The sequence below is a fragment of the Aulonocara stuartgranti genome (assembly GCF_965226115.1).
Source record: "Aulonocara stuartgranti genome assembly, chromosome: 1".
NCBI classification, from domain to species: Eukaryota; Metazoa; Chordata; class Actinopteri; order Cichliformes; family Cichlidae; genus Aulonocara; species Aulonocara stuartgranti.
Genome location: NC_138939.1, coordinates 20,125,313 through 20,356,491, shown reverse-complemented (window position 1 = coordinate 20,356,491; position 231,179 = coordinate 20,125,313). Strand labels below are relative to the sequence as shown.

The window sequence follows — 231,179 nt, the reverse complement described above, 5'->3', positions numbered from 1 at the left end:
CGTCACATTTCTGTGTAAGCGTTTCATTTTTCTCAACCCTCTTCTCAATGACCATAATCTTATCTCTTATGTCCTTTAAATCTGTACGAACTGTTCCTACCGTTTCTTCAATGGCGTCACTTCTGGTGTTGATCAGATTAATCAAAGTGTTGACCGCATCAGCTTTCAGGGAGTCGCCATCAGAGTGTTGGTTTTTTAGCCACTGGAGGCTTGGAAGGCGTAACTGGTAGAGGTGGAAATTCTTCTTCAACCATCTGCTGACACTCCATTTCTTTCATGTAGCTATGGTCGCTAGCTAGCATGCTAGTTGCATGTGGTTTGTCCGAGTTACTCAGCCTTTTCTGAGCAGATTTCGACATGTTGTTGTTATAGAATTTGGTTTCAGATTTAGCAGGTTTAGTGCGCTGATCTTCAAAAAAGTGTTGAAAGTTAGAAAGACGTCAAATAGGTGTTGTAAAAATGCTTTATATCTTTCTAGTGCTGAGTAGGGCTGGGTATCGTCACTGATTTCTAGAATCGATTCAATTCCGATTCACAAGGTCCCGAATCGATTCGATCCACGATTCGATTTAATTCGATTCGATTTAAATCTGGGAAATTTTGACAGTCAGAAATATTATAATTCAGATCAGTACATTTACATATTTTTGTATCAATAAAAAGGAAGCTGACACACGCAAGACTTTATCACAGGTGTAAGCATCACAGCAGATGCCTTTGTGTCAAAGTAGCTGAAGATAAAACACAGAAAAACATGAAGGTTTTCCTGGCCTGGGATTTATAAAAATATTCTGCAGTACATCAAAAACGAAAGAAAACCATTAATCAACATATGAACATCACCTCTGAAGTTACAGCAGTTTTATTAGAGACACGTTAAACGTTTTGCATTTTGAATAATTTTAAAAAGTTTAAATTTGTTCAGTATTGAACAGCAGAAATGAGGTTTTCTTTTCGGAAGAATGTAAAAGGGAAAAAAACAGCGGCCGACAGCGCTGTAAACAACAGTAGACTTGTGCGTAACAAGCAAGCGAATAATGACGAAAGGGAAACTGTTCTTGAAGTACAGAGAGAGAGAGAGAGGGGGAGAGAGAGAGAGAGAGAGAGAGAGAGAGAGAGAGAGAGGGAGCTGTGCATCGCGGTGGAAGCAAAACAGTAAAAGTCAGAGTGAATTCATGACGATGTTTATGTGAAGCGTTTGGATCTTCTTTTGCTGCTGGTTTGGTCAATATTGTTTGGAGAGAGATCAAACTAACAGCTTTAGAATCGGCGCATAAAGGGCGTGAACACAAAACGCGGACCCGCCGACAGATCAGAATCAGCGAGCTGTCGGCTTTCAGCCCCGACTGTGAGAAAGGCGACATCTAACTGATTCTGATCCGCGGGTTGCGCTGTGTGTTTAAGTCTATGTGCAGAATCCGTGTTCCTGCTCTCATTTACTGTCTTAACTGTTTGGTGGTTCTTGAAATTTTGTGAGATGTCACCAGAGATTCTGGCATTTTGGACAAAATAAATTTATATTAAAAATCGATTCAGGATTTTAATGAATCGATTTTACGTTATCCAAGCCAGAATCGATTTTAATCGATGAATCGATTATAAAAACCCGCCCCTAGTGCTGAGAGCTCGAAAAAACACTCCTCTTCACGTCGCCATCTTGCTCGGCCCCCACCAACGGTTGTAATGTTAGATAGCACAACCGGGAAGGGAATAAGCTGGAAAATGGGCTCTCTTTTTATTCGTTCCCCTCCTGGAAGCAACGTGAGCGAGCTCATGTATCGGATGTTACCAAAAGAAGGCGTCTAGATTGGATAGCAGCTGTGAGACGAGCTGATATCCAGTTTTCTACCATCCCCAGATATCTGTTGGTGTGCTCCGTACATTTTCATTCAGGTAAGTTCTAAATAAGTTCATATTACTCTTTATAGCCTATTAGTTTTATTTGCGACGCGCTCTGAGGTCATAGCAAATTAGAACAACAAACGCTCTCATGCCATTGGCAACCAGTAGCCGCATAGACACCAGTAGTTTTCCCTCATTCTCATGTCCTCGTGTGACGGATTGTTTTCATCTTCATGTAAACTAAGTACTGGTTGACTATTTTCATCCTCTCTCTCGGTTTGCTCTGGTTCAAACTGGAAAAGTTGAACAGAAGCCATTTCCAGTGCGCTGCTAACTGTGAACTCCATGCGGCGCAACCGTATGACGTCACTACCCAGAGTGCATTTAAAAGTAAATAACAATGGCGACCTAATGGTAAATCGGTTTTATATAAAATGTGCTTAAAAGGAAAACATTTGGCGTATTTTAATACCACACATATATATTATTGAAAGCACAGTACATATTTTAGCGCAAACATGTCTTAATAGCCGGGGTTCCTTTTAAGACAGACGCATGTCTCCTGATTAGGGCTGCCACAAACGATTATTTTGATAGTCGACTAGTCACCGATTATTTTTGCGATTAGTCGACTAATCAGATCATCATCCATTGGACATACAGCTTATTGCACCAGCAGCATCTGCTCTTATATAACTATCATTAGCTTACAGCTTTAATAAGGTATGTGCTAACTAAAAATAAAGACAAGATGATAGTTTATTAAATTTTAATGAAATCTGCAGATTGTTGTGGTTTAATAAACTCCTTGCTATCTAAAATATAACAGGACACCGGAGTAAATTCTTGAGCATCTCACACTTCTGATAATCAGCTGTCTGCTTGACGTTTATTCAGCTGTGTAAAAACTTTAATCTCAGCCAAACCGATTTACTCAGGAACAAATAAAATACTAAAAAAAGCCAAACAATAACATTTTGAAGTTATCTAAGTGACTCATATATATTTAACCTGAGTAGCGAAAGACGGCGGTCGGTTTAAAAACGATTTGCCGGGAGTCCGGTGTTCTCACGGCTCTAGTTAGCCTAGCCTAGCCTCCGGCTAGCTATCGAGCTAGTGGGTAACAGACGTCTCTGAAAACGTCGGAGCACTTTTGAAAATATGTGGTGTCTTGATAAACTGAGCAGATATTTGAGGTTTACACAGCTACATTCTCGCCTGAAAATATGTTAAACATTTATTTTGTGACCCAGAAAGAATAATAAGAGTAAAACCAACTAGCTGCCACCATTGTTGGAAACTGAGCTGGGCCGCGCTATGAATTCTGGGACACAGCTTCTTCTTCTTCGGGGTTTAACGGCAGTTGGCATCCTTGTACATGCAGTGCTGCCATCTTCTGTTTCAGTCTGTTATTACACTCTTAAATCCTGCTACTTATTCCTGCGTCTTTCAGGATCTTACAAAGCTTCAAACGACACGTCGACTATTAAATCAGTCGTCGACGATTTTGATAGTCGACGTAATCGTGACTAGTCGACTAATCGTGGCAGCCCTACTCCTGATATTGATGTGATTTGTTGAAATAAAGTCATGAGTAGCAGAAAAGAAAATATCACTTTCAAATGTTGTCAGTGTAGACCAAATTCTTAGATATCAGCTTCAGCAGATGAGCAGCTGTCAAAATCACCTGCTAACAGATGTTGGTTTTCTTCCATCTGATAAAGCCTCAGAGCGTCTCTGAATGATCACGTGGCTCATTAATAGACGCTCTTCTGCAAATCCTACCTAATGAGTGATTATTTGACTATTATTTACTGTTGCTTTCCTGTTAGCTTGAAGCAGGCTGGCCATTCTATGTCTGGTATCAATGACGTTTACCATCAGAGAACTGCTGCTCACTGGATTTTTTTTTCTCTTTTTTTGGGCAAGTATTTGTAAATCCTAGAAATGGTTGTGTCGGAAAATCCCAGAAGATGAGCCATTTCTGAAGTAGTCACTTAGATAACTCTTATTCTGATGCGGTGACCCTAATAAAGTGGCTCATATGTAGGGATGGGTATCGAAAACCGGTTCTTGTTGAGAACCGGTTCCCACTGTTTCAATTCCTTGGAATTGTTTGCCATTTTTGCAAACGATTCCCTTATCGATTCCAGTCGCCCCGAATGACGTCACCACGTTGCGGAGCGTCATTTACCTGGCAGGAAACACGGCGCGAAAGCGGCTCAAACGCTCAAAAGTTTGGTTATACTTTATGAGAACGGATGACAACAGGGCAACTTGCAGTACTTGCAAAGTAGATACTTCATTTAAGGGAGGAAACACTGCGAATATGCAAAAGCATTTGCTCACAAAACACGCGATGACCTTAAATGAATGTCGGGTTTTTAATTCCGCTCCAGACTCATGAATCTCAACCCAGCAGCAGCGCTAACGTTTGCACGTCCTCTTCCTTTAATGCGGCAGGTAAATAATCAACTAACAGTGCATATTATGTTAGCGCGATCTGTCTTATTACAAAACCTGCCATTACTGTGCATTTAGGTGACCATGATGAGAGAGACAGAGTCTGTCTGGCTCAGATGCTGGCAGTTCTCGCTGCAGTCTACCGTTAGCGTCTCCTTTCAGGCCAGATAGACGAATGTCACCGAGCAGAGACTAAGTTTGTGGTAAAAGGCTGCCACAGCAGATGCCCCCGATTTTCGGTAAGTGAATGTGTTTAATTGTAGGCAGGGACATTACTGGATATTCTTGTGTAATTGCTACAGAATAATTTATGTTATACTTTGTTATTGCTACAGAAGAATATTTATTTTATTATTTTACATTTACAATTTTTTTTCCTGGGGACCCTGTGACACCCCATTGAAGAGCCGTAGGCTGGATCTCTTAAGATCTCACTGCTGGGTTTGTAAGGCCATGTTACTTGTAAATTTCTATCTTGTTCAAAGAGAAGATATAAAACAAAGTTCTAAGCTAATCGAACTTGGTGTTCTCCTTTTTTAAAAAGAATCGATAAGAGAATCGATAAAGAATCGAATCGAAAATGGAATCGGAATCGTGAAAATCTTATCAATACCCATCCCTACTCATATGTATATAGAAATATATAATAAATAACATAAGTCTTTCTGTGTCTAATAAAATAACGCAGTATAAAGTATAACCACAGGAACTGCAAGCAGAGAGAGAATTTCCTATAACAGCCTGGTAATTATCAGCTGAAAAGAGCCGTTTTTACTCACCTGACTATTGAGAGTAGAGACAATGAAAGATACATTGTTCTCCACCTCTTTGCTCCAGTGATTCATAAAACACAACCAGTAGCTTCTCGGTGTGATGAATGGCCCATGTTTTATTTTTAACTTGTAGCACTTTGTATTGATCTTTTCTTTCATTTGGAGCACTTAGAGCAGAGGGGAACAAGGACAGATAACCAATGAACTATCAGCAATAAAGATGAACTACAGCACCGTTTTCAGCCACTGCTCCATTCTATTTTCAGAAATTCAACAAAGCAGATTTGTCTACAGAATGTATGCACAGGAAGAGCCGATCATGTAGTTGGGGCAGTCTATTATGTTGTAGATATGTGCAATAATAAGGATTTTGGTAAGATGCATACCTTGCCTGTGGCATTCTGTTCATAAAAGAGTTCATAAAATAAACCCCAGCAGTTTTTTAGGAAGATAAGTCAAAACAGAAGGAGGCTAAACAGATAAAAATGATGTATGTATCTACACAAAATTGTTTCTTGTAGGGTTCTGGAGAGTTTTATATGTAGGTGTGAGTTTGTAGTGTGACATTAGAGCTACCAGATATACTCAGTCATCTTTGCTCATTGAAGACAAACTTCCCATCGATAAGATGATGTGAAACAACATCTGTAGGCTTGATCTTGATAGGATTCTGTACTATCTGGGAAACACTGTGTGGATACAACTTGTCAATAGCTATTCTAACTCACAAAACAAAATACAAGGATCCGAATTAGCTAATGTGTATGTTTACTAAAAGACCAGCACGACTGTGCCTCAGTATACAAAGGAAAGTCCATAAAGGCATGGGTGGGTGAGTTTAGTGTGAAAGAAACCGACTGGTCTGTGCAGAGCCCTGACCTCAACCTCATCAAACACCGTTGGGATGAATTGGAGCAGAGATTACAAGGCACCTCAAAATGCTCTCCTGGATGAATAGACAAAATCACAGACACAGACCAAAATCTTGCTGAAAGCTTCCTCAGAAAAGTGGAAGCCGTAAAAAGTAGGCCCAGGACCATATTACTACCTATGGATTCAGAGTTGCACTCCTGTAGGTATAAAGTATTAGTGGCCCAGTACTTTTGTCCATTTAGTGTATTTCTTTAGCAGAGAGTCTATCGCCTCTTCTCACCACATGCTGGCAGTAGTGCACAGCAAAAAGATTAAAAAATCTTCACAGTTTAACAAGTGGGGAAACTGATTGACCTGTAATGTTAATTTCCCATACACCATTATAAGTTGTGATAAATTATTAAGTACTCAAAGTTATTAGCTTCCTGGTTAATCTTTACTGAATAGACTGTTAGATGTTTGATTTGTATTAGGATCTAGAGATACTCATGATTTCAAATGAAATAATATATGGTAAAATGGACTGGTTCTTATACATCACTTTATGCAACATGTCTCATTTACACTTCAGTTAACACATTGGGACCTTGCCCAAAAGACAGACTGGGGCAGGCAGGGATATAACGACCAACCTCCTGAGCTGCAGCCAACTTTCAATAGTTCTATTGATATAAGCGATTTTCTTTTGAATGTTGTACTTGAATTTCACAGATAAACAAGGATAAAGGTTGTTAATCTCTTCCTCACTATCATTTACTTTGTCTGTCGCAAGAACCTGTGGTTTTTGTTCTTTGTGGCCAAGCCAAACTTTATGAATATAACTTTCATCAAAAGCTCAACCCAAGTCTGAAATTAATACCAACAGCATGAGTGTTACAGTAGCTCCTAGATACAAGAATACCTCGCAGTTACTCAATCTAGGAAGGTTTGTGCATTCTCAAAGATGTTAACTAACGTCTTAACAACAATACCAGTGCCATTGTAATAGGATCACATGCTATAAATCCTCAAATGGTTATTGTCTCCAGCAACAGCGTCACTTCAGTCACTGAGTTCACACCCCGTCCCTTTTATTAGTGGCCCTTAGACGCCACCAGATTTGTATGGTCAAATTAAGCAAATGTGATATTCTCGAAGTGTTACATTTCACTAGATTGAATTGATTTGGCAGATGCTCTTGTTTAGCTGGGGGAAAAAACATTTTGCGTTATGGCAACCACTTCCAGGCAACATTTTAATGTTACTCAGTCTAAAAAAGGCAGCAGATTTTAGACAAGACAACCTGCTTGGATTTTATCAAACAACAAAAACAAGCAGTTATCCTAGGAACGTCTGACAAGATTTTTGAAACAAATTGGAGGTGGTCGTATAGCTCAAGCAGCACAGCTGTACAAAATGAAATGACAACTGCTACTTGAAAAATCTCAAGAAGAGCCAAATCAAAATAACTCTATTTTCAACACAAGCGACAGATTCACAAGTGTATCGCACATGTAACTGGATTATGGGTAGCTCTTATTTTTAACAGCTCGGTGAGGATAAGCTCTGGTGGCTTCTAATTTAATATAATTGAGACAGAGTGATGTGAACATGGAACATTATACTTTATTTAACTCCAACCATCTGCTCTTTTTCAGGGTAGAGTGTCAGGGCACCGTATATGGTGACATATGTGGAATAAAATGAGAAAAGAGCGGCTCATTTTAAAAGCAGCAATCCTAAATCAAATGAAGAGCCGAGTCCCTTAAGAACATTTGCACAGCTGTATTATTATTATTTTTTTTAAATTTATGTTTGACAAGGAGCATCTCATCTTTTTTTAGATTTTCTCACTGAAGAAGAGGAGGAAGAAGAAACAGTGTTGCCCTACAATGTGAAACAAGAGACGAGGCAACAACACAGTGTGTCAAAGTTGGCTGTTGACTGCAACACGGCACAACACCCTTCAAAATAAAGCCTTGTTTCTTTATAGGTTTATAAGTCAGGGTGAAAATCTAATTCAGTGGCTTGAGTTGCATAACATTCAAAACATGCAGAAGCAATAGTGCACATTGTTTCTCTGTAAGTCCTTAAAAAGACTCAACCATGGACCACTTCAGTGTTATTTGGTGGCTGGCATGGGGGTTGCGATGTTTGGATTTCACGGTGAGATTCAGCTCAGAAGGATTAGAGATGACTGCACTTTGTTATGGTTAAAATACTTTCAATGTTCAGTAACAGCCAGTGAATCACATAGTTATCTGTTCAAAAACCAGTCAAAACAGTCTCATGACTAAGTGATTTTACCCACATAAGTTCTTTGCAGTATTTCTTTTTACAGTAAACTGCATTTGGATATTTATTATTTCCACAAGCTTTTATCATCTTTACCAGGTAACAGTGTCAGGTGACAGGTATCAGTATCTGTGAGACTATCAGGAAGATAATTTCCAAATGCAAGCTTGCTTGATTAGACAAAGAATTTGCTTTGCTTATTTTGGTATGAAATTGGGTGACTGAGACAAGCCATGGACACCTCATTCATTCTGGCGGGTGTGTGTCCAAAACCTCAGAGCGTCGACTAACATGAAGAAAAAAAAGCTTGGGTTTTGATTTTTCAGTAGTATGGATGGAGCCACAGAATCACTTTGATGACTGCTACTTCTATCTAGTCAATCTTTCTGGATATCGTAACAAAACTAAACACATGAACATATGAAACCTTCCATTTGTACTGGCTTGTTTAATGACAGAGAAGAGTGTAATGGTGTGTTGTCTCCAGATGCACAACATTCTAGTGATAAGAACTTTGAAGATCAATCTTCTAGTAGCTAATTTGTTTCCCTGTTATTCACACACCCAGAGCTGAATAACTTAGTATGAGATTTGTATCTGCCAAGGGAATCAGCTGAGCTACTTGAGTCTAGGCACAGTGAGATTAACCTCCTGGATCCAGGAACCAAATTTCCTTTTTATAAGCATCGTGAGAAGGATCTTATTCCATTCTTTGAAATGGACGATCACTTTATCTGTTGTGTTGATGTTGAAGGTCTTTTGGCTGCAATGGGTTGTAAGTATGATGCAGATAAGTGTAGGCTGTTCATTAACAGCTCAAAAGCCAGGCTAAAATGTGTTCTGCATAATGGCAGTTAACCTCACCCTAACATAAATTACAAAAAAAGGCTATTAAGATTAGGTTTGCAATCGGATCCATTGATCACTATTTGTTGCAGAGGGTCACTGATGCGCTAACGCACAGGGCAGTACATTTCACTGTTAGAGACCCCCAACTGTGTGTCACTCATTGGTATAGAAAGTATCTAACAAAATGTCTGACTGTTGATGTGTTGGAGCAAGCTCAAAAGTACTTTTAGTTGGAGTCCAGCATGCCTATTCGTAACCCTTTAAAAATTCCCTGGTTAGATTTAGGCAATTGTGTGGCTCTCCTGGGAGCCACACAGGTCAGTCCATTGTTTTCAAAAAATATATGGAGTTAGGTAATAGAGAAAAGTGGTTAAGGTTAGAAAAGCTGGCAGGGCTGGGTGTCTGAAAGTCTTTGTTGCCAGGACTGGAAGTGGCTGTTCAGGTCACTTCACCAGATTAGACATACCCCGGCTTTCCCCCCTCCAAACTCCCCAGGGAAAAGAGGAATTCCAGAGGGAGACTGGCAATGCAGCTCCCAGGAGAGCCTCAGTCATCTTCTGTTCCTGTGTTGCCTAAACCTGAAAAGGTCATAAAAGGTTGCAGATGACCACACAGCTCCCAGGGGAAAGGCCCCAGTATGTCTGCCGCAATGGTCACTTCGCTTGCCTCCACAACCTCGCCTTACAGTCGCTTGCATTTATACCCGCTGTTAAGGCACAGGAAGCTACTGTAGTATTCTCCTGAACAACAAGTGTCACCACTTAGAAAATATTGTGACATAAGCTCTTACATAGGAGAATAAAAAGTCAAACCTGGGGGCCAAGACTTTTTTAGTATTCTTCTGCAAAGTTCTTTTGCAGTGTTGTTCTCCTCAAACTTTCAAGTTTTCAAACTGTTCCAACATCTCCCTTTATATGTCTGTATGTCTCTGAGCTTCTGTACTGGAATATAATTAAAATGGCGATAAAAACCGACACTATCATACACTCATATGTTCAACCGACTTACAGCGTCCACGGTTCAAGGTTACAAAAACGAAGATGTGCATGACCGGCTGAAGTGTACCAAAGACATGCGCAACACATGATGTGACATCAAAATTGCCAAGTGACACCTACGACACAGTGAGCATAATGGCCCATAAGACAACTGCACAAATCGGCACAAGCGCTACATGTTAACTTATACCTAGAAGTGTGGATTTCAGGACACAACAACAGTAATACGTTTAAGGGGTTAATGTTGTGTTGATGTTGACGGTCTCTGGGGTTCAATGGGTCGTGAGTATGATGAGTGAAAGATGTTCACTGACATCTCAAAAGCCAACCTAAAATGTGTCTTACTGCATACTGACAGTTACTTTGTATCTGTGCTAACTGATCATTCTGTCCACTTACCATTTCATCGTTTTTTCTGTCCCATAACAAATCAGGGCCACAATTTTTCATCAGTTAATCAAAAAATGAAGTCACATGGTTTATTTCTTGGTTTATCCAACCCAAAGTTTAACAATTTAAAAAAAACAAAAACAAAGACACAAGCAATTTAAAAAGGAAAAAAAAAAACCCAAAAAACCAACCCTGCTATGATTTCCTTTATGCGGTCTGTGAATGTTAGCATTTCGCTTTTTGCGTTGCTCTGCTGTGATATTACAGCCTTTATTGTCCCCACCAAAGTTGATGCACTTCCTTCCAGCACTAATATGAATACCACTAGATTTTTAGTAACAGTATAATGTCAGTAAATGTGTCAGTAATGTGAGTAAAATGTCAGTGAACCCACAGACATTAGTCACCCTCCATATGGTTTTACTTCCAAAATACTCTTGATGAAAGCTGAAATCCTTTGGAATCTCATACAAATGTAACATTCTGGTGTGAGACAAAAACCCCACTATCATAAAGAAACCATGAAGGCAAAGTGAATGTAAAAGTTTTTGTTACTGAAGTTTCGTTTTTGCCTTTCCTTTGGGAACACGAGGCGGGTCTGGGCCCGCGCTGGAGAGTCGGCGCAGTGGCAGGATGGCTGCTGTGTTGCCTGGGATTACTCCTTATCCCCTACCCAACCTTGTTGCTGGTCACGTGCTCTATAATGTTGTACTGTGGACATTTATGTGCTTTCTGTGCAGAGGAGTTTTTTTGTTTCCTGTTCTCATGCTGTCCTCCTGTAGCTCAGCATGAGTAGAGGTCTCTTTTTTTCCTCTTGTACTTTTCCCATTGTAGTGTACATTTCAGTGGTTTTTCTGTAATGCAACCGTTCTCTGACTTGTATCCCCATGTGATGTCTGTGTTGTGTGTGTAAGGTCGGGGGGCGGGTTTATTTCACTGCAGGGCAACCTGCATGTGGCAAATAAAATTTGAACTTATAGACTGGCTTTCCCATGACTGGTCCTGGATGACTGATTTCCATGGCAACACCCCTTTTTCACCTCAAAATAGGCCCCACCTTTTATCGTATTATGGAGGTTTGCACTTGAGTGTTAAGAGGGCTCTCCTGCCTTCACATATTGATCCAGCACAAATTCCTCATTTGAGTGGATGTTTTATTTTTTCTGAATGGCTAGTGGTCTATGCATTTCTTTGGCTTTCATGGATGAAACTTTATTTCTAAGTCATATTATTTTCTTCCTCTGATGAGTACATTTCTAATTCCTTTTATTTCTATAGTCAAACAAAAAATAAAATACAAAATCCATTGAAAAAAAAATTAAGAAAATTGCTCTTTCCACATCTGTGTTTAAACTGCTGAGTGAGAGCAGAGTGCTAGCAGAATCCTTACTTCAGAGTCTGGACATGAGATTGTTGATGATGCGTCTTTGATCAGCACCATCTCTGCAGTTTTTTTGCTGAGTGACCAAAAATGGGGAAAGCCAAAATGTAGCTCTGTTGCTCCTAGGCTGTAATTAGGTCTGCAAGTCTGACTTCTCTATATTTGGAAAGTGTCCAACATAAAACTCACCTGGGAAAGAGTTGTGTTAGGAACAGAGATGAAGAAGACACTTTGAAATTTTATTCACACTGAAGCTCCCTTTCTTCTTTTTTTTTATTTATACTTTAAGTCATCATGTGACTTTTTTTCTCTATAGAGGCTCAATCTTGAAATATGTACAATGTGTGTGGGGTTTTTTTCTGTTTTTTTTTTAATTCGACATTTCTCAAAATATCAGTTGTCTGATTGGATGGGATATCCAGATTCACTCATTTGTTCTGCCCTCTGATCTGACGAGACAGAGACAGGGCTGGACTAGTAATCTGGCATATTGTGCATTTTCCCAGTAGGTTGCCGCACTTTTCGGCCGATGGAGCTGTGCACCAGCTGTACAAGAACGGGCGGCAGCTTATTTGTTCATTCTCATTACTGACATTGGAGTGCCCAGTCAAATCTCTTTCTGTGATCAGCCCCTACATTCACTGTGCCCTCAGGCAACTTGCAGAAAAAGTTAACTGTGGATGAAGTCGTGAAAACTTGGAGCTTGAAAGTGCCATTGTGTCTGACCAGTCCAGCCCTGGTCTGAAACAACGGTGCTCAGGACTGAGAAGTTATAATGTCATGTGGCTTTGTGCATGCCAAGTAGGAATATAACCTGTGGGTAGTAAAAATGCTTTTTAAACAAAGTCACAAACAAACTTTATAAGCAGTTGTTGTCAGATTTAACAAGTGATTGTATACATGTACATACATTTTATACATTTTATGCTACAGTGACCATTGACATCAAAGTTATGGCTCTTGCACTATTCATTAAATAGAAGGTGCTGCATAGGTGCCTAAATTGCTCCCTGGAGGTGTTGCCCAATTTTGGGCATGCCTAAAAAAGATTTTTCTCTTAATTAAAATTTGCATGATTAAACCAACTTGGCTTCTTTGAGTGATAAGAACAAAGATATTTTAAATACAGGTGCTAAAACCATTTGCCATTATGGACCTAGGAGCTTGACGTTGAGGCCAGCTAAAGAGGAAAAGGGAGAAAATGTGAGACCAAAAACAAAGAAAATAAAGGTATGTTGGGAAGTTACATGAAAGAGTGATGGCATTACCTGTGTGTACATGAGAAGGAGAGTTAATGGAGGTTCCCTTCACATGGTATCATGATTAGTAGACACTATGAAAACGTCTTTCCAGACAGCCCAAATACAAGTTGTTTTTCTTTTAAGAAAATTTGTAAATTTTAAAGGCAAGTCAATCCTTTTCTCCATTGTGACTTGAACAGACAGTAATGATGACTAAGGAAAACAACATCAAACATATTTGGACTTGAACCTTCCGAGATTTAGAACAGTCAGTGTGCTTGAGTAAAAATGATCTGAGGCTGATATCACCAAGCGGTGTCTGGTCTGAGTTATTCCCCCAGTGAGTTCGGGGTAGGTATAGTGGTTGCCCCATGATCAGAAGGTTGGTTGTTCGAATCCACTGAACGGCTACCCTGAGGTACCCCTGAACAAGGGGGAAAAAACTAGTTGGAGAGAGGTTGGTCAGAGGTGTGTATAAATGTTTATATTAGGACATGCATGTATGTTTAAACTACTTACACCAAAACTAGAAGAGACCAAATTGGTTACACTGCCAGCACATTGAATTAGTTTTAATCTACACCTCGTTGTCCTATTAATGAACTACTTCTAGCTGCATAGTTTCCACTAGTTCATCTAAGCACAGCTGGGTTCCACGATTGTGAGGAAAGGCTTAGCATGTGTTGTTATACCCAGCAATAATAGACAAGAGGCTCCCACCCTCTAAGATATGCAACATGTCTGAGAGGTTGGGTTAACCCTCCCTTCTAATGAAAGAGTGGGCTCTGTTGAAAGTTGCTTCTAAATGCTAATCAAACCATGGGTAAAACCATCTGTGGCCATCTGAGCACAAATAATCACAGCATGAATGCTTTCTCTTCTGCCTGCTATTTTACATTTTACTAAGGTAGTGTGCATAAAATAAAAATTAAAAAAAACCTTCAAGAAACATTTTTGGCTGCAGCACTGAAGCAAAATTTTTACCTTAAAAGCAAAGTCACATTGTTTGGTACAGCTCACTCTTTGTAAACTATTTCAACCAGTGAGAGTCAGCACCTTCCACCTCTTATATGGTGACCCATAAGCACAAGTGTTCATATCATCATCTAGTCGACTGGTTACATATTTTCAATATAATTTTTTTTTCTTTTTGGGGGTTTAGTATCGCTTCTGTCAGTCTGCCCCAGGGCAGCTGTGGCTACAACTGTAGCTTTCCTTCACCAGTGTGTGAATGTGAGAGTGAATGAATAGTGGAATTGTAAAGCACTTTGAGGGCCCCGAAAAGCGCTATATAAATGCAATCCATTATTATTATTAATAAAATCCACATTCTAAAAGTTGCACCCGAAACTTTATAACGTTCAACTGTTTGGTCCCTCACAAGTCCTTCAATGAATTGGAACACTTGTCATTGTCTTATATTTCATGAAAGTGGACATTGTTCACTGCATTCCCTGCACTTAATCTTGTGTAATGTAATTATTAATGCACATATAATAATAATAATAATAATAATAATGGATTGCATTTATATAGCGCTTTTTGAGACCCTCAAAGCGCTTTACAATTCCACTATTCGTTCACTCTCACATTCACACACTGGTGGAGGCAAGCTACAGTTGTAGCCACAGCTGCCCTGGGGCAGACTGACAGAAGCGAGGCTGCCATATCGCGCCATCGGGCCAGTAGGCGGTAGGTGAAGTGTCTTGCCCAAGGACACAACTACCGAGACTGTCCGAGCCGGGGCTCGAACCGGCAACCTTCCGATTACAAGACGAACTGCCAACTCTGGAGCCACGATATATAAAGGTATAGGATTTTACCTTTATATATTTCAAAACCTTCAATTTCTTTTTTACAGACAACATTTTATTTCAGTGGGGTTTTTTGTGTTAAAGGGTTCAAAACAATGAGGAACTTGCCGTTTCTTCTTCTTGCTGTTTTGATCCTATTTCAGTCTCTCACTGTATAGTGCATGATATGTGTGTTATACTGCAACACAATCCCATCTTTTTGTTTGTGAAACCAAACTTTCCCATTAGGTGATAAGGTGGAGGGATACTTCACAATTGTTCTGCTGAGAAGATCTTATAATATTTGCCTAGAGCAGAATCCATTCTCTTATATGGAGAGGACAAGGACTCATCTAGATGTCTTCAAGTTTTCCTGTAACCGATACACCAATCACACCCATGAAAAGCTGTGTTAAGCTTGATAAAAGAGGAGGTAACTATGCCTTCAGAAGAGAAGTACATAAAACAAGCTCTTTTCTTCTCTATAGGTGTGGCACTGTTTGCTGCCAACAACTTGAAGCTCTTGAGCAGCTGTAAGATTTGCCATTGTGTTTACTTTGATTAAAACTGAACAGTCCCCACCAAGGTAAGTCAGACAGAGATGCCAGGAGTTAGCATGTGCAGCAGAGATTTAATAGGGGACAGATCTTGCTTGCTGTGTTTGAGCAGCCAGCTAAAAATTATGGGTGGGCAACTTAGGACAAAGACCGAAGCTTAGAGCCCTGCAGCATTTAGAAAAACAAAACAAAACAAGAAATCAGATTTAACAGAAGTAAAGACAGTTTTTACAGACAAAAGCACAACAGTAATGATCATTACATTGCATTACGTGATTACACTTAATCTGTTAGCTAAACTGATAGGGAGAAAGATCACAACAGATGACATCAAGACATGTCAAACCAGTAGAAAAGCAGCTCCAAAATCACAGTTCACAATTGCAGAGATATTTATTTGTCATTTTTTAAAACTGTTCATCCTGGATAACAATCATCCTTCCAATAGCCCGAATGGCATGTTGTAAAAATCTTGGCTGTAATAGCCAGTTAGCTTGGTAGGCCAGAATGTAGTAACAATGATAAGGTTGCAGTGCATAGTATTGAGTTTCTTATTATTTCCACTTACCTGAATGATTTCAGGTAAACAAGGCTATTGTTGCTATTGTGTTGCTATTTAGTACTTAATGATTACTAATGAGAATTATTGTTCGTAATGAGTTTCATAGTTAAAGATTATGGTAGCACTTTCTAATACAGCTCAGTAATAAAGGGGTAAAAGTAGGGTAACAAGGAGGAAACAAAAACGTAATAATGTGGTAATTTCTAAGTTATTACCACTCACTTACCTGTTGTAGTTTCTGCGTAATAAGCTGGAAACAGAGCTGCAAAATGCAAAAATGCCTATTTCTCTTTAACAACATATAAATAACCTGTTAAAGCTAAATTAAAGAAGTGTGGTTATTACCTTGAAATATCGCTTATCATGTCTGTGTAATAAGCAGGAAAGATGCAAATCCAAAACTGCTTGTTTCTATTTAATAGCATAATAATAACCAGGTAATAACCGTTTAAAACAAACTTAAAGAATAGTAATGACTGCCAGGAAACACCTGTGGTAATTTCTGTGTAATAAGCAGCAATTTTAATACCATGGTCATGATAGCTGAATAAAACAAGCATCAGGAAATCTATAATGAACTGGAAACACTTATGCAAAATGCTAATAATAAAGTTTAAACAAGTAACACAAATGAATGCATTAGAATGCATTGGAGTGTAGAGGACACTCCCTCACAGCATAGTTTATACATGGATGACAACACATAAGAAATAAATGTATTATATATATTATATTTCAGGTAGAAAAAAACGTGGAGCACATTTTTAAAATTCTCATGACCACTGATCAACAACCACTGATCAAAGACCACTGATCAATGGCCATGGGTACCATTCACAGAGAGTTGGGGAATGGCTGCAATCACAGCATTGTAAGATGGTGAAAGATGTACCCTTAGGCCCCCTCCTCGATTCAGAGATGGTCTTTCCCTTTTCACGTAAATGGCCTCCTTGACTCCGCGCTCAAACCAGCGTTCCCCCAGGATGTGTACATCCTCATCACTGAAAGAGTGTCCACTGGCCTGTAGGTGTAAATAGACTGCAGAGTCCCGGCCTGACGAGGTAGCTCTTCTGTGTTGTGCCATCCGCTTCGCCAGAGGTTGTTTGATTTCCCTGATGTATCCTCCTGGCACTTAACAGCGTACACTATGTTACTCTGTTTGTGTCGGGGACCCGATCCTTGGGGTGAACCAATTTTTGGCGCAGCGTGTTTAGGGGTTTAGAAAAAATGCATCTCAACTGTTCCGATACTCCTGACACGTACGGGATCACTACAGGTTTTTGCTTATGCAGCGGTTGTCCTTCTCTCCTGGATCGGCTGGAGCTTTCTTTTGGCGCCTTCCCAGCTTTGACAAAAGTCCAGCTGGGATAACCACATTTACTCAGGGCCTTCTCTAGTCAAGTCAAGTCAAGTTGGCTTTATTGTCACTTCAACCATATACAGTTTAACAGTACACAGTGAGGCGAAACAACGTTCCTCCAGGAACCAAGGTGCTACATGCAACATAAATTTACAACATAAATTAACAGAAAACACTAAACTAGCTAACTAAGAGGCCTAGTTAGCTGGCTAGCAGAGACAAGACAGACTGACCTAACATAAATTACAACATAAATTAACAAAAAAAAAAAACAAACTATCTAACTATCTAAGGAAGACTTTTTTTTTTGTTATCAGACAGCAGACAACAAAGTGCACGTGCAAATGTGCAAACAAGAGCAGCAAAGTGACAGAATGATAGAAAAACACAACGTAACATAATAATAAGGTTTTGTGATGATGAGGTGAGGTAGTGGAGGAACAGTAAACATTCCTTAGTGTAGCAGCAAAAATTAGGAAGTGCAGAAGTTAGTGCAAAAAGTCCAGTAATAATATTGTGCAAAAGAGCATTTACAGGTTGGTGTGTACGATGGTTTAGTGGTGTAGGTCAGTGTGTTTGCGCTTGTGTTGATTAGTCAGTCCAGTCTCAATGTTTTGAGGTAGTTGAGTTAAGCTGAGTGATAATGTGTGTGTGTGTGTGTGTGTGTGTGTGTGTGTGTGTGTGTGTGTGTGTGTGTGTGTGTGTGTGCGTGCGTGCGTGTGCGTGTGCGTGTTTATCAGTCAGTCCCTTTTTGCTGAGGAGACGGATGGCCTATGGAAAAAAGCTGTTGCACAGTCTGGATGTGTGTGCCCGAATGCTTCGGTACCTTTTTCCAGATGACAGGAGTGTGAAGAGTGTGTGAGAGGGGTGTGTCCGATCAGCCACAATGCTGGTGGCTTTGCGAATGCATCGTATGGTGTAGATGTGTGATGTTCTTCTGCTTCCCTGGCCGCTGTGTCTGTGGGGATGGTGCTGGCTCTGTGTTGTAGCGTCCTAATGACACCCAGTTTATGCTCCAGTGGATGATGAGAGTCAACCTTAAATGCTGATCCGTATGCGTAGGTTTCCGGTACACATCGGCTCTTGGAAAACTTGTGTACTTCAATGTGCATTTTAAACAAATATGTTCTTCTCACATACATGGTCTTGAATAATCAGGCCCCATCTTATCTTAAAGACCTCATAGTACCATATCACCCCACTAGAGCACTTCACTTTCAGGTAGCTGGCTTACTTGTGGTCCCTAGGGTATTTAAATGTAGTATGAGAGCCAGAGCCTTCAGCTTTCAGACCCCTCTTCTGTGGAACCAGCTTGGATTTGAGAGACAGACCCTCGCTACTTTTAAGATTAGGCTTAAAACTTTCATTTTTGACAAAACTAGGGTTGGATCAGGTGACCCTGAATCCACTATAGCTATGCTTTAATAGACTTAGGCTGCTGGTGGCTTCCCATGATGCACGGAGTGTTTCTCCTTCTCTCACCTCTTTTTACTCACCATATGTTTATACACCAACCTGCATTTAATTAGGAGTTAATTCATAATTTCTGGCTCTCTACCACAGCATGTTGTGTGATTTGGCGCTATATCAATTTAATTGAAGTGAATTGAATTGAACAGTATTAAAATTAATTATTATAAATGTAGACCAGCCTTTAAATTTGTACCACAAAAACGCTGATACTGTCGAGAATGATGATGCAAATAATACATCTTCTGCTGGAAAAGTTTTCCAGGACAGGGTCCCAGCTAGAACTAAACAAATATTTGAGTCAATCTTTATTTAAAGTGTTAAAATAAATCTTCTGTCCAGGCAAAGCAATAGTTTGCTAAGAGATGAGAGAATATCTGTGTGCCTCTGTGATGAATCGCTTATGGATTAATCACAAAATTAGAATTATACCAAAAAAGGCTGATTCTTTTTCAAAGAATGGGCATTCTTCAGATGGCCATGAGATCTTCATGATACCAGTTAATGTATTTTAGGTTGGTAAGCAAATAATATCAGGAGATTTCCCTACAATATTTGCCCCTGCATTGGCCCTGATTTAGGTAAGTGGAGGGTAATGAACCTGTTGGTGACAGATCTGGGCTACGTCTTCTTCTACAGGAGGTGACAGGCCTTGGAAAGGGACTGTACAGTATCCCACAGACAAGGTCCCGGGGTCACCGACCAGCTTTGCAGGACTAACACACCTGCCAGCAGCACAATGAGGTCTAATGAGCGCACACTGACAGCCCCAGTCTGTAAGCAGCAGGCCCAGTGCCCTGAATGGCTCACACCTCAATGCTCATATTGAAGTCCTGGCTGTCAAGTCAATACCTTCATTAGTGACTTCATAGCAGTTCACTCTGTGAGACTGTACAAAGGCTGCCAGGAACACAAAGGGGCACATTCCAGGGATTATGGGACATTGGCAGGTTTGTGTCATTAAAAGGAGTTCACTTTTTCCTTGAATGCAAGGAATTTAGTTTAGGAAGTAGGAATTACTATATTTCTATATAATTAATGTAACAAGGTGCTTTATCTTTCACAGTTTGATGTAGTTTAATATATTGTTGACCTGTCAAAAATACTATAGGCATAAAAAATTATGTTCTCAGACCCTAACCTCAATTAGGTTTCAAGGGAACTTTATTTTCTCCTGTGTTACATTTGCAACATTTGTGGAGTAACACAGAAAACTGATTATAAGCTTCTAATGTTTGTAAGGTTTAAGGGTCCATTGTAGCCCATACCAGTGATCTGATGTGGTCAGATTTCTATAGTTTAAGATCAATGAAAGTTGACCAGTAACCTCTGTCTTTTCTACAGTCTTCTAATATAACTTATCTCAGGTAGTAAAAAGACATTTCTAATAATCAGAGCTGCCCAGGCTAAGTCTTGACATATCAGCACTTAGGTCAATACACCACCTGCTGACATCTGAAGAGGAAATTCTTCAGGATGTCATGTTCTCTGATGCATGAAGAGTGTCCCGTACTTTTTTGTAGACTTAATTAAAGTGACATAATGATTTAGTGGCTTTGCAGAGACCTCTGTCCCCTGCTGCCTACCCCAGGAAACATTTCTCTTTAGGCATAAAAAGCCTCTGATTCCTGGTGTTTAAGCAGAAAGAGCCAGACTGCCACCATGCTTCAGGGACTTTAACCTCTGATCATGCGACCTGTGATCCCTGTGATGACCCAGAACAAAGACTACAACATTTTTCTTTTCATAAAGCTTGGCAGGTTTTGTTAGAAGTCACAGGTTTGTAAGTTGCACATGTTTATGTACATGTCAAGAAACACACTGAAAATGCCACATCTTGGACATACAAGACAAAAAGACAGGCACTGTCTACATACAAGAGAGAAAAATAGTGTCCACAGCATTTCTCACAAACCTTCTGGCTGTTTAATTAGACTACCTCTGCAAAAAGAGAAGACGAGAACTCTTAAGATTCCTGCATTTCTTTTCAAAAGACTCCAGGGATTAGGAGACACTCAGCATAATCAAAACTTGACATTTATGCAGCTCCATTGAGTCGTGTGGGAAACAGTGCACACAGACTTTGCCCCTGACACAAAAGCCTAGGAATGAGCTTCTGTTTTCCTCTGACAATGCCACATGCACTGTTACACCCTCGCCTGTGAAAATAAGGTGTTTTTGTTTTTTTCCTTTCCCTTGATAGGTCAGACCAATATATGTTTAGTTTAGTGTAACAAAGTGGAAGCAGAAAACAGAACCATGGGAGAGTGTTGAGGATGGGGGGGGGGGGGGGCTGCTGCGTGTTAAGAGGCAGGAAGGCTGCCACTCAGATAGCATGTAATACAGTACTTCCCCTTGTTTAACAATAATGTTGGCCTAAATTCAAAGAACAAAGGTGTGTGTGTGTGTGTGTGTGTGTGTGTGTGTGTGTGTGTGTGTGTGTGTGTGTGTGTGTGTGTGTGTGTGTGTGTGTGTGTGTGTGTGTGTGTGTGTGTTTCAGGATATTAACTGATATGATAATGTGTCGGGTTTGTTAAATATTTGTTTATTACCAGTGAAAAATAGGACCCAGTGATGATATTAGTATCACTTTATAATACAGCTCGAGACTAAAGGTCTAAGTTGAATTTCCAACGTATTTGACCTGAAGTAACACTGTAAATACATTTATTGACAAATACATGAATTTATTAAAATTACTTACTTAAAATTACTTAATTTTATATGTATAGCATCAAATCACAACAACATTTGCCTCAAGGGGCTTTATATTCTAAGGTAAAGGTAGTGCAATGTGCATATCACCTGAAACTGCCTTAAAGGCGGTTGTTTTTAGTAGGTAGTGCTCTGTCACGCCAGCCTGAGGGCAGCAGTTTGAACAGATTATGTCTGGGGTGTGAGGGGTCTGCAGAGATGTTGTCTGCCCGTTTCCTACAGGTCCTGCATGGAGGGAAGAATGGCACCGACGATCCTCTCTCAAGACCTGGTCGTCCATTACAATCTGTCCTGCTTCGTGACTGAGCTGAAGCAGGCTTACATTATAATTTGTTTCACAATAGGCTTTATTTTTCTTAGACCCACTGTGACAGAATAAATATATCAGACTGTAAAATTGATGCTGTTCTTTTAATAACTTTGAGTGCCTCGATCTTATCGTAACTAAGGCATATTAGTGAATTCTCAGTAAACTAAAACACATTTAAAATACATTTTTGCATGAGTATATTGTGTTTGGTTTAATAGCTCAGCACTGAAATGTCCAGTTTTGCTGATGATATCATCTTGTTGTCATTAATCCAGGTCTTCTTTTAAAATGATCATGCTTCAGCACTTGTAAGAGTCATGGCAGAGAATCGTTATATTTTCAGATTATTTATCTGTCCCGTCTTCATGACTATCACCCGAACTCTTAGAGGGACTTCCTTCAAATTTAGCAAAAAGTTTAACTTCAGCTCAAAGATCATCTCAATTGTAATTGTTGGACACCTGTTCAACTGCTTGTTAATGCAAATATATAATTTGTCAATCACATGGCGACAGTTCAGTGCATTAAGGCATGCAGACATGGTCAAGATGAGCCACTGAAGTTCAAACCAAGCATCACCCTGTGAGCAGCAGTTCTCTAGTTGAGAGTGACTTGTTCGCACCAAATGTTAGAGGAAAATTTCCAGATTGCTTTTATGCTGATAGGAAGACAACAGAAGCTCAAATAACCACTCATTGTGACCAAGGTATGCAGAAGATCACACACAATGATACACAAAGATATAGACCGTGGAGTCTCTCTTGGTAAAGGAATCTTAAAAATCTAATTTCCTAAATACATTTTAAAAAACTTATCCAGCTAACTTGAGGCTGTTAAATAAATAATTAATCATTGAGAAAGGAGATTAACAGCTTATTACATGCTGGGATGCAATGGACTGAGGAAGATTGTCAGACTATCAGATTAAAAGCAAATCTAGTTTGACGGCTCCCCGGATGTCAGGGAAAAAAGAAAAAGTAAGCAGTTATTGAAAATGTGACAAGAGCTGCTCTTGACCTCATGAAATTACAGTCTGTATATCGTATCATTTTGATTATTCTCACAGTAAAAAGGTTGTCAAGTGATCCGATAAAATTGCCACATAACCTCTAAATCTTTAAATCAGGGTTCCTCCTTAAGGGTTTCATTTTCACACACAAAAAAACAAACATGCTTGTCAGGGATTCATAAAAGATTAAAAAAGATGCTATTTTATTTTAGGGAAATAAAACCCAAAGCCTCTTTTTTTTTTTTTTTTTAGCAGCTGGGAGATATAAACTGTGGGAGGGGGTTGTGTGCTGCCGAAAAGCAGCCAGTGTCGATGTAAGACTTGTGTCGTTCATGTCTGTGTGCAAAATGCCATCGTCGATCTGAGAGGAAAAGGTCAGCTGTGCTCAGTGAGCTGTCAGGATGTAGATCAGACCTCCCGTTTGAGCTCTGCGCCTCAGTTTTGACTTCAGATATTTTTACGTCTGACTGATTTACCAAAAAGGCTTTTTTTTTCTTTCTCTTAGAGTCTGAGAAAGCTACTGCTGATACTGCTGTTTTTAAACATCTTCAGAATCATCCAAAAGCCTTTGACTTTGTTTTTTCGGTCTGGTGCCCTGCTGACTCTGAGGCGAACATTATGGCAGGGGTTGGAGAAATCTGCTGCTATCCTAACTGCTACTCAAGGCTCCAAAAAACCTTAAACTATTTTTTTTAAACATAAAGAAGAAAATCAAATAGAACCATGTTTGTATTGTTTATTAAAGTTTTTTTTTATTGATTTTTGCGGCTTTCTTGTAAACAGAAAAAAAAGATTAAGAAAATACATTTTAAAAAGCAATACGTATATGTTGAAAGTGGGGAAAAACATTCATTTGTTTATGTCAGAGTACTTATGACCCCTGAGAATTAGAAACATAGATAAGCCAGTTTTCCAAGGAAAATATTAAACTAATGATTCCCACACAGGGAGGCTGTCGGAGTCCTGACTGTGCAGAGAACTTAAGCCAGTGTCTGAATCGTCGTCGTTCACATTGTGAGTTTTTGACAACCCCCTTGCTTGCTCCACCCACCCGTTTTTTCTCTGCAAAGTGCTCATCATCCCCGTCTTAACGTCTGCCCCGTGGCTATATCTCTTCTTAGTGTCTGTCCCCTCCTCCATGCCCAAAGTGTTCACTTTCTCCAGCAAATCCCTTATCTCCCTCTCCCTCTCCCCGCAAATCTGCTCGGTCAGCTCTAAATCGCTCCTAATAGCTTCTAAATCCGCGTTGAGGCGCAGGCCGATGTATAAACTGGCATTTAACTGCGTTTTGATCCTCTCTTCTTCCAAAAGCTGCTCATTTTCTGGTGATGTTTCCACTTCGGTGGAGGGAAGGAATAGCGAGTCATCCCCAGACTCCAAGTTTTTACGTTGCAGCTCCTCCTTCCTCCGCTGCATCCAGCGGTGGTTCAGCTCATCCTGGATCTCCCCTGTGATCACGTCTATAAGGGTTTCATGCTCCCACAACTCCTCCTGTAGTCTAACTACCTCCTCACGGTGTCGGAAATACTTTTCAAGCTTGGCCAAAGTGTCAGACGAACGCAGGTTTTCCACTTCGTGGCTGGAAGCCGCAGCGACATCAACCAAATACGTATTTTGAACGTAATTGGCCCCGTGCCTTTTAATTCTGTCCATGTGCACCTTCGCCTCGCACCTTTCGATCTCTGCGTCCAGCTCTGTAATCCTCTGAATTTGCTGTCGGATTGTATGATCCTGAGAAACCACAGAATGAACCAAAGTTTCCATCTTCTCCGCGCAAGACGCGTCTCTGCGCGCCGCCTTCGATCTCTTTTTATTGATCTTCTCCAACTTTCTAAAAGCTTTCCTGACTATGCGACGCTGTTTCTCAGGTGAGATGGAACTCACGGTACACCGCGCAGTCCCTTTCATAATACAGGGGCTCTCTTTGCTGAGCACCACGCGAGCCTCTGCGCTTCGGGCTCCGTGGCTGTCCAAAGACACTTCGCTCTTCACCAGCACGAACTTGACGTTTCTCTGCTCGTCTCCCCAGGCGACCCAAAGCCGCAAAACCCTAGTTTTGTTTGGCAAAATCCTCTCGCATCCCCTCCATTTCTCCACGATGCAGTAGGACTGTGCTGCGCAAAGCCCTTGTTGGGAGTTTTGGTCTTCAAGAAGCACTTTGATAACATCAGCGCAAGTTGTGCGCTTTGACAAGCCGAGGACGAGCTTTTCCTCTCGGCAGACCCACACTGATATCTTATTCTCCTCAGACTCCATCTCGCATTTCTGCTAAACTCTATCTCTTCTAAACAATAGTAGATTTAAAAATTTAAATCCGCTCGTCGAAAGAAAAGCTCCTCAGTGTCCATACCCGAGTCCAGTGCATGCGCGCTGCGTCCTAGACGCATCTGCAAAGTTGCAGTCGGGACTGGAGGTGTCTCTGTCTGTGTCCACGGAGCGCATAAGTTAAGGAAAACACTTTGCGCGCCGGTATTCCCAGTCCTGACTGCCACTGCTGTGATCACATGACCACACACACACACACACACACACACACACACACACACACACACACACACACACACACACACACACACACACACACACACACACACACCTTTTTTTGGTGGGATGAGCTCCACCTGAGCCTCGATGCTTTTAAGAACAACGACCAGCCATGAATTCTTTGATGGAGCAGCTTGGAGGCTCGCTGTGTTCTTCTGGTTTCTGTATCCATAATGCATCAAATAGGACATGAGTACCTACATATATAGGAATGAGTACTTTATATGGATTATGTTTTTATCTTATTTTTTTAATGACTTTGTATTTCAGATCTGGTTCATTATTAAGGTTATGTTGTTAACTTTTTCTGTAGATCCAGTTAAAACAGCGTTAAAAGACAAAAAAATATGAATAAATAAATATTGGAGCTGAAAGAAAATTTCACTAACTGGCTTCAACAGGCTTTGAGGATTCTAAGGCATCTAATCATGGTAATGGACTGATTCTTATATAGCGCTTTTCTACAATGACCTTGTGCATAATTTATGTATTTTGTGTAACACCTGAAAGAATAAGTTTTACCTGCAGGTTTTCTGAGGGGTATTTTCTTCTTCAAGGATTAAATTCAGTTTATTTCCTGCTTCTTAAGTGTCAGTACTTTCAATATCTTACTTCTAATTATAGTCATCTTTCATCTGATAGAGCCACATATCACAATTCTGTGAACTGTACTCACATGTCAAACACATAAGTGAAACAAGAGGAAAAAGGTAGGAAGGCAGAAACACAAATGCTCCTTCCTGCAGTTCAGAGCAATGAGCAGACTGTTACCTGCTGCTGATGGATCACGCTTTGCATTCAGTGATCTGAATGTTCAGAGTCAGTTTGCCTGTGTTGATATGAGTGAGGGAGCATAGATATGGAACACTTCAGTTGCTTTACTTGAATTCATAATGTTGACCCTGTTAGCTTTTCCTTCGTTATGCTTATTCTTCTGATTCACTGCTTTCAAGTATTAGCCTTGCTCAGTCTTGAACTCAGGGACTTTACAAAGAAAGAGAATAAATGAGTATTCAGCTATTCTGTCAGGAGATCTCTGACAGATGTATTTACCTCTAGCTTTGCTGGTTTGCTAGTGCTCATGTGACAGCATGTGCCTGGTCTTGATGGATTAGGATGTTTGTGTGTTAGTGGGTGGAAATTTTACTTTCCACATTACAATGCAAAGTCATATACATACTTACCAGCATGCAGTCCCCCAAATTAGTTCCAGTCCACATATCAGGAAAGATTACCTTCACATAAAGATAAATTTCACTTGAGTCAAACCCATGAGAACTGATTCATCATGTTATTATTGTACCAATCAAATGGAAACAAAAACATGTGCATCACTCAGGTGACATTTAAGTAGTACAAAAGTGTAAAGCTCCCATGTAGAGGTGTATTACTTTACACACTTAAACTACTAGTTTTATTGAGCCTCTCTTAAGGAGCACTAATCTTTATTCAGCTGTTCAGCAGTAGTTGGTTGGTTTCCACATGTAGGATTTATAGCAGCACCTTATTTGAGCCCCTCCATCTCAGGTGCAACATTCAAAACGTTTTGGTTTGTGTTAGTAATAATATAAAGACTGGTTACTGAAATAGTGCTTTTCTGACTGAGGGGTTATCACTGCTGGGTACAGAACCACTAAAGGCCAGCCAGGAAACCAGGGGAAAATATGGATGGACGAATAAATATGATTTTTGGAGGGAAAATAAACAAAACGCACTTTACTAATGCAGAAATCTGAATCCTTTTTATTTACATTGTTGTGTGTTGACAGTTTGTGGGGAGTGGGGCTGAACTGTAATTGGTTTCTGAAGCTGGTGTGCTGGAAATAGCTTGAGAACCTCTGATTTAAAAAGGTTGAGCAAGAAAACAGAAATCTGTAGCACTTTGATTAAATGGTGTCTCCCTCTTGTGGCGAGTCCTGCCATTACAGCGATGCACATTCAATTATGTTCTCTCACATGCTCCATCTACTGTTGATGTGAGGCCTTTGCAGTCAAGGAGTTAACAGACTCATCCACACAGCAAAGATTCAAGTGAGAAAAATAAAAGGAAGCAATCTTTTTCAGATTTATTTAACTTCAATATTGCGTACATACAAAGTATCTAGAAAGCTACAAAATATCTACTATTGTCAAGAAGGCATCATAATGTTACGGAGCAAAGACAAGACCATATGCAGAACACAAACAGAGCAGAGCTTCTTTTCTCTCCTTTGCTCCAACACTTTACAGTGATGGATATGAAAAGAGATCACACATCTGTACCAAGAAAAGCCAAGATATAATTTTATAGAAAGCACCTTTTTACAAAGGGGGTGCTGAAAAAAATCTGCACACAAAACCCAAATATGTAAATGACAGTTTACATTTCATGAGCTATATGTCAAGAATCACTTTAAAGCCAGGTACCAGTACCTACTCTTAGCAAAAGCTGATATGCTTGTAGCTGCGATTCCTTGACTTGGCGCGTCCACTTTCCGGGGCAAAGAGTCCACCAGACATCCGTGCCATCAAAGGCGTCAGTCCTGCTGTTTTAGTGTTAAAATGTAAAAATGTACCAGCAGTGCAGCAGTAACATCATTACCATCTCACTGGGCTCGCAATATTACAGATAATGTCATCACAAAACCGGGTACAACTGTATACAAGTACAATAAGAAAACAGGAACATCTAACTGTAATCGATAAATGTGAACAGATACACAAGGTAAGCATAAAAGAAAAATAAAGTCCACAGTGTTCACAGAACTGCGGCAAAAATACTGAATCATTTAACTTTATCTGCACCCCCCACCCCACCCCCACCCCAAGACATTGTCTGCAATTATTTAGAGCTTTGTTGATTAAACTACTTTAAGATGATTATAATTTCTGTAAGAAATAGTAAATGTTTTGAGTAATTATGATCCTTACAATGAAAGTATACAGATTTAAACACGTAAAACAATCTTAAGTTTCATTTTTAGAGTCTGTACTGTAGAATTAATATTAAATAAACATTATTTTTTCTTTTTTGTTCTAATGGATAAAAGCTCGTGTCGGTCCCTGCCTTTTCGCCATCACAGCTGTGACATTGTGAAACCATAATGCTTCCAAAAAAAGCCTCGTTTCAAAAAAAAAAAACTAACAAAAAAAAAAAACAAAAACACTTGAGCCTGCAAGTGTGCACGAAGCAGACAGCTTCAGTGTTTTTCTGTTGACATCCTGCATGCAGTCAGTGGCCGTTCAATATTAGACAAAATCTTTAACCTTAAGCGAAGAAATAGTTGGGTTTGAGAAATCAATTTACAATGTAATAAAAATGAATATCATTTATTTCTTCTCCTTAGTAACCATGTTCCCCTGCTGTCATTACAGTCCTTTGAAAGGCAATGTGGTGATTTGTTTCACTTATGTCTTATTTTTTTTTTCTTCTTCTTCTTCTTCTTTTTTTGGTCTGGCAACATTAAATTTATAATTTCTGTTTGATCTTTTTTTTTAAGCTGGAAAATCTGAACCAAAGGCACTTCCTTGCTACCATGCAGGACACAACAATAATTGACTGCATCTCTGTATTTTTGGTCTTCTGCGACAGGAAAGGCAGTCAGTCTTTTTATAGTACACTCTTAGAGAAGGAAGGAAAAAAAGAAAGGCTGATATTTTAGGAACATATTACAGCGTTACAGGAAAAATAACCTGTTTCTGAGCTTAAATTTGCAAACATAATTGAATATAAGTGTACTGCCTCTTTAAAAAAAAAAAAAACCCAAAAAAACCCCAGCAACAACAAAAACTGTATTTCTAGGAGTGTACCAATTTCGAGAACCGTGATTTCTGAGATGTGAAGATGAACCAAATAATACATCTGTAAGTTATTTCTGCCCGTCTCACACAAAACTAATTTTAGACTTAGAAAACAGGGTAAATGCAGGATAATGAGTATACTCTAAGGCACTGTACACTTAGGCTTTGGCAGATTTGAATTGTGATTTTTTTTGTTGTTGTTGTTGTCATTCATTTATTTTACACAACACAAACACAATGTAGAGATCACAGTTTTAGTGGCATCTTTTGGAGTTCACATACAGTTTGTACGTGTTTAAGGCTCGGCAATCAGCGTAGGCCACAGAAACATGTGAACATAGTGTGACCATGAAGGCAGCAACACTCTGGCTTGGAGTTATCACACGGCGATCCCAGAGTGTTGGGTGGGGGGCAAAGCCACAGCATGCTGAACGACGCATTGCTGTCTATGATTTTGTAGTGTCTCGATAGGTTAAACAGTTTTTTCGTTTTTCTTTTTTTAAAGCGCAGAATTAACAGAATAGACGCAAGCATCACTAAGGCAAGCACAGGAAGGGAAACAAAGTGCTTTCTGACCAGATACGAGTCCGATTAGAGTCATTTTAGCAGGACTCACATATTTAAAAAAAATAAAAATAAAAAATTCTCATGGCCATTGTCAGAGAAAAGATTTGTTTGCAGCGCTGAAATGCTTAGCAGGCGGTGAGACTTCCTACATTTACGGAGTGGATGCAGGCAAACTGTAGTGTTTTCACAGTGCATTCATTCTGGTGTCTAAAACTTGGGAGTGCTTCAACAGGGATAAATATTACCGAAAGCTCAGTTGTTGGCGTTCTTATGTAGTAATTTCGCAACCACCTGCTTTCGGCCACTGCACGTATAGTGTTGTTCTGTTTCTTTGGAAAGTTTAACAGCTGTGTGTGTTTTCATGTCTGCGTATCTACAGTATGTATGCTCACAAATCATGAAGTACAGACATACAAAACAGCCTCAAACATATTACACAGAACGCAACCATGCCGCTGATAGAAAAACAAAAAAAGGCCCGTGTCCTTTTGTCTTTTTTTCCTTAGTCTACATTAACAAAGCAGAAAAAACCGACACACACATTTTCATTTACCAAACACATCCAGGAAACTCTTTAAGGATGGCCACATTTATACCCGACAGAGACCAACATATTTAAAATTCCCATATTCAAACATTAAAACAACTGTACCGCAATTCACAGCTGCAGTCAAATAACAAACACTTATATTAAAACAGATTTATAACAACGACTCCACCTGATACCTTGACCAAAGAGCGTTGTAGGTATGACTTTCGTGTAGAGGCACTGCCACTTTTGTTTTGAGGTTGGTAAGTCTATGAAAAGGAGGAGCTCCAAGTGGATTCATTCCTTCACCAGTCTGTAGATGTGATGCTGCGCGCCGTGCTCACTGTTCGAAACTTCAAACACGCACGCCATACATAGCAACGTCTCCTGGGTGTCCCTGTTTGTCACCACCTGCAAGAGAGAGCACTTACTTTAGAGGAGAAGCGCTGCACAGCGGGAAATAAACAGAGAAATGGATGCAGCAAAGGATGGTTACCGAGTTTGAAGACGTGGACGGGAAACTGAGCGAAAAGACAGACGCATGCATTGTTAGAGTTCTGAAGCTGTGTGTGCGCGCACGGTTAAATGTTCAGTACCAGTTTAAACTTGGCCAGGAGAGCCACATTTTTTACTCTTTTATTTACAGGAGGTTTTAAGTGCAACTTAGACTCTCTATCGAGGGAATATGTTTTATATATACAACTTGTTAACTCCTGTTTGTTAGGCTGTGGGAAAGTGAGTTGTGTTTTTGTTTTGTTTTTTCCAAAGTAACTTTTCGTCTTTAATTTGATCCAGTCTGAAGTTTCAGAGCTCTAATGTGAAGCTGTCACCTTACAAATAAACAGCATCACTGAGAGCGCACACTCAGCAACAAAAATAATCAACTCGAATTAAAACGTTTATTCTACCGCTCTCTATGCTAAATCCCAAGATGAATGATTTTAGCAGCGTTCATTTTTTTTTGTCTCATTGGCAGCTGTGCTGGATTTTACTGTTATTTATAGATTTTTATCGCCATTTTATCAGGATCATCATCTGTTAATGTCTCACTGTAACTCATAGGAATCATTTTGGGTTGAAAAGTCATATGATGCATGGAACCAACTTCATCTCCGATTATAGTTTTAGGTTTTGTCAAGCCAACGAATGCAAAAAAAAAAAAAAAGCCTTCAAAGTATCCATTGGATAATTACTGCAGTGATTAATATGTTTCAGCTGGGAGCAGATTATTTAAGTCTGATGCAGTGAACAGCTTCTCACTTCTTAAACAATCATACTGGAAAAGATATTAAGTGATCAGCAAAAAGATGTTACTGCCTTTCAGAAGGGTCGAATGACTGAGCTGAATCAAGCAAAACCACTGAGGAGATTGCTGTTACTTCTTAAATTTAGTATAAGCACGATTAAAACCTGGAAGGGCAACAGTGGGGAACAATCATCTCTGAGGAGGAAATGTGGCTGGAAAAAAAATATCTTGAATGATCAGAGATCATTTACATGTTTGGTGACATGAAATGATTAAAAAAATATATAAATCAACAGTAGACTTCACAGCTACTGTATGTTTAAAACCACTTCCCAGTTGGAAAGGTCACATTCCAAGATAACAATAACATCGGGCTCAAATTGTGAACAAAGTGGTTCAGGGAACATTAGACATGATTTTCACACATGGATCGGACCGCCACAGAGCCCAGACCTCGAACCCGTTGAGAATCTTTGTGCACATACTGGGAGGAGACTTTTCACAGAGAACCAATTCTCCCGTCATCAGTACAAGACCTGGAAGAATTAATGCAATTCTGCATGGAAATAAATGGCATGACACTACATAGGCTTTGCATAAGGAGGTAAATGTGTCGAATCACCAAACCTACAGGTGGGTCCAATCAAATATAGAGAGAGTGATTTCAGAGCATCCTCGTCTTTATCATCCAAAAAAACCCAAAAAAACCCCCCAAAACATTAAAGCAGAGTTGAAAAATTCTGACAGAAATTGACTAACAAGTAATGTTTCATGATGTCTCTCTCACGTTTTTCCATTTCCATCTTACTGTACAGAAAACTTTCTACAACTGGTGTTGAAATGGAGGGAACTTTGGATGCCTCAGCACATACGCTACATTCTTTAAATACCAGCTTATGAAAGGGAATTCATTTATGCACGTCTTTTGTGCACAGGCATACTTTATACACTAAACTCTTGGACCTTGATTCCTGATATCAACTAATCTTTGAATATAAACATGTTATTTAAGGGGGGAAATGTGCAGAGCAGAATTTAATAATATCTAGTAGCATAAATTGAAACATCATGTTTCAGTAAAACCTGAGCATAGTGTTGAGCCATCCCTTGTTCTGCACAGGCCAAAATGGAACAAGAAACCAACTAACCCTATGTTTTAGGGAGAAATACACAAAATTTGCTGCAGCTACCATTTTCCCTCTATTAGGGTTACTTTGTATTCATACTGGGCACAATGGAAAAATCTGAGAAATGAAAACACAACATTAGGATTCAGCAAGAAGCAGAAGAGACAAATGTGCTTAGAAAATTATATCAATCTGTGAAACATATTTTCGGATCCTTCTTCCAGTCTTGTGCTACTTATATGTCTTAAAAGAACTGCCACACTTTTAAAAATAATCATGTATTAAGTCTGACATGAATCATGAGTTTATTTAATGATTAACACACTAAGATGGGTTTTTTGGGGGAGGGGGGCTGCTTGCACACCCCTTGGCCTGGGTGCTTTCTCTGCAGTGGTGAATGACACTTTAAGACCCGATGTGATGCCAATAACAGGGTTTCCTGCCCTCTCTTATCCTCCCTTTCCCCTGCAGATAATGAGGGTCCTCACACTGTGTTTCATCCCCTGTGGAATGAGAGGAATGTGAATCCAGGCAGAGGAACACATCTCAAGGCCCAGTGAAGTCCCCCCACCGCCCCCACTCAGATTTTTTTTAAAGCCAGCTGGAGCCACCAGCACATCCTGACAGCAGCAAGAAAAACACTCCCAGAGAGGGACGTCGCCCACTCAGGTCAGTGAGGTGATTACCAATAAGATAGTGAAGTTCTCCAGCACACTGTTCATCATATACTTCTCCGGCAGATGTTTTAGCTTATGGATGAAGTTGATCATGTATTCACACATGGGGGATCGACTTATCCGGTAGACAAAACGTCCATTTTCAAAGCGTGCATATTCAGTCTGAGGGGAAAGAAGAACAAGCAGCGCACATAAGAAATGTAAAACACACAAACAAACCCCAGGAGGTACAGTAAAAAATCCTGCTTCTCATTTTAGTTCATACCTCGACTTTCTCCACAACCTGCTTGCCAAAGGAGCAAACTTTTGTCGAACATGTGATGGTCATGTTCTCTGGACTCTCATACTGACTGGTGACGCCATAGAAAGATCCGGTATCATCTTGAATGTTGCAGTTTAAGTCAGCCTGAGGCAAAGAAAAACAACAAACACTGAGCTTCAGAGAACATTTTCTTTTTGTTACAATGTCTTTTTGTACAAGTCATTTAAAAGAAAAGAGATGAACAGTTTTAAATGTGTTTTCTACTGAAATGAAAGGCTTGGAAGAATACTTGTACTGACAGAAAGTCCAAAGGGTTGCTGCTTTTGCATAAGATTAAAAAAATCCTCATAGAAAAATAAGGCTGAGAAGCAACATTTAGAAGAAGGCAACCGTGTTTGTGCCCCGATCAAAATCAATAGGGAAAAGGAACAAACATTAAAATATTTAATGCATCCAAACCCTTAAAGAATTGTGCCATTTAATGACATTTTAATACCAAAATGGAAAGTTTAGTAGTTTAAAAATACTGGATCTCTAAATACTATTAAAATTAAAATAAAACACACCTATAAGATTTTAAAAACTTTTTTTTTTACCAATACCTTTTTCATTTTAAAGGATTAAAAGCCAAGATGGTGCATATGAAATTGAAAAATGCCACTTTAAAGATGACCATGTTTCCAAGTAATCTTAAAGCCAGTTTTGGCATTTCTGTGAAATTATTAACTGTATTAGAGATGTGGTTCAAACACATACCAATTCTAAATAGGTTACCATTTAGAACTAAAGATAATAAAGTACGTGTTTGGAGCGCTTCAGTGACAAAATAAAGAGCGCTGTACTCCAGGACGACATGGACATAAGAAATGGAAGAACTATTCAGAGGTGAATGAAATAAAAACTACTTGCATCACTGGGAAAATTAAATTAAAATAATAACAACAATAAAAAAAATATAATAATACATTTTAAATATGTTAAGTTATCTGGATTTAAACTATAACTGCTCTTCTTAAGCAGTAAAAAAGTGGATTACAATTCAATAATTACTTTTTTTTTTTACATACACCACTTCCAGGAGTTAGAGAGAAGCAGAAAGCTCTTCGTGTTTTTCCTCCATTGTGCATTCTCAACATGCACATTCAATCGACTGCCCAGAAACCAGAATGTCTCATTTTGTTAAGTGCCTCGTCTTTTCTTCTTCCCTCTTACCCTGACTGCACACACGAGAAAATGAGAAGAGGGGTCCAACATTTGTGCTTTTAGCTCCATTTTTGGTCTCTACCAACTGCTGAAAGAAGTATTTAGCTTTTTTGTTACAAGACGATTGAATATGTTTACCAGCTGCTGATAAATATCTCATACGAGATACGGATGATTTTTATCCATAGGTTTATCTTTACATCCATCCATTTCCTTATGATTTTCCAATTCAGGGTCTTTTGGGGGGGGGGGCTGGGGCAACCATTCACACATGGAGCCAATTTAGATTAACTAATTAACGCAACACGCATGTCTTTGGACTGTGGGGAGAAGCCGGATTACCCAAAGAGAACATGCACACTCTACACAGCTGGCCAATGGATTCAAACTCAGGACCTTCGTGTTGTGAGGCAACAGTGCTTCCCCAACGGCACCACCACGCCACTCTGTATTTGTCACTTGAATAAAAACATCTCTTTAACCATTACTAGAAATATTATGATGGTGTTCAGATATTAATTCAAACATTTTGACATCATTTTATACTGTAAGATGTGCACAGTCGGTCATGTAGCTTTCTGAAACGGCAAACATCTGTCTGATCAGGGCTGCTGAGCCCAGCCGTGCATATCGCATAAAAAATGAGAAGATCCCGGCCACATCTGAATAAGCATGTTAATGTGCCCATATTGGAAGAAAGATTCTAAAGAGGATTAAATGAAGTTACGTTAAAAGACTGATTTACAACGTTGAGCGGGTCTGCTCCTGGAGGGCAGCCTCTCTGTGCCCTGAACATCCTGTTCATTACGGACACAAAAAGGGGAGACGTCCTCCTACAACATTCTCCTCCTTCATTAAGCAAAGCAGTTATACATTCATTATTGTGCAGATTCTGCCTTTCATTTGAAATTTAAATTTGTCGGTCACTTCAAAAGGAATTTGAGGGGACTTGGTCCAAGTGCATACGGCCCTACTTTGTTTGCTGCCGCTAGTTAGCATTTTGCATCAGGGAGGAAATGCATGCAATGTTTAAACAGCCATTAGGAGCACAACCAGGTCACTCCATTGTTTGGAGATATTACACTGAATTAGTGGGTGCTTTGATCAAAAGCTCTCCTGCTATGCAAGTCCAAATATAGCAGAGTGCATTCTGCAAACATTGAGAGCAATCTTCTCTGTGTAGACTGATTACACCCAATCACTAAGCACGAAGCAGAACACACTGTTACTAAACAGGATTGTTTGATCAAATTTTTCACAATGCGCAAAAGGTTACAGTGAAATTAATACTTATGTATGGAGAGCCTAATCAAGCTGCAACAAAGCATTTTTTTTTATCAGATACTCATCTTCTCATCAGCATTGCTTATAAATTACACTCACCCAGAATTTTATAAGGAAGAAGGAATTCTGGGGGCCTTTTGCATACAGCTCCTTCAGTCCGCCTTTCTTTTCTGGAAATTTATCGTAGATCTGACGAATGTCCACCGACTCCAGCAGGGCGTCACTGTAGGAATGATTCGTCTGCCCGATGTGCACAAACAGGTGTTTGTTGTACTGCAAGAGTAAAATGAAAAATGAATACAGATGGAAACTTGTATTAAAAAATAAAAAAGATGAAACTATTTAAAGTCGGATTCTTTTGTTTTGCAGCGTGAACTCAATAATAGCGTGCGAAAAAACCCATGCAAAAGGAGCGCGTATCAATATTCACAAAGTCATCAGCACAGAAGAGTTTACTGAAGCAAAATAAGCCAGATCTGATGTGCCAGTCCTGAAGTAATCATCGCAATAAGCAACTGGTAGCCAGGATTAGACTGATAATGCACTGGGATGAGAAACAACTCTCTGCAACATCGCTTTTTTATTAGTCACTCGAAATAGTTTTGAGCAACTTTCCTGTTTTATGACATACAAATGAGGTAATAACATTTATGTTTCACTAACCCTCAAAATAAACTGATCCCCTCATTTGTATTAAACAAAGCTGCTTCAGCCACAAATTATGATTGAGCAACTGTGCAAAACGATGTATTTTCTAAACAAAAACATTTTTCGTAGACAATCTTACCACCTTTCCTCACATGAAAATCTAAAAATGTTTCTACCTCAGCCAAGTTAAAATGATAATACAAAACAAAAGTGCTTTGGTCATTTTTTCCCTATTTGATTTGGTCAATTTTTTAAACTTTTAAATGAAAATATCTGAATTTGGTTTGACAATGTGAATAAAAATTAGGGCCAGTTAAACCTCAAACCTGTGATGGAGAGCCAAAAGTAGATGAAAGAGGAGCAGCGAATCACAGAAAAAACATTTTGTTTTCAAAGGTTTGTTGCCCTCTTTGTGACCGTCTGAAACTCTGCTGCACTTCAGTGTAAAAGCTCACAGAATGGCGTCTCCGGCACACAGCCCCGAGTGCAAATGCAATATTTTTAAGCCTCAAGTTGCATTTAAGATTAAAGGCTGTTCCTGTGTTATCAATGCAAAAGACTATTCACTAAAATGAAAAACAAACATATTGTTAAAGAAATCAAAACATACAAGGAACTGATTAATATGCATTCATTCATTATTTCTGCAGGTCTCCGTGCCTTGCATCAAGCCAGCCTTTTGCCCCTCTCAGCTTGTTTTGGCCTCTTCTCAGCTGACTCTCTGCCTGGGAAAATGTCCCAGTGTATTCATAGAGGAAAGGACTGGGTGATAAGAGGTGGGAATGAACACCAAGAGATAGTGAAATTTCATGCTTTGGTATAATGCTTTCACTCACAGAGTCTGGGTCTCTCTGCTGCTCTAGGAAGGCAGAGAACTCCACCAGTCTGAGTTTAGATGTACCGATGGAGCGGCCCTGCCATGCTGGCGCCGTGGGTGCTGGAGCTGCTGTGGGCTCGAAACCTGCAGAAACACCAGAACAACAAAATATTCATCTGTTCTGCTGGTTGTTTTCCCAGCAGAGCATGTGCATGTTCTTTCTGAAACACTAGTTCACATTAACCTCATTTCATCAGGTTTGTTTATGACAAGAAAATTAATTTAATATCTTAGTGCAGATTCACAGAAATCTGACGTGCTTGATTTGGAAGGAAATGCATGCTCTATAATATTTCATTCATCTCTAAGGAGACATCTCCCAATTTAATTTTTTTTATAGACAAAAAAATTTCTGTGGTGAATTTAAAAGATATTTCAAAATATTTCAAAACAGAAATAATGACAGTGTACCACAGATATTACATTTTTATTGGATTAAGAAATTAGGGTCGAGATATCTGAAAAGACATTTGAAAAACAAGTTACAAAGTTCATCTTTGAATGTTGCATGTTTTATAATTAGGTAAAGTCTCACTTGAAATTGCTGTCGTGACTGCTGGCTGGATGGGATAGGGTTGCTGGGTGAAAGGCTTAATACTGGAACAAAAAAACCAACAGTCATTAGGCAAAAAATGGTTTCCTTTTTGTTTAAAGAGCATTTATTTATTTCCTGAAAAAGTTGGTTCAAGGTTTAAAACTTACTCTTGCGATGATCCTGGCTGACCAGCCGAAATCATACCCTGCCATAACTACAGAATTAGATGTATAAATAGACAAGAAAGAACAAGCAACAAAGAACATCCAATTGTGAGCAGCTGTTAGTGACAAGATCAGAATGGCTCTGAGCTCCATGTTCAGTGTATGTAGTTATCTTGACTACCACTCCTTTTGATCATGTGCTTATCTGATAGGGGCAGTTGTGCAAAGCTGTGGTGTGTAATGTGATTTGGCCTGGGTTTTTGGTGTGGTTGGCCCTATCGGTGCCCTGGGTGAAGCTGGACAGGATGGATCAATAGCGGGGTGCCGGCAAGGCTCTTACCCCTGCTCCAGGGAAGGCTGGGCGAGGGATGCCTGGCAGGCCGAGCTTGTTGTGAATAGCCGTGGCAGAGACGATCTGAGCTGAGGACATGGAGGCCATGCTCTGGAGGGCTTTGTCCTTCACGGCTTGGTCCTTTAACAGCAGTCACAAAAGGCTTAGCACTCGCACAGAAGGGAGAGGAGGGGTGTGTTGCAGAGGTAGCACAAACGAGACTCTAAACAACACACTGAAAGCACGGCTGACCTCTCTCACAACAGCGAAAAGCAAGCAGGTTAAAAGAAGCAGCACTGGCATTTCTATGCTACATGCAGGCTTTATTTCATTATTTTTTTAAAGTTATGTGCTGACTGAATTCCAATATACCGTAGCTAGCAGTGGTATGCACTTAAATGAAAGTTTGCCTGTTGACTAATCTAGTTTTTTAAAAACTCATTCAGAAGTGCTTTCCATCAAGGCTGCATTTGTGTGCATGTCAAAACACATCACGTCTAAACACAAAGAATTTTTCAACTAAAACTGAAGGACACAAATCCCACTTGGTTAATAGTTTTTTTTTTTGTTGTTGTTTGTTGTTTTTTTCACAACTCTAGTCAGTTCCTTTTGTTTAATCTTTGTAAAAGAGGTTTTTGAAATTTTAGGGATTTTATTGTGAAATACAGGGAAAACCTGTATTACATACTACATACTTTCCGCTACTTTGGCCGAAGTGTTTTCATCAAATAATGCTAAACGTCTCATACTGCAGCAGACTGCACCCATACACACTGGCAAACCCATGCAGACTCACTGGTGGCAGAAGCTACAGGTAAGCATGCTGGCAGTACATGCTGACGGAGCAGAGTCAAGCTACAGTATGCTCGTAGCATGATGACACACGGACACCAATGAACACTGCCAGCCGGTGTTGTGTTACTGTGGCAGGAGCGGAAATGCAAAACTAGAAGCTGAAGGGCAAGGCAGGTCCTAACTGAAGCAGACACGGTGTCACAAGCAGAAAACAAAATACTCACCATATTTGTAACCTAAATGCAAACAAACAAGGTTTTATTGGAAAATTGCAATTCAAACACTGCAGTTAATTCAAGAGCTATGTGTGAAAAAATATATCAGCAATACACCTTTAAATATCGGTAAAACACAACAAAGTAAATATCTGCTCTTCTTTACACAATACATGCACAGATGTGTAACTAACACTTAATCACAAAGAATTATGAAATTTGTATTTACAAATCATGTGGAGAAAGTCTTACGCTCTATAATTTTCACAATCTGATCAGTAGTCATCACTCAAGACAAAACAAGGGAACACTAACGTAATGATTGCAATTATACTAAAATGCCATAGACAGGACGAGAAGCAGCAGGTTTTGATGCCCCCCAGAATGAAGGGCACACTTGTATTTCTCTTCACCAATGAACTCTAATTTGCTTTAAATGAGAAAAGACAGGGATTCATACAAAAGCTGTCTGTTTTTCTTCAGACAGCCGCCTGTGCCCCTGAAAGAACAGGCATTCATGTGGCTAGCTGCCTGTCTGACTCTGTCTCTCAGTGTAAACGCGCGCGCATACACACACTTACACACACACACACTTACACACACACACACACTTACACACACACACACACACACAGATTAATGAGGGGTCATTAATTCGTGTTGAATACTGGGAGTGGAGCAAAGTGTGAAAGTCAAAACGTATAGTCGGCTCCCCAAGAAAAGAAGAAAATGGCACATGGGTGGAGTGTCCTTTGATATACAAGCATTACTTCATAAAATACCTTAAATTACAGGTCAGTATTATTCAAGATTACTTCTTTCACAATGCTCTTCTCCCATTTTAATGTGCCATTCTGAAAAGCTTTCTTCAGCGATTTTAACAGATTTCACTATTTCTGAAACAACTGACGAGAACGTTCTGAAATGACGACATCTGAACTGGGAGGAAGGAAAGCGACTGACAGCCATGGCATTGTGAGAGCCTGGAGTTATCAACAGATTGAAGGGAGAACAAGAAAGCAGGGGGGGGGGGGGGGGGGGGGGATTTCAGAAACAGCCAGCTTCACTGCCATTCTCTGCTCTGAATGTGCACCACTGAGTCTTTGACGGTGAGGAAAAGTTGGGTTACATTGTCAAAGGAAGCAGAGGTGTAATCTCTTCTTCATTTTTTAAAACACGGACTCCCGCCCCCTTTGCCATGCTGCCTTTTTTTAAAAATAAAGTCTGCTTAGTAAGAGATGTAAGCAGACCCATTTCCCCGCACCTTCAGCTTCCAGCCACTCACCAAAACAGCCAATGCCAGCATGCTTCCCAACATGCACACACTTTGATTTAGACTTTAATAGAGGAAAATTTGAGCCTGACCAGCCCCCCATCAAAAAAAAAAAAAAAAAAAAGGGCAGACCATTGTTATTATGACCTAGTACGGAGTATGTGTTGTTGCACTACTAGAGAATTTGTCATTACATAAAGACACAGTAACACATCGGCTCTTTGAACAAAATATTAATCAATCTACAAACGTTGATGCAGGATGGATTTCCACAGATTTTATGTAGTTTTCTATAGACTGCGCTGCAGATTTTGAATCCTTTTCATTTCACCACATTTTCATTTACATCCAAAATCACTCAAATTTAATCAAATTTGGTACATATGTTAATGATTACCCGGACTACCTTATACATGCGGCGACAAGTTTGAAATTCCTAGTTTGAAATTCCAGACGGTGAACATTTCCACTGTTTGTTTGTTAGCTTTTAGCTCAAAGCTAGGCTCTAGTCACACAGGCCTAGACACTAGTCACTAAGAAAACATGTATATTCCTCAACTGCTAGCAAGTGGTTGATGGAAGTTGCTGGCAGCTAGTACAAATTGGCTGCAAATAGCTATATAGTGTTGCACCAAAAATCTCCTTGTAATTGCTTTGATTGCTAGAAGGCATTGCTGCAGTCACCTGCAGGCTGTATGGTCAACTTTTCTATAAACGCTTGCCACCTACTCCCCAAGTCGTAGTGAAACTGTAACAAGTGCGATGCAGACTAGACATGAAGAAAGTTCGCCTTCATTTTAAAAGTTGTGCCTGTTTAAATGTATTGGTTGCAGCAGAATGGTGCAACTCTTTACTTTAAAGGCAAATCTTCGTTATCCGGTTGATGTCCCACTCTAGTGTTTCACACCAGTGAAACTGTAAAGTACTTACGAGTGTTTGGAGACAAGTCTGTGTTTCTTTGTGTATTTTATGCTTTGTATGTACTGGCTAAGAAATGTAGTTTTAATTAATTTTATTTATTTATTTTTAAAAACTTTTTCAATTTCAGCAAAATTACCTAGAAAAATCCAGTTCTGGTCAGGCTCATGACTAATAAAAGATTAAACATGTAGGATCCATATGTCGGACTACTTTTTGTTAATTTAAATCGCAAAAGCATGTCTTTATATATTTATACAAGATCACGGTTATTTTGTGCAGCTGCTCTCAAAGCAAAGGCTGGTGATGAAAGAATTAATGTCATTGAAACCAAGCAGACAGGACAGTGACAGCATGTTTGGGTTAGAACGAGTGAGAGATGGTCAAGAAAGTGAGTAAGTGAGATTAGAAGGGATGAACAGAAAAGCAGAGGATTTGGGTTATGGGGGGAATCAGAGGATCAAGCATTCACTCTGTCTCTACAGGAAACAGAAAGTTAAGATGCACAGCAACCAAACAAGCCCAAAAGCAGAAAAGCGCATACCTTTAGCTTGGACTGAAACTCACGAGATTTCCTTCTGGCAAGAACCTGAATGTGACTAGACACCTGCGGAGTAGGGGAGGGGAGGAAAACAAAGGAAGAGCCTGTAACCATGGCAATGAAAAGCCCCCTGCAACTGGGCAAAGCCAGACGTACCTTAATGGCAGCTTGGATTTCTCGAACTTTCTTTCTTGCTAAGACCTGTATGTGACTAGACACCTCCATTTAAAAAAAAAGAGAAAAAGGAAAATAAAAAAACAGGAAAACCCAAAAAAGTACAAAGTGGATCACACATGTCTTTGTTTAAAAACACTTCAAGAAGATAAGGTGTATAACAGAAGCATCTTCAAACCACACACCAAGCTAACAGCCAATAAAGCGTTATGCTGTGTTGTCGTCACTTAAGTGAACTGATTAAGGAGGATGCAGGCCCCTTTAGCACACATTAAGAGCACACAGATGTGATCTGCTGTGTGCTGAATGAAAATCGGCTAGTCTAGTATCCTTGTGGGAGCTGCGAAAGGCATTTCACCGGCCAAGTTTATCTACGATGTCTATACAGTTCAAAATGATTTTATACTCTCAAATGAAACATTCATCAGTAGCCGTCTGAAAGAGACCTAATGTGAGCTGATGACAGGTTTGAGAGGTAGATTTACATTCTCCTCTGGCACTTTTCATGCAAATGAAACCCAAGCTGAGTACCCCAACAAGGGAGTGATTTAACAGGAAAGTGTTTGGTTAGCTGAAAAGTCTTTACATTATTCACAATCTTTTACATGAGTTGGTGCTTAAACTGGAGCTGTAAATGTTAGTCAGTTGATCACAGTCATCCCTCATTTTTTATAATTTCTGAAGCAAAAGAGCTAAACCTTCAGGGGTTTTAGTTCCTTCGATGGAAGAATTACATTCACATCAATTAGTCCATATATATTCAATTTAGTTGCAATAAAACAAGCTGGAGCTGGTGAGAAAAATGATCAATATTGCTGTTGGTGCCATGTTAATAACTAAATCAATTACTTTCATGCTGTACATGATATTTAAAGTAACATCATGCGTGTTTATTGGTATTGCTCGGCGCAAACAACCCTCTTTTTGTCCAATTCTGTGCCAAGAAGATGAGACACAGGAGACAAACCACACCTTTCTGGTCCAGACTGATCAATTCACACACAGTGATCGAATGTCATTGTAAACACTGACTTGTTTATCACTGTCATTCAAGTCAGTAGTCATGCAGGGAAGTTCCTGTTTAGAGGGAAGATCAGGGGCTTCGTAGAGTCACTAAAGCACCATTAAAACTATTCAATATCGTGTAGAGATTGGTAGAAATAAGGCCACTAGTACTACTACTAAGTTACTTTTAGCACAAGTGCTCACCACAGTGGTTAAGTCTGCTTATTTGACTGGGCAGAGTTTTTACAACAGACGCTCTGATGAAACCTCAAATGGAATTTGACAGTACTACTACATTTTCAATTGCCAAGCAAATGTGTTAACCCAATAACCAAAAAATAAGAAGCACAGTGGTGAAATAGTTAGCAGACAATCGCATAAAAACGGTTCAGTTTGGGCCTTTTTTTGTTGTGATTTTGAGTTTGCATGTGGTTGGTTTCTGCTGATTATTCCAGCTTGATCCCACAGCCCAGAGCCATGCATGGTGAGTTAATTGGTGATCTTGAATTGACTTTATGGATCTGAAAGTGTGTGGTTGTCTGTCTCTATGATAAACTGGCAACTCCTCCAGGGTGTACCCCTGCCTCTCCTCCTGTGACAGCTCAGATAATACCTGCTTCCACAACCCATAAGCAGTGTAGAAAACCTATATATTATTTATATATTTGCCTACATTTAGATGCATAGTGTGAAAACGTAATAATCTCTTCTTGCAACACAGCAGTGACAGGGAGACAGGGGATCTTTGTCAGCCCTAGAAATCTTATTGACAGTTAGCATAGCCTTATTCTCTGTCTTACTTTGTTCCTCTAAAACAAAGGCAGCAGTGTGCACACATTCAGATTTGACAGCCCTCTGACACTTATGTAACAGAGACGTCTCGTCTAACCTGCTTTCTCGTCCTCGTCTTGCCGGTCCGGAGCTTGATGTATCTCGCTATCAGCTCATTTCGACCTGGAGAAACCAGAAAATGAAGAGCAATGTAGATAAAAACCAACAAGAAGTATAAATTTCTGCAGTCTGAACACTTATCTGTAGAATTTGGTTGCTTCTGATTTTAGTTTTTCAACAATCAAACACAAACATGCTTATTAAAAAATAGATTTGAATTTAGGTTTTGGCAAAAACCAAACACTCAGATCAATCACAAGCAAAAAAAAAAAAAAAAAAGTAGCAGTTTATAATTAAAACTACCTCTTTAGGAAACACACACTTCCCCGGGCTTTCTTTAATTTATTTTTTTTATAGTGGGGTGGATTGGAGATTTCTGTACTTCACACAGTTGTTCAAATCTATCCTCTGTATCTGCATAATTACTGAAGAATACGTGCCACTGTTTAATAAATGCAGCTAATACTCTTAAAAACCACGGTATTGTACTTCTGAAAATAGAAAAATTTATGAAAATGTCAATCTGATGGATGTATACCTAAATTCATAGATAAGAATAAAATAACTTATGGTTGTAACTCTAAATATAAGAGTATGTGTACCTCCTAAACAAACCCCATCCAGTTTTTCTATGGCAACATCGTATGACATTAGCATGAATAAAGAAAACTCACAGCGGCAGCACCAAGGCCTTTAAAATTAATCTAATTCAATCTCATTCTCTTCAAAGCCTCATGCTTTGAAAGGAAACAGGCCTGGCTGTTCATACTATTACAGAAAATAATGGCAACTGAATACATTGGGCTTAAAACAGTGCTGCTCTGACTAAATTATAATTGAAGCATAGCTTTGTAGAGATTTCCAATTAACAACAGCCCCAAACATTCTTCTGCCCTCAGCTCTGCTCTAATTGCTGTCGCAATGCACATGACCCCTGCTTAGCCCTTTCATATGGTAATAACATGCCGCCAACCAAAACTATTACACAAATTATAGGTAAGGAGGCACTCTAATTATGTGTCCAGCTGTAACTAACCAATGCCATGGATTTGCTGTAGTTCTCTATGAAATTCAACGAACCCTCAATATAATGAAACATTTTTCTACCTTTCTTCCATTATCAATTAAAGGTCTTACTTTTGTTATGACACAATAGACCGCAGCATTCTGCAGATGTGCTAATCAGCCGTATCTAAGCGAATTAGGGAGGGAAGCCAATTTGTTAAGAGCAACGCACAGGAGGCTTCAAAATGTGATGGCGCACAAGTGTCAATCTTAGAGGTTTAAAGTTGAGACAAAGCCACATCGTGAAGGTTAGTGAAAGATATTTTTCTACCTATCTGTAATGACAAAGCGAAAGTCTTATTTTGAAAGGCATCAACAATTAAATAACAATAATAACAATTAATTCATTTGGAAAGTTTGAATTACAAGACTAAGAATGACTAACTGGTTTTACAAATTAATTAATTTATGCTTGATACAGAAGATCTTTTTTTTTTTTTTTTTTTAAATCACAACTTCACACAACTAATTTAAAAGTTTTGTTCTGTTGTCTTGTATTGCCATTTCATTTCCATATCTTAATATTTAATATGGTTCTTTAACTTGTTGCTATCATTCTTTCTGTCACGGAGCAACTGTGACGATGTGATTTTCTCTGAGAATAATTAAGTAGTCTGATTCTGATTGATTAAAAACTTCTTAGATAAAATATTTTGTGATTTTTTTTAAAAACCATTTTGGCTAAAAAGAAAACTAATTAAATCATTTAACAACTGCTTTTGCTATAGTTTAATATGTAATAATAGACTAATCACTAATGTTTTAGCTCCACCATTTAGTTATCAATTATTATCAATCATACCTTTTTAAACTAAAAGTTTATATATGAATTAATCGGAAGTTGAAATGAATGACTAAAACTGGCTTATCATATAGCATTGTATAGCCTCTTGAATAATACAGTAAGAGACCCAGCTTTGTAAGTTTAAATAGAAAGAAAAACATACTATTCAGCAACCAGAGCTCTTTAACACTTTAAAATACCCATCTCTGTGCCACACCTTCACATTTTGGTGCAAAGAGAAGCTTGTGATGTCAACCTGTAGTTTGTTGCTTGACCCTGAAGTTCTTTTCACACTGAACACTTTTGCAGCAGAGGCCCAAATAACCCTTGCTGTGTGACCTCACTCTACACATTAACAACATCTAGGGATTTACACATCCATCGTGTCTATCCAGTGTGCCTGCCGTGTAAACTTTATCAGATAAAGCAGGGACCTGCACTATTTTCAATAATTCACACACTGTGGCAGCACAACATGACAATACAGGCATTCATGCAAACTCCTGATTCCCAGATCAAAGCACACAAATGACCAGCTGAAAGCTTGCTTACTGTTGAATTATTCATTCTTTTCACCAGGCTGGAAAAAAAGCTCAGTGGGCCCTGGCTAGTCTGCGTTCTTTTTTTTTTCTTGCTTGTGTTTGTGCTGCAAAACAATTGTTAAAAAAAAAAAAAAAAAAAAAAAAAAAAAAGTGACCCGTCCACATTTAGGACTAAAAACATTTTGGATGCAGCTCTGCTTTCATGCCTGAATTTCACCAGGTGCAATATTTTCCACAAAATAAAGAAAAAATGCTTTCCACAGGAGAAAAAAAGACTAATGTTTGAAGCAAATTAAAATTTGTGGGGTTTTTAGGTTGAGGATATGCTGATCCAATAATTTACAGCACTAACATTGATTTGGTAAATCCACTTTACAAAGCTAATAAACTGTTTAACTGAAGTCCTGTTATGTTAATTTAATTTGCACTGAGTTCACATGCATTAAGGGAAGTAAAGGCAATAAAGACTCCCTCTTGATTCTTCTGCTTTCAAGCACCCATCTCCAATGGGCACTGTTAATTTACATACACAGGTTAGAAAATGTAATACTTAAAACATCTGCTTACATGTCTTTTATGCCAGATTTGAAGATAAACAATAAATTTTATTTAAGATGTGAACCTTGTAGTTATTGTGTAGGATTTTCTTTTTTTTTAGTTTTTAAATCAGCCTAATGATTTTACAAATATTATTGATAGGACTCTGGAAATACCCAGAGGTGGAGATCTTTTTGTCTGTATGGATTCCTGTCTTTTTGTTCTTAGCATTATGAGTTTTGAGAGTGAGCCTCTAAGGCTTAAGTAAAGGCCTTGTAGCAAAGCTGCGAGAGGGCTAAGGAAATTAACTCTTTATGGGGTGTTTCTGTCAATCAAAGTAAAAAAGCAGAATGGCAAAAGGATTAAATATTTATAGCATTACCCCTGAGCAGATTTGTTCTGTTCAGCAGCTGGAGCCCTAAAACTGGTCAGAGTGAACCTTCCCTCTGAATCTGAATGACTCTGGAGGATCTGACACATATGAATGGCACTCCAGCAGAAGCCCCACAAAGAGATGGCGGCTCAACTTTCTCTGGATCGTCCCCAAGTAGCTGATTCCTCGTTCCGTCAGAAATCCAATTTGGCGCTCAGCAACCTTTCTCCAAGAACCTTCGGATAGACTCCCTCTTTTGTGAATAACAATGGGGTGCATTATCACAGTCCACTACGAACCAACCTCAGAAAAAGCAATAAAACTGCCACTTTTTAAATCAACATTTAAAGACTTAAACTTTACAACCGTAATAACAGTAATTGTGGTTAAAATGAATGAGCCCAGAATTATTTGTGAAACTAAAACTTAAATTCTGCCCTGATATATTGTTGTTTGTCTTTCATTTAATGTATTAACTTTACAGAAAACTAAAAAAAAAAAATTTTTTATTTGTGAAAATGTTTAACTCAGTTGCATACCAGTTACAGTTCTGGCCAAAAAGATATGAAATTTACTATTTTTCAGTAGAAGAAATCATATAACCAAATTCCCTTATATTTAATATTTTAAATAATTATTTAAACTGTTGTATGGTCGAATGTTAAAACCAATCACATGACGAATATAGCAGTTTAAGAAACTGAACACACTTCATAAAGCACTGTCCTCTGTGTCTCACTAGATTAGCTCTGATTAGCTTTAGAAAGAGTGAGCTTTGACACAGGCAAACATATTGATATGCCATTATCTGAGGTTGATATCTGTGGGGTTAATGAAACCAGTGTCTTGACATTTAAAGAAAGGTCCACAACGAGCACGACCATCAAAGACACAAACACTAAGATTCTGGCCGATAACGTCTTGTTATCTTCACTATTAACTCTAGCCAAAAGCAGTTATGTCCTGTACTAATAAAGTTGTGCTTCTGTGTGTGTGTGTGTGTAAAACTGAGAATAACAGATTTCGAGCATTAGTCAGATCAAATGTAAGAGCTGGAAGAGGCACTATGTGGCTTTTTGTTACATTATTTCATAGAAAAAATAATAAAAATCGATTCCCTCCTTCAGCCTTTTGATACAAAGTGCCTCATAGAAGAACATGAATGAATTTGTATATGCACATTTCAGGCTTTGCATTCTTTTATCCCACTGAACAAAGCAGTATTTACAGACACTTCTAGAATGTCATTCACAGCACTTGAAATCCAAACATCATATTTAAAAATGAAAGTCTATAGAAAAGCTTGAGTTCTAAAGGAACAGACAATAAAAACCGGTCTTGCTGCTTCAGAGAGCTGGATACTGGTGGATCACCAACACTTAAGTGACATCTGCACATGTCCAAAGTATCTCAACCTTATCTCTTACTTTGCCTCCAAACTGCTCAAGCTGAGCTTTCCTTCTGACTATAAATGCATAATTAATTTACCAAAACAGTGGCAAGTTAATTTCCTGTCAAGTGACTGGAGTGGTGAACTGACCAATTGTTTGAAGAATATTTGAAAAGCTTTTCTTCAAATCGTAAGGTTAAAGGAATTAGGATTATTGATATAAATGCAATGCAGAATGAGATGCAGACCTAATTTAAGGAGTAAGACAGTTCCTCAGCTAAAATTCATTTTTCAACTAACATTTGTCTTTAACCCATCCTATCAAACCAAACCAAAAAAAAAAAATCCTTATGTCTAAACATAGTAGAATTCCACGTGATAAATGTTCAGTGGCAATCATAAGTACAGCAGTGCTGAATCTTCACTGGCAAATAAACATGAAGGTTTGTCATTGAATATATTACCATAACCTTTATTAACCTGTGTAACAAAAATACCAAGCTAATTTTAGTAATGGCATATTAAACATTTTTACCTGGCTCGATTGCAACCTCCCGAGGAGCAAGAACAATAGTTTACAGCTCTTTGTGAGTTTTTTCCCCTTCCTCTTTTTAAAAGCTTTCATTTCCTGTAACAGCACTTTCCCCCCTCTCTCATGGAGGCACAACCACAGTCACATCTGGCCCAGCACTTTGCCATGAAACAGCGGCGGGCTTGGCAGAGAAGCAGTCGGCAGACTGCCCACATGTGTGTGACTTCTACCACTCGACTGTCTGTGTTTAGCTAGGCCTTGACCAGGCAGCCTCACAGAACAGAAGGCAACACACAGTACTGACCAGCACATTACGAAGCTACATTAATAACATAGATTAAGGCTGTAAATTAGCAGAGGCCATATTAATAACACTGAAATCATCTCTCAGTGGATCTGTACGCACTTTTTCTTGTTGGACAATTATTTAAGATGCTTCACAGCTTTTGAAAGGTAGACTTAGCGCAAGAACAACTAGTTGATCAGCAATAAACCGAACACAGAATTACTAATCAATAGCATCTGTTGACAGCTTTTAATTGTCTCATAATTACTGTTTACATTAGCGGTTGGTGAAATAAGACATCTGGTAAAATCTTGTACCTTTTGTGAAAAAGGCTTGGGCGTATTTGACCAAATGATTAATGAATGAAAATAATTAGCTGCACTAACTGCATCATTCAATGCACCTCTTATTACTGACAAGCTATAAATCTTTCCATTAGCTTTTTGGATTAGTTAGTTATTTAGACTTCTACGCAGTCGTGTTTGTTTCCTTATGTGCACGTGTGTGCGCCTGTGTCGTGAGCCAACACAAAGGCCCCAGATTTCCTGTCATCTGTGATAGATGACTCAAGGGTCTCAGGCAGACATTAGCATCATAATAGACTAAACCAACAATATGAAGGCATTCGTCCCAGGTTTTGGGAATAGTAGGCAGGGGCAGGAAGCCTTTTACTTGAAATATCAATGGGAAACCACAGCTTGCCAACTGAAGGAGAACCTGAGACTTCAAAGAATAATTGACAGTGCCCTTTTTGCAGGGGAAACAGCATGCTATCAGTTTAGCATTATGTTAGCCCTTAGCGAGAGGTCAAAGACTAGGCACACAACCTCTGCGATAAATAATCTCAAAGGAACAAAAATCACACGCAACTGTTATGGCGAGAACACAATACGTCAGTTATGTAAGCTTAAACAATTACAACTAAATATAAAATGCCTGCAGCTGGCCAGACCTGGCAGGTGTTTCCTGAGGAAAGTGTTGCACCAACATTTACAAGTTTATTCCTGTCCATTTGATAACAATCCAGGTCACAGCTCTGCTGCAGTCGAGCCTTTTCAGCTATGAAGTCTCTTGTAGAAGACAGAAGATAATATCAGCTCATCATAACATCTGACTCCAGTCCACCAGCTGCTTGTACAAGTGCTTTCCCTCCCTGCATTGTTAGGCTCTCAGACTGGCAGTGCGAGTCCATAAGAAAGACTTCAAGGCCAGACACTGCATGCGTGACGCCACAATGATCGCAAACACTACTGCCATTCTCTGTGACACAATAGAAATCTCTCCTCCTCCTACACACTCGCACTGTCTCACAAACACAAACCATCCCAGTGCCTGTGGGCGAAAATGGAAAGCTTTAAGCTTCATCTTCTCATAAACTGACACTCCATGTATGCGTTTTATTTACTCACTAATTATGTAACAGGAAGTACACTGCACACAAATAAAAGGTTTTATTGTTGTAGTATACGCAATGTATTTTTGTTACGCTCTGGATTTGAACTTGTTTGAAATTAACACTTTCTTGATCCAGTGGAAGGCGATTATTATGGCAGTCTCTTAACATACTATAATTTACACATAGCAGTCTCTAAATTCTCTCATAAAACTCTCACAGGCTTTTTCAGTGCTGGCCTCACATGAACACGGGTGTTCCACCCATATTCACAGGAAACAACTCAATTCAGTCTGCATTTAGACAAGAAAAGCAGGGATGTAAAAATAAGAAAGCCTACAATTAAGAGCAATTCATTTACTTCAAAGCCTGACAATTTCTAAACTGACAGAGAGGCAAAACACCGAGTGGGTTTTCTATTTTATGTGACTTTATATAGTTTGATATGACCATTTGTTACACACTGAGGCACTGCTGAGAGTCTTAGTTCTTAAATGTGTGTGCTAATTTGAAATGGACTGAACCACCACTCACAACCACTAGCACTTTATATAGCCTCTGTAGGAATTATATCTCACTTATCTTAACTGCACTACTGTATAGCTCTGTGTAAATAATCATTCTGTACATTCGATAATTTTTAATCCTACAACTGTTTACAACTTGCATAGTTCCCATTTCTGTATAGCTGTATATCTCAGATTTCTGTAAAGTTATTTATTTCATATTCTGTATAGTTTTTCATATTTATATCCTGTTCATAGCCTGTACATAGCTTGTACTCACTACAGCCTGTACATACTTATAGTTATAGAATATTCACAACATACTTCATACCGTGTACATTATAACATACCATAATAGACCCATTTCTGTAATATACTCACATATCTATATTATTGCTAATATATATTGTAATATATCTATATCACTAAAGCACTTCTGGATGGATGTAAACTGCATTTCGTTGCCCTGTACCTGTGCAATGACAGTAAAGTTGAATTCTATTCTATTTTACAGAAAAGGTGAATGACGTCTTGACTGGTTAAGAAAGTGTAAATGTACTTTGTGAGTAAATACAAAGGTTACAGACAGACAGACAGATGCACACATATATATTTACATAACTGTAAATTCTTTCACCAAATCTTGCAGTGCAAATTTTTCATAAAGTTGGAAAAATAAAATTGAGCTAATGTGTAATTTCTTTTCACCATTGTTGCTGTGTGAGAATATTAGGAGTATAGACTAAACTATTGGTCTGAAGCTGATCAAGTTCTGCCCGTGTGTGAGGAAAGTCGAGCAGGTCATACTATTATATTAGTGGACCTTCACTGCATTTGTGTTTTTTTCCTACTGAGCTGGTGAGTGAGGTGTATCTGGAAGTCCTGTAGCTCTATGTACTCTGTATGTTTGTTTGGCTTTTGGAAAAACCACAAATTCAATAAATGTAAAATTTCCCCTCTGCTTTGCCATCACACAGACCTTTCCTGCAGATTCCTGATCTGAAGTGGATTAGATGATCTTATCTTTGCACCATCCATCATGACTGTGGAATTTTACATTGATAACTAAAGAAGTCTGTAAAGAGTTTCTTAGCTTGAAAAACAGCATCTTGGTTTTAAAAGTTGCATACTGCCCTTCTTCAGCAGAGCCACACTCAAACTGTAGATGGAATAGAGTGATTTCAATTGCCAATAAACAACAACAAAAATCCTCCTCCCAGCCTGAACTAAAATACAATGTTCATATTAAACTTCTGCCATATTTGTGTTTACTCACTTAAGTCAAGTCTAGTCAATCACAGGCAGCTGTTCATGCTTTTAGTTTGACACTGGGGTGATTATTGACAGCAAGTCTTAGCATCCTAACGTACGGCATAACAACATGGTATGCAGGGTGCTCAGCTGCAGACAGGAAAGTACTGCAGAGGGTCATCAACACAGCCCAGAAGATCACTGGCTGCTCTCTGCCCAGCCTGGAGGTCACTGCAAACTCTCGGTACCTCAGCAGAGCTGGCAATATCATCAATGACCACTCTCACCCCAGCAAAGAACTGTTTGAACTATTACGGTCAGGCCGACGGTACAGGTCACATAAAACCAGGACAAACAGATTCAGGGATAGCTTCTTTCCCAGAGCTATCACCGTAGTAAATAAGCACAAAAACAACTGAACCTATTCCATACCGTCACTGTCATTATATCATGCTGCTATTCATACTGTCATCATATTAATGCTGCTATCCTGTATATATTGTACATACTATTGTTTGAGTACTTACGATTGTTTTTTTTGTACTTTTTATATTTTACATTTATATTTATTATTGAAACTTGCACCAAGGGAGTGGCACTCCAATTTCGTTGTACTCTGTACAATGACAATAAAGGCTATTCTATTCTATTCTATTCTATTCTATGTTAATAAGATGTCCTGGGTAATAACCAGCCAGCAGCTCACCTTTGCCCACAAAGTCAAAGCTGTATGTTGTTTCTTAAGCAACTTAAAGTTTTATTTCAAGTGCAGCTGACAAACCTTTTTTCTTTTATTGCATCTTGACTACGCTTCATGCAATCAATTGGGAATCGGTATGATCAACTGGCTGAGCACCAGTGATGACAAAGGGGAAAAAACAGAGCCCTTGATCCCCACCAAAGGCTTAGTTATGTTAGGTTATGCTCACTGTTGTTGTCATTCAAAAGAGTTACTACTGCTTCTCACGCACATCCCAATTTCTGTAACCTACTGTGTAACACATGAAAACTAGAATGACTGAAAGTACAAACCTGTGGCAGTTTTGTCTCTTTTGACACATTTACACTGCATCAGTGAGGGAACATAAGATTTCTAGAGACTGGTATGGATGAGACTTCAACTCTGTAGAAAAGGGCACCATTGCGTTTGAAAGATGTGCTTCCTGTTAACTACCTCTTCTTCAAATTTAAATTCAAATTCAAATTTTATTTGTCACGTACACAGTCATACACAGTACGATATGCAGTGAAATGCTTAGACAACTGCTCGTGACCTAAATAAAAAAAGAAAAGGCTATGAATAAGATAGGAAATACATATGAAAATTAAAAAGGGTGAATTTAACTGGGAAGGAATAAAATAAAATATAAAAATTAAAGTTAAAAATGAAATAACTGTACAACACAAATTAGAGTGAAGGGTAAATTTAACTGGGAAAGAATAAGATAAAATATATAAATTAAAGTTAAAAAATAAAATAACTGTACAACAAAATACACAGTATAGAACTATATAAGAATGTATGAAGAAATAGAAATATATATATATATATATATATATATATATATATATATATATATATATATATATATATATATACACACACACACACACACACACACACACACACAATAACAGCAGCTGTACAAGTATTAACTGGAAATGAAGAAATAATGTCCAGTGTTGTGCAATCCACATTTGTAAGTGTCTTGTGCAGTGCAAATATGCTTAAAGTGATGAAGTGATGAAGTGAAAACAATGTCCAGAATGTCCAGTGTGTATAAGACCTATATGTGTGGGTCAGTACTGTGTGGTGGTGTGATTGAGAGACCGTATCGCCTGCGGGAAGAAGCTCCTCCTCAGTCTCTCTGTGTTGGTCTTCAGGGAGCGGAATCGCTTTCCTGACCTCAACAGAGAGAACAGTCTGTTGTTGGGATGGCTGAGGTCCTTCTGTTGATATTGTAGGGGTATATGTCTGTCGAAGCACCAGTGCCACCCCCGACACACACAAGTTAGGAGTGTTGGTGAATGGTTTGAAGGGTATAAAAATGATATGAATCAGTATCCCCACGCTACGGTGTTCTAGTTATGAGAATTTAGAGCAACTGAAGATCTACGGGAGGTTTGGGGCTAACATGTTAGCTGTCTCAGCCAACAACTGAGTGAATATCTATTTGAAGAACGGCGCTAAGTTGCTTCAGCAGATCACCAGAGACTTGTAGAATCAATGCTCTGGGGGTGACCTCACCGTTTTCTTTTTTCCCCCCATTTGGTCTGTCACCTTTCTGTACATCAAAATTTATTTGAGTCCGTTTCCACTGCACCTTATTCTCATCGGTACTTTTCTCACACTAGCCAAGCATAAAATCTTTATGTGAAATTTCAAGTAAACTGGATTCAGGTTATTTCCTGAATTTCAAACTGACCCGACCGAGGTTTAAAAATCCAGTCACGAAAATTAAGTTCTCACTATAATGCAGTGTTCAACTGTAATTAACAGCTCTTTAAAAATCCATTTTTCTCTGGACACCAAAAGAAATCAATACTTAACTTCAAATGACCTTATTGAGCTAGATAAAAGGCTTTATTGCAGGGGCTGGGTCAGGAGCAGTTGAGCTAATGTGTTAGCTGAGCAGTGGGGGATTAAAGGTGAGGTGTTCTCTCAAAATCTTACAAGACATCACGAAGCAGCAGGTCACTAACCTGAGCCTTCCTGGAGACACTGAGGGGATTACAGCAGCCAACCTCTGCTGAACTGTGCCTGCATTCAGAGGAAAAGACAGCCTCTTTATCACTCAGCAGGTCCAGCCCATTCTATTTCCTCTCTCCTTGCTCTGCGCCTTTCAAACAAGGCCAGAGCTGAAACCTGCTAGTCCCAACTCTGTGCAATATACTCACAGGGGACCAATTTGCACAGCTAGCCCTTGTCTGAATCACTCTATCAATTAGGATCCACTGTGTTTATCATCACATACATTATTGTAGAGGCTGGCCTGGTCATTGTGTTGAGGTCTGCCTCTCGGGAGAGGGAAAGGGATGAAATAAATGACCAGGGAGTAAAGCCACAGTTGGATAGGCTGCTGGACTAATCTGAGAGGACGGCTGTAATTATGAGTCTCCCGAGGAACTGGCTGTGTGGCAAGTCCAATGTGTGAACACGGTGCTAACAGTCAGGAAGGTACACTGCCCCCCTTCTCCACAACAAAGTAAGACGCTGAGTCAAATCAATATTTTCAATCTCTCAGGATCAATTCAGCATCTGAGCACAAAGGAAGACATGTTGGCTGTGGCCAATATGTATAAATGAAAAGTCAAACTTTGTGGTCATGATGGGCTCTTATATCTCACCTTCTTTGTAATCATGAAGACAAGCTGAGAGAATTTTGACTCAAAGTTATAATTTATCCGAGGTTTAAAGTGAAATGGTTTAAATACAAAATAGGTACTGAAAATAACACAGAGAGGCACCGGCTGATAAGTATGCTCTTATGTCACATTACAAGGTTTATCCATATATGATATTAGAGTCAGGTCGCAACATAACATCATTAAGTGTGATAATTTCATGGATATAGCTGCTGTCTTCTTTTGTTTCCAGGGATGCTGCTCAGTGTTGAGAGACCTTTCTCCATTTCACTAACAGCAAAGAAAGAGATGACAGTCTGTGTTAGCACTGGAGTGTAGTCCCTGCGTGCTGGATGAGAGCATAACAGTGGCATTCAGATTCCATTCATATGTTGATTACACAAAATGGTCCTATCAGTATGAGATGATCTCATCAGAATAAAAGTGTTTCATCAATGGGATAAGATGTAGTCAGCACGAAACATTATTTTTTTCTTTAGGAGCACACTAAAAAAGTGACACTGCATCTTTAAGAAGCCCAGAGTCTCACTGTGTTTTAGTCAAACAAAGGCAGCCAATTGGGAACATGCAACCTGAAACCAGAAGCCTGGCTCAGAGGGCCTCACACAGACCTCAGAGCAGGGACACACCCCATGTACTCCTGATTCAGGCAGGCACTGAGCCACAGCCTAATCTAACCATTCAGTGCAAACACTTCCAAACATAGGGAAAATTAAAAACAGCCTCATGAATCTGTTGGTTAAGTCTCTTTCTGATGCAGATATGGGCAAACATGAATGTGCACAAATCTGAAATGTTTGGGGTTTTTGTTTAAGGTGATAAAATACACTTTGATCATTAAAACATTGGAGTGAGGTGTACAAAAATGCCTTTCAAAGTGTTTCTTTTTCCGTGCTTGCATGCCTTGCAATTGTTCATTGCATACATGAATATATCAAATAGGCCAAAAACTAACTTAAAAAAAATGCACTCTCTGGCTTTGAAAGCCCGCTCTTCTACACAAAACCCCTCTCAGTAACATCTCCTCAGTCTCCTTGGCATCAGCGCTGCTTATACCTACATTTTCTTATTCACCTCAGCGTGGGCTAAGCACCCCTGTGAGGCACGAACCCCCTAACCATAGGAGGCTGTGAGCAGGAGACGGTAATCTCACGCAAGTCACAACACGTTATGCTCGGTCACCGCAACACGGACACGACTGTGAGCTGATATCTACCCTCCGAAAAAAAACTTACAAAAAAAAATAAAATAAAATAAAATAAAATCCACTTCAAAATCAATTTTGCTGCTCAGCAACAGAGTAGCTCTAGATGTGGGTCCAATTTTAGCCCGATTCTCATTAACTGCATTCTCGGAGTCACCGAAACATGCATACATGCGATGCAGACGTGTAGGAAAATCTAAAATTTTCAGTGAAATAATCAGAATCGTCAGTTATCTGGATGTTCCTGCTGGCTCTCGTCCATACACTTGTTTGACTAGTCCGCTGTTCACAATAGACCCATCCTGTTCAGAGTGCAAAACAACATGTGCAATCACCAAAAGGCTTACTGAAAGAGACAACAGAAAAATGGCTTGAATTACAAAAGACAACTGCTGTGTGTGTCATTAAGGAATAAATAATGCATGTGCCCAAACTAAAGAGGCAGACCTTTCATACCCCAAATATGATGCTTTTGGAACCAGTAAAGCCAACAACCCATACAGATCAATCATATAAAACTGCTTTCACAGGCTAGTCTCTTAATGACGGCTTGTTACACACCACAGCTAAATGGCAACATTTTGGAGATTCACACTACTCATGAGTTTCTCTCACATGTTCTCTTTGTTTCTTTATTCTTCAGCTGTTGTCACACATGACCTTGAGAAAAAGGCAGGAGAATCAGCGCAGGGCAATATCACAAGTTGTTCCCTATCACATGAAGCACTCAGCATGAGACAGTTCACATCAGTTCCAGATATATACTCTGTCTGGTTTAGGCACGAATCGGCACAATCAGATATCATCTGCGCTTTTTGCTATGGAGCTGGTAGGATAAGGCCATTTAATGCCTGACCTGACTTTGTCACACATTTGGATTCTCACATACACCTGCTCCTAGTGACTCCTGACAAGTGACTCCTAGCCACTCGTTTCTTCTTTTAGATTAGCTGAATTATCAATAGAAACGATTGTTTCTGACTGTAAGCTCAGAAAAAACTGCTGAGTGGAAGAGTGTTTTCCTTCTTTGACAAATCGAGCTGCTTCATGTTAGGTTTTCCTCCTTTTACTGGGTCAGTCTAAAATATATGACTACTTAGTGAACCATGATGAATAAATAACCAGTTTATAAAAATCTGACGTTAAAAAAACCCTTAAATCTTCTTGAAACTCAAAATGACTTCTTCCTTCCATAATCATACCTGCATCAATACTATTTACACTTTCAATAGTTCCTCCTTTTGAGAGAGACATAAAAAATTGGACTTTTTCACTGTCGTGTGTGAAAACACAGTAGTCTTACACTGACAATGGCAAGGGAACAAATGAGGGATTATTCTGGAGGTGTGTGATGCCTCTCCTGCAATGAAGTTCCTCACACTCCATTCTGAGTGAATGCAGGTGACTCAGGGAGCCTGAGCTGATCCCAGAATTCCTCATTATCCGCCCAGCAGGGAGGATCAGGTCCGCTCGCTCTGTCTCAGAGCATGCTCGGCCCGATGAGACGAGCCCCAGAGGAGCACAGCGCTGGGCCATCGAGGGCAAGCCAGGTCTGCTCATTATATCTAACTCATCCTTGGCATCCCTGCAAACCAAGTGCCACTTAGTTCCCACAGGAGGGGTCTGGGCTGGATCACTGACGAGATGTCAGAGCAAACAGCAGAATGGTAATAGGAAAAGCTTTACATCAAGTAACACATGCAGATGGAGGCACCGTGTCCTGCAGCCCACCTACAGTGAGAACATTACAACGTATGGTTTTTGGTCATTTACAGACTGTGTTTGCTATTTTTAGAAAAATAAATAATGGTATTATTGCTGCTACTGTTTATCAAAACCAGCAAGACGCAATAATACAAGCATAGGGAGTAGTCCAAATCTCCAAGGTAAGTAATTAAGTCTCCATCAAAAAGCCTTTAAGCTATAACAATGTATTCAACTGTGAAGGACCAGTAATAATATAAATATATATATTTAGGTGTTGTACAGCCTACAAGTAGAGTATGTATTTGCATATTTATTTGTCAGTAGGTAGAATAAAATTCAGGTCTTTATTTTTTTTTTTTCCCCAAACAGTAACTGAGAAAAATTCACCATTGTCATTTAGCTTGCTGGGTAGTGCAAATACATAACTCAATGAATAAACATACAATTTGAGTGAAGCGTGTTGTTTCATTTATCAACTCTATTTCTGGGGTAAATGAATGCAGCCTAGCACAGCAGGTGAATTACACAAGTATAGAGTCGTAAGCCTTTGGGTAAGGGCCAATGCCCTCCATTTCCCTTTGTTGTTAAAAATATTTGCCAAAGTCTGAAGACATGGCAAATGCCGGCGATGCAGCCTATGCAGATGTAGCATCTCCTGTTGCTGCCACAATTAGCCACTGAGAATAGGCACAGTGCCAGCCAACACTAGTCTCAGCACATCCGAAACACTTCAGGTAAACATCACAATAAGCTAGGAAGCAGAAATTAGAAATTGTTTTGTACCGCAACACAGTTGCTATAGAGACTGTTGCTAATTAACTACACTCTACCCCAAGATAACAAAGGGCTTAAGGGCACTCGGGGCAGCTCCTCTTGTGATGAGCTCTGTGCATGGAACACTATGCCATCCCCAGGGATTCTCAACTACAAAATACCTGTCTCCTTGTAGCCAGCTTTCATCCAAGATGCCATGAGAGCATTTGTGTAGAGCCTGTCTGCGTTTCTCTTGGTCTTCGACAGCATCATATTAGCCTCTCCCCTTTTAAAAGACAAATCACTGGACGTTTAACACGAATCAATCCCTAGCAGCAGCACAGAGGACCGCTTCATTGGTCACTTGTCTTTGATGGTATTCCAAAAGGGCATACTCTTAGCAAAGACTATAAATGGAAAATCTGAGGAATTTTGCACAAAAATTACATTCAAAGGTATAACATTCAAACTCAGCAGTTTGGATTTTGATTGCTTCCTCTCAGTTGACTTCTCTAGATACAAAAAAACATTTTTTTCCCCCAAAACAACAGCACATGCCATACACCTCTACACCACAGTGAGCAGGACAGGTGTACAGTGTGTACTGATCCTGCCACAGGTAAAGGTGTGGATCGCAGGACTTGATAAGGTCCTGGGGAATAATGACATAATTTAAACCAGAAGTGGTAGCAGTCCACACACAGCTGCCATGGTTGGGTTCCTTCAGAGTTAATAATAGTTTCACAGTTCTATCATTAAACAATGAATTGCAAAACAAACAAGGCATGGGTAACACCTGACCTGTTGATTTGGCAACGAGCTGCACTATCCATTGTTGGTTAGCTGTACAGCTAATGGTAGAAATGACTGTTTAGTTACATACATCCAAAAGGTTTTGAGCATTGCTAACATCAGTTCATTCATAAAACTGGACATGTGTTGCACGAATCCATGCCTCGATCCATATCAAATTTTGGATTCTTCCTTTCCCCATTTTCCACCTCGCCAACAAGATCCATGAAAATCAGTTTTTGCACAATCGTGCTTAAAAAAAAAAAAAAGCCACACAGCAAACAGAAACATTACCTCATAGACCCTTAATGAGCTCTTCTTTTTCATTAAGCTTTCACCCAGAATGCTTCTTAGAGAGCTCTGGAGTGGGACCAAGTGTACTCAGGCCTAGTCTTCAAAACTTCCCGACCGTAATTATACAGTCATTGTGAAAAATGCCCATTAACCTCAAATAATATATTACCAATCACTTCACCTGGACTACTGTCACTGTGTGTGTTCTTTCTCTTCTATGGATGTATGAGAGAGTTCATTTGGCTTAGGCTCACTACACCCAAACCCTGCTACGGTGGGTAAAATATTTGTTGCCTGAATTACTCATGACATTCTTATCTAAATAAACATGCTTGTAAACACAAAGGAAAACATTACGGCCATGTCCATACAGGGTACAATAAATAGGTCTGTAATAAGTCTGTACAGAGGTTAGCGATTAGCTTAAGAAGAAAACAATCCTCCGTTCGAAACTACTGGCCAGTCGGGGCTTTTTTGTGTAGAGTCCACATGTTCTGCCTGTGTCATCGTGTTTTTATTTCTTACAGGTACTCCAGCTTCCTTTCACAAGTGGGTAAGTACAGTGCTGTTAAAAGTATTTGTTGTCTTGGGTTTTACATAATTGATCTTTCAGCCTACTTCACTTTGTCTGAAAGGTTCTATTTAAGTGATTTCTTGATTCATCTGGCCTGGCATTTATCAAAGATAATTTATGATTTAACATGGGGGGGGCAATTACTCCCTCCCCCCACATAGGACCAGGTAGATTTCTCTCTTTTTTCTCTCTCTTTTTTGTCTAAAAAAATAATAAATAATAATTGAAAACTTCATTTTGTCCAATATTACATTTTGTTTGATGATCAGAAATGTATGGCTAATATGCAAAAAATCAGAATGGCAAACGCTTTTTCATGGCACTGTGTACATTTGAGGATGAACTGTTGTCTGCGTTCCCCCTGCAGTAGACTTGATCAGGGTGTACCCTACCTGTCACACCCCATGACAGCTAGGACAGCCGTGAATTGGATAAGCGGGCAAGAAAATGAATGACTGGTAAATAAAGACAATTATTGTGACAGGCATTACTATATAACCATTACTGATCCTTGACTGATTTGGAAAAGTCAACAATAGCCTTTCCTATACATATCCTATACATAGATTCTTTCTTGGGTGGCCCGCAAGGAATCCATATTAACAGACAAACAAGAATAACTGTTAACTTTTTTTTTTTTATTATTTCATGTTCAAAAGATCTCCATCCATGATCAACATAATAGTGGACAATCTGTTACTCTCATTTTAAAAACTTCAAACCTCGCTAACCTGCTAGCCTCATGTTTCATGCTTTAACCACCAGCTGGTTCACCCGCACTCGCTCGTGCACGCACGCCCACGCTGCAAATCGAAGTCTGTGGGAAACACTAAAGATTGTTATGAAAGTAATGAACTCCTGCAACCTATTCAAATTAAAACTATTTTCTTTTTTGTCTTTAAGTGAAACCCACAGTGGTTTTAGGAAAGTCACATTGGCATTAAAAAGCAGCAACACATTGAAGGGCTGAAGAACAAGCATTGCCACTTGAGAAAGCACCAGTACAAAAGACCAGCAGCAGTGTGCTCCCCAGTGAAATCGGCAGAAAGATATCACCAACATCATATTTTTCAGGTACTGCATCTTCAATTATTAAAAAAATGAAAACATTTTCCCCCAAAACTGAACAGAAGCATTTAGCTCCTTTTTTGCTACAATTCTGCAACATTATCATGCAGTAGTAGCCGTCCCTGCCAAACCTTTTCAGCATCTACACATGAAAATCATTTTACTTCTGTGACAAACAGTTCTCATTTCAGTTAGACCAGGGCACAGCCCAAACACTCAGCTGCTGACGAGCCATCTGTAACCAGATATGGAGCACATCTGGCAGGCCCAACCGCTATTCAACCCTGCAGTCGCTTCTTCAGCAGATTTTAAGGTGGGTTCAACACCACAATAGCAAAACATTTGTTTGGATTTGTTGCTGGGGTTTCGTAATCTATCTTAGACAATAGCCTTGTTGGGAAATGTAAAAAGAAAACATGCTATGGGCAGCGGCGTTTTGCGACGGTTTGTGGTAAATCCATACCAGTGCAAATAATTTTATTAATTGGCACAACTTACATATAAGATTTTGTAATTAAGCATTTGACACAGGAAATGAAAATTAAAAATTAAAACTTGTCAAAAAGAAGAAATCAAAAATACCACAATCTGAAGACATTTCAGAAAAACATTTTTATAATACTGAGAATGTCAACTGAATCGAAAAGAGGCTTACACTTAGCATTGCTCATTTATAACTCTAGAAAAATAATTTTTCATGCTTTAATCCACAGCAGAGGGGCAGCTTCTCTGGCAGCCTCGCTCTGTGTGGGGACCAGGGATTTGGAGGGAGAGACAGTGGGGAGGATCCCGTTGTTTGAGCCCACATCTTTGTAGTGGCAACTGAGGGGATTCGCTGCAACTCCTAGAATTTACATTTTGTTTGGCCGGAGGGGTCACATGACAGCTGCAACCCAATGCTCAGAGGAGCTTTCTGCTTTCACTTGACACTGACAGGCTGTGAGACGGTCCAACACCGCAGAGAGAAAATATTCCCTCTTTCCATGACATCACCCAGGCCAGCCAGGAACAGGGGGGGAGTGGTGGGAGGAGAGGGGGCACAGCTGGTGGCAGCCGTAGTACCATCTGCTACTGACTAATAGTTCGTGCTGCTTTACTTATAAACTTGCACTTCTGTGAACCAGAGTGACAGCTCCATGGTCATAGTCACCATCAGTCTTACGTTGCTCGGCACAGCCATAACTGAAGCATGTCTTTCCTTTTTAAAGGAGCAGCACTTTGGAAAATACCCTTACTGACAACTGATCCATACAAACACTCAACAGGCTGGTCTTGATAAGGTTTATGAGCAAGTCTGAATCACTTCCCACAAAATGCCTGTAAAAACACAACTTGTCACCTTAATTACATTTAATTCCAGGTAAATGTTTCCCTATGGTGATTAGCTGCTGATACTAGCTTTGTATTTAGATATGAGATATATATATATATATATATATATATTAGGGGTGCAACGATACACAAAATTCACGGTTCGGTTCGGTTCGATACTTTGGTGTCACGGTTCGATATTTTTTCGATACAAAAAAAATGTTCATGCCTTTTTAATTTGTCATTTATTAAAATTATAAATATATATTTTAACACAAAAGTACAGTTTTTAAATTTGCACTTTCTTTTTGCCTTATAGTCTGATTTGTCATAACTTCTCCGTTTTGTGGTAAGCTTTTCTTTGGCTGTCACTTCTTCACCCTGACCTGTCTTATTTGGCTCAGCAGAACTAAAATATATATCTGTCTGTGAAGGTTCTCAGTCATCCAGGTCATCGTAGTGAAATATATATCCTGCCGCACTCACATAAGCTCAGCGATTCTCTGCGCGATCAACCTCTCACATGTTTAAGCTGCGGGAGATTTCACTTGTCATGTTTGCATAGTAAGCTAACAATTAATAAGACGATGTCAGAGGAATTGGTGCACAAATTATCATCACTCACAGATCAGTGCTGTCGCTCTCTATACACAGTTCGCGCGATTGCAAAGTGAAAGCAAAAAAACAAGCGCAAATTCAAACACGATTTCAATATGTCACATATTGACAGTGGCTCACCCAATGACATAATTACCCAGCTACATTTCTGAAAGAATGCAAAAGCATTGACATATATTTTTCCTTCCTACAATAGCCCGACAGGCAGGGCAGAGATAGCCCCGGGACTTCGGGCTAGCGATATTGCGAGCCCTGTATCTGATTGAGGAATCACTCATCTTTGGAAAAGAGAGTTTATTACAGAGAAATGTCTCTTTCCAAAATAAAAGCTATACTATAAGCTTCTTCTGGGCTATATTCTCAGCAGCATATTAAACATATCAGGTCTCCATAAGGAGAATCCTGTGCTAACAGCTGTCTAAATGACTCGGCTAAAGTTTGTAGCATGCATGCTTGTTGTTTTTGTCTTTGCACTAGGATGATGTCGGCGTAAATGTGCAGTCATATTCGTCGTGTTCCCACTAGTGCTTTCAGGTTAATCTCGTTGAAATAACCTTAACGCCACAACACGGCAAATCTCCGTTAACGAGCTACCCTATACAGAGGGGCTAGACGGCCAACACGTTAACGAGCTAACTGCGCTAACACACTAGCTCCCACCCATGTAATTGAGCATTGCATGGCACATCCAACATACTGTTTTACTTTAGTCCATGACTCGCTTACCTTCAGGGTCATACGTCACATGAAAACCAAAATAATTCCAAACGCCAGATCTGAATGAGGGTGGGGAGGTCCACTTCTGTCTCTCTAGCTTGCCCTGCGCTCTTCCTTCTGACCATGCTGTCTGTGTTGAGTGCTCAGTGAATCTGCGTTCCTAGGCTGCACTCTCGAGCCTAGGCGGAGTAGTCAAATGCAGATTCACTGAGCGCTCAACACAGACAGCATCGTCAGAAGGAAAGTTGATAAAATAAATTACAAATTTTGCATTGTTCTTTTTTTTTTCTCCCCTTTGGTTTTCTTTCTTTCTCTCCCCCTCTTTCTTTCATTCTTTCCCCCTGTCCTATCCCACAGTCATGTCTGTCCCGTTTGCAACTGAAAATAAAATAAATTCATAATTATAATAAAGGTCAATCAAATGGACCAATATGATGATCCACTTAAAATAAATCCTCTTGGCATCTTTCTTGGCCTCAAGACAACAATTCTGATGGCTATAGATCCAAACGGGACACAAAAAAAAAAAAAAAAAAAAAATTGAAAAAAATTGTATTGTTCGATACATATGCGTACCGAGCCGAAAGCACTGTATCGAACGGTTCAATATCGATACGAATATCGTTGCACCCCTAATATATATATTAGGGGTGATGTGTGTGTGTATATATATATATATTAGGGGTGATGTGTGTGTGTATATATATATATATATATATATATATATATATATATATATATATATATATATATATATATATATATATATATATATATATATATATATATATATATATATATATATATATATATATATAGTCCTCAAAACTAAAAGCAGCAGAGATAATGAATGTGAAAACTCACACTTACACATGCAACAACTTTTACTCACCATACATCTTTCCCTCATCAGAGAGGATGATTTTCCTGCGCCCACAAGGAGGATAGATGGCCAGGGCCTCCTGGAAGCTCTGTTCAATGTCAGGGCTCCACACCCCCTCTGCATCATTGTCCACAGGCTTGTCTGCCGAGTCGCTCATCCTCTCCATGTCCTCGGCAGGGCTCTCGCTGCCGCTCCAGCTGCTGGGATCAATTGTGGCGGTTGAGCTCTCCAAGCTGAAGCTTGGAGCAGACTAGGGAGAGACCTGGAATTCCCAAAAAAAAAAAAAACCCGCAGATCATGACTACTGCAACAGAAAAGCAGAGAACCATCTTCAAAAACAGAATGCTTACAGTTAGTAAAGAGCACAATATGGAGTGGAAGCAGCTAAAGAAGCTTGGACATCACCAAGAAAGTTGTTGAATTGATTTACAACGGATGTTATGGGTTTAAACAGCTGAAGATTTTCTCTCATGGACTTCTTGCTAATTAAATGGCAATGCACAGTGTAAAGGTCTGGGAAATGTATTTTTTCCCCCTTTATTCAGCACCTGTGCAACTGCTCTTAGCTCTATATATTCCTATGAGCTGTAACAAGTACAAAGTCAATGCTGTCAGCAAAGTTGCTAGTTTGATTCCTCTAGGGAAAAAGCATCGACATGCCTCATTACCACCGGCGCTGAGCTAAAGCGCCCAGTCTCAAAGTCTTTAGTGGACAACAGGAAGACTGTGGTTGTAGCTGGCAGCTTGAAGGTGTAAATGTGTATACCAGTGACTGTGAAGAGAAACATTTATATGAAAACAATAATAAATGAAAGACAAAGAAAAAAAACAAAACATTGTGACTACTAATCCGTAGCGCTAACATCTCCAGTCAGCCGCAGCAACTATGGTGGCATAAGGGAATCAGACATTTGAGCAACACATAGGAGCTGGAGCCAAGCTGCTCACACAGCTGGAGAAAGTCTCATCTCACCAGTGGCTACTGACAAGACCAACAAGCTCCTGGTGAACATGCAGCTAATAAAGAGGGGCCTGTCATTGTGCCAAGACAGCAATATCAAGTAACGTGAAACCTGTAACACAAACTATTCTATATACTATATACACATTACAACATTTATGAATGTTCTGACTGGTATTTTAAAGCGTAATAAGATCCAGCACTGTGGTCAGTATGAAACGTTTTGCCTTCTTCTGAAAACATTCAGTGACATCAAGAGCCAGCGTCTGATCAAGGACTCCAAGGGGCGTTTGATGAGGTGGTTAAATAACCTAAAGAAATATCAGAATTCAAATACCCATTTGTTCTGTATTGAGCGTGGGCAGTCAGTCTACAGGTTCCTCGCAGATCATTCATTATGTAAAGGATGAATTTATACTTGGTATGTATAAGAAAGTATGATGTTTAACAAAAGAGCAAGAACACAAAACTGTAAATGTAGACTTTAAAGGGGAACAAAGACAGACCTTAACCTTAATGCTAACCTTAGGCAATTTAAAAGTCTTTTTTTTTTTATTAAACGTTTTTCCCAAGTTTTAACAATCAGAATGGAGACAAATAATAATCCTGAAACACATTTAAAAAACTAGTCCATTTGGCCTTTCTCCAAAACATAGAGTTAGGGTATGGTTATCATCTTAAAACATTAGAAGACTGCTAATGTCCTCTTAGAATTTAGTATTTTCCAAATGTGCTAAATCATTGACAGCATCACAGCTAGGAAGTCAAACACAGCTCAGGCAAACAGGTTAGACAGCATGCATGGAAGAAGAAGACATCCTAAAAGGCAAGCTATATAGCAAATTCCTTGAAAGATATACTTTTCAGATAACAAATAGTTAAACCACTGATGAGTTTGTATAGGTCTCGTATGACGGATAGGTGACGAGGAATGACCCTGATAGGCTGCATAAACCAGACTTACTTCAGCCTTTTGTATCCAGATCAATGCAGTCGTCTACACTGTGCTTCTGCTTCAGTCAGCCTGTGTAAAGTGCTTCTTTTAGACTTCACTAAAACATACTAATTCGATAACTGGATATTGGGCTATGGGCTCAATAAAGCAATACAGTACTGTGAATCATAAATCCAGTGTTTATACTCATTGAGTAAAAAGTGTGTCATCCCTACACATCTGTTGTAAAAGTAAGCAAATTCGGCAGTGAGCAATTTTCTTTCTTCTTCATGCCTCAAAGAACACTTTGAAAAATCTCAGTGTATGCTTAATTCACAATCAAAAGTAATTTCACATTTGACATTATATGCTAACAACTGACTGAGGTTTCTCATGGCCCTAATCCCTCCACACTTTCCAGACAACTGCTTCCTCCCTGAGCAAGATCCTATTCAAGCAGCACAAGCTGTCAGGAAGTGGGAATAGTAGCATATGTTTCTTCCAGCATGTCAGTTCATGAGGGGGAAAGGGGGGATGGGAGCAAGCTGTTGGGGAAAAAAACTCCCAGAGAGCAGAGGGAGAGAGAGCTTTTACTGAATTCCGTTTTTGTGTGCTGACTGCTGACGCTGCAGAACCAACTCACAAACTGATGAGGGAGGGGAAACGTTCCCATTTCAACCACTAAAGGGCTGAACCTCTTTCTGGATGTGCTCCTCTTAACCCAACCAAGTGATTATCTGTGCTCATAATCGAATCCAGCTTACATTTTTATGGCAAAATATCTTTCTGAAGAAAAACGCTCGCCCGTGTCCTCGTGAAGCTCGAGCAGCAAGCGCCCAGTCTCCTCATATCTAGTCTAATGAAACATTCTTTCCAGATTTGTAAAAGCACAACTGCAACAAATCGAATCCAAGTAAAAATAAATATACCTCAACTTTAAAATCTAATCCTCTTTCATCAATAAGCTGACATGGATGTTTTGTGTCTTCTGTTATGTTTTGTAGGAACACTGGTTCTCTGTTGTGGTATGCTATGGTTGGTAAAGTGATACTTTAATCAGTCTTTAGAGACAGTGTGGTTTTCTCCATCATGCTTCCCATCCTGTGCATGCGCCTTCCTCCAAACATTGCAAAGACCAAAAACGTTTGAAGAGCTATAATAACATTATATCAGCGATGCCTGATGGAAAATGTTGGGCTTAAAATGTATAAATATGAGCTTCATGAAAGCCTATAATGCATTTACAATGAGCACATAAGGGCTTTGTAATATCTTGTAACATCTGTCATCGTCAACATGGGAATTAAAAAAAGAAATATGCATCTGGATGAGAATCTATTGAAATTCACCAAATTACTAACAACCGAGGACACATCTGGAATGGGAATAATTAAAGTTAGTGTGGTGTTTAACTGCTAGGACAGTGAGTACTGACAACATGGGTGATTTATTCTCAAACCAACTTCTGAGTCAACCAAAGCAAGTGTCTATTAAGGCTTCTGTTACCACAGTTTTGTAGTGAACAATATTTCCAATATTATAAAATTTGTTTATGATATTTCAAGTAACTGCTACTCTCTATTCTTACTAATAATCTCACTTCTTGGTGCTTTCTAATACATCAATACACTCATCTTAGACACTAACGCATGAATAATTTAATTAAAATAAATTTTTTTTACTAAGTAGCTTTATTTTCTTTACTTTTTCTATAACTCTTTTTTTTTTTAAATAAAAGCACCATCTGAATACATCTGACAACAAATGGGTAGAAAATCAGGCCAGCTCACAATCATTTATCAGCACTTTTCCTGTGATGTTCACAATATCAGCGAACTGAGGGAGAAGAAAACAAACACCTTAAACCTGAACATGAACTGCCTTATTAAAAGCATCAATGTGTCAGAGTTCAAACCTGTGGAAGAAGAGCCTATTCTACATTTCAATTTCAATTTCAATTTTATTTCTATAGCACATTTAAAAGTCACAGGTACAACAAAGTGCTTCACAGACGAGCCATACTTGCAGGTTTACAGCAAAAGAAAACAATTAACAACAAAGAAATACAGTTATAGGATGGTAATATTGCAACAAGCACGAACCGGGAAGAAATTAAGCTAAGTAGTTTGAAAGGCGAGCTTAAACAAATGGATTTGAAAGATTGAATAGTTTCCGACGCACGGACATCAACCGGCAGGCTGTTCCAGAGTTTTGGTGCAGCAAAAGCAAAGGCACGATCCCCCTTCGTCTTTAGTCGAGACATTGGTTGCATTAGGAGCCCCTGATTAGAGGATCTGAGTGCCCTTGGAATAAAACCATAAGTAAAATGTATATCTCCATTAACCTTTTGATTATTAAAAATTCCAGACTTAGCTCTTATTAACAGAGAAACAAAATAACAGCTGGATTCATTTGCCCCGCCCATACTTTGAGACATATTTAAATGCATTTAGAGAGGAAAACTAATTTTTTTTTTTTATATATCTTGAAGCTGCTGAAATTGCTGAGCATGTCTCACTCTGCGGACAAGCATTAATGCTTCTTTTCTGCAGAAATTACTCCACTAACAATGTTTTTCCACAGGGCTTTTTCATAATATGAGAGCAAATGTGTCTTCTGGATGCTGATGATTAGCTGAGGGAAAACAAAGTAAGTCAAGCAGCACAAACAACACGCCGAACCTGGCAACAAAGAATAAAATGAGTTTAAACTTCAAGCCCACTCTCAAAAGAGAGGGAAGAGTGTCTAAAGGGCACACAGAGGCTCTAAAACCATCACTTTTAGCCAGAAACTATGTAGCTGAGTGTTGATCTGCATCTTCCTTCAGGTCATCCATCCAAAACTACTGGCACAGGCTGCTGGCACACAGCACTATCTAGACGGATTTACAACAACTTTAAAAGGATCTGAAAGAGAAAAAAAAACAACAACCCCAAACTGGCTTTTACCTTCTTGTCACTTTTTCCGGCGGCACGAGCAGTTTTATCTTTGTTCACCCGTTTCGAACAGAATAATCGGAGTCATTTCTTGCTCTTGCTTTTCTTGCAAATCTGTACAAATTTTTATTCCAATGCTTTCTTAAACATGCCTAGTAAACTGCAAAGCATTATTAATGCCATCACTCTTCTTAGAAACTTCCCTTAACTTGAACTTGGCGGCTGAAAATGACAGATGTATGGCGGCTAGATAAAGAGATCATTCAGGTTCGCCAATGCTAAAAATATCCATATGCACACTTACATGAACACCACATACACACACTGCATAGAAATGCTGCGAATTCTTGTACATATTGTAAATGTATTCTATATGCATGTGCACGCTGTTTGCATTTCGTCATTTCATTGTTTGAGTAATGTACTTTTTAATGACAATAAAATTGAATTTCACCTAAACTAACATATAATTTGATAAGTTAAACATTACTTGTTAACCCTCCAGCAAACAAGCTATAGTAACTATACTGATTGAGTGGGGTAATTCATGACCCCATAATATTTTATATGCTATCCATTTCACATAAAACGTCATCATAACAGCATGTCCTTTAATGTAGCAGCTCTTCTAAAACTTTCTAAACAATAAGCAGTCAACATTTTCCATCATTTTTATCCAACAATGAATGAATCAGCCTGATTGTTTTCATGATCACTTTGGCTGTTAAAGCATCGGCCTCTTAGCCACAGGCCACAGAAACACTTGACCATGTAATGATGTAATGTTAAAAAGCATACATGTATTTCCAAGGTGATAAATGACCCCACTCAATTTTCCCCATTTATCTTGCCACATCGATGGGTCAGTTTTTGTAAAAACTATAAAAGATCATAGAAGCAGACTGAAAAATTCAGGGTAGGAAACACTTTTTAGAATTAAAAATATCAGAATGACCCATAAATATACGGCTGAGGTCATATATGGCCCCGAACAGTCACATGGAAGTTTATATGAAGGGTGGGTTATCTGACTGTTTTATATCACAGTGTGGAGGTAAACAGGATGCTTTTAAAATCAACTAAGCAAAAGTGTTATTGGTTGTGACATAAGGAGAGAGGTGGTCAGGAAAAGCACAACAAGTCTTTTAACTTAAAAACAAAACTGAATGAACGACAGCATGGTGACCAGCATGAAAGAAACATCAAAGCTCTGAAGATGAAATCAAAAATGAAATCAGAGTGAAAACAGGATGCATTAAGAGATTTTTGAGCTGGCTCTCTAGCCCTGAGATGAAATGACCGCATTTTTTTTCAAGCTACCACACAGATAATTAATCGTATGAGCACATACATTCAAACTAAACCTGCAGGCAGAACTGTAGTCCATAAATAAAGAAAAGATACACTTATAGGATAGGTCGTCCGTGGTCTTTAGGCCAAATCGACATGTTTGGACCCATGAGGTTTCAAACAGGTTATGTGAAGCTACATGACACTCGAATGTGACGAAACACAAATAAACCTAATGCCCTTATCACCAGTGTGCTGCCAAGATCTTTCTTTCAGTGTAAATGAATGCTTTTATAATGATTAAATGTACCATAAACTGCTGATGTGCAGTCTGACATGTTAGCAAAATTGTTTGAAAACAGTCAGTTCTGAACAAATACACCGATGTGCTGCAGCTCAAATTACCTGGCTAAACTGCATGCAAAGGACTAGATAGTTTTGCTGTGTGAAAAATGTGAATAATCTGGCAGTTGTCAATGAAGACGGTCTCTTAGTGCCTTAGAATTTGAAGACTAATTACGCCTGTCAAAAGAGGGTATGAATGTCACCCGTAGAAACACTTTTGGCTTACAGATAATTGCATACTTCTGTCTTTGCAGGGTGTACACCATAGAAATGGTCTTATTTGTGAGATGCAGGGTAAAGATGGCCTGCAATGCAATAAGTGAATGTGGTAGCTAAGCAGAGTAGTAGGTGTGACATGGAATTATGGGAAATTACACTTACTGCAAGATTACATAAACCACTCACCAAGCTGGAATTCAGCTCCTTAAATTAAGAGAACCCATTTCACCCATCAGACAGAGCAAGGTAATGAAATAGCAGATGAGAGGTCTCAAATGTAATTTTCCATGTGGAGTTCTTTTGTGCCGTTATCTCAGAGGGTGCAATAATAATTCTCTGAATGACTTTTGTGCACCCCATAATGGCCCACAGTAGCTAAGGCCACAGTGTGTAAAACTATAATTACCATGTGATTTCAAAACATTTTTAGCATGCTGTGAAGACATATTCTGGCCCCTGCGTAATTATTACAGCAATGTTAAAAATATTCCAGGCAACACGCAACTAACTATGAACATTTACAAAGACAGACGTTATTGAAATTCCACATTCAGTCATTAAAAACAAATTAATTACCTTGAAGAAGGCATGTTTGTGGAATGAAGTCTTTCACAGCAGGCCTTTGAGGACCTTGAGATACAAAACACACTAAAATAAAAACTAACCAGCTCGAAGTGAAGTGGATGCATGCACTGACTGTTCAAAGTTCTTTCAAATCAACTAAAGGGTTGCAACCCAAGTCCAAACTCTAAGCGGAAAAAAGGGAGGAATCAAAATATTTAAAGGCAACCTTACGAAATAATTAAAGAATCCGAGTGGGGTTTTCATTCAAGTTTAATTGATAAGTCTCAAAAAACATTTTTAAAAAGAATAAATAATATCAATTTCCAAAGCTTTCTTATGCTCCCTCTGTTATTGGCAAAGACCCAGTGTTTATTTCTTGCCTCTTTGAACTTCCAAGCTTAAGTGCTGTGAATCTGTCTGCTATCATCTCTCTCAAATCTGAGGTCTTCATCCCACTACCCAGCAACCATCAGGCCACTGTGGGATCAATCTTTGTTTGAGATTGATTTACAGGTTCTGTCAGAGCAGCCCTCTCTACCTGCCTCAGACTGTGAAACAGGTAAAAACAACAACATGATCTGGACAACATCAGATGCGTCGTCAGCCGAGAAAAGAGGCAACGCTAAAGGTCTTCCACTTGCACAGCAGAGGGAAAATTGACTGTAAATCTCAGAGACAAAAATCTCTCCTTCTGAGGACACATCCCTGCTCTGCCAGTAATATCAAAAACATTACATATAAACAAAAAGGAAAAAGAAAACACAATTTACCATTCAGACACGAAACGTAATGAAAGCTCAGGGGACATTTGCCTATCAAAAATTTGCAGTGCATACCAGACGGCATACACCCATGTCAGAGTGGTGTGGAGTGCGAGAGGAACACATAAAGCTCAGGAAATTAAAGCTGTAAATAAAGGTTCGTCAGATAAAGGATCTCCTGACAGTTATGAGAGCAGAGCAGGCAGAGGGCTGGCTGCTGGCTCATCCAGGACGCGTGCGGACGGGCATGAAAAAACAAATCACAGTGATGAGCATGAAGGCCACCATTTGCATTTGGCGCTGCCAATTCACACCGACTTTCATCTCTTTTCTTCTGCATCTCCAGTCTTCATTTGTCCCCTTATATACGTTTCTCCTTTTTCTCTGTTGTCATTTTTTCCTCTCCTTGACAACTCTTGTATACCACACTGGACTCCCCCTGTCAATGAAGGTGTCCAAAAAGGTATAGAAAGTGTTGACAAGCCAAGAAAAATGTAACTCAAATGTTCTGTCTTTCAATTTTACAACAGTCTTTTGTCCTGTGACAGCTGGGATGGGCGATCTCCTCGACGATACTGAATGGATGGATAGATTAACCCCATCCATACAGAGATTGTATTCAACAGGTAAACGTTTTTTTTATTTGATGCTATGATTTTGCGTCAGTGGGAATTTGTCAGGTTTTCTTAACTTTCTTATTTAGCTACATCCTAAAATGTTCTTTTTAAAAAGTTACATTTTTCTTGTTCTTTACAAATGTCTAGGATTAATGCACTTAGACTAAACCATTTAGAAATCTATACTTCTTTCATTGCTTATTACAAGGAAAACACTACAGTAAGATGCAGTCTTCCATATTTGTACACCAGAAAACAAGAACAGGCTAGTGTGCGAAGTCAGAAAAATCTTGCAGTTGTTGCCATGCAATGTGAATACAGGCGAATCAGCGTTTTTGTGTTTTCAAATATTTAAAAGCAAGGAAAAAATTTCCAACAACTGGGATTGAACTGACGCCGCCAACAATCAGCAGTGGAGGACAATTTCACTGACGGTGTTCGAGGGCAAATGGAGCTGTTTGGTTTAGCTTCACTTTCAAACAGTAGTAGGAAAAAAAAAGGCGAGAGCTTGGAGAAAAGTGAGTCAAAACAGAGGACTTTACAGTAAGATATGAATATATATCCCTGTAATTTGATTCCAGCTATTGGTTGTACTACTCAGGGGTGGGAGTTTCTAATGCAGCTGCATTTATGTGAGTATTACTTTGGTTTGGTGTGAGGGCATGAACTAAGACAGTTTGAGTTTAACCTTGTCTTTATTTATGTTTAAAAATACTGTCACTACATACTTTCTCGTGGTTTACTGAAAGCTGTATTGTTCGCTAATAAACCCGCTTCCATGTATTAATGATGTAATTACAATTAAACACCTCCTAGTTGAAAATGTCCACTATTTGGGCCAATTCAAAAGACTAAACAGACACACACACACACACACAAAAAGTTTGGACGGCACTGCTCTCCACTGCAGCATCCTGGCTCAGATTCCAAACTAATTTACCGGGTACAGCCCGCATATTAATGTTGGGAGCTTGCCTTCCAATCTACGTGTGCCTTCTCTGAATCCAGGGCACCTCGAGGGCAGAAAAAGCCTGGCTGATCTGTGTCAGTCACGACACTACTACAGCGACCATCGAGGAAAGGTCTTGTGAGAATTTATTACAAGAGGTACCTGGGGAGTATGAACAAAATAACCCACATTTGAATACATGCCACAAATTATACACAGTTTCAGTAAATGAAGTGACAGTGCGCCTTTGTTCCATGGATTTCCTTCAACTAGCGGAGAAGCCGAACACCACTGCCACTACTATGGTCGGCACTGAGAAAGGAAGTTGTTGAAGCCGAGATTTCCTGCTTTCATTGCGGTTAAGAGCAAAAAATGTTTATAGTGGTTTCAGAAACTGACTCATGAAATGATTCAGAGTACATATTGCTTTTTGTCTGTGTTTTACCATGAAGCAGAGCTCATTTGTCTTTTTTTCCCCCTGCTTTCATATAAGAACTCCAGACAAAGTCCAAGTGTCTAAGAAACACATCAATAACGAGCGGTTATGACACCGTGAATTCTAAATGCCTTTTTCCAGAACTAATAATTGAGATTGCCATATGGTAAGCATTATAAGACTGCAATATTAAAGTGGTACGACTTCAAAGGGTGAGAGAAGCTCAATGATTTGGTGCTTTATTTAAAACTACAAAGCCTGAGACTTGCCTTGTTCTTTTTGAATGAACAGACATCTGCTACTACTCCGGCAAAATGTAAGTAAACTTAAACACAGCCTTCCATAAGTAAGGAACGGGGGGGACTGTGTTGCACTAAGGTGGTTGACAGGGCCAAAGTGCGTTCGGTAGCTGGCAGTCATTTTATGGCTGCAGTACTGAAGCAGATTTACTTAGATGACGTCAGTGGCTTTGAGCCAGCTTTTCCTTTTTGGTGGCACTCTCCGCTGGCCTCAGTGGGCCCTGCTCAAACTGCTGAGCAGCAGCGCATACTCTAAAATTCCCTTTCTAGACCAGGGTTTACCTCAGGGCACACACAGTCTGGAAGCCTGCAGGAGTATCCTCTTTTTAAAGGGTGTTTTGACCATGGAAAACGCTGATGTTTTGATGCGATTCAACTCCTGCCACACATCACATCTAATTACACAATTAATATCTCCGTGTCTAGATTCAATTACAGATCAGAGATCTTTTTCAAGCCTAGAATTTTCATAACAAAAAAAATAATAATAATAGTGTGTATTAGCATTTCAATTAAAAATACGGGACACATAATGTGATCGCATTCCCATGAGCATCTGCACAGCCACAAATAGAAAGCATGCCTCGTTGCACTGTTGTTTCTACATGTATCCCTTTTTCATCTGTACTTTATACAAATGGAAAAACAAACATACAAAAAAAAACGAAAAAGAAAAAAAAAAAAAACACCCAAGCATGAACGAGAGCATGTAAAAGACAAAATTTACGTCTATGGATAATCTTTTTTTTTTTCCTTTGGATTTGCAAAACATGACCCTTTATCTCAACAACAACACACACACACACACACACACACACACACACACACACACACACACACACACACACACACACACACTAGTAAACAACAACTGCTGGAAGCCATAGTCTATTTTTTTGCAAAAAATAACACAAAAAAAAAAAAAAAAAACGCTGATCGTTATTACACTGTGTCAATGCCACTGAGGTACCAAATAACTATCACCATGAATTCAGGTTGGGACTACGTGACTACATGTGGGAGTGCCGAAACAGTAAACTGGTTCCAAACTGTCCATCCTTCAGAATCCCCCAGCCTTCAAGCTTATCAATTCCAAAGCCTTTTCTTTATCAAAATAAGCCATTGCAAAATGCCGACATCAAACTTGCGGCCATGGCGCTTTTTCCCCACATGACTCGCATGCAAGCTCTCTCTCTCTCTCTCTCTTTTTGTAAATCTTTTTCTAAACTGCATCGATACAATCTTCCACCTCTATCCGTGATCATTTGTAACCTAATGTATGATTATGGCTCTGTTTGCATTAGGACTCTAATAAAAGCTATTTATAAATCAGATGGCATCCAAGGAAGCTAAAAACATTGATGCTCTGTGGCACAGAGTACACAGGAACTTCTCTCCAGCAGTCAATTAGCAGTGACTGTATCGCTTAATGTGCTATTAATCCAAACAGTCAGGAAGCATTTGAGATTATTCTCAAACTGAACTGATTATTGTAGTATCAGTGAGTAAAGGCAGACCCGGTGCTTCTTCTTTAGCGAAGAGGGCCTTTCTGTTCTGCATCACTCTCGTAACCTCGCAGGCTGGATCACCACAGGTAACTGCAGTTATAGCTGAAGTACAAGTGTCATGAGTAATTACGGTCATATTCCGTCACTATCAAGGCTTCATGGGAGACTGTGTATATGCATGACACCAGGCTCAGCTAGACCATTCATCAGCGACAGGGAAAATTTAATTTTTGAATTCATATATACGTCATAGTTTCTTGTAGACTGATGATGTGACAAGTGCTCAGCCAAAATTCAGCTCTCTGAAGGTCAACAGAAGAAAAGAAGAGTCTCACTTTGCTCCAGAAGTAACCCTGTCCACTGTGCTTGACAAAAGCACATTATTCTGTCCTCACTTCACAGCAAATAGACCACACTCTCTCCAGTCCTACCCTCTGACCTCAATAAGGCAGCGGAGAGCAACAAAGACAATATAGCCAAACAACACTACTCTCAATAGGATAATTATCTGCATCTGCTTAAATTTCACCTTAATATGAGCCACACAATCCTTACATGCTTCCTGGGCTAATTCCAAATGTTTAAAAAGTATAGACTGATGCTGATGCACTGAAAAACCTGGCTGTGTGCTGCAGTCTAGCGATCAACAGGTACTGCTTTCTCAGCACTGTGGTGGTTCAAAGCAAAAAGGGAGTTTAAAACCTGCCAGTTTCAGATGTAAAGCTTCATTGGGTCAAACAAAGACAACATCCTATTCTTGCACAAATGTTATGCAGGCTTCCGTCCAACAGGTCCACTGGTTGCATAAGCTGAAAACAAAGCATCTTTTTCAATCCCAGATTTTTTTTCTTCCAAGCAAGCAGATTTATACTGTGACGTGTGTGTGTGTGTGTGTGTGTTACACCTCACTGCATTTAAACTGTTTCCATTAAATTATAGCAGCCCTTTTAGATTAATTTAATAAATAACAGTCTCTTTTTCCCGTGTGTTTTCGGCCCTTTATTTGCAAAAAGTTACACCGAGTTTGCTGTGAGAAAATGCTTGTTTTACATTGCGAAAAGCAGAGTGCATGTGCGCTTGTTATAACCAGCTGCTTTCACATTAAATAGTGGAAAAGGTGGAAAGAGGTGGGAGGCTGTAAGTGCTTCAGCCAGAAACTTGTAGTAGCAGTAGTAGCAGTAGTGATGGAAAGAGGATTTTGTTCAACAAGCTATTTTTAAAGCTTTGGCAGGTTTTTTTTCACCCATTTTCTCAGTTGTCGCCTCTCCTGCAAAGCTTACAATAATACAAATCAGCTACTTTGACAAAATTAGCTTTTTCAGGACGCAATTGCTTTGTTATTTTCCTAAAGCTGATCATAAAATACTACTGAAGCCAAGTGATGTCAAGAGAAGTGAGACACAAAAAGGGCTGGAGATCTCACGAGAGAATAAATTAGAAATTTCTGCAAAATTATTACAGTAGAAGCACCTTCACTGACTTGTGTCAACACTATCAGAGTTGTGTCAACTGTGGTCTGAGGACCAGTTTGTCCTCAGACCACCATCTGAAGCAGCAAATGCTGAGTAGACAACAAAGTGGAAACAAATCAAAGTATTTTAGTGCAACTTGAACCTAAGATAATGAAAGCTTTGATCTAATTCTCATCGCTTTCTCTGTATAAGGGCCGTGTTCCCATCCAGGGAAGTCCAGAAAAAGTTAAGTGGATGAAATCATTGTAAGGAGTAAACTCCTCCAGCTGGCCTGCAGTTTTAGCTGAGCAGGCATTTCCCAAATTAAAGGAAGGGAAGGGACAACAATAAAGGAAACCCCATAAATGTACACAAACTCCAGCTGCTAATTCAAGATCCTTTTTAAAGACAATTTTCATTATTAAAAGCGACCTTTTAAGGCTATTTTAAACCACAGTAAAGCGCTCAAGTGACCAAAAAACTACATATTATTACAGATTTTTTTCAGCTTGGTAGTTTTGGAGGCATAAGTTGGCCCTGGGGCTCTCCAGAGGAGCTTTAATGAAGCCCTCAAAATGAAACAATAAAAGGAGTTTGGGTTAATCTTTCCCCTCCGGTTCAGCAATCGGTTTCCTCGGATAAAGTGACAACATGGAGAGCACCACACCAACAAACCTTTGAAAATAAAAAAATAACATAAAAATAAAAAATACTTACACAAAACTTAGATGACGATTCGAAAAAGCACCGTCAAACGCGTTGAAGCAACAAGTCTCGCCACAGTGTTTTCTTCTTCGAGGTGGTCCGAAAATGCTCCGGTGAAATCTCCAACAACTCCCGGCTGAGCCAACTACGGAGAGGAAAACAGCAACGTTTTCAACCGTCATCTTGTCCAAAAACTGTTATTCGTGCAGTGTGTTTTTAGTTCATCCCGAATCCCACTGCGAGTTTCTGACAATCTGACACGGGGGCAAACGGCTTCCGAGGCTTTTATAGGGGCGTATGACCAGGCTTCTTTTCAAAAAATGTGAAAAATGTCAAAGATTTTCGCTGCTGTGTCAAAGCCATAGGCTACAACAGTGAGTGTTCAAAGTGAGCACCCTGTTGCAACAGCGGCCATCTATCTCCGCGAAGGAAACAAACGACCTAACGTTACTTCACGCTGTGGGATAAATATTAAACAACTAAATAAAGCCAACATTTTTAATACACTGTGCAGCATTTCCAAAAAAAGAGAAAGAAATACGTAAACTAACCCACCCCCCTCCTCCCCAAATGAACTGAAGTCTACAACCCACTTTGAATGCCTGTAACTACCATTGAAACTTACCTCGTAATTGATATCTCATATAAAATTGCCCCTTTCTTTTGGTAATGTAATGTTACTGGGTATTTTGAATACTATGTCAAGTTATTCTGATGTTTCTGGGCCAGCCAGGAAGGTGTAGGTGAATCGCTTCGCGCACTGACAGAGATGCGAAGAATGCTCGGAATGAGAAGAGGAATGAAATGAACGCAGGGAGCGAGTTTGCGCCGGGGCGGAGCGAGAGGTGGCGTCATCCCGAGCCCAGCAGCCAGCCTGGGCAGCAGGCAGCAGCAGCGGGGACAGGGAGGGCACTGAACATCCCAGCAGAGGGGAGCTGACGCCTTCAGGGACGCGAGGAAAATCCGATTTCACAGTTTCGCAACCCACTGGTCACAGTTTCAGACCTCAGGCATGTCATGCTTAAGCCTAAATGATTTTCAACAGGTAATCTTAAAAGGCAAAAATGGTTTGCGGCTGTATAGTCTTTACAGTGCTGTGCAAAAGTCTTGAGCCACCTGTCATTTCTTCATTTCTCCCAAGGAGCCAGACTTTCTTGTAATTTTTAATGTGGTATTGCGCAATAACTCTTCAGGCTTTCTGGAGGTTTTGTGCAGTCTTTCTTTGGGATTTTCAGTTTCAGTCTAGTAGTTGTACCTGGCCATTTTCAGAGGAATGTTTATTTGTAAGCCACCTAATACAATTTCATACTCGAATAGTAAATCATTCGAGTATGAAAAAGGCGACTAATTCAAGGGAGATTCAGGGTTGTGTCTACACATAACAGACAGCTTAGAAATAGAAAAATAAATCCAGCAAAGACCTGACACAAGACCCAAGAGATACATCTTGCCCTTTAGTTTTCCAAAGCCTCATCAAGAAGGTCTCAATCGAAGTGTGGCTGTCAAGAAGCCAATTTCTGAGGAAGAGAAATGAGGAGAAAAGGCTGAGGTATGCCAAATTACACAAGAACTGGCCCGAAAGTCAGGGGCCACAGGCCTCATGGAGTGATGAATCCACATTTGAAATGTTTGGTTCAAATCTGAGGAAGTCAGAAGAGAGGTATACAAGTGAGTGGCTATACAGCCATCTGTAACACACAGCAGAGGAGAATGTCCTTCAAGGAGATTGGAGAACTATGACTGACGACTACTTAAAGAAATTACAAGAACGCTTGCCTAAGAGGGTTCACGCTGTGTTGAAGATAAAGGTGGTCATACCAAATATTTACTTTCAAGTAAACAGTACAAACTCTTTTCTTGACCTACATATTTCCATGTGTGTTTCCATACATATGTTAATAAAAGGCAGTAAAAGGCTAGCAACACATAAAGAAACGAGGGATTTCACTATCTAATCTGTTTCTGTGATATTGTGACATATCATACACAGAACCAAAACAAAAAGTTAAAGTCAGCTTTATTGTTATTTTTGCCATATGTACAGGACATATACAGAAAAACATTGTTCACCCGGCCCATGGTATGCAAACAAAGACAAGCATTAACAATAAATAAAAGAAAGAAAAAAATTATCTATACAAGAATTATGTATATTGCCGCAGTCTGTGTACATTACAGTGCCTTTCAGTGAAACAGTAGACAGTGAAAGGATTCAGTGGTTTAGTTATAATGCAGGGGACATTCAGCTGCCACTGACACAGACACTGCAAACAATTAGAAAGCTGTTCTGTGTGGATACATTTATCCTTTAATAAAGAAAATCTTTCCTGATGGGGTATCATCTCTTTTCCATCTAGGCCCCACAATGGGTCACTGTCAGCTGCGGATCTAGAAAATTTTACGTGTGTGTGTGTTTGGGGGGGGGGGGGGCTGAGGCAAGAGGGCAACTGCCCCCCCTTGCCCACATGTAGATCCACCCCTCGTCACTGTATAATTTAAGCTTGAAATTTATACAATCGCTCCCACACCTTAATTTGACTCTTCATATAGATTTTTTATTAATTTATCAAGCACCTGTGTTGGAAATGTGATGAATGATATCAACAAATTTATTTCAAATATAAACAGTCAGTGCAAAATGCCTAATAACACACGTGGAAATTACCACTGACACTTTCCGACATGCAATGATTGACAATTCAGCATCAACCATGTGGTGTGTCTGTTCAACAGCAATATAGAAACATGGGGCGGGAGGCATATATTATTACCCAGAATGAAAATCCTAGTGCTTTTGGATCATGATGGAAAAATAAGTAAATGAATAAAAATGCAATATAAGGAAACATGTTAAATAAACTGCAATTTCATATAATAAAATATAAAATTCTTATATGCACTTGCACGTAGTACCTTTATGTGGCTGTTTTAAATAGTAACACACCACTGCTGCGTCTCCCTTAGATTTCCATGATTCTCTCAAGCACCATTTCTGCAATATTAGAAAATAACTACAACAGAGCCACCGCTGTGTGACAAATAGTGGGCATTTACCTTTACCTAAATGCTTTTCTAACAAGGGACATTTATGGTTGCTACACAGACACCACTGTTTTATGTCGTTCCAGCTCACATACAGTATATAGTGATCCTTGATCCTTGATACAACACTTAGACGTTATTGCCTGCCTCCAAATCAGCCATTGCTAATTCTTTGAAATGCATTTTTTTGTTTATTTCCCCCTCCCTTAATATCCTGTCTCTTGGATTATTGGACATTGTTACACCTTTATGTTATCTGTACTGTTTAAGAGGAGCTATTCAGAGGTTATTAACACCATTCACAGTATAATACAACCTAAAAACATTAGACTTATTTTCAGACAACAGCTGTTATCAATATACAAATCCAGTGTGTTTGCTACAAACCACCACTTCAGCTAAGATTTATGCATTTCAAGACATGTTGTATGCTCAAACTATAGGCACATTTTTTGAAGGTGGAGTCGGCCAGATTTACAAGCGACTGCAAACAGTTATAGATAGAAAACAAGGTGAGAGACACCAGCACAGACATGTCTGAACAAGTCATCCATTAGGAGCTAGTGTTCTGACACCAGTCCTTCAAAAGAAAGGGATCTATGAAGATGAATGACTGCTGCTCTGAGGACATCCATCAACACCTTTTAACATCTGTCTGTGCATGTTTAGCAGAGAGAGAGATACAGTGAGGTGAATGATTTGAAAGGGGGCTTTATACCTTGTCATTTTTCTATGCTTTTTTTTTTTCTTTTTACAGCTGGCCTTTGTATTTCATAATCTGTTGCACTTCACGCATCACACTTGGAATAGCTTAGCTTTAGCCACATTCAAAGCAGTTGATATTAAATCAGCCACAACAAGGACCTCTGGAAATTATGAATCATCAAAAGACAGGCGTGTCTAAGAAGTGGCTAGTCAAATTTTTTAAAAAACAGCAGCACGTAACTTCAGGAGCTCATAAGATACAGCTGGTATTGTTCAGAAGCAGCATTTTAAACATGACCCCAAAGGAATATATGAATTCCTGAGGTTTTCACCTCTGTATTTACAGTACAGTTGTACAATTCTTTCATTGACATGTGATGTGAAGGTGAAAAAAACAAAACAATGTTTGTTTACTCCAAAGCACTAGTTCATTCACAAGTCCCACCAAATTATTTATGCACCACACTGCCAGAGGTTGTGTAACAGGGTGTGGCCTCGTGAGCGTGCCATACAGGTGGCAAATAAGACAAGGCAGATAAACGTGTCAACAGGTGATGAAAGAGTTAAGTAACATGTTCAATTTATGTTTCACTTAGAGATGGCTGTGCAAAGTCCTTGCCAGTGTAAATACACAAAACACATTTGTCAGCTTTAACTCTTTAAGAGCAAAACTGTTGTGTCCCATTTGTTATCTTTTTTATACGCCAAGATCCTTTGTAGAATTCTATAATCTACTGTATTTAGTATGGATTTTTAAATTTTAAAAAGTGTTTTGATAATAAATACATCCAACAAAAGTAAGATTTATTCCCTCTTTCCTTTTTTGTGTCCCAATTCAGAGGTCATATCTGACAGCTGTATGGCTCAAATAACCTTTTACTCTTTGGACTCTGTTGAGCTCCTCACAACAGGACCTATGGATTTATACAGGACCCTCTTTACTTTTGTTTTTGTTATAGCACATATTTTCAAACAGCCAGGTTAACAGGGGGCATTTTTATTCCCAAATAGGAACAGAAATGGGTTAATGGGACTCATGGGTGTCATGAACATGCTTGCATTCAGGACTGCATTAAGACTGTAAAAACAAACACTTTCTGTCTGTACAACATGCCTCTGTTTTCAGGCCTTTCTGTACTGATTTGATTGCCAGTGAAGAGCAGTGTTCCTTACTATAAATAACTAATGAGCATCATGGATCCAACACCAGATCATGAATTAGCCTGGTGCTTTCTTTAGAAGTGATGGCTTGCAGGATGTGTCTCTTCGTGTTTTTCCATTTGTAGTGATTACACTGTTGATCATTTAAATAATTAATTAATCCTCAGTAATGTTAAGATGCTGCCTCCAAATGTGCACAATGTCTGCGTGTAGCATATGTGTCATTGTTAACGTGTAGGCCGCAACAAAGGACAGAGTCACGCCACTAATTGAATAGGGATTACTAAGGGTTTATTATGATGATCATGATGTGTGTAAGTCCGTGTCAGTGGTGTAAAGCGGTGCATGGATGAGTTGGCAAATATGTGGCATATGATAGTTGTGCAAAAACCAAACCAAGATAATAACTAGTGCTGTGTGGTTCTGTAAATGTTGGCACTGATCTTATACCAAGTAAAGACAGGTCCAGTATTACCATACCAATAGTGGAAAAATAAATCTTTAGGCTTTTCATGTATTTTAAACTGGATTTTGTTGTGTTTTTGTAGACTTGGAATCTAAACATGTCTGTCTCTAAAGCACAGTGGGTCACCTTCTGATATTTAAATGTGCTGAAGGCTGTAAATAAAATAGATGTTACAGTCATCACAAAAACATTCACGTTTTTCATAGTGCATATTGGAGGTATATTTTTTTCATTTAACACAGTTTGGTGGGCTGCATCCTCAAGTTCAAGGCTACAAACAAAGTATCCTATTGCGCTAGTATTGATCATGCATTGGTATCGGTACTATACGATATTTTGATCAGTCTGTCTCTAATAATAACCTCAAATGAAACCATGACCATGACCAAATGGGGGTGCTGTGGCATTGAGGTGGTGCAGAAATGGTCACAGGAAAAAGGCCTCAGAAGGTGTGGTTGAAATAGAAATGCAGAACACTTGCCTGGTGTCCTGCATTTCCAAAAGTCTCTTGCATCATACAGGACACTCCTGAAAAACAAAGCACACACACACTAAACCCCACAAAAAGCCTGGGGCGGTAACAGTTATGCATTGCTTCAACTGAACACAAGAATTAGGTTTGTATTATGCTTTTGTATTATGCTTTATTATGAAATTTCAGGTGCATGACGTGGGCTGCAGTGATGTAAAATCTGTAATCTTCGTTTTTAATCTTCTTACATTTTTATCAATGTAAATAAAAGCATAACACAGCCTAAAGTCGTGTTGTGTTTCTGTGCATACAAAAGTCTCTCTCCTATGCCTCTGCTCTCACTCTCAGCATTCACGCCACTTTAAGTTGAAATACTTCGGTCAGAGGACTCTTATTCGTAAGCCAATTTGGGAGCTTGGGGACACCGTAGATAATAACTTCTTAATCATTAAACGCATGCTTCAGAGAACACCAATCAAGTGCTCTGACCCAGTGAAGCTGCAGTTTTCTCTACTGCAGCCTTCATTCTTGTCTCCTGGCTTGATAAGGTTGGTCTGTGCTGTGGCATTGCTTTGATTTGAGCCTGCTCCCTCTAAGGGAGGCCATGGTGCAATAGAATGAGCCTGCTTTAGTTTATTTTACTCCATATCTGTCCTGCTGCTGCCAGTGACTGGCCTGGTCTGGTTCAGCTTGGCCTGCAACCTCTTCTAATCAGATAGCCGAGTAAGGCCAGGTGCTTTCCTGCCTCTCTGCTTTGACTGCTCAGCCAGCCCTACTGATTCACTTTATCCAGAGATAAGAGAAGGACTAGAAAGGGCCACTTACTGGTTAACTGAAAAGTTGCGGGGGAGCTACCATCTCCACCAACAAAGTCTCTGAATATTATGCTGCATTTGTGTTTCACTGCCTGCATTTGCTTTTATACATACTTTATACATCTATGTGAAAGAGTACGCACAACCAGAGGCATCTATGGCAAACATTCAGTCCTCTATTTACTGTATGATGTACCATACTTCATAGCCCTGTTTCAAAGTTCCTCTCTTTAGGTCTATTTGTCACTACTTTTATACAGTTAAAATGTTCTAGTTGTGATTTGTATCGCTTTATAATTTTTTTTCTACTATTTATATTACTTATCAAAAACTGCACCAAATTACATTAAGTGAAATAAAATTGAAGCATTATGTGTAAGACTCGTATCTAAACAGGTTTTGCAGACATTATCTCTGGTTAGAATTTTAAGATGCCAAAAATGGAGACTAAAATAATAATTACATTTTGCAGGTTTGCAATCGCTATTTTTCTTCTTATGGCACCTTATTTGTAAATATGTAAATATGACAACACAAAATTGAGCACAGCGTAAAATACTTCCTCACTGATCTGTATGAATTTATAATAACAGATAAAAGTAAAAGCTGTAGAAAGCAAATATGTAAATATGAGTGACAAACTGAAATGAATGCAGTGATGGAGATAATTACATGACACCCCCTTTGTTCTCGTTTCTTTTTTTATGTTAGGGTCTTTTCTCTTTGCCTGTGCCACTCTTGCAACCCAGATTTTACTTGTAGTACATTGCATGTATAGGGCATCTTCTTTGATGTGGACGTCATCTGCGTGGCTAACGGAATATTTAAAAAGTACTTTGAGGTGTAAAAGTAAGTATAAAAAAATATGTACATGCCAATCTTTGTGTACTTCTCTCGGGACAAAGATGCCATTATATTTCAGATGAAAGCTGCAGATTCTGTACAGAGAATTAATTTGTAAAAATCCAGATTTACACTGTCTGAACTTTACTTAATGGCCTGTACTCCACACAGTATCTCCAGTGAGATTAATTATCTTCCCTTTTGAATGAAAAGACTCAGACTTCAGCTGGTTAATTATTCCCCAGTCTGAAAGCCACAAAGCTTAGGTTACCATGGTGTTCCCCACTAGTCAAAATGAGACATCCTTTCAAACTGAAAGTTTGAATCACATGTTTACTAATCGCTTGTAAGCCAATATGTGAACATTATCTAGATGGGTGTTTTAAAGTTTCCAAGGATGTTATTCAAACTTTTTAAACGATCCATAAATATGGTGTTTTGTGTCAACAAATATTATTGTGGCTGCTATAAAAACTGAAAAATAGACAGGCAGGATGTTAGTGGCATAAATCACAAGACACTGAACTTAGAGGATGTAGTCTATTGTTTGGGTACGTTTAAGCACCACAGATTATGGTTTTTAAAAAAATCATGGTTTAGGTTGAAATATATTGAATACGCAACATCAGTCCTGTATGCTGAAAAATACAGTCAAAGGAATCCAGCAGGGCTGGACTGATAATCTGGACTACCAGGCATTTTCCCGGTTGGCTGACGCACTTCTGGGCCGATGGACCGCCCATGATAGCACTGACAGCAGCCCATTGGCTTATTTTAATTACTGAGATTTGACTGTCCAATCAAGTCTCTTAATGCAACTGGCCCCTACCCTAACTTGTAGATAGGTTTAGTGCGGAGGAAGTTGTGAAAAGGTGGAGATGAAAACCTAAGAAGCTAAAAAGGTGTCAAGTTAACCAACATGTTAGCTGCTGTTAGCCGCTGCACCATGAGCAGTAGTACCAGCAACAACTAGTAAGGCCTCACAGTCGCAGGAGGCTCCTGCTGCTAGCACCAGCTGTAGAGAAGGGAGGAAGATGAAATTAACGTAAGAAAATAGCTGCAGGGCCGTAATTCGGAAGAGAGAATGATTCAAGGACATTCAGGTAAAATGAAAGCCATTGCTAATAGTTAAAGTGTCGCTTTTAATTGTTGTCACATGTTGCATTGCAGCTAAGAATAACCCACAACAACTGTACCAACCTGATTAAAACCTAATTCAATATCTATAATCAAACAAAAATGAAATCTGTACATAATTTCTTTCTTTGTTGTTTTTAATCATGATGGGCCGCCTGGGCAAAAATGCCAGAGCCCTAGTACCTGGTGTGCTAAAATGTATCCATGTGCACTAGTATGAGAGTAAGACTAGTCTCACAATTAAGACAAAAGAAAATACAAAAAATTAATTGCACACTGTGGTATTCCAACTTTGCACCACAAAAAAAGCAAACCCACCATCCCTTTTTAAAGAGCAGGTGTGCAACCTGTTGATTTTTCCTTTCTCTTTTGCTTGTTTTTAGCCCAGCACAGCCCCTCTTGCAGTGTGTATCATAACTAGCAGTCGAGAACTCCTGGTTTACATTTATTTAACCACAATTGTAATAAATAAGGTGTCTACAAAGTTCCTTTGTTGTCTTTTTTCATATTATAGATACTGCTTCACTTTCGTCACCATGGTAAATAATAGTGCATCTCGACCATGTTACAAAGATGGGACTGATACCTAAAAACATGCTATCTCTGTCATACCATCCACTGATAAATTCACAGCTTTCAACTCAAAGGTCGATTAAATACTGTTAAACTGAGCTAAATTGACATAATGGCCATAAAGCATGCTGGCAGGGTGCCATGCTTTCACAGAGTCACTTTTTGCCAATGATAATTTATTTTATTACAGGAAGATAAAATAAATGTCAGTAACAGAACCAGTTGCCCACCACTCTGGCCATTAAACAGGACTCCCTTTAATAGCTGGTAGGTCTGTGGTTGACCATCAGTAGACTTAATAAATGAAAATCACTGCATGGAGTATTATATATTTCTGCCCTGCAGACCAGTAATACAGCAGGAGTACAGGAAGTATTGGCCATTGTAGCCGGTCACATTTAACAAACATATGTCCATACGTTTTTGGACAATGAAATTTTTGCCTCTGCACTACCAAAAAGGTTTTTAAATTAAAAAAGATTTAACTGAAGTTCAGACTTTAAGGTTTAATTCAAAGTGTTGCATTAACTATTTAGGAATTAAAACTATTATTAGACATAAAAATGTCTTCAGAGACTCAAAAGGAAATATAATTATTGTTTTTAATACTTGAGACACAAATTGCCTTTGGGGTTGTGTCGGGAATGGCGCCCAGCATAAAAATCTGCCACACCAAACATGCGGAACTGCCCACTGTGGTGATCCCCCAGGACAAGAGAGCAGCACAAAGTAGCTTTTTTCAAAAAACAAAAATATTTGAGTGAAAATCCCTTGCAGTCAATGACTGAACCCATGAGCATCCCCATATGTTGTGCTTCCTCCTTTACAATGCTCTGCCAGACCTTTACTGCAGCCGCCTTCATTTGCTTGCTCGATTGTGGGTTTCTCTGCATTTCGTTTTGTATTTAATAACTGAAAAGTTGCTCTATTGGGTTGAAACTGGGAGGCTAACCGGGCCATTGAAGAATATCCCAGTCAATCAGACAATATTTTTTACAGTCAGAGTAAAAATATTGTAAAGACACATCAGACCACATCAGTGTTTTTAGTTCTCATCGTAAAGTGCACAACAACATCACATGATATCAAACATTTCACCAGACAGTTCCTCCAATTGCTGTAGTCACATATAACATACAGCACGTCTATGCTTTTTTACTTCCTGTTTTGCTCTCTCGAACGCGTCACATCTGCAAATTCTGCTCATACAGTCATCACAAACTGTTTTTGTCCCATCATTCAGTCCCATCAAAGTTTAAAGACCAAAGGCTATTTTCAGCTGTCTGACTTTGATCCACAACTAAGAGAATGAGCCAAATGATTTGGCTTCTTAACACTTCTTTCCAGTATGTATGTCTTACAATAAATTACTTTTTTACTGTTTCTTTTAAAGCCTTATGTAGTCTCCTAGCTACATCTCTGATGTCTTGGTACAGTATGTGCCAGTACATACTGTGAGATCCTCAGGCAGATGTCTTTTGTCTGTTCCAGGGTCGCAGCTGCAAACCCCCCTTGGCTCTGGAACAATCTGCCAGATCGGTGAGTCAGTATCATCTTTTAAGTCTGATTTTAAAACATACTTTTATTTATGAAAGAACCTCCTGCTTTTACTTAAGCTTTCTTTATTTTCTTTAGGAATTTCTGTAACTTTTCTCATCAAATCATTTTTTGTGTACTTATAACATTTGACATTTTTGAATTTTTTATTATGTTGAAAAACTGTGAGTTTTTTGCCCTTAATAAAGATCATTTACTGATCATACGGTGTAAAAGCAGCAGATTTAACTCGCTTTTACTGCAGCTGCTGCACCTGCTGTGATAGGATTTCATAAACATTCATCAATAACAGAATCAAACATTTAGTTGTTTCTACACAAGCCATGAATCTAAATCATCCTCATATGCAAACATACCATACATACATACAAGTGCATAGTATGCAGAGGCCTAACAGATTGTGAAGGAGAGTGATAGCGAAATGTGTCACTCGTTGGAATTAAGTTGTCACAAAATCCTCACTAATGCAGTTCCAACTCAGATATGCCAGCGCAGCTGTTTGGGTGTTTTTATCACTATTAAACAGTGTGAGTACCTGCTTGTAGCCTACAAAGCTCTTTATCTTTGTGGCAGCTCATTTCAAAGGCCCTGCCAGCAGGACACAGACATTAAAGACAGATTGTTGCATAACCAATGTTTAAAATGTGATTATGACCAGATGTGCACTCAGATTGTATCTGAGGCGGAGGATTTTGTGATATCGCACAGATGCATGTTTTTAGAGCAAAGCTTTATGTCCTGCCTCTCGAAAACAATCAGTTCGTGCATTGTTAAATTTCTGCCATCTGGCAAAAAAAATGAATAAATAAATAAATGTTGGGGTTTGAATGAATTATCCAAATGTATATATATATATATACACATATCTGTTGAAATTATGCTTGTTTGTTTGTAATGTAGGAAAATTGTTTTAAAAGGTACAACAACACAAAATCGTAATAGTAATTTGGATGCATTTTCAAAAAATACTAAACACAAATATGCATGTCCAAACACAGAAAGCTGTGCTGTGATTTAAAAGGTCTGATAGTGGCAGAGAACACAGGAGAATAGGATTTTATAAATTCTCTTGTTCTGGAGGCCTAGCACAAATCAATAACAAACGCGTCATACAAGTTCACAAACCTAAAAGACACAAACTACTCATGGTCAGTGTCAGCGTTACCAAACGTGTCTTTTTTAGGGTGTTTTTCTTAACTGCTGCCAGAACTGCTGTTGTAGCGCATAAAGGACAGACAGGACTATGGTCTTAGTATGTGGAGAGAGGCTTATTTGATATGAATACTGTGGTATATAAAGGCAGATACAGGAGTGTAATTACATCTAATGGCTGGAAATGCTCCTGTTCAAGACATCTTGGCGTGTAATGCCTGATTATGGGTGATCATTTTCTGCTTTTTGGAGAAAAAGCACAGCATCTAGGACCTGGGCTTTTTTGATGATAGTGGTTCAGAACAATGGGCTATTGAAATGTATTGTTACTGTCCCAGCTTAAATGTCAGAGGATAAGGTTGGAAAGAAACTCCAAGGCACGATTTATACTAGCGTCTTCAAACAAAAGTAAGAGCAGCTGATATGATGCTGTGACCTGGAACTACCGTTGAGTAGCATTTTATCATGGACTCAACCATATACATACTCTGGCTACAAACTCAGGAGTTTCACCTGCAAAGAAATGATTTATTCTCGTCATCTACTGTCCACATATGACATGAAATGCTAATGATATTTTAAAGGAGAACTGCCACACAAAAAATATCCCTTCAGTGGTTAAAAGTAGGATACACTAAAACAGAAAAAAGCCAGGGTTTATTGAACTCTCCATCCATTTTCATCCGCTTATCCAATTCAGGTGCCCATCCCAGCTATAGGACGAGAGGATAGGACGCAGCAAGGCTAACATAGAGAGAAACACAACCTTTTATACTCACATTCACACCAATGCCATAACATGTTCTGTCATAAGTGTGACAGAACATGCTGCAAGTAGACAGCATACATAAGTTTATAACATTGTAGCTAGAGATAAACATGGCCCTTTGCAACAGCAAGGATCTTGGACCATATATATATATGTGTGTGTGTGTGTGTGTGTGTGTGTGTGTGTGTGTGTGTGTATATGTGTATATCTTTAAAGAGGAGTAAAGGTGCCCAGGTTCAGTGACTGCAAAACAAGCCCCCATCATCACCCCTCCACCTCCATACATGACAGCTGCTGTGAGGTGTTTGTGCTCATATGCTGTGTTTGATTTATGGAACTGTATATTATTTTGGTCTCATCTACCTAAGAGACATTATTTAGTCAGATGCAACCCTTGCAAACAATGTTCCTGTAACAGCTGCCATAGGGCGAGGATGATAGTAATAATAATTATAATTATTTAGCTCAAACTAGAAGTGTATAGAGTTGTCAGTAGACCACCCTCACTACAAAGAGGGCATGTGAAGGTACTCTGTGTGATAAATGAATACATTTGTGGCTATGTGGCTAAAAAGATTATTCAATTAAAGTCAAGGAGAAATGTAACTATTTGTACAAGTCTCTCTTTGTAAGACTATGAAGTCATGCAAAACAGAAACCTAATGACAGACAGCTATCACTGAGGACCTGCTGAACCAGCTGCTGAGGTTCATGCTGCTGGTTTACGGTCAGTGTTTTTAATAATGAAGAGCAATCTCTCCATAAAGCTGTTCAGGACAAAAAAATTGTTTCTGCTTGTGAGTTTATATTGTTGCGTATAGTTCAAAGTTCGACTGAGGACAAACCTGTTCTTCTAACACTGTACACATCAGTAAAGCTAATGGTCTTCTTTTATGTTTTTCATCATAGTCGACTGCATTTGATGAATTGTACATCAACTTATGAGCCATGCAGGAACACAGAAGAGAGAGGAGAGATTAAATAAATAATGGCATTTTGATCAGCCCGCCAGAAAGGCCAGACGTGAACAAAGAGGTTTGGAGAGCTAGATTTAAAAATTTGTGTCAGGGCTGATGGATATGTGGTCATCTTCTGCTTCCACAGTAGAGGAAGAGGCATGCTTATGCAGCCAAAGCCCACATAGTCCAGCACCAAGCCAGCACCTCCTTGCTGTATTGCGCTAATCTGATTTGCTTTTAACACTGAAATTTGCCTTGAATAATTAAGGAAACTAAAATCTCATTCATACAGGAAAAGCTAAGCTTTGTGTGTTCTTTTAATCATTCAAGTGATGGAGAGCAGATGGTATACATCAAGTGTGAGGACTTTCCGTGCAGCACTTTCATTTATCTATTTATCTATCTACCTACCTACCTACCTACCTACCTACCTACCTACCTACCTACCTACAAACTGAAGCAAAAATCACATCCAGCTGCATATTTCGCATTAAAGGACAAGCTGCAGAGGCTCAATTTGAGCAGGTTGATGGATTTTTTTTTGGTTCAAATAAAGGCAAAAAATTTTGAAGGATTTTGTTTTGCTGAAGGCTGTTTTAAAAATGCAGTCCCGGATGTTTGTGTTATGCTTCGATCACCAGTTAAATTCGGAAGAGGCACCATACGATTTGTTCAAGGATATGCCTCAACCTTTTGTTTTGTTTTTTGTTAAAACATTCAGTTAATAAAGTGTACACTGCTTATTTTTGAACTGATGCGAAGACATTTTAAAGAAAGAAAGAAAAAAGGAAGTCCAGTTCTTGGCTGCAAAGCAGATTATTGGGTGAATTTAAAAAATGTAAAAAGAGAGAAATTATTAATTATGTGCATCATAGTTTTCTTTTAACTATTTTTTTTACCACCAATTAATTGAATTTTTCCCTTTCATTCCTTAACATTCCTGCTTCTTTGTAGTTCTGTAATTAAATGAATTAATTTCACAATTTGCAGATAAAGTTTTGCTGCATTTGGCTCTATATATTCTGAGGCTTGGCAAATGGCAAATACCCTTTCACTACGTTTTCCTCCTTACAGTTTATTGATGAACTGTAAATTATTTTGCATAATTTGATGAAACTGAATTTCAGAATTGCAGACTATGAAGTAGGAAAAATGAAATCCTATATTCCAGGTTTATTAAATAACTGATCCAGAAACAGTCTGAATAATTTTAACATTGAACAGATTGAAGATCACATGTCCCTAAAAAAAGGAAAGAACTATGCAGCATGTAGTTTTTCAAGATACGTGAGTATTAAGTGCAGCGCTCCAACTCCAGTTAGGGAAATGCTTCTTTTTCCAAAATTGATACAAAAGCTGTTCAAGCCTGGTTTCTGGTCTGTGATGACTGGCTCAACACCACCTACAGTATATAAACTCAGCTTTGGCCTGTAGATTATAAATTATAGATGAGATTGAAAACAGAGTTTGGATTTTGAATTTTATTTAAACTCTTCTAGCAATACGAGATAGGACATTGCAAGTTTCCCACTCACTGAGCAGTAATATGTGTATACCATGTGACTTTGTCCTGCCATGTGATTGTGATTTAAGACATTATGTTTTTCTAAAGGGCATTTCCTATTGGCTTTTATGTGTCTCATCAAACAGGCTGAAGCAGAAGCAGGATACAGACACAGAGGAGCCTCTTTGAACGGCAGCATCGCCGCGCTTAAGACAACAAGCACTGCCTTAAATGCATCTCTCAGTGTCCTGTTATTTTCTGTGGGAAAGTCAGACTGGACCCAAGATGCTGCTTATCTGAGGTTTCAAATTTATTGGATTAGTCTGTTTTCTTACATATGACAATATGTAAGCCATAGCTTTTAGTTCTTTTGTTGCGCTGTAGCTGTTTGAATCCTTTTTTTCTGTGATGACAGCAGCTTCTTATCAATTTTCAATTTTTTACTTCGAATTCCTTCTCAATAACTATATTAAAAATGTTGAAAGTATGGGGAAATCTTCTAAAATGACAGCTGTTTGCTCCACTTCGTGTTGTAGAGGTGGATTTTCTTCTCAGAGGAAATGTAAATGTTCAGATAGTTTATTTACTCTGGCAGCCTGGCGTATATCTCCTCCATCTGGTGAATTGCGTTTGACTGTTTAAAAGGATGATTTGCGTGAAAGGGCTAAAATAATGGCATTATATTTTTAGATTCATCTCGTCCCGGCTTTGCTGTTTTTTTTCATCAACTTTCACAGCTTCTGTAATTTCAGTGCAATTTCAGGCTCTGATTGCTCTGTTGCTTGAATGCTAATCATTGCTAGTGTATAACTTCATTTCTTTTTGGCTCTTTATGCATTTAAGGAAATGTCATTTAATAAAGAAAATGAAAAAGTTCGAAGAGGTTTGTAAACAGATTGCACTCCTCAGAGATGCGCACACAACAACGACGCGGGGACGTCTGCTTCTGCAGGACCGTGCTTTACAAAACAACTCTTCAGAGCGCTGCACCCCAGCTGCCTATTTGATTTGATTTTTTTTTTTTCATGAAAAAAAATGTTCTGTGCCTTTATGAGGACATCTTGGCTGACATTTGTCTGAGCGTAGGCTTTTTTTAAAAATATTTTATCAAAGGTTTCTTTCAAATTTAATTGAAATATTTAGTAAATATGAGTTGTTAATACACCTTGACTCCTCAGAGCTGTTTTTGATGTTATAACAATCACATAAAAATAATTAAATTGAGCTCTCTCAAACAACTCCCTTGGAGCTTCAGCAAGTAATCACATACTGAACATATTTCTGCTAATGACAAAACCCACTGAAGCTTATTATGTGACCTTAGTACCTGCGCTATTGTCCGTGTCCTGTATTCAAGTATTTTGTGTGGCTAAAAGTGTGTGTGTGTGTGTGTGTGTGTGTGTGTGTGTGTGTGTGTGTGTGTGTGTTCTGTGCTCACAGTACTTATGGCTGCAGTATTTATATTTGTGTCCGCTAGGGGGCAGCAAAAATGACACACACTTATTGAGCAGCACTCAACTCCTTTAAGGTCTTTCAGTCTGATCCTTATGAGCAAAATTATAATTTTACTCTTTTACTTTTTAAATGTTTTTGCTTTATTTGAATGTGTTTATTGCCTAATAGACTTCCGAGAGATCTATCTGATTTTTTTATCTCCTACATTTGACATTTGAAATCACTTTTTTTCATAATTAATTTGTTTCATTGTTTAGAATTCGCTTTAGAATTAAAAACTGTTTTTTTGTATCACATTTCCACACAAAAACACAAGATAAACATTTTTCTATGGCCCTCAGATTTTTGTTAAAATGAAATGTGCAAAGAGTTTTAATTTAAACATGAGAAAAGTGTGTCAAACCTAAAATAACCAAGTTTCAAGAAGTTTATCTTCTTCCCTTACCTCAAGTCTAAATATGAAAGTTGACCTGACATGCAAACAGAATTTTATGACATTTCAATGATCTTGTTGGCATTTTTTTTAAGTGTAATATGTTTTTATTTTCAACGAGGGAGAAAAACAACATATAACTGTAAGATGTTCCTGCTAGGTAGACCTGGGCAAATCAGAAAGGATCAGAAAGTGACCTAATTTATATGGCAGTAAAACGTCCAAAGAAAAATACAAAAGAGTCAGTGAAATATAAAAATAAAAATAAAATATGTAAGGAACGCATGAAAACCGGAGAGCAAAGCAGGGGAGCAAAATAAATATGAATGAAGGACAAATACTAAATACAAAAACAAGAAAGACATTACATGATCCAGAGGAACTGCGTGGACTGAAGAGGTGGGAATAATAAAGCCAAGATAGAAACCAACAATAACACAAAAAAGAAACGAATCACAGAAATAATAGTCAACAAGAAGTCAAAATGTGCAGAAAAAAATTCAAAGAACTTGAATTTTCACTAATATAAACCAAACCACCAGACTGCAAACCACAAAATCATAGCAAATTCCAGAGATCACGATTCTTCTAATCTGTATAATTGAATGTGTTTGTGTAAAAAAAAAAAAAATCACATTGCACACACTTTATTACTCCAGTGGGCCATTCTGACCCATAGCTATGGGGCTGATTACTGATAATAAGACCTATTCAGTGGACCAATAACATTCAGTGCGAGCTCCAATCGAAGTATTTTCACATTCCTTTACAACATTTTCACTCTTTAAAATTCAAGCTCACGTAAAGCTCTTATTTTTTGTCTATGCGGAATCGCTCAGCTCTTTTTTTGAAAGCAGGGGTTTAAAGTGCTTACAAAATCTATGAATATTCAAATAAAAGTATGTTAATTCAACATGTTTTATACAAAGAAAAAAATGTCATCTTTAAAATGGGATTAAATACTATTATTATAAAGTTATTCATAAATGATAATGTCACGGTGCCTCTCAAATGTTCAGTATCCATCAAATTAAAGATTCTCTGACTGTCAATGAAGCCTCTACAAAGCAAAAGTTCCCCATTTTTTCCTGTGCAACAACACACTGACCTTCTCTGTCCTAAAATCAATTTACTCTAAATTACTTTTCTGTTCCTGTGTAATGGCTCGTGTCCATCTAATGTTGTGGCTTATACCTAAGTAATTGCTAAGTAGTTGTGAACGTAGTCTTTGCCCTTTATCTTTTAGTGAAGCAACATTTAGAAGAATAAAATTCCACATAGTGATATGTAAAAAGAAAGCTTTCAAGGGATGCAAGTATGACCTTACTATTTCCATAGGAATAAAGAGGCTAAGTGATAACTAAATGCACTTGATTAATTGATCCTCAGTAAGTGTGACCGTCTGTATAAAAGCAGATGTTTTGGCAGTTTGCTGGTCTGGAGAATTCAACATGTCTGTGAAGCACAATGGCACAATGTTCCCAGGAGTGGACGTCTTAGCGAATTCAACGCAAGGTCAACGTTCAATTTCAGAACTGAGAGAAACTGCAAAAAAAAAAAAAAAAAAAACCCCAAGAGCTACATCTCAGGTCTCAATTAGTCTGAAAAATGTGGGACAAACAAGACAAAAGTGGAAATGTTTGGCCATGATGCACTGCACCAAACACAATGTATCAGCACAACCTCATACCAACTTTCAATGTTCTGGGTTTGGACACCTTGCAGTTGACAATGAACTTCTCTGTATACCAGAGTATTTTAGAGTCAAATGTGAGCTGTCTGTCTGACAGATGCCAAAACTGAGTCAAATGATCCAGAGCAGAGCAGCGTGTTGCAATGACCCAGCCAAAGTCCAGACCTCAATGGGATTGAAATGCTGCAGTGGGAGAGCTGTGTATGAATAAATGTGTTTAAATCTCATAGAACTGAAGCTACGTTATAAAGAAGAGTGAGCCTGAATTCCTCCACTGATAAAATCACACAGAAAAGGATTGCTTCCAGTTTTTGCTGCTAAAGGTGGTTCTACAAGCTACTGAATCGTGCAGAGTACTTAGTTTTTCACAGGGCTTCAAACATATCTATGAAAAGCTGTTTTTAAGATTGCATACATCGCTTGTCCATCGCCCACGTCTTACACACTACTCTCAGCCACGTGGACAAGAAACAGGGTAACTATGTGCGAATGCTGTTTGTTGATTACAGTTCAGCGTTTAACACAATAGTGCCCTGCAGACTGTTCACAAAGCTGAGGGATCTGGGACTTAACAGCCGTCTGTGTGCATGGGTGTTGGACTTCCTCACTGGCAGAACTCAGGTGGTGAGGGTGGGCAGGTGCTTCTCCAACAGCATCACCATCAACACAGGAGCACCTCAGGGATGTGTCCTCTCGCCACTGCTCTACTCCCTCTACACTTCAGACTGTGTGGCCACCCATGGCTCCAACACCATTGTGAAGTTTGCTGACGACACAGTGGTGTTGGGTGCCATCTCCAACAACAATGAGGCGGCCTACATGGATGAAGTGAAGAATCTGGCATCGTGGTGCCAGGACAACCACCTTCAGCTGAACGTCAGCAAGACCAAGGAGCTGGTGGTGGACTTCAGAAGGGGTCAGCACAGAGACTACAAGCCCATCATCATCAATGGAGCTCCAGTGGAGAGGGTGCAGTCCTTCAAGTATCTTGGTGTCCACATCTCCTCAGACCTGACATGGGCTGCCCACATTCAGGTCCAGACCAAAAAGGCTAGGCAGTGCCTGTATCACCTACGACAACTGAGGAAGTTCAGGGTCTCTCCAAAGATCCTCAGGATTTTCTATACAGGTGCTGTGGAGAGCATCCTCACACAGAACATGACATCGTGGTTCGGGAACAGCTGTGTGAAGGACCAAAAAGCTCTCCAGAGAGTGATCCGTACAGCAGAACGCTGCTGCAGGATTGCTCTCCCCCCGCTTCAGGACACCTACACCAGGAGATGCCGGACTAGAGCAGCGCAGATACTGAAGGACCCGTCCCATCCTGGCAACAAACTGTTCCAACTTCTGCAATCTGGTAGAAGGTTCCGCATCTTCCGGGCAAGGACAGAGAGACTCAAGAGGAGCTTCTATCCCCAAGCCATCCGTGCCCTAAACACACACACCCGCCCTCTCACATCATCTATAATTGACTGAGACAGGACTCTTCCAGACACTAAACCAAGGAACAATGTACATTTCAATTCCTTTAATTTTAAATATGTTTATATTGTCTATCCTGTAAAATAGTCAGATGTCTATTCATATTAATGTACAGAATTCACCTGCTTGCTGCTACTACTGCACATTCACCCAGTGCATATAGCATATACTATATATATATATATATATATATATATATATATATATATATATATATATATATATATATATATATACGATTCTGCCCCCTCTCCCCTCTCTCCTCCACGGTCTCACTGAACTCTGTCACACACACACACACACACTCTGACTCACTCACTGGCCTGCACCAGTTACCAGTCACTTTGTGGAGCATTGGTCTGCCATTACCTCATAAGACTCTGTTCTTACACTATCTCTTACCGTACATTACTAAATCTCCATTTGCACTATTTGCCTATTTGCACTACTCTGCCTGGTTTACACCCAATGTCATTTACCCATTATATTGTATATTGTATAGCTTTCTTGTTATATGTAAAATTGTATTGTATTTATTTAAATTTTTACTTTTTAATTATTTTACCTGCATTTTTTAATCACTCTTATATTTAAATGTTCATTTGCTATTTTATCTAGGGATTGAGAGTAACGTAGTTTCTATTCTCTGTATGTCCTGTACATGTGGCAGAATTGACAATAAAGTTGACTTTGACTTTGATAAAACAAAAAAACACCCAGCACGCCCCTGCGGGCGGTTTATCCTTCAAGCTCGGGTCCTCTACCAGAGGCCTGGGAGCTTGAGGGTCCTGCGCAGTATCTTAGCTGTTCCCAGGACTGCGCTCTTCTGGACAGAGATCTGTTATTCCCGGGATCTGCTGGAGCCACTCGCCTAGCTTGGGAGTCACCGCACCTAGTGCTCCGATTACCACGGGGACCACCGTTACCTTCACCCTCCACATCCTCTCGAGCTCTTCTCTGAGCCCTTGGTATTTCTCCAGCTTCTCGTGTTCCTTCTTCCTGATATTGCTGTCATTCGGAACCGCTACATCGATCACTACGGCCGTCTTCTTCTGTTTGTCTACCACCACTATGTCCGGTTGGTTAGCCACCACCATTTTGTCGGTCTGTATCTGGAAGTCCCACAGGATCTTAGCTCGGTCATTCTCCACCACCCTTGGGGGCATCTCCCATTTTGACCTCGGGACTTCCAGGTTATACTCGGCACAGATGTTCCTGTACACTATGCCGGCCACTTGGTTATGGCGTTCCATGTATGCCTTGCCTGCTAGCATCTTGCACCCTGCTGTTATGTGCTGGATTGTCTCTGGGGCATCTTTACACAGCCTGCACCTGGGGTCTTGCCTGGTGTGATAGACCCCAGCCTCTATGGATCTTGTGCTCAGAGCTTGTTCTTGTGCTGCCATGATTAGTGCCTCTGTGCTGTCTTTCAGTCCAGCCACTGGTAGGATTTCTGGATATCAGCCACCTCCTCTATCTGCCGGTGGTACATACCGTGCAGGGGCCTGTCCTTCCATGATGGTTCCTCGTCTGTCTATATATATATATATATATATATATATATATATATATATATATATATATATATATATATATATATATAAAATGTTCTTCCTCTACACCCCCCCCCAATTTTTTGCACATGTCGAGGAGCGTGTCAGGCTACATTTCACTGTGTGTTATACTTGTATAACTATGCATGTGACAAATAAAGAACCTTGAACCTTGTTCTTTTTAAAGTGAACATTTTTTGGCTTCACTGCTGTGTATTTTTTAAATGACACGGTCTTCATCTGAAAAGATGAACACACTTTTTAAAGCCAAGGACTTTTTAGTTCACTTATCTACTTTTTGCAAGCATCTTTTTTTCATTTTTCGCTGAGCAGTCAATGGCAGCTTAACCTCTGAGACCTACAGTTTTCAGAGGCATGAGAGAGCACTTTGCTTTCGAGATTGATTAATGAAGAGACAGAATGTATTGTGTACATCAAAAACCAGATGTAATTCAAGTTATTCAAGAAAGGCAGAGGTTAGTACAAAAAAAAAATTCTACATTTCTGAGAATATTCACTGAAATGCAACAGGCTTCTTTAAAGGTGACATGCTATGCTCATTTCCAGCACCCTCCTTTGAATTATGTCTACCGGTGGTTCTTTGCAAACACGATTCACAGTTCATTATGTGTTTTACACTGGATCTTGGCTGCCCATTGCAAACAGAAGGTGTGAACAGCAGGTGGCTGAGGCTGCTGTGCTCACAGACAGAGATGAGTTAATAAACATATTTATGATATTAGATACAGAGGCAGTGGTGGACTTGTTTAATATGAGCATTGTGTGAGTGCTCAGAAGCTATATGACAAAAAATAAGGAACGGTGTAATAGGTCAGACTTAATTTTGCCATGTATATATATATTTATAGCAGCTTTAATTGCTTTATTTTTAGTTTGTTTAATGTTCTTTTGTTGGACTGAAAAGATAATGCCTGATATTAGAAGTCGTGCTGTCAGAATCACTCTGGCCCATTATGACATGGATACAGGATGTCTGGCACCAGGATGTAGCACATTCATGTCCTGTGGGTTGTAGAATGGCTCCTCTTTGGATCCTGCTTGCTCTTGTGCATCCTGCAGCACAGTCTGATTAGTATTTGGGAAATTTGGAGGCACTACGTATTTGACTGGCTTGCAACAAAGTTTAGGTGGCTGATGTGAGTCTAGGGACCCAAAGTTTCCCAGCAAAACAAAGTGTACACCATACTGACTGTATGTGACCATCAAGGTAGAAAAACATTCATCATATCAAAAGTTAGCAGTCACTACTGTGTATTTACTCTGCAATAGAACCTGCAATAAAACTTGAAGTCCCTTTTTAGTGATGAGTGGATGAGGTGATGGCTTTCTTCTGTGGCGACTTCTTCAAGTCAAAGAAAACAGACTTTTAAAAAGAAATCTGCACATGCCCGGCTGTTCTTTATAGTCTGCAAGTTCAACTGATTCTGAGTAGAGAAAAACTAAGACATATCTAAGAGATCTTTGTACACTTTTATGCATGCATGAAAAAGCTGGGAACAAGAAAGAAAAATAGCATTAATTTAACAGCCGTTTTTTCAGCGTATAGTGTTGTGTTTGTCATATCGGCACTAATAAATCAAAGAAAAGAAGTCTGCTTCTAAATCTCATGAACTGAACAAGAGAATCTCTCTTTAACAGGCATTACCGTGTACTGACAATAATAAGAAAATGTGCCTCATCCATCATTATCATCCTAAAACAAGCTTTTAGAGGCCGACCAGCAAAGAGACATGTAAAGGGAAAGATATCACTTATTGAGAAAATTTGTTAGTTTGTTGCCTGAGACTTAAGGTGTAGACCTCAAAGGGATTTAAAAAAATTCTTATTCTTTACTAAACACACAAACCAAAATTACTGATGAGACTAATATGCATGACTCTGGCTCATCCACCATGGTGGATTAGAACGTCAGTTGCTTATCTGTGCCTATACCACAGTAGGACTAGGAGTAAGGGATATGATTATTATTAGTTAAATGAACAACATTTCTCTCAAACGTTAAATACGTTGGTTTGAAAACAGATCGTAGTTCTTTGCCCCTGTTGTCAGATCATCATGGAAAGGCTTCGAGAATAATGCCTTTATTACCAGTCTGATGTGATGCCATCTGGAGCTGGAGGTTTTTGAAGCCTCACCTTCCGGCCGCCACTGCCAAATTTTAGGTGTAGCTCTCATGGACTCATTCTACAGTAACTGCATAAACACATGAGTCAGCTGTGTGCTTTTCCCTTTCTTCCACAGAGGAGGAATCACGGTCACAGTTTGGATGCTTGTGTTGCTTGCACTTCAGGTATGTCGCGCAAGTGGTGGATAACGTAGCATTGAGCTGCCCATCTCCAGCGGAGACGGGAAGAACAGGCTGAAGAGGTCTTCCCAGAGTACTTCTCTTTAAATCCTCACTCACATTTTTTTTTTTTTAAATCAAATACATCTTTTGATTTAATTGATACTCATTCAAGTGACAACTCTTGCCGGTCTGGAGCTGGAAGGGATATTTTTCACACTCCCCAACTCCTGTAAGGAGACGCTGATGGAAGCTCGCCTTTAAAATACAACATCAGCTCAATGAAACATAATTCCAAAAAAAGGGTGCACTGTTAAATGTTGACTTTAGAAACATGTAATCTCACCTCAAGGTTCAATATGTACAGAAGCTATTCTGGAGCAACAAAAGCAACACTTTTTCCCCTCATGTTTAGATTAAATTTGAGTTGGAAATGTTACTCTTCACCTTGAAAGCAGTAGTTTATTTGAACGACTAAGGTATCCATGAGAAGAAGAAGAAAACACTCCAAAAAAGACTAAGACCTTGTGGTGAGATCGGAATAAAAAAAAGTTACATGAACTTATTTGCTCTTTGCTTCTTTGCAGAGGTCTCAAACCATGCTGAATTAGTACTAGTTCATTCCCAAAAACTGTTGATTAGTCCTGACCTTAGCTTAGCTTAAACTTAGTGTCACTTCAAAGAAAATATTATTTCAGCACTAAAACCGCTGATATGTGATATCAGCATCTACAGCCTCACATTGATGCAACCATGCAGGTGATCACCTTTAAAAAGTCATTTCTCCTAACCACCCGATTGTCTCACAGGCTTCATAAAAGGCGTCCGCTGAATGAGAGGAAAAGAGAAGCACGAACTGATAAAAAAAAAATGACAACATGAAGGCAAATAAACACAGCACAGTGCACAAAGATAGAAAATGTTTATGAAAACGATGCACAATACTGACATTCAGAGTTAATGCTGGCACCGTTGTGCATGTTACAGTTTGCTCGACCGTCAACTTGCTAAACAGAAGCAAGTCCAGTTAGTTTGCTTGAAAACTGTTCTTTGGTATTAAAAAACAAAACAAAACATGTTTTCCACCTGCACAGCACGGAAAATAAGATCACACGATTCTGTAATTTAACACAAACTATAAGGCAGCAGAGAGCAAAACACAAACATAGTGTCATCAAACGCTCACGATAATGCCAGACGATTTTCAAATCCTTAAAAATTACTCTAAAGTGCTTCACGAGCATCAATAGATTGTCTAAATAGGAAGCAACTATGTGGCTTCTAGTCAGAGAGGTTTACAGTTGATTGTCCGACATCGTGCTTTCAGATTACAGCAAGAGCGGCAAGCACATTCAAACGCATCACAGCGTGCTCACCGCTTCTATTGTCTACAGCAAAACGGAAAATCTCTCCGTTCCGGTGGAGCCACCCTGTGCTGCTGACCCTGTGTTTCCTGTTTTTCCTCAGTTAGACCACATATTAACCTGTTCGGTTATTTTAAATTTAATTGCGGCTATAATTTTACCACATTTCTATATATTTTGTTCTGAGTGAACAGCAGATGGCAGCAAAGTTGAACTAAATATCTAAAAGTATTTAGGACAGTCCATAGTGTCAAATATCCTTTGGTGTTATCCAAAAAAATAATAAAAAAATAGTTGTTGAGAGTAAACAGAGAGTTTGTTTTATAAAGTGATAGTAAAAAAACCTGCTTACATGACTGTTAAAAGACATGCCTGCATACATATTAAAATGTCTTTAGTACATATGCATAGTCAAATGAAAGCCTGCCTTGCAGTCACTGTTAATATGAGAACAGGCTTTTGTCAAATGTGACAAATGTGTCTGCTGCTACATTGATATGGCAGTTCTCAAAGTTAAAGTGCATCAAGTTAGTCAGTCATAATCCCAGTTAACTGCAGGGCCAGTTTCACGAGTAAGTTTGTAAAAAGTTAGCCTAATAGGCTCCAATGTTCTGATCATGGCTTGTTTGATTTACTTGCCTATTTACTCTTTAACCTATGTGTCCAATATATTATAACAGTTCACTCATCAAACCCACTGCAAAATTATTTGGTGCAGTTTTCCTTGCTTGACAAACTACCCCAAAGTAAACTACTAAAAGTAAACCAAAATTCTTTTTGCATAAGTAGCCTACAGTGTGTCTTCTTTGGCTAGTGCACACCCAGCACACCCACACATCTAACATCTACCTACAGTGTCATCATAAAAAGTAAGTAAACATCAGGAAGGTGCTTGTGCACATGTACAAAATGATAACAGGTTGAGGACGCTGCAACTAATGAACTCCTCGGCCTCTGGTTTAATGTTGAGGGTTAAATTTTTGCAGCTGAAAGTCTAGATTATCCTCTGCCTGATATGTTCCTGCAGCCAAAGCAGTAAAGGCTCTAAAGAGCTCGGCCCATCAGGCACAGCCTCTGTGTACATCTGCAGCAGTACTTCTTGTAAAACAAACAGCAGTGGCAAGCTCATGCTCAGTAGCTCATACAGCAACGTGTAGTCCTGTGCGTTGTCTCTCAGGTGGCCGGTAAAGGCCCGTGCTGCATGACACGCGCGCTGGGACAGATACCGGGGGGCGTTGCACACAGCACGAGTCACACTCAGAGGCCAGCTCAGCTGTTTCCTCATGAACGAGCTGAAGGTACCTGCTGCGGGTTCACTCTGCAGGTCTGCCGGACTGCTGGAGGGGGTGATATCTTCATCAGTAGGACGGTGCTCCTGAATGCTATCACGATTCTAAGAAGGAGGTGATGGGAGGAGAAGTTAGACACCTTGCATCCATCATTGTCAGAGGAAGGTGGATAAATACGCACAGGTCTCACTGAGGGTAGAGAGAAAGTCCTCCGTATGCTCGTCCCATTGTTCCGCTGATCAAAATGCAGTTTGCAGTAGAGTTTCCCTGTAAGATCAAAGTGAAGGTCAAGATGAGCCATTTCAGTTATTCTGTGCCATGTAGGTAATATGTGGCTACGCCATTTGGAGAAGCATACCCTCTTCAGAGTGGAAAGCATGCGCTCCCTGTCGAAGAACAGAGCTGCAGGTCGAACAGCGGAAACACTCCCTGTGGAAGTAAAGCCCCTCGGTGCAGATCCTCTCCACCATATAAACACGCTTCTGACACGAGTGACACTTGTCACCCGACGGGGGAAACGCCCTTCGTACTGAGCCGCCCTGGGAAAACAGCAAAATCATACAAGTGAATTTTAGATCTGTCACTATAACTGACACACTGAGGCTGAGTCTCAGCTTCCTTTTCAATGATCCTGCCCTTATGTACTTACTTACTCATGTGTACCCACTGGTTGTAAAACACAAATACTTGATTATAATTACCTACCAGGAGTTGTTCCTTTATACTCTACTAGTGTAACTCTTGCTATAATATCTGGCTGTTATAACGGCATCCAATTTACATATTTTTCTCTCTGGCCTGCAGCGCTCCTTTTCCACCTCCAGCAGTTTCTTCCCAAGCTACAATGAAATACGTAAATGGATTAATCCTGTACCTTTCAGTAGAAAAGTCGGAAAAGGTAGCGTCAACACACAACAGTGACTGTGCAGATGACCAATTTTAGCTTTTCCGTTGTTTACGTTCCCTTATGCTAATTTGGATTGTAAAGTTGGGGCTGTTCTGACTTTCTAAACTGGACTTCCAACTTCCAACTATAAATGGTGCACACCATATTAACACTACAGGCCAGGAGTAAAACACATAAACTGGATATTTGGGGGGGTTGAAATGGGCTTTTTAAGTTGGAGACAGCTTTTTGGGGAAGGGTGGAGCAGAGAAACCCTAAGAGTGAAACCACAAGAGTACACACTTCTGTCCTCTGAGGACTGCCAGTAATTAAAAGCAAAGGGCAGAAACAGCAGTTCAAGCAAAGCTCTCATGCAAAGCACATGACAATAATAGAAATCTGAGGTTAAAGTACTTCTTTTTTTCTATTGAAACAAAGAATAAACACACTAGAAAACTAATGAACGATGGAGAGCACTGCAAACATGCCACAACTGTGTCCTAAAACACGTGCAAATGAGGACACTTTGAGGGGCAGGGAGCACAGAGACACACAGGATAGTGTGGGATCACACATCAAGCTGGAGATATTCACCTTAAGTACATCAGAACCGTTTCCTGGGAACAACCCGCTAAGGTGGATGGCTTTTTCCTTTATACTCTTTGCATGAAACTCTCTAACCTGTTGTGTCTGAGCTTTTTTCTGCAGGATGGCAAAAGAAAAGTCATCAGTTCATCCAACAACCCTTTTTGTGTGCGCAGGCAAAATTAGGCAGACTAATAAATGCTTAATAAGCACTGCGCACACAAGTGATGACAGACCTTTCTATCGTCTTCTCAACGAGAAGCAGGATTCGACAGCTAAGTGTCTATTGTCAAGAGGAGAACAAAGACGTCGCAGTTTGAAAAGCCGCCCTATTATATTAATTTCACACCTGAGTTGATGTAATTACTCAAACTGTATGGGAACAGAAAACCGGGATAGTCACACAGTCCTGGCAGAGAAATGAGAGACTAGTATATGAGTTCAACCAAAGTCATGAATGAAAAGGACAATTACTCATTTTCAGATTAGACTAAAATAATGATGTAATTTATCTCAACATTAATAACACAGGCGTGGGTAAAATATCTGAAGCCAGCAGCTTAAAGGAACATTTTCACATAGCGGCTGACCTATATTTGAAAATACACATGTCCAAAGCAGTCAGATTGGACATTAAACAGTCTCTAATCAGTCAGTTCCATAGTGTAAAGTCTGTATGATGTCTGAACAAGAGGCGACACTTAAACCAATCAACATGTAAATAAGGAAAACGTCACACAGTTTCTGTGGCTGATTCTCTTGACATTAGTCAGAGTTTATGTGTTGAAATAGCGTCATTGTTTTTACAATCTCAAAATCAGAGGCGCGTCAGTGGACCATTCATGTCAGTCTAGAGCTGGATCCAGGGGGTTAGCTTAGCTTAGCATAAACAGTGGAATGAGGAAAAAACATCTCATGAATTCATATCCTGTTTATTTATTTATATCGCGCCAATTCACATCAGTCGGCTGCAGAATCTCACATTATTGGAGAAAATCCCAACAATCAAGCAACTCCTCTATGAGCAAGCACTTTGCAACAGTGGGAACAAAAACCTCCCACAGAACAGCTGTAAGTTCTAATATCTTCCTGACTCTTGCTAAAGAAATAAATCAGAGATTGTGTCTGTTGGCAGTCCAACAAAAAAACAAACTAAGTTGCGTGTTTCTACCCCTGCGCTCACTGTTTATGCTAAGCTAAGTTAGCGATCTTCTGACTCCAGTCATGGACAGATTTGAGAGTGGTAATAATTTGATAGCTAGTTAGCAACAGTCTGATAGCTCTAAAAGATAAATAAATATGGATTTCAAAACTTTTGTAAGGGATCATAAAAAAGACTAAATTAAAGGCCAAAAACTTCCAACAACGCTAAATATAGCGTTAAATATGTAAGACTACTCTTGCAAATTTTTGTCAGGCTGGATAATAAAGGGGCTGACTTCACCATCAGACTGCATATTACACGAGCCTAAATGTATAATCAGAAAATGATATATAATCAACATTCACTCCTTGTTGAGAAACGCAACAATCACAGTGATTTAGAAAGAGGACAGAATGAAAAAACAGACAGAAAACAGGAGTTAAAGAAATAAAAGAAGAGGCACTGTTCACCTCAGAGATGTGTTCGTCCACCTCCTTGAGACGATGGAGGACTCTTGTCATGAAATGGACTGCTGACTGACAGGAGGAAGGAGAAACAGGGGGCTCTGCACCCTCCAGCTGAGGCTTCGTCTCAGCATGCGCTAGATCGACATGTCTGAGCTTTACTACAGAAAATGGATGTGGGGGCTGAAGCTGGGGTTTGGGCAGAGTCTTTGGAGGCAGGCGGACTAACTGTTGTGCTGCTTTTCTGATACTGACTCCAAACTGAAAGGGACAATGAACATGTGAGCTCTTATAACTCGTCACTAAGCAAACAAACAACGAATCCTTTGTTTTTGTGTGCATCCACTCAGAGATCAGATACTGTAAAAAGCCATACGGATGGTTTCAACCCATTAACTAAAAATAATCAGCCATTTTAAAGCACAGCACAAGTTTTCACATTGATTTCCTGCCCCCTTGGCAGACATTAGTCATGCTAGCACAGTATGAAAATCAGCCCGCATAGGTAATATATCAATATGGGCCTGTTTGCTTTATGTTTTCCCAGAGTTATGTAACCATCTCGTGGTCATGCATGTGTAAGAAGAACCTGTTTTTAAAGAAGATTTATTTGGGGGATGCTCAAGAATTGGAAAACCAGCCTGACATCTGAGACTGCAAGTCAGCAACCGAAGACTCAACGTGAATGAAAGAATTTATGACATTGCTGACTGTTGCTTTTTGCTGGTTTTCCAACAGCTCAGCTAATGAATGCAATGCTTTGACTTCAGCAGTGGCTGAATAGGACACAATGGGTTTTTTTTATCTCATTGGCTACGACTATTCGCAAACATAATAAGCAGCCATCTTGGAATGTAAGTAAATGTATGTGAAATTCCAAAAAATGTTCAAGTGACTTTAAAATTTTAAGTTTTTCTATCAAAGAGTTCTTGTTTGTCCACAAACTGCTTCATCCTGAGCCTGTTCAGTGACTATCTGTAATACAGGCGTGGATCTTATATTCATATAATGTGTGATTCTGAATATTTAAACATATATCAAATGTGAAAATTAAATAAAGCTTGAATTTAAAGCTAACTGCAAAGTAAGCATTGTTTACTTGATTTAAGTAACAAACAGATGTCTAATTGTGTATTTTAAATTTTGAGATTTCAGTTTTGTGCCAGCTTCACTGAGTGTGCGTGTGCAACATGTGATTGCAGTCAAGCATGAAGGCATTTAGCTGGTTTATGGAGTAAAATTAGGGACCGTGTCAGTCAGACCCAAAGAAAGCAAAACCACAAGTATGGCCTTTTAAAGATCCCCAAAAACCTCTGTTTTGGAAGAATTCTGCTAGAGCCTTATACAATAGTGGCATCTGTTACTAAAATCCACTACATGAAGTACATATATGCTGTAATTTTATAGGTTTTAAACACTTTTTTCAGATGCATTTGGTTTGTCTAATTTGTGCAGTTCTGGACTACCTGTGTCACAGGAGAAGGTTTGGGTGGGACCGGAGGTCTGAGTTTAACGGGCAGACCGTCAGTGAGGTCGAGAGTACGGAGGAATGAGGACTCCTCCAAGTCTGACTGTGATTTTGCAGAGGGTTAGTAAAAAGAACAGAAACAGAAACATATGAGTAGATTAAATACCAGCAGCAAAATCAGACAAGAGAAGATTTTGAGGCACTAGCAAAAAGGAAAGTTTTGTCAGATTAAAACCACAAGCCACTGTGAATCGAGCTCATAACTGGGGAAATTTAAATCATATTTATGATCCATGAAATAAAAAGAAAAATTCTATGGCGATTTTACCATTTCTGGACTGTTGTTTAGATAAATGTAGTGCATACAGTACTTAGTACTCAGGAAATAAAATAAAATCTACATACCATTGCGAGACATATTGGTGTATAGTTTCTACCTGTGTTTTGCGGATGGTGTAGTTCGGTTTATTTTCAAACTTGGCCAACAACTGCGTAGCCATAGAGCGCACTTTATTTTCCTTTGGATCCGGCCTGTCTCGAACTGTGGAGCCATTACTGGCCAAGTTAGTGGCCTAAAGAGAGACAGACAAAACTTACTGCATAAAAAAACCTGCAAAATGATCAACTATGCACTTGCAAAGTATATGCTAACAAACCTCCTCCAAATAGAACTTCCGCCTTCTTTTGTAAATGGGGTCTGTACCGTCTAGCTTCTTCTCTTCCTAAAAACAAAGAGCAAGGAAAAAAATCGGAATATGTGACAGTCATGATTAATCAATAACAAGTGGGAATAAAGCAAACCGAAGGAACAAACAGAAAAACTTGCACTTCTGCGCAGAGTTACCTTTGGCACCCGTTTCCTGGTCAGTGCAAAATTGAGCACATTATTATTACTTTTGACTTCCTTCGACGGATAATCTTCATTGTTTTCATCCACTCCTCTGGAACCTGCAGAATAACACATGACTGCATTAACAGCTTCACATTTTTCAACCGTGAACAGCCAGTAACGTCACATTATTGTGAAATTCCCTTACAGATCACAGAATATGTAAGAGTGGTTTGGGAGAAAAGAGGACACCCCCTTTCATTTCCCTGAAACAGTGAAGCTGAAGTAAGAAGTTGGGGGTTAAATATTCCAAAAGAGTTAAGGCAGAAATTTTAAAAGCACTTCTGTTGAGACAGACAGCTGTATGCTGTTGAGAATCTCAGACTTGTGCAACCTCGCAGTGCTGGTGCAGATACACATTCCTCTCATACCATTACACTTGATTAACAGGATGGAACAACATGCGAATTTTTTCACAGAAAATCCAAAGAAATGTAAGACCTTCAACACCGATGGAATTTGGTGTAAAAGATAAGGAATAAAAACAAAACAGAGGGAGAAATATTACGAATACCAGGCTTCAGTGGCTATAACTAACAACACAGAATAATAGAGCAGGGCACCTGATGCAGGTAGAGGCGTTCCGCGGAAGAGCTCGTAGAACTTGGACAGGTAGTTGATCATCTTGGTTTTATCCAGCTCCTCCTCTTTACTCAGCTCCTTCGCAGATGTGAATGGACGAATCCCAAATTCCCGCTCACTGATGTCAAATGCCAGCTGGAGGTTTGCAACGTGGTCCTCGTCGTTTAATGAGTCAAAATCTCTGATGGAGGCAAAAACAGTCACACTGAGTATTAAATAGTATAAATATATTATGTGTTTTTATTGTAATTTAACACAAGTGGTCAGAGTTTTTTGACTGTTTTGCTTTTGTCTGGTACTGGTTTACAATTTCCCAAATCACTCCTCAACAAACACATAAAAACTTGTTTTTAAAATATGGGTATTACGTTGACTTACAGTCAGTGGCCACTTCATTAGGTACATCTGTTTAACTGCTTGGTAATCAAGATAGGCAGCCAATCACACGACTAAATTTAGACACAGCCAAAATGACCTGATGAAGTTCTAACTAGGAATCATATTATGGACACAAGATGATTTAAGTGACTTTAAATGTGGGATGATCTGAGTAATTTAGAAACCGTTTTGGGATTTTCCCAAAAAAAACCATCTCTATGGTTTACAGAGAATGGCCTGAAAAGAGAAAATTTGTGAAAATAACTTGTTGACACTGGAGGAAAATGGTCAGAATACTGATCTGAGCTAACAGAAGGCCAACAGTAACTCAAAATAAGCACTTGTTATAACAAAGGTATGCAGAAGAGCATCCCTGAATGCACATGAAGCAGATGACCACAATAGGTGCTTACTCCTGTCATCTAAGAACAGGAAACTGAGGCTCCAACTCACATGGGCTCACCAAAATATTATTATATTATTTAAGATGCACTGCGGACATGTGTGGTGTGTAAGTGACATTCTTTAAGGGAACTGTACATTTCATGTGACTGACAATGACTACATGTGCAAAGGAATGACGTCACTCAGAAACACATTTTTATTTCCAACACAGCCAAAGAACCGCTTTCCTCAAATGCAGGAGAAAATAGCAGCCAGTAGCCTCTAATGGGGGAAACGGCATCTTTATGTCGTCACCTAAGTGGACAGTGTGCAGACGACTTCAGAAGTAATGAAGTAATGTAAAGACAAGAGCGGTAACCTAGCAGCAGAGCACACAAACTCTGGCATTATTCGCTAAGTGCTCAGGCTCACTTTTTTCTGCCTTTCTCTTCTGTGAACCTGCTCTGTCTGCTGTCTGCTCTGCTGACAGTCATGCATATGGAAAAGAGGAAAGGGGGAAAAATGCCAGTGGTTCCTGGAAACTTACAGGACCAGATGAAATTGTGGTGGCATGTGGCAAGGTATGAAGGCACTAATTAAGGGGTTAGAGGATAAAATTAGAGTTACTAAATCCATGCTGTGAGAAGCAGTCTGATCTGAAACGTGGCAAAGAATGAAAGTATGGCTTTTGTTCTTTGTTCTTGATTAGCTGTTTTTCTCCACAGCTCTGAATCAATAGAGAGAAAAACTTGGGGTTTTTTTTAGAATTAAATACAAGTCAATAGTAATTCTGTTGGACACACATTGCTATGGGTACTGGAGCAGCTAGTATTTATTTAATTTGGCTTGACATGTATGAAATTTACACAGCTGCACACTCCTGTGAGCACCCAGCTAGTTCGGGGACAGCTGTGCATGAAGTATTTTTTACCCATCTATCAGCACAAGTTTTAAGGAGGTAGAGAGCAGATCAGATAAACACACATATAGATCAGTGCCCTTCATTGCATACCAAGCATATTTAGCATTCCATTTTAAGATGTGAATTTCCTCACAACTAGTTGTTTTTGAAGAGCTCATGGAGTTCATCTTCTCAGGAAAACAGATAACGCTCATGTGAATACATGCATGCTACGACTATGTTAACGCAACTGGTTTGGGATCAGTTTGTGGCTCTGCAGGTTGATATTATCTGACAGTTGATACGTACATCAGCTGAGGCTTGAATCTGTGGATGAGGGCACAGAGGGCGATACCATTTTTCCAAGAAGACGCCAGGTCTGTGATTATCACATTCCTGTAGCCCTCCGTCTGCTTCTGGCACCAAGTGAGAAGCCTCGCTGGTCTGACCTCTGAGTCTGCCACAGAAGCACAAAAAAGACGATTTTTTAAAATGATCAAATTCTTAAAAAGCAGTGAAAAGAAGGCAGGCTGTGTTAGAAGAAAGTTTCGGTGGTTATGATGTCAGATATGATGTCACGACGACAAACCAACAAATAGTGTGCTGTTACATAAAGTGGCAAGAAGATGTTTAGAGTGGGTGCTGGGGTTTGTACACAAACCTGTAGAAACAAGTACGTGCTTGCTCATAAGAGCGAAGGACTGACTAAAGTGGCTTTACTCAAACACACAGAGTAGCGCGAGAATAATCAGACTAAACAGAATATAACAGAATTCTGGCACCAATGTTTACTTTTCGCTTCGGGTTTCAAAATTTTGTCATTGATTTTTTTTTTAAATGTTTAAACGCAGGGTTGTTTTATGGACGTGACATTGAGTTTTGTTGATATTGGAGAGGGATGTATGTGTGTTTGACTGTTTCTTTCATAGTTTCCTCTCTTCAATGAACCCACATGTAAAAACAAACCTCATATCGTGACTTATTCCCTAAACTGAAGTTAATTCTGGCGACTTACTACTTCTGTTAGAAGGGAAGGAACTGAATGGGGGAGATTTAGGCTACAATGATTGCATTAGGAGCCTTTGAAAGGAGAAGAAACCCTATTAGTTATAGTATTAGTGAATAACCGGAGATGACTCAGTGGCATTCAATTCCTTTAACCCTTACCACGTCTGGAGAGATTGACAGGCCGTCGTATGGTAGCGGCACGCTCGAGAGAGCAGGGGTTAAGCTGTCCGCTAATGTACAAATGACGCACCTGAAACAGAAAGGCAAAGAAAAAGCTGTTGGAACTGAGATATTAGTATTAGTATTTAAATGATCCATTGACAGATTTGCTGACATCTCACCTGGTGAGGCCTGATGCAGGTAGAGTTGAGGTTGGGGTATCGAGTTGCTGGGTCTAGGGTGTACTGCTCAAAGTTTTTGGCAATGTTTTCAGGGGTTGTCTGTGGTAGTAGTCGGTAAATGCTCTCCCTGTACCAAGACAAGAGGCATTACTGCATCACTTTAATGCCAGTGTGTCAAACCTAAGGCCCGGGGGCAAGGATCAGTCCCCTTCAAGAAGGCCAACGGGACAGTTTTGGAAAATGTGAAGGAGGATATAAACTTTTAACTGTATTTTCATAGTTTTATAGCTTTTCCTGCTGATAAAGACCGAAGTAAGTAAGTAATAGATAAACATTTAAATAACAATATTTTTCACTTGGTTCAAAAATAATTAACAGAAATATTGTCATGGTCCTGGGTCGTGCGACCCAGTGTTTTGTGTTTAGTCAATTTTGATGTTTATTGATTGTTTAGGTTCATTAAGTTAGTCCAGCTATCTGTATATACCACCCTTGCATTACGTCTCCCTTGCCCTTCGTGTGTTCATGTCTGTGTGTCTTGTACTGTCAAGTTCATGCTGTCAGTTATGTCACCTCCCCCTGTACTACGTCTCCCCGGTTCATGTCTCATGTTTCCTGTTTTACTTTGAAGGCCTGCATTCACTGTCAGTGTATTCAGTTTCACTCCTCCTGTCCTGTCGTTAAGTTCATGTGTGTCAGCTGCGTTCCCATGTGTGGCCACTTCCCCTGATCATTCCTCATGTGTATTTAGTCTCTGTGTTTCATGTAGTCTGCGTCGCGTCGTCTGTGTTCCCACCCTCCATGTTTCCATGCCCGGTCTGTTGTATTCATAGCCTTACCTTAGTTCATTCCCAGTTTAGGTTTCTGTTTAGTTATTGCTTTTGAGCTGCCCTTATTCTTGTTTGTTTCTCTTGCGTTACCAGCCACAATAAAAGGCTCGCTTTTGTTTAAAGTTTACTCCCGTGTCACTCGTGTCTGCACCTGAGTCCTCCACGCACTCTCCACACGGTCTGCCCCGGCGGTCCGTGACAAATATTCCATTTTATAATTACAGGAAACTCAACACAATGAGCTAGCAGAGTTTTTTTCTGTAATGTTACACACAAATGAATAAATAAATGAATGAATAAATAAATAACAATAATGCATTTTTTTTCTTACAATTAAAAAGATTTATTATTATTAAGCCCAAAGCATTTCTTTATCATGTAGAAAAACTGACATGTACTGCTAAAGTTGCACTTCTTATATTAAAATATTAAATTAATTAAGTTAAATTAAATGTGTAGTTAAATGTCTTTACACTGAGAGAAAGGTGAGTTTCACTGCTCCGGCCCACTAAAGATCAAAGTGGGCTGTTCGTGGCCCACAACGTAAAATGAGTTTGACATGCTGATTATGTGAACAATGTGTTTGAGTAGCACAGATTTATAGGAGGCGCTCACTAATGCCCAACATAAAGTGTGGGTACCTCTCTGCCAGCACTTCGAGGACCGGCTGACCCTGCGCCCAGCTCTTTACCATCCAGGCCGTGTCGAAGGCAGCCAGGAAGCCTCTGGCGCAGCCTGTTCCCATTGGCCAGAAGGGCTACACAGCAACACACAACAAGTTTGCCAGTTATTGTTAGAGGCATCGTGCCGTGGCTTTTAGTCTGTTTGACATACTTCTTCTCTTGGTCATCGGGGGATATACAAAAAAAGGAGACAAGCTTTTTGGATTCCAGGTCATAGAAGTTGAAATAATGGAAAAATAAAGTCATGCTTAAGCAAACTGCAAACATGAAGTGTTAGGGGGTGATTATGTTTTCTGAGTGCAGATTTCCTTTTACAGAGAGACTGCTTACACAATAAAAAATAAAAGTGATGGGAAACCAAAGAAATGAGAAAAATGTGGCTCCATTAGAGAAAAGTTTGGTCTTGTCTGGAATTTGGGATGTCTTTAGTATTTCTGTTGTTGTTATGTTTTACCCTGTCATGTCACATACCAAAGCATTGACTATCCAAGTTTGAATATCTTACACACTTTCCTAAAAAAGCTCAGGTTGCCCATGTCTCTAAATAGATTCCTGAAATGTCCCTGTGTGCTTCTGGACCACCACCATTGTCTCAGAGCACAAAAATTCTGCTCCCTTAGTGATTCCAGACAACATCACCATCAAGTTTGAGACAGAGCAAACTGTAAACGACCGCTTTCTACCGGTCTTCTGCCCACAGCAATTGGATAGAGGAATTTAAATATCCATGCCATGAATGCCGGATTCTGCTACTTGCTGTCTTACCTCAAGCAGACTGTCGCCAACCAGTGCTACCAGCAACTGGTGTCCAAATCTCTCCCTGACCAGAGCAGCGTTCTCAGAGGCGTACATGTTAGTGAAGTCAAACATTGCTACATCTGGCTGCCCGCAATGGTTCATGGCAAAGTCCAGTGTGGGAAGTTGGTAGTTTGTGCCAAAGTCAGCAGCCTCTCGGGCGTAGCACAAAAGAGCTTCCTGGTTGACGTTTTCACCACTCAGCAGCATCTCTGTGTCTGAGTAATCCTGTCGGACCGAAGCAGTCAGAACAACCACAATGAATTTGTGTGCAAAAGCGAAACAAAAGCTCTCTGTTTATGAAAGAAATCAACGGAAGACAGTGAATAAAGAAAAGTAAGTAAGAAAAACTGATGAGCACAGATTTATAAATGATAAAATCAAATCGTTCTGAATCGAAATCTCTGAAGCATCAAGTTCTGCCAACATCTGTCTGCATCTGTTAGCGGTTATGGTTCTCCTGAAGCCAGTGCTTAGGGCTAAACAAATTACAATACAATGAATTTAACACATGACCGACACAGTCTTAGAAATAAACAAAAGATTTGACGATTTCAAATTTATTGTATTTTACGATATTAATTCTTGGAATAAGAAACCTGAACTGTAAATTGTCTGTAATATTCTTTATTTTTAAAATATAAGATAAATAACAATAATAAAAAAAAAAAAAACCAGACAGCATGAAATAAGATTACAGCAGATCTGTGGAGCTAGTGTATTTTGCTCACGTTGATGACGACTCCCTTGTCCAGCAGGCTTTGTTTCTTGGCAGTCATGACAAAGTAATGTGTGTTGTCCTTGTAGTACACAATGTTCTCCAGATCAATACCTGTGACAAATGACAAGTTTGCGTTACGGCTACAATTCATAAAAATCACCAACAAGCTTTTTCCACAGAGATGAAAGCTTGAACTCGCTTTTGTATGCTGAAAGGGGTTTAAATAAATGGTTTCTTCACACATCAGTGTCTCTTTCTGATGAACAGACTTCTTATTTTTTATTGCTGGAGGCTCAGAATGATCCCAGTGAAAATAATGAAAACAGTCGCTGCACAACATTCTTGATATTTCTTCAGGTATTGAGAACACTGTGCAAAATATCCCTGAAACTTTTAGTGAATTTGAAGATTTTAGATCTGATTTTTGCTGCATTTGGTCTGTAGTGACTTAGTGGTCTCACAGAGAAGTTTAATCTAAACAGCTTGGTTTTCATCTAACAGATAATTGTGGCCGATCCTGTTGGATCCATTATTATGTGTGATATTTAAGACTCATCCACTGTTGAAAAAAAATTGAAATGCAAAAATTGGATGATGTAACATGCATTTTCTTTAATTGCATGTGTTTCATCAAATATTTAACATGCTTTTAAAGTGTCAAACTGTAGCAGTTTGACAACCACCGTTCTCCTGCCAAATCCAGAATCATCCATCTGATTACCAGACAGAGAAGTGGGATTTGCAGCTCCAGAGAACACGTCTCCACTGCTGTCCAGTGGCAGCAGGCTTTACACCACAGCAACCGCCACTCTGCATTGTGTTTGGTAACGTAAGGCTTGGATGCAGCTGCTCAGCCATGAAAACCCATTCCATGAAGCTCTGTAGGCACTGTTCTAGAGGTAATCTGAAGCCCACATGAAGTTTGTAGGTCTGCAGAAAGTCGGTAACCTCTGTTGACCCTACTCTGTGAGTTCATAACTGAGTTGCTGTCGTTCTCAATCACTTCCACTTTGTTACAATACCACTAACAGTTGACTTATATTTAGTAACGAATTCCTCACTAAATTCACTGAATTCACGGAGCTGCAGGTGTAGGTGCTTGATTTTATCCACCTGTGACCATGGAAGTGATCGGAACAGCTGAATTCAATGATTTGGATGTGTGAGTGAAAACTATAACAACATAGTGTAACACCCAGTTTGTAATCTTACTATAATACACTAAATCTCCTTCTGTCTGTTTGCTTGCCCACAGACTCCTCCTACACTATCAGGAGTCGAGCAACCAAAATTGGCACACAGGTACATCTTAGGCGCCTGAGGGCTTTTCTCTATGTCACATATCATGATGTCATCATGTTGCCTAGCAACCATCTACCAACAAAATGACTCATTTGTTGTGTTAATGCACCTATAACACCTTGTGAAAGCATAACATTGTTTTTATTTCACAATCGTAACATCACAAAATCAACACAAAAATTTCAATATGGATGATATGACATCATTACGTTACCTAGCAACTACCCACCAAGGGGATAAAAATCATATACCAAACAACAATAAAGCATTGGTGATACTGGACTCAAGACAATTCAGCATGAGATACTGACTAACTAGGCATTTATTCAAATTATAGCCTCTGAAATTGCCAGGTTTAATGAGTCTATTTGCACTCCCTTCCCACCTGTCTCTTCTTTGAGGTCAAGAAAGAACTTCTGGTTGAAGATGAAAGCCACTCCACTGATCTCTTCTACTTTGGCCTCTGCGGTGGTGTTCCTGTTGATGAAGTTGGCTGTGATGGCGATTGCCAGTTTACCCCTGAACTCCTTCCTTTTGAAACCTGGGAGAATGGAAAAAATAAAGACGGAAGAGAGAAAGAAATGGGGATGTTAATCTTCACAAGCAAACAAAGGCCTATCATCCTTTCCAGAGGAAATCTAGCAGTAAACCACAACTGCAAGGAAGTCATTTTAGGATAAGAGGCAGCTTGCCAAGGTGATTCTTTTTAGCGACAAGGAAACAAAAAGCTATGTGTTGTAAAAAGCCCGAAGAAGTAAACTGCCAAACGTATCATCAAATTAGCCTTCAGAACCAAAAGTATGTGGCATTCTTTCATTTTATTAACAATGTATTCAAGGTGTAAGAATTCAAGTTCAAAAATAGTTTTAAAAGTATCTTTGTGGAATCTAATTAAATCTTTTAAATACAAAAGTAGCAGAATAGCTCTGCTGATGACTGCCAATGTCAGATCTTTTGAACAGAAATGGACACAGGAAACAAAAAAAATAAAAACATCATGCATTCTTCAGTCCCATAACCAAAATAACTCAAATTAAGGTTCAACATTTTACTGGCAAATCAAACTATTTTCTTTTCCAACCTGTAAATGAAAGACTCCCAACTATGAGTGTGTGAAGGCTACGAGGAAGGGGGGAAATCAAGTGGTTCCATATAACAAAGTGATGTGTGCAATAGTGACGGTACAGAAGTGATGCTCTGAGCATGTGCTGCAGCCTCTCCGCACTGTCACTGTTAAATGTCATCCGTCACTTCACTGCTCGTTTCCAAAACCAGCAACAACAAACGGAGAGCATTTTGCTCTATGTTACCGTAGCTAAGACACAAAAGCAAGCTCACTGCAGGGAAAAATTATTTCCCCCAGGAGTCTTCATAATTGGGGAATGAGCTAAACGTTTTGTTCTGCCCCAGAATGCCCTTTTTAGGAATAAGCATTTGTTGCGATTTGGTCGTTAGATGACAGCATTTTTAAAAGAGAGGAGACGGATGGAGATGGGATGATGGAACCGATCCAGGGGGAAAGCATCAGCTGCTGCGCTGAGCCCCAGCTCTGCTCTATTTATGTACAGAGCTTTGGCTGTTTTGTGTGCAGCCGGTCCCACTGGGAGAGATCAATGGCTCCGTGCAAGTGCAAGTTTGCAAAAGGTGGGTTTCATTTATAGCATTGTAATAACGTGCCTCAAGTTTATTTAAAGTGAGAGCCCAGAAAAAGTCTGGAGGAATGTAAGGGCTGTAAAGTGCACAATAGGTCTGCTATTAAACTATTTTTGAGCAATTTCTTAGTCGCAACAGGTTCATCAGGTCTAAAAGTACAGTACATCCTTGAGGCATCTATACTCTTCATCACTTTTGTTTGCCGTCTTCTCACCTTCCAGGGTATTTCTGCGTCCGTCAGCTCCCACCACCACATCAAACTCAAAGTTAGCCACGGGGTGATCAGCAGGTTGGATTGCAGCCCTCCACCCAACCCCTGAAAGACAGAGTAAAACTGAGAGGGCCGAAAAGCCACATAATATAAATCCTAGGACAACAGCCTTTCATTCCTATTTGAATATTCCACCACAGAACAATAACACATGCCATGGGGAATGTTACATGATAAGAACACCTTTTCTTCCTGGCTCGCTCCGCCGCCTGCCATGCTTGTGCAACTCTAAAGTCATCAGCATAGAGTGAACAAAAGGAGAAATAGAGCTTTATGATGAGCAGGAAAGTAAGAGACTCAAAGCATAAGGTCAACTGCATCTGGCCTGCAGACCATCAGCATAATTAAAGTCTGAAGTACTCTTTCAACTTTATTATGACCCATTTTAAGCGTGCAAGTGGGAGCTACAGAAGTGTGAGACCAGCACAGGAACAGCTTGGCAAGTTGTGCAATATCATCATGTGGAAAATGCATTCCATGATGTCAAAGGCACGGCTAAGTCCGTCGCAGCAGAGCACAGAACACAAGTTTGTGTCTAAATTTAGGCCAGGCTCTTCTTGTTATCACTGCATTGATATTACAGCTGGAGGAACAGCACAATAGCATGTTCGCTATTTTCTTCTTCAGAGCTTATAGGGAAATGCAGGATGTGAGGGTCAAGTAGTCATTTACGAAGCAGCGCTCAGTTAATGCCATTAAGTTGGGGAAAAAAAAGGAAAGTGACACTTTTATTCTCACTGCTTTCTAATACATGAAGTCCTCCTGTATCAGATATGCATTTGAGCAAAATAACCGTTGCTGATCTCATCCAAATATGATAGCAAAGTACTTCAATGCCAATGTTTATCTCGTGTTTACCGGTGGCTGTCAAGGAAATTAAATACTGCAGGATGAAAAGTCTTTCGCTGTCTAACCAGCCTTGAATATGAGCCGAAGCTGCAGAGCAGGAGGATTACTACAAATCCTCCAGGAAGCTCCACAGTATAGATCTCTAAAGAAACGTCTTCATTGAGCTTAACACATTGTTAAAAATCTCAACTTCACCTTATTAAAACACCAAGCTGTACAATTTCAGCCTTTTAAATCTCCCCAAATCTTGCGGCTAATAAACAAACTGTCAGCGAGTGAAGACAAACTCGCTGTTAATCTGTTGTTTGGACATGAAACCGACCTTCATTTTCCTGAGGTTCCAACAGGTTGACAAACTCCACATTGATGTGAAACTCCACGGCAACAATCAGGGCAACCTTCAGCAGGATCAACTGCAGCTGCTGAATGCCTGCAAGACAGATTCAGATTAATGTTTGGACACAGATGTAAGCCTGCCAGTTTTTACACCATCTTGAGAGGAAACTGCTCATTGTTTGAAAATTTGAAAGCTTTATACAAAAGGAACGTTGAGATCATGGATTGCTTCTTTTGTACAAATGAGTTTTATACAAATGATTAAAATTAAAGATGCACCGACTGACTGACCAGCGACCACCGGCCACCGGCCAATCAGACTCACGTGTCCCTTTTATGCATGCACCTGGGATGAGGTTGAGAAGAGTCCCACAGCTCTGGAAAACCTCCTGTGTTGTACCAGTGCCAAAGACTTCACGCCCCAAGGACCTCAACAGCTACAGGCCAGTGGCTCTGACATCCCACCTGATGAAGACCCTGGAGCGGTTGGTCCTGGCTCAGCTTCGGCGCCTAACAAGCTCATCACTGGACCCACTTCAGTTTGCCTACCAGCCTGGCATTGGAGCGGATGATGCCGTCATTCACCTCCTACATCGTTCCCTCGCTCACCTGGAGACCGCTGGAAGCACTGTGAGAATCATGTTCTTTGATTTCTCCAGTGCCTTCAACACTATTCTTCCCTCGGTTCTGAAGGACAAGCTGGAGAACTCTGGAGTGGACCATCACCTCACTACCTGGATTTTGGACTACCTCACCGACCGACCACAGTATGTGAGGACTCAGGGCTGTGTGTCGGACAGGGTCGTCTGCAGTACGGGGGCCCCACAGGGAACGGTTCTGGCTCCGTTCCTCTTCACCATCTACACTGCAGACTTCTCCCACAATTCCACCCAGTGCTTCCTGCAGAAGTTCTCTGATGACTCTGCAATAGTCGGCCTCATCACTGATGGGGACGACAAGGAGTACAGAGGACTGACTCAAGACTTTGTGGACTGGTGCCAGCTGAACTACCTCCAGATCAACGCCAGTAAAACCAAGGAGCTGGTGGTAGACTTCCGCAGGCACAAGCATTCTCCACTGCAACCACTGAACATCCAGGGTATGGACATTGAGGCTGTGGACAGCTACAGGTACCTTGGTGTTCATCTGAACAACAGACTGGACTGGACTCATAACTCAGACGCCCTCTACAGGAAAGGGCAGAGCAGGCTGTACCTGCTGCGGAGACTCAGGTCGTTTGGGGTGGAGGGCCCACTCCTGAAGACCTTCTATGACTCTGTGGTGGCTTCTGCTATCTTTTATGGTGTGGTCTGCTGGGGCGGCAGCATCTCTGCTGGGGACAGGAAGAGACTGAACAGGGTGATCCGAAGGGCCAGCTCTGTTCTAGGATGCCCTCTGGACCCAGTGGAGGTGGTGAGTGACAGGAGAACGGCGGCTAAGCTGTCATCCCTGTTGGACAACGTCTCCCACCCCATGCAGCAGACTGTGACAGCACTGAGCAGCTCCTTCAGTGGGAGACTGCGGCACCCACGGTGTGGGACGGAGAGATTTCGCAGGTCTTTCCTCCCCACTGCTGTCAGACTCCACAACAAAGACTTTAACTGAACAAACACACACATCCACACATGTGCAATAACACTAAGTGCAATAATCTTTTCTGGCATCGTTGTATTTTTACTCAGTTGTATATAGCATTCGTATTCTATTTTTATCTTATTGTATATTTTTATTCTATTTTATTCTACTGTATATAGTATATTATTTTATTCTATTCTGTACAGCTGTGTACTGTATTTATTCTTATTGTATTCTAATTTTTGCGTCATAACTTTTGCACTGTCCACTTCCTGCTGTGACAAAACAAATTTCCCACGTGTGGGACTAATAAAGGTTATCTTATCTTATCTTAACACACATGCAGTGGTGAGGAAAACACCCAAAGTAAACTGCGAGGTGACCACAGACTCTTACAGACTCTTGAATCACCCTCACCCGGCTGAACACGGACATTTTAAAAAAAGAGAACAAAGGGAAAGCTCAGAGCAAGCCACGAGCTAGCAGCCTCGGTATGAACAAAGAACCAAAGCAGTTATGAGGAAGATTTATGGAGACAAGTGAAACTAGAAACTAATATAATTACCCAACATTAGTTTTATTACATAAATCTGCTGCACCTGCTTTTATTCAGTAAGGTAAAATATATTAGCTAAAGGTGGGTGTACAGCAGCTAATTTTCAGTTAATTATCCGTATATATAAAAAATTTATTTAACTGAACTAAATTGAGTTGAAAAACCTAAACCCTGAAGCACAAAAGGTTATTGTTTTGTCCTTTTTTTCCAAATACTGCAGTTTCTGTGCTTATCTTTCTAGAAAATGAACAGACTGTTACTGCTGCTTTCAGTACAACTGAATGAGCTGAATCAAAACATTTAGTGCCCAGTGGACAGAAAAGGTAAAAAAGATGAGCCCTCAACGACACACATTTAAAAAGGTTCTATCTGTCCAACAGCCCAACAGGTCTTTTTTGTCACTTTGTTTTTATTTGTTTTGCCAAACTTATCAGAGATGCAGGCTTTTAAACTGAGCTCAGGTAACAACCCAGGTGGTTCCTCTACTTTATAGTCCAAATGATGCAATTTCCATGTTTTCCAAAAAGAATTGTAAATTTTGATTCATCTGACAACAGATCAGTTTTTTAGTCCTTAAATGAGCTTTGGCTCAGAGAAGCCTGTCTGGATCATGTTCACACGGCTTCTTCTTTGCATGATTCCTGAAAGTGTTCCTGAACCCATGCAGTGATTTCCATGACAGAATCCTGCCTGTTTTCTAATGCGCTGCCACCTGAGGACCTGAAGATCACAGGCATACTAGTTTTCACAGGCATCCAGTACCCTTGTGCACAGAAATTTCTCCAGACTCTTGGTAATATTATGTATGTACAGCACCTTAATGTCAAATTTTTTGCAGCATAAAGCACTTTAAGGTTGGAGTTAATAATTTGTGACAACAGGTCAAAGAAAAGCAAAGGCCGGTGTAGTTTCAGATACTCACTGATGTGGTCGATGGCTCCGGCACAGAATTTTCCATAGAACTTTTTGGCCCCCAGTCCCCGCAGGTCATGAATGGTATAGGGCCAAAGATGGAGCACGTTGTTCCTGGAAAAAGAGTCCCTCTTTTCAATCACCACCACTTTAGCACCCAGTAGGGCAAGTTCAATGGCAGTCCGCAGGCCGCAGGGACCTCCTCCGATGATGAGGCACTAAATAAGAGGGAATGACAAATTGACCTCATTAGCAACACAAGGAGGAACCAAGCAAAAATCTCAGTCTTTGTACAATATTAATAGCAGAAGGCTGAGAGTTTTCCTGCAGAGTCCCAGATGAAAAATAGTTCACAGCCAACTTGTTTATAACATGCCTAGAAGCATTATGACATCTGCATAGATCACGATAGAGAGTACCATTTCACTGCACCACTGGACCATTTAGAGGCTGAGTGTCTTACTTAAAGACCCTAAAGGAAGACTGGCATTGACTCAGAGAATTATTGTGTCTTAGGATAACTTCCCCAGACCACCCGGTGTGCGTGAGGATTGTTAATAAAACACATTAAACGTGAGAGAGACAGATTACGGGTGCCCAAAGTGGTGCATTTGTCAGGAACTTCCCAAAAATGGATATTTGCGAACAACTTCCACCCACCTAAACCAACCTTTGCATATCTATCTCGTTATTCACGCACCAGCCTCTCCCAAAAATGCATGAAGTCAGTTCACTGAGGCTACTGCGTGTGTCTGAGAATGTGCGGTTTAAACATGACATCATTCCTTGAGTGATAGATGAAAGAAGTGACGCATGTGTGCTGGCAAACTCTCCTTTCCTTATGAGCACATTAAGAGGCTTTACAGAGAACTGTGCAGAGAGAAGATGTGTCTCAATTCTTTTGAGATTTAATCCAGAGGCAAGCTCCGACTCCTGCTGGGTGCAACAAGGCGGACTGTCTCCTGTCTCAATAGCCTCACCACATTTTAAATGCTGAAAATATCTTTTCTTTCACTTTTCTTGGAAGGTTTGCCACTTATCCAACACAAAGATCTATAGCAGCTCACTCCCTGCCATCCTGAGTCTCCAACAACTACACAACCAGAAAGAGTGAGGAGGGTTAATATGTATCAGCTCTGTGAGACAATCCGACATCATGACCTAATCGACTTCTTTCCCTGCGCCAAAAACAAGCAGCTGGGTTTTCATCACTCAGCACTGTCTCTCGCATTGAGCAGCTGAGCACCAGGTGTGATGAAGAACACAATGTTGAACCATGAGTTGCCCGAGGTTATAAAAATGAGGTATTCTCAGGTGTGGAGCACAAACAGGTGGTGGAAGCATTGCCTGGACAAGCCTACTGGCAAGGTTTGTTTTCCTCAACAAAGAGGAAGTTAAGCGAACCAGCTATTTTCACAGCCAGACCGAAATCGAGGATGCTAAAAAAAAAAAAAGTAAAAATTAAAATAAAAAAACCAAAAAAAAAACCCCACGATGTCGCAGCAGAGCAGCGCTAAATCGGTTTGTTCAGATGTGTCGTCACAGTGTGTCCAATTTTCCTAAACTCACATCACCGCTTTGATCTCTCCAGCAATAATTAGCAAAGATGTCCCCTTTGTTTGACCACTTTTCCATTCGCTCATATATTTTTCCAGATATGAGGTTTTTCCTGAGGGCCAGCTCCACATCTGCCGAGTCAGGACAAACGCTTCCTTTCAGCTGCCCACCTGTGACCTCATTCTCATCCCAGCCCTGACATCTGTCTCCTGCCTTATCACCGAGCCCAGTTAGTCTGGTGATAAACTCACAGTTTGGTGTGAACGCACAGCATAGCCAAGAGGCCTCTGCTCTGTCATCGGGAGAGAATCAGGAGGTTATTTATTCATCTTCACATTATATTGTCAACTCATTTTTATAGGATCAAAACAGTAGAAAATAGCAATCAGAGCAAAAGTTAGTGTTTTCATTTTGTGCATTTTGCAAAACTCAATTCACGTCATCATCATATTTAACCTCCAGAGACTTGACCTCTCATTTGGTATTTTTTTCATTTCTATCTGCGATTGTTTGGAACTGATAAGTAAAAACTAAGAATTTCTTTTATACACAAAGTATTATGTCCTCATATGGGGACAATAGGCTTATTTTACAGCATAACACAATAAAGTCACTATTGTTTACAAAGCCTCAAACACTTTATTGAGCAGTACAAAAGATGAGGTGCCAAAAAGGCTAATCTTGATATATGAGGATACAGGACTCAGGAGGTTAAGGAAACAGAGCAAACATTTACATTTCTAAGATAAAGCAACTTCCAGCTGCTCCATCACTCACAGTGGCTCACCACAACAGATAGTGACAAATGTTTGACTTGACAGATTTTTTTTTTCTTTTTAATGCAACCCCAAAGGGATCTGTGTCTCCTCCTGGGGATCTTTCACTCCTTAGGCAAATCTGTAACCCACTACACTACGGAGCCACCAGCATTTTGAGACATCTGCATCATCAGTGCAAGTTCTTTTCCCCAAACCCTTGAAAATTGCACAATACATTTTAACTAATAATTCTTGAGCTATAAGTTGCAAAAAAACAAAAACAAAAGCCAAATATATAAAAAATTATAGAAACGAAAACTCAAAAATAAAACTGATTTTTTTTATTTGTCAGTTAAAACGGGAAAAAAACATAATTTTTTGGCAATTATCTCATAGTTTAGTTTTTATAGGGTTAAAACCAGCCACACAATTTTTGCATATTGAAATGAATGATCTCTTAAGGTAAACCCACACAAACAAACCCTGGACCGTTACGCTGCATTACCGCTCTTACTGGTAAGGCTGTTTGGTCTGACCACAACATGCCAAAAGATTTACAGTTGCTCCTTTTATTAGGGGAAAAGCAGATTAGCGACAGTCACCTGAAGATAATACAGGCACGCGTTGGAGTTTTGGACCTCTAGCAGCATTTTAGATTTTGTGACTTTTTAGTGTCACAGTCACAGAGGAATTTTGTATTGCTGTTGTCCATCTGACCATCCCTTTATTGGGAGCATGATTTCTAACAAACAAGATTGAAGGCTTTTGTTTGTTTGTTTTAAATGTGGCACAAACATTTACTTAGACTCGAGCATTAACTAATTTGATTTTGTTGGTCAAAATTTATGGTCAATTTGACCTCTCAAAGTGCAATAATTCCCATGCTCATGACAAAATACCACACTAATGCATACAGGTAATAACATAAAACAAGGAAGCATAAAGGGAGATGATTATAAAGTGCAATTTGACTGTTTGAAGCAGACATACAAAAGGGAGGCGGTGACTCTGGTTTTGTTTATTTTCCTGCGTGCGCTCACAGACAATGCAAAACTCATGTAAAAGAAACATGTAAAGGTTTCCAGGTGATTTCTCTGATGTGCAGGTGATGCTAATGCGCTGGCAGAGTCATGCAGGCTCATGTATACGCACAATGCAGTTTGGAACGTAAAACTGGAACTGAAGAGAAGCTACAAGAAAAACTCCTATATGTGTTTAAATCAGGTGTAATTATAAAAAAAGATCTGTGAGGTGCACTGAAAATGTCTTTGTCTATATTAGGGTGTCAAACTTGAGGCCCGGGGGCCCGAATTGGCCTGCCGAAGACTACAATCTGGCCCACTGGACAGCATTGGAAAATGTGAAGAAGGGCATGAATTTTGGACTTTTAACAGTATTTTCATAAGTTGTACAGCTTTTCCTGCTGATAACAACCTCCTGCACAGCCATTCATACTGCACCAAAGTAGTTAAGTAACAGATAAACAATTGCTTTGGTCTACAACTACATTGATTCGACAGTTTAAAATACGATGAGCTACCAGAACTTCTTACCCTTTAAGTCAGGCTGACATATTTCATTTACCACAGCTGGATTTCTTTAGCATGTAGATAAACTGAGTCATAAAGTTGAAACTGCACTTCTTTTTCTTATATTGAGATATCACAAGGATTAAATGTGTACTTAAATTTCTTGACAATGACAGAAAATGGAGTTTTGCTGATCTGGCCAACTTAAGATCACAGTGAGCCATATGCAGCCCACGATGTAAAATGACTTTGACATCACTCGTCTTTTTTATGAAAAGATTCATTCTGTTGTAGGCAGTAAAACTTCACGAAAAAGACACAAGCTACAGCCACATGTCACCTCAGCCAGCTGTGTCCGGTAATAAAACCCAGATGACATTACATCCTTTTAAAAAAAGTTACTGCTACAGCAGCAATAAGAAGACGAAGAGGTGCTGAGTGATATCACATCTGTCAGTGTTAAAGAGCTGCGCTGTCATAAAAATGACTCGTTACCTCGCGGTTCTCAGAGGAGACGCTTTTAATCACGTAACGGCAGACCGCCTGGCCATGAGTAATTAAAACATTGTGCAAGTGTACCTGGCTCATTAAATCTCTGGCATTTGCACAATCACAAATTCACTACGCACCACTCACTGGCTAAGCGTCTACATTTTATAACACAACTCTGTGGATTGTCAGAATTAACAGCTTTGGCTCAGAAGTTTAAGGGTCACACTTTCTTCAAAAAATATTTTTTCCTTCTTATTACCTGTTTGGGCGCCGGCTTAAATCAGGCAGAACGAGTAAAACCGGGCTCACATTTTAAAAACACATTTTCAATAATAACGCGGGCCTGGCTCCAACCCTTTGAGACGAGCCCAATTTTAGTAACGCTGGGGCCAAATAATCACAGTTGCTGACTGATGCTGTCTGCTTCTCTGGGCAATAAAACAAGCTCTCTCAATCTGAGCGCTGCTGATGGCTGCAAGGTAATCACACTCCTCTGGGTTTTTCTACTTTCCGTCATCACCTTTACTGCCCTCACGCCCGCATACACAGGATACTGTACACACACCCTTTTTTATGGCTCTTTTGTCCCTTTTGCAAGTTGTTTTTCATCATGCACTTCAAGACTACCCCCTGAATAGCGCTCTTATTGCACATTTAATCTGCTGTCTGAATAGGACTGAATCTTTACACGACAGTCAAAAAAAAGCAACACACAGCTGTCTTCTTGGTTTCCCCCTTGTCTTTAATAGTAATAAAATGCAAATGCATGCAATTTATATTTTTTTCTGCTGGCTGATCTGTCTTTGTGAAAATTTCAGGATGTATTTATTCCAGTTTTGTCATATAACACCTGTCTGCAGCAGAAAACATTTCCTGCCCCGTCTGTTGAGAGCTGTTAAAGGAGTGAAAGAGTAACTGTCTGGGCAAGTAGAGGTTAAAATAAAGACTACTTGAGCTATGGCACTCTGTAGAGCACTTTAGCAGGGTCTCAGTGAGACTGCCCCTGAACTGAGGTACAATTAAAAAGGAGTCATGTGAGACGAAACCATAAAGATACTTCCTAAATCATAAAACATCAACTTTAATGATGCATGAACCAAGCTTTGTGATCATTTTTAGACTTTCAGGCCAATCAACACATTGTTAGCTTTCTGCGCATACCGAGAATAAACTGAAAGATACATGCTTGAGATAGAAACCCCATCAGACTAAACATTTTCCCAGCTTTACTGTTTTTAACCACTTTTAACTTTTAACTAGCTTTATTTCAGCCACTAAACTCAAAAGTGAAGCTTAGAGTCAAAATATGAGAGCTGGCTGCTGAAAGGTTTTGTCAAGCAAATGAAAAACGGTGTGAAAAAGATGACGTCTATCGTTGTTTCTTCTATAAAAAACCCCAACAAAACAGCTGCTGTCATGCAGTAGACTCTGCAGTCTGGGGTAAAGGATCCTCGAAACCACTAACAAGGAGACTTTTTAAAAATAGCAACATGGCCACTCCAGGAAATAATCAAAGAATTTATGGGGCTGTGGAGAGCAGTTGATAAATATAAACAGAATATATCATGTCAACACCTCATATGACTTTTTTGCAGTATGTACAGTAGATGCACAAAGATGTAATCAAACCAACCTTAGTGCCCGCACAGGCTTGGCCTTTTCTGTACTCCTTATGGGACATCCTCTTGTCGAGCTTACTCCAAAGCGCTTTTGCTTTCCAGGAAGTAACCTTTGCCTTCAGACTGTTGTAGAAGGTGCTGTGCTCTGCGGGGTCGAGGTTCTGGCATCTGCAGAGGACGTTAGAGGCCTGAAGGGCTCCTTTGCAGGTCGAGGCCTGGATGAAGTTCTCAAACAGCTTCCCTACATTGTCCCTCTCCTCCTCTGTCTCTCCCATCTTCCCAGCTGCAGTAGATGGTCTGGTGTACGGAGGCGCCTGCTTAGTTCAGCGGTCTCTGCCAGATGTGGCTACACCCTCAGCTTGGCCCGCACCATCATGCCCCGTCTGAGGAGGCAAGACACATAAGAGCCTGACGTCATCTTATGGCAAAGAGTCTCTCATAGGTTGCTTTAGGCAAATGACGTTTTTCCCTATTCTGTTATTAGAATGACTAAACTAAGCATTTTCCCCATGTTACATCGAGCTCTTTTAAGGGTTTGTAAACTAAAACGCTGAAGTATTTTAAGGTAGGTTGACAACACAGCTGGATTCTATCTACTGCATGACTCCGGCTTACCATAACGAATTGCTTTAAATTACAGGACAGTCAGTGCCACTCCACACTAAGTCAACAGGCATTTTGAAACACAGTAAGCTTACACCCACATCAACAAGATAAAATTTCAAGCACACAGGAGGATTTGAGACAAACACTAGAGAGAAAACCAAGCACAGAAGTAGAATGAGCCAGTCTGTCAACATCGGGCAGCTGTTGGAGCATATTTACTACTCGTGCTTTATAGAGGCATAACCATGGGAGCCTGTAAATTGAGGTCTCTGTGGTTTTGTGTAGTACGTCCTGGTACAACAAAGAGTCAAACTTTTCAGCAGCTTCAAGTGTGTTTGACAGCTTTGCAATAAAGAAAAGTTTCAATTTTACACAAGAACATCGGCATGAAAATAATGTAACATGCAACTAAAACTGTAGCATGTTTTTGACTGGGATTCATTTTGATACAAGAAAAAAGAAAACATTTCCATCATAGCCAGTTTTAAATTGAGTAACTAGCATTTATATATCAAACACCAATGAAGCCCATCATGGGCTCCATTCCCTAAAATAATAACACAATAAAGTGAAGGTGCAGCGATTTGTTAAAACATGTCAACATAAATGTAGCATATCAGGTGCGAAACGGAGTTTAAAGAATTGTAACAATCTGGATTATTTGGTGTGACTATCTTTAGATGGCTGCCGTTCCCTAAGACTGGTTCTGCCAGAGTCTTCTTCCTTGTTACTCATGGTTGTTGGGGGCATCTCTGCAGTGTTGTAGGGTCTAAACCTTACATTATGAAGCACCTTGAGCCAACTGTTGTTGCGATTTGGCATTATATATTTGTTCTGTCTGATGATCCCACACTGCTTCAGTAATGTTGGGGTCCGGGTTGTGGGGAGGCCAATCCATGACTGATAGAAAAACACACAATGGAACACTATTTGGGTTTGCCTTTACTGTATTGGCACTGTTTTTGGGATCCACCTTTGCCAATCAGTTACTTTCCCAATGTTACTGCATGGTGGATCAACATCTGATGGTGTGTTCGTAATTCCATCAATTTTGACAAGATTCCCATCACCACTGGCTGAAATCCAGCCACAAACATGACAGAGCATCCATCAGGTGTTACAGATGGCTGTGAACACTCACTGTTGGACCTCTTGCCTGACCTCCCATCTGATCAGACTTTTTCCCTATTTCTTTAGGGCATGACTTTCAAATACAGTTCATCTGCTGTGGATAGTTTTTAGGCCTGTCACTTCTTCTTTTATCCTCCATTTTTCCAGTTTCCTCGAAAACTATGAAAGCCTGGAGAACTATTGTTCAAAGCTGCTTAAAAAATAATAAAACAAAGTCTGGTTCCTTGGAAACAAATTATAGAGAAATGAGGGCGGCTCAAGACTTTTGCATATCACTTTATTTATCTTGCGGTATTTTTCGCTCCACTAAAAAACCAGACAGTGTTTTTGGAAGGAAGAAAGAGGTCCTTGAAATTCACTGTAAGGAAACGTTAGACTAACATAGGCTGATAGATGTGATTAGGTATGCACGCTTTATAGCCCACCTTGTACTCAGATATTTGTATTCATTATGCGCCTGCGTGTGAAAGCGATTGTTAATAACACATGCTCGTGTCATCGCAGAGCTGAACTGACAGAACAAAAAAAACCTTCACTTCTCTCTTTCTTCCAAACAACCATCAAGCATTTTGAAAACCACGCCACAAAAGTCTGTGCCAGGGGTTCAACATCAAAGCGAAATGTGAAAAATGTCTGCATTAAGCATGTGTGGGCTAACTTGGGTGGAGACCACAGCTTCCGTGAGTTTTGGGCGAAGTCTGCCTTTGGTATTTTAATGTCTAATGGAGGGACATAGGCATGGTTTGAAAAGAGGTCAGTCTACAAGTGCAAGACTTGGCCAGAGCTAAAGAATAACACAGTCTTACTATCAAATCCACGGGCCCACGTGCCTACATGAGCGCGACTGTCGTAGGGAGCTTAAGTCAGAAACGAAATTAAAAGAATAAATAAAAAACAACAACAAGCAACCAGTGAAATTTACTCACATTCAACGACCATTGAACCCTGGGTCAGGACAGTTTGGATTGTGTTTTGAATGTGGTGAGATTTTGAATGTTGCTACCACAGCAACAACAGTGTCCCCAGGCTAAAATTAACATATTCATTTGCAAAAGATCCTGTTTGGCCCTGTGTTTGCATCCTGTTTTGCTGCTCCTGTCGGTGTGGCTTTACACTTTAGAAACCGGCTGGGAAAGGGAACATTGTCAAACCAATTGAAAAGACGTATACCATTGTGTGTGCTTCAAAAAGCTCCTGTCCTGTCAGTAAATCTCATAGACCTCTGAGGCCTTCACAGCAAACATCCAGCCTCACTCAGTGAGCTGGCATTCCTTTGCCACGTGGCTAGAAGAGCCCTGAACTGCTCCATCAGCATGAGTTCAACACTCACACTGCTAGCCCTCTGGCTTCACCAGCCACAACTCGCAGGACCACCTCCACAGATTTTTGGGAAATCTACTCTTAATTGTCAACAACTGACAAGCAAGAACTACGATGAGCGTGATTAATGATACACAAGCTTTAATCCTACATGCATGGCAGGAAACTGTGATTGGAATATTGTTGTATATTCATGGGGTTTTTTAAGCTTTTGTAATGTCTTCCATTGCCTGTATTTAGTCATTTTCTTTGACATTTGCATTATAATAATCTTTTGGGCTGCTAAGTTATACCACAAAATGAACAAAAGAAATTTCCATTGTCATCACTATTGTCTGTTGCTGTATTTTCTCTATGCAATGACATCATTTTACTCTAAACTTTGGTGAGTGTTCAATAAGCTCTCATGCCCTTGGTGGACGGCTCAGTCAAAGAGATGTTTACTGCATTTATGTATTCACATTACAGTCTAAGCAAAGTGGTAAAACAGGCACCCTTATTGGAAACATCTGCTATAGGAGCCTGCGAGGACTATTGAAAAGGTACCACTTACTGTCTTCAGAGCCAAGTCGATGCTCAACACTAACTGCACTGTCTCTGGCAGAGTCCTATGACTTCACCATCCCTGCCTGACAGAATGGAAAGTCACTTGTGGGCCGACACAGTGAATCCGCAAAGCAGCTGTAAAAAATATAACTAATGACAGATGAAGCAGGCTGAACGCACATGCACACACGCCATACACGTCTTATGTCTAACCATATAATGCTTAATAGGATTGGAGATTTTGATTGCATGTAGGTTTAAGTTTCCTGTGTGTTTAGAAAGGAGTATAATTAAGTGAAACTACCTTAGTCCTGAGAAGATCAAGGGAAGTGATTAATTGTAAAAAGGCTGGTTTTTATATAGAAATAGCTTTGGTTTGTTTGTTTTAATTATCAATCCAGGAAGTACTAATATCTGATAAATTTTCAGTGATGTCACAGTACTTTGTGCAATCATTTTGTTGTAAAAAAAAAAAAAAAAAGAAAAGAAACAAAACTCCTGAACAACAAATGCTTGTTTGGAACAGTGGCCAAGAGAAAGGCTCTTTTCCTCTTAAAAAAGAACTTGTAAGCACAGCTTAGGTTTGCAAAGTCGCATCTGAACAAACCACAAGACTTCTGGATGAATCTCCTTTGGTGAGACAAGACCAAAGTGAAGATGTTTGACCATAATTCCCAGCACCACATTTGGGAAAAACCAAACACAGCATATCAGCACAAACACCTCATACCAACTGTCAGCCAAAGTGGTGGAGGGGTGATGATTTAGGCTTTTTTTGTTTTGTTTTTTTGCAGCCACAGGACCTTAGAGTTATTGAGCCCACCCTGACCTCCTCTATATAACAACTTGTTCGAGAATCAAATGTAAGACTAACAGTAAGCTTGGCCTAAACTAGGTCATGCAAGAGGCCAATGATCCCAAGCACACGGCTCTCATGTTGGGTCACTGGAGCAGGTAGCTCTCCAAATTTGATTTGGAAGATTCTTGTAAAGAAAAGTGGGACAAAATTCCTCCACAACAAATTGACAGAATGACACAATCCTACAGAAAACAATTACTTTAGGTTCTTGATGCTAAATGTGGTTTTTCAAGCTACTGAATCATGCGATGTACTTTGTTTTTCACAGTACTGTGAGAACATTTTATCTCATTCCTGCATACGGATGAGCATGCAACTGAGTGTCCTACATATAAAATGAAAGCACTGACGTGTCTTTGAGAGACACCGCCAGGTATCAGTTTTCAGTATGATAAAGGAGGAATCTTAGGAATGTGAAAGTGTACCTGCAACTAGGGCTGGGCGATATGACCCAAAATTCATATCTCGATATTTTTTAGCTGGATGGCGATATAAGATATATATCTCGATATTTTTTTAAGCCATAAAGTAAGAACAAAAAGAGTTCTTAGTCAAAGCTGTGTCCCAGATGTCACACAGGCACTTTTATTAACATACAGCACAGATGTACATGAAAAATTACTCAAAATTAAATTATGAGCATTCATTAAATAATAATGCTCCATAAATAAAAGAAAACAAGGTTGTTTTTGTGCTAAACAAAGAGCTCACAATTGTGCAGTCAAAATGTAAACTAAAAGACGCTGAGCGTAATAACAAAGACAGACAGATTTTACAGCTGCTCTGTTCCCAAGTTTTACTGTGTGACTGATAGCCTGGAGTTTGAAATCCGCTTCATAACCACGTCTCTTACAGGTGCCATTTATGGTCCTTATACACACACAATACGGTAATATTACGTTGATGCACAGTACGTATCACTCCGCGAAGCTCCTCGGTAGCCGTAATGCGCCGACAATCTATCAAGCGGTGCAGCTCCGTAGCTTACCAAAGTCGTACTCAAACATTTTTGACAGATTGCTGAACGCCGTGTACCACATAAAATCGGTTCGCGGCCACCAAGCACAACCAGAATTCATACATAAGGCGCGCTATCAACTTTTGAGAGAATGAAAGGATTTTAGGGTTAGCGCGGTTAGCGCGGTTAGCTCGTTAGCATGTTTAGCTCGTTAGCACGTTGACGCCGTCCAGCCCCACGCATGGGGCGATGCGCAGTAACTCGTTAACGGAGATTTGCCGTGTCCGTCTTGTCGCTGCCTGCACGTGAAGCGATGGGGTAGGAGGGGGAGTTGTCTTCAGTGAAGGCGAGGCGGAGTAACGTTGCGTAGAGACAAAAGTGGACGAAAGAGAGGCAAACTTGCGGCTCCACAACTATAATTATAACGTAACATAGACTATATGATATAAAGGATATTGTCACATCTTATATCTCGTATAAAAATATATCGATATGTTTTAAAAACTCGATATATCGCCCAGCTCTACCTGCAACACCTACACAACAAAAATCTTTAAATCTTTATGTCCTCCTACACTACTCTATAAGATATATACTTTCTTTGTCTGTGGCCCTCAGGAACATGTTAATTTGTTACTAGCAAAGCCAGAAATCATTTTTTAAAAAGAGGCATAAACAAAATATTTTGTACCCTATGTAGTATGGCCTTTGTATACCTGTGTATCTGGAAAAGGAAAAATGGCACCAAAGAGGGGGGGAAAAAGCAACAACGATTCATTTACTTGTGACTTTATGGTGTCAGTCTGTTTGTTTTTTCCTTATTATTCAGTTGAATCAAATTTTTCTCTAAATTTTCATAGATATGGCATTCACACTGGCCACTATTTTCCCTACTGGCAACCCTTTTTCTTTACTTTAAGTCAGTTGACTTCTGTTTGCTTTGGCTTCATTGATTTGATGAGTCTGCTTAGTTGAACTGGCAGTTTAAATGATCTGCATGTTGATGTTATAGACTTTGGGTGGATGTGTATATACCACATGAGGTAAATGAACAAAGAAGGAAAGGAAAACAAACGTTCAAAACCACCATGAGAAAACTACAAGGCTTCAAACATAAATCCTTTCAACTAAACAAAAATGTGAATACAAAACTAATAATAATGTTGCGCAAAATAAGTAAATAAATAAAAACACTTTAACCCATGACTATGCCATGCCATTTTGGCTCTTTCATCTATCTTTACGTGACATCCCCTGGTGACTAATAGGCGAGCAGGATTTTCTTTCCTGTGTTGCTGTTTAGGCTCACATCGGTGTGATGTTTAATGGCCCGCAGTGAGGAATTAATAACTTCCCTCAAATGACTTAAAGCAAAATAAACAAGGCCATTTTGAAAATGTAAGGCGTGAAAGTAAACACTTGTCAGAAAAATCACTACTCAAGTAAAGTACAGAGACATAAAAATTCTACTTAAGCACAGTAATGAAGTATTTGTACTTCGTTACTTCCCACCTCTGCCTAGTGGTGGCTGAGGTTTGCAGTATCAGTTTCTCAATGAAGAGACCTCCACTCAGATAAAAAACAAACAAACATGTGCACACTAAGGATGTTCCTGTCAATTAATTTCATAGTCGACTAAACGAAGGGGGGGAAAAGTAGACTAACTAGCTAGTCTAAGACTAAGAAACACTCAATTATGATGTTAAATTCGAAAACTATTTAATGGACTATGTCAAAAATTGATAAGAAAACAATTTTAAACCATTTCAAATTCAAATTTTATTTGAATTTTATTTTATGACATTTTTGGTGTTCATATCGCACTTTTAGACTCTATAAAAGCAAACATAGACCCAGAACCATGGACTGAACTACCAAGCTTCTGGTAGATCTAGCTCTACGTCATGACCAGAAAATGACATCAGTGCTCCCACCAAAAAAGTCATCAAGGAGGTTTGATTCACAGTCAAATATTCCAACTTCCACTTTAAACCAGCGAGCGTGCAGTGAGTAACATTTAGCCTATCACAATCTGTGATTAGTGGTCATAAGTGGACGGATATCCTCTGAACATGTGCAACAGTATTAGCTCATTAGCTCATAAGCCTTTTTTCTTTTTACATGTAAAATTATTAACGGGAACAGTAACCTATTAAGATACATTAGATAACTTGATGGTTGAGAGAAAGACAGGATCTCCAAAAGGCAAACATCAGCCAATAATAACAGTGAACTGATACATCGTTCCGACTCTAGTGCAGACTGTTTGGAGGTCAAAGAGCGAGCTATATCTGGGTATTAGCTACACAGGCAAAGCTTGTTAAAAAGATCAATTCAGTGGCAGATTCCACGGAAGTCTGACAGCAAATAAGTACAGAATATCAACATTTTTATCTCTAAGAGATACTCTTAACTCACTGAGTGTAAGACAATCAGTGATTGAACAACACCATGTGAAAACGGTTGTGCTTTAAACCTAAAGGCAATAAATACAATGTAAGAAACTGGATCAAGTGTCAATGCACTGTCTTCATTTGTTTCTGCAGAGCACGGAGCTTCTGGCTATCAGGATACAATAGGAAGCTGACAACACAAGGAAAACATTGGGAGTGCTGGGAAATGCACATACTGTAGTGCCGTCAGCCAGCAACAGTAATTACAGACTGGATTGAAGAAAACCAGGAAGGAACCCTCTGTAGACCTGATAAGCAGGCAGCTTGCCTCTGAAAACATTGCACTCATGTGGACTTCAGCCTGTGGGCTCTGCCCTCCACCAGGCCCCAAAGCTCCACAGTATTATCTCAGCTCTCAGAAATCTGGCTGCGTGTTCAGGCAGCATTGCCAAAACAAAGGAAGATTTGTCATGAGATAGGTAGAAAGACTGACAGATCACAGTATACATCAGTCAACTTCAGAGGGGGAAAGGTCTAAATTCACTCAAACGGGAGCAGACTTGTGAAGCTTCGGGGCTGCTTTTTGGAGGCCCATTTGACCTGCAAGGCGTGTTCTCCACATGGCTCTATCAGAAAATAATTTATCAAGAGTCGCACTGACACCAACAATTTACAGGAGCAATTATTACATCTACCTACACGTTATTAGAAGTCCCTACAGTCTCCTTAATAAACCAATAAACGGACTCACGACAACCTAACATTACATATCAGTGAACTTGGACCACTCACACCACAGAGAGGCACATTAAAGGTTTGTACAGCCGTGTATCACTGCCTGGCAGGAACAGCAGCTTCTGTACGCCAGCAATCATGAAAGCTAGTCTTGGAATAGACAAGTGTCATGTTGCAAAAGAAAACAGCACATGATACGAAAGGACATCGTCACAAGCAAAAACATGTAAACAAGAGACTCTGTAAACTAGATTAGCGCCAGAAAAACCCACAAAATTGCACAAAGTTCAACCCAATAAGAGTCAGAGTTTGGTACCATCAGGCTAACGCTTCAGGTGATGCACCGCACCGCAGTAAAATTACTACAGCTGTGTCGGTCCTTCAGTGGCTCCAGCTTAACTGTGTTTATATGCGATATGTGCCAATGTTGCAATGTAGAAATGGGGAAGCAGAAATGTGTTTGTTTGCTGTCCTATTTTAAGCTGACCTGAAGTGGCAGAGATGACTCCTACGAGTCAAATGGGAACTTTAACCATGGCGCAGATGATTAAGCAGCAGACCACACGGAACGACGGGCCGCACCTATCTCCCAGAGCTCCTGTCTCTTTTAGTGTAGCTGATGCCTGGACACATGTGCCTGTTTTTTATGCTGTGGAACAAGGAAGGAAACATATTGCAGAGAGGAAGGAGAAAGTTTACAACACCTCCCTGGCAATAATGACTACAAGCTTCCACTTGTAGTGTTTCAGGCTGTGTGAAACTCATTGTTTTTAACTGTACCTCACATATTTTTAACAATTCAGTTCACAAAGACATTCAGTGATTTTAATACTCGACAAGCTCACAAGTAGATGTCTTGATGACTGTAACCATCTAACCTAATCCTAACCAAGCAACAAACACTGTTTCAGAGGCAGAACTGGGTCGAAACACCATGAACTGTGAAATGTATTAGCACAATCACGACCTTCACAATCATTAATATGACTCAAAAGTCCCACAGTTTCACCAATCATTAATACTAAAAAAGGAACGAAACGATTTTTTAAAAAAGGAATGGAGGAAAGCCATCTACTGTGGCAACTCGTTAAGGGAGCAGGGGGCAAATTTCCCTTCAACTCAACCTGACTTCATATTTTTCACCTGGATGCCTGCACACCACCTGCAAGATAAGCCCCTGTTGCACAGATCTAGAAACTGCTCACCAACCCTGTTCCACCCCAAAGATCCTTGCGGCCTCTATCAAAGCTTGACCATGACCCTGATCAGGTGACCCTGAATCCTCCCTTAGTTCGCTGCAATAGGCCTAGGCTGCCAGGGGCTTCCCATAATGCACTAAATGTTTCGTGTTCACTCACCTTCTTCACCCACTATGTGCTTCACACCACTTTTTATTTAATCATTAGTTATTAATCTCTCTTCCAGAGCAGGTTTTTTGTGCTGTCTTCCTTCCCTCAGCCCAACCTGTCATCGCAGATAGCTGGCCCTCGGTGAGCCTGGCTTTTCCTGTTAAAGGGAATTTTTCTTCCCACAGTCTAGCATTCACACACTTACACTCCAGTAGATACATCTTGCCCAAGAATACTTTGGCATGTGGAGCGGAGGAATCAAGGATTGAACCACCAGCCTTCTGATCACCGAGCATGAGCCACAGCTCAGGCCAGTGGATTTAAACCCAGGCTCTTCTTACTGTGAGGTGATTACTAGCGCTTACTAGTGTTGACCATCACACAACCATGCCACCCACTGTGCATATATAAATTGACCTGTTTTGTCAGGCAAAGGTCTTAAAACCCTGATAACTATCCTGAAACTAAAGATAGACTTTGGTCTATTAAATAACGTTTCTTTTAGATCCTTCATAAGGACCATAAAACTGTAGTTCCTCAGTTGGCACCATGAGTCAAGGGGGCTGTGCAGCTTTCTGCACTCACTGAACCTCCAGGGACTGTTGTTAGGTTAAACTCCAGTAAAGCTGGTAATTGCAAACTAAAAATGAAATGCTGCCATGGGAATTTGCAATGTAAGCTACTGAACCCTGTCACACTCATTTTTTCAACAGTAAAGTGGCAGTTTACAAATGGGGACGTTTGTATGCTTCCGTTTCACCAGTCAGTTTATCGCACTGGTTCCTCATGTGTTACAATGGTTCAAGAATCTGACGTACAGCCCCTATTGCTGCTTGATGTTTGTGTATTCTTTCAGATGTACAGTACACTTCAGTGCTAAAAGGAGACAACCAGGAATCACAGATGAATCTGTCATAGCTCACCATGTTTGGCGCACGAGCGTCAAAGCCACTGAGACAAGAATATACAGTTTACTGTGACTTCCAACGCATTTTACATCATAATGCATGAAGCCAAAAAAAGGGTAAATGAAAGGGGAATTCGAGCGAGAGGAGAATTCTGCGGTCGCACTTCGATGTTGATGCAGAAAGAGGTTGTTTACTATAAAATATAAAGTCCAGCAGGGATTAAAACAAACAAACAAAAAAAACACTCTTTCCATGCTGGAGAATAATCTTTCATTCTGTCTGTGAAGGTTCTCAGTCATCCAGGTCATCGTAGTCAAAGGAGCTTGCAAAGAAAAGCGTCTGGACTTCTTTAAGTTACTTTTAGACGTTTCACCTCTCATCCGAGAAGCTTCTTCAGTTCTAAGGTCAAATGGTGGAGAGTCCCAGATATAAACCTAGTGGGAGTAACCCCCCACAGAGGGACAAAAGGACCCCCTGATGATCCTCTAATCGCCTGAGCCAAGGTGTGAAACTGGGTGTGGGTCCCAATCAGTCAGAGTTTCAGGTGAGTTCATTGTGAAACCTGGCCCCACCTTATCATGCGAATTCCTGAGGTCAGATGGCCCAGGATGTGAGTGGGCGTTAAGGCGTCTGGGGAGAGATCTCAGAACTGGATTATAGATGGCAGAGAGTTGGTGTCGTAAACCACCGCCTCTGTTCAAAGATGGTCGCTCACAGTGGACCACTCCTCTTTCAAACCATCTGTCCTCTCTGTCCAAAATGTGAACATTGGCATCCTCGAAAGAGTGTCCTTTATCCTTAAGATGCAGATGGACTGCTGAGTCTTGTCCTGTGGAGGTGGCTCTTCTGTGTTGTGCCATGCGCTTGTGAAGTGGCTGTTTGGTCTCTCCAATGTAGAGGTTTGGGCATTCCTCGCTGCACTGTACAGCACTGTACAGCAATCTTTCATTCTCACAGTTCGATGGGCAAACCTAAGCTGTATCTAAACTTCACATTCTTAAACTACACAGGAAATGATTGCTCACACAGCACTGGGAAGGAGCGCTACCGCTATTTGTATGACTCTTTAGAGCTTCCAGAAAACTGTGTCTCATGAATCATCTCCCAAGCCATATGAAACATAGCAGCCGGCGAGCTCGTGCAGTATGTTGAAACTAGAGCTGGGCGATATGAGATTTTTTCATATCACGATATGTTTTTTTCATTTCAGGCGATAACGATATCTATCACGATATAAGCCAAATAACTATATTTGTAAGATTTAAATGTGCCGTTGCTCACAAGTAAAATGTGAAATAATCAGCAGCTTGTTTTGATTTAAATATTTATTTCCCATAATAAGTTCAACAGGGTAGATGTACTTAAGGAACATGAGACTTTTTCAGATAAATAAAGGCAAATATTGCAAACTACACAAAAGGCAGCCGCTAAAGCGTTTAAGTTTCAAAATAGAACAAACAAAACAGACTAAATTGTCAATTCCACTTAGAAACAAAATATTAATTCTAAAAATAAATCTTAGTTTGTTTTACAGAAGAACAGACAAAACTGACTAACTTTTGTCAATATCAAATAAACTGAGAACTAAAAGGAAATTCTCAATCTCTCCTTGTTGTATAGCTGAGCTTTTCAAACAGTTTTAACAGTTACTTTAGTCTGACAAAAGCCGAATGACGAATTAGCGCTTCCAGTCAGAGACTGAGGCTACGTCCACACGTATTTTTGAAAACGGAGATTTTCCGTTTTCGTTTTAAAAAAGAATCCCGTCCACACATAAAGGCAGAAATGAAGGAAAACGCTGCTATGAACATGCCAAAGCAGCAGGTGGCGCTAGATTCCTAACCGTGCAGAAATGTTGGCCAATCAGAAGTCTAGAAGCCTCGGTGGGAAAAAGTAAACAAAGCTGGGGCATAGAAGCAGAACCGAGTCGTATGTGTGGACGGACAGTAACTGTGTGTATGTGTAAGCATTTAAACACTGCAGAGAGTAGAATTAACAGTATTGTAGAAATTCATTTCACCGAAACAATAACGTGGCGCAGTGTGACGCATGCACCAGTTTATTGTATTTCCAGACTTGCTTTCGGCACAATTTACAGTGCACGCTACTCTGTTTTTTGTCAGACTTGAAATAGCCGAAATACCTTCACACTACGGAACTTCTATGGCTCTTCCGTTCGACAATCTCTCCGGCGTTGGAACCATCATCTGTTTTCTCTTCGGTCACGCTCGGTTGATTTTTCTAGTCGGCACACTCATTTCCTCCATTACGCGCTGGCTCCATTACCCGCTGGCTGCTTCCCAAACAAACACACGTGCGGCTTGGCACTTGTGCTGTACGTAACAAGTCACACGACGTGACGCTGCGGCTGTGATTGGTTCGGCTCTGCGCTACTGAATTTGGCTGACTTTTTTTTTTTTTTTTAAGATGACAAGAGCGGCGAGGTCTATCGCGATAGCTTAATTTCTCTATCGAGTAAAAGTTATATCGCGATACATATCGTTATCGTTCTATCGCCCAGCTCTAGTTGAAACACATGGAAGAAGGATAAACAAATTAGTCTAGGCTGAAGGGCTTTTTCCTGCTTCATCAGGAAGACCTGCTAGATCCTAGGTCCAGCTGTGCATTAACTTGTAGTTACACTGCAAAACATTAACAGGTGGCTTCTGCCTCTCATTGAGCTTCTTTTTAGTAGCCGGCCTGTAAAGGCTGCCAACACCACACCTTTCTTTATAATGCAACGTATGTCGGTGTGCAGCTCAAAATAAATAAAGCCTGAGGTGGTATTTAGAGTCTAGAAGCCACTGAGTAGGTGGTTATGAGAGGAAGAGTTAACTAACCAGCAGCTTTACCTTTTTGAACTTCGATGCATAGAAAAGATCTCATTCCGGGTTTTAAATAAAGGTCCCTGGAGTCATGTTTGACAGGCTGGCACACTACACACGATTTATGGCTTACAGCAGCACAACAGCACCAAAAACAAACAAAACTAAACTAAAGTAGGCTGGGCGAAGTGCAGATAACCTTTTTTGTTATCAGAGAATAGGAACGAGCCTCTGTCAGATGTCTGACTGCTCTCAGGCAGCCTTCAACCGGGAAGCGATATGATCACGCTTCAGTTTTCGGCACCAGTTCAGAAAGCTCCAACGACATGAGAAACAGTGATCGTGGATAAATCAGTAAACAAACGAAACAGCATACAAAGTAATGACTGGAGTGAATCCTGGATTTCTCGCTAACAGCGTGCCTGTCATTCATTCCCGGTGTAATAACTGCTAACTTTGATCGCGTTGCTTAACAGGATCAAAAACTTCTATCAGGTGTCTCACGGTCACACCTCCCACAGCTGGCACTAATGACATCAGAAACGTACACAGCGTGAAAGAGCAGAACTTACCTTGTGCGCCTTTCTGCCTGAGTCTTCGGTTAATCGAGCTGCGGGACTGCTGTGGAAAGTAAAGTGCGTCCTAAGTCAGACTGACAGGCAGTAGTTTCTGTGCAGCTGCGTCCAGCGATTAAGGGGCGGTGCTCTAACGTGGGACACATCCCACGTGGGCACAGCGCCTGTGGCTGCTGTTTAATCCACACTTTCTCAGGGAAGGGCACCGCTCCGCCGACCACCTGCTGTCTGCGCAGAAAGCAGGTGAGAGCTGCCCGCACAACACACTGGATCCACCCCTGAATATTAAAGGATTACCAACGTAAATAAATACTTCAAATCAAAAATGCTTTTATTTAAAAAGATGATTAAGTCATTATTACTGAGGAAGATCCAAATACACTAACTAAACACATCTAACTAAACCTGTAAATATCAAAAAAGTTATTCGGGTGGAAGACGAGACTACGAGGCGCCAGAAACTCCACTTAGTCAACACTGTGGGTCATGTTTTGCAGCTTGTCAGCAGGAAATGTACAAAACCACAGCACCGTGGACAAAACCTGTGAGCAAACCATTTGAAAAAAGGCTTAAAATAGGCGGCAAGGACGGATATAGGTTTATTTTTAAAGTGCGTTGCGCCATCTTGTGGCCTGTTTTTGAAATAGAAAGAAAACTACCACGTCTCACGCTTCTGTTTGAGCGGGTTTCCACTGCTACGCTGGACCGGTGAACACCGGGGTTGGTTGACAGGTTGCTTGTTACTGCCACATCAGTGTGCAGTGTGGATTTCTGTCACACATATATCACACATTTGACCTGACAATAAGCCCATTTTGCAGTTCTGTTTGTGGAAAACTTTGAGATGAAGACATATTTTGTCAGTTTCTTGGATCAGAGTGATTTTTTTGTGCGTGTTGTTGTTGTATTTGTTTTAATAGCTCTTAAACAAAATTAGTCATTTCAGGGGAGACTTTTTTGAAAGAAAAATGAAGACAAGACTAAATTATTTATTTTATTGTGTGAGTCCTTTTTTATATATTCATTTATTTTTGCAGGACGTTTTGTGGCGAGCCCAAGAAAGCAATGTCTATCAAAACTGGTCTTTTTTAAATTTTATTTTAATGCTTGCCTTTTTTTTTTTTTTTTAAAGAACTTTATTGGACAAACAGTGAGTATACAACATACGAACAGATGAAGTATACAAAAGAACAGAACATGAACACACAAAACCAGGGGTAAAAAAAAATAATTATATGGATACACACAAAAATTCACATATATATGATGTTTTAAGAGCTTTTTTGTTGGTGGAGTCTGATACTGATTGGATGTACAATTCCACATCCTTAAGAAAATGACAGAAATATGGTGTTTTATAAGTAAACTTACATTTATGGATAAAAAATTTAGCTAAAAGTATTAACAAATTTATTACTGCCAAAACTGATGTCACAACGATCGTACCCCTGGAAATCGAGGGGTTTACGTTTGTCATGACTGACTTGTGTGACTCTTACATCAAGACTACCAACATTCAAATATCCAAAGCGGGTGTTTAAATGTTGGTAGTCTTAAACAAAACCTTTGTTATTGGATAATTGCTTGGCAAAGTGTCAAATTTTATTTAGACTTTTTACTTGCCTAAAAGCTATAATCCTACTGAAGAAGCCGAATAGTGCACATAATTAATCATCAAAATGCAGTCAAGCAAAAAAAAGAAAGAATACTAATTAAATTAGTAATGCTACCCAGTCATATGGAAAGATTTAGGGCCAATGTGTGACACATCTTTATTTTATTTTTTTACATTTTAATGTACATAATGATTATTTTATTAGATTTGTATTTTTAATTTTTGTTTTTACATTGATTCCACCAAATACAAACACAAATTAAATATATGCTGACTTTCTAGATGGAAGTAAATGTAAATTATATAATCTATAAAATGATGTAAAAGTATTTTTTTATTGCTTACAAGTACATCCATCCATCTGCTTATCCCGAGCCGGTTTGCGGGGAAACAGCCTAAGCAGAGAAGCCCAGACCTCCCTCTCCCCACCCACCTCCTGGATGGCCGAACTCATCAACCTTCAGAGAAAGCTCATTTCCGCCGCTTATTTCTGTGATCTCATTCTTTTCGTCACTATCCACAGATCATGACCACAGGTGAGGTTAAGGATGTAGACCGACCGGTACATTGAGAGCTTGTCTTTTACTCTCAGCTGTCTCTTCACAACGACAGACATCAGTCTGTCGTTGTGAAGATGCAGACGCTGTATCACTGCAGCCTTCTCCCGTCACTTGTGAACAAGACCCCAAGATACTTAAACTCCTCCACTTGGGGCAGGAATTTGTCCCTGTCCCTGACAGAGTCCAACACCCACCGGAAACAAGTCTGACTTTTTGCCAGCTGTGCAGACCAAGCTCTTGCAACAGGTTGCATAAGCATTTAGCTTATACAAACTGCTTAAAAGTTCTCCCACAGTCCAAAGACATCCAGTTAGTGGGGACAGGTTAATTGATCAATGTAAATTGCCCATAGGTGTAAATGCGGGAGTGAATGTGAGTGGGACTGGTTGTCTGTCTCTGTGCGTTAGCCCTGCGACAGACTGGCAACTTGTCCAGGGTGTACCCTGCCTCTCACCCCATGACAGCTGGGATAGGCTCCAGCGCCCCCGTGACCCTGGAAAGGATATTCGGAAGCGAATGGATGGACTTTTCATAGTCACTTTGTTAATGCTGTCCATTTAAATGGTCTTACCCGTACACACTGGCTCCTGTTAAGGATCCTCCATCTGAATGATGATCTGAACACCCTTCTGAACAAACTAGCAGGTGTAGAAGGCACTACTGGCCCATATCTATGGGGCTGATTTCTGCTAATAATGCCCATTGAATGGAATGATGACTTCTGAAGCAGGTGTCTGGTGAGTAGCGCGGGAGTTTGGGATTCTTCATTATTCATGACACAGAGGGAAACTTTATTAATACTTTTGCAAAGTACGTGGCTTACCTCTAATAGTTAAACACATTAGGTCAATGACTGGATGAATTAGACTCATTAATGTCACGTGGTATGAATAAGCCAATTACATTGCAAACTCACTGAGATCAAAGAGCCATCGAACTGTGACGTCATCAGAAGAAATGCTTATAAAGAACCCGCGTTCAGTCTGACCCTCAGTGTTTTTGTGTCCGTCAAACTTTAACTAAACTTCTCCTGCGAAGATGTACTGAGAAGAAGCATTTTTACACATTTTCAACTAGTATCCAAGAAGGATTTCCACTCGTCTTATCGCTAAGATAGAAGACAGAATCTAGATACACTCCAATCCAATCCAACTTTATTTATAAAGTACTTTAAAATAGCCAGCACAGGACCAAAGTGCTGTACAGTAAATAAGTTAAGAACAATAGAATAAAAGTTACAAAAAAAAGTTAAACACATAATACATAAAAATTAAAACAGCCCTATATAAAAAAACAACATAAAACATCATAGAATCAACAAAAACAACTAAAATAAAGGCCAACATCTCACTAAAACCAACATCATCAGCTCACTGCAGTCAAGTAAAAAAACCAACATCTCAAGTGGTGTCAAAGGCCAGGGTGAACAAATGGGTTTTTAGAATTGATTTAAAAACAGGCAGAGAAGAGGCCTGTCTAATCTCTAAAGGCAGATTGTTCCACAGTTTTGAAGCTGCTACAGAAAAAGCACGATCTCCTCTAAGTTTACGCTCAGTCCTGTTTACATTCAGGAACAGGTGATCAGCTGACCTGAGAGCTGATGATTGTATAAGGCTGTAGCAACACAGAGAGATATAGGCTATGGAGGGCTTTAAAAGCAAATAAAAGAATTTTAAAATGGATCCTAAAAGGAATGGGCAACCAGTGAAGTGAAGCTAAAATAGGGGACATGTGCTTACACTTTCGAGTGTTAGATAACAGACAAGCTGCAGTATTTTGCACCCTCTGTAGATGAGTAATGTATGAAGCACTGACCCCTATATAAAGTGCACTACAGTAATCCAGCCGAGTGCTAACAAAGGCGTGGATGCAAACTGCATTTCGTTGCCCTGTACCTGTGACATGTGCAATGACAATAAAGTTGAATTCTATTCTATTCTATAACTGTCTCCAAGTGCTGCCATGAAAGAATTGGTTTTATTTTAGTCAACTGCCTCAGCGGAAAGAAGCTAGATTTTACCACTGCCTTAATCTGACCGTCAAGCTTCAGTTCAGAGTCCACTTTGACCCCCAGGTTTGTGACAGTTGGCTTATTATACAGGGCCAAGGAATCTAAATACACATTGGGGGTCTCAGTGGGGCTACCAAAAACCATCACCTCAGTCTTTTTGTCATTGATTTTTAAAAACTTAAGAGACAACCAAGCCTTAATGTTATCAAGACACTGAAGTAATGGCTGTACGGAATATGTGCCTTTTTTCTTTAGAGGGACATAGATCTGACAGTCATCAGCATAAAAGTGAAATGCAATGCTGTGTTTTCTCAATATAAAACCAAGAGGGAGCAGACACAAAGAAAAGAGGAGGGGCCCTAGAACTGAGCCCTGTGGGACACCGCACAAGAGATGAGCGGAGGACGACACATGGTCACAGAGACTGACACAAAAAGTTCACTCTGCCAAGTAGAGCCTGAACCACTCCAGTGCTGTGCCTCTTATGCCCACAGTAAAATGGCACGATCCACTGTATCAAACGCAGCTGTCAAATCTAAAAGCACAAGAACAAGACAGTCACCAGCATCAGTAGCTAAAAATATGTAATTAAAATTTTTTCAAATGGCTGATTCAGTGCTATGTAAGGATGTAAAACTGGACTGGAAAATCTCTAGTTTGCTGCCATGTCCCAAAGAAACAATAACCCCAGACACCCACGAAATAACTGTGCTAATCCCAACGAGATCTCCGAGGGAAAACTGCAAACTGCGAGAGAGTACTTACATGTTGAGGGGTTGCCTCAATGGACTCCTCAACAAAAGAAGGAATTTCCTTCATGTTGATACCTTTGCCGATTCAGAAACGCAACTTGAGGAAAAAAAACAAACATCTGGAGGAGGAAAACCAAATACTGAAGAAAGAGAACATGGAGGTGGAAAACATAAAAAGCCACTATGCACAGCTGGAGGAAAACAAAAAACCTAAACAGCTGGAGCACAAATATGAAATAATGGAGAGAAAGATGCATCTGAAAGTGGCAGAGCTTAAAGAAAAGCTGAAAGATGCCCACTTGATAACTGAAATAGAAAATGACTACAAGCAATATCAGCTAAACAAACACATGGAAGCCAAACAACAACCGCAGGAGAAATGTCAAGAGTTTGAGCTGAAGAACCAAAGGCTGCAGAACAGAAATGCAGAGTTAGTTAGAGTCAGTTAGAGTTAGTGTTAGGAGTGTGTAATAATAATAATCATCCTCTTGTCATTGGGTACAGCTACAAGTGTGCTTTCAGGATGTAGCAGATGTAAAAGCTGCATCTCAGACACTTCAAGCATCAGTCAGCATGTTAAATGTTAAAGTCGATGGCAATAGGTGAGTAGGTGAATTTTGTCAAAAAATGTGTGCAACTACAGGACAGTCCAGGGATTATTTTTATTTTATTTATTTATTTATTTACTTTACGCACGGGAAATTGACAGATGGATTGGTGCTGCCCCTGCAGTGATGCGGACACTGTACCGATCAGTCGTGCTGAAGACTGTGGGTAGTGACGTGAGTAGAGCCATGCTGCTCCACATTGAAAGAAGCCAGTGGAGGGGGTTCGGGTATCTCACTAGGATGCCTCCTGGGTGAGGTGTTCCAGGTATGCCCACAGGGCAGACCCAGGACACGCGGGAGAGATGATATCTCTCAGCTGGCCTGGGAACACCTTGGTGTTCACCCGGAAAGGCTGGAGGAGGTGGCTATAGGGAGAGGGAGGTCTGGAGGTCCTGCCCTGGTGGAGTTTCTTAATGGAAAACTCATTGTTGCAGCCAGGGGCAGCACAAAACTGATTTTTAGTTTTAGTGTCCTCGTTTTCCTCTTTGTTCTCGATACTGTCAGTAGTTAGCTAACATAAACTAATGCTAGTCCGTTAGCCGCAGTCAACCACATGATGTCGTGTTCCCTACCGACAGAAGATGGCGCTAAACATGTTTTGAAAACTTTCTCAGCTTCACAGAGTGAATGTCCGTTTTTGAGAACAGGGCTCAATGATGACAGTTTACAATTTTTCGTAACTGTTTTAGCAGCTAAAGTATACTTCCGCTTACATCACCAGCTTCTGTGTAAAACTGCAAGCACACCTGCGTTTAAAAAAAAGTCAAGTTTGATGTGTGTTTTTCCATTTTATTTTTGTTTTTAACGGCAGAGAAGAAAAACCTCGTCTCTGTTTACCTGGGCTACGCTTACTCACTGTTTACCTCGCCTATTGACTTCGAATAGTGGTTAAACCTGGCCGGAACTATGTTTGAAGTGCGCTGTTAAGTTGGTAACACACAATTAAAATAATGCGCACATTATCAAGTCGGCTTATTTTTCATTTTATGTATTATTTCTATTGTTATTTCACCTGTTAAGGGGCCGTCATGAATGTGGAGGTTTGATGGAAAAACCCTGCAGTGACGGAAACATCAGCTGTGGTGACGCTGTTTGTGTTTCTCAGCATCACTGCCACACCCTCCTCGGAGTGCAGCAGCAGCATCCTCAGCAGCAGCATGGTGCCAGCCATCCTGCTCGTTTTGGCTGTCACAGCAGTCTGCAATGGCATCCTCCCTGAGATAGTGGACCCGGGCATTAGTCACATCCTGGAGAATGACTCTGCACAGGGACAAGCGGAGCCGGACAGCGTATTTGTGGAAGTGGAGCAGCTGCCAGAGGATCCACAGCAAAAGCCCGAGGACTCGTTTCACCAAGTAAGCAGCCAGTTGCACCTCTCACTCAGCTTTTTACATGACATATAGCATTACCTAACTGCCTGTAGTATGTAGGATCTCAGTGGGTTGTATGATGAAAGTATTTTTTTTAAAACACTTCAATCTCTGGACAGAAATGAAGATCAGATGCAGCAATAAAGTAACATCAGAGTTATGCATCTTTTTTCCTGAAATCTGGCTTTGATCCTCTCCAAAATCCTTTCAGATAAATGAGGAGAACTCTCAGTCGAGTCTTCACAATGCAAATGCTTCTGATAAAGTGACTGATAAAGACCAGGTAGGCTAAGAAACAGTAAAGTAAAGTGAGGCACTGTTTGTTTCCCCTTGTGATTGAAACTTAATGTATGTCCCATCTTCACCCAGGAGACAAACAACATTACCACAGTCGACAGTTCTAACGACCTGGAGAACAGAGTCGATCACGTAAGCCCGTCCTGTTTACCTGCACGTTCAAAAAGAAATCTAGCTTTTGTATGACCTTCAGCTGCTCGGTTATCATCACTGAAGAGGTTGCATAATGTCTTGGTGCACCATCACAGCCACTGACTTGGCACTATGTCAGCAAACGAATCAAAAGCGTACTTTTGTCTCCATTCGGCCCTTTTCCTGTGTACAAATAAGTGGTAAAGATGTCAATTCTCAAATGGTCTACTAGGTTTGTCATTTTTAAATAAGTGATGATTACGTGCTTTAGGACTAAAGCTGCAAACACAAAGTGAGGTTATGTAACCAAGCACTTTTGGACATATGGTGATTAACTGTCAAATCCAGTTGGGTAGCTTTCTGATAACTCAAGTTTTGTGGCTCGGGGTGTCACAGTGCAACTAATAAAAGCATCAGTCCAAAATATCAGCCTAGTTTTTCCTGTATGAGTAAAAGAATCTCCATTTATGTGGTTAGCATCTTGCTACATTTACACGCTGTCTCACCGTTTATTTTGGCAAAATCTGTTGGGTGATTTGATGTTAGACACAGAACAGAAAAACTAGGTCAGGCGTCAGTCTAAATAATAAATAAAACCAGAGAAGGTGCCGCATTAATATATGTTTTGTGCTTCAACACCTTCAACTGTACTGTGTTGTGAATGTGTATTCAGTTAAGGGTTTCTCTGACTAGAGCTGTCAGACCCATATTTAATATTTAAATGTAATTAGAAAAACGAGCTGGCCTGATGTAGTCTCGCCTCTCTCGTATTTAGGGATGCATCAGTGACGATGACTGTGGAAAGGGAAGGTACTGCCTTCACGACCCACATAATGCCAAGTGTCTGCCATGTAAAGCGCTCGATATGGTGAGTCAACCTAAGAGACTTTTCTGTGGACGTCTTCACTGTTTTCATAATTCTTCTCTAAAACGCACTGTTTCTCCTGTCTGACGCTTTCCAACACGCACAACACGATGCGCTCTTACATCCAGCCTGCTGAGGTTTCACACTGACTGCATTGCAGTGCGTCCACAAGTGTAATTGGAGTGTGCTGTTTCCAAGCACTCTGTCCTGTGAGCATCTCATGAAAGGGGGGCAGGTTAAATATGAGCTCTTCCCTTCCATCTGCTCTCTCGGAGAACATAGAGAACAAAAGCGATTCAAATCAAAGTCCTCTTATCTCATTGGTTTTATTCAGGACTCTGTTCTACCTGTGTTGCTTGTTCAGCTGAGTCTCAATTGGATATATTAGTGTTGATGTTGACGTATGAAAAAAGCAGTGGAAGATGATGGCAGCCTGCCAAACAAGGGTAGAGGGAGGATAAATGCACAGAGGACAGGATCTGTGTCTTCTCAAAGTCGCTGACGTGGAAAACTGTGACTTTGCAGTGTCTTAAAGATGTGATATTAGGATCTCTTTCCACTGCAATCACAGATCAGCTGACCTGCTGATCTCATTTATATATTTATATATATTCTTTAAGTCAGCAGGATTGGAGAATAATTAACGCCATTTGTGCTCAATACAATTCAATTCAAATTTATATGTACAGCGCCAAATTACAACAACAGTTGCCTCGAGGCACTTTATATTGTACCTGATCCAGCCCTAACTATAGGCTTTATCAAAAAGGAACGTTTTAAGCCTAATCTTAAGAGCATAGATAGTGTCTGTCTCCTGAATATAAACTGCTGGTTCCACAGAAGAGGGGCCTGAAAACTAAAGGCTTTGCCTCCCATTCTACTTTTAAATACTCTAGGAACAACAAGTAGGCCTGCAGTGCGAGAGTGAAGTGCTCTAATGGTGTGATATGGTACTATAAGGTCATTAGGATAAGATGGAGCCTGATTATTTAAGACCTTGTATGTGAGGAGCAGGATTTTGAATTCAATTCTGGATTTAACAGGGAGCCAATGAAGGGAAGCCAATATAAGAGAAATATGCTCTCTCTTTCTAGTCCCTGTCAGTACTCTTGCTGCAGCATTTTGGATCACACGAAGGCTTTTCAGGGAGTTTTAGAACATCCTGATAAAAACTATTTACAGTAGTTCAGCCTAGAAGTCATAAATGCATGAACTAGTTTTTCAGCGTGGCTCTGGGACAGGATATTTCTAATTTTAGAGATATTGTGCAAATGGCAGAAAGCAGTCCTACATATTTGTTTAATATGTGCATTGAAGTACATATCCTGGTCAAAAATGACTCTAAGATTCCTCAGTGTTGCTGGAGGCCGAGGTCATGCCATCCAGAGTAAGAATCTGGTTAGAAACCGGATTTCTAAGATTTTTAGGGCCGAGTACAGTCACCTCAGTTTTATCTGAATTTAGAAGCAGAATGTTAGAGGTCGACCAGGTCTTTATGTCTTTAAGACATTCCTGCAGTTTAACTAATTGGTGTGTGTTATCTGGCTTCATGGACAGATAGAGCTGGGTGTCATCTGCACAGCAATGAAAATGTATCCTGTGCTTTCTGATGATACTGCCTAAAGGAAGCATGTATAATGTAATTCTCCCAGGAATCTCAGTGTTGTTACAGTGGAGGTGCATGTTCTTTTAAAGCATCTGTGTTAGGAGAAGGGCTGCCTGCTGAATTGTTGGCTGTTTGCTCAAATGCTACTTTTCTTAGTCCTGCACTAAGGATGCAGAGTGCTGTGGCGAACAGCTCTGTGTGTGGGGCCAGTGCAGCCAAAATGCAACCAAGGGAGAGGCCGGAAGCACTTGTCAATACCAGACTGACTGCAGCCCAGACCTCTGCTGTGCTTTCCATAACGGTATGTAGTACAGCATGTGTTTATCAGTCACTACCTACACACCCCCAGAGAACTTACCATTGTTTTTGTTTTGTGTGGTGATTAGTCCTCCTCTTCCCCGTCTGTTCGGCCAAGCCTATTGAACGTGAGCGCTGCTTTGGTGCCTCAAACCACCTGACTGAGTTGTTGTCCTGGGGCCCGCAAGATGAGGGACCCAGGAAATATTGCCCCTGTGCAGGAGATCTCCACTGTCAAGACCTGGGGTGAGTGCAGTACATATAATCACATAAAACAGATTAAAATACCGGTACCCCAAAAATATTAAAGTTTTATGTATGTATGATGCTGTAGTATTCTCTTTTTTTTTCCTCCACAGAAGAGGGTCAATGTGCCTGAAAGGAGAGGACTCGAGTGAAGAGGACCTGGCAGACACGCTGTACTCAGAGATAGACTACATACTTTAGGCTCGGCTCGATTTATTAACATTGCCTTGTAAAAAGCTAGACAGACTTCTGAGCTTTTTTCTTTTTTCTTTGCAAAGAGCACTTTCTATTTGCCGGCTTCTGTCAAAGCAGTAAATATTTAGGGCATGGGAAATGGATGGCAGTATATGTAGACTAAAATTTTAGAAATACAGACAGGTGGCACATGAAAGGAAAAAAACTGGCGGCTTATCCAAACTTGACTCAGCTGGTATTTGGATGATTTGAACCATTCACCTCCGTAGAAGAAAAACGCCACAGCGAGTGTCCAAAGCAAAAAGCAAGCCACAGCCTGAGGAGCTAGTTGTGTCATCGGCACGTTGTTTGATGATTCTTTAATCTTTGTAAGGGAATTCTGGGCAAGAGGCACTTGAAGACAGCCACTTTGTAAAACACCTACTTGGCAAGTTCTTTGATGCAGCTTCATTTCTTTGTTGTTGCAGTCATCACAGTGGGGTGATGAAGTGCCTGCCCCTGTTTTCCTGGCATGGCTCATGTCCCCTTGGATTGTCGGGTTGCTCGAAATCAATATGAATTTGTTTGTGTAATCTCCTTTATCCTAGGATGAAACATGTCCACCATGATGGGAGTGGTTCTCTTCCAAGATTACATAATTACCCTAAATCCTATCACCCGGCGGTGATAGGATTTAGGGCAGGACCCCCAAGAGTCTAGACCCTGGTGGTGGCGAAGATGAAGACGAAGCTTGGTTGGAGCGCTGACTGAGGTGTCTGTAAGGTGGAAATGGGGGTGGTTGCACAAATGAGTCTGAAAGGGAGAATGACAGACAGCACAGTTTTAAACCATGGAAAGTGGAGGTTGATTGGCTCAAAGAAGGCAGACAAGAAGATGATTGGACTAGAGGGAGTGATGCAGAGAACAAAAAGCAGGCTAACACAGGTTGATGAGCAGATCTTCCTTGTTGAAGTTTCACGTTAGGCTTTCCATCATCATTTAAATACTAAACGAGGGAATAACTTTTGGGAAGAGGTTTCATCCCTGCAGCAGAACTCCGGAGATCTCAGGGCACGCTGAGGCTACTCTGGTTGGTCATTTAAACAGAACGGCCTTATTTTGGTTTTGCCTTTAATTTGTCATTCTTCTGTATGTAAATCGTGATGAAAGAAAAAACAGGAAGAGTGTGCGTTTGCAGGCCTGTCTTGAAACGACAATTTACTTTCTTACCCTCGACAGCAAAATAAAAATAACTCTAGACTTTATAAGCTGCTCACTTCGCTGATTATATCTGATCACAGCAGATTGGAGTTGCTTCATGCACTGTATGAAAAATAAAACAGTAGGCATGTAGTTAGAACTGCTCTGCGTATAATGCTGGCATATTTTCAGTATGTGGCTTCTTCTATTCCTGCTAACATTTCAATAACTGCTGCCAATGAGTCTTTAAAATCTAAGAAGCTTGTTTACTTTTCTAACTGTAGCTGCTCGAAACTTGTACTAGTTTCTTAAGTTGAGAAAGTCTTTTTTCCCCCCACAGATGTGTTCTTCTCACAACCTAGCCCTCAACATTTACATTGCAGAGACGACATAGAACATAACCCAATGTTTTTGTGATCTATATTATACAGTTGTTCCTTTCTTTGATGAATCCATGGTGAAATGTTACCTGTGAGATGCTAAATTAAACTGCAGTGATGCTGTGTGTTCAGGTCATCTGAGCAGAATACACAGAAACTAGGAAAACAAATAATGTAGAGTCTCATGCAGTCAAGTTACCCTGCAAATCATTTTGCTGGGATTGTTATACATACTGAATATTAATTACACCAAAATTGAAGTAATTTACTGCTTCCTAGTATGGGATTCATAACAAAATGCCATGTAATCAATAAACTGATAAACCACCATCAAATGTACTTTATAATCGCTCATTCACCAAGTACAAAAACCTGAGCTCAGGAGGGAAAGCAACTTTCTTTTTTTCTCCTCTTTTCTCTATTTGAAGGCTGGAACTACCCTGATCAGATATCAGGATGATCATTAAAGATTGACCAGAATGCAGACTCCATTTGAAAGTACTCAGTAAGACCGAGCAACGTTTTATACATTATATATTTCATAATATAAAAGAAGCTGGATTATTTGAAAAACAAAACTATTGGGAGGCAAAAATAAAGTAACCATCAGGATGCTCTAAAATGTATATAATCAGTTCAGATTGCCAAAGACAGGTTCCTTGGGATGTGATATCCCAGTACGGGTTTGTGTTTTGGTAAACTCTTCCAAATCACCACTCAGGGTACTCTAACACCTTTTCCTCCCACAAAAATGTTTAAGTCCGTGTGGACGAGCTGCACCATCTCGGTTGTGTGGCACGGTGGTGCTGTGGTTAGCATAGCATAAGCATAGGCCCTGGGTTAAAATCCAAGAGTTGCATGTTCTCCAGCTTCCTTACATAATTAGCCGTAGGTGACTGTGAGCGTGAATGGTGGCCTGTCACTCCAAGTATCACACGTCTCGCACTATAACAGCTGGGGTAGTCTCCACCATGACCATGAATTTGATAAGATGAAGAAAATGGGTGGATTTTCTGCAGTGTAGAGGTTGACAAATTCACCTTACAGGGTTTGAGAGTAAGTGACAAACCCAGCCTCAAGGGGTCACAGTGCAGCAGGAAGGGCATCCAGTGTAAATTTTTATAAAGAAAAAAAAAAATGTGTCAAGCTGGAAGTACAGCTAGTATAACATCCTAACGTGTTTTTATGAATTGGTTAGCAGTAAGAGAAAACTGCAGTTCTGAAAAAAGCACTTTAATTCATTTCTAAAATCATCTTAAACTATTTCCACACAGGATCTGAAATCTCAAAGAAATAAACAACAACAACAAAAAAAAGGTTCTCTTCTGATATTGGCATTTCTACAGTGAATAGCTGGTGGCAGCATCAGAGGCCCGGAAAGGAGGCCGTGATGCTGAGCTTTAGTCCTCAGAGCAGTTGCACAGGCAGACTGAGTCCAGCAGGCTTTCTACACCCGCTGGTGTCAGTCTATCAAGCAGCAGCAGGTAGAAGCGCCAAAAATCCAACCTCTGACTCTTGCCCAACACCCAGAGAGAGCTCTCTCCTCTCACACCACACACACACACACGTGGATGACACGAGACATGTACTGCAAGTTTCACATGGTGCAAGAAACATAAAGATATCCAATTTCTAAATTAAAGGTTAATGCAGACAACAGATGAGTGCCTGGTGCTTCACAAGACCTCTCTAAATGATTAAGTCTGAAGCAAAATAATAATTTACAAACAAACAACAAAACAAGGAGATTCTTAACATCGTCTACTTGGTTTTGTTTTATTATATTAAGTTTTAAAAAGGACTGATAGCCTATGTATCACTACATCTAGTGGAAGTGATGTGACAGAGGCAGAGCTCCTATAAAGCACATAGAGCAGCAGTAAAGACAACCCATATCAACACGTTACTCTGGCATTATAGGAGCATTAGAGGAGAAACAACTTTAGTTTACAATTTATTAATTGTTGCTTTTTCCAATTCATCAATTCTTGAGAATGAATGGTTTCTCAATTTGTCAGGCAGTCTGAGTGAGTGAGGTTTGTCTCGGCAGAAGAGGTGAGACTGAGGAAGGCTGGATAAGTCGTTTTTTTTTTTTGGTTTTTTTTTAATTTAAAGGAAGATGTTCAACGTAAGATGATTCAGATTGATTTCTCCAACAAAGTGGTGCTCAGAAAGTGTGAGCACATGGATTTACAAGACGGCCACGGATGAATCATAATCAACACTATTGTCCAAAACACGGAGATGAACACAGTGACGGGGAGGACAGTGAAAGAGCCTGATGTAAAAGTAGACTGGAGCCTTGAATAGTCAGGATGGATGCCTCCCAGACCGGTTTCACAGTCCTAGACTCTCCGCATCCATCCCTGAAGCTTTCACTTTTAATTGATTTGTCTATACAGCATCCAAATAGCTTTTGTACTTCCCTTTAATCTTTACAGTACAATACACTATAGTGCACAATAGGGTTTCTGAGCCTGGAGCTCAGGGTGGAGGGTGAGAGCACATAATCCTCACAGCGCTGCTCGATTTCAAGTCACTGTCGGGCCCGACATTCAGAGTCCCGCAGCCTGGATGCTCTGCTGCAGCACCCAGGCAAAACAAATAACCCACGAGTGTTTCTCCACGCCTCAGTCCTGCCCTGGGTCCTTTGCAGGGCCGCCGTCCAGGTAGATCTTGAGGGCCTTCTCTTTGCGTGGCGAGTAACTGACACGGTGTCCGGTTTTAAGCAGACGGCTGCTTTCCTTCTTCATTAGCTCGTTGCGCTCATCCTCTGACAACTCCAGAGGTTCTTCTGTGCTGTCCCTGCGCAGACAAAAGAGCACAAAAACATTGATGGAGGTCACAAATACTCCTAATATAATAAGATCATTAGAAGAACTCCATGGATGTCGCCATGTTTTAAAATTTTAAGGGAATAATGAATGAATGAAAAAAAAAAAAAAAAAAAAGAAAACATGTAAACTGAACTGAAACTTGAAGTCTTTTTTTTTAAAGCTTAGTAGCTGCTTTCTTTAAAATATCTCTACTACTAGATACAGTTTTACAATTAAAGCCTGGATTACAACATAATTGGTTCAGAACATAGTAAGAAAGCTCAAATCTGCACTTGTACCACTGCCTTTTCAGTCATTAAAGAGTCAGTGATGGAAATCAGACCTGTCAGCACTGACCTCATGCGGTCTCATTTATTAGCTGCATTGATTTGTGATTAAAAAAATTTTTTTACCATCACAGCAAAGACAGATACAACTACCTGTACCTATGTCCACATTATAGGCAGAAAATTACATTAAAAAAAAAAAAAAGATTAATTACTTAATATACATTCACTAGCCACTTTATTAGGTACACTTTCCACCCCACTTTGCCTTCCTAACTGCCTTAATTCTTCATGCAGTAGATTCTACAAAGTGCTGAAAGATTCCTCAGATTTTGGTCAATACTGATATGACAGCATTAAAAAGCTGCTGCAAATTTGTCAGCCATGATATGCGCTAAGAAAATATCCCCACATCATCGCATCACCACCAAAAGTTCAGTTTTGGTGAGCATGTAGCCTTCTAGTGTCATTTGACATGCTGCATTTTTCTCACACGCTCTCATGATTACCTTGGTGTTGGTTGCAACATGTAGTCATTTGAGTTATTGTTGCCTTCCTACAAGTTTTAGCATCAACAAGCTATTTTTGAACTTGAGAAACTGGATATTTTAAATTTTCTCAGGCCATCCCTTTGTAAACTTAAAGAGATGGTTGTAAAACAAATAAATCCCAGATCAGTTTCAGACAAGTCTGTTTGGCTCCAACAATCACATCATATTGAAATCACGCTTAAATCACTGTTCTCCATTCTCTGTTTGACCTTCACCAGACCATTATCTTCACTGTGTCTACCATAGCCAAAATGACAGAGTTGCTTACATGTAATTGGCTGATTAGATATTTGCGTAAACGAGCACGTGAATAGGTGTAACTAATGAAGTGGCCAGGGATTGTATTTAAGTTTCAATCCTAAACTGAGACCCTCTTGACTGAAAACATTTACTGATTCATTTGTGGTATTAAATGTATAAATATGAGAAGTCAAAAGCTAGGGGAAAAACCTAAAAAACAACAATGCTTCTAATGCAACAATATCATGTTTTATTCATTACTGAGTCAAAGCCAACCTGTAAAGCCATGTGTATAGTTTGCGTACATTTGTACTTTATATTAGATATTGAGATTAGGTGTTCAAATATTAAAGTTGTCTCTAATTCATATTAGATGCCAAAAATTCAACTCACATAAACATATTGAGTTTTTAATAGTCCGAGCGAATGCATGACTTATGACTTCTACTACAGTCCTCTCTGTTCATGAAATGATTTCACAAAAATACCAAAGACACAAACGCTGTACTTGAATGTGGACTTGTCCCAGTTTGTTTTTTTTTACCTGTAGAAGACCACCGCCCCATCATCACAGATGTAAAGAGGCCACACATTAAGGGTTGACACCTTGGGGTTCCAGTCTAAATCCTGATGGATTTCCAACACAGAAATATCACAAGGAAATGTCCCCCTACCCTGCAGAGACCAGATAGCAGTGTCATCAATACAAACATATTAGAAAAATCGGGTCCCAGGTTTCAGGTAATTACATCCACCTACCTTTGCAAACTCCAGGTTTTCCAATGGAATACCACTGATTTCACTAAGCTGCCAACAGAATAAAAACATTAGACACAGGAATACAACAGTTTCCCTCAGCTAAACACTGAACACAAGCTATGAGTAAAACACATTTGTCATGCAGCAGACAAACCTTCTCCTTGAGTTCCTCCACACTGCTGCTCTCCAGAATCACTTCCTGAAAAGGCCCCAGCTTCATTGTAGACGGGCTCCATCTCCGAGTCAGAACGGCCAACTGTGACATTGATTTCATCTTCTCTGGTTCTGAGAAACATTAGAGGCTGTGGATCAATCAACTGCACTTTAAATGAAACTTCAGTGAAAACAAATTTTCCTTCACTCTAGAACCAAATACACGTCATTTATTAATCTGTCTCCATGTGGCGTTTCACAGCATGTTAACAATTCAACAATCTGTTTTTTGAGCCCCTGGAAACAGATGATTTAATGTTTGTTTTCTGTACCTTAAAGGAAATTATTTACTATACCTTTAAAGAAAAAGTTTATATTATTAGAACAGAACAAAACTAAAATAAGGTAGTTGAGGTACCCAAAGAAAAACCGCATAGTGAAGCAATGTTTAAAAGAAAGTGAAAAACACAAGTTACCATCAAGGACTTCAAGGAAAACCTCCCAGTTGGACGAAATGCTGATGTCTTCCTCATAAACGTGGTAATCCAAAAACACTGTGCCCGGATTCTTCCACGTCTTTTTCCTGAGGCGAACCCTGACCACACAGAGATAAATAGATACATGCTGTTTTGTACACATGTTCATTTTACCTGAAGGGAAACTGTATCAACAGTCCTCTGAACTATGCAAAGCAAAGAATCTTACCTGTCAATGCTGAGGTCAAGTTTACACTGCTCTTTTAACTGAGGAAGCAGCTCCTCTTTAGACTGTCTGACAGTCATAGCCTTGGCAAACACCGTGTCCACTAGGAACTTGCAGGGCTGAGAAAACACCACAATTAATATATTTTATAACATAATGCTGTGCAGCTGTACAACAGTGTATGAGTAAGAAAAGTCTGTCAGTTCTTACCTCTGGTTCATTGACTAGTAGTTGATACACTTTCACTCTGTATTCACCCTTTTTAAGGGCTCTGCCTAGTCGAATGGTTATCTATGGATAGTGGCACAGTCTTTGTTGAGATATTTCCTTACTCTCAAGCAAACGACTTTAATCAAAGTAATACGTTTAAACTGACCTTATTATCGTCAGAGAACGATGAGAGTGTCTCGTTGAGCCGTACACTCTCAAACTCCTGGTTGTTGGCATACACCCTAAACACCTTGAACTGGGTCGAGGTGACGCCGACGTAGGGCTCCAAGTTCAGCTTAAATGCTGCTAATGTTATTCTCTTGTCCACATGAACCACCAAACCTGATGTAGATCACAAGAAACATCAATGTACCTTTTCTTTCCTTTTTAAAAAAAAAAAAAAAAAAAAAAAGATATACGTCAAGGATGCAAAACAGGTAAAGAATGTTTGCAATCCTCCCCCTTGAATGGAAGTAATTGCCCGTACCTGATTTTAAATGTAATTAAAACATAAATATACTAGCTATGGATGACAACTGCTTTTAAATGCATAATAAAAGTTTGTACATTTTTGTGAATTCCACGAGGCATCATCCTGAGAACAAGGCTCTGCTCTGAAGTACAGGTACTGGGCCTCTGCCTTGCTCTTTCCATTGTCGTCATATTCGCTGTCAGTTCCAGAGTCTTCCTCTGCAGTGTCCCAGGTCTCTTTTTTGCCCTCGTGGGCTTTGGAGCGCCGGCTACTCGTGATGCTGTGCGAGTCCAGGCCATTGGCCAGCTGGATTGGGCCGCTGTCTGCGTTACACAGCGTGTCACTGCTGTGACTGGAGCTCAGGATGTCACTGTCCACCGAGCTGGTGCTGCGGTCATTGTTCACTTCTGAGTCCGACCGCTCCTCACAGGCAAAGTGGTTCTCAGGGTCAGAGGAGGCGCCGCCGCTACCCGCAGACGTGGCCCTGATCCGATTCTCTAACTCTCTGTTGTCTGCAGCCACGCAGAGAGAAGAGTTTGAGTCCGCCTCTTGGGTTGGGGATTCGATATGTTCAAAGTCGCTGGCGTCAGAGCTTTTCTGGCTGTCACTGGTGCTGGAGCCCTGCTGCTGCTGCAGAGACAGATTCTTTAACTTTTCTGTGCTCTCCTCCAGGATAGCCTCTACAGATTTCCTGTTACCCTTTGCCCCCTCAGAGAGCACATCAGAGTCACTTCCTACTTTTTGGAAAAGAGTTCTGTTTGCCAAGGCACCAGGAGACTGCTCTGGTAGTAAGACTAACAGCCGGATCGTATTCCCGTGCCGATCCAACAGTTTCCACAAGAGCGAGTCAGTGAAAGGAACCTGATGATCGGTCAACTCAGAGCTCTCAACGAAAACCTGGTGAAAAACAATGGCCAACAAACAAATTAGCAAATTTCATGTAATAATAACATATATAATAAGACTTTGTGAAATTTAAAACAAGACTGAAACACAATAACGCACAAGACAGAACAACTGTCAAAGTTAGAAGAAAACAAGAGACCTTGTTGCTCCTGAAGAATCCCTCAGCCTTCAGTGTCTTGTTTGGGACATAGAGAAGCCGGAGGTCATTATAGCAGCGCTCCAGAACCACACGCATGGTCTCTGCAGAAAGCCCTGTAGCCTGGAAAGAAATGCACACAAAAACAGGCTTACATTAATATAACCGACACCACTATATTTGACAGTTTCCTGGGTAAATGGTTAAAACAAAACACTGTGAAGAGGCTAAGAGTAAGAAACCTGTGCAATAAGCTGTTTGAATTCAGTGATCGTCTGGTTCAAGTACGCCCGAACGCTGACGGGAGACGCGATGGTCTCGCTCTTCAGATTAACAACATGAACCTTCACCATCACCTCTGTGAACAAAAGAAGAATCATAAACACACCCACGCAGATAAACAGCAACTAAGTTGCTTGATACACACACTTACACCTGTCACCGGTGTGTATTTGTTTCTGATCATCACAGTTTGTCTGTTCAGACTCTGGCAACTCAGCTTTTATCATCCTGAAAACAGCACTATGTACAACAAGCAGTCAACAGTAGAAGATTACCGACCTCCAGGTTTGTAAGGCTGGAACACTTGATCTGGCCTGCGGGTTTCTAGAAGCAAGTCAAACATGTATGAAGACTTGACTCCTCCAAGGAGGAGGCCCATTGGTGTGTCCTCCTCTCCTTCATAAGAGCGCTCCAGGTACTCATGGAACTCATCATATTTTACCAAGCGACAGCAGTCCAGAGGGACAACTCCCTCAAGCTCCATCATCTGACAAACAGAACACCCATTAAAGAAATTAGCAGCAAGTTTTGAAATCCAAACTCTAAAGTGAGTTTCTTTTCTTTTGCTATAATCACAGTAATGCTGTGTTGCAAAGTTAATGGAAGAAAGAAAATTGAATGCACCAAATGTCTTTCAAGATTCCTCCAAAAGTAACTGAAACAAATCTAACAAACCTTGTAGGCCATTTCTGTTGCTTCTCTGAGAGTTTTGTCTTTGTGCACTTCCAACTTGCTCTCCATCATCATCTTCACAGGATGCATGCAGAAGAGCTTGATCTAAAAAGTAAAGAGCATAAGACTACCAAAAAAAAAAAAAAGAAAAAAAGAGAGAGACAGGGTATTAAATTATCCTTATAAATTAGGCAAACAGCCCAGCACCTTGCAAGTGTTGCGTTCAATCTCCCTCTGTCTCTTTTCTTGCTCTTCAGACTCTTTCTCCTTTTGAACCAAACGCTTTATGTGGTCTGGGAAGTCCTCCACGGCTAAAAACTCTGCAGACAATTCAGAGATTACACATTAAATCCAGTGGCATGAGGAAAACTACAGAGCTCAGGGTATGTATCAGAGTATGAAAAATGGGAAAATTATGACCACAAGACAAAGGCAAGAGGGCAAGCTGGTTCCTTTGCAACTGGTGCAACACAAAGCTTTAAAAATAAGTTGCAAATACAGGCAAAAGCCTGGACAAGTTTAGTTCAGATGGATGGCAGATAGGGCACAGTGGAAACTTGTGTAAAGGATCTTCTTACGTGTAGTAGGTATCAGAAGACAAGTGAAATTGTTTTATTTAAACACTTTCCTTACAAAAAAACAAGTTAACAAAAGGCCAAACACATTCACTAGGTTACGACGAAAAGATGAAAACCTGTGACTTTTACAGTTTGGGAGTTTTTAATTCAGAAATGTGGAAAAACTGTCATTCTTGCTCTAATTTTTACATTTTCCTTAGCAAGACTTAATTGAATGAATTTCTTACTTGCATTCCTTGAAGGATCTTTCAGTCTATAAATCAGCATATATGCGTTTGTAGAGCTGTTGGGAAGGTAAGAGGAAGGAGAAAACTATTACTTCAATAAAAACAAAATTACAAACACAAACGGGGGGAAAATAAAAGGTTTCACATTTAGAAACAGATGTGAATAACAAGATAAACACCATTCGTTTTCCAAAGTCAGTGTATTGGAAGCATTTGATGTGAGGGAGTCCTCTATCACAAAGTCAGCGACTCCTGGAAAAAACGTGCATTCCCTGACCAGTCGGAAAGTGGCTGCTGCCAGCCACAAGGTGAAACAAATCGCATGGAGATACACGGTGCTGCTTGAAAATCATCTCAAGATTGCTTTCTGCACAATATGATCGACCAAAGCAATGACATGGAGGTTTTTGGTACAGCACGAGCCTCCAGCAATCACTCACCACCTAGCCAAGAAATAGACATTTTTTCCCTGGGGCCAACTGGGGGTTGCCAACTGGTCTCAAGGCCTGTGACTGCTGTGGAACACAACTGACCTTGCAAAGGCACCGGAGAAATAGCCTCTGCTCCCTGAGGATCCCCCATATGTTTTCCTGATATCATCCTGGGTGATCTGTTTGACAAAAATGAACACAATGAAACAAAAAAAAAACTATTCAACAGAGGTTACCACAATGACAATAAGCAGCATTTTAAATGGCAGTTGCAGTTGGCAGTTTTTTTTTTGGTCTAGTATATAGAAATGGCAAGCACTGCCTGACATTTACTTTCAGTAGGAAGCCAAAACGTGTCACTCAAGAGCAGAGACTGACCTTGCTAACGTGCTGATCGTTGAAACTGTACCACTGGCCATCACTGAAGGACTTGATACAGGCATAATAGTGCCCGCCCGCAGCGCTCCCAGAATGGACCATAACAGAAAACAGCTCAAAGGTCAGCAAACTCTGAGAAGAAATAGGGGAACACTGTTCAGTTAAAACAAATAATTGTGTTGCAGATTTCACTGTCGACATACTATATTTTTAGAGATACACACGTTCCCATATTTTGCCACTTTAAAGCAAAAATAGAGAATAATCACACATCTTTAGAACACTGTAAATAAAAGACAAATTTATATATTTAACAAGAACAGAGAAGTATAACATTTTTAGCTGACACTTGCAGAATAACAATCCCTCTTATCACTACACCGTTGGCAAATCAGGTACTTCCTTTTAATCTGTTGTCAGATACATTCTCACGTACAAACCAAGCACACCAAATCCATCTAAGTGAGGATGATCACCTTTGGCTTCAACACCCTCTCTGTGCTGCTGGTGCTGTCCAAGCAGATGCCCTCATCCACACAATCATCGGTGGAAAAATCGTTGCTCATCTGGTCGCTGTGGCAACTGCCTTCATTCTCTGCTCCGCTGTCAGTGCAGCTCTCGGTCTGAGGGGACTTCTACAGAGTAGGCAATTTGAAAAACAACACCAGAGTTAAAGGTGAATTCAAAAGATCAATTAGAAAAGAACTAATCCAGCGTAGAAATGTAGGACATTAAGAAACCAGCAAGCTGGTTAACATCTCAGTTGGTCAACATACACAAACCATGGTTTATGGCTGACTGAAGCCTGTCATGGCAGGACACAGCACAAGATTACACACAGGGCACCTTGACCCTCAACACTTGGAAAAATGTTTTTGTGGACTGATGAAACTAAGGTTGCACTGTTTGGGAAAAACATACAGCCCTACAATGAAGGCACCACATGATAACACAAAACCCATAATCCTAAGGTGATGCAGAGGGAGCGTCTGCTTTGCTTCCTCCTTTAGCAGTCATAAAGGAGAAAATGAATTCCAAAATTGATTAAAAGGCATCCCATAGGATGAATCCAAATCAGTAATGACAATGACAGAGGCAGGTAAATTCAATGGTGCTCTCACCTCATCTTCCACATCAATAAATGGACTCATGTCAAGTTCCTCTGGGAAGGTCATGCGGTCATTAAGTTTGATGCGATGCATAGTGGTGTAGTCGAAATCAAACCTTTTCAACTGTAATGTCAGCAGGTAAGGAAAGTGCAGAAATCTCAGCCCCTGCGTGCGATGTCAGAAAATGAGAAGAGACATTAGCAAAACACTGTACTCTCTAATCATGACTTCCATGTTACATTTTTAGTATACTTACCTTACGGGCATCACATTTCTTTTTACAGCGTTCACAGAAATACTGGTTGGGCCCATCGAGTGTTTCTGGTTGTATGAATGCCTGTAATGCTTCCTCCTGTGGCATCAAAAAATAAATAAATTAAAAAAAAAAAAAATCATATCATGTAAATCAAATCAATTTAGAATAACAATTTAATATCAAATAGTTTGAAACTGTACCAAGTACTGAATTTAAAGTAACCTTTAAGCAACACTGAATTGCAAAGAGTTAATAAATGTTAAGTGCTGCTGTGATAAAGTATATGCTTAGAAGAACAAAGGGTGAGAAACACACCACACTGCCATAGGCTTGGCTGGCTCCAAAGGGTCTGATCACAAGAGGGATGTCCAGGTAAGTATCAATCCTCCAGCTCTCATAGCCGCACTCCAGACAACGGACATAATCCTTCAGCTTTCCCTGGTACAACTGGTTGATCAGGTCAGCCTGAAGATAGGGAGAGAACAGTCAGGTTTCTCTGCCACATTTTACTTTAAAGAAAAATCAACTCAGGATACAAAATGGTCTGCTACCAATTTGCAACATTAGCTGTGAGACAATTTCTCTCTACTTCTGGAGAAGCAAGTGCTGACAGCAAAATGTAGTGGGATACAGAATAATTCTACTTGTGTTTAGATTTGTTTCCCATAAACCTTCCTTTACCATACAACTCCGTCGGCAACTGCATATGAAAGTTTCTCAGGATAATAAAACACAACAGACAACAACAGGCCAAGGAGAGTATTTCTTTTTAGTCAGTTGCCATCTGTAGCTTTCTCCAGACAGCTGAAATGGCAGACACTGGACGAACCAGCGTAACTGTTAACACTGCACAACAAGCCCTCAACTTATCAGTTAGAGAAAGAAAAAAAATACTCAAAACAGAGAGTAACAGAAACCTAAAGTAAAGAAAGAATGAACCCAAGAGCTGCAGGAATGATTTTTATTTGATTAAAAACTTTGCTCTGGAACAAAAAAAATGTATGTCATTATTTATAAAAGTCATTAGGTATTAATTCTGGTCATGATGGTTTTGTCCCATTATTGAATCAAGAATCAATCAAACCATTTAGAAACGGTAAAAACACTTGTGTTGTATATTTAATATAAGTCTTTTCTACTGAGATTAATAAATATGGACCAAGATAGTTTTGCATTTTTTCATTAGTTTGGTTTCCTGAGAGAATTTGTTCATTTTCATTTGTTTAATTATTTTATTTATTGCCCCAAAACATTAAATGTTAGGTTTTTTTTTATTAGTTTCAGTCTTTTCCTGTTCTATACTTCTTAAATTGCACATTCTGATAAAGAGTCACATGGACATCCCAGTCTCTATAAACTGCACCATAGCCTCATTTTGCTGTGTTAACAAATTTATTCAAACTAATCCATCCATCCATCCTCCATTTATCATCTTCTTGGATTCGACACTGTAAGCAAAGGTGGCCCGACTTCCGTCTTTTCAGGCATCTCTTTCAACTCATCCAGGGAGAAAAAAAAAGCATCCCCAAGCCAGCAAAGAGATGCAATCTCTCCAGCGTGGCCTCCTGGTAGGAATTACCCTAAACACCTCACCTAGGAGGTACCCAGGAGGTATTCCCAGTCTGATGCCCAAACCACCTCAATTAGCTCCTTTTGATGAAGGAGAAGCATTTCTATTTCGAGTTCCTCACTCTACAGGTGAGAGTAAGATCGCAGATCTACCAGTAAATTGACAGCTTCTCTGTCATTCTCAGCTCTCTTCTCCACAACATATCGGTACAGCCTCCAAATCATCACCACACCAATCCGTCTCCCCTCATTCATGAATGAGATCCCAAGGCACTTCTCCACTGGGGGCAGCAATTTCCCTCCAACCACCCACCTTGGGCATTCTACTTTTTTCCAGCTGTCCAAACTGAGACTTAACCATTTTGTGTATCTTTTAAATACATTTTCGTTAATTTTGCAGGTACTTTCTTTTAATTAAAATGTGTTTACAAGCCAATTCCTAGTTTTTAGTTTAGTTTTAGTTAAGTATAATAACCGTGTTAGGATGCCAAAATGGAATTTAATGCAATCATCACTTATGGTTCACATGGCACATGTAGACTGGGGGAAAACTTAACTGTTTCCAGATATTTATGAATATATAAACTAAAGATTAGTAGAAGAAGAAAACTGGAGCTTGAAAGAAAAAATGTATAGTTTATATATCCTGTCATCAGTTTACTTTCTATGGCTGAAAACTACAAGTAAAAATCCCTTGTGGTATGAGATTTTTTTTTAATTTAATTTTTTAAAATAGCATTCACGTGTACTTATGCTTGCGTTTACAGACCACATGGCTGCGCATTCGTACACTGGTCTAAGTGTTTGCCGTTTATAGCCTATTCCCGAGATAAGAAAAAGCTAACCCCAGGGCTTACTGGCACATTTCACTTTTTCCACAGTAGGCCTTTTGTTCCCATTCTGGGGGGAGCCTGAGCCTGGATGCAGATTTTTTTTTTTGTTGTTGTTGTTAATAGTCTGAGAAAACTACTTGTTTTCTCCTACCTGCTCTGTTTGCTTCCACTTCTGCTCCAGGGCATCGAACATGACCCTGCACAGCTCCTGGACGTCATGTTGTTGCCAAGCTAAAAGCAAAAGCACAAAGAAAGAAAAAGTATAATTAAGTGTACAGACAGAGGCACATGGTCTTGTCCTCCATGAACATGCAAACCAGCCATGTGAGCCTACTCACAGGCAAGTACATAAGCTCACCCTCACTGCTGTCCCAGCCAAAGCTTCGCGTCACATCAGTAGTCTCAATTGCCCGTTTCTTACTAGTTTGCAACAGAACAAACAGTCTTTGCAGCTGGTAGGGAATACTGGTGACAGGATCCTCCTCTTGCTCCTCAAACTCCCAACTGAAGTCGAACAGCAGATATTTGAGAAATCTAAATCTATTATATGTGACAAGAGAATTTTCACAAAGTGATCCATAACCATGATTTCTTACTTGTAGAGTGCATTCCTAAACTCTGGGGTCATGAACAATGTTTGCAGCAGACTGTTCAAATAGCAAGTCATCGCTTGGTTGACCAAGCCCACATAACCTGTAAAGGCAGCAAGAGACAAGTAGTAAGTGATCGGTTGGAGATGTATAAAAGGAAAGGTGTCACATATTCAACATGTAACCAAACCTCACCCGTCTCAGACTTGCTAAGGATGGACGAGTAAGAGTAAGATGGACTGCTGTAGTCACCACTGCAGCCAGGAGTCCCATCTCTCAGTAGGGGTCCAATAAATCGTTCCTGGGAACTGTCATCTAGTCCACTGCTATCTGCTGTTCCTGACTCATCCTACAAACACAAACATGCCTTGTAATAACATCTTTCGTTCCCTTTCAGTCGATTCACTCGGTAAGTATGGGATATCGCGCCCTCGCGTGTCCTGGCTGAAGAAACCTTTATTCACGCCTTGAAGGCAGATGACGTGTGATGACACGCGCGCGGCCCCGCCTGCACATATAGCCGCTGTCATCACAGTCATCCCTCAGTTCTTACGCTCTTCACCTCGCTGAGAACACCTCTGCTGAGTTGGGCTAGCTAGCTGCTGCTAGTTAGCTCCGTTGTCTGCCGACTTGAACTTAGCTTAACTGCCCCTGTTGGTGTTAGCCTCCGCCGCGCAGTTGGTGTGTAGGCTGCCCGCGGAGCGCTAATTTCAAGTTTTTCCTGTGCAGTGTTTCGCTTTGCGTTTTGGAATGGACTCCAAACCTAGCGAGCAAAGCAGAAATCTTCTGTGCGCCCCTGTCCTCAGGGATGCGGTTTCTCTTTGCACGATAGCGACCAGCACAATGCCTGCCCTGTCTACCTTGGGATCGTCAGCGCTCTCCTAGCGTGGACGGAGCCCGAAGCCTGTGCACTTTGCCGCCAGCTCCGGCGCTCAACCCTGGAAAGACAGGTGACGTTTGTGGAAAAAGTGCTGGGACGCTCAGCTGTCGCACGGCATGACCCTCTCCTTTCCGAGTCCGAAGACGAGGATTTTCCGGTCGATGTCCCCGCAATTAGCTGGGCTGACCACATGGAATACGTTGACGGGTTAGCTGATGACGAGCCGGAACCATGCAGGAGCGATGACGGGCTTCAGCCTGGGTTGAAGCCCGCCAGCGCTCCCCAGGAAGACGATGACGTGCTGGACATCAGCCTGGACATCCATGGTTTGTCGGACGATGAGCAGGAGAGCGCATTGTCGGCCCAATGTGTCGCCGCTGCCGCACCGGTCGGCCACGATGACATCTCTCTTTTCTCCCTGTTTTGCCGTGCTGCTGAGAAGCTGCAGGTGGACTGGCCCTCTCCTCCGCCAGCTCAGAAGCCGTCGCGGTTCGCGGGTTTTTTCCTCCCACTGGAGCCCGCAACGGCCAAAAACTGCCTTCCCATGTTCCCAGACTTTCTCTGCAAGCTAACAGCATCATGGGACAAACCTCTGTCTACCAACGTCACTGTGCCTGGCTATGGACAGTACATGGAATTGGACGGCGCCAAGGGGGCTGGCTTAGCTAACCCACCCCCTATGGAGTCATCTCTGGCTGCTTATCTGTCCCGTCCCCACTCTGTTCGAGTGGAGAAGGGGTCCAGCAGCAGGGAGACGCTGCTTTTACCCCTCTGTTGCCGCACAAGAGGTGCCGCTTAAGTTCTGTTCAGGTTGTCAGCCCCAGAAGGCGCTGCACTTTCCTAACACTGTCTCCCAAGCACAAAACCCCTGCACACAAAATGCCTCAGGTAACTCCCTGTTCAGGTGTGTTAAATGTTCAGGTGACCACATCGAGTGTTCCCGCTGTTTTTCATTGTTGTGCCCCAGAAAAGGTGCCTCCAACAAAATGTATGAATGTACATGTTTCCATGTTACAATCAATAAAGAGTGTTGTTTATTCTCAAACAATCACAAATGCTCAGCCTGCAGGCAGAATGAGCCAGGTCAGGCAGGTGATGCAGTCCCCTGCAGACACACTGGGGGGCGACAACGCCCCGCCGACGGTGCTGCAGGTCAGCCAGCTGGCTGCTCACTTCCCTCAGTGGTGCGCTTGCGCCCCCTCTCCGTGGGTGCTGCGAACCGTTGCCATGGGTTACCGGTTGCAGTTCCAGGTCAAGCCACCATGATACTCAGAGAGGAAATAAAGGCGCTATTGCAGAAAAGAGCAATACGAGTGGTCCCCGCTTCGGAGACAGACAAAGGTTGGTACAGCCGTTATTTTGTTGTTCCGAAAAAAGGGGGAGGGCTTCGTCCCATCCTCGACCTGCGAGTCTTGAACACGTATCTACGAACGTACAGGTTCAAGATGCTAACACTCAGACAGCTCTTGAATGCGGTTGGCCCGGGAGATTGGTTTGCAACAATCGATCTAACAGATGCTTATTTTCATGTGGCTATACACCCGAAACACAGGCAGTTTCTGAAGTTTGCATTCAAGGGCGTAGCCTACGAATACCTAGTGCTGCCGTTCGGGGTGTCGCTCGCTCCTTGCACTTTTACGAAATATGCCGAGGCAGCACTAGCGCCCCTGAGCGAGAGGCATCCGCATCTTAGCCTACCTAGACGACTGGGCTCTCGTAGCTTGCTCCAGAGAGCAGGCGGAGACATAGCTGTCGCTGGTTCTGTCACACATTCAGACACTGGGGTTCTCTGTGAACTTTTAAAAGAGCTTGCTAATCCAGAGTCAGCAGATTACTTTTCTTGGTTTGGAAATATGCTCGCTTTCCAGCCGCGCACGTTTGTCGGAGCACAGAGTGGCCGCGTTTCATCGCTGCCTCGCTCAGTTTCAGCTGGGACACAGACTGCGTTTCCAGACGATATTAAGCTTGTTGGGCATGATGGCATCTATGATCGCCGTAGTGCCACTTGGACTGTTAAAAATGAGAGCGTTTCAACGCTGGACTCTCTCTCACCGTTTGTGTGCATCGCGTCACCTCCGTCTTGCATGCTAGCTCTCCGTCCTTGAGGGAGCCCATGCTGTTTCGCAAGGTGTCCACAGATGCTTCCCTAAGAGGGTGGGGAGCGCTGTGCGAGTGTGCATCAGTGAGAGGGATCTGGTCCGCAGCCCAGCGCCAGCTGCACATCAACCACTTAGAGCTGTTAGCAGTGTTCTTAGCTCTAAAGCATTTCCGTCCAGTCCTGGAGGGCCAGCATGTCTTAGTCAGGACGGACAATTCAACAGTGGTATCTTACATAAAGAGGCAGGGAGGAACACGCTCTCTTCCCCTGTTGAAGCTGCGCACCAATGGCCAGACGTGCTCCTGTATGCATTTCCCCCCAGTGGAAATGATATCTCCAGTTCTAGAGAGAGTGCGTCGGCATTCCCTCTCTCTGATTCTAGTGGCCCCTTGGTGGCCCACAAGGTCGTGGTATGCAGAGATAATCAGCCTGCTAGCAGCGAGTCTTTGGCAGCTTCCTCTCCGCAGGGATCTCCTCTCTCAGGCGGGAGGAAAAGTGTTTCATCCGCGCCCAGACCTGTGGCGCCTTCATGCTTACCTGCTGAGAGGTTAAACTTGATTGCTAAGGGTTTGCCACCTAGTGTGATAGCGACAATTCAGAGCGCTAGGGATTCATGTACTAGAGGCTTGTACGCTTACAAATGGCGAGCCTTCGAGCAATGGTACCAGGACTGCCACACGCTTCCATTTCAGTGCTCTATTGTGGATGTTTTGACATTCCTGCAGGAGCTGCTGGATAAGGGCCTTTCATTTTCGACAATTAAGGTTTATTTAGCCGCTATATCTGCTTGTCATATTGGCTTTAACGGGGTGACACTAGGTGCAGCCTCGCCGGCTGAGGCCCGTGCTTAAGTCCAGTGTCCCTGCTTGGGACTTGTCTTTGGTGCTGGAGGCCCTTTGTAGCCCCCCGTTTGAACCCATTCAGTCTGTGGATATGAAATTTCTTTCATATAAGACTGAATTACTTCTCGCTTTGGCAAAGCGAGTGGGTGACCTTCATGCGCTGTCTGTGCATCCCTCCTGCATACAGTTCTCTCCTGATGGCCACAAGGTCGTATTGCGTCCAAATGCTGCCTATTTTCCCAAGATCATGCCACAAGGTGGCCCCACTGAGCAGTTTGGCTCGGTGAAGAGCAACTATCGAACTGAGGGATGACTGTGATGACAGCGGCTATATGTGCAGGCGGGGCCGTGCGTGTGTCATTACACGTCATCTGCCTTAAAGGCGTGAATAAAGGTTTCTTCAGCCAGGACACGCGAGGGCGTGATATCCCATACTTATGTGTTGTACCTCGTTCCTCTCCTTCAGGGAACAGAAGTTACAGACATAACTATTCGTTTCCAGTTAGAGTGTTTAGCGTGTTAGTAGATTCTGTAGGGAAATAATTATAGATTTCTTTTTAAAGATTATTTAAGAAATTATGAATCATTATCTTAATTTATTCTTAAACACTCACAGATGCAATCTGGGGCTGCTCTCCATCTTTATCTGTAAGCTGGAGGAAATTCCTCTTACCACCAGGTTCAAACCCAGACTCTGAGAGGGACATCTCACTGCTATGGTCAAGCGGTGCCTAGAGAAAGCAAATAAACACAATATGAACAGACAAGTTTCACAGAGGTCAACAATGCCTGGACAGCAGTAAACACATGCAATCTTTTTTATTCGATATTTAGTTTAAGCAAAATGTCAACTTAAGTCAACTCAGTCTACTATACATAAAAAGACCTTACAATATTATAAAGACCAAACAAACTACCCCCTTTGCGTAAACAGTGGAGCAGAAAACCTTCCTTTTAGCACCAAGAAAACTTCAGTAGAACCACTCTACGGGCTAGCAGCCATCTGGTTTGAACGGTCAAAGCAGATGGCTGCAGGCTAGCTGTTTACAAACTATAAAGTGGATGAACTCACCGGAAGAGTTAAAGTCCTACTGAATTCATTTTCAGCTAATTCCATGTATTGTTGTTAACAAGGAAAGCCTCTGCAGCCAACATGTGAACAACGCTACCTAGGTTTCTCCGGGCCAAGCTGAGGATGAGCAAGCAAAGTGCTGCAGTGGGAACAAGCAGTGGCTTAATCCACTGACCTACTCAGTGAGATAACAACAGGCAGCACCTGGGCTTTGGCCTGGGTCAGCAACAGGATTAGCATGGGCTCATTTAAGAAAAGGGAATAATGTGTACACACAGATCCAACAGTACAAAACTCATCACTAATTAAACATATTAGGAAAGTCAGTTTTAGCAACAGTATTTTTACTTGTTTGCATTTTGTAGCAGTTGTAAAATGTAAATTTACATGTAATGACAGGGTACAAAAATCTATTATTAGCTGATGTCGTGGTACTGTCCTAGCAATAAAGAAGGTAAAAGAGCTACATTGTGTCTCAAATGAAACATGCGTGAGAATAAACTATAAACAAAGATTGGGAGCCATTATTATGAATCACATCAACGTTCACCAGAATTAGTCAAGCTACACTCAAGTCACTTTAAAGCTGCTGCCGATATTTTCTTTTTGGCCAACTGGAGGGCAACAGAGGTTGAAAGAAAAAAAAAGAAAAAGAAAACTGTCACAATAAACCATGATATAAAAGTGTTTTTACCCAACAAACTGCCAGTTTTCTGCATGTTGCACCACTGCCTTTTTTTTTTTTTTACTTGTTTCATTAAAGCTGTTTTTAGTCAAGTGACAAATGATAAGTAAGACTAATAAGTCTTACTATAATTTCTTATTGACTCATATTTTACCTCTTTTGTTTTAACTCTGTCATTGTACCCAAACAGTAGAGAAGCACTGTGGGATACCTACAATTACCCAAACTGATTTTTTGTGTGTGTCACTGACTGAAAATCAGGTGCAACAGTAAAAGTTAATGAGAGGAGTGAAACTAATTTTGTTTGGTCTGTTTAAACTGATCTCTGGTTCATTTTCCCTTTTGATGTAGTTAGTTGGTGCAGATGCGAGCACAATAATCGCACTCAATGGAGAAGAAGTGACCGTCAGAAGGAGGTGGTTCCTGGTCTGATTTCGAATGAACTCCATCCAGGGAGGCTCATTTATGGTGAGAATGTCAATCAACCCAACTACCACTGCAAGTTTGAGCTAAACATCTTCCTGTAGCGACGTATGCACCAGGGTACCATAGATATCCAGAGACCACAAACTATGGTAGCTTGCCTGCTACACAGTTTTACCCAAGATAAACACTATAAACATGAATGAGTAAATATTCAATGTTATACACTAGTTCCGAACACAGCACCTTAATCCTGCATTTACTTTTATTTCTGCTTTTTCCAGACACATCTGCTAATGTCTGCTGATGCTAAACCCACGTTACTCTCCATAGCAAAACAAAGCTAAACTGATGAATTACTAACCATGTCTTGTGTATTTCCCCATGCAAGTCCAAAAGTGCCATTTACGTATCCTGCTTTGTGAGCGACATCTTCATAAAGTTTGGAGAGGGTGGTGGAAGCAGGCAGGTTGAGAGTCAGCCGTTCGTTCACCGTCTTCGCGCTGGTGATGTCCTGAATTATACACAGCGCTCTGGGCTCCTCGGCTGCATTTTGGATCTGCAAATAAATAAAGAAAAAGATATAAACATTATTTTCTGACTTGTTTGTTTTCCAATGAAGAGCTAAACATTTAAAAAAGAAAAAAACAACACAAAAAACGTTAAAGCTGTGCTACAAAGGTCATTAATAACATGCCAGTTAATGCTCAGTTTTGGTTTTGTTGGTTGTAATTTCATGCACAATATTAATTTTTTTTTTTTTTTAAAACACAAAGTACCCTGCTGTGGATTTTCAAAGGATTTCCATTCCCATATTTTCACCACACCTGGATCACCATGTAGTGTATTGAGTCCAACTCACCTTTCTACCAAAGTATAATGGATTCACTAAATCATATCAAATTAATAATATAATTATCGGGCATATATTAGGAAAAGAAGAAGATATTTAAAATGTAAAAATAGATTTTTTCTGTATCTTAAAGGCCACTTTAACACTGGTGCTTTGAGTTATACAGGTTATTATTACAATCGGTATAAAACATGTTTCAAACCTAAACTAAAAGCAATTAAACTAACCACCGTTGGAATATTAGTCTGTTAAAAGCTCTGAGTTTCTCAGTTTTTATATTAAATACTTCCAACAGAATTACTTACTTGCTTTCTTCTTCAAAATTAAAGTTTTGAAAAAAAAAATCTATAACAAGATAACAAAACAACAAAACTGATGTGGTAGACATGCAGTAATTTGACTTCAAGTATAACAGACTTGCAAAAGTAGCTCTTTTTTGCAATTGTGGTTTATCAGGGCTCGATACTGAAACCGCTTTACTGAAACCTCTTTTCAAAAAGTGTTTACGACACATGACTGGCTGATTTTTTCTACACTAAACCTCCCAACACATGACTGGATAAGGTGGGCAGTTGGTTGATTCCGGTGGACAGAACAACCACTTGTCAGATTTCTCCTACATACTCCACAATCTGCTTCAACAACATGCCATGCAATCGCTCACTCATGCTTAATTTTAAAGCAAAAAACAAAAACAAAAATAGTCAGGTGGAACAGGAGTTTCAAGAAGCATTGAGTCATTTCAACTAAACACTCCTCATAGTTTGCTTTGTGACTGGTCTGGTATGTAGTGTTCCCAGTCAGGGACAAATCACCTGCAGACTAAAAGCCAACCTTTCTTAAGAACTTGAGCAGCAAAATCTGGCAGAAAAGGTCACTCACCAAGCAAGAAAAGGTCTAGGCACTGAAGAGTAATGCCAAAGTGTTTTAGTTTAGCTTACTTACCTGTTAAGTATCAAATGAAATAAAACAACTAGGTTAAAATAACATATAAACCCCTTAAAGTTTCAGATACGTTAACTGGGAGTGCAGACTGTAACTGTTACATTTTAAACAGTAAAAGCTGGCAAGTACCACCCCGCCCAAAATGACAAAGTTTTCATTTCTATTACCAGATATTGTTTAGATATTAAAACAACACAAAGCGAATGCACTAAATTATATTTCAGAAAAAGCATTTACCAGTAGATAAAAGTGACACCAATTTATGATTAAAATGCAACACGAAATTATTTAGTTTTCCTGTAAATGTGCACCATGCTAATAAATTATTTGTCTGCTAATCATTATTTAATTCCCTTTCTCTTTGATTATTGAAAAAGGTGGTACTTGTTTAAGCTGGTTTCTAGTTTAACAACATGCGTCGAGCTTTGTTCTAGTATAATAGTCATCATGGCTACTGCTTCATGCATCCATTTACCACCATGCTCGATTGTGTACACACTCTCCTATATCAAACACACCTGAGAAATCCTCTTCATTTCATCAAAAATACTTTGTCTGCAACTCCAAAATACACCCTGATAATATGTGGAGATAGTTGAGGGTGAAGAACAACTTAAAACACATAGAACAAGTAAATTAAGTTGTAAAACATGTCATTTGGTTGGAAAACAATTGAGCTGTTTTCTAAAAACCTACAAATGCAACAATAATAATAATATATATTCAAATAATTGCACTTTTTGCAGCCTTTTTGTATGTGTGATCTTAGCAAAATGTGACTGCCAGCGCCTACAAAGACGCTGCTGCAGCTGACAACACACAAGTGTATTATGAGATTAAAGGTTATTTTTACCATGGATATAATCACATGAAGCTACAGGTACAGCATAACACAGGCAGCATATTACAGAAATATTTTAAAGACACAAAAATTAGACATTTGAAAAATGAGGAAATCAGTACCTATGAACTAATTCAGTAACTACAAATGAAGGTTACTTAAATAAAATATAAAGTCTTCAATGAAATAAACAAAGTGAAATGAATTTAAATCCACATTTCTAGTAAACTTTAACAAGTAACCATGAAGTTAGACTACAGTGATTTTTTTTGGTTCAACTGTTATTGGAGAGCTATGTCAACTGCCAATTTATAAATCATATTTGAGAACTGCACCAAAAAAAAAAAAAAAAAAAAAGGAAAAAAAAGACAAGAAAAGGGCTTGGTTGTCAACCTTCATCATTTAAATGCAAGTATTATACCCACTGTTTATTGTATCGGCAAAGGGATCATTGGGACAGTGCTTTTTGTTATAAGTCTACACAGCAGAACTATTAAATACCCCAAGCCATTCACTTAACATTTACCACAGTTGACGTAGAGCTGCATGTGAGTGTCATTACATGAAAGAGGTGGTTAATTAGCCTTTTCTCCTCACTCGTGTTTTATTTAACTCGAAACAACATATAAATAGAGTTCCCTCTGACTTCCTTTATCCCAGGATATCCCACCTCAACTTCCACCTATTCTCAATGCCAGCTGCAGTTTACATTACCTTCACCACAACAGGCCAACATACATCTCAAATATATCTTAATATTTTTATGGTCAGGATGCAAGTTTTAGATGCAAAATACTCTTTAGATCCAAAATGCACAAAGCTGGTTATCGATTCACTAATGAAGGAAGATAGAACTATAATATTTGAAAACTATGAAGATTAAACGCATAATACAGACTAAAAGAACACAGCAGCTGCAGACAAAGCAGCAGTAAGTGATGAAAAGCACTGCACGGCAGTTTAGTATTAAATGTGTGAGCACTTTAAGCACTTTGGCCAACAAGACTGGAGATGAGCTAGCAAATCGGCTAATAAACTTTAGCCAATTTGAAATCAGGATAGAAAGCAAGAAAAAAATACCAACTGTACAAGTTGACAGCCTCATCAATATCACAGTACATAATGGTCTAGAAAAGCAAATGTTTGATTAAATTAATGTTTAAAACATAGTTGGAAAAAGAAGACTCATTAAAAAAAATTCTAAAACCTATCCTTTCACAAAGATCCAAGGATCTTCCAGGAATGGTGACACTATTTTCCTGAGATTTGATCAGCCAGTGGTTGGTAATTTCATACTTGTTGGTTTTTAATCTGGAATCTCACCTGTTCCCAGCACAAGTAACCATGACGTTATACATCAGTAGGAAGTAAACCGCCTTCACAGTACAAAAGCCCAGCGTACATGGATAAGCAGAAACCCTGCTCCATCGTACATTGCTCAGGCACCAAGGAGGTATAACGGCAAAGAAATAATGGTTACATTATTAACCATTATTAATAATAATGGTTATTATTAATAATAATGGTTACAGCATTTCTTACTGAAGAAATACTATTTCTTACTGAAAAGCTACAGTCAACCTTATTGTCAAAAGACTTGACTTTACTCCAAAAGGTGTATCATTACTATGCGAGAAAATAGGCTGTAGGCTCGCTTATCAAATAGATTCCTAATGTTAAATGGACGCCTGACAAATTGCTCTGAGCCCAATATAAAAGAAACAAAGTAAAAACACACCCTTAAAAATAATGGTGTAACGCATTAAATGGATATGACTGCTATGTTAGCAGTACGGTATATGATGTTTACCTTAACCCATCCTGTTAACATGTGAGCTAACATATCAGTAATCAAATCTGACTACCGTCACTGCCGTTGATCAAAGAGACTATTCATTTTATTCCTGTTTGAATAAGAAGGCACTGCTAATGTTAACATTAAGACTTTGCACGTTAACTGAGCTCCAAACTAGAAACATAAAAATTCTAAGTAACTTATCTTCAGCAATAAAAGAGGTTATCGACGATGTTAAAAAATAAACAAAGAACGATCAATTTATTCTGAGATAAACGCTAATGTTGTTAAACACATCTATCAGTAGCGTAGCTAGTCAATTCCGCTAACATTAGCGTTAGCTTGTCAATTTGTCTTGCTAGCACTGACGTTTACATTCAAAGTAGAAGTTTTACTTAAAAACAACCTGTAAATGATTCCAAGAAGGGTTTGAAATATATATCTGTAAAACTATTGTTTGGGGTCGACGGGGTTTCAGCACTGCTTGCCATTTGCAATTGGTTGGGGAACTTCAAAAACATCTAGATTAGCCGGAGTTGTTGCCACTGATCAGATTTAAGAAGCTAACAGCGCTTGCTAGCTAAATCCCACAAGCTAATGTTATGCTAGTAAGCTAACTGATGTTGACAAATGCCTTCGTTTGACGGGACAACATAATGTCATTAGCAACAATGGAAAAGGTTGGGTATTTTAGTGACCATAAAGCCATGTCTCGAGTCTAAACAGTTAAATGGTAATTATGATAACGCTTTTGCTACCTAAAATGTTCTCCGTCTGAAATGCATCGAAAGTAGCCGCTAACTAACGTTAGCAGATGCGTTAGTTAGCCATGTCATGATAGGCCGTCCAAGTCATATTTGGCTAACTGTTAGCAGCTCAGAGATAGTCAATTAAAGACGGGGTAAGATCGCAAACTTCAAAAGTGCTGCAGAAAGTTTTGCATCATTAATGTGCATGGTCTGTAAAGGTGACAGCTAATGCCCAGAGAGGCTGACTCTCCGACCTGGACACGGTCCATAATAACCTCACCTCTTTGGGTACGAACTGGTTCTCCTCGCTAGGCACCATTTCCATTTGTGCGACAGTTTAGACAAGCATCTATCCGGACAGGGATGTCAGCGAACAAACTTTGCAGCGGTCAACACAAACATTGTTTGTGGTCGGTTTGTTAGAAGTTTGGATGCTTAAATACCAAAATTAAACTTGCCAAAACTTGTAGGCTTATCAAAGTGAAATCGCAACACTCTCGGTTACACTACCCCCAGCACAAAGTGTCGTGCTATAAATGGAGAAAAATGGCCGGTGTTTTTACTCCGCGAGACTTCACTCAGGGAGCTCTGGCGTCACTTTCCATACAGATAAGCGTGCGTGATGCGGACAGGATGACGTCGGCGAGTGTGCGTGTTTTCGCTTGTTTTCGTTAAAGGGCAGAGATGACAGATATACAGTACAAGCGCACAGTTTGTGTATGAGAGAGATGTGTGAATTTAATTTCTACTATGTAATATATTAATTGTCATGTTATTATCAGATTAAGATAAAAATAGCACAAGATGTGCCTACTTTTATGGTTTAATAAATTCAAAACTTTATTGATATTATTTTCACTCTAAATGTAAATGATGGCGTGGGTTTGACTGTAGGCTCATCTGCGCCACTTGGCTTCTAATAATCCTCCCATGTAGAATCTCAAGCCTGTAGCCTGTTGGGCCTAAACTACTAATATAATGAAAGGATTTCACTATACAATTGTGCATACATATATATAATGACATAGTGGGGCATCAGCGTGGTTAGCAGTGGTTCCTTCACAGCAAGAAGGTCCTTGTTTTGAATCCACCAGGCAGCTATGCATTCTTGTATGAGGTTTGCATGTTCAACCAGCTCTCTCCAGGCACTCCAGATTCCTCCCATAGTCCGAAAACATGAATAGAGTTAAGTTAATTTTTTATTCTAAATTGACCCTTGGGGATAAATAAAGTCTTTCTGATTCTGATTCTGTGATTGTGATTCTGCTCCAGATCTCAACCTGAATAAAACCCCAGACCCAGAGATGAAATTAATAATGAGCAGAATCGACAGAATCGAGTTAAGATTACTGATGTGGCCCAGTCCCGTTTTCTCATGTGGCTCCTTGGAAAAATGAACAGCCAACCCCTTTGCTTTGTTCTTATGTTTCTTGTATTTTGCACACCTCTGTTGCTTGTGAAGCTTGCACACAAGAATTTCATGCACATGTGCTGTACCAGTGTACCAGCGCATGTGATGTGACAATAAAAGTGATTTGATTTGATTTGAGCTTGGTGGAGCTCAATGACAACAAAAATCACAAGGTGCACGCTTAGTATACCTGTCTGGGGATGTATTTGGCATGTATAAATTTATGTTTAGTTGAATTACAACACAGCAGCCCTGCAAAAGACTGGCGAACTGTCTAGGGTATACCCCGCCTTTCACTTTACTAGCAAACTAGATAAGAAACATGCATAGATCAGTAAATATGCTACAAATATATTATGACACACCATTCTAATCTGACATTCCATTCAGTGTTATAAAATATAAATATGATTGTGTAATTTGTATAAAATACAGATGTTGGCACTCATGGTGTCCTCGGCAATGTTTGTGCAAAGTTTCAAGATTGGTCCACTTGTCTAGGAGGAGATAGAGAACACATAATGTATACACTAAAGTCATTATAGTATGACGATAGCTGGATAAAAGGTTAGCAAAAGGGATGGATGGGTTGGTACACATCAGTTTTGGCCAGCACTCAGTCTACAGAAAAGGGGTGGAACAGGTGTTTAATGGGGTCCCAGCTGCTCGTTTTTGCCTGGGGCTCTCTTTTAGAAATGTAATAAAGCTGTCTCCATATACCGCAGATGTGAATTCATCATTTTTTAATAGCTTATTGTGGGGAGGGATATAGGTGCTCATTACAGATTGAAGATTTAGCACAAAAAGAGGGAGAGAGACGTAAATGTCCCTGCCTTGAACCGTGGTTAGTCGCCATCTCAACCATCTCAGCTGGCTGTGACTGAAGAGCAGATGTGGCGGACAGTGACACAGTAGTTGCTGAACTCTCATCTGTAGATTGTTAAACTGGTGTTTTGTAGTTAGATGACCAAAAATATTTTTCCTATAACCGGACATCTGCACTGCAGTGTGGCAGCAGCAATTCGGAGCAAACAGGGGTAAATATTTGACATTGTCACCTCACGAAGGTTCAAGGTGTGATAACGGCTCTATTCGGTGTCACTGCAATAAAAAATCTGAAATGTTGAGCACAACTGAGCCTGCAACTCCAGTTTTATCACAGCCCTGCTGTGTTGCTCAGGCCTCTTATAGATTGTAGCCAGGAAATGTTTAAACGTTACTCAACATTCAGAACTGCTTGTGCTACTTTTTTTTAAGTCAGTACATTTTATGACTGTTGTGCAACAAGGGTCCCTCAAACATGTTACATTTCCCAATAAAACAAAATGTTATCATTTTGTGGGTTTTGTTGCAGTTTCACACCAATGAATGTGAAACAGTCAAAAATACTTCATGAGAAGTTGAAGTGTGCACCGAGGAACTTTCTCATACTTATGTATGGAGTTGCATTAATGTAAAGTGTAAAATGATGAAATTAATAGACTAAAGCTAATGTAGAAAAGTAATGGTGAAATGAAATCATTTCCAGGAAACAACAGAAGCTTACATTTTTGTTTATTTCAGTGAAATTTCACTCATAATTTTTAATTTCATGATCTGCTCAGTCGATGTCCAAGCCATTGGGAATTGCTTCATGTGAAGATAAAGTTCTTGTATCACAGAGAACTCATATAAAATCCACCTATAGTTACTATTTTGAATATTAGGATTGTTTTAGAACCCAATTAATAACCACAGAGAAAAAAACTTCCTATCATAGACACAAGGGTTTGTACAGTTTTAGTCAAATAAACCTGCATCAGTGATCATCAAATCGTCAACATCCTTTTATTTAATTTCTTCTTTCCACTTCTGGCTTCAGGGAATGACATATTCACAGATGTACTTTTTCAGGCTGCGACACACCTCATCATACCACTTTCCTTGTGCAGCCACTGAAAGAGCAACACAGCTCTCCCTCTTCGTTCCTGTGGGCTGCTTCTTGGAGCGATCCCAGTTAAAGAAGCGGACTGGCTGGCTGTTGACATCGACATACTCGCCTTCTTTCACTATGTCTGCCACACCGATCCAGAAGTCCTTAGACCCGAGAGCACTCCTCTTTGCATAGTCTCTCAGTTCATTGTTTTCCAACATGTCCCGCGGTGTTGCAAGAGTTCCACCTTGTGCAATGCAGTCTTCATTTGCTTCATGGTAATGTTTGGGTTCCTCAATTGTAAGATAACACTTTCTATGAACTTTGATGCCCCGGAGACACACTGAAAACACAAAGCATTTACTTCATGAATTAATGAATGGTAAAGTAACACTATAAACTAGTCCCATCAAATTACATTGCAAGAACTATTCATGTAACCATCATGCAGCTTGCAAGTGAACCTGTTACTTTGCATTTAAAGGCTTCTTGGAGTGTTGCTGCCCTCTGCTGATAAGCTGGCACCATAAGGTTCATTCTACAATTAGGGGTACGCTTCATGTCTGCAGGCTGTATTGATCAATTTCATTAAATATTAATTTCAAGAAATTATCAAGTTTATATTCAGGCACATTTCTCTTTAATTAATACAGAAAAAGTCAACAGTTTTCATAATTTATATAGCAGAAAATTGGTATGCTATATCAGAATTAGCCTTTTGAGTTTGTGTATTAATTTAATTTTTATTTCTTCAAAGTCTCTTCTAACCCATTGATTTTCATTAAATCATTCACTTTGTGTTCAAGAAATCCTTGTTAAAGATTTAAATTCCTTCTGCTGAGGGAATTTGAAATGGTCAACTGTAACTTGACCTCAGTAGCTGATTAAAGAATAATTTGCTCTTCAGCATCCTCAGCAGCCTCTTCTCGGCCACAGAAAATCCAGTGCTGTTCTCAGACTTCAGATTTTGAAATCAAATAGGTGGAAAACCTCCCAAGAGACTCGAGGACTTTCTATGACACTGCTAATATCTGACAAAATATTGAATTTAAACATTAGCACTTAAGCAGCAGTTGATGGATTTTACACACTATAGGAGTATGTTGTGAAAGCGTCTCGATTATTATTTTTTCTTCCTTTTTTAGTTGATATGAAATGTGCGTCAGATTACAGAATCACTCTGACTTTTAAACTCTGGCTATTAAGTTATAAATGCAGCACTGTTCACACTCTTGCTCGTCTTACTTGTCTGTACATTAATATTAATTTATCAGGAATGCAGAAACGCTCTCACTAATACCTGTCTGCAGTGCCTGCATCTCTTTCAGAGAATTGACCTCCTGCCACAACCTCTGGAGCTGTGACATCACATCCTCCTCCTCTGTAGCTGCACAAGGAGGAGACAATTAAGAAAAAAACACACACACACAGGTCAGATAAAGCCATGATTTGATAGGATTTATACAATTACCTCCAGACTGGCGAGGTGAAACAGCCTTCCTGGTGCGAGATGGACCGCTGTTGCAGATGTGGAGCAAGGAGAAGCTGAGGACGAGGAAGACAGGGAGGCCCAGGCGTGCCATGTCTGCGGCCAGCATACAGGACACAGTGGCCCACGTTGTGCTGCTGTGAAAGGAACCAAAAGCTCTGCAGGCTGCTCAATATATACAGGTCCTCTGTATGCCTTTCCCTGTATTGGCTCTAAATGTGTTTGTTTTTGCCCAGACATCAGGAGGAGGTGAGGGAGGTTAAAAAGGGTGGAGGCCAATAATGATTTCCTTGTGTCGAGTTATTTTTAGATAAATATTTACTTGGGACAAGGTGCGCTAAGAAGCATTCACTTTCATTTCACAAACAAACCTGAAATCCATTGACTGCTTCAATACTACAGAGTGTTCTTCCTCTTTTCACATGTTAAGTTTGGACGTAATCAACTTGAGACTTGAAAACTTATACCACCTCTTAAGTGTCAAATGATGCAGCCTGGCAGTGAATTATCATTGTGCTCAGGAAAGGTTTAACCAACCACTTCAATAAATTTAAGCAACTAAATATACCTGGTACATCAATACAGCCTAGTTCTAGGCCTGTTTCAATCACAGGGACAGTTATGCAATATTTGAACATAAGGCTGCTATTAGAAGTCCAGTTTACAGCTTTAATGCAGGCGAGTTATTTTTAGAGGGAGATGTATACAGATGGGAGTGGGAGCTAAATAAGAAAAAAAAACTATTGGGCATATTTGCTCAATATAGCTATTCAACTGTCAAAACCAGTTCAAGCACGTTTTCCTATTTTAGAATCTCAAACTGTTTTTTTAATAATACATCCACCCCCTGAGTGACATATTCTCTGGAATAATGCATTCCAATTATTTATTAAGAAATTTAATACATATAGATGCATATATGTCAACATGATGCGGCGAATGTGTGAGAAACAAACAATCCTACAAAATGAGCTTTTATAGACTTGTTGCTTAGTGGCAGGAATAAAGTTGTGCAAGCACATTAATGTATGATGTTCGAATGCAAGCTACGTAGCAGGTTATTTCTGGTTTGACTAATAATTGCTCATTGCTCAAGACCAAATGTGTGTGAATCTTCAAATAAGGCGGCGTTTGCAGCAGTTTTGCCTAGAGTGCACTCCTGATTCTGACCAAACAAACTGGGGGGAAATCACAGCAAAAGCCAAAATGAAACGGAGTAATGTTCGACCACCATCGTCATTAGACACAAGCACCATTGTCCTCCTCTGAGATCCATATGTTCTTTAGCAACACAACTGTGTTTCAGCTCTCTGTTTAAAGAGAAATCCCTGATGCTGTTGTCATCTTGTGCAACACTGAAGGCTTACAAAGAATCTGATTTACTTGTATGTCATGAGTTTTGTGTTTCAGATTCCTGTTAATATATTTTGATATTATGTTTCAGTTTTTGTTTTGTTTTGGGGGTTTTTTATTCCTTTTTCTATCCTGGTATATCATGAGTATTATTATTTTGAGTGTAGTCCCTGCTTTGATTTCATAGCCATCTCCTCATGGGTTTCCCTGTAAGTCCCTTTCCCCTCTTGTGTACCTTTTTCTTCTCCTCTCGGTCATCCGGTTACTTCCTGTTTTACTTTCAAGGTGTTTTTTACCTGCAATTTTTCTCCTTTGTGATTCTCAGCCCCACCTTGACTGTCTTCACTTGTCTTGATTAGTTTCAGCTGTGCCCCGATCCCCACCTGTTTCCTGGTAGTGTATAACCCTGTGTTCATCTTTGTTTGCAATGTTCATTCCTTTTTGAATTTCTTCCTTGGTGCATTATTTACTTTCATGGTGTGTTATCCTGCTGTAGACCATCAGATGGGTACACTGTCGACATTAAGAGATGGACACGGCGTGGTGTTTAAATGATGCTCAGTTGCTACCAAGAGGTCGAACATTGTGCTAAGAAAATATCCCCCACACCATTGCACCAGCAGCAGTCTAAACTGTTGACATGAGGAATGCTCTCACGCTGTTTACACCAAATTCTGACCTTACCCTTCAAATGTCACAGCAGAAATCAAGAGTTGTCAGACCAATTCAATAAAATTTTATTTATATAGCACCAAATCACAACAACAGTCGCCTCAAGGCGCTTTATATTGTACAGTAGATCGTACAATAATAGATACAGAGAAAAACCCAACAATCATATGACCCCTATGAGTAAGCACTTTTGGTGACAGTGGGAAGGAAAAACTCCCTTATAACAGGAAGAAACCTCCAGCAGAACCAGGCTCAGGGAGGGGCGGCCATCTGCTGCAACCGGTTGGGGTGAGAGAAGGAAGACAGGATTAAAGACATGCTGTGGAAGAGAGACAGAGGTTAATAACAGATATGATTCAATGCAGAGAGGTCTGTTAATACATAGTGAGTGAGAAAGGTGACTGGAAAGGAAAAACTCAATGAATCATGGGAATCCCCAGCAGCCTACGTCTATTGCAGCATAACTAAGGGAGGATTCAGGGTCACCTGATCCAGCCCTAACTATATGCTTTAGCAAAAAGGAAAGTTTTAAGCCTAATCTTGAAAGTAGAGATAGTGTCTATCTCCTGAATCCAAACTGGAAGCTGGTTCCACAGAAGAGGGGCCTGAAAACTGAAGGCTCTTCCTCCCATTCTACTTTTAAATACTCTAGGAACAACAAGTAGGCCTGCAGTGTGAGAGCGAAGTGCTCTAATAGGGCCCTACAAGGTCATTAAGCTAAGATGGTGCCTGATTATTTAAGACCTTGTTCGTGAGGAGCAGGATTTTGAATTCAATTCTGGATTTAACAGGAAGCCAATGAAGGGAAGCCAAAACAGGAGAAATATGCTCTCTCTTTCTAGGCCCTGTCAGTACTCTTGCTGCAGCATTTTGGATTAACTGAAGGCTTTTCAGCGAGTTTTTTGGACATCTTGATAATAATGAATTACAGTAGTCCAGCCTGGAAGTAATAAATGCATGAACTAGTTTTTCAGCGTCACTCTGAGACAGGATATTTCTAATTTTAGAAATGTTGCGCAAATGGAAGAAAGCAGTCTTACATATTTGTTTAATATGTGCATTGAAGGACATGTCCTGGTCAAAAATGACTCCAAGGTTCCTCACAGTGTTACTGGAGGCCGAGGTAATGCCATCCAGGGTAAGAATCTGGTTAGATACCATATTTCTAAGATTTTCAGGGACGAGTAAAATAACCTCAGTTTTATCTGAATTAAGAAGCAGAAAGTTAGCGGCCATCCAGGTCTTTATGTCTTTAAGACATTCCTGCAGTTTAACTAATTGGTGTGTGTTATCTGGCTTCATGGACAGATAGAGCTGGGTGTCATCAGCATAGCAGTGAAAATGTATGCTATGTCTTCTAATGATGCTGCCTAAGGGAAGCATGTATAATGTAAACAGAATTGGTCCTAGCACTGAACCCTGTGGAACACCATAATTGACCTTAGTGTGTGAAGACGACTCTCCATTTACACGCACAAATTGGAGTCTATAGATATGATACAAACCACTGCAGCACAGTACCTGAAATACCTACAGCGTGCTCTAATCGCTGTAGCTATTTCAGGCCAGGCAACATTTTTCCAATCTCACATTGTCTAATTTTAGTGAGCCTATGTGAACTATATCCTCGTGCTCTTAGCTGACAAGAGTGGCTCCCAGTCTGTTCTTCTGCTGCTGTAGTGCGGCTGCTTTAAGTTTCAATATTGTGGACATTCAGAGATGCTCTTCTTCATACTGGTTGTAATCAGTTATTCACATCTGACATGAACTAGACATTTTCACCCAACAAAGTATTTCGGAAATAGTCAGCCCATCTGTGACCAAAAAGCACGAGTTCAAAGTCACTTAAATCACCATGTTCACCATAATAACCATATCTAGATGCCTACATGAATGGAGTTGCTGCCATGTGATTGGCTGATTAGACATTTGCATTAACGAGCACCTGAACACGAGTCAAAATCGCAAGAAATGCTTTGCAGATAAATTTATTCAAGTAAACAGAGCAGTGCTCAAAGAAAGTACACAACAAAAATGTGACAAAAATATATCACAGGTAAACCATAGTTTGAGGAATTTTGTGAACACACTACAGTGCTGAACAAGTTGTACACATTTCTTTCTTTTGTTTTTTTTAAACGAGGCAATATGAATACACATACAACTGTCTCTCTCACGCACACAGACACTAACAGGGACATTGAAGGCATCGAATTTTAGATTTTCTTCCCCAAATTGTCTAAATAACGCCCTAAATTTCAAGTCTAGGATATAATTTATCTGATCACTTTAGTAAACCCATTGAACATCTTCTCTTCACTGTTTATCACATTCAAAGCATGCAGTGTTTACTCATAACTTTTAAGCTACACATTGACTAGTTTCTACTTTTTTCAATTACAAAACACTGACATCCTGTGTTGTTTTTGTAGATGAGCCTAAAATGATGAAGGATTCAGACAGCTAGCCGATACAAACACACCGAGTAAGCAAGGTAGCGTAATTAGAGAAATTGAAATAGTGTAGCAGATTCTCACAAGTTTCAAAAATAAAATCGTCTGAGTAGGTGGGTGTACTTGCAGAGTAAAGGCAGAGCTTGCCATACTTAACTAAAGCGCTGCACAGTGTTCCTAAATCAGCCTCATACACGAGCTCACTGTAAAAATACGACGTCAGTTATGGAGTTTTACGGCACTTTTGTTGTGAGGCACCAGCAAGTAAACAACTTTGGTCAGACAGGCAAGCTAGAGACTCTAAATACCTTAAACTGCAGTCTGAGTCCGACTAACTACTTAATGCTCAAGAAAAACCAGGATTTTGACGCAGGTATAAATTGAAATTTGTCCTGTTCTACTCAAGTGTTTACAAATCTGTTCATGGTTTTCTGATCGGAAACAATAAATGTTACAATCGTGGTGTTACACATTATGTAAATTCTGAATATACAGTTCAGTGGGAAAAATAAGTCCAAATCCCTCTTATTACATGATCCAATGATGTTTTTGTTTTTTTTTAAACAGATTACACTTCATTTTCCACCTAAAAATAACTTTTTGTTTGTTTGTTCAATGTGAACTGCACATAAGGAATACATTTCAAGCATTTTACACTTGTTTGTAGCTCAAAGGCACTAGTGATCCCATAATATAAGGTTGGCACATTAGCATAAAATGTCATGCAAATATCTACACTCAGTCTTTTCTGCCTCTCCTGGCTTACATATTAGTTAACACAACAAAGGGATGCACTCCCTTGATCGGAACAATTAGAACACTGGGGTCACTTTCTCAAACCTATTTCAGCTGTTCGCTTTTAATTCTCACAGCCGAGCACAGAAAAATACTTCTTTTTTCCCCCTGTGCTGTGAAATATTTAGAAATGTTTCCTTGTTACTATTTGACACTTAGGCGCTTTACTTAATCTATTTCATGGGGTGCTAATCATAAAACGAGAATAGCAGGTCGGCAGGTTTAAATGCTTATGTGGTTTGCTGTTAATTTAATAAACTGTGGGCAGATGCAGTTAACTATAAAGTGAACACAAACCTATTCATATTATTGGCTAGCAGGTAATTACTTCATAGTACAGCATATAATGTAACACTGTGTTGAAAATGGCTCTTGCACATTGTGGCATCCTATCCTTTGCTTAGACTAATCAATTGACACATAATAGGAAACGGACAAGAGGCACTAAAGTATACTGCACATACATACATTCATGCATACAGCACATGCACACAAACACACACGACTGGGGTTGTGTTGCTCTGGTGAAACTGTGCTGCCTCTCCAGTGTCTCTAGGTGTGCTGCAGTGGGATTTTGTCGGGTCTAATGGATAAAAGGCATTCGCTCCTTGCTGTCGTTGTCTCCCTCGGGCTCCTCTTCTTCCTCTCCTGCTTCACTGGTCTCCGTGCTGTCGCTGGCCATCTACAGATAAAACATTTTTTACTGCCACCATTAACCGTTTAGTGGAAACAGAGGTGGAAATAAATGTGAGCTGACATCAAATCACACAGCGAACTCTACTAATGGGCAGAGGATGGGCTGACATGACAATGGAAATGAAGAGGACAGCAGGAAATCCAGCTCTCACAATCCTGACATGAGAAGAAAATGTGCAGTTACTTATGTGGTTTGCTGTTAATATATATATATATATATATATATATATATATATATATATATATATAGTTTTACTACAAATGCCACTTTGTATGTCAGCTAGCAAATGAAGTGTGAGAAGAATACCTTTTGCATTTCTAAAAAAAATCATTTTCATTATAGATTTTCTTAAAAATGTGGACTTGGAATTCATATTTATCCAATTTTGCATCCAGACAATCCTACATAAACTACAGTAGGCTTGAATATAAGACCGATCCATACGGAGAAATTAAAACTCTTAACAGCCATGTCTGTTTATGTATGCAGTCTGTCACCTTTTAAAAGAGAAAATGTCTATATAGCAATAAAAGCCTTTCGTACCAGAGGGGTGGGAGACTTCTCAACATCCAGAATGAGTTTTCCTATGTTGCCTCTGTCATGAATTCTCTGCATCGCCTCTTTTACCTGAGAAGAAAAGATCTTATTCTCAACATGTAAAAAAAGCTGGTTTAACAATAAAAGATCTCTAACAGAGAGACTGCTGTAAAATTGGATTAAAAAAAAAAAACACCAGCTGATAAAATTTCAAAATCACAAAAAGATTCAATAATTTTCTGCAGATTGTAGACACGGGATCCATTTTTAGCACAGCTATATTACAGACTTCCTGTGCGAGGAAAGTTAATGGCCTTAACGGTGACAAAATGATGCTGACTCACTCTGCTGGCTGATATTTGACATCACGCTGAACACCTCACTGATGCAAGATCTATAGCAAGAGATTGAATTGAAAATCTGGCAGGGAGGGACAGGCTCTAATAACAGATACATTAAGAATAACTGTTTCTGCAGTCTTATTCCAGAAATGGTTTATTCTACACTGCAAAAAATCTTAGTGACATTCTGCAAAATAAATAAAGTCTCAGACCACACCTCCTAATAACCTGGCTCACTGTTATCCCCACATTCAATAGCTACAGTAGATAGAATTAAAATAAAATAAAGAACAACCCTTCTAGGAACTGAACCAAGGACTCCAAACTCAATTAGGCAGCTACATCTATAGCACACATTATGCCGTCTTCAGAGATAAAATGTGATGCTGTGCACTACACTGCAGAGTAAACCATAGGTGACCTATCACGTCTGTGATATAATAAAGGACATCATGTATCAACATGATAGGGCTCTTAAACTATCTTTAAATGAAGATGAGGCTTCTGCCACTCGGCTGTCTGTGGAAAAATACCATGACACGTTCAAATTCAGCAAAACCCCTCAATTCAGTGCTCCTGCTAGGAGAGCAAAACTGAGTAAGACAGTGAGTCAGAATCTTTTAGGTTTGTGTGATCTTTACTGCCAGCTAAAGAAAATCAGAAATAAGGTGTGTATTGTCGGTAGACTGAGGCAAGCGGGCTGCTGCAGAGAAATCCCTGTGCACATCATCAGCGCCTGTAAACAAAATCCCAGAACACTAAGCACTGCGTTGTGGCGAACTCTACAGCTTGCATTCAAATGAAAATAATTCAATATCCAGTCGTGATGCAGCAGTTGAGGCAACAGTTTGCCATGCACTGACAAGGCTCCTGCAAATGTACACTGTTTTCGAAAAACCCACACTTCATATGCTGTCATAAAACATCACGCTCGTGTTCACCAACACGGCCTGGGAGCAATAAGAGGCACAACATGTGACAACGAGCGACGCTTTCCGGTTCCGTGTTGCCATCCAGCAGGCAAAAGGAGACCAGAAACAACGTTTATGAACGACTGCTAGGCCATTCAGTCATCATTATTTATTTTGCTGTGACAGCAACTTACTTAACAGGTTAAAGAATCAACTCTGTTAGGCATGGTGCTACTGATAAAAGGGCAAAAATAAAGTCAGACCCACCACAAAAGATTACCATGCCATATCATGCACTCACGCAGACGCAGCTGAGTGTATGCCTTTGTCTGGAACCCGTTGTGTCACAGAAATCAAGCCAATAGGAAAAGTGGGTCATAAACCTGTACAGCACTTTGCTGTTAGGTAGCAACTTTCCAGAAGAGGTTGGGGGTTGGATAAATTCCGCTTACATTTTGAGCGAATTAGGTCTCTGTGCATAATGACCAATTTTCATGCAACGTGGGTTCGATTTTGTTTTTCAGGATTTTTAATAGCATTCAGCGTAGAAGCTGTACAATATTTTCCTGACTGAAACTAGCAGCGATTAGAAAAACTCCCATTATTCTGTCCCAGCCATGCATATTGTCCAACTTCTCATTCCGGAAAGAAAGGTTGCTATGGTCAGCATGTAAACTAACCTCTCCTTCCAGGCATATAAACAACCGAGGCAAGCTGTGCCCCTGACACTACATCCCACGCTATCCTCCCCTCTAATGAGATTCTTCATGGGCAATGGTTCCAGTGAATAGCCTGAACAATCTGCCAAAGTAATGACAACAGTGCATGGAAAGTTTCCCATGAGAAATCATTTCACAAAAATATCTCTCCGACTGTAGACAGAGTCTAGAATAACTTACAGTAAGCTTTTTGTGATTATTACTTACACTGCCTCTGCTTTCATCTAAATTCCTGAGGTATTTTTCAGTATGAAACAAAGTCCAAGGATAAACTTTCTGCTTCTTTTTCCAGTAACCAGAAAATCAGTGGACTGGGGTGGCCATGGCTCAGGAGATAGAGCAGATTGTCTACTAATTGGAAGGTTGGTGGTTCAATCACTGCCTGCTCCACTCTGAATATTATAGTATTCTTGGGTTGCTCCCATTATGTTAGAGTGAAAGTTAGATGTTGAAAAAAGGGCCCGTTTTTTAAAGTGCTTTGAGTAGAAATGCACTATACAAAAACCAGTCCATTTAGTCTCAAGTCCCCAGCTGCAGGTTCTTCATTGATTCTGGCGTTTGTTAGGTCTGAAATGGTGCAGAGGTAAGTCATTCAGAGCTGCAAGGCTTTGCCGAATTCATTAACCTACAAGAATATTAAAAGTGCAGCTTTTCCACCCCACAGGTGCAGAAAAATGAATAAATCAACCACCATCTGTACAGCCCACACATTCCTTGTTTGCAAATGGTTTAATTAAGCAAATAAGAGAAAACAGCTGTGGCGATGGGCCATGGTTGTCCCCATCTTTGTGTATCATTTAACTACAGACGAAAAACACAGAACTGTTCCTGCCTTACTCCGATCCCCGTTTTACTGTATCCACTGCAGGTACACGTGGACATCAGAGGAAGGATCACAAATATGAAAAAGGGGTTAAACTGAAGCTGTTCTCATGAAGGAGCCCAGCAGTGGTCAAATGCACACCGGCTAAACCCGCATCACAAGCCAGAGCTTTTATGGATAAATATGGGGATTAAGTGGATGAATAAGCATGATGGCCCTGCATACAGTTAAAGTAGTGAGTGTGTGTTACCTTGTATAAAACAAATCAGTGCATTTTCTGTTATTTCGGGCCATTTTAATAAACAGAAATGATTATTATGCTTGGACAACTAAAACCCCCAATTAGCAAACTTGCTTTATAAAAAAAAGTATTTCATTACGATGCCGGTGATTGTCCTTTGGCTTGGATTTAAGCGTTTTTGGGGGGCACTAAAAATTCTTTTAGGCAGGAAAAACCCTGTAAGTAGCATAGGTACGCTCTCTTAAAGTGGTACTTTTCCATTAGGCTTATGTACCAATGGGGATGTGAGCCACAAATGCCCTTGTAAAAATATAGCAGAGCGAGCAAAGTAAAAAGAGGAAATCGAGCATAGATGTGGTAATATTCATCTGTCTGTAAAATTGCCTATGTGATGGAAAGAGTCTGGTTTTCAATGCTTCAATATGTTCTACACACAACCAATTGTGACAGTGTATTTATGAGTCTCTCTTTTTCCAGTCATGGGTCTTCATTTACTACTGATGTTCCCCTGAACTCAAATCCCTTTTAAATGTTGCACAATGCAGGAAAAGACTGATCCGGATCTCTTAATGTAAATATCAAATTATTAGAGGAAACATGCATCTACTGTACAAAGGTTCCTGAGAAACTGAATGATCACAGTTATAGGAAGACTTAAAGAGTCTGTAGAAATCGAGTGTCAAGTGCTTGATGTATGGGCTGTTTGGCTTTTTGTGTTGGTGTGACATAATAGTTGAACAGGAAGATTCAACCTACCCACCATCTGTGGAAGAATGTCCAAGGACAGCTGACAACGTTCAGCAGCGACAAACAACACATTATATTCTGTCCAGGATGTTTAAACCAATTCTTCTTAAAATCTTTTCTGGCATCTCGGATTGCCCGACGTGATCGGGTCATTTTTAATTTGATCCTCATCGATCTCTGTGTCTTAAACCCTCTGATTACTTCAAGTTCTTACCTCCTCCAGCGCCCAGAGGGAGTCCACTACAGGCTTGATCTTCTTCTCTTCATACAAACACAGGAGTTTGTCCATCACTGATTTCACGAGGCCACATCTCCCTTGTTTGAAGAGCAGGTTGAGGAGCGAAAATCCAGCTATGACTTTGTTCTCTTCGTATAGCTTAATAGGGTTCACCTTCTCCACCTGCCACCACTGTAAAAACAAATAAACAAGCAAACGAGGGTGACGGATGTGTGCGTGCGTTTCATTTCCTGTGACTTATAATTGATTGGGCAGTTACAGGGTGTAGTTTCCTTTCAAATATTGATGATAGACTGCATCTCTGACTCACAGATTTTGCAAAGCTGAAGAAACTCTTTGTTTCCCCAGTTACCATGTTTGACGCGCCTGAAAAAACAAAAATAAAAGGATTTCTGTATACTGGACAGAAGTGACTAGTCAATAATTGGCAGCCATGAAGCATGAAGGGAGAGTGGGGGAGGATCAGCTGGCACCTTTAGCCCTTTAGATCTGTGCAAGTATGCCTTTGCACATTTTGAGTATGGCTGCAGATAATGAATTAATCTCTCTGTAATCATGTTACTTGATTCATGAGGCTTGACAGAAGCTAAAGTAATTAACGGAGACCAGATAAGACTGGTTGCTGTGAAGGACAATACATTCAATTTGCAGGCTCTGGAGTATATATTATTCAAATGACACTCACTATTTTGCGACTAGATCTGTGCCACTCTTATGGGTGTGTGTAAAAATTGAAGCTGCAGCAAGAAGACAGATAGATTGCCATGAGGAATGTAAAACAGCTACTCGGGCTCTGTGCAAAAGTAACAAAATCCAACTAAAAGTACCTCTAAAGCTTCTTTAATCCACACGCAAACTGGTATAAAAATCTCTGCGTGTTCGTGCCAGACTGCTTTTTTGGGCCAGGGAATTTGACTCGAGAGTGAGACTGTACTTCTCAATATTTGAAGTAAGATTTAAAATGTAGTTATTTTGACTTTGAAGCGATACATTTTTGCACAGTAAAGGAATACATATCATCCCCACCATACAGGATGTAAGTTCCCAGCGGCTTCAGCAAACTCAGGCCTTTGCCTGTGTTCTCCCCACACAGGCAGTCAAGCACAATGTCCACTCCCTCTGGAGAAATCCTGAAACACCAAGAACAAAGGGACAGTTAAAAAATATTCAATTGAGCTAATAAACATGCAACATGCAGAGATTTAAACACTTCATTAGAACCAGTAAATTATTTGAATGTTGTCTCATAAATGAACAGATTATTTTAAACACAGATTTGAGCTGAAACATTTAGCCTCGATGGTAAGATTAGCAGAAAAAAGATTTGGACACATTTTGGACAAATTTGAATCGATTTCAGACATAATACTTTTTTTTGCCTTTTTAATGTAGTATTCCACTTTTGTCTAAGAAAACAAGTGATTTAAGGAATGGAGGCAGTTATATGAAAGGTTTCTACTCTTACTGAGCCCGCAAGAAACTTAGACGCTACAAGCCACATTCACACAGCACTATATTTTATCTGTCACCCCCACATTCATTTTGGGGTTAAGCATCTTAACGTTTTGAAAGGCAGACCGGAGGAGCTGCGGATCACACTACCCACCTTTCAGCCGGCGGATAACCCACTCTACCTCCTGAGTCCCAGTCACCCAGATTTAGAAAGCTCACAAGGGTAAAAATATAACCAGTAGATTAATCTAAAATCCAAATAACAGGCAACATTCAATTACCATTAATCAGTTAAGCAACTAATTGTTTCAGCTTTACTGAAAATGTCATGAAGAATTCGAGCAGTTGAGTTAAAGTACAGTGAAAGGCAGAGATATGACTGCACTGGCTTGTTTGTGTCCACAAGCACTAAATGTAAACGTGCAAAACATACTCTGTAAGCATATATATAGATATATGTATATATAAATATATATATAATTTATTTATATGTGTGTGTGTGTGTTTTCAGCCTGTGATTCATGCTGGAGCAGCTTCAGGTTTTGTCTAATCATGGATTCATAAGATAAGGAGCTTGGTTCTCTGGAGTATTACTCTGAGAAAAAGTTGCAGCCCACGTTTTCTTATACAGGGATTATTGATGTGTTGCAGTGCCCACGTAGCTCCTCATCGGTAACATATTTTACACTGTGTTACAAAAAGTTTCTGATCTCATCGCACACAGAATCAGCCAGTGGAAAAAAAAGGGCCATAATGAGACTTTTTAGAGTACGGTATATGAAAGAATGAAAGGCATGTTATTATCAAGGGGACATTAAGTCCATACTTTCTGCCTTGTGGCCCCAAACACCCGGCTGGCTGAACAGCTTGGTGGTCTTGTGATTCTCATGGTTTTTTGCCTTTTGTAAAAGGGCTAATTTAATTGTACTTTGCACTTGATCCTGAGAAGAATGTGTGGACCAGTGAGATGAAAGGCATATTAATCCACTACCACTGCTGACATGTATGCAGAAAGCACTCAACATCATTTCCTAATCAAGCCATTTGCATCTGTAGGTACTACAACGTGGCAAATATGGATTTTCATACATCATACTAATGCGCATCTACCCTGTTTCTAGTATAGCCACAGATAATTACTGCCAGAGCTCTGTGAAGCAGAGGAGGCCGTTTGGTGATGAAATAATCAAAAGCTTTGCAACATCGTTAGAACTACATGAAACCTCCGCAGATTAATTGTAGTAGACCTGTGGCATACCGCATCCAATCCCATGAACGTTTGCAACCAGCGGTTTCTTTGTAGCGTAAACCGTCTCTGATGTCAGTGTAACGTGTAAGAAATCGCTCCTCTGGCCTAATTGGCTCAGCTGTTCCACATTGCCGCTACAGACCTCCACCCTACACAATGCTGCTGCTTGCTGAGATGAGCTGTGAGTTGCCATGGTGACCACAGCCACACATGACCAATAAAGCAAGCAGTAACATCTGCATCCTCCAGCAGGCCTCTTACCCTCTGTTAACTAAGCGTTGTCACGTTAGTTTAAAGGGGTAACCGGCAACATCTTCACCTGACTACATCTCCACATTCAGTCTTGACTCAATGAGTGAATGTTGCCAAAATTTGTCAAAAAGAAGTAAAACCACTTACACAACACACTTACTTTTTGACTTCTTGGATGTAGTCAACATTTCTGTCAAAGAGGTGAGCCACGGAGTCTCTAATGGCTGCGTGTTTGAAACACGAAGCGATCCCAAACACAGTGACATTAGGCACGGTGGAGCAGAGCTGAGCCACAGCTTGACCCTGAACATAATAACAGTTATAATAATGTATCAGTGCCCGAGAGCACAGAGGATAAGGAAAGCAGACATAAACATAAATCATACCACGGCATAAATAGCACTATTAACAGCGGGGATTAAACAACAATTCCATATGTGTGCATTTGTTTAGAGGGTGTGCACTAGTCATATGAGAACTGGACTTACTACACCACCTCCTACTGAGTGGACCAACACTGACATCCCTTCTCGCAGATTGGCAACCTCAAAGAGCATCATATAAGCAGCCACAAAGTTCAGGGAGAAGGCTGCTGCTTCAGCGAACGTCATTTCATCTGGCATCTTGTAGACAAAATCCACGGGTGCACAAACCACCTCCGCCCAGGCGTTGTAATTCACAAAAGCCATGACTCTGTCGCCTATCTGAAAGAAACATGTGAGGGAAGGAGGTCAACACACGGCAGACACTAACGTGAGCCCGTCATGTGGCAGTAAATGTCATCAGATTATGAATTAACAGCAGTATATTTCTGATTGTTACGCTTACAGCACTTATTGCAATCTGCATCCTCTCTAGTTTTATTGGTGTACTTCTCTGGCAGCATGTACTCATAGAACAACTGCATCAACAAGCTGTAATTACACTAACCTCAAATCCCTTTGTGTTTTCACCCACTGACTCTACTATTCCAGAGCACTCAAATCCAGGGACAAGAGGGGGTTTGGGGGGATTATCGATAGTCCCCTGACGTACCATCAGGTCCAGGAAATTCAAGCCACTGCAACAAAGAATAATTCTTGTTTGTTTACACTGGAATCCATCTGATTCGATATCTGGATGACGACCATGACCCTGAACAGTCTCTAACAGCTTTTTAATATCAAATATTTAGCATGAGGTGTTAAGAGATGTAGGGATTACCCAGCACTGTTTATTGCATTATTATGAGCAGTGAGTCACAGGCTTTTCCTCTGTGGATAAACAGTACACTTTAATTTTCCCAATGTCACACTGCTAACACTGGCAAAAGCTCAGCTGCAACCTGGGGGGGAAAAATGACTTGCTCAATATCTTGTAAACAAGCGCTTAGAAAATAGAAAGTGTGACATAGAATGACTGGAAACTGTGGCATCAGATATGCTTGTTATGAACATCAGCCACCCAACCTCCTGTACCAGAAAAGACCTGTGGATTCATGACTGCGAATTTCTGTGTAAGCCTTGTTGATCAGCGTTTAGACTTCACAAAAGCACCATGCAACGTGGGAGTAAAAGACCAGATCAGACCGCAGCTCACAAGTACAAATGAAAAACACTGACACCCTCATATTTACCATGTTTTCACGCGGATCTTCACTTCACCATCCTGAGGCTCGGGCATTGCCTTCTTGGTCACCCTGAGTTTGTTAAGACCCCCAAAACCTGACAATATCACCGCTCGCATTTCTTTGGCATTGCCAGACGTCTCCACGTTGTCTATTTCTTTCTTCACATTTTTGTCTATCATGTACTCGGTTTCCTCTGTCATGTCTGCTCCTTCTTTAGCCATGTCGAAGACCAGCTGCTCTGCCTCCCCGTTCCTAGTCGAGAGTGATTTGGGCGTGCAGCCGGTGCAGCCTGCACATAGGCAGGCGCTGTATGGACGGTTATCCACAGTGGAAGCTGAATCCTCATCATCTGCAAGCGACGTGCACTCACGCAGGTTTAAAGTTCCAGTATTTTAAGTCTGACAGATGGCGATTAATTCAACAAAAAAAACTTTGCTATTTCAAATCAGGAAATTATTTCATCCTGGTGAATTATCCTTCCTTGCGCCAGTACGACTTATAAAGTGCACCATCTGGTGGTGAAGCGCCCGCAAAACTTTTAAGTCTGATGAACTCCTTCAGATGCCCTCGGCAGCACAACCAAGTAGGATATAAATAAATAATCGTTAACCTCATAATAAAGATTCAAAGTTTTATAGTTTAATGGGATGTTTTCTTTTATTCTCCTTTAAAGGGTTAAACTATAAAAATGACCAGAGGAAACAAAACAAACAAACCTGGAAGAATTAGCGAAGAATTAACAACAATCAATCATGGTATGCATGATTGTGTGCGAGTGCAACATTCCTATTTAAAATAATGTATTCGTGACTTGTAGACTTGAAGTTTCTTCGAGGCTATAATTTTTTTTTAAAATTTGGATACATTTAATACATATATAATACATATTCTTTTACATCCCTCGAAATCTCTGTTTAAATTAACTATTAAACAGGGCTAAACGATGTTTAAATGACAATATATAATAAATAAATAACTAAAAGACAGATTTTTAAAAAATTGATAAATCTGTCAAAATTGACTTGAGTAACTCAAAATGTCATATTATTAGTTTATTAATAATAATAATTTATTATTTATAGATACATAACCCCAAATTCTGAGATTAAAACCTCAAAAAAAATTTTTGAGGGCAAAAAAAAATCTTTTTTCTCCTATTCGTAAGTCAAGATTGAGATAATAACCAAAAATTTGTAGATAATATTTTTTCCCCCAGTGATGGAAACAAGATTCTGCATTTAAAGCTCGTGAATTAATTTCTTAATTTGTATATCACACGGTTGCAACCTAAAAATAAGGCTTTTATTATGACTGTAAAAAAAACAAAACAAAACAAAAAACCCCAAAACAAAACAGTGAAAAGCATTTCACTATACAGAGGACACTATGAAGTCTTTATGGCTGGCTGAAAAGGTTTATAGGCCTCTCTTAGATATGGATAAACATAGATTCAAGTAGCCTGGAGTGGTTCAATGTCAGGTGCTACAATTAATGAGAAACTAGCAAAATGCTAATTTATCATATTCTTTAACAAATTTTGTGTGTTTGCTACCTAACACAAAACCTAATATGTAAAAGTAAAAAGCCTTTTCGCAATAAAAATTAATAAATCAGGTGGTGTAATATTTCTAATGTTTTGAAATTGACTTCTAATTTTCTTTGTAGAATAAACTCCATGGTCATGGAGAAAATAACTTCATCAACTGTTGCCAAGGTTACGGTGTAACCCTGTAACCCTGGCAACATCTTAAAACAACCTGCTGACGCATTCAACTTCCTGCATCATAAATTGCTACACTCGCTCCTAATTTTATCGTAACTGTTTTCTTTTATAAACGGACCTCTTTGCAAAAGGTTTAATCTAAAATTTCTCAAACACAAAAAGAAGCCAATGATATGTGCCAAGCATAAATAAATAATAAAATGAAAAGTTATTATAAACGTTACTGCTTACTACACATCCTGAAGAAGCCAAGACGCCATAATAACACTTGTCTAACATTCACTTTTTGTACTTCTTTGAATATCTGAGCTCAAGAACATGCTAGCTGCTAACGTAGCTAACTGCGGCAGCCTGCTTAAATAACAGGAAACTCCAAAAAGGAGCGGAAAGATTTTCAAACACATTTGTAGAACTACAGATCAGAGCGATGAACTTCCATCACTCAGCTATACACTGGTTCAGCTGAAATGATTTAAGCCTATTGTTTAAGGCTTCCACTTGCTTTCTGCCATCATTTTTCAACATTCAACAGCAGCAAAGATGTTATGAAAAACTTCATATTTTCACTTTTAATCCTCAGCGTGATTAATATTAGATTAATTTGACAGGCAGTAATAGTGAGCGCATTTCCTTTTTTATATAAATGGATTTTTTTTTTAAATTTAAGCAACAAAAAGAAAACAGTCAACAAAAGTAGCTTCCTTTTATTGCAAGGTACATTAGAAAGGAATAGGTAGCATAAACACAGGAGCAAAGTACAATCCAATGCCAGTAACCAATTTTGAAATTAATCATCTTAAGCTAGACGGTAACACAGACTGTGGTCAGAGTTAATGACATTGCAAACTAATGCTCCATAAACAGATCCCTCCCCAGTTAAAAATAGAGTCTGTAGCTATTCTCCACCATTACGAGACTGCCCATTATTACACCAGCATCACCATCAGCCCTCAGGAGACCCCACAATGGGAAGAGCCTACATGACTTGACACTTTGCTAACAATTTAGCAGGCTATTTTGTGCGTATCACAGCTTTCATTGGTTCAATATATTATCTTAGAGTACATGATAACTCACTTAGCAATCATGCATGTTTCACACTGTCAGTGTTTAACTGCTACAGATAAGGTCCTGTGCGTTTCTGCCACTGGTACATTAACATCTATGTCACAGGATTAGTTTAGTACATAACAGCTTTTTTTCCTCCCAGTTGTGCATTCATACTAGAGAGGGTGAACAAAGGAAAGGTTTGTGGGCCAGAAATAGGACTTTTTCTAATGTTGTGGGACATCAGTGAATATTCGTAATCCATGCATGTTTTGAATCTCATCTTTGAGTGCCTGTGGAGGACAAGACATACGCAATACTTGTGATTAAAATATCAACTATTGCAAATATAAACTACAAGTTTTTGTTAATTGAAGCCAAGACGACAGACTTAAAAGAGGACATGAAACACTAGATCTATGGAGGTTAATTTACCTCATGGAGTGCTATACAAACCCAGACACTGCAGCTAACAGATGGATTTTCCCATTTCAGTGCCGCTAGCCAAGTAATGAGAGCCAAATACTGCTAGAGACAAGACGGTAAAAGTGGACAGTATATCCTTGGTTTCTTAACATAAAACTCATTGTTATACCCAGGGGCAGCACAAACCTGATCATGATTCTGTCACTGGTTAGCAAACATAAACTAATGTAAGACTATTAGCTGCAACCCAGTGACATCACGTTCCATACTAACAGAAGATGGTGCTACACATATTTAATCCAGCTTCACAGACAGAGTTACATCTATGTCAGTTTTTGAGAGCAGGGCTCCATGATGTAAATTATCCTTTATATGTGTAGCGTTTCATGTCATCTTTAAAAAAAACAAACAACAAGCACATACAAGGTTCAACACAGACTAAATAAAACATCAACAATTTTAGATTTAATACATCAGTTTAGACAAGGTTTCTAGGGGTTTACCTGATTGACTAACTGGTGTTGCTGAACAGTCCTTTTTCCTTTAAACTCACTGGATTCTATGTGGATCTCATACATGGCCCCACAGCCACCTAATAACAGAACAGAAACACAGAAACAGAGAATCTTATGACTTGCTTTGCTTGTTTGTTTGCTTCCTTGGCTTTCAGAGTTTTCCTCAGTTCAAATGCACGGCTTCAGGGAAGACCTACATGTCCTACCAGGCAAATTCAACATAGTTGGGATTTCTTTGCATTAGCCGATTCTGCAAACCTAAAACCATATGAAGTGGGTGGGTATCATGAAGGCAGTTAAAGACTTAACCTGGGCTTTTTACTCCAAGACATCTAAAAAGTGGTGTCTGCTGCATCATTTGAGTCTTTAAGCCTTTTCGAGTGGTTGATAAACAAAACAACAATAAAAAACAAGGTATCAGAAAAGGGCCACATTATTGCTACAAAGAAGTTGAGAATAATACCACAGAAAACCAATTATTTTTGTGAATTTTGACTTGATATATTGATTTTATAACTCCATGTGCTCTGTGTGTAGTTCAAAAGTGATACACACATCAAAGGATAATCAATGTAATCAAGTCTGACATCGTCTCGCAGAGGGTATTAATAAGTGGGTGACCAGATGAAGGTGAAGTTAATTTTACTGACTGATTGTTCTTGGTATTAAATGGGCTACAAATACTCTAATCTGTTGGATGTTATTTGCCATCCATCAATTTAAAACAGACTTAGCAGCAGAGTACGACCAGGCAAAAACAATAACCATAAATAAATAAATATATCTATCTATATCTATATATACACACATATATATATCTATCTATCTATCTATCTATCTATCTATCTATATATATATATATATATTTTTTTTTTGTAAATAGCATATTTAAGATTGAAAACGTTAAGCTCACAAATCCTTTAATCCTGCATCGGAATGCATCCCTCTGAGGGTCTTTTGAGTTAGCTGACTCAAAAAGCTTCAAATCAGTGATAATGGGTATCACATGATATAAACCAGGGGAAAGTATTTATCCACAGTGTATGTGCAAATAACAGAAAAGTTTACACAAAATTAACAAATCAAATACCACCAACCAGAGTTAAAAGGAGCAGATCGGTTCCTTACAATAAAAGGAAATAAGGGTGTTGCTAATAAGCAAAGAGAGGGAAAACATGTAATCCTGTCAATCTGGGTGATGTCTTTGTTTTTAGCACCGTCACTGCCTGTCAGTAATTCCTCATGTGGCAGCTGCACAGTAGATGAATCCTTAAAAATTTACTCAAGGTCTGACACTGCCCCCACTGTGTATGAACCAAAAGTTTTGTGTAGCTTCATTTCCAGCCTTGTCATTTCCCACGTGTTAAGCCGTGCTCCCGTCTTAGGCGGATCAGGATCATTTCCGCGGATTTAAGTGTTTACCTGATATATCCACAACTTTGAGTGACGAGGCTGAAGGGAACTTCTCCTTCAGTATCTTTGCGATGCGGACCTCCCCGTCGGTTTGCGTGGACAGAGGTCTTTCCAGCTGTCCAGTGACGGCAGTCTGAGGAGGAGGAGATGAGTTTAAGTTCAGCAGACAGTTTCTGCAAACTGGCGGCTAGCATTAAGCTAAAGCTTGACCCTCTGAAATGCACTGCTGGTACTGCTAAAGGTGTTTTAACCTGATTACTGCGCAGAAGACGGAGTGCAGACACCACAGCGCTGTTCAAACTGCGACTACAAGCAAACATTGTGAAAACGGAGGCACAGCTTGATCAGGGGGAGTTTGTGAAACACACACCGGTTACTTAACTGTCATGTCCTCAGACAGCGCGGTCCCTCAAATATGACGTCACACATCCGGGTCACAAATCACTTTGGGTTTTTTAACACATTTGAGCGCCCTAGTTGTTGCTATTTCTAATATTGCCATGGTATGAATATAAAATTAATATTTTGAATGAATACAAGATTCATACATGTCATTTTTTAATAGATTATATGTTATGTATTAATACTGATTGCTATGAAGGTCATACGTACCATTTAGTACAGTTCTCTTTTCAGTCTTACATTTTATTATTTTATTTTATCATTCTTATAAATAAAATTATACATATTATTGGTTGTATGTGTTTTTAAAGTCACTATTTCTATTTTTATTCTTTAACAATCATGATTATTTTCTGTAACACAGCAATTTAACACTGTAATCCACATGTGTCAAACTCCAGGCCTCAAGGGCCGCTGTCCTGCTTGTCTTCCAACTAACCTGCCCTTGTAGCTTTTTATTGGCAAAGCACACACATCTCAAAAACAAGCAGGATGCTGGCCTTCATGGACTGGAGTTTGACACCCCTATCTATCTATCTATCTATCTATCTATCTATCTATCTATCTATCTATCTATCTATCTATCTATCTATCTATCTATCTATCTATCTATCTATCTATCTATCTATCTATCTATCTATCTATCTATCTATCTATCTATCTATCTATCTATCTATCTATCTATCTATCTATCGACATTTTAACTGTTTCCGCTCTCGAGGTCCCTTCACATGTTACCTATGTACATGGTTGCACACACTAAAAAGTAATTATTGCTTTAATTATTCATTAAGTGAATAATTCCAGGTATTTTCCACAAAATACATTTTGACATGTCACAGCAGGTAGAAAAAGCAAACTTACTGTTTTGCTATGACTGTTTGCCCTTGAAGAGATGGAAGTCATTGTCAGTGTGATTCGTAACAAATTAAAATCTCAGCTCTCAAGAATACAGAGCTTTCTGTGCAGGGGAATTCATTAGTGTAGAATTGCTCCGATAATTTTTTTTTGATTATCCTTAAAGGTGTGTTTTAACGTGAACAAGTCTGAACAAGATCAAGCTCACAGTGACGGGGGTTACATCAGGTATGACTGTGAGGCTTATCTCACTGTGCAGGTTGTGAAGCTCTGCAGTAATGGAGACAGAGGAGCAATCTGGCTGTTGACAGTGAGCTTTTAACCCTTTTCACTGCACAGGCAGGCTTTGTTTGACTCCAAGGATTATGGCCACATACAAAGCTCTGCACCCATCAAGAAAGCCATCCCTGTCAGAGCTACTGACGTCATTACTCTTTAAAAACAAGATGCTACCAGAGAGTCTGAAGACTGTTCAGCTTCAGAGATGGACAGAACCGCTTCAGCTACGCTCACTTTGGTGGTTTTCTTCCTCTGCTGGAGTTGTCACGCCAAGGACGATACTGAAGCTCAATCCTGCCCAGAATACCAGGAAGGTTTCGATGGCTCGTGCTACGAATTTGTGGATCTGCAGCGATCCTTTCGAGGTGCTGAGGAATGGTGTGAGCGAGGCGGAGGACACTTGGCCTTTATCCTGAACGATGAGACGCAGCAGTTCCTTCAGAAGCACCTGAAGCCTGACAGGAACTGGTGGCTCGGAGTGGCACCTGCTGTTCCCAACCTCACGCTTGACTCTGCTGCCACTGAGGGTGAGAGGAGGCACTGAATGACTTCTTATGACTGTATGCATTTCAGTGCTAACATAAACAGTTAGAAAAAAGGTTTTGCAGAAAGTTAGTAAAATTATTGCTTCTTTAAAATAGACAAGAACTTCTTTGAAACACACTATAAATATTAAGTATTCTGGTGCACTTATTGACAGAAAAGAGGTATAAGTGATCAATGATTATATTACAAAGTGCACCATAAATTTCAGAAATGAAGGCATTATAACCTCTACTGCTATCTCACTGGGCAGCTTGTGTGTGCATTGTAAATAACTGTGATGTGTTTGTTTACTGACATTCGCAGTGAAAGGAGCCCAGTTGGATATCTCAGCCAACAGGTGTAATGGGAGATAATTGTCACTCTTTTGAACTATTCAATAGGGTGGCTGTCACAAGGCCTGATTTACAGTGGTGTGTTTGTTTCCCTTCACAGAGGACAAGACTTTACCATTTATTCACCCCGTCTGTTCTTTACTGTCAGAAAGAAAACAAATGGGCATGCAGTAATAACATTTCCACCGCATTTCGCTTGATTATCAAAAGTAATTGTTGTGCTTTTTCAGGTGTTCTCGCTTGGTTGGACAGCTCAGATGTAAGTTACAGTAACTGGGTTAACTTGCCAGATGATCAAGCAGCCTGCGCGCATGTCCTGAGACACTCGGGCTTTCAGTGGGAAGCTACAGAAAACTGCAGCCAGGAATTTAACTTCATTTGCCAATTTGGTACGCGCCCTTAAAAAACTTCATATATGACAATACAATTATGCTGCTTCTTTTTCTTATGTAAATTTTCTTCCGTTTTTTCTCCCTGCAGATTCTGGGAGATCAATTGCATGTGATGGCCAAAACGCTACACTGCAGTGTGGTTCTGGTCAAGTTATAGAGATTGATGACAGTTTTTACGGTCGTAAAACAATCCACTACTGCCGATCCCAACTTACACCCTCGCCCACGTCTTCCCAGGAAGAGTGCAGCTGGATGGATGTAACAGATTATGTAACAGGTATTATGGGTCACATCTTTTTAATTGACTTGATCCAGCTTTTGATGGCAGCTATGATACAGAAACAGAAAAACATGTTTACAATAGGTTGGGCTACTCGTCATTTACTTAACCAGTTATTTACCTCGTTACATTTTAGAATGGTAAATTCTGCTGATGCGTGCAGTGTTTGTCTTTATTAAAGCAACATCATCCAAAAGCCAAGAAAAAACTTAGTAAAATCAATACTATTATGTTTTTGTTTCTCGATTCGTGTAAAACATAAAAGCCATCATTGCTCTGTGACTGCAGACAAAGGGGTTATACTGCCAGAAACTAAATTCGTGTAATCCCTCCCTGTTGGAGGTGAAAGATGGGTAGAGTGAATCTACATCCATATTCATAGCAGTATTAGTTATGCTGGAGGGGTTAGTAAGCTTCTCCCTCTTTAAAAAGCTTTTATGCAGTCTCACCAGAAGCTTGTAGATACAGAAGGAGGATGTTGAAATTTGATAGTATGAACATTAAATAGCAGCATTCTTTTTAAACATCCTTACCAAAAACAACCTGGGCAAGATTTATTTAGATTTAAATCCCATGTATGGTAGATGCAAGAAATCTGATTGGAACACCTATTCATACTTTTTGGGACCTTCCCCGTCTCCTTAAATTCTGAAGGGAGGCCTTTAAAATCTTGATCAGTCTCCAATAACTCCAGTATTTGAAATATTTGGTTGAAATAATATGCCTTCCAACATATAGGTTGCATTTGCTACACAAATAGCTAGAAGTTTAATGCTTATAAAGTGGAAGGATGAGACATGTCCCAACCACACTCATGGGATCAGAGACTGAGTGCATTTCCTGGACTGACTTTGAAGAGATCAAGTGATAATAGCCATTTATCTTGGTGAAGAATGCCAATTTCGTGACACATTTATTTAAAATAATAAATATTTATATCTCACTTGTTTATCTAGCTAACTCAATTTTAGCATTTATTGTTTTTATTTGCTTTTTGTGTGACTTTTTCTGCGTTGCCTGTAAAGTCTTATCATTAATGTGCAAACCCTAATAAATAAAGTGTGTTTTATTGCCGTTTGCTCGGCTTGCTGTATGTGTTATTGCAGCTCACTGCCACGGACTGCAGGCTTGCCAGGCTGGAGTAGATCTGAGCACTTTTGGTGAACCATGTCCGGCGCTGGGAAGTTACCTGTCTGCAGAGTATCGCTGCAAAAATGGTCAGATGCACGATTTCTTGTTTTATATACACTTTTTGCACTAAACCCATCAGCCTAAACTCAACCTAAATTCATAAAGACCAGCTGATCAAAACAGATTCCATAGTGCTTATGATGTTATGTGCAAAGATCTTTGACTGTATGTTTCCACAAGTCTAATTCAGTGGTGTGATTTCCTCCTAGGGCTTCAGCTGCTGATGAGTAAACTTGCAGCTGTCTTCGATAATGTCACCATCACCGTGAAGTGGCTCCTTCATCCATTCCAGGGAAACTTAACATGCACAGTGAATGCTGGGGATGGCCACACTATTGATCCGTACAGCCCAGAAGAGTGAGCAAAGATTTGCAGTTGACCAAATATGTTAGATGGATCTTAGTACTTTATTTATATCACAAACACTGCTGCTTTTTCACAGGATGGAGAGCACAATTATACACAAATTCACACATCCTGGTGTCTTCCTGGTTGGAGTGGAGTGCACTACCAGTGACTGGAATATCGCAGCTCAGAAGTCTATAACGATTCAGGAGCCAGTTGGAGACTTCAGTGTGATCATGTGTAATGGCCAGAATATGTCAACAGGTGGCACTAAATGCAATGCCCTCTTCAATGTTCCAGTTCAAATCCAACTTGCAGTGGAGGCAGGTGAGTCAGTTTGGCAGCACAAGGGGTGCGACGATACGTCCATTTCTCAAAAATAGAAGATCATTCTGTTCTTATTTTCTGTAACTAGGTACAAATGTTTCCTACACAATTCATCATGAAGCCCATTTAGTCGCAAATCAATCAGTGGGCAGCGGAAAAATGCCACACAATATTACCCTGAATGCAAGCATGGTGGAGAAGCTCGGTCATGGTTGCCACAACTTCACCTTAGCTGCATCTAACAGGGTCACAACCCGCACGGTGTCTGCTCATCTAGAGCTGTGTCTGCTGCATCCCGTTGAAGGCCTGCAGGCCTCTGTGATTGCGGAGGAAGACGTATGTCCCGACTCTGCTGATCTCATCATTAACATTTCACTGGAGCGAGGAGCCCCCGTGGAGCTGCTCTTCACACTCACTGGAGCTGAGGACACTCTGTCGGAGAGCAGAGACATGCTCGCTGATGGCTTGCAAACTTACACATTCTCCAGCCCACTTAAAGGTACTTAAAGCTTGAGTCATGCTCCTGTTAAGACAAAACAAGTACCAGTTATATAGGATTTGTGCCCGATTTGGTTAAACATGATCTCTTTTGGTAAAGGATCTTTGCAAGTGAACGTAAGAGCCACCAATGGTCTTTCATCCTCTGATGTCGATGTGGACTTAGACAAGATTCTTGAGGCTTGCCAGAATTACTCTGACTTTTCACCGAGCACCAATGAACATACAGTATGTAAAATATCATTTTAAACAGAAATAATCTGGGAACTTGTGCAAAATATGTAGCCTGTTGCAGAAATGACTGCAGCACAATGACTCTGTTTTCATCTCCAGGCAGATAATGTGAGTGACAGTGACTCTGCTGACTTGAAAATAATTGCTACTCCTGACACTTTGGTTGACTACACTCAGAGGGTTACACTGACAGTAACTGGAACTGAATCACTGCCTAGCAAAGAACTGGCATATGAATGGGAATGCAGTAAGTACAACACTAATTCACTGATCACTAAATTGTGATATGATGCATGGGTCGAGGGAAACCTGGTCATTCAGATCCTTGTTGAAACCCCACAAGCTCTGCCACTGCATCATCGTGAAATTTGTTTTGGATGTATCGGGAAAATACGTAATCACACAACAGTACAATCAAACTGCAACTGTAATCTGTGATCATTACAAGACAAGAAACACCTAGAAGAGTGCATTATGCCCTAAGTCAAGAAAATTTGCACGGAAAATAGTGTCAGATTGCAGTTTTAGCAAACAGAGCTGATGCTGCACTGCATTGCTTATACAAAATGTTTTATGCTTCATCTTGCTATACCACAGCATTATTATGACATCATTATTATTGTGGTCTTATATTGAGACTGTTTCTGCTTTTTTTTTCCCACACAGGAGATTGCAAATGCAAAAACAAAACAATGGATGAAACTCATGTGATTGAACGAGAATGCCTCCCAGATCCATTTGAAATGTTCAGATACATTTTAAGAGTAAAGAGAAGGACTTGGTTTAGGAAATGGGCTGAACTTGGAACAGCTTCTAAATGTGTCTCTGTTGTTCCTTCAAAAGAACTCACAGATGTCACCATCAGGTAAAATGGGTTTAATTAGAAACAATGGTATTTGTACAGGATTGCAAAAATGCATCAGGAACTACAACCAGTTACTTTATGTTCTTAATTCTTGCAGCTGTGATAATTGTGCTTCAATAAATGTGAATGACCAGGCAAAGCTAAGACTGAGCTGTTTGACGACTTGCCCGCATGTAGTTTGGTATATTGAGGACCTTAAACCTTTGACAGTAAGTCTGAAACAACAACAGGAAATGTGGCTAAATAGACCGGTGTGACAAACAAGAAATAACTAATGAGTTCTCCTCAGGGTAGCCTCGGTAGATGCTACTCCAAAGTGGGAAGACGGCCCCTTACGGAGAAGCACGATGGCAACATTGAATATACCGTTCACAGCCAATATCTAAAAGTCTCAAGGGGCATGCAGCAGAACATCACTGTAATTGCTTATGGTGTGTTTTCATGTCATAGATAGACACAGAATGTGTCTTTTAAAATACATTTTTGATCAAAGTCTAGAAAACAAATTATACCTGATTAATTTTTTTTTTTTAAACAGACAAGAAGGAGCCGGGGATTGTCAAGTACACACTTCCGATACCAGACCCCGAGCCAACTGAACCACCTACAAACTCAGTAGTCACAACTGATGCACTGATGGATCCCTCAGTGCCCTCATGTAGCATCTCCCCACCGTCAGGAACTGTGCTCGATGCTTTTGGCATTACCTGCAAAACAACTTCTTTCTGCTCTACAGGCTGTCTCTATTGCTTCAAGACCAACACAGGTGAGAGTGTGGTGGAGTGTAATTAGTGTTATTGATGAAAGCAATCTCACAGCTTTTCTGTTTTGATAGTTTTATTTAGCTTTTTAGCCCTTGCCACAAGAGGTCACCACAGCAGACAGCAACCACATGTTTGATTTGGCAGTTTTATATCTGGAACTAGTGACCTTTTGTTTGCCAAGTGAATATGTAAACCACTACACTATGGGGCCACTAACTCATGAGCAGAATATAAATAAAGCTTTTGTGGTATTTTCGGGCCACGTGCCAGCATCAGCTGCTGCTTTATCAGTTCAAACAAATTGTACAGCTCAGTTGAGAAATGTTTTTTTGTTAGATCGTAGCGCTTTAAAATAAAAAATCTCAGTAGGTGGAGTCGTCGTGGTCTGGGTCAGCTGACCCAGCATTTCTCAGTTTGAACTTTCTAGTATTTATTTAAGAGTCTCTTTAATTCCAGGGTTGCTTAATGTTTATGGTTTTCTTGTGTTTTCCTCTTTGCGTATTCAGTTTGTTCTTAGTTCCTCATTCCTTTAGAGCCATTCCTCTTTCCTGTCTCAAGTCTGTGTCTATGATCTTTGTCTTGAAACTTACTTAGTGCGTGTTATTAGCTTTAGGTTTACAGTTTTCAGTTTTCTTAGTACAAATCCCAAACATAAGCTATAAACCTGCCAACAGCCTACAATAAATGGTTCACAGTCTGCGTTCAGGTCCTCACACTACTCTCCACTACACATACTTGACAGGAGTGGTTCGAAAAGTTGGTGGTTGACTCCCCGGAGAAAGTAAATTAGTTTTCATTTTGATACTTTATCAACCAATGTGTAGGTACGTAATTGAGAATCAAGTGCAACCGTGCTAAACTGCTTCTTTTGTCCTTTAGGCACACATCTACGATGCAGTACTTCAAATGAGGTGAGGTCAGTCTTCTTGCCTCTCGGCGATGCCAACAACAAGTACAGTTTGTCTGTTGTGGTGACTGTGAAAAATGAGCGAAAAACAGCAACTTCAACTGTCATCACTCAGGTTGGTCATCAGTCAATTATTACATTTTCTCAAATACAAAAAGGAAGATTAGAGAAATGCTAATGATTAATTAAATAACCTCAGTTATTGTGTTTCTACCTTAAGGTACGGAAAGGTGACTCCAGTGCCTCCGTTAGCACTCTCCAGTCTGCAGTGGAGGACTCTGTGAGTCAGTTAGAGGAGCAAGGTCTGCTCACCGGTGAGGCGCTTGGACAAATATTTGCTTCTGTTTCCGATATGCTGAATACAGTGAGTGGCCAACATCAGAGGGACGAGCGGTCAAAGGTAACAGAATGCAGTTAATGTTATAACTGGACCGGATAACACTGCTGTGATGTTTACGAGGCCCACAACTTGCGAGTGGAGAACATGATAATCATCGTTTCCTTCTCTTTCAGCTGAGAGAGCAAATGCTGACCAGAATGAGTACAGTTCTGCAGGACTGCCCCAGCAACACGACTCAGGAAGTGCAAGTGACCGCCAGAGCTGTGGCTGGGCTCACGCACCGCTCAGAGGAGCTCAGTCCTGCTGCTCAAGTATAATACATTAGATAGGCAATAAAGTGCAGTGCAGACCACCTGCTTTGATAAGGCTGTAACAATACCTGCTGTCTGTTTGCATTATTTATTTAAGGATCAGTCTGAAGTCTTTAATCAGTCAAAGCTGATTAAAGACTAAAAATGTGACGTTGGCACAGATGTGTAAAACACAGCAGGATTAAGTGAAACCAGTATTCAATCATGCAAAGTCAGTCAACTTCTTGAGTAGGACTCTTGAGAACAACTGTTGAATTTAACTGTGCAATGAATATATTTTGCAGCAACACCAAGCTAAAAAACAACAACAAATTAAGTTTAAATACTTAATTTGGGTAGTTTAAATACCCATTTAAACTACAGGTTTAGTGTAATCATCAGCCTTTTTTGTAGGCTTAAGGCAAGTCAACACTGACCCTTTTGTGGTTTCTGCTGCTGCATTTCCTCTCTCCAGGAAGAAGCGGGTTCTCTGTTGGTAGACCTCAGCTCCTCCCTCAACAGTATCAGCATCAATCAGCAGAGCACAGATGATGTAGAACTGGTGCAAGCAGCTGCACCCATAGTTGAAGCAGCCAGTAATATTTTGAATGTTTCATCAAATGTGAGAACAAAATTATGACATATCATGCTGGATGTCATTCCTACGTCCACTGCGGTCTTTACCAAACAAGATGTTGTATGTTCTCCTTAGAAAAAAGTCTCAGAGTTTCTTCTGGCTGGGATAAATAATGTCCAGAGTGCTCTGCTGAATAACAAAGAGCTGAACGGAGAGCCTGCCATCATTGACTCTGGTCAAATCAGTGTGTATGTGAACAGGTAAGACATAACAGGCTCTGACTTGGACATGTGCTCAAGAATTCCTGAAGATAATTATAACACCGTCTTCTCCAGGATTTCTCCAGAAAGCATGCAAATGCTGGATATAAATGCTCAGAAAAACAGCTCCTCGAGTTTTTCCTTCCCTGCTCTTCCTCCTCATATTGTCTCTCCAGATGAGCCAGTGGACGTCAGAGTAAGTGTTTGCACGCTGGAGGGAAGTGGACATCATCATCAGTATATTTTTGAGATTTTTCTCTGTTTTCTGTTCTAGTTTTCTTTTTTAGTCAGCATTTGTTTTTTCCTATAGCTGAAAGTCCACAGTTTAGATTTGATGAACGTTTCATTTTAGCTCCAGCAATAAGAGATACAAACAGACCACCTTATTTGTAGGGTTATCTCTCTTTTCTGGCTTTGTAAACTACAAGATGTTGGAACCATTTAAAAGAATTACAAACAAGTAAAATCATAGAAATAAAAGCGAGAAGGAAAAGGTGTTTTCAGAAAGCAAAAGCAAAGTTTTGTAGATGGAAAAAAAAGGCTTCACCAAAATCATCTGAGCCTCTATTTATTGTATTACCTACTTTCTAGATGATGAGTTTTGAGAAGAATCCATATTCTTGGAAGGAGGAGAACATCACAGGAACTGTGGGATCCGTTTCCCTCACCAGAGTGAATGGCAATGTCATTCTTGTTGAGAACTTACCTGAAGAGATAGAGGTACTATTGTATAAGAGATACTTTTATTTACTTTAGTTAAGAAGCATTTGGGGCATGATGTCTTTTCTGGAGTTTCAGATTCTCCTACCCCGGCTTGACAGTGGACAGGAGAACAGCACAGTCCTGGACCTCGCCAATTTCAGCACATTAATAATTGATGTTCCCTCTCCGGATGTAACACTGGTGCTGAAAACTGAGCCTTCTGAAGACATTTCCTTCATGCTCTTCCTGGGATATAAAGATTATCCAAGTGATAAGGATTATGTAGCCAAGACAAAGATCCCTATAGAGAGCGCGAGAGAAGGTCAGTATTTTGTTTTTAGAAAAGAATATTAGGGTTGCATATAATTAATGTAAATTCCTTTTTTATCTGGGCTTCTTTTTCTTAAAATAACCGACATCCCTAAGTATCATGATAACACAAACACTTCTTTTGCGTACTGCCATGTTAAAGTTTAGGACAGCACAATTAGAAAAAGACTGAATGAGCCTTTTTAGCTTGTTTTGGAGGGGTTTCCAGGAGAAAACCTCTTCTCTCAGAAAGAACATGACAGCACAGCTTAGGGCTACAAAGTTTCATCTGAACAAACCACAAGAGTTCTGGAAGAATGTTTAAAGAGATGAGACCAAAGTGCAGCACCATGTTTGATTAAAACACGCAGGATATCAGCACAAACGCCTAAAACCAAACCTCAGCCTGATTGAAATGCTGTGGTGGGACCTCAAAAGAGCTGTGCATAAACTAATGCCTAAAAATGAAATGAAGAACCATTGTAAAGAAGACTGAGCCAAAATTACATCAGAGATCAATGAAGCCTAGCAGAAAGTGATTATTTTTAAGTTACTGCAGCTAAAGGTGGTTCTACAAGCTCTTGCCGGGCGTGGTAGCTTTCTTTTTCACGTGACTGCAGAACAAACATCCTTTTCATACTTTGCAGATAACAAATAACAGTAGATCCCATTCCTGTGTGGTCATGCATGGTGAATAATGTACTGTATAGTATAATGTAGATGTAAATCTGCATTAAGTTGAAGATAGCTCTCAAATTGTGGGAACCAGAGCCACATTATGAGGGCATCTCTACCTCATGAAGACAAGGATTAAGCATTAAGGTTATGCAAGCAGTAATTATGGTTAAAGTTAGAATGAGTCTTCTTAAAATTATCTCTGTCTCTCTGTTATAACACAGAAGAAAAATTTACTTGGGTGCTGAGTCCCAAAGACAGAACAGATGATGTTGGTGTGCACTACCTTGTTATAAAGCCCATTGTAGAGCCAGGAATCAAATCCATCAACGCCAGTGTCACTGTCATCTCCATCGCTGCCCAGTGCAAATACTGGAATGAAACTGGGTCTTTTTGGAGTGAGGATGGCTGCAGGGTAGGTGGAAAAAAATCACATCCAAACTGATTGCATTATTACTTCCTTAAAATGTGGAGTGTGAGGTTTGATCACCTGGCTTCCTGTTTTGTTCACAGGTTGGTCCACTCACCACACCTTTGGTCACTCAGTGTCTCTGTAACCACTTGACTTTCTTTGGCAGCTCCTTCTTTGTCATGCCTAACTTAGTGGATGTGTCACGCACCGCTGAACTTTTTGCTACATTCACAAACAACCCCGTTGTGGTGTGTTTTGTCGGAGCCATTTTTTGTGCTTATCTATTGGTGGTGGTATGGGCGCGCAGGAAAGACATGCAAGATTCAGTCAAGGTAAAGTAGAGCTTCACCAGTTTACACCTTTTGCTTTTAAGAATTTCATGCTAACCTTCAATGTTTCATCTTGATTTTACTTTAATTTTGTCTTGAAATTAAAATTTTACCATCATGTTTTTAAAAAAAAAAAAAAAAATCCTAAACGTTGCCCCATTGCATCCACTTCCAGGTCAAGATAACAGTTCTTGAGGACAACGACCCCTTGGCTCAGTATCGTTACCTGCTGAGTATTAACACAGGACACCGACATGGGGCATCCACTTCCTCTCAGGTCAGTGATGTTGATGCAGACTTGGATGGACTCACAGCAAAGGCAAAACCCATCTGATGTTTTTGTTGAACAACGTATGATTGCGGTATTCTGATGGCTCTCACCATCCAAGCCTCGACTAACCATTTAGTTATTTTTTTATTTTAGGTAACCATAACTCTGCTGGGTACAGAGGGAGAAAGTGAGCCCCACCACCTGACAGATTCGGAGAAGCCTGTGTTTGAGAGAGGTGGGGGGGACATGTTTCTGCTGACCACACACTTTTCTCTTGGAGAGCTGCAGAGCATAAGACTGTGGCACGACAACTCAGGAGATCACCCTGCGTGGTACGTGGGTCAAAGGGAAAAAGGCTAATGATAAGCTTGAGCTGTATCAATATTTTTGAGGATCTATACTTCAATCAATGTGCAGGTATGTTAGCAAAGTGATGGTGCAGGATCTGGAGACTGGTCAAAAGTGGCACTTTCTCTGTAACTCCTGGCTGGCTGTAGATATGGAAGAGTGCACTCTCGACAAGGTATTCCCAGTAGCAACGGAGGTGGATCTAAAGAGATTTAGGTGAGACTTGTCATTTATTCAAGGGATTTTGAATCCACTCTGTTTTTGGAGTTTGTTTTCTTGACTTTAATTTCTTGAATCACTTTTCTTAAAAACTTTTTAGTAATCTGTTCTTCATGAAGACAGCCAAGGATTTCCGTGACGGCCACATCTGGTTCTCTGTCATTAGTCGACCTCCGTGCAGCACTTTCACACGTGTGCAGCGAGTGTCCTGCTGTTTTTCCTTACTGCTGTGCACCATGCTGACCAGCATCATGTTCTGGGGCATCCCCACAGACCCCTCTGAGCAGACGATGGACCTGGGTAAGTAACAAAATGTACACAAAGCTTTCACAAAGCTGAAAAACAACAGTAGGTAAGTAATTTTGTAATGCAAAGTGTTTAATATTTAATCCAAGAGTTTTTGATACTTCTGCATCATAAGTGTAATTTTTTATTTTGTTAAAAACTTTATGAATACAATCAGACACATGCAGCAAATTATGCAAATTAAAATTCATATATGCAAATTGATGTTTAAATACTTTTTGTTAAATAATTTGTTACAAGATTCAATAAACACAACAGGTTCAAATATTTTGATTTTGATGTGAAGAGAAATCTCATGGTTGATGTGGAGTTTGATGCTCATGATGCTCATGTGAGTTTTGGATTCCTGCATTCATTTTATTACACTCTCCATGAATTCTAGTGTTTTGTTTCTTGTTTGGTTCAGTTTTGGGGGCCCTGTTCCCAGTTCAGGTTTTAGAATTGAGTGTTACGATGTGTTTCAGTTTGTTCTAACATTTTATTTCAGTTCATGGCTTGATTTTAGTCTGTTTCCCAGTCTGTATTCCCGTTTCTTTGTTTATGCGCTCGCTCCTTCTGCATCCTTGACTTCCTGCTTAATGGAATCCTTTATGGATGGATCAGGTCTGCTCCTCCCTGATTTTACCTGTTGTTAAAAACTTTCTCATACATCCAGCCCTCACCTGTGTCTTGTTTGTCTATAACTCTGTTGCATATTTGTAGCCCCGTCTTCGCTTTTTTTGTGGTTTGGTCCCAGATTACTTTGCTCACTTGTTTGTTTGGACTTACACTTAGTTTTCAGTATTAAAAGCTTTTCTTTAATTGCACATTTCCTTACCTTCAAGTCTATGCATCGTCAAAACTGACAAGATTTACAAATTTTACATACGTGCAAACGAAAAGAAGAATATCTGATTGATTTTTTACAAAAGATTTGGTAGCAGGAGTAAGTAAGACCAACATAAAAAGATTTAATCTTTCATCAGTGTTCCTTAAAACCCAATTCAAAGTAAGACTTTAACTTGGCAGGTCACATCGAGTTTACCTGGCAACAGGTTATGATTGGAGTTCAAAGTTCAATCATCATGTTCCCCATCAATCTGCTCATCGTGAGTATCTTCAGAAACACTCGTCCTCGAGAGAAAACCACCAAAGCAGATGCAAAACAGGGGAAGACTGTCCGAGTTTCTCCCTCACAGACGTCGTCCCCACAGAAAGAGATAAAGGACATCACACCAGATAACGTGATGAAGGTGAAGTTTATGTTATTTGTACCTCTTCAGTGTAGTACCAGTAAATATTTTGTTCTCCATGTCTGAAGAGCTTGGTGTGGTTTCTTGATTAGGACATAAAAAGAATTGCTCAGTCTCTCTCAAAGGCCATGAAGAGCCCACTGCCACATCTGGAGCTCCATCACGGTCAGCAGGCTGACATCAACAGTCTGCTGTCTCTGGTGGAGGACATCATCAGACAGCAAAACCAAGCCGCTGAAGACTTCTACACTGATTCTTCTAAAAAAGATCAAGCTATGATCCTTAGTTTGGGTGCGGTGAATCTGCAAGGTAAACTGCACTATAATATTATAAATGCTTTTAAATTCTATATATAATTGATGTCCTTCTTTGTGTGTTTGCTTGGACAGAAACCAGTGTGTGGGAGGGCTCTGAAAAAACTTTAGATCTAGCCCAGAAGAAGAGCAACAAGAGCCGGTACCTGTACAGGCAACTGCAGCTTATCGAGAAGGAGCTTGGTATGTTGGGACCTTCTCAGTTTCCAAATCCAGACAGCTACAACCGAGCCATGCAGCAAGTTCATGGAATGAAGGGGCTTCTGGAATACCACCTACCCATGTCAATCCTGGATGGAGACAAGCTCAGCTGTTTCCCCGGGCCAGAGGAGAGTCTTGGTGGGAAGAAGAAATGCTGCCAAGGAGGGCTGCCGTGGTGGTTTGTGTTTATCGGGTGGATACTGGTGATCGCAACCAGTGGTGTGTCAGGATACTTCACTATGATGTATGGGCTGACTTACGGGAAAGACCGTTCTATAAGCTGGCTTATTTCCATGGTGGTCTCCTTTTTTGAGAGTCTTTTTATCACCCAGCCTTTAAAGGTGAGAAACATTACAGTATATGTAGGAGCAGAAGATTTTAGCCCACTTTAGAAGATTTTTTTAACTGACATTTTATTCAATTTTAGAAAATTACTAAACAATATCAAATCCGTTTTTGTGCGAAATACTGCACTGATTTACCTGTATACTGCAATTACTGTTACATTTTCTGAAGACAATCCACTCTAGACAAGCCATTTTTAAATGGGAGAGTCTGTAGGTCAATCTCTCTATCTTTTGCTGCAGGTTCTTGGATTTGCTGCTTTCTTTGCCCTCGTCCTGAAGAAAGTTGACCAGGAGGAATACGGAGAACCAGCCATAGAAGAAAGTCTCAGAAGCCCAGGTAGTTTTATTTTGTATCCTTGTTTTTTTTTTCTTTTTTAATTTTGCATTGCATCTTTTGCATTGTTTTGTGTTGAAGAACAAAAAATGCAATGCATCTAAAATCTAAAATCCTTCCCCAGACAATCCGGATGCAGTCCAGGCAGCAAGAAGAGACAGCACCTGCAGTTTCTATAAACCACCACCTCCCACTGATATCGAGAAGATGCGGAACAACATGATTAAAGAGCAAAAAGTCTTTGCACTCATACGGGAGATTGTCGGTGAGGAAACCACTTTGATTCAAAGCAAGAACAGGAACTAACATTTTAACAAACTGATGTAAGGGATCTGTTTTTGTTGCAGTCTATACGGGATTTATGTGGATGTTACTCCTGGTGGCATACGGTCAGAGGGACCCCAACGGCTACTTTCTGACTCAACACATTCGCAAGAGCTTCAGCAAAGGCATCTCAGACACAATGAGCATTCAAGATGTGTTCAACTGGGCAAACACGACTCTGCTGAGCAACTTGTTTGGAGAGTACCCAGGTCAAATATCAGTGACGCTAATTGGCACACAGAATGTTTTACATGAATCCCTTATGAAATTTGAAAATCTTTTAGTTTAGTTTTGATAGTTTTTTTTAAATAAATAGCTGAAGCTTATCTTAATTAAAAACAATTTTAAAAATGTAACAATTAAATACAAGATATTAAACAACTCCTGAGAATTTAACAATATTACCCATGTGAAACTAACTCTATATTTATGTAGTAAAGCATAAAGATTCATTAAAATTTCTTCTTGTCATTTGGAAATTGGTACCAGGATTTATCACTGATGGAAACTCAAGGCTTGTGGGCAACGCTCGTCTCCGCCAGGTGAGGGTGCAGAAAAACTCTTGCCACATAGCTCGATCCATGCAGGAGTCTATCCCGGACTGTCACACTCCGTACTCATGGGAGCTGGAGGACATGGGCTCCTACGGCCCAGGTTGGACTCGACCTGTAGGTCGTAATGCTTCAACGAACATTCACGACCCGTGGAAGTACAAGTCTCAGCGTAAACTGAGGGCCTACCCCATCTGGGGCAATGTGAAGCTCTACAGAGGAGGAGGGTTTGTGATGGATCTGGGGCCAGATTTCCAAAACTCCAGCAGGTAGTTAATTTTAATTGCGGGTGACATTATTGCACTTAAATGGTATAAAGAGTAAACTGAAAATATTTAGAATTCAGAGCATTTATCAAATAAAAATATTAAAATTAAAATATTGTTTCATACATAATAATTGCAGTTGTAACTTGTGGGTTGCAGGTTTAATTACTCTTATTAAGACAAAGTAAACTTAAATGTATGATGAGTAGACAGGAGCCATTGCATTGGTCTCCAGAAATATGACTATTATGACCAAATAAGTAATTTGCTTCTCAAAAAAAGATCCACATCCACATGGCTCAGCTGATACTCTTCTCAATGAATATTCACTTTATAAATCACATCTATGCTACACTTTGGGCTACTTTAGCCTGCTCACAGTTGCAGCATGTAGCAGCAGGCAGGTTTTCAACCATCTCCTCCTGAGCTGACTTAATCAGTGTCATATCTCTTAACACTGATAGATGCTTTGCCCTTGCTGGTCAGAAGATCCCATTTATACTGGCAAATCTAAATTTCTGCAGATAGAAAAAACTATCTTATCTTGAGTGTCCCTGACTGGTTCTGATTTGTCTTTTTTATCCTCGTAGGAAAGAACTGTTAGTCTTGAGTCACGTTTTAAAGTACAAAATCTGTAAATTACTTCGTTTATCGTTGCTGCTGTAGAACCCTTCAGTACCTTTATGAGAACACCTGGTTTGACGTGTACACCCAAGCAATCTTTGTTGAGTTCACTGTGTACAATGCCAATGTCAACCTCTTCTGCATCGTCACACTCATGCTGGAGACCACAGCAACAGGTAAGTAGACCAGATGTAGATATTCTGTGTGAGTTGCACAAATCCTCAACCGTTATGAGAACCACCTAATCTGTCATACCGTGTTTCTAACAGGAGCGTTCCAGTTCTGCAGTGAACTTCAGACTGTGCGTCTTTACCAGTCGACCGGTGGCCTTCACATCTTTGTCGTGGCTTCTGAAATCATCTACTTTCTTTTCATCATCTATTACATGTTTGTTCAGGTGCACAAGCTTTATCTTTTCTTTGCTAATATAAATATAAGTTATTACAAGTGAAGTTATACAGTAAATATGCTCACCTGATTCTGTTTCCTATGTGTTTACAGGGAAAGTTGATGAGGAAACAGAAATGGACTTATTTCAAGAATAAGTGGAACCTGCTCGAGTTGGCGATCATCATTCTCAGCTGGAGCGCCCTGTGTGTTTTCATCAAGAGGACTTTACTCGGGAACAGAGACATGAACTATTACCAGAACAACAAAGAGCAGTAAGCAATAAGAAATGCTGTGAGTTTATGAACCACTTATGTATTGCTCTGCCCACCAGGAGCTGCACAAATCAGGTTTTTTTCTATTTCTCAGCATGCAAGGTCACAATTTAGTGGCTCTCCAGTAGCATGACCATGCATTGATGAAACGAATTCACTTTGGCAGAGAGTGCATACATCATGCTGTGCTACTGGTAGTTTGGGAACACTAATTTTAGCTAAAACAAATCATTTGTGTGTGTGTGTGTGTGTGTGTGTGTGTGTGTGTGTGTGTGTGTGTGTGTGTGTGTGTGTGTGTGTGTGTGTGTGTGTGTGTGTGTGTGTGTGTGTGTGTGTGTAATCCCTGTGAGCCAAAAGCTCAGGCTTCAGGTTTAAATGGTCTGTTTCAGAGAGTTTTTTATCTTTATAGGGATGGGAAAGGGAGCTAAAATTGTTTGTTTTTGACAGTGGATGAATTGAAAGGCTTTACAAAGGTCTAGTGTAAAGCCTTGAATATATCTTCCCCATCTGTCCCCCAGGTCTGCTCAGATCAGGGTGAGGACAACCTCATCATTAGACAGCGAGCGCTAGGGTCCGTGTGGATGTTTGTGTGTCTGTCTGCTTTTTGTGACCACGTGGGCTCGTCCATAGAGAATTTACATTACACCAACAACACATCCACCCCGGGTGATGGATTTCAAGCGGACTTCAAAGAAATATAATAGGGATAACTACTCAGCCGAAGAGTGTCCACAACAAAGACTTAACGTGTGAGAGGATTATTTTTAACTGTGAATCAAGTGAGGCTGTCTAAATAGAGTTCAGGACTGATGTGGAGTTGGAAATGAGCATCAGAGGTCCACTTTAATTCATTTTTAACTGGTAAGTTTTTAATCTTGTGTGTACAAGATGACATAACAAAAATAACTGGTGCACATAAGATAAAAATGTGTGCAGATGGAGAAAGATCACCTTAAGGAAACGAAAACATACATGCAATCCACATCAAGAGTAACTGTGCTATATGACATTTTAAATCTTGATTTATGATTGTGATGGTGAAAATATTTATTTGTATTCTACAGTGAGCAATAAAGGCTTTAAAAATAAAACAATTTAAAGAAAATAAGTCATTTTCTTTCTGTTTCTGCTCTGTCCAGGTTCGTCAGTTTCCATGAAACAGCCAAGGCCGATGCAGTGCTTGGATATCTGATTGCCTTTCTGGTACTGCTGGCTACAGTCAAACTGTGGCACCTGCTGAGACTGAACCCCAAGCTGCACATGATTACAGCCACACTGCAGCGAGCTTGGACTGATATTTCAGGCTTCCTGGTGGTCATGACCATCATGTTTCTGGCCTACTCTATTGCTGTGAGGAGTTTCCCACGCTTAACATCAACATGCTGCTGGAGTCCATGTTTCTCTCTCTGTTTTATGTTTACTTTGTGAAATAGAAGTAATTTAAAGGTGGTCACTGACACAGAGGTGAACTTTCTATTTTCCAGTCTAACCTGATGTATGGCTGGAAGCTGTACTCCTATCGGACTCTGCTTGATGCTGTGCAGACCATGGTCAGCTTGCAGCTTGGTATTTTTAACTATGAAGAGGTCAGTATGAGACAATCATAATTCAACCACAGCTCACTTTTGCTGCTCATCCTCCTTCACTATAGTTCTTGCTTCTGGTCCCACAGGTACTAAATTACAATCCAGTGCTCGGTGCTTTCCTCATCGGGTCCTGCATCGTGTTTATGACCTTTGTGGTGCTGAACCTCTTCATCTCCGTCATTCTGGTGGCATTCACTCAGGAGCAGATACATCACAAGGTAACTCACCCACACCATGTCTGAAATGCTGCTGGTGTTATTGTTCAGTTCCAGTAGAGACCTGATTGTTAACATGTTTTTGTTTTTAATGACCTGAGATGAATTAATAATCCTTGAGTTATACTGAATGCTCACTGTTCTTGCAGCCGTCAGAAGAGGATGAGATTGTGGACCTGATGCTAATGAAAATCTGCAGTTTGTTTGGAATCAAATGTAAGAAAGAAGGAGACGGCCTGACCGGGACGCCAGACACGTCGTCTGCGCCGAATAACACACTCTCAACTATTTCTTCTGGGAATATTCATGATGGATGATAAGTGGGACAGGGATAGAAGGTTAACATTGTGATACCCATCAAATGCTTTGCTTTAGTTCCTGCTTGCCTTCATTAGCATGATTTAGTTGTCATGTTGTTGTTGCTTTGTAACGCAATATTTTAACCCTTCCAAGTGTCTGTATTAGCATTTTTCTGTGCTGCTGCAGAGCTGGAACCATTGTACGAGAAGCTGATGCACTGCAGATGCTAGAAACTGAGGCGATCCTTATTTTATCCACATATGAGGCATTGTACGTAGAATGCAGTTTGTTGTGATAAAGGAAATAAATTAGTATTTATGTGACTAAATCGTGGACAATATGCATTTATTCCATATAGGTACTCATGGATATTAGTGGAAACTTGCACTGGCATTACCCTGGCAAGGCTAATCAATACTGTCATTACTGTCCAGTAGTCAGCAGCCATGCCCAGTAGTTAATAGTAATATACTGAGCACTGTGTTGTGCTTAGCATTATATCCCCATGACCAATTCCTGTAAGAGCATCTCATATAACACAAGTTTAGACAACATACACAAGAGAGCAGAGCACAGAACATTCCAGTTAATGTGCAAGTTCTTTAGACTGCTCATAGCATCTTCAAGACCTCTTAAAGACGTTATCGCGTGAAGTCTTATCCATTCAAGCTACAAAAAAGGGAATTTAAGACACTTCAAACCCACATAATGTCTTCTTCCACACAGTGCATATGGTAAAAATCCATAGATCAGTGAACCATAAATACCAGTATGCAGTTCATATTACCGGACAACTGAAATTCTTTTGTTGCTCTAATGTGCATTAATGTAAAAGTCAAATTTTCTTTCTCTCCTGTCATCTAGTCTGGGATAACTGGTAGTTCTACATCACCTGCAGATGTAAATTTTGTCTGTCTCAGCTCTTTGAGTGAGATTTATAACCTATGAATGGATAGATAGACGGATACAGACTGCTTTAGACAATTCCTCTGTCACTGGGTCTTTACCAACAACACCAAAAATGTTAAAATGAGAAAAAGAATCAAATATTACATTTAAAATGTTAAAGTGTCTTTTGAAAACATGCCAGCAACGGTACTGATGACTTGAAGACCTGAAGGTTCCCTAGGTGCTGTGTGCTTGCTGTAGCTGACCAGGCTTGATTTTAAGCCTTTGAATTGAATTGTGGCACTACAGGGATCCTCAGGGCTGGAAGCAAACAAGCAGCAAGCTGCTAAGGACTTTTCACTTTCTATCAAGGCCAGAAGCCAACAATATGGAGATAGTGGGAGAGGAGCTTGATGAAGGATAGGATCAAAATAACCTGGAAAGCTTTTTGGCCCCACCATACAACAATTTGCATATAAATTGGGTCAGAATTACATCAGAGATCATCTCCATATATATATATATATATATATCTCCATATATATATATATATATATCTCCATATATATATATATATATATCTCCATATATATATATCTCCATATATATATATATATATATATATATATATATATATATATATATATATATATATATATATATATTTGGACATATCTCCAGAATTGATTACGCTGCAACTTATATAACTCTACAATTTTATCAAAGCTTAAAAAACATTTAGTCCCACAGTCAAATAAATCTGATACATTAAGGATGCCTGCTTTACGCCACTGTAACCAGTCAACCGATGTCCCTCCAATTAAAATTCT

At 40.0% G+C, this 231,179-nt stretch overlaps 9 protein-coding genes across 27 annotated transcripts; 2 read left to right on the top strand and 7 right to left on the bottom strand.

Annotated features, from left to right (window-relative positions):
• Nucleotides 1–23,694: 23,694 nt before the first annotated feature.
• Nucleotides 23,695–25,282, bottom strand: rassf10b (Ras association domain family member 10b). Its single transcript, XM_082541244.1, has one exon. It carries the CDS (start codon nt 25,114–25,116, stop codon nt 23,785–23,787), a length of 1,332 nt encoding a protein of 443 aa, XP_082397370.1. The 5' UTR covers nt 25,117–25,282; the 3' UTR covers nt 23,695–23,784.
• A 4,955-nt stretch (nt 25,283–30,237) lies between these two features.
• tead1b (TEA domain family member 1b) lies at nt 30,238–81,250 on the bottom strand. Of its 2 annotated transcripts, XM_082529299.1 has the most exons (14): nt 80,993–81,250; nt 80,380–80,512; nt 66,402–66,654; nt 44,445–44,509; nt 42,533–42,595; nt 42,380–42,442; nt 38,644–38,775; nt 38,307–38,353; nt 38,140–38,201; nt 37,564–37,688; nt 36,179–36,352; nt 33,596–33,736; nt 33,340–33,492; nt 30,238–30,691 (listed from the first exon to the last, which is right to left on the bottom strand). In XM_082529299.1, the coding sequence occupies exons 3-14, from the start codon at nt 66,556–66,558 to the stop codon at nt 30,578–30,580; spliced, it is 1,296 nt and encodes a 431-aa protein (XP_082385425.1). In that variant the 5' UTR covers nt 66,559–66,654; nt 80,380–80,512; nt 80,993–81,250; the 3' UTR covers nt 30,238–30,577. The 2 variants fall into 2 exon arrangements, with proteins under 2 accessions (XP_082385425.1, XP_082385426.1); XM_082529300.1 differs by lacking the exon at nt 42,533–42,595.
• A 7,421-nt stretch (nt 81,251–88,671) lies between these two features.
• dkk3a (dickkopf WNT signaling pathway inhibitor 3a) lies at nt 88,672–159,374 on the top strand. 12 transcript variants are annotated; one of them, XM_082530053.1, is made up of 10 exons: nt 88,672–88,974; nt 91,073–91,120; nt 153,127–153,230; nt 153,336–153,670; nt 153,897–153,968; nt 154,055–154,114; nt 154,890–154,982; nt 156,742–156,886; nt 156,972–157,128; nt 157,242–159,372. In XM_082530053.1, exons 4-10 carry the CDS (start codon nt 153,473–153,475, stop codon nt 157,327–157,329), a joined length of 813 nt encoding a protein of 270 aa, XP_082386179.1. In that variant the 5' UTR covers nt 88,672–88,974; nt 91,073–91,120; nt 153,127–153,230; nt 153,336–153,472; the 3' UTR covers nt 157,330–159,372. The 12 variants fall into 12 exon arrangements, with proteins under 12 accessions (XP_082386179.1, XP_082386181.1, XP_082386173.1 ...); XM_082530054.1 differs by lacking the exons at nt 88,672–88,974; nt 91,073–91,120 and adding an exon at nt 152,423–152,489; XM_082530055.1 differs by lacking the exons at nt 88,672–88,974; nt 91,073–91,120; nt 153,127–153,230 and adding an exon at nt 146,929–147,012.
• mical2a (microtubule associated monooxygenase, calponin and LIM domain containing 2a) lies at nt 105,347–146,872 on the bottom strand. 5 transcript variants are annotated; one of them, XM_082529997.1, is made up of 22 exons: nt 146,767–146,872; nt 132,579–132,947; nt 126,620–126,827; nt 123,553–123,660; nt 122,325–122,426; nt 120,843–120,998; nt 119,166–119,266; nt 118,405–118,662; nt 117,598–117,713; nt 116,127–116,253; nt 115,945–116,035; nt 115,087–115,234; nt 113,096–113,295; nt 112,488–112,591; nt 112,300–112,365; nt 112,081–112,215; nt 111,642–111,746; nt 110,182–110,436; nt 108,577–108,684; nt 107,455–107,635; nt 107,278–107,363; nt 105,347–107,200 (listed from the first exon to the last, which is right to left on the bottom strand). In XM_082529997.1, the coding sequence occupies exons 2-22, from the start codon at nt 132,837–132,839 to the stop codon at nt 106,802–106,804; spliced, it is 3,315 nt and encodes a 1,104-aa protein (XP_082386123.1). In that variant the 5' UTR covers nt 132,840–132,947; nt 146,767–146,872; the 3' UTR covers nt 105,347–106,801. The 5 variants fall into 5 exon arrangements, with proteins under 5 accessions (XP_082386123.1, XP_082386125.1, XP_082386124.1 ...); XM_082529999.1 differs by lacking the exon at nt 108,577–108,684; XM_082529998.1 differs by lacking the exon at nt 111,642–111,746.
• Nucleotides 159,375–160,099: 725 nt separating the features above from the next.
• Nucleotides 160,100–184,815, bottom strand: usp47 (ubiquitin specific peptidase 47). 2 transcript variants are annotated; one of them, XM_082538410.1, is made up of 28 exons: nt 184,503–184,815; nt 179,404–179,598; nt 177,474–177,590; nt 173,235–173,388; nt 173,046–173,142; nt 172,808–172,953; nt 172,601–172,680; nt 170,363–170,512; nt 170,048–170,143; nt 169,804–169,956; nt 169,159–169,317; nt 168,683–168,814; nt 168,407–168,483; nt 167,874–167,929; nt 167,276–167,388; nt 167,072–167,173; nt 166,676–166,883; nt 166,357–166,472; nt 166,118–166,237; nt 165,168–165,969; nt 164,767–164,942; nt 164,601–164,681; nt 164,394–164,509; nt 164,165–164,283; nt 163,690–163,820; nt 163,536–163,583; nt 163,321–163,451; nt 160,100–161,687 (listed from the first exon to the last, which is right to left on the bottom strand). In XM_082538410.1, exons 1-28 carry the CDS (start codon nt 184,545–184,547, stop codon nt 161,513–161,515), a joined length of 4,095 nt encoding a protein of 1,364 aa, XP_082394536.1. In that variant the 5' UTR covers nt 184,548–184,815; the 3' UTR covers nt 160,100–161,512. The 2 variants fall into 2 exon arrangements, with proteins under 2 accessions (XP_082394536.1, XP_082394537.1); XM_082538411.1 differs by lacking the exons at nt 179,404–179,598; nt 184,503–184,815 and adding an exon at nt 177,932–178,071.
• A 2,355-nt stretch (nt 184,816–187,170) lies between these two features.
• Nucleotides 187,171–189,189, bottom strand: clec3a (C-type lectin domain family 3, member A). 2 transcript variants are annotated; one of them, XM_082539342.1, is made up of 3 exons: nt 189,017–189,189; nt 188,846–188,932; nt 187,171–187,888 (listed from the first exon to the last, which is right to left on the bottom strand). In XM_082539342.1, exons 1-3 carry the CDS (start codon nt 189,141–189,143, stop codon nt 187,491–187,493), a joined length of 612 nt encoding a protein of 203 aa, XP_082395468.1. In that variant the 5' UTR covers nt 189,144–189,189; the 3' UTR covers nt 187,171–187,490. The 2 variants fall into 2 exon arrangements, with proteins under 2 accessions (XP_082395468.1, XP_082395469.1); XM_082539343.1 differs by lacking the exon at nt 188,846–188,932.
• A 3,827-nt stretch (nt 189,190–193,016) lies between these two features.
• Nucleotides 193,017–204,637, bottom strand: vat1l (vesicle amine transport 1-like). The gene is made up of 9 exons (XM_082538766.1): nt 204,130–204,637; nt 203,445–203,574; nt 203,003–203,218; nt 202,675–202,817; nt 200,588–200,691; nt 199,872–199,927; nt 199,538–199,732; nt 195,548–195,631; nt 193,017–194,989 (listed from the first exon to the last, which is right to left on the bottom strand). The coding sequence occupies exons 1-9, from the start codon at nt 204,342–204,344 to the stop codon at nt 194,891–194,893; spliced, it is 1,242 nt and encodes a 413-aa protein (XP_082394892.1). The 5' UTR covers nt 204,345–204,637; the 3' UTR covers nt 193,017–194,890.
• A 1,895-nt stretch (nt 204,638–206,532) lies between these two features.
• bola3 (bolA family member 3) lies at nt 206,533–209,661 on the bottom strand. The gene is made up of 4 exons (XM_082541558.1): nt 209,499–209,661; nt 209,257–209,380; nt 207,823–207,911; nt 206,533–207,186 (listed from the first exon to the last, which is right to left on the bottom strand). The coding sequence occupies exons 1-4, from the start codon at nt 209,565–209,567 to the stop codon at nt 207,121–207,123; spliced, it is 348 nt and encodes a 115-aa protein (XP_082397684.1). The 5' UTR covers nt 209,568–209,661; the 3' UTR covers nt 206,533–207,120.
• A 1,029-nt stretch (nt 209,662–210,690) lies between these two features.
• On the top strand, nt 210,691–229,789 carry LOC309709859 (polycystin-1-like protein 2). Its single transcript, XM_082538755.1, has 41 exons — nt 210,691–211,313; nt 211,895–212,053; nt 212,145–212,333; nt 213,443–213,553; nt 213,737–213,884; nt 213,970–214,199; nt 214,288–214,698; nt 214,798–214,925; nt 215,031–215,178; nt 215,598–215,796; nt 215,894–216,005; nt 216,086–216,227; nt 216,335–216,562; nt 217,440–217,582; nt 217,688–217,867; nt 217,981–218,118; nt 218,573–218,719; nt 218,810–218,934; nt 219,010–219,130; nt 219,526–219,654; nt 219,733–219,958; nt 220,845–221,035; nt 221,134–221,364; nt 221,537–221,638; nt 221,786–221,964; nt 222,050–222,196; nt 222,300–222,499; nt 223,514–223,737; nt 223,830–224,046; nt 224,127–224,593; nt 224,840–224,936; nt 225,058–225,198; nt 225,281–225,466; nt 225,747–226,077; nt 226,741–226,874; nt 226,968–227,095; nt 227,200–227,360; nt 228,500–228,710; nt 228,845–228,946; nt 229,033–229,164; nt 229,311–229,789. The coding sequence occupies exons 1-41, from the start codon at nt 210,992–210,994 to the stop codon at nt 229,476–229,478; spliced, it is 7,485 nt and encodes a 2,494-aa protein (XP_082394881.1). The 5' UTR covers nt 210,691–210,991; the 3' UTR covers nt 229,479–229,789.
• The last annotated feature ends 1,390 nt before the right edge of the window (nt 229,790–231,179 follow it).

What these genes read in the sequence shown, in the direction of transcription:
- LOC309709859 (XM_082538755.1), top strand. Translation starts at nt 210,992, where the DNA reads ATGGACAGAACCGCTTCAGCTACGCTCACTTTGGTGGTTTTCTTCCTC. An exon ending in TTGCTTCAAGACCAACACAG is followed by an intron (nt 216,563 to 217,439) that starts GTGAGAGTGTGG and finishes TTTGTCCTTTAG; the next exon opens with GCACACATCTACGATGCAGT. An exon ending in TGAGCAGACGATGGACCTGG is followed by an intron (nt 222,500 to 223,513) that starts GTAAGTAACAAA and finishes TTAACTTGGCAG; the next exon opens with GTCACATCGAGTTTACCTGG.
- clec3a (XM_082539342.1), bottom strand. Translation starts at nt 189,143, where the DNA reads ATGCTGGCCGCAGACATGGCACGCCTGGGCCTCCCTGTCTTCCTCGTC. An exon ending in TTCACCTCGCCAGTCTGGAG is followed by an intron (nt 188,933 to 189,016) that starts GTAATTGTATAA and finishes CTCCTTGTGCAG; the next exon opens with CTACAGAGGAGGAGGATGTG. An exon ending in GATGCAGGCACTGCAGACAG is followed by an intron (nt 187,889 to 188,845) that starts GTATTAGTGAGA and finishes TTGTGTTTTCAG; the next exon opens with TGTGTCTCCGGGGCATCAAA.
- tead1b (XM_082529299.1), bottom strand. Translation starts at nt 66,558, where the DNA reads ATGGAGAGGATGAGCGACTCGGCAGACAAGCCTGTGGACAATGATGCA. An exon ending in AGACGAGGACGAGAAAGCAG is followed by an intron (nt 42,596 to 44,444) that starts GTTAGACGAGAC and finishes TTTTAAATGGAG; the next exon opens with GTGTCTAGTCACATACAGGT. An exon ending in TCTTCCTTATAAAATTCTGG is followed by an intron (nt 33,737 to 36,178) that starts GTGAGTGTAATT and finishes TCTTTGCCTCAG; the next exon opens with GCTGACTTAAACTGCAACAT.
- dkk3a (XM_082530046.1), top strand. Translation starts at nt 152,281, where the DNA reads ATGTTAAATGTTAAAGTCGATGGCAATAG. An exon ending in TGGAGAACAGAGTCGATCAC is followed by an intron (nt 154,115 to 154,889) that starts GTAAGCCCGTCC and finishes TCTCGTATTTAG; the next exon opens with GGATGCATCAGTGACGATGA. An exon ending in CATGTAAAGCGCTCGATATG is followed by an intron (nt 154,983 to 156,741) that starts GTGAGTCAACCT and finishes TACTTTTCTTAG; the next exon opens with TCCTGCACTAAGGATGCAGA.
- vat1l (XM_082538766.1), bottom strand. Translation starts at nt 204,344, where the DNA reads ATGGCTAAAGAAGGAGCAGACATGACAGAGGAAACCGAGTACATGATA. An exon ending in AAGATCCGCGTGAAAACATG is followed by an intron (nt 203,575 to 204,129) that starts GTAAATATGAGG and finishes TCTTTGTTGCAG; the next exon opens with TGGCTTGAATTTCCTGGACC. An exon ending in AGAAGTCTCCCACCCCTCTG is followed by an intron (nt 194,990 to 195,547) that starts GTACGAAAGGCT and finishes TTTTATCTGTAG; the next exon opens with ATGGCCAGCGACAGCACGGA.
- usp47 (XM_082538410.1), bottom strand. Translation starts at nt 184,547, where the DNA reads ATGGAAATGGTGCCTAGCGAGGAGAACCAGTTCGTACCCAAAGAG. An exon ending in TGGCTGGGACAGCAGTGAGG is followed by an intron (nt 172,681 to 172,807) that starts GTGAGCTTATGT and finishes TTTTGCTTTTAG; the next exon opens with CTTGGCAACAACATGACGTC. An exon ending in CCAGCCTTACAAACCTGGAG is followed by an intron (nt 166,473 to 166,675) that starts GTCGGTAATCTT and finishes TTTTGTTCACAG; the next exon opens with AGGTGATGGTGAAGGTTCAT.
- rassf10b (XM_082541244.1), bottom strand. Translation starts at nt 25,116, where the DNA reads ATGGAGTCTGAGGAGAATAAGATATCAGTGTGGGTCTGCCGAGAGGAA.
- mical2a (XM_082529997.1), bottom strand. Translation starts at nt 132,839, where the DNA reads ATGGGAGAGACAGAGGAGGAGAGGGACAATGTAGGGAAGCTGTTTGAG. An exon ending in AGATTCAAGCCTCAGCTGAT is followed by an intron (nt 113,296 to 115,086) that starts GTACGTATCAAC and finishes TGCCTCCATCAG; the next exon opens with AGATTTTGACTCATTAAACG. An exon ending in ACACCATCCGCAAAACACAG is followed by an intron (nt 111,747 to 112,080) that starts GTAGAAACTATA and finishes GCAAAATCACAG; the next exon opens with TCAGACTTGGAGGAGTCCTC.
- bola3 (XM_082541558.1), bottom strand. Translation starts at nt 209,567, where the DNA reads ATGTTTGCTTGTAGTCGCAGTTTGAACAGCGCTGTGGTGTCTGCACTC. An exon ending in CAAAGTTGTGGATATATCAG is followed by an intron (nt 207,912 to 209,256) that starts GTAAACACTTAA and finishes TTCTGTTATTAG; the next exon opens with GTGGCTGTGGGGCCATGTAT. An exon ending in AACACCAGTTAGTCAATCAG is followed by an intron (nt 207,187 to 207,822) that starts GTAAACCCCTAG and finishes TGTCCTCCACAG; the next exon opens with GCACTCAAAGATGAGATTCA.